Source organism: Opisthocomus hoazin, chromosome 9 (assembly GCF_030867145.1).
Source record: "Opisthocomus hoazin isolate bOpiHoa1 chromosome 9, bOpiHoa1.hap1, whole genome shotgun sequence".
Lineage (NCBI taxonomy): Eukaryota > Metazoa > Chordata > Aves > Opisthocomiformes > Opisthocomidae > Opisthocomus > Opisthocomus hoazin.
The window spans coordinates 19310477-19598834 of NC_134422.1; the positions used below are offsets into that span (position 1 = coordinate 19310477).

General features: G+C 40.8%; 2 protein-coding genes across 4 annotated transcripts; both read right to left on the minus strand.

Moving 5' to 3' along the window:
• Positions 1–210: 210 nt before the first annotated feature.
• ITGB6 (integrin subunit beta 6) lies at positions 211–48797 on the minus strand. The gene is made up of 17 exons (XM_009934136.2): positions 48725–48797; positions 45264–45384; positions 31892–31968; positions 31086–31165; positions 28397–28601; positions 27204–27450; positions 26183–26348; positions 25480–25641; positions 24561–24656; positions 19224–19313; positions 13696–13830; positions 13060–13477; positions 12042–12264; positions 9415–9512; positions 4614–4733; positions 2432–2598; positions 211–539 (listed from the first exon to the last, which is right to left on the minus strand). Exons 3-17 carry the CDS (start codon positions 31950–31952, stop codon positions 438–440), a joined length of 2370 nt encoding a protein of 789 aa, XP_009932438.2. The 5' UTR covers positions 31953–31968; positions 45264–45384; positions 48725–48797; the 3' UTR covers positions 211–437.
• Positions 48798–66355: 17558 nt separating this feature from the next.
• Positions 66356–220095, minus strand: RBMS1 (RNA binding motif single stranded interacting protein 1). Of its 3 annotated transcripts, none has more exons than XM_075430314.1 (14): positions 219762–220095; positions 138466–138641; positions 107612–107670; positions 104665–104756; positions 92715–92872; positions 89362–89441; positions 80535–80641; positions 79631–79680; positions 79442–79535; positions 76117–76167; positions 73861–73971; positions 73109–73189; positions 71804–71888; positions 66356–68864 (listed from the first exon to the last, which is right to left on the minus strand). In XM_075430314.1, the coding sequence occupies exons 1-13, from the start codon at positions 219834–219836 to the stop codon at positions 71811–71813; spliced, it is 1212 nt and encodes a 403-aa protein (XP_075286429.1). In that variant the 5' UTR covers positions 219837–220095; the 3' UTR covers positions 66356–68864; positions 71804–71810. The 3 variants fall into 3 exon arrangements, with proteins under 3 accessions (XP_075286429.1, XP_075286428.1, XP_075286430.1); XM_075430313.1 differs by having other exon boundaries at positions 80526–80641; XM_075430315.1 differs by lacking the exon at positions 219762–220095 and adding an exon at positions 165550–165726 and having other exon boundaries at positions 80526–80641.
• Between the last annotated feature and the right edge of the window lie 68263 nt (positions 220096–288358).

Sequence of the window (288358 nt, forward strand, 5' to 3'; positions counted from 1 at the left end):
AGCATTCATGAAAAAATTCTCTTTTTAAATTTAAACCCGCCCACCAAAGAGACTGGTACAAATACATTCCTAAACACAAATATATGGGATTGTGTATATGAACAAAGTAATATACAGCTCATTGTATATACTTAATTTCACAAAAATAGGCTTAAATATGAGAATTTTTAATCCTCAGTATTAATGAGAAAATTAAAAATATTTGTGCAGCTATTTTTTTAAGATGGGGACTTTAATATTAAAGGGTTTTAAAAAATATTTCTGCTAACCTTTACCACTAATACGTTATCAATAGTTTTCCCAACACAAGATACATTTTCTCTAATAGAATGATCATACCACTGCAACATGCAAACAAATATCACATAATTAGCTGAGAAGAAACAAGTGTTTTTATATTTCCTGCCAATAAATCTAAGTTTGTGGTGTCAGAGGTTCTAAGAGAAATCTGAAGCCATGGCCCCTTTTTGCTTTTCTTGGTTCTTGTAAGTTACATTTTTGAAAGTGGTTGTTGAGCCTCTGTACAGTGGATTTGTTTCCTAAAAAAACAAAGAAAACCAGAAGAAATGTGAGCCATGCAATGCCTAACTCATCTTGCCATTGCTTTCGCTGCAAGCAGATGCAGATGCACATCACTGCCTTGTGCACACCTCATCAGCAAAAGGATCATTCTGGTCCGTGATTCCTGACCCAGCGTTATGATGCAGAACGTGCATGCACTGGCCAGTACCGCTCAGCTCCCCAGGGTGCAGAAGAAGATGATTCGTACTCTACTTTGTGAGAAACTTGGGCCAGACATCTGCCTGGCCCAGCAACGTGTTCCCAAGGGTGGGCGATGAGGTCTGCCAGTGGAAAAGCTGACACACGTTTCACAAACCTCCTGGCTCAGAAGGGATGTCCTCCTGCTATGGATTTGTCTATGGACATTTTGAATCCATGCAAATGTTGATCATCCAGAATATCACTGGAAATAAATCACATGGCCTTTGCAGGTGTGTGTAATGTTGTCTTTTGGCTTCTTTGGAGCCTGTTATCTCACCGTGCTTATACAGGAAAAGTCAGTGAACAAACATCCCATCTTCAGTTTCCCCAGTCATAATTTTACAGACCAGTAACACACCCTCCTCCCGCTGTTTCTTTTCCCCGATGAGGACCCCTAGTCTATCCTTTGTACAGAAGTAATTTTGTACCTTTGATCATTTTAGAACAGCCTTCAGCAGCTCATTCTATTCCAAGCCACTGAAATTCAGACTGGTCTATACTGGGCAGCACAAACCAGTCCGGGGTCAGGAACATGCTTCCCTTCTCATCTGCCTCCCGGATTACAGTAATGCACATCATCAAACAATACTTTACCAAATACGTGCAATATAATTTGTGTATCAGGTGTCGTGACTGGACCGTTCTAAAAGCACAGGTAGTGTCTCAGCAGTGAGGTGTGACTTGTCACAGTCCTCTTTCCTGAGCCACACAGACTGCCATGCGTTGGGAGGAGGTTGAGTCCCACCAGGGCTTTAAATCCTCGCCTCTCATCATTCACTTCCTATCATTTCCTCGTGCAACAGAAAAGAAAATTAAAATACTTCTATGAAGTGTACCCTTGCCTTCCCTCTCACCATATGTAGCTGCCCCGAAGGCTTGAGAAAACATTCTCAAGTGGCCCTGCCTGTAAGTAACTCATTTTTCCCATCTCAAAAGCTGAAAGGCCAGCAGTGTCCGTCCTTGCAGAAATGTTGCAATCACAGGGCTTTGTACCAGAACGGAGCCGGGTGAACAGCAGCACATCGCCTGTCCTCCTGACACCCACCAGAAACGCTTACTCCACATGCTTTATTTCAAAGAGCCTCAGAAGTCTTAAAGCTTTTGCAGAATAGCAAAAAAGTCAAGGGCAGAAAGGAAAGAAGAAAAGGGAACATGTGGCATAAGCTTGCATTAGATATCCGCAAGCTATAGATAGAAGATTTGTCCTGAATTGCTCTGTCCTTTTACCTACATTTTGGACAGCTTACATTCATTGCTCTTCTGCATGAGTGGCCTCTCGTCATGCCAGAGGCCAGCAAGAATCTCTCTTTCCTAACATGGGCTCTGTTTCCGGGAACAGGGATACACCTCTGATAATTACATAGGCAGAGTACAACTTTGCTAAGATTAATCAAAGGCGAGGTACTAATTAAAAATACAACTAATAAAAAAATGTTCTCTACACGCTTTTACATGTGGAAGAAATTGAACCAGGAGACCGAACTCTTTTATTTTTCATCCCTAAAACAATCGTGATTTTACTTTATAGAATACTAAATGTAGTGAAAAACCTACTAGTAGAATCTATCAATTTAAAAGAACAAAAACAAGACACAGAATTTTAAAGGCAGCTGTGCATCATGCAATGAAATTAAAGAATCTTACATAAAAATCAATGCATTCGACATACCGTTTGCCATTTAGCTTTCGATTTTTCTGCTTCAAACTTGGCCACCTCTTTTCGGTCTTGAACTGACACCAGTAATTTCCATATACAAAGTAAAACAATGCCAATGAGAAGGATCGCAAGGGTGACACCCACCATTATCATTGGGATATTTGGAAGCTGTGGGCAATCTGTGGAAAGAAAACCAATCTGGCTGTGGATATTCAATCAATAAATTTTAAGCAATTTAAAACAGCCAAAAGGCATGCTGGGCTTTTCAATTGCTGTGAGCTGTGCATGCCTTTTCCTTTGAGTCCGTGTTATTTTCTTCCTGCTAGTTTGCTAAAGGGTTTGTGAAACTGGCTGAAAAATATTGCATTAAAATGTTAAAAAAATAATTGCTAACTTCTTCCACTGCTCTTTTACTGTGTCCATTAGCAGCTGCTGGATACAGACCCAGACTCTGAAAAGTTACAAAATTATTTTCAGATCCGTGCCAATATAATTCTAAAAAACAGGGCTGAGTTGATACGATTATGAATTTTGCAACGTTACAGCTGAAGCTGTACTTCAATTCACTGATATTCAGCGTGTTGAAGAGGAAAAGGTTCCAGTTAAATCTAGATTAGGGTGAAGTCACCAACGATATTGAGAAAACAGAGGAAACTGCATTTCATTTATGAAAACAATGAGGAAAAAAATTCTATTAGACTTCCTGAAAATGTTGAACTGAACAATTTGAAAGAATTTTGCATTTCAAGTTGTGCAATAAATTTTATCAGACAATATTTCAGAGTCAAAGTTAAAACTGAAGGTTTTGCTTCACTAAAACAGAAAGAAATTTGATTATTTTAATATTAAAAAGTGTTGCTCATGAAAATCAGTGAACGCTACTATTTTATGAAATTTTCTGCTGAATCATGGTTTAAAGACATTGAAAAATTCATTTCAGTCTTAATTGGCATATGTGATTGTATTTCGCATTACTTTTTTGCTTGATGTGATCTTTTAACTGATTCTGAGGGGTCTGGTTTGAGCAATGGGTGAACTGTCTGAGTACTGGTGCCATCTTGACTATGGTTCCATATGTGAAATCAATTTCTAGAGCATTTCTGGAAGTCTCCTCTCAGTTCACGTTCGCGTGCATTGCAGACACCATGGCACAATAGTTTCAAGGCCCAGGAGCAGAAGAGCAGGTGACAGTGAAGCTGGTTATTGTAGAGTTGTGGGAGGGCCACTACACAACATTTAATGAACTATGCCTGCCGTAAGATATTTCTTTCACTTTTTTTTTCAGACCTACTTTAAAATGCATAGCAAATGTATTTAATAAAGACAAATTCTTACCATTAAATTCTTGAGTCTGAGGGTTGTAGTTTACAAAGGGATGTGCTGCTTTAGTACTAGCTTTGTTACAACCATCTCTGCTGTAATAGTAACCTATGCAAAACCAGACTACTCTCCTTGTGGAGCTGCTTTTTTGTCTAGTGAAATCACTTTCATTCTCACGTGTGCTAGAAAAAGACTACACAAAGGGTTAACAAAATAAACACCATTTGTGCCAACAGAACAAGGTCACAAATCTGCATGGCTTTCCCTAAAACACAACTAACATTTAGCCCTGAGACACCATGTGTGTCCAAACAAAAAAAAGCATTTTTATTGCCTGGAAACTAAACTGTCTGGCTGCTGAAAAGTGATATCTGTGTTCTCTCTCGTCCTACATGATGAGAAGCATTAATGAAAAATCAGTAGTGAAACAACAGTAAATAAAAAGGTAATGTTAAATGAAAGGATACAAAGAGATCTGTTGCATATCTGTTAGTTATGCAAAATATTCCAAACTTAGTGATACTGCAACATTAAACATAATTATAAATATATAGTATACCCAATCAGATAGCCTTTTGGATATAATGGAAATGGCGTTTGGTATCATCATGTTAGGATTGCACAGGACTTTAGAAAAATTAGCTTACTGTTACAGCCCAGGGATCATTCTGCCCACCTTTCATGAAAGGCCAAGTGTTTATTTTACTGCCGCATTAAATAAGTACTTGAGGAGCTGCTCTTTTGGCTGGGCAGAAGAGAGCTACAAATACAAGGAGGTGCAGTGCTGGCTAAAAGAGCTCGGCTTCTAGATAGTTCACCCCGCCTGCATTTTCAAAACAGATTTCACACAGAAGCAGCAATATTTATTGCTTACCTTTCTGTTCTATGCTATGAATGACTGTCCTTCCCTGTTCATCCATAGCCAGTAGAAATGTGGTTAAGCATTCGTTTTCCCCTTGCAAAGAGCAGGGAATGGATTTGTCCTCTGAATAGTCTGCAGAGGGAGGAAAGGAAAAAAAAATGTCGTTCTTCAGATCAATGAACATGTAATAACAAGAGAGACTGCTCGCATAATGTTTGTCCCAGCCTTGTCTTCGGATGATGGAGTGAAAAATGAAAATAAAAATACCCTCAGAATTTCTACTAAATTTAACGGCTTTTCTTCCACCCCAAGTTTTGCCTGGTTTCAGATTTTCGCTTGTATTTCCAAAGAACTGCTTCAGGTGTCGTCAATCCGCACTGACCATCTAGTGCACCTTATTAACCTGGTGCACTGTGAATCTCAATGAATTGGAAGTGCTTCCAAGACCCTTAGCCACCAGCTGTCTAGGAAATGCAATAGTCCCCAGTTATAGGACAAAGTAAACAGTATGTTCTCTTTGGTCTACAGCTACTCCTACCCTATCTAGATTATGTTTCAGAAGTAGATACACAAAGAGCAATGGAGACTGTTAAAAGGGCTGGTGTTTATTTCTTCCACAATATCCCTGTCAAAGATTAGTGTGCCCACTATTGTTGCAACAGTAAATAAAAATTAATAACAGAAAACTGTGATTCTGGGATCTTTGTAATGTGATTTTAGGGGAAGCAGATAAAAAGTGACCCGAGATGACAGTCTGCCCCAGTTTATTTGTCTCCCCATTTAATGTAGATCTGCACAAAAATTTAATCAGTTTTTCTTTTCTAGATGATTCCTAACTGGGACACCTCTTCTGCTGAGAAATGTTCATTTAAAGGGAATAGGGAGAGAGGAGGAAGCTGGCTGTGAGGGACAATATAAACAAATAAGATGACCAAAAACTGAGACTACAGGTCCAGAGCCAGAAATACCGTAATTTGGAGCCTAACCATGAGATAATATTTTTACAGAGCAAAAATATCCAAGCCTATAACTGCGTGCAAGAATACTTCTGTGGCTGAACATTTGCTATGTTTCCATATAACCCATGATTTAAAGAGCATTGGCAACCTAGGTATGCTTTCAATACATTTTTAGTAAAACTTCTTAGGTTTTTCTTTTTAGAAGTAAGAAAAACCAGTAAGCTTCTCAAACATTTCTTTGAAAATAATCGTCACTTTCACCTCTCCATTATTTCTTACCACTCAAAACTCTTACTGAAATTTCATAAGCAACTGTGCTAAAAATCTTAAGTCCTTAAATTTTAATAGCAAGAAGACTAATGAAATATAAAGTAGGAATCTGACAGGAACATGGATTTTAAAGAAATCTATGGTACATAAAATAATAAGTGCTCAGTCTTTTTTTTTTTTTTTTTTTTTTGCTTATTGCTTATTATTGTAAGGTTTGATATTATAGAAAAGACTATTAAACACCACAGAGAATAGGAAAGTATAGAGTTTACTGCCCCACAGTCCTTTTCTCAGCTTATTTTAAAGTGAGAATAACATCTGGTTGGATTTTAATGGAAACACGCTCTTGACTTGTGATAATCTTGTATTTAACTTGTTGCCTGTCCTTGGTGGCAGAGCAATGTGTTATCTATCAAGGTGGCAGGCAGACAAGATTTGCTGGTTTAACAAGATTTGGTTTTGTTAGAAGGACCACAAGCTGCATACTGAGTTTACTCAATTAATGGCACTCCATGCCAGGTCACAATTCCAGTAACACTGTCACAAGTTTTGCAATATTTGTTATTTCCCAATTCTTTTAAGCAAGCAGATCCAAAGAATATTACCTTGCTTTAAAAAAAAAAAAAAAAAAGGTAGTTGTGAGCTATCCTCAAGGTGTAGAAAAACTTGCAGGCATATTCCAGATATCCAGAAGGCAGTAACTGCAAATATATGAGTTATTTTTAAACTGTAATTTTCGATTTAATGTCATCATTTGAGACCAAGTGGAGTAGAAATCTGATGATGTGCAAGGATGTAGAAATGAAAGCAAAGATGCCAGTTCAAGCTATTCAGAATCCAACGTTTAGGATTTTTATTTCTCTAACGCTATTTTTAGGACGAGGGATCACTAAGAGAGACTATTGCATAGGTAGTTTTCAGTTCCTCAGCACAAAAATTTGCCTGGGTAGCTAAACTCCTGCAATTTACATCTGTGTAATATTCTCTGTTCTGCAGTGAATCATCATACTTTTCCCACTTCTGTCTGCAGCCTAATTACATTCATTTCAATCGTATTTGAAATCACTGAAGTCACATTAGAAGAAGAATTGGATAATGGTGGCAGGCTGGATCCCTGAAGCACGAAAGACTTTCCTAACAGATACTTAGAGAAAAGATTTAAAAAAAAAAAAGTCTATAAATTTAAAAGTTGTTATGCCTTTTTCTTGTTTGCCTTTTGCTCACAAAATCCTTTTTTTGAGTTTCATTTCCCTTTGAGTCAGAAGAACAGAGCAGTGCTGATATAGAGGTTTATTCAGGCTCCAGCATCCACTCTGTTGCTGTGCTGGGAATTTGCATGGTGTCAACACTATGGGGTAAGCAAAAACTCCGTTTCTCTGAGGGAAGTGTAACTGTGCCTGCTGGGCTTGTGCAGGAGCAGCCTGCTGCCCTGTGCCCAGGGTGATGGCAGGAGGCACTTCTCGGGAATTGCGGTTCCTCCTGGGTAGCGAGTAGAACAAGGGCTCCTCTTCGACCCATCTGGCAAAGGGGGGGATTAGCCTGATTTAATATTCAAATATCAAAAATGGATGAAAATAAATATTCAAAGGTGATGTGGGCCGTGGAGATGAGCCCCGTAAGCGTGAAGCCACATGAGCGGCTGCCCTGCTGCTGTGCCATATCGTGCCCTGCCGGGTGCCTGGGCAGGGAGGCTGCCCACTGCCCCTGCTGCCACGGGGCAGAGAAACCCTGGCACCCACTGACCCCGAGCACGGGAGGCGAAACGCACAGATCAGGGGCTAAAACTGGCATTCCCAGTAAATGGCAAAATGTAAAGCCTATGCTTTTTTGATTGCTCCGCAGTTCTAGTCATTGTGTTGCAACATACGAAAAAGAGAAAGTAAATCTTTAAGTGCTAATATTTCATTTAGCCTAGAGCTATTCAAAAATTTTTGAATTACTTTCAAAAATTTTATTTATTTAGGTAATACAGTTTTGATTTTAGGATTTTTTTTTAATTATTATTTTCATGATTACTTTTTTCCCCTCAGGATTTCTTAATGAGGCTACCTCCATGCCAAAAACAAAGTCTTGTGCTGTTACACAAGCATTTTAGATGAAACATATTTTGCAAGAGCTGCTTTTTTTTTTTGAGGGGTTGGAATGGGAACAGTTATCCAGCCTTCACTACAGTAGTTACTCTAACTGCTGCAAATAAATTTTAAATCTGAAGAAGTAGCCGACAGTCTCAATCAGGAAAGCATGGGGCATTGAAAAAAGGAGATAAGCAGGAACAGGAGATGATATTGTCATTCTCCTATTCCTGTGACCTCTGTGTATGCGAGCAGAGCCATATAAGTGACTGTTCCTGCTCTTGATTAGTATTAGTTATATTTGAAAGTAGAATGTCTTATATATTCCTAGCTACAAATACCTGCCATCTGGCAATAGCAACCTGAAAATTTTACTGACTACAGAGATACAGTAAAAGCACACATATATTTCTGAAGCATGTAAAGACATTTTTATGTTTATAAACAAATACTGATGTCTAGAAAGGCTAAGCATAATAATAATTTTAGTAAAAATACAAAATTAGAATTAATTTTCCTTATAAGAGCAATATTTGCAACTTTTGACCTCTGTATTATGGATTAACCTAATAAAAACCTAGAGGTGTATCTTTATTGGAAAGATGTGTGTCAGTGAAATTTCTGCATGTGCGCAGCTCTGGATGTGCTTGCACCAGTTTGCAGGCACAATCCTTAGATGTGCATACAGCATTCGGCATTGTCATCCTAACTTTTACATTTGTGTGATTTAATACTTAGTTTCCATCGGTGGTGTGGATGTAATGCACCTGTGCCCTGCCTCACCTAACAATTGTGTTTTGCTATACGATTGGGGTTAGAGTTGCCATTAGAATAAATACAGACTGCCTACTGTACAGGCAAGAACCTTCCCTTACAGGAAAGGAAAAGACATTGGTGTAGTATTTGATTTAAAGTTTGGGGTTTTTTTCCAAGAGTACTCTTTATTCAAGGTTAATTCCTATTCCAGAAATTCCCATTGATGGAGGGCAGTTTTGAATTATAATGAGCCACTGAAAGCTGTGCTTAGCCTTTAGGATACTAGGAATGTCTCCATAAAACTTGACAAGAAGCAGAACGCCTTTGCCACAGGCTAGAGGGCTGCGTCTAATTGCTGACTGTAATCAAGAGCCTGCATAAGGACTGGAATCAGCTTTCGATGAAAGCTAAAGCAGCCACACTGGAACTCATGCTGCAGGCGTGACTTCACCTCAGGGGCTTTCACCAGCCACTGCTTTGCAGGGACTGGTATTTATTGAATTCTGCCCTTTCTTACACAAACTGCTTAGCAAGTAGGTGTGATCCAATGAGTTAATTAACCTGGAGGGGTAATACCAGCCCTGATCTGCATTTTCTGCTTACCACAGAAGAACCATAGACAGCCAGCAATTACCTTATGATCCCTAATATGATTCCATGGTAGAAAAACAAGGCTACTTTCAAATATAAAACTACTGAAAGTAGAAACTACCACCAATCACACACGCAGAGAAAAGGACGATGGAGTGTACAAACCCTCTGCAGTGCTGACAGTTGCATCAACCAATTTGCATTTTTCACTGCATTCTCCTAGTGACTTGTCGTCGGAAGCCAAGTGACATTCCACACAGCTCCTGTGGAAAAAAATTCAGTGGCTCATCAATCTCTGCCTGTCACAAAGCAATGATATAAAAGCCAGTATGTATGCATCTGCATTTTAAAAAGAAGCTGAACAAAAGGTCTTGTGCTACGGATACAGTAGTTCTCAGAAATATGATAGGTATTGCCACCAAAAAAAAAAAACATACACAAAAAAAAAAGCCCCACCTGAATAAAGGTATTGTGGATAAGCTCTCTCTTGTCCTTTATTAGATACCAGACAGAACCCCAGGCAACATTATTCATGTAGGTCTATCAAAGACACGGGGTTACTCACACATAACATTTATTTTCAAAAATAAGTATTCTGAACTAATCTCACACTAAATGCCAGCCAAAGGAATGCCTATCAGATGAACAAAATCTGAAATCGACTTCAGAGAGATCAAGCTCGGGCACCTACTATAAGTCTTCCTTTGTTGAAAGTCTATTGAATAATGTATTAAAACACTATTCGGGTGTCTCAACAGATGTCTCTTGAATGTGATAACTTGTCTCAGGAATTACTTACTTAGATCCTAATTATACTAATGCAATTCATTGGAAAATTATTTACTTTATTTAATGGTGGAATGACTGAAATATTATTTAAAAACGCAGAGTCTAAACTAATTCCTTTAGAAGACTCTGAAAATCTTCCCAGAAATTCAATGAGGATTTTAATATATCCAGATTTTATTCATGGAAAAGGAAACAATAAACAGAATTAATCTGTGAAAATTTTTGATGCAAAATGTATCTTGCTGATTCTTCACAAATAGCTTCAGCCAGATTGAGGGGCTAAGACAATGAGAAGCAGCCTGAAGGATCAACTGCTTAAAGAAAAGAAAAGAGAAGAACTGCAACAAAACATCCCCAAAAAACCCTGGCCATCTCCTGTTGCATTGAGTTACCTATATCCATGGGAATGTGCTGAGGCTACTGACTTTATCTTCACGGGATGGAGATGACCTTATCACTCACTCTGGAGATGGCAAATAGTAAAAGCGAGCAGGAAATGGGATAGCCTTTATCTCATGGAGGCAAATTCAGTGTTGTTGGTGTTTTTGTCATATTTGCCATGTTTCTCATACTACCACTCTTTTTCTCAGCTGCCCAGCCATTAATCTCCATCCCCTCTGATCCGGTCTTTCAGCTCTCACTGTTACCCTACACAGGTATTCCCAATGTTCTCTCTCTTTTGGCTTTCCCTGCCCTGCGTTTCAGCAAGGGAAGACACTGAAACAGAGAGAAAAGATCTAACGCTGCATACAATATACATGTTTAAATAGGCTAATGTAATGCCCATCATGTAACTTTATATTTCTTATTCTCTGCCAAATTGGGCAGAGCAAAGCAGCAGCATTGTCCTTTGCATTTAGAGCAGTTGCATGCAGAAGTTCTCTTAGAGGAGACTTAGAACTTTGAACAGACAGGCTCCCATTTGTGAGTCCAATTTAACACTAACAGAAATGAGGATTTAATCACATGCCATAGAATAGCTTCTCATCTCAGATATAGTATAGACTGTAATGACAGGCATGAAAATACCAGTGGCAGAGAGCCGCTATAGAAGAGAAATGGGCCTCAACTCTAAATAAGTAGAAATGACATTGTCATGAAACATTAATGCAACTTACACTGAAATAACATGTATTCTGTGAAGCCCAATTCGACTTCTAACTTAAATTTCTACTGAACCCTGCTCCTTCTGGTCTGACTTAGCAACTTCTGTAGCCCTGCAACAGCTCATGTAATACAAGCATAAGTATGGGTGTATTTAGAGTGGTGGTCAGCTTTGTGTCACACGTATTTTTGGTTGCTTTTCCTATCATGCACAGTAGCCTACACCACGCATCACAGCAGGAAAGCTACATAAATTTTGTATGCTCAGGGAACAGAAGACACTTCATTTACAATCAATTTATCATCGACTTATTCATGACATACAGCTACCCACTGATTTCATCCCCAGACTATGACCTACTTTATCATAGGTGGGCCTCTCTATTTCAGCCAAGCTTAACTAAATTTGGACTATGAATTTGCACATGTGTAAAGCTTGAGCAGACAGCATAACCTTATTAATTCCTATGCATGAGAAAGGTAATACAAATGCCAAATTTTCCTGTCAGTCCTCATTTTTCCTGTAGCAGCTATGATGGGATGTTGTCATTCTGTACTGTGGATTGGAAGGAGGTTCGTCGGGTTTTGCCTGATGTCACCATATAAGGCCACCATTCTGATTAGTTGTACAGCCAGGGACAGCAGTGGAAGTGTGATGTTTTACTTGTGCTGCTTGAAGGTAATTAAATTATTTTCCATAAAGTTCTTTTGTACAAGACTAATGCTGGTAAACGGTTGATGTACAAGTTACGACTACCCCTCTCAAAGGGCAAAGAAGCTGTCAGGTTCTGGTCTGTAAATCCAACTTAGAGCAGCGGCAGTAAGCACACTGCTGAGGCAGTATAGGAAATAGATACCTGGATGATACAGACATCAGAGATGTAAAACTAGCACATTACCGCCTGGAACTGCAAGGGTCACCGCAGAGAGGGCATTTTTCACATGTTTGGCCTGAAGCTCCTGAGTGGGTGCAAGCACACGACCCACAGATGCATTCGCCTCTCCCACTGCACAGCGACCCATCCTCAGCAACGCAAGCGCTGGTGTCAGCTGTGCAATTACAGTATTCACCAGTCCATCCACGGTGGCACACACATTCCCCACAGTCACAGTCACCATTGCCTGAAAAAACATTTATTATACTTCAAATCAGTCTCTTAATAACAATCTGAACAATGGCCTTCAAAATCATTCTCCTTAGTAGCAGATATTTTTCCCTCTCCAACTTATCTCACTCTCAAACATCCTTCTTCCTCCCCCAGCATTTTCATTTTTATATCAGAGGATCAAATTTTTGCTTAATCTGGCTGTAAGCCTGTGCAGCTCCGTTCTCATCACTGGAGTCCTCCACACAGATCTTATCTCCCAACAGTGCACAACCTAATGGGTAAATCCTCTTTCATTTATAGCAGCATAATTTCAACCTATCTATTCAGCACAATCTCATGGCTGGTTCCTGCCACTTTAATGCTATTCCCGTTGTTTCAATAGCATTACTTCTGATTTATAATGGTATAGCTCAGGAAAGTAATTATAAATACAAGTTCTCAGATTCTGGTTATCTTACTAGATAAACCAAGAATCATTGAGGTTACTGAGTTAAAATTATAAAAATTATCCTAAAAGGGATTAATTAAGATTAATTAAGATGGCTGTGCTTTGATAATTATGTCAGAGTGAAATTGTACACTGGCTAATACCTATGTATGTCAATGTAATTATTTAAACTTCCTTGGAGCTACAACCATCAACAGCCATTAGAAGCGTGACCCAGTGTGACAGTAGCTTTAGACACTTTAGACAGAAATGATTGCGACTGAATGTATGATAAGAATACAGCTTCACAAGCTCATAGCTAAGAGTGAGACAGCAAAGCTCTAAAGCACAGACGCTAGAAAGAGCAGCAAGGGACCGTACCTCCACACTGGAGTCCTCTGTGTCTCACACACGAGAAGTCGTCGCACTCGCAGCGCGGGCCGTACACCTTTCCGTACGGGGACAGGTGGCAGAGGCACTGCCCACAGTAGCAGTCACCTCTCCCGCTGCAGGAGCTCTGCCCTGCCAAGCCCTTGCAGGAGCTGGTGCCAAGGCCGCTCTCGTCGCACTCGCAGCGTGGCCCCACGTAGCCCGGGCTGCAGACGCACACCCCGCACTCAAACGAGCCTTTCCCTTGGTTGCACTTTGGGCTGTTCATCTCGGCCTTCGCCTGGCAGTTGCAGCTGCACTGGGGATGAAGTTCGATTTCCAGCGTGTCGCTGAGCCCCACTGGTTTTATCACAATATGCCTTCTGTTTTTTTCACAAGAGGAGAGACTTACGGTCACATTGAAAGACACCTGGAAGAGAAAATGGTGGCTGCTCAGAGCTGCAGCAGACGTAGCTCTGCAGGGGACTCTGGAAGTACGTGCAGAGGACAGAACAAGGGGGTCATAGATACTGCCTGCTTTTTTGTAACTTGTTAGGAGGAAGATTATTTGATAAAGAGCAAACTCTCTACCTTGGTGTCCTGAATTCTCTGGACTTCATGTCTTTTGGGAATTTGTTCTTTACTTACTGTGTCTCCCACTTTCACATGAGAGCATTTCCTCTGATGTGGAAAAAAGGTTCCGTTGTTACAGATGGCTGTGAAAGAGACATTGAGCCCTTCTGTGTCTCCCAAGACCTCCAGCTCCACCTCGGACCTCAGCTCCTTAAAGGAAAAAGGCGTGAGATGAATGGACTGATAACATTGCCAAGCGCTGCTAATGCTCCACATCTGTGTAACGCGGACTGTAACATATCCCAGCTTACACAGGAGTAAATTCGTGGGTTTGGCACTTTATTTACAGACTTCTCTATTGCAAGAAAAACGGGGAATGAGCAAAACAAAGCAAGTGCCGACAGAACCGGCTTTCAGTGGAAGGTAATGGTGGTATCAGTTTAATATCCGCTGTCATGAGGCTTATTTCCTGCCCTTGCAGAATAATAAATTCAGCCTTTTATTAAATCATCTGTCATCACTAAGTGCTCTGCTGACAGACACGCGTTTTCCTTTAGCACTGGTCTTACCGAGGAGTGGATCTGTGTCCCTGATTGCATTGCTAACACTGGGCTTTTCCTGATTAGCCAGGCTATGGCAATATTGCTCCCTCTTTATCTGTCCTGGTAGAATCAAACCTCACAATCTCTCTCACGGCAGGCAGGCTCTGAGCTCAGTTTCGCCTCAGTGCGGGGCCTCCATGAGTTAGCCCGAAGTTTCCAGGACCAGAGCCAGAGCCGAGTCCCATCGTGAACTCCCGCAGCTGTGGGGCTCGCTCCATTTCTTTCCTCTCCCCATGGAAATTCCTGCTTCATGAGCTGTCAATGCTATTTCAAGTTGCATTCAACATAATTCTCGTTTCTTAAATTGATTTGTTCTATCAAACTTTCATTTACTAAGTGAAAAACTTACTTCTGAAGTCTCTCATACCAGGTTTTTATATTTAACCCTTTAAAATATTTTATAGCAACTTTGCTTACACAACTTAGCCTTAATCCAAAGCCTATAGCAGATCATAGGGAAATTCCCTATGACTTCATTGGACCGCGGATCCAGTAAATGGAAATTTTTCAAAAGTACCTTAGCAATAGCCGAGCAAAAGTCTCACTGAGTTGGCTTTGTGCTCTCGCGTGCTTAATTGCTTTACAAACTACCCGCTGCCCTTCAATCAGAGCATAAGGAGCTCGCTGACCTTACTTCAGTGAGTCACTCCAGTAAAGGCATCAGAATGACTCACTGGAATAAAGGTCTGGTGGGGTAAAACAAACTAAAAGTAGAATAGGTATAAACCTGCATAGACAACAACTCCCTGTTACTCTGTACATGTCCCAGGTTCCCTGGAAGTTTGTCTTAAGGCTGTGTTTGGTGGGGTTTTTTTAAAAGTCTTTTCATTTGGAAAACCTTGTCAGTAAACCAAAGCACTTTAATAAAGGACAGAAACACGTGCAAGACACATTCACATAACACCCAGAGCTCTTTCCAGCACACAGGCAGAGCAGTAGGACTGTGCACTGGGCATCAGGTTGGTAACTTGGTAACTCTGGATGTGTCTAATTTTCCCTTCACGTTTGTTTTAGAGTTAGGAGCTTATGTTACTATGAAACAATGCAGAGATTCTCAGGTAATAATTTGTTTGCAATAGCTGGGTTCTCACAAAAGGACCAAATATAGCAAACCTCTAGATAAAACTGTGAATGTTGATATGTGTTAATGTTACGTGAAATATCACCAAATAGTCCCTCTTCCACCAGCTGCAAAATCATAGAATCATAGTTGGAAAAGACCTCTAGATCATCAAGTCCAACCATCCACCCAACACCACCATGCCTGCTAAACCATGTCTCGAAGTGCCATATCTACACGTTTTTTGAACACCTCCAGGGATGGTGACTCCACCACTTCCCTGGGCAGCCTGTTCCACTGCCTGACCACTCTTTCAGTAAAGGAATTTTTCCTAATATCCAATCTGAACCTCCCCTGACTCCACTTGCGGACATTGCCTCTCGTCCTATCACTAGTTACTTGGGAGAAGAGACCAACACCTGCCTTACTACAACCTCCTTTCAGGCAGTTGTAGAGAGCAAAAAGGTCCCCCCTGAGCCTCCTTTTTTCCAGACTAAACAGCTCCAGTTCCCTCAGCCGCTCCTCGTAAGGCTTGTTCTCTAGACCCCTCACCAGCCTTGTTGCCCTTCTCTGGACATGCTCCAGCAAAATACAAGGCTCCAATAGAGTGCAACTGTGAGAGGAGATTAAATGCTGCTGAACACCAGGTGATATTACTTTGAATTCTGGTGTCTGTACTGGGTCATTATGAACATGCTTCTGTGAGACGTCACAATACACACCTTATACCACTGAAAATGAACACATAAACTGTGGCAAACTCCAGTTTTTTAGAGCTTAATATTTGTGACAACTTCTAATGGTGTTTTAAATCTATTAAGCTGTCTGGCCATAGTTTGGGAACAGATAGTGGACGGGACTAAGCTTTAAGGCATTCACAGAGAAACATTTGTGGTTCAAAAAATTTTCTGAATAGAACAACAGACAAAGCAGTGTTACAAACTGCCCTTGTGTTACCTGTCCTGTTTTAATATATTATTTCTTTGGTCTTGTTTTCCTGTAAAAGAAAAGCAAACCTAGTACTGAAAAAAAAAAGAGTGGAATTTTTCTGAAAATTTAAAATCCTGGAATAACTTTAAGCAAATGGCCTGATATCTGTCACAATGCAATTTAGCCTACAGCTCTGCAATACAAAGTCATGCAGAATTCAGTGTTAAACAAAGCAGGCAGAAATATGCTTAGAGAAGAAAATGAATCATACTTGGAAAGAACACGAGAACTTTTAACAAATATTTTGACAACTCAGACTTTCTTAACTTGCTGACTTCCTCTCTGAAGCTTTTAGATAGTAACACATGGTGAATGGTATTAGCAAACCCTGTGTTTGTACAGCAAGCAAAGACTCAAAAGCACTTAAAAGCATAAAAAATTTAGCCTAGCTCTACTCTTGGGGGGACAAATAGTTATTTATTCCTTTTTTATGGGTAAAGAAACAGAGACACCAGGCATTGAATTACACTCCTGAGAGCATCATTAGAGGGCTGTAACAAAAATGGAATTAGATCTTCTGTTCTGCATGTGATTTTTAACCCTCATTCCACCCCTCCCAGACTAAAGAAAATTCACGTCTTCACTTATATCAAATAAGGTGTTTTTCAGTGTTTTCTGTTTGGAAGATTTTCAATCATGAAACACTAAAATTGTTAATCTTTAAGGGTAAGTGTAATAAAATATGGTCCAGGAAATTTTGAGTGTGACATGTTGCTACTTGTACACTTTGTTCATCTTGACATGTGTGTGGGATTTTAAGAGCCTATGAGCAACCCTGGTGCGTGGTCCAGACATGCTGTACCTGAATGAGGACACAACGAGTCATGGCCCGAAGGCAGGAGCAGTGTTCCTGCAGCCGCCTTCCTGCTGCTACGGGCAGGGAGCGAGCACTGAGCTCAGAGCCCCCTCCAAACCCGGCGCACAGCACGACTGAACCTGGGACTGGCAGGAACAACTCAGGAGCTGCTCCGGGGTCACCATTGACAGCTCTGGGAGATGATCTGCTCAGCACGCAGCAGCTAAAAAGCCAAAAACATCCTGGGCGTCATGAGCAAGGATGCTGAGAACGAGACAGAGGGCATCATTTTGCCTCAGTATAAGCTTTAGTGTGCCCTGTCTTGCGTCCTGCAAGCTCTTCTGGTTTCCATGTCTCAGGAAGGACTCAGCAGACTCAGGGAGGGTAAAGAAAAGGTCAGCTAAACTCACCAAGGGGATGGAGCAGCTGAGGAGACACTACAAAGGCTGGGATTGTCCAGTTTGGAGAGGAGCTTGTGGAGGTGGAAGGTGTCTCAGTAATAAAATATTATGAAACCACGAAGACATGAAGATAAGGTGAATGCAGAGCTGTTCCTTACCAAACCCTGCAACATCAGAACTAAGGTGCACTCAGTGAAATTTTAAAGGGTAGGGAGTAGTTTAAAATCGGAAAAATAAAAATGTATCTTCACACAGTGAAACTGGACTCCTTTTTGCCACAGAAGGCAATGGAGACTGAAAATATCAGCAAGTTCAAAAAGCAGAGCAGAAAAAAAATCATAGGCAATAGGTAACTCTAAGGGGAAGAGGTAAGGATGCCCTCTCCACCTTTCCAGTGTTCCATCAAGGCAGAAGATGCCATGACACTGCAATTAGAGGAAGAACCATTCTGCACTTAACACAGTGTTACAGCAAAGGCAGCAGGACACAGCACTATGTTTTTCCATTACTCACTGGACAACCAAATGGTATTTCAGCTGTCAAATGTAGGAACCTCTGTCTGTACAGTGCCAACCTCAAGGAATCCTGACAGGAACCAGATGTGACTAACAGGTTGGACTCTAGAAGTGAAATCCTGCTGCCACTGAATGTTTAGCAATAGCTTTGCTCATGTAAAGATTTCCCCCTATATTTATTACAGTATGTAGATTCCCAAGATTAATTTTAAAGTTCTTTGCTTATTTAATTTTCCAAAGGATGGAGAATCTTCTGGTATTTTGTATTTCATTTAAAAAACTGTAACTCACCAATGGTATTGCTTTTATAAGAGTTATAAGTGTTACAAGAATTTGGTTTGCCTGCCTGTCATCAAGACCAAAATAATTCTGGGCATAATGATGATCATCTCATTGAGGTGATAGGAGGAAGAGCAGAAAAAAGGTAAAAGTAAGGAAAGAAACAGAAGGTCTTTGCAGAGTTATCTGGCACTTTAGCAAACTGGTAGAGCAGGTTTTTAGTAAAAAGGGGCTGAGATGGAAGCGGGAAATCTGTGGTATATCAGCATATATGTAAATTAATATATCTCTGTAAAGAAATGTGAAACTACCTAAAAACATTCCTCTGACAGAAGAGAACCAGGCAGCCAGGATGCATTTTACAAAGCAATCTCTAAAAAGCAGTTCTGAGTTTATGTTCCTATCACCTTTACAGTATTTCTTGGTATTATCTAAACAAACCCATTTCACCTCCTGTGTTCTGCTTTTTAAAAACCTCTGAACAGCCTCACAGGGGCAGCATCAAATTGCTGAAGCAGAGAAGAGCACTCAGCACAGGACAGGGCTTTTTTCCCCAGATATTCCTGCAGAGCAATTGCACATCTGCTCTGGTGACAGCCACCGATGGGAAGAGAGTTGAGTCCCCGCAGAAGTATTGAACTGGGAGACCTGAATACCTATGTTAAAGAAGGCTTAAGAGTAGGTGGGAAATAAAGGACTATGGAGCAGGCAAGACAGATGAGATGCTGATGTGAATCTAGCATTCCAGCAGAACTAAGGAATGACAGAAGGTTATAGGAATTTTCTTTCTGTGCTCACTTAATTGTCAGAGCGAACAAAACTTTTCCTGAGAAGGTCAGCACCTTAGCATAAAAAATAATGTTCTTACAATCAGTGCAGAAAAAGAATCAAAGACACTTGTTTTTACCAAACTGCATTCTAATTTTGAAAATGTAGACATGCAGGAAGAAAACACCTTACCTGATATGCAGCAATGATCAACTGGAGAATATTTCCAGAATCCTTCTGTAGTTGTCCAACAGTAGCTCCAGGAATAAGCTTTGCATAGTTCTGAAAAATAAAATAATAAACAAAACCTAAAGCATAAAAAAAAGCTAGGTGACAAGGAGCTACCATCTGGAAAAGAATGAAATATGTTGGAGACAACCAAAATAAATAATAGTGACATTTTCAAGGACCCTTGCAGATTAAATGACACACATCCTGTTGAAAAAGTCCTATGGAGAAGCGCTAGTTCCACTGAAAATTAGTGAGACATATATTGCTAAATCACCTCAGTGTACTTAGAAGTTTGAGACTATAGTATTTTTCAGCTATAATTTTTCAAATTTAGAATGAAGACGTATTCCATCAACGGTTGTGGTTTTTCTCTAATAAAAATAACCAAAACCAGACTCAGCTTCTTTACTGCTGCTGTACTATTTGAGAGTCTTGGACCCTACACTCAATAACAGCGGTCACTTTTTTTATTTTTGTGAGCAACTAAGCACCTTGAATTCTGGTTAGCAAAGGCACAGAAGTTAAGAAGTTTAAACTAAGGGCCACAAGAACTGAGAACAAAGGCCCTTAAAAAACTGCTGCTGGTGTGTGATCAATGTAACACCCCACACATATCCCAGTGGTCCGTGGCTATGACTGATTGTATGTTGACTTTATGTTAATAATATAGTGCCAATTCAACAACTGATTTCACTGAAAAGTTTTCTTTTCTTTTTGCATTAAATTGTATTGTGACACTAACATGACATCTAGCAGCTAGATTTTAAATTTGCTTGATGAAAATTTATCTTGCCTGATTGTTATCTACATGAACATCTCTTACTTGTACCTATGCCTTTGAAAAATAATGTGTTCATCATTAAAAACACACACTGTAACATTCATTTTCCTTTGCAATTTATCATATCAATGCTGTTATTTTAATTAAAAAAAGTCCAGAGGGCTATTAATAATCATGAATAATTTGATACCCTTATCTCCCTCTTATACTTTACATCTCCAGAAGCCCTCTGATTACTTTATATATTATATATGGGATACTTATCATTCATTAGATTTCTAAAGTGCTACCGTAAATCAGTGGGATTAACTGCATTTTATGTTACAGTTGGTGATTCTGCATTCCTGCCTCCTCCTGTGATTAGTGCTCACTCCAGGATTCTTAGAATATTGAAACTCTGCGTTTTGTACACGTAGAACTTTTGGGTGATTATTACAAGAAAAGATGATAAACTTGGAATTTAAAGTATAGCACCCTTTAATCTGTGGTATGCAAAACAAACAGCAGGGATATACTGTTCTGAAGACTGCATTTTATCTTTCCTCTTTGAACAAAAATTTTCTGCGTGGTGATACAAGGAGGACATTGGAAGCCAGGTCTGAGTGCGTATCTCCAGGCTGTTGGGTAAACCCTACCTTTTAGCACATATTTCTGTTTAACCATTAACAAGGTGAGGCAGACTGATGCTTTTGGAGTGCTACTATCATAAAACTATCCAAAGGATGTCATGGAATTAAGTCTTTTAGCAAATACTCATTAAAAGATGAACTGCCTTTTTATAGACGTGCTCTGATTCACGCTAGTGAAATTTGACAGTTACATATTTGGGTTCAGTGGGGTTATGTCTAACTTGTAGCAGTGTAAATGATAGAAGAATTTTCATCATAAATAGAATGTCATGCCAAATTTATAATCATAATTTTAAATTCTGCACAAGTGTGGAGACTGGAGTATTTTTAGTTTAATTTTCAGCAGTGAAATGCAGTCAGAAAAACCCAATTTTCAAGTTGTATTCTCCTATGACATAAAAAGAAACAACTACTCCATGAAACCTTAAAGACTGGTGTTTTCTTTTATACCAAAATAGGATTTACACAGTTTGTCAAAATATCATTATTATTTTAATATTCACAGATGCTTTCCAAGTGAATACCTTTTATTGAATAAAAACATTCCCTGCTGCTTTGGTAAGGCTCAGCTTAGACTAAAGATGCAAAAAGTTAGACATATATGAATATATTTTAAAAGGCCCTTTTTTTGGGGGAAAAAAAATAATTATTTTTGTAAATAATCTCAAATTCTCAGGGCTTAGTGTAAGGAACTTCCTCCCCTCTCTTGCATTTAATTTTCAGTGCCCTTATAAATGTTTCCACGTGACTGCTTTTCAAGTCCTTGTGGTCAGGGAGAGCATCAGACTGAAACCTTCCCTCTCTTTCAGACTGCTGTGCTGTAGCTGTGTGATAACTAAAACCAGTTATGTTACAAGCACACATATTCTGTGCTTGTGCAATCCTTAGTATTTGTGTGTTAGATAATAATACATATACATGTAAGTGGATAAACTGAAAATTCAGTTGAAGAGGATCAAGAATATTAAATGACTGAATTATTTGGGGCTAAATTGTTGGGGATTATACCAGGCTAGAAATATAAAATATATATTTGAATCTGAACACTGCACTTAAGACTGATGGAATCTACCAAGTCTATTTAAAGAGGTGCATTCTGAGTCCTCCCAGTCATTTTAATGTACGTTTCTCCCTAAGAACTGAATTATAAATAGCAACGGTCAATTTTGGGGTCTGATATAATTAGATGCTGAGTTCAAGTAGATATGAGAGGAGATATTTGGGGAGAGGCTTTCCACCGCAAAGAATAATGAAGTTTGGGAGGGTTTTCTGAGGAAGACAGCAGAATCTTAATCACTGAGACTTTTAAAAGGAAGTGAAACACCAAGAGAAGAGTGGTTCAATGGTGGTGCCCAAGTGCCCAGTTAGGGTCCTCGCCCAGCTCTTCCAGGCTACCTGAGCAGTGGCCTTAACACAAGAATAACTCAGTTTCTTGCTGTGTTCTTTTTACATTCTTAAGCATGGATACCTGGTTATTTACATTTATATTACAAATTTGAATCACACAGATTAAAACATGATGCTATTGTCCCATTTGCAGGTCCTTCATATACCCTGGAAAGTATCCTATAGTGTGGAAATACTGCAGTGAGACTTATATGACTTTTGTACATGCTTTGACGGATTTTTCACATCACCTACAGGACAGAAAGCAGACCGTTACTACCATAGCTATCCATATAAGTGACAGAAAGCAGTACTGAAAAGATGAAAACAGCAAACAGAATATATGGAATGGGATTACTCTATACCCTACAAGACAGAAGACAGTTGCAGGTTTTTTTTACCTAAGAAAGAAAGTAAAAAGAACAAGCCATTCCCCAGTTGGATTAACAATGGCTTGCATTTTTTTGTTAGCTATAAAACTTCGTTTAGTGTTCCCAGTGAACAAAGAGTGCCACTTGATAACTTTGATCCTGGTATAACACTGACACAGGGATACTGAAATAGAAACCCCCTGATAAGAGCACTGTTTGCCAACTCTGAGGGTGACCATCAGCAATTTCCAAGGGAAAATATAATGCTGTCAGTAAGAGAAAAGTTTCTTTGGACAAAATAATGCTCTGCAAATCAAAAAGAGATTTCCAAACTACCTCTTAGAACAGCCCTCATTCATGCAGCTCCTATTAAAATAAAGGAAAAAATTTCACCTCTCATTATTTGGGCCCCTATTAAGAAATTGTTGAGCAATAATGAGATTTAGTAAAAGTCTTTTAATTTTAACTAAACTAAGCTATGACTATAGAACCCCACTGCATTTGTAAGTGATTGACTTCTACTATTGTTGATCTAAATTTTCACGCTTCAGCTCAGTCTTTAAAAAATCCAGGCAGTCAGTGCTCCAAGATGCAGAGTGATTCCTCCCTTGTTAAGACTGTAATCTAAGAATCGGTTTACGAAAGAAATGACTCTTGTAAATTCTGTCAAACATCTGAATTATTAGTCTTACTCAAGACAACTCTACAACTGGAACCAATCGGAGAAGCACTGGGGAGTCTTCCCTGGGTTACACAGAGGATAGAAATAGAAAACTATCATACTGGTGAGTACCTCAAGGGCTCATCTGCTCTCTGCGGTAACACAGGACCTTTTTCTCTACCCTTTCTTTCTTATTTTCCGTGTGGTTATTACACCAGAGAAGCATCTTTCTTCTCACTCATTTACTTTTGGTTTTTAATGTGGAATGCTGTGTGACGGCTTTTCCTTTGGAAAGCCAAACTTATTGTATCTACAGGACTACCCTTATTGACTCCCTCTCAACCAACCTGCATAAATCTGGAAGCACAATTTCTCTCCGCTTGTCCCCCTTCACTCAGCAGTATGTGGCCGGGCAGCCAAGCATAGGCTGCAAACCCCTGTATTATCCTCACCGAATTCTTATCAAGAATTTCCTTTTGCATGTGAAGATTTCTTCCCAGCAGCAGGACCGGACAGAAAAGGAAATAAGAATTGCCGATATCCTTCTTATTTTATCTTAGAGGGCTTTTGCTCACATTCAGTGCCAAAAGCAGTTAAGCAGCCATTGGTGGCTTTGCCTCAGCGTTGGAACACCGACGGGCCAAAAGCAGCACAGGGCTGCAGGAGGGCTTGTATCTGTGGAGTCCGAAAACGGGTGCCCACACAGATGACTGACAGAGGTGCAGGTATGAATGATATTCAGTTTATTAAAAATACAGATTTTTGCATATCTGTAACTGCTGCTCCTCTGCTCTGCCCTCTTTCCTCATGACATGACTTCGTAGAGCAGGAAATTACTCTGCAGAACAGCATTCTGCGAATCCTAACATCAAAAATTCCTGTAATAAAGTGCTTTGCCTCAGTGAACATGAGGAATGACAGATGAGGGAAGAGGACTTTGTCCATCACGTTTTATATTTTTAATCTTGTCGCTGCTTTCTTATTTGTCTCATTGGAAAGAAACACAGAAACAAAGACAAATTAATAAAACTCTCAGGTCAGCTGAAAAAGCCCCCACAGTATCTAAGAGTTGAGCATGAAGACAAATGTTTTTTTCAGAATATATTCTTGTCTCATAGAAGAATGAACAGGCTCAACTGTCCTTGTCTAGCTTATAAAATCCAAAAGGCTAATAATAGTTATTACACTGAATAGTTTAGCAATGCTTATTTTGACAATCCTTGACTTAAAAAATCAGTGTGATTCAACTTGAAATCCAATTTAAATGTTACCTAAGAACATCAATATCAATACATGAAGAAGCACTTCCTAAGTAAAAGACCCTTTCTCCAATACATAATTTCTTAGCTATTTTTATTACATTAATATCTTACAGCATTCAGTACTTAATACTAGAATTACCGCATCAACTGTGAAAAAGGGTGAACCTTTAAACAAATATTGGTGAACTGAACATTTTTGTTTGCTCACCTCATATATGTGAACTTGCTCATTTGTTACAGCAAAAATTAATAAAACATTGTTTTGCACAAGTTTGTCAATTAATTGTCCAATTGTGGGATACTCCTGCAAACAAACAGAAGAGAGCCACATCAGTCCATTTTTCCTCTGCATCCAGTTGCTTATTAACTCTCATGAAACACACATTCAGATGATCATAATCAATACTGTATTGCCTGTATAGTATAAACTATAATTAAGCAATATGTGTATACAAAATAGAAGACAATATATGTAATTTCCTCCCCTTGTTTTTTAAGGAAACCCCTCTGAGAAGATCCTATCTCCATACTGGGACGCTTGGCTCAGTAACATCTGTGAGATAGATAGATAGATAAATAGATAGATAGATAGATAGATAGATAGATAGATAGATAGATAGATAGATAGATAGATAGAAAATCCAAAGAACAACGCTGCCAGAGCAACTGGGTGTTTGCCCCACACTGAACACTGTGGTGTATACATTCAGTATTTCTGAACACTGAACCTTAAGCTGGTAAGGTCTGCTCCGTGAACGGTGTCCTACACATCCCTGAACTCCTCCTGAATTCACACCCTTGCAGAGAACATGCTTAATGCAAATTGTACCTTCCCTGCAGGAGGAAATACTAGTCAGTCCTGTTCCGTGTGTTTTTCAGGTTAGCAGGATTAAGATTTGTGCTTTCTTTTTTCCTCATTAAATCTGTCATAATTGCATACAAACACACTGTCCTCTTTTTACTAAAATGTGCAATTACAAATAAAATAGATGACAGTAAATATCTGGACTCCCCAACTCTTACACATTTCAGTGATGAATGTATACTTTCATTAATCTTCTAAATTGCTCACGTTAGTCTTTAAATTTCAAGAATGTGAGAGTTGTACAAAATTCGTAGTATATTACCAGAACAGTTGACATGGAATACTCATTATTGTGGTCCAAATGACAGTTCCCATCATTAGGAATAACAATCCCTGCCAGTTTACTGTCCATCCCAAAATGGGAATCAGCATCACTCACAAACACCAGCAAATGTAGAGAATCATTCCTCCATCCAATTTTTTCCTGTCATTTAAAATACATTAGTTTAGCAGGCTGTATTGCACTCACAATATAGAAAAGCAGCAAAAGATTTGGAGAACTGCAGCTCAAGATAAACGAAGGGAATCATTTTAAAGGGAGTGTCAAAAACGTGTCAACTTTTTTAAGAGATGATATTTATTCTGCTGTCTTTGGCTAACATTTTTTCTCCCGATTCCTGTGTTTAATAACATGGGCTGGCCATGTTCATGTCAGTCTGCTTGCTACTCTAAACATAGTTAATAAAAAATAGTTAAATAAAAAACAGTGAAGAAAACAGACCCAGTAATTATACAGTTCATAATTTTTTTTATCCCTGGCAATTAAAAAGAAACAGTAAAATATTGCAATATGCATGTTTAACTTGGTACAGCCAAAAGTATTTTCACACAAACCTAATGAGGCTCTTGGACTGGATTTAAAAACTCTTGAAAAATAAAAATCTGCTTCTTTGAAATATAACCATGAAATACTAGAAGTGGCAATACACAGAATGATTAATATTATACCTAGAAGTCTGAATTACCTTGCAAACAGCTGCCTGCATAATTGCATCGAATCCTCCCTCTGGAGTGTCGATATTAGCAGAGATTCGCTGTCCTTTCACAATTTCATTGAATTTTTCAGCATTATTTGTTAGTGGCAAAACATGTTTGTATCCAAAGGTGGGTAAGCACTCGTATGGTACACTTCTACAAGAGAAGTGAGACAGCTTATGGATAATACAAAGCAAAAAATCATTACAATGGCTACTTCGCAGGCCTGTGTGGATTAGTTTTTGGCCATGTCTCTCTATGTCTGAGATAGATCAAGTGACAAACATAAGAGAATCCTAGCACACTCAGTGAGGTGGGCAATGCAAACAGGTCTGCATAAAGCCTGGGAAATGCCTCCCAGAGCAGAGCAATTCTGCCAGTTAACAACGTGCAGTCCTTGCTGTGCTCCCTGCTGCGCCCCGTTTTCCTCCTCAGCAGCACTTGAGGATCTGCAGTCCGTTCACGGCACTCCGAGAGCCCCACCAAGCTACTGCAGTCCCGCGCCAGGCTGCAGAGCTCAGCGTCCCCTCCCCGTAGGTTAGGAGAGGGCTAGGGCAGCCTGGGGCTGGGGGAGACTGCCAGACCTTAGGGGGAAAAAAACAGGAAAACAACATTGATGGGTAAAGGAGACTGCTATTTGGTGTTGCGCACCTGCTTGGTATAGCAATGCCATAGAATAATCTACATATGCATATTCTAGCAAATCAAAGAAAAATACACAATTATTCTGCATACCTGTTTGTTAACCCATAAAACACATTTGTAACTAGCAGCAAAAGCTAAAAAGCAGCATCACTCCCAGATTCCTCTAGCCAAATTACAGAAGACTTAGCAGAATAATGATCAGAGTGCAAAACTAAAAGAAACAAATCTTGTTTTCCAAACAGACTCAGCTACAGCTGGAAGAGGGCGGAGGTTCCAGTGAGGCTGCTAAATTGAATTTTAACCTAGAGATTAATATTATGACTTCATGTTGACTTGCAAACAGAGGCAGGTATTCTCCCTGCCTACCTGCAAGGGTTGTTTATTTCTTCAGCTGTAGTTTTGATAAATGGTGAAACTGGTTTTTCAACAAAAGATCCAAACCCCAGTCTGAAGTTGCTGGTCAGTTTCGACATTTCTTTGGAAAGAGTGGAACCCAGCTCTTTGATTGTATTCAGATCGTCATCCATGGAGGCTGAAAGATCCATGAGGTAATAGAGATCAATTGGATAGTCTTCAGTTTGGCGAACCTTGATCTGTATTGTTTCTTCATGTCCTATGAAGGTCGTGGGAAAATGGGATACGTATTAGCACTTCTACATGGAAGTTATGAGCAATGTGAATTTCTTCCTAAACTTATATATATGGTGAAAATCATCTAGTATTTTAAATAACTAGTAGAATTAAGAAAAATAACTTCAAAAACTCTCCGTCCACAAAAACCTCAGACAGGGTCTGAAAAAAAAAACAGTTCTAGTGTTTTTTTTTCTAAACCGTTCTTCAGTAAAGCCAGAAGCATAGATTTACAACTGATTGCTAGAAGTCAAAAAAAAATATGAGAACATCTCTTCTGCAGTATGCAGCTTTAGAAAATTCAGCTATAAAGGTAATTACAACTAAAGGTAGAACTTATGGGACATACCACGTCCTGCAGAAATTTAAAGAAAACCAGAGTGTACACACAGGTTTTACTCTCAGTTCCAACACTATGATATGACCTAACTGGGTGCCTCTTTACATTTCTTTATTCCAAATTTTCTCCAGGAAACATTCACATCTCAAGGACTTCAGAGTAGGTCTGGGGTGTTTCCATAAATGTCACTGGTATCTTGTAAATCCTCAAAGCAAGATTTTATGTTGCCTCTGAGATACGCTGTTTGCCAGACCTGTGGGGAGAGGCAAGGGAGTGGGGCTGGGGAGGAGTGGGGGATTTCCATTCTCTTACTTCCACCTCAATGGCAAGAGAATAGAAGAACTAAAAAAATATATCCTTACTTTTATGATGTACCCAGCATTTCTGAAAGCATTTTGCAATTCTGAAAGTATTCTGAACTCAGCTGAACCTGGTTTTCTTCTGATGAGTCAACAGGTAATTTTGGACTCAACACAGGTTTTTTATCTTTATTCTATCAAGTTTTTTTTTGGACCATTCTGTTTGAGAAGCTTCAGTATATCACATTGCGTGAAAAAAGTATGCCACAACTATGAACTGAGTGACTTACCTGGTCGCAGCCTGAGAGTTAATTTTTGAGGAGAAATCTGTGTGACATCAGAATTGTTCTGCTGGGTCACTAGAGTCAGGGGCTTGTTTCTGTGAATTTCTACTTCTGAAACGGGAAATTCAATCAAATTCAACGGGCATCCTTTTGACAAAAGGTTTTCTGGGGTATCACACCTGCCATGGATTCCAGCAGAGTCCGTGTAATTCTAAAGCAAACAGAAGGCATGAAGGAGTTAAATGTACTTACTGACCAGCCACCAGCACCTGGCTGATGAAAGGTCAGCCCAATGCAGGGAACAAGAACAAAGGTGCAAGTTAGTGCAAACTAGTGCAGAAAGAGATCTAGGTGACAGAGAAATCTAAATTTGCCCTTCATGGATCATGTCACATCGTTGTATAATTAATGTAACTTACACCGATTTGGTATCCTGGGAGAAACTGCTCTATTGTTGGGGAATGGGAATTGTGCCACTCACCGCATTTGGCTGCTTGCAGTACTGGGAAAGACCACACAAAGCCCCTAAAAGCCCCTGGTGCTTCTATTACAGAATTATGCTGCAAATTCATCACCCTTTCCTAAATGGTTTTGACCTGCTGATGGAATAACATCATTTAATAACAGAAGCAGTCTCGCAGGTAATAAACTCCTACAAACTTTGTGACAAACTGATGGTGGAGTACCCAGTGTCCACTGGGGTTTTTTTCTGACCTACTCTTTCTCCTCAGCACTCATTTAACATGTTCACTGAAGCAGGCAGCAAGTCTTTGTTACCCTGGCTGGTGCCCAGCAAGCACCACAGCCCCCCTCCCTCGCTCCCCAGCGCCGGTGGGGCTCCTGGCATGCCCACATCTGTTACGTTTGGCCCAGCGTCCTACTTGACCTTCTCCCACACAGAGGAAATCACAAGCCTATCAGTATCAGCTGGATAGCTTGCAGTTTATTTTCGTTACTTATTTCAAAGCACTTGATATTCATTCTTTTCCACAACACTGCCGCAGGGTAGGTACTATCTCTGCGTAGCAGTGAAGTTAATGGTTAGTTTTACAAAAAGGCTTCTGTGCCTTATTACCATTTCCTAGAGCTACGTCTAGAGTTTAGATCCTCAAAACCAGTCAGATGCCTCCTGAACTGCAAACTGCTCTGGCCTCCAAGACCTTTCAGACAAAACCTAGGCAATCCAGCAGACCTGGCACCAAAACATTCCATTCCTGGCTGGTGGTCATGGGCCCATACCAAGGGGCTGCATTTTTCTTCTGGATTTGGGTAAGCAACCTGGGGTTCAGGCATTCAGCCACAAATATTCTCTGAATTTAGTCACTGAAAAACTTTCCAACCAAAGCAAAACTGGGACCCTTCTTTCCACCACAACACCAACCTTCATGCCTGAAAATTGTAGGATCTCATATATTTTGGTGGAAGCAAAGTTGAGACACCTGATGGGAACAGTGGTTTATTATTCTTCAGACCGAATCTGATGTCTCTGCTTAGGCAAAAGTTACTCCTGTATCTTTTGCACTCTTGATGTGTTGGTGTCTAGCAAAAAAGTGAATGAGCCTATGAACAAAGAACCATCATGTTTACTATTCTGAAGTTTTCAATAGTTCCCCATTTAAAAAAAACAAACAATAAATTGTGTTTCAATTTTGTTTTCTGAAAATACATGGCAGTAGTCAGAAAAATGTGATCAAATTTCATTTGAAGAAAACCCTGGTTTGTTTGATAAGTACAAACAGAAAAACTACTGCAAACACACTAATGTGGGTGGGTTTTCTTCACATAGCAACATTTTTTGTGAACTGCTATATTATCTTTAGCAAACTTATTTTTTTAAAAAGTGCTGTTTGGTCTTTCTCAGCTACTTCATAAAGCAGTATGTGAGACCCACACTACGTATCATTTTGCTATTCAAAAAACCAAGATATACTTTTAACAGCAAAGGTGAAAATCAGAAACCATAATGAAAAAGACTGATTTTCTTTCTCTAATATTTCTGGAAAGTTTTTAATTGTAATAGCTGACTATCTTGCTAACATTAATGAACTAAGACCTAGAATATTTACTGTGAAGTGGGGAGATGTTACTTAGCATCATCTACAGGTGAAAGTTTTAAAAGCAGAGAAGTTAAGTGAGTTGCCCAAGGTTATACAGAAAGTCTGCAACAGATATTTAGGAAACAAATAGAGATTTTCTTTTTTTAAGCCCAATATTTTAGCCAAAACACAGCTATATCATACCAATTATAAAACTGACATTATCCTGATACTTAAAATCAACCACAGATTAATCATTTTTATATGCAAACTGACTGGACCACCTTCCGTTTACACTGTCTGGCTTGGCATGTAATATATACTATGCAGTCTGGTCTCTGACCTGATGTCTGGTGCTTCATCATCAGTCCTGTGGGTGAGTCAGCCCTGAGGCTGATGACCTGAGTCCCTGTAATTGCACTTTTATTTCTGCCTTAGATGAGGAAGGTTGTTTTTAAAAAAAACCCCAAACCAACAACGAATAATAGACCATAAAGTCCAGATTGAATTCCACTTCTGATCCCCAGGAAGGTTTCAACGAGCACTGCATGCATTACAAAACCACGGGCTGACCCAATTAAGTCAACACTTCATCACTCAGAGCTACTACAAACACTTCAAGTCTTACTTTAAAAGTTTTTTTGTATCATTTACTCTACCTCTTGAAAACACCAAGCACAGTGTGGTCCAGAAAGCAAACAGTCTTCACAAGTCACTGCTCTTTCCTGAGAACAGATCCCTAAATTCAAATCCGAGAAGATAAAAGACTATTAATAATGTGTTTAATCATTCAATTTATGCAGAGTCTTGTCATTTAGAGAATGTGGGAGGTGAAAAATGCACACATTTAGCCATATTTAGGATTACTGATAAAATTCCTTCATAAAGGTATTTCTATTGGTAGAAGATTAACTCTCTAATGAAAATTTAAAACCCACAACTGCTGGCAACTAACATATTTACTTTTGCATGCTTTATGGATAGCATTCACTGAGAACATGTTACTTGTTTTCTCCAGTGCACCTGATAAAGTGTTACATGTGTTTCTGGTATGGTGCAGTTAAGACATACCCAACATAACCAGGGATATTAGAAGAAAAGATTTATGTTCACTCTCGTACGCTTCACTCAGGTCTGCAGATACTTGGTATGATTTTAATTTATGGTGCAAGTAGCAGTGAAACTCTCATTCACATGTATGGTATTCAGTTTCTCAGCAGATCAAACAGCGATCAGTATAACTAAAATTGCTCAAATGCCCGTCTTTTTCATACATGTTGTGCTATGTAACGACCACACAAATCTTAGATGAATTTTGCCCTACAGCAGTCTGTTGAAAAAAAGAAGTCATTAAACAGAGAGGACTGATTAAACACAGAAGACAGAAAGCTATTTTGTATCAACTTCAAGCAAGAAACAATGCAAAAATGGCTTTGAATTGGATCTCCCTACCCCTGAGCCTTACCTTGCACGCAGTTATTTCTTTGCAGAAGTAGGAAACAGAGGCAAAGCAATTCAATCCCCATTCGTTTTCAGTGCTGGCTGCGTGACAAAAAAAAATTACCGTGTTAATTATCGTCCGCGTCAAGGTGGAATGTCATAAAAATCATACATTCCCGCAGAGTATGTTTTCAGATGTCACCTACACCGGATTGCGAGGAAACTTCAGCCCTACCGGGACAGACCATGAATAAAAGTGAAAACAAGGGCTACCTGGGCAGGTAAAGAGGACAAGCTGTGCATAAAGTAAAGTGAACATGGTTATCACTTCCTTGTTTTCCTGGACTCCTTATAAGGTATAAGGGGAAAATTCATTCAGGTGAAGATTTCTGTCAATCCCAGTCGCTCTGGGTCCTAGAGCAACCCAGCCAATAGAGCGGGTTTTTGCGTGTACAGCAACTCTTCAAAGGCTCCCCTAAAATAATGCCTTTAATTGTTCTCTGAGGGAGTGCGCTAGGCAGACAGGTCATAGGATTGCCGAGTGAGTATACCTGGAGAGATGTAAAAATCCCATTTTTTCAGACTTCCTGATGTGGAGGGAAACTTGTAAAGGCAACTGTGAAAAAAACCAAAAGCGATTACTTAGGAGAATGGAGGACCTGGCTTCAGTAATTCAAGCTACAGAGTACATTTATTTTATTGAAATTGCAAACTGGAAAGGAAATGCTGCAGCTGTGGGTTTTTTAACGTGTAGAAGGAGGAATAATTGCATTCTCAGTTCTGCAACTGACTTGGAAAAAAAAATCACGTCAGCTTTAATTCTTTGTAATAAGTGGCCAAATATTCCACAGCACATATACAATAAAATAACAAGTTATTGCTATCTCTTCCCCCACACACACACCTGGAATGAAGGCAAAATACACATTTCTTACAACTTTATTAAAGGAAATAAAATTTCTTATTTGTAGATTTCATCTCTCCTTCTTTCATGCTCTGCTACTGTCTGTTTTGCAAATCATTTGTTCAGGACAAGCCCTCTCTGATCACAAGGGTTTGCAACCAACTCTACACACTGCAGCATAAAATTACAATTTCATCAGTCGTGTTGCTGGCCTGAAAACATATATCCTTTTTTCTACAGTCAGAAATCCTACCAAGGTTAGCTCATAAGGACTGGGTTGCTCTCACCAAGAGAACCGGCAGGATCAGACCTCCCCTCCCTTTTCAGACTGGTGGTAGCTGCAATCTTGGGGCAGGATGCGATGGGAGGGATGGGTCTATACTAGTTAAATTCAACACGCCTGGAAACATTCCTGGGCATTGAGGCCAACTGGCACAGAAAGACCTGAGTTTATGCTTGCAAATTGTCTACTGGGACCATTCTAGCAATCAAATAGTGCCCAGAAATTGTTTGCAGAGAGTGTTAATTGAAAGAGGTCAGATTCTTGCCAGGGAGAATTTTAACAGTTTAATAGCATAGACAATCTCATTCTAGTGCCTGGAAATATTCCCAGGCACATCTGATTTTACTAGTATTTACACAGGCTATGGGTAGTTTCACAGCAGCTCAAGATGGATTACGTCAAGCCTACCTTTGCCCTTGCCCCTGTGTTCCCACCCCTTCGCTCCTACCAGTGCTCGCATCCAAACAAACAGCAAGCTGACTCAAACTGATCCCATTAAAATCCGCCCACTTTCCGTGGGGAAGGTGGGGGGGCGACTGTTCCCCTGGGTGGTTCCCTTGAATCGTGCGGCTGCCCAGTCCCAAGCGAGCGCCAGGCCAAGGCAGGGAGCAGGGAAGACAGGCAGAGTTGGCACAAAAGGTAGGAACTCATTAGGCTGAATTTAGCCCAGCTTAGGCTGTTGTGGAACCGTATCTTAACATTTCTGTTTACAACAACACTCCTACGTCTCCTTCAACTGCTTTCTATAGTTTGGAGTGTCCTTTGTAAGGCACTTGCTCAGCTGCAGCAATTTACTGTGGCATGAGAAAAGCATCGATTAGATTATGTTCCTTCAGCTGGTGAAGACACAACTCTGTGAGGACTCTATAACTACAGAAGGTCAAAAAGAAGTGGAGTCAATTGAAAATGTTTGCTCACACTAAGAAAAAAATCCTCCTGTATGTGCCATCCAACACATCTTAGTTTTATTTTTAGTTGTTTTAATTTTTATCATTATTTTTTAAATTTAATTTTTTAATTTTTTAAATTGTTTTTAAATGTTTGTAATTTACATTTGTGTACGTGTCATTTAATACTGTTGCTATGTTTACAGCCTCATGGAGACCCAAAACGCAGTGCTTTCCCTTTCAATGTAGAAGATCACTTTGTAGCTCTTACTAGCCCCTGGTAAATAAAACAATCCTTCAAAGCGTGCACTCAAAGGACTTGCTGGCAGGCCTTCAGCCACCAAAAGGCACCAGACACCAGCAGTGTCCCAGATCAAGGACCAGCCAGCTGAACAGCTGGCAATTAGCAAATGCATATTCTTAGATTCAAGATATCAAACTTTTTAGTGTAGAGAGAATTAATTAATACAGCCTGCGTAAAACTTACACATTCTGTTTGATATTATCAGTTCCCTGTTTGCTTGTGTGATAGTATTTTATATAGGTCTTGGCAAGGACAGCATGACGGGAGGCTAAGTGCCTGCCTCTGAAGGGGATGGCTGCCAAAGACTATCTGAAGAAGACTTGCACGAATGAAATAACTAAGTTTCTGCAAATTATTACGAACAGATCTCCCCAGATTGTCTGGAAGGGAGCAGAGAAGGAAATGAAAGTAGCAGAACAAACAGCAACAAAAACACACAAGAAAAAAGACAGAAAAATCAAGATCAGTTTTGATTTTTAAAAACTCACACAATGAGAAGATCACAAGACTGGACAGAGTGGGAATAAAAAACTCACTGACAGAGGCACGGGGGGTTATAGAGGGGTCCAGAAAGGGAAAGAGCACATACCAAGAGTAGGTCATGGGCAAGGCAAGAAAACCTAGGCAGGAAGCTGACAAGTGATTCTTGTTTTGAAACATCACCAGATACCTAGTGTACTATCTAAAGGTAAGTTGACCAGGAAATTCCACTATTAATTTAATGCTTTCTTGGCTTTAACTATCACACGTTTTAGAAGAGCAGAATCACAATCCGGAGCAGCCACGCTGATGTGGGGAGGGTGCGTAAAATCCTTTGGGGTCTTGGCATTGCTTAGTTTGACAGCAAGGTTCCCCTTCTGTAGAAGGTTTATAAGACAGTATCTTGTTTCGTTCACCCAAATTAGAAGCATCAATTCAATGAGAAATAACAAAAAGGTAGTTTACACTACAGACAGTTTTCATCAGCCATTACACTTTCATTTTGGAACAAATTCTGGTCTCAATTAAATCAGGGTTATGATTTATAGAAAACAGCCATTCATCTTTCAGTGTGGGCAATGCTGAACAATGCAAGTCTGTGGTTCTTTAAAAGATAATAATGTTTTAATAGGATAAAATCTTAAGTGCATTTTCCCCCATACCTGGTATTTATAGTACATGAAGATAGCACAGAAAGATATTCTGTTCATCACATCAACTTTTAACAAATTCACTGGCAAGTAACAAACATTGAATATTGAGGTACAGAAAGCAAGCAAGCTAATGCTGTGGATAGGGAATAAGAAATAAACTAAAAAACATTAGACTCAAGCTGAATTCCATTAATAACAGTGGCCTTTTTTTCTCTAGAACAAGAGTGCATCTTTTCTGGCACACTGAGCTGAATCCAGAGGGCGGCTTGGTGATAGATCTGTAAAGGTCCCAGAATGGCAAGTGTTTGCCTACAGAAGCGTGCCTCACCATTGGCTCATTCAGACCAAGAGATTACTTCATTTTAGAAAAAATACCAGCCTCTCCTGCAAATAGGTTATGAACTGATATAGCATAATTACACATACAGGGAGACCAGCCCAAGAGAAAACAGCAATTCTTTCCTTTTGTGCTAGACAAAACCTGGAAGAGAAGGCATGCTAGCCCCAGTGAAAGCTTGTGAGTCAACACAAGAGATCAGTATGTCCCAAGCTCATCAGAGTAAGGAAAATCTCTTTTAATTAGAAGCTGGAGAACTATCAATATGGAGGAGAAATGCTTGCAATGACCTCGCAGCCTCACACACAACTCAGCTCTTAATTCCCAAAGCTCTTCTCATACACACACTCACCCTGAAAGCCTGGAAAAATACAGAGCAATTTAAAGTCTGTATGTCCCACAGTCTGAGACTGTTCTCAGAACATTTACAAAGGTGGGGGGAAGTCTCTCCTGCACTTCAGAAAACACTTCTCTCTTCTTGCCCTTCATCTAAGAGTTTTGTGGGACTGGAAGCAGTGAGGTGGGTTCTCCCTTACCTCCATCATATACAGTGACGTTCACCTCCTCGGTGCATCTGTAAGAGGCGAAGGGCTACACTCCTTAGGTCAGAGGCAGGTTGCTGTGCATTTGAAACATCTGGTGACTTTATTCTCTGTCTGGTTGGCTTCCAAATCAGATCCGTCTAGAAAGGTCCTGACAATCTTTAATGGGGAACCAAAGTACACTTTCAAAGTTTCGGTCAAACTTTTAAACCCGAAAGATAACAACTGAAGAATGTGCAGAAGTCTACAGAATGAGTGGTTAAAGTACTTCCCTCCCAAAGAAGACATATGTTCTGTCGCTGCACAGTCAAGTGCTTCTGGGCTCTTGGGCCCACAGAAATGGAAGGCATTTTCTTCCGAAAAAGTCACGCAGAAATATATCCCTCCGCAGCCTGACAGACCCAGTTCCAAAGAACGGCAATGACAGATGTTTCAGAGGACGCACGTCAATTAGTTAAGCAATGAAGCCTAAAAAAAAGTTTCCACGCTCGAAACTTAGATTTATTTCTATGGAACTAGAGGTGCTTTGAGTAGCCACACAGCAGTGTGAATGTCCTGCAAACAGGACAATGCAGCACAGACAGAAACCATGCACAAACACAGCAACGATACCAAAGGACTGTCCTGTCTCTGCTTTTGCTGCAGCATAGGTCCTGGCCATGCTTTAGGAAGAGCTGGCAAAAACATTTCAAGGGGAAGCAACAATCCCTAACAAACAGTTATAATTTACTGGGGAAATTCACAGTGATGGTGATGAGTAATTTTCACTTGAAATTTTTTTCTAGATACAAAACAATAATATCACCTATCAAATCACTGTGTAAAATAAATAAATGCATTTGGATTTATGCATTTTAAATGCCAGATGATACTATTTGCTGCCTGAGTGAGAGATGGGTATGGCTCCAACAGAAAATGGCATCAGTCCAAAGACACCTCTGCAAGCATTTGGGTCCTGTATAAATGACATGGAGCCTGCGGTAAGCGAAGATCTGAGTGTGCAGTGACTGAGCTGCTTCACGCCAGCTCCCACGTTTTGGGGTGTGCCAAGATCAGACCCTGCTAGGGGCCTAGGACCAAAACACTGCTGTGCAGGGCGAGCCACAGAGCCCCCCACGATAGGGGCAGGTGTCTGTGAAGGCCAAGGCCTCGCTTGCTCTTCTTCTCCAGGTGTTGTTTGCAAGCACCGCTACGCGCGATGAAGAGCGGCTTTCAAAGAAGATGAGGGGTGTCTGTAGCTCTTTCCAGCAGGTTGTGGGAGCCACAGAGCCACACGGAGGAAAGGAATTTTTCCCCTTCAGCTCCAAGCAAAGCGGGGTGTTGGGGATTCATGGCTCAGGCCATGATTCATGCTCCGGTCTCCTCTCGTTTCCGGGGCAGCGCGCTGCTGTTAGACCAGGGCAGAGAGTGAAGTCAACAACCCACCTCTGAACAAACAGAGAGGAAGGAGAGGAAGAAGGAGGAATTGCTCACCAACTGCAATGAACAGCAGGCAGGCAACCCCGGGTGTTTTCAGCTCGTATTTACCTTGCCTGCAGCTCTGCCCCAGCTGGTTCCAGCCAAGGGCGTGAGCAAACCTTTGTCCTTGGTTTCCTTTGCATGGGTGAGCACCTTGAAAGATTTGTTTGCTTTTTGAGATTTGAATACGCTCTTACACTCAAAACAAACTAATCTAGCCTCTGAACTGCAGCAGGGCTCAGCTGGAACAAGTGGGAAAATCATGTGGCATTCGAGCAGGCTGCCAGCCAGCCAGCCCACAGCACCCAAAGCATGCCAGGGATTTCCACACAGCCTCTCAAACCTGGCCTCAGTTTCTGTTTGCTTTTCGCAGTTAGATGGTACACGTTGTTCTCCCTACGCTATAAAAGCCCGATGCTGGGGCAGAGCAAGGACCTCTGTTCAGTGCCAGGGCAGGGCTACAGACACTGATGGTGGGAGCTGCACTGAGCACTGGCTCCACAGCTCCTCAGACCTCCGGCACTGCAGTGGGAGAGCTTTCTGTAACTTATTCCCTTCGGATTAATGCTGAGGGCCAGCTGGACCCGCTGTCCCCGTTAGAGAAGGGCCAAAGTGAGCCCTGAGACAGGCGGGCTGCAGTGGCACCCAGAGAAACGCGGAGCTTTAGCACAGCCCTACAGCAGGCTGGGCCAGGCGGCAACACAGCGGGAGGACCTGCTTTTGAAAAAGCTGGTAGGGTTGTGTAAACACAATGTATTCAGGCCTGATTTATCCAGATGTAAATTCTAAAATACTGAGCTGCAATTAAAAGACTTGTAAAAAGTGATTCCACTCTGGTCTTACACACAGAAAATAAATTTATCTTACAGTTGACCTTGCTGTACTTAGACCTACAGAAGTCCAGTGCTTTGCTGCAACGCAGGGTTTGAATAAGGTTGATCTACAATAACCAAAGCAGATAAGCATCTTTAGCTCAGCACCCAAGCAGCTGCTAAGCGCTGAGGAAAATGGGCTCAGACCCTGCCTGAAGCCCGCCACGTTTCCGCAGCCTGCCAGGAGCTGTTGTGAACTTGGCCAGCACGGTTTCTATTCTCAGCCACGCCAGCAAGTGCAGGCTCCTTCTGGGAAAAGAGCAGGATTTGGGATTTCAGGAGCCTTTTGCGCAGAGTGCTGCCATCTTATGGCTACTCTGCTACTCTGGAGTAGAGAAATTAACTACCTACAGAGAAGAAAGATGTCCCGGTACTAGCAGCCCTTTTGCCTTTTAGCGATATTTTGCCTTGCTACATATGTAAGAACCTTTGGAGTCATTCATATCTTTGTTTAACAATTCGGGAATTTCTGTTCGACTAGAGTTACAATTTCTTGTTAGCAGGCATTTTTCAAATTCCTGTCGCATCTCTCACAGCAAACCGAACATTACTTCTAGTGGCTTTGTCATAAGCTCAGTTACATGATTCTGAAATGTCAGAGATTGTTTCCAGTACAATTGTCGGTACAAATTATTACTATGTTTTGAAAATCTTGCCTTATTGCTCTGTGTGTGTTTCTTATGGAAGTAGGAAGGAAATTTAAACCAACAGTGTCCACTCACATCTAAACAGAAACATTGGAAAAACAACCTTATATAGAACAATTAATACTTCTACAATTTTTCTTAAAGAACTGGTAAGAATTGTCAGTAACATATATCTCACTAAAACCATGCAAGACTATGAACATGTAAACAGAACCATCTCTAAGTAAAAATAAAACCAACTAAATCAATTCCAAGTATTTTGGCTGAGTAATGCCAAAAGGAGAAGGCAGGGCAAATTTTCCTTAACAATGTTTTCCAGGAGTTCAAAATGGTTGGTCATGTAAATATTGTCAATAATATTTGATCCACCAATACTTTATGCTGCTTATCTCCTATGCTTGCAACAGCATTGCTGTGTGGTGGTTGGACACTAAGAATTACCAATTACACAGAATTACCATAATTTTAAACCATTTTTTAAAAAATTTAATTCTTAACATTTTATAGCACATCAACATGTCACAGGAGGCCATAGAGTCACACTTTGTATCTAAACCAACAAATCAACAGAAATTTCAAAGCATGCTATTGCCACAACAGTACAAAGCAGAGGGCACAACACTGCAAAGGATCTCACAGATACTGAAGACAGGGCCTTTCACCTTACACAACTGTGTTAATGAACTTATGAAAACTCCATCATAAGACTACTCAGACTGTTTAACTCTCTGGCAGAGAGGCAAATAGAAAGCGTCTCTACTCACCTTTACAGCATATGCAAGAACTAGGTGAATTCTGTATTATCCAATTTGCAAGCAAGTCCCATTTTACTGTGATACCCTCACCTACAGTGGTTTGTTCCTGGCACTCGTACTAGAAGACTGTTTCGGAGACTTCACTCTTCTCATGACTGGAAACCTACTCAGCTCCAGCCTGGATGGACTAATTTTCAATTTATATCCATTTGTTTTAATGACCACATTGTCTGGTAACTTAAATAACTTCTTTCCTTTCATAGTATTTGCCCTGCCCTTCTTTCCCCTCCCCTTGATGTATTTATAGACAGCAATTGTATATCCCTCATTCTTTTTTTTTTTGTCCAGTACTACTTCTCTGCATTTCTTTCAATGCTCTTTCCTAATTATGGGTGACAGTACTCTACAAGAGCTTTGACCAGTGCCGCCAACAACAGTGACTGTACTTTTGTACCCCTCCTTAAGGCTCCTGCATTGTACCTAAGGAGGAATATTTTTGCCTTTCCTATGGCTCCAGCTCAGCTCTCTCATCATCCTTTATGACTGACCAAGATATTATGTATTTTCTCTTGCCCAAATGATAACCCACAATTTATAACAGAAATTATTTCCACCTCAGTTTGTGTGTGATCTGGCACCTGTGCTATTAAATCATACCCCACACCTCCAGCTCTCAAGTTCCCCCACATTGTGTATATAATGATACAGATATTTTTCTCACCTGACCATGGCACTTCTAGCAGCAATGAAAGTATTAGTACTCTTAGGGACTAGCTGAAATTGTGATGCTTGAAAATCTCTACCCAACTTTTAGGTAGCCCAGTAATTCCCTTTCCAGAGCAGATGGTACCATACATACATTTCCTCAGGCCTAATACATTGTATTAAACATTTATTGCTTTCATTCTATTTTCTCCATTTTTTTCTTCACACCCTTATTTGTTCCTTCTCGCAAAAAATGTGTACAAAATTTCCATATTACTAAGGTCAGATTAATGAAGCTGTAGATGTGAGGTCACTTTTTCCTCCGCTCTTCTCTCTCCTTTGTTTTGGCAGATCTTTTAAGAAAAACTTGCTCCTGTACTTGAAATTTATTTTGCTTATTCTTTCAGCATCTTAAGATGGATAGCAGACATCATTCCACTATGGTCCTATTACACTCTGGATTTACTTCTCAAGTTTGTGAATGTGAGCTTTTATTTCTACAGATTCTGCCCATCTTGATTCTATTTTTCTCCATGAACTATACGATCACCTTCACAGAAAAGAAGAAAAAAAATTTATTTGGTTTGGGCAGTATCTACACAAGCTTTAATCTCTAAGCCATCCTCGTCACATAGCAGACCCCCTTTTATTTGTGTGGTAGAAGAAATTTTAAGTCTTTCAAAATTTGTTTACAGATGGTAAGTCTGTAAACTTGACAGATCTGTCTGCACCCTCTGCTCTTGTTTCCCAAGATACCATTTTCATTGATGATCTGGTATGGTGAGATTTTCTTCCCCTATGACTTTCACTCTCTTTGCTCATTCCCAATATTTCTTTGTTTGAAGGATTTATTCACCCAATAAGGTGCTAACACCCTTCGCTGTCTACTTACAGTGCAAAGTGTAGATTATTAAAATACTATTTAAAGAAATTCTAATACTCGGATTTGGAACCTTCATCCACTTGACATCACTAATTAGTTTCTTTAGGTACAACACTTCAGAAGGACAAATTTTGAGAAACTAACAGGCCTATTCTTGTTTATTCTTTCACTTATTTTCATTTTAATGAAGTTGAGATAACTTTAGCTAGGTTATTTTCTACAGCCAGCTGCTCTATGTCATCACTACCTAACAAAGACCACCTAGAATAGCATCATAGTAGTCCATTGACTGCTTAGTGATGAAATCTGCCAGCTATTACACCCTAGAATAACTGGCTCTACCGCTATCAGTAACAGAATCACACAGAATCACAGAATCACAGAATAGTAGGGGTTGGAAGGGACCTCTGTGGGTCATCTAGTCCAACCCCCCCGCCGAAGCAGGGTCACCTACAGCAGGCTGCACAGGACCTTGTCCAGGCGGGTCTTGAATATCTCCAGAGAAGGAGACTCCACAGCCTCCCTGGGCAGCCCATTCCAGGGCTCCGTCACCCTCAGAGAGAAGAAGTTCCTCCTCATGTTCAGACGGAACTTCCTGTGCCTCAGTTTGTGTCCATTACCCCTTGTCCTGTCACTGGGCACCACTGAAAAGAGCTTGGCCCCATCCTCCTGACACCCACCCTTCAGATATTTGTAGGCATTTATAAGGTCCCCTCGCAGCCTTCTCTTCTTCAGGCTGAACAAGCCCAGTTCTCTCAACCTCTCCTCGTAGTGGAGATGCTCCAGTCCCCTCACCATCCTTGTAGCCCTCCGCTGGACTCTCTCCAGTAGCTCTTCATCCTTCTTGAACTGGGGAGCCCAGAACTGGACACAGTACTCCAGATGAGGCCTCACCAGGGCAGTGTAGAGGGGAAGGAGAACCTCCCTTGTCCTGCTGGCCACACTCTTCTTGATGCACCCCAGGATCCCATTGGCTTTATTCTTATTTCTGAGCAGTCAAAATCTCCTGCAGTGGGACAATGCTTGGAAGTTTCTCTTTCCTGCTCGCAGTCATCTGTGTTAGATGTACGTCTAACAGTTCCTTAGCAGTCCTTCAGCAGACCTTTAGTTTGACAAATTCCATTCTGCCCACACCACCTCTCTCTGCCTCTGTAGGCGACTTCATTGTTACTGACTGATGCCTCTGTACCCCGTTTTTCTTTCTCATTTCCTTAACAGTCTACACATTGGTTTAAGCGCATTGCAGTCATAGATTATCCATCCACTATACTTCACTATTCCTGGGAGGTTCGGGGTCATCCAGTTCTAGCCCGCATCTGCACGCCATTTTTGTACACAGACATCTTGGCTCATCTTCTATGATAATGTGCAAATTTTTTAAATTACATTGCTCACATCCCTTTTATTTCTGACATCCAGGCCACTCGCATCACATTCCCACTCATGTCAGTACTGATTTTTCCTGTCTATTTTGCTTCCATTTGATAGTTCTTTCTCCCCCACATATTCACCGCTTTCTGCTTTTCAGAACCAGGTGTGTAAGTTAGTTACAAGTGTCTCCCAACCTGCTCTCCTATTTCCTAGCTTACAATCCTTTTACTGATTATACTGATACAGAAATATATATTGTTATCATGTATTATTTTGTAGTATGCTACATGATGCAATCATATTATACTATATTGCTATCAATTATAGCAACCTTGGTTCCAGAAAAATGGAGTTCATCTAGTTTGTGTGAAAAATCCTCTTCCTTCTAAAAAGTTAAAAGTCTTACAACACTCCTCATAACATCAATTCTTAAGACATCTGCTGCTCTTTATTATCCTGCATGCTTTGACACACCCTCTTCAGGAATGAACACTGCAGTGGGAGCTTTTCCTTCAGGACAAACCTATTTGTACAGATTTTCCCTGTTTCATGTTCTTCTCAGTGCTCCCTCCTTCTGTCTTTTGTCCTACAATGTGAGCTGGTAGAAAGTTGTATTTCATCCCAGAGATGACTGCATTCCCACAGATGCTAAAATGGCTTCCGTTTTATAAACAGAATAAATAATAAAACTGCATCCACATACTGTGGGTGCATCTGGCTAGAATAAAATCATTTTAGCTTGAAATTATGCTGTAATAGTACTGCTGACTTTACATTTATGGGGCCGTTTCAAAATAGCTTCAGTTTAAATAAATGTGTTTTTGAATGAAAGAGGTAAAGTGAGAGCTTGAATATACTTTTGAACTTGTGTAACTATGTGAGGTGTCTCATCAGTTCTCCTGGAGATATTTTAGTCACTAGGAGTTAATCATTACCTGCAACCATGTGAAAAACCTATTCAAAGGCAGTCTACAATACAGTGTTGTGTTAGGGAAGAAATGCAGACACTGAGTCATAGCTGTCAGTTATTCATTACACTTCAGTCAGTTATAGTGTGATTCTTTCCAAGGTATGCGTGCTTTTGATTTACAGTAAGATACTGATCTGGTGGATGAGACTCTCTCAATTAGAGCAAGACCCTGCCCACCCTCATCAGGAGGGATGTTTGAGTGTCTAACTACCATAGGTCACTACAAAATTTTAAAACTATACTGAAAACATACATAAAAGAGGCTAACAAGTTAACATTATTTTGGAAGAGGCATCTGAATGCTGTTTTAGATCAGAGAATAGTAGCCATGCTCAGTAATGCCTGTGAGCAACAGGAGACACCAAGGAAGAGTTCCAACAGGCCAAACACTGGTGCCACGGTTGCACGCGGGACCGTGCCAAGCTGTGGATGTGGTTGTAAGCAAACCTCCAGGGAACAGCGAACATGGGTCTAGGGTGAACACACAGGAGGTGACTCGCTCTGCGTTTTCTGTAGACATGGGCAAGAGCAAACTGGTTCCTAACTTGGGCACATCAGGCGCGTACTGCTACACAGAAGTCAGTCAATTCAACACATTCTTTGTTCATTGTATCTTTCGGCTGTCTTTCTGGGCTTTAAAGCTTGGGAGGCTCCTCTCTTGCTCTGTAGTGTGTGAACTTTCTTGCATGTAGGAAAGAAAAAAAACAAACAGCACCTTTTGCCTGTGTCGTATTAACCCAACGATGAAAGGGGATGGCAACATCACCTACAAGTCAAAATCATGGTAACAATTTCAAGCCAGATTATCTAATAAATAGTGCCAGCAGTAGACTGAATATGCTAATTATGTATTACTATTATTACTTTCCATTACTGTCAAGTGGGAAGTACATATTTATCATGCTCACATGATGCCATCATTTTCGGTCTCATTCTGTGAAAGTTCATCAATATTTACAGTTTTAAACATACATGAAAGCAAACAAAACCGTTGAAGTTATTTATTCAGACTGTGCTGACACACAACTACTCATGATGCCTGCACAGTCACGTTATTGACAAAAACACTCATTTTTACTGGGTATTGTTCATCATCAATTTGCTCATGTGGAGTAAAAAAGCCTATTTTTCCTTCATCCTGAACTGATATTTATGTTCTTATGTGTTATCATCTGATTCATCCTTACCACTTTTATAGGATTATTTTTCTTTTCTTCCCTTGCTGCTTCAAAAACCCCCTTTTAGATTTATTTGCTATGCTTGTGTTGAGCAAGGATAGTTTGATTTAGCTTGTGCTTCCGAACTTACATATTAACAAATCTTTCAAGACTTGACCTTTTGCTTACATTTTTCTAAGTTCAGAGTCTTCACAGTGTATCGTTGTCTTTATGAGCCTGGTACCGTGCTGCTTCTGTTGTTACAGTGATGCTTGAGGAAGATTGTTCCCTGGAAGAAGCTGCTCCTCTCCTGCAACCAGAAACAGTCCAGTCTCAGGGTCAGAAAGAGCATCACAACTCCAACCCGGGCAGCCTTCCTGGCTGAAGAAATTCCCAGCTGTTGTGGGAGAAATCTGTCAACCTCTTTCTGTTTATAGTGTTTACTAACACTCTGAATAATGGCACAGGCATCACAGAGGCCTTGACTCAATTCTACAAGGGCAGAAGGTAAATATTGCCAGAAAAATAACAGCCTCTTGCTGGGAACAGGGGATTTCCAAATCTGAGCCTGAAAGCCTGGGTGGAGGGCAGCCAAGCACATGAGGTGGGGAAGGCAGGGAAAGGTCAGAGAAGAAGCAAAGCTTGCTGGAGCTGATTTTAAACAACCGTTTGATGTATTGGCTGTGGTTTTAATACCCTTTGCTACTGGATGAGAGGAATAGCTGCTAGCATGGCACTGTGGGACCAAAGGGGGCAAGAAGCATCTTCTGGTGATGAAAAGGCTCATCATTAAAAGTAGGTTTTCTGCCCTGGGGAAGGACAGCAGCATTTGCAGTCCTACCCTCTAGGCCGTTCTGCTAAGGGAAGAAAAAACAGTCTTTATATGACCTTAATAAGACACGTCTGCAGACACAGCCAGGAGGCTTTATCATAGAAGCGCTGTTCCTAGGTAGTCTGGCTGGCTCTCATTTCAGGGGCAGCTAGAACGAAATGAAACCTCATTTTGATCAGGCTCTACCTTCCAGCTGACAAGCCTGCAGATGGACAAGTATTGCCTTGTCACAGCCTTCAGGCTGTCAGGGTGCCAGCAATGGGAAACAAACCCTAAAGGAGAAACCTGGCCTCAGGTTCGCACCTCTGTACCCCCAAGAAAATGATGAGAACTGCTGCAAGAGCAGCTCTGCTCCGGCTCTGCCAAACTCACCCCTGCCGCTTCGGTTGTTGCTGGAAGAAAGTGCTGAGCAAGTGTATGGGGACAATCTGATGCATTAATTTGTGTCTTCTTATACATGGATACCAGAAAGCAAGTCAGATGAGAGTTCTGAGTGCCATTGAGATGCTGGTCAGGTCACAGAAGTTTCATTTAAGAGACATGTTCCTATCTTCCTAAACTTTCAAAATGAAATGTTGCGAATGACAGGACAGGCATCTTATGAATTTCTCCAAGCCCCTTCAGTCTTAACAGATAGTGTGAATGTTTTAATTAAAGCTTTGACAGAGAAGTAGATCAGTACTACTGTATCATTTTCCTTTCACAGCATGCTGCAGCAAGCTGATGCAGATTGCTAGGTCGATGAGATGTATCAATATTATAAGACACACCATGTGTCAGCCTGAACACATTAAAGGCTGATGTTAAATTTTAACATAGCTCATGAATCACTCGAACTTATTCAGCCACCCAGAATTAATACAAAAAGTATGAGTAACTTGGAGGTTTTTTGTTTTGTTTTTATATAAGCAGGAGGATGAGACACCTGAACAAAGGTTCCGATGAGACAACAACTTTAACTCTGCTCATGTAGAAATGGTTCAGACTTTTAGATCCCGACGCAGAAAAATCTACATTTGCATTTTGCTGAAGACCTCACCATAGCTTTCCGAGAACTAAAATTTTGACAAATTTTATTTTGGGGGAGCTCTTTAAGACCATCAAGTCTGGGAAAAGAAAAAATAAAAAAAAAAAAATCTGTGTAGACATAAAAAAACCACCCTGCTTTTAAAAAAGTTGTACTCTATATCTCCCAAAGGAAGAACAAGTAATGTTCAAATTGAATGCTACTTTACTCAGTTGTTCTTTTTTTGACCATTTATTGTTGTGGTTGACTAAAGTTGCTTACAAAGGTGTCCAACTATAAAGATCTCAACCACACAACTCAGTCACTGAAATGACTTAGTGCATTGAGTAGTCGTTGACTTTACTGGCACTAATGAGGACTGTATGCCCTACGAATTGTAATAAATATTTACATGATCTTGCATACTTTGTACAATTTGTTATGATGATTCAACATTCTTTATCTGTCTTTGTTTTTGCTGATTTTATTTTGTGTATAGCTCACCTCTATCTAGACCAACACACAACTCATTATAAAAAGAAGCTTAATCATACCTAGACGAGCAAGTTCACCTAAGCAAACAGGTGATGTTCTCTACTGCTTCTCATCAGATTAACAGTTTCCCTTTCTATTTCAGTAGCATAGAAATATTCTGTTCTCAGGAAAAAAGCTTTCTTTTTTCCTCCTTATTGTAGGCTGTGTGTTGATGAAGTATCTGATGATGACCTTCACTGTGGACTATTATTCAATGTACTTGCTGCAGTAAGATTACTCATCCACTTTCTGCACATTTGTGGTGAGCCTGTGGTACCTCGCAACCTGTGTCTGCCACTGGGGCCAGCACAGAAGCCCTCGCAGAGCTCTACAGCTCTGCCAGAAGGAAGAGCACCGGGTTTTGGCATCCTTAATAGCAGTAGCTCTATAATGAAAGATCATCGTTCAAAAATGGCCCAGTCATCAAAGATGGTGGCACAGCAAAAGAAGCGCTGAGATCATTGCAACCAGTGACGCAAGTAACAGGTCTATTCATAGCAGCGCTTTTCCCCAGGGGATGGTGTCTTGCGAGCAACTTCATTAACTGCTGACAGCAGACAGACTGCGCTGCGCTGGGAGTGAAAGGGAGACACTCATCAGATGGCCCCAGCCACAGCTGAGGAAATGCACAGAAGAGATAACTGCCAAGTGTGGTGCTTTCCTCACGGCTCAGAACTTAGTCACATCCCCAGATTTTAATGCTCTATTCCTTTCCTTTCGGTAGGGCAAGCTTCTTGTGTACAGGCTCGCTGTCTGCACAAAAGGCGCTGCTGTCGACTCAACGCGCCCTTGGAAACTTCCCCGGCCATGGAAGGTGGGGTCCGAATTCCAAATCAGTTGCTAATTGTAAGGAAAACCCCCGAATATCTTGGCATTTGCTACTTTTAATAGTCAGAAGAAGCCACCTACCAAACCTTGTTACCTGTCATTCAATGCTATGCTGCGTTTGACCTCTCACACTGCCCGCAATAAAAACTGCAACACTGTGTGGCCAGCAGGACATGTGCTCCCTTTGATGTCTCTAGCACATTTACTCACAGAAATGGGGTCACACAGCCCAAACAAGCTATACCCTTGGAACCAGGGATCCCCAGGAATCCTCCATCAGCTTAAAAACGTCCATCCCTACCAAACCAACCTTGAGGTGCCTGAAGGTGCTCTCCCCACTTAAAAAATCATACTGACAGCTAAAAAGCTGATAGCTGAAACACAAGATTTTCTACACACAATTACTTCCTACTTTGCTCCAAAAATATACAGAAAAACCTGTCGCCTTACCTCCCGTTCCCCAGTACACTTGAGCATTTTTCGGGTGCAGAGCAGACTCTCCCACACTGCAGCCGCCCTTGCGCCGCAGCTCAGCTTCCCGCTGGATCACAAGGAGCTTCTCTTTCCCTGCGTGGCAGCTGCCTCGCTCCTTGCCAGCCCTTCAGCCAAGCCTCCTTTTTTGAAAGCACACCACCGTCCCGCTCCTGCTAACTTCGGTTTTCTCTGTGAATTCTCCAGGCTCACTGGGCGTCCATGTTTCAAAGATTAATACCTCGACTATTGGCTTTCTTTAGCAGGTTGTCTGCTCTCCAAACCCTATCTCCTCCAGAAAGTTTAAAGAAAACTGGCCTAAAATGCCATTAGTCAAAAGTTCTGTTCTTCCCAGAGGAAACACTAATAGTCCTTCATAACCAAGCAGGCTATTTATTGGAATGGTGACAGTGTGTCTAAGCCCACAGTACAATGAGCATGAGGCAGTCCACACGAGACATGATGATAGAGGCTGTTCATAAAATCAAAACTGGAATTCATGTGCTATATGTCAATAGTGACTTAAGCAACCACTTTCTTTCCTCACTCCAGAAGGAAGAAATATAAGCCCTCTTAGCACAAGGATGCATAGCACAATGTCACCGGAACAATTAATCCATTATTTTAAAGAGCAATGTTGAAGCTATTTGGATTTTTTTAAAGCTTTGTATTTATTATAATCCTAATCCACTCTCTGCAATGCAGTGCTCCCACCCCTCGCGCATTTGGTTTCTCCCCAAGTCCCACACACTTTCTGAAGATGCTTCTTCCCCATAAACTGCATTGCAGGTTCATCTTAACAGAAATAAAATTAGGTCCTTTGAGCTGAGTAGCAAACACAATTAGTTTGGGATAAACAACAGATGAATCCCAGACAAGCCCCAGCCCAAACCAGAAGCTGCAGGGAGGCAGAATTATCTTCGGGTATGAGTGAGGAAGCACCTGTAGCAGCCATCTTGCAAATCAGAGCAGCAAACAGCTGTAACACCCTCTTCCAAGGTACGGAGTGGGAAGTTGAGCGTAAGGAACAGAAGCATCCTAGTGCATACATCATTCCCCTGAGGGAGCACTGCAAGGGAAGGGGAAGCACCCAGAAAGCAGGTGGGGGGGAGACAAGGATCTAATGTAGGGTTAGGGAAGCACTTAGTGGTGGATTGGAAAAAACTGAGAAGAGGCAGGAAAGGGCATCACTTGGAGCAGGCCTGGGAACTGCGGTGCCTGGGGCACCCTGTGTTAGCCCAGCAGGGTCAGCAGCCCACTGGCCCCTTTCCCAGGGCCAGGCTGCCCTGTTACAGGGGAAAAGGAGACCAGGGCAGACCCCATGGGCCTCAGTCCCAGCTGGGGACCCCTCGCCATCAGTACTGCCACTTCCCCTCTACCTGCAGTAATGAATATTAAGCAACCACCCCATCCCTGCAAGACCAAGGTGGGAAGATAACAACCAGCTCATGCTCCACCCCTGCTCATCAGGTCCATCCCACCCTGCCTGAGGCACAGCCCTTTGGGCTGAGGCACACTGGTGGGGAGGGGATGGGGCCCCATGCTGGTTCTCCCTGTGCTGCAAGGGCGTGGGATGTGCTGCTGCAGAATCACAGAATCATTAAGATTGGAGAAGACCTCTAAGATCATCAAACCCAGCCATCAACCCAACACCACCATGCCTACTAAAGCATGTCCTGAAGTGCCACATCCACACATTTTTTGAACACTTCTGGGGATGATGACTCCACCACTTCCCTGGGCAGCCTGTTTCAATGCCTGACCACTCTTTCAGTAAAGAAATTTTTCCTAATATCCAATCTAAACCTCCCCTGACTCAATTTGAGGCCATTAATAAACACCTTGTATTGTCCTCTCCCCCTCCCTGCCTTCAGAGAAATTAAATCCCTCAGCAAAACTTCACTTACCTTGTGCCTGCAGGTGACTCCCACCAGCGAGCTGGTGGCACAGCTCCTGCAGCAGCTGCGGGGTCCCTCAGAGGGTGGGTGATGTGGGATGGTGCAGGGCAACCCTGCAAAGCTTTGCCCTACCCCTGCTCCACTTGGTGTGTTCCCTGTCCTCAGACGGGACCAGCTGTGCTGCAATACCATGCTCAGGCAGGACCATGCCTGGAGAGCAGTCGCCAGGGAGGTACACTGTGGTGACTGCTGGAGGTTACTGCTTTAATGTCAGTGTCACCCACGCCTGTGTCTGCTTTTTTGGCAGAAAGTTGCCTTGGGCTGGAGATGGCTCTGCATTCAGCGCAGCCTGGGTTGGGGTGTGAAAGGACAGTGGTGGGAGGCAGTTTCACAGAATCACAAAATCACAGAATAGTAGGGGTTGGAAGGGACCTCTATGGGTCATCTAGTCCAACCCTCCTGCCGAAGCAGGGTCACCTACAGCAAGCTGCACAGGACCTTGTCCAGGCGGGTCTTGAATATCTCCAGAGAAGGAGACTCCACAACCTCCCTGGGCAGCTTGTTCCAGTGCTCCATCACCCTCAGAGGGAAGAAGTTCTTCCTCATGTTCAGACGGAACTTCCTGTGCCTCAGTTTGTGCCCATTGCCCCTTGGTCTGTCACTGGGCACCGCTGAAAAGAGCTTGGCCCCATCCTCCTGACACCCACCCTTCAGATATTTGTAAGCATTTATAAGGTCCCCTCGCAGCCTTCTCTTTTTCAGGCTGAACAAGCCCAGTTCTCTCAACCTCTCCTCGTAGGAGAGATGTTCCAGTCCCCTCATCATCCTCGTAGCCCTCCGCTGGACTTTCTCCAGTAGCTCTTCATCTTTCTTGAAGTGGGGAGCCCAGAACTGGACACAGTACTCCAGATGGGGCCTCACCAGGGCAGTGTAAAGGGGAAGGAGAACCTCCCTCGTCCTGCTGGCCACACTCTTCTTGATGCACCCCAGGATCCCATTGGCTTTCTTGGCAGCCAGGGCACACTGCTGGCTCATGGTTAACCTGTCGTCCACCAGGACGCCCAGGTCCCTCTCCGCAGAGCTGCTCTCCAGCAGGTCCACCCCAAGCCTGTACTGCTGCATGGGGTTGTTCCTCCCCAGGTGCAGGACCCTGCATTTGCCTTTGTTGAACCTCATCAGGTTCCGCTCTGCCCAGCTTTCCAGCCTATCCAGGTCATGCTGAATGGCAGCACAGCCTTCTGGTGTATCTACCACACCTCCCAGTTTGGTGTCATCAGCAAACTTGCTGAGGGTACATTCTAACTCTTCATCCAGGTCGTTGATGAAGAAGTTGAACAAGGCTGGGCCCAGTACTGACCCCTGAGGGACACCACTAGTTACCGGCCTCCAACTAGACTCAGCGCCGCTGATGACAGCCCTCTGAGTTCTGCCATTCAGCAGAGGTGTTTCAGAGGGGAGGGAGAAGGGGAACAAATGACAAGCAGGAAGAGCTACAGGGAGTCGTGCATGGCTCCAAAGTGGAGCTGATAAGAGAGGCAATAAGGTCAGAGTGGGAGTAGTAGCTTATACTGTAAGAGAAGAGTTCCTTAGAATTGGATGGAAAAACTAGCAGAGGACAAATTTTGCTCTGAAGGAACAGTGACACTTGTTGTCCCCTAGAAACCCACACCATGGCTTTTCATTGATATGTCCCTGGAAGCTAATTAGGGCCTAAAGTTGTAAATTGGCAGTTGATGTGGAGGCCAGAAGTGCCTGGAGAACATGGCCCTGCAAGGACGCAGCAGGAAAGGCCACTACGCTCCTCCAGCCAGGAGCTGCGTGGGGTGGGTGGCTCTTCCCCGCTCCCCCCATTTCTGGCTGACAGCAGCAGTCAGTCAGAGACAGTGAGCCATAAATCACTTTGGCAAGCTGTGTCCGGCGCACGGGGTCACCAAGAAGGGCGCCGGAGTCATGCCAAGAGCACGAGTAGCTCATGGCAGCCGGGGAGCGCAAGGCAAGGTGGGGCTGAGCAGTCCTGTGGGCGCTGGGTGAGCCCCAGTGTGTTGGCAGCGCCGGACATCTCCCCCAGCCTCACACTAACCCAGCAACCTCACTCCGTGTAGCCACCGCAGATGTGCGTTGATAGGCATTTATATAATACAAACCATAAAGACCATTTTCCTGGGCTTTTATCATCAGTGTGGTGCTAGGGCTGTGACACATTGGGGAATTTTATGAGGTGCCCTTGAAAATGAAATTTAAATGTCTACAGAATGACTTTCCAATAATAATTGGCAATAAAACTTCTCTACTGAACTTCTGGGCCATCCATGGTCAGTACAGCAGAAAAGCACAATGACTTTCCAATAATAATTGGCAATAAAACTTCTCTACTGAACTTCTGGGCCATCCATGGTCAGTACAGCAGAAAAGCACAATGTACCATGAAGACAGTTTTAGCATAAAAATACTGTTTATTTGTCAAAAGATATTGGACCAAACTTTGTAAATACTGGGTAATTTATTAGATCTGAGAGGGTTTTTTGCTTGCTTTTAGTATTTTTACTTACTTAAATTTAAGTGTAGTCTCTTCCTAAATGCAGCTTGACAAATCCTACTTTCAGTAGAGTGTTCCCAGCTACATTTTTAGCACATTATTCTTTCACTTTATTCTTTTAATCTGATAATTCAGGGAGGACAGGTACGCAGACTCTGCCCAGCCAGGATGCCAGGCGCGTGCTGGGGAGGACAGACTAACCCCATTCCTCATCAGTTTTCACATGGGCCCACACGTGTGCAACTCAGGTTAACGGGACGTTGGTGTAACACTTACCTCTTGCGCACCAATTTAATAACGAGGTTGCTGCAAATGATAACCGTGAGCAGTATAGTCCCTTAGGTGGCATCCGCGTTCCCTTTGTGGAGGAAACTTTACAAAAACAATGAATTGAGCTGAATTTAGACTTTGATATCTAGATTAACTCTCTCCCAGCCGAAACCGGGATGACTTGCCATCTAATAGGTGGAACTGGGTCAAGGTTAAGAAAGCGATGGACATTCACAGAATTAGTATGATCAATGGCTCTGGGGAAAATAGTTTTTAAAGCTGTCTCACTAGCAGTACCTGAAAATGCATTTAGGGGTTTTTTGAATTATATAAAAAGTTCACATGAAAAGAGAAAGACTGAGCCTTCCAGTAGAGATGGTTGGATTCTGTCTTTGTTTCCTGGAGGAATATATTGCTGATAACTAGAACCAAGTTAGTTCTTAGATATGTATCCCAGGGAAAAAGATTACCCAAGTTGTCTGCAGTGGTAGCAACATATTACCATAATTTTTCTTTTTTCTTCATACAGGCATAGAATTAAAAGATTAATTTCCTTCTTAAATAAAGATCTGAGGCTAGATTCATCCCATAGGTAACTCTGTAACTTCTGATTCTGTTGATAGATTATGTTTCTGCAGTAATCCATAAGGATCAAGAGTCATGGAAAATTTGAAGGGAAAGACAATGTTTGTTAAACACTACATGTGCCCTAATGCACAAACTTTAAGTAAGACCTGAAAATATTTTTCCCGGAATAAAATGCAGCCTCCCTACATCCCCAGAAATTCACTGCTTTTCTTCAGAGCAAACATTTATCAGCAATATACACTTCCCTGAACTAGGGAAAGCTCGCAGCTGCTAAAACAGTGGTGGTAAACCAGAGGATCTAACATGCAATGAACAAATTACACATAAAATTATTTTTGACAAGCTCAGTGAAATCAAACGCGGTCACTGCTTATGACAGCCCACCTCACTGCCCGTAGTGAATGTGCCTAGATACATCCCTGAATGCAAAAACTGCAGGTGCCTGGTGTAAAAAGTCTATATATGGAAGCCCAACAAACTCCCGTCTATAACTCTGCTATGCAAAATTAAGTAATAGAAGTACCTGAATAATTTATGGGACAAATTCTTCCGATGTGTATTTATTCAAGATAAAACTTATGGCCAGAAATCTCAGGTCTGTGTTCTTGAAGATATTTACTTAATCTGCGGCTAAGACTTTGGGTCAGACTAGTGCTAAATTCTTAGATCATTATAGGCAAATACTGGCTCTCCTTCATTTGTAGCTCTAAAAGACGCTGGAGGTGGTGGAAGCAGCTTATATGTTCTTGCTTCTATGACAGTACTACCTCAATTAGAAACAGAAGTTTGCAGTAGAAATTGCACAAATATCACTAGATACAACACATACCCCAGCAGCTCAACAGCGGTGCATGGATTCCCCAGCAACAGAGGTATGTTTTGGGGTGCACACCATGAACAGCAGTTGCTAGAAAGGGGCCTTGGCAATGGGGATGGACCGAAAGCGTGCTGGAGTCTGTAAGTAAACAGCAGCACAAGGGAGTATGGCTTGAGGAGAGGCTGTGTGATGCTACAGGAGTGAATGAGCTGAGCTTCTGCTCTTTGGTGAGAGGCCTACGGAACACTGGGCTGGGGAGAAATGCAGGCACCGTTCCAGGCCTGCCCCATACCAAGTACAGTCTCATAAACCATTAATCAGAACAGAATCTGGTATTAAATATATATAGTTTTATTTTATCTGTCATAAGCCTGAGCTTATGGCTGAATGTAATGTGGGGTCAATAGTCTTAAATTATTAATAAGGAAAAATTATATCAGTCAAACTATAATTTTCATAATTGCCAAAACTGTTCACTACTGTACCCTGCAGTGAAAAATTACAGGCGTTGTGTAGGACCGAGTTCTTAGCAGACATCACCGATCATTTCAGTACAACTTCACAATTGTTTTTTTAAACATTCTTAATGCAGTAATGTAGCTGAAAAAAACAGAATGGGTTTTAGCCTGCATAAATGGACTATGACCTTCATTCGTTTTTAAAAAAATAAAAGATATTAAAGTGACGCATGGTTACAGCAACCCTGACAAAACAGCGAAATTTCAAGCATACCATTTTCATAGCCAAATCAATTTCTGGAAAACCTTGCAAAGTAAAGGATATGCCAGTAAAACTTTTATGTTATTTACAAAAATCATCAAAAGGAATCACATTCACAAACTTTACTGTATTTCAGAATGCATTATGTTCTCTTTTGCAGTCAGCATCAGTATTTTATCAAGAAACTTGTTGGAACCATGAGAAATTATTTCAAAATAAATTTTTAATTCTTCAGTTGCATGTATTTTTGTATTCTTAGCTGCAAATCACAGTGATAATAGGAACAGTCCTAGAATATGTGCTCGGAAGCATTTAACCACGCATTGCACTAGTTTCCATTCGGGACAGACCTTTCAATTCAGAAAGTGCTGAATGTATTACCAGGCCCACTGTCCAGAACCTCTGCCAGACATATCGTTTGGCTCTATCGTGGTTATAAAGAGATCCCTGGCATTCCGGTATTCAGAAACCAGAAGTAATATATTAGTTTTACTTTTCCTCTGCTACTTGAAACGAACACATACGATAGAGCACATAGTTTAGGAGACTATGAAGATAGTACCCTATTGAATGACAGACTGTCTGGTTGATTTACATGAAATACCAAGTGCTCGTATGAGAAAAGGTTAAAATTAGATTGACGAGCAAATGTGCTACCAGACTGCTGGCTGACAAATGGCAAAGTTATGCCAACGTATTACTTATTCTGGAGGCGCCCAAGAAGCAAGCAGGAGGATAGTAATTCATGTGCTAGAATACATTCACATTCAGCATAAACAAAGATTCCTCAGGGTCTGCAACAGGAACATATTAGCTATACGTAATTTATGTCAACAAATAAGTCAGTGGAACAATTTCATTATTAGATATGGAATTTGAATGACTTGTGTTTTCTGAAGTCAAGAGTGGTCTGCCCTACTGTCATTTAAATTAGGTCAGAATAATGCCCGGTTGAATAACTGCATTGTTCTCCCAATAAATTGACTATTGTGCTACATCCTCCTTCCTCATACCAGTTGGACAATGCAAATACAGATTAGTCATATAGCTTTTCACAGTGGCTCTTAGACTAAAGTCTGATTGCTTCTTGGTCACTGTAAAGAGTAGCCTAGTTCAGTGGTGGTAACTCCTTTGTCTTTCTCCTTTCTTTTCAGCAAGTTCTGCTGACATCCTTGCAGTCAACTATATTAAAACTAGTTGATTAAGAAATATTAACTAAGGAAAAATGTTAACCTGCCCAGCTGAATTTTGGTTCTTAAAACTCAGCAGTCAATATGCGTCCCTCCCAAACTGACCGTCGTGCTCTGGGCACTCAGCAGATCTGAAAATAAAGTTCTGTGAGAGATGGGTGCTAAAATCAATACATCAGAGATGCAGGATGCTTCTGTCAGCATTTACTTTAATGATTAACAGCTGGATAATGGTGATAATGAATAACAGCCAGTCAGATTTGTCTCAATTTTTTCTATAACCTGAAAATACCATTCCGAAAGAGATTCAAACAAGTTAAATTATTGATAGCTGCTACTTTTTAACTCATCCTATACAGGTTAACTAGTTACCACTTAAAATTATAAAAGCTGTTACTTTATGAAGTGGACAACACAAAACTGTATTTCTCTCCCTTTGGAGTTAATGGAAATTCTGCAGCTTACTCCTGTGGAATTACAGGTTGGCTATAGGGTGAATTTTTCAATATGTGAACATGATTTAAATAGGAATTTACAGAGCAGGCAATACGGGCTTGAACCTGCTCTTCACTGGAACAACTTTTTGACATTTTGTTAACGTGAAACTACGCTAAAGCTTTAACAGACCCAAACCCATTTGCCAACCTGTTTCCTTGGGGAAAAGTGTTCTTATTCCCTTTCAAATCGCCATGACAGACAGCATGTTAGGGGAGGGAGCTAATTGTCCCCATTAGTCATCACCTTGTCAGGATGACTGGCAGCTAGTAGCCTTCAGGCTTGCCTGAAAAGCTAAAGCTAGTTAAGATCTTCTTAAGTCTGGACTGGAGAGACACCTTTAGACCCGCTGCCCCCCAGTGCCACCTGAAAGCTGGTCCAATATTTCATGCCAGGTCTTTAACATGCCTGGTAGTTTCTTCTTCTTCCAAAACTACTGTCAAGTAACAGAGAAGGGGAAAAAAAAAATGGGAATTCAAGGTTTGCACCGCATCAGGGTCTCCTTCTAGCCTCCTGCCCTGCAATATTATTCTTGCAAGTGATTGATGACCATGGATATGCAGGAACAATCTGCTACTGTCTAAAATATTCCACTCAGGTGCAAAGTATCCTCTATAAAAAGAGTAGCCATTTCTGGGAAAACTTCTGCTTTTTAAAGCTCTGATGTATTGAATGGAATTTACCATTGGAGACTTCGCAAGTCGCTGTTAGAAGCATTTATTAGAGTAGGTATTAGGGTAGATTCAGATCTTGCACAAACAGTTGTAGCTCCCATGAGTACAATCACACTGACAGGCTGGTTTCAGTCCTTCAGGCAAGAGAGAGGGAAAAAAGTGAGAGACGCTAGCAGAGCATCTGCTAGTTAGATCAAAAAAAGTCTGTCTTGTTGGCAGAGCTATTGTCCTTCGGTCACACCAATCCTAATTTGAGTCGTGCTTGCAGCAGCGTACAAAACCTGTGACAAACATAGTCATGCTGACATTGAGGTGGATGCCAAAAGAAGATAATCACAAATACTTGAGACTGAAAAAAAAAAAAAAACAGAGAAGGAAAGCTTTCAGGTCTGAAATTTATAATAAAGAAAAAAAAATTGAATATGTGTCTTTTTCTGCCCAATCCTCATTCAATTTAGAAAGCAATTCTCGAAAATTGCAAATGCACGCCTGGATCAGATCCTCTTCCAGAAATTCAGGTCTGTATCTGTGCGCTGTTCAGCCTAAGGCTAAGGCGTATGCAAAACAGAGAAATGCTTCATATCTCCAGACTTAGAGTTTTTATTCATGAATGTCTGTGAGCTGCCCCATTTGTTCTGGTTGCTCTTTGGGGCTGTTATTGTGCCTGGTATTCGGCCTGGTCCAGAAGTGGTTCAGCTGATTACTTTGAAGAGTGACAAAATCCCCAGCAGAGATGAACAAACGCTGCTTGTCGTGTGCGTCTGAGAGCAAGGCTGCATGGGCCAGGGTGGCTGGCCGTGCCTGGGGCCTGGCGATGCAGTACAAGCTGAGCGTCCGGCAGAACCAGAGGTGAGCACAAAACTGTCTGAAACGCGTAGGCAAGCCCATTCTCCTGGACCAAAAGGGATGCTGCTAAAAGCTTCTGGGACCTGAAGCACGCACATCCCCTGTGGGTTACAGTTAATTTATTCATTAGATTCAAGCTGTGCTGCAGATAGAGACAAGGCAGCAAAAATAACTGTTTCTGCTGTCCCCCCCCTCCCAGCTTCCCCATCTGGATTAGTAATCTGGACAGATACATAAGAAGTCATCTTTAATGACCTCTGAAAGGTCTTCTTGAGTGAACTCTGCAAAAATGAACAGCCTTTTCTGTGTCACCCCAAATTCCTTGCAGAGTTTTGTTTTGTAGTACAGATTCTTCATTTAGCCCCCACGATACCAATTTATTTTTCAGAGCTTTATCTCCTTCCTGAGAAAGTATTTGTTTCTTTTACACTGTGTTTTGACTACATATATTTTTAATTGTCTTGGCTCTTACGAAGATATAATAATAATAAAAATAAAAAGCAGGTTTCCAAGAGCACATGCAAAGAGATTGGCTTTGAGTTACTGGGAAAAAGATTTCTCAGACTGGTCTGGGTTGAATCTTTGCAGTCTGCTTGACTTCTCCAGAATTCCCTTGCTGTTTGGCTCCTCTGGTGTTCGTCTGTCACATATGAACTACTTGTCGATTCTCCCTGACCCTGCCTGGAGCACTTGTGTTTTTGGTGATGTTGTGGTTTTGATTAGATTCATTTTTTTCTTTTTTTTTTTTTCCCTTGCCTGCTGTGCAGTGAAGGCACCCTTACGCATTTCATTAACTAAAAGCAAATTACGGATTTTTTTTTCTCTCTGATAAAGACAACCCTATTGCTGTCTTAATGATGACTAAAACCACATTATTAGAAATGTGAGCACTTGCATTGTATTGTGCAAAGGCAGGATAAGGTTTGGCTTTTAGTAACAGGTAACTGTAAACGCACCCGAATCGCACACTATGAATGGGAATTCAACTTTTTTGATTTTTTCCCCTTACAGTGAAGATGCCCTCCGGTGGCTGCAGGCCAAGGTGGTATTTAAGCTCTTGGGTGAGAACAGCAGCAGTGGGACAGTTGGGGTGTGGGGGGCTCCTCGGTCTGTCCCCTTGATGGCACTAGCAGCCAAAGGCAGCTGCAGCGGGGAGAGGCTGAGCCCAGCCCAGCGTCCCTCCGAGCCCGGGGCTCTGCACTGCCCACTTGCCTGTGCGAGTCCGTATAAAAAAGGTCGTGTCCCAAAGGTTGGGTTTGCTGATGAGCACAGCGTTGCTTAGGAAATGAACTGCAGCCGTGAAACAGGGCAGCACCGTGCACGCCAGGCTGCTGAGATGATCGCCATCTGGAACCGATGAGCTGTGCATACGCTGTACTGTAATACACGCCATGGTATGGTTTGTCCTGAATCATTTTCCCAGAGATGACTGCCTGGTTTCATCTGCAAAATATTTTCAGGAGAGGAATTCATGGAACTGCTTAATTATATTTTAATAACTGAAATCTGGATTTTCAACGCTTCAGTATAAAATTCATCCTAGAATGGAAGGTAAAGCTTTGCTGTTTCTAGAGACCACCGCAGTGAAGATGGAGCTAGACCACTCTCTTAAAGACAAATGCAGTTTACTAAGCACCAACGTAAAAACCAAGGGTTCCCACTCCTACACAAGCTTCCTTCCCTACTGCTGTCTTTGTTCAGTACCTTCTGTGGTTCAAGGGCTCATGGCACAGCGACTGCACAAGTGGCAACGGGGGTTTTTACTACGTGAAGCCTGTGGCTTGCCGATGGGCTGCCTCCTTCCCTCTCGCACACGAACCCCCTTCCTATCACCAGCTGGAACTTGTTGAACTAAGTGAGCAGAGCAGGGCTGAAAGGTCATGAACTTACAACACCCACAGCTGGTACCTTCTGGAGCATTTTATTCTATCAAGCTATGCCAGCCTCTCTTAAAGCGGTTTGAAACCTAGTTTTCATTCTGTTCTGGCAAAGACAGCAACACTAGGAGCTCTTTGAATACTCACTTCTCCAACTGCACTTGAATGACGTTTTCCTGACACGAGGAAGACCCGGAGTACATCACCGCCTCGCCGCAGCCCCTGCCACATGCCTCCTTCCCCGCTCCAGGGGCTGCAGCTGCCTGGGCACCAAGGAGCAGCTCTGAGCTGGCCCAGCTGCCCAACCTTGCCTCAGACTGCTGAAAAAAAGCTGTGAGAAAATCTGTGGAGAGGTGAAATTACAGACAGGGGTAGAGCTGTTGAAACAGAATTGCCAGCAGCTCAAGGATTCAGGAAGGAAAGCAGCAACGTGGAAAGTTACAAAATCTAAAGGAAGAAAAGAGCGAGGGCAGTCAGGAAGGATCAGGTTGGTTTGTGGGGACAAGTCACCAGTGCCAGGGGCGCTGACAGAGCGTGGCAGAAGATGGAAATGCAGCAACGCTGCAGGGACGGGTCCTTGCCCTCCTGCCCAATGCCTGCCTGGCTAGCAAAGCCACCACGGGTACCTTGCTAGGCGAATGCGCTTGTGCTTAGCCTAATGGCTCATAAAAACCTACCTTCCTTTCTGGGGGCTAGTCAATAAATAACTGCTTTATACTGCTGGTTATCACAGAATGGTAGGGGTTAGAAGGGACCTCTGTGGATCATCTAGTCCAACGTCCCTGCCGAAGCAAGGTCACCTACAGCAGGCTGCACAGGACCTTGTCCAGGCGGGTCTTGAATATCTCCAGAGAAGGAGACTCCACAGCCTCCCTGGGCAGCCCATTCCAGGGCTCCATCACCCTCAGAGGGAAGAAGTTCTTCCTCATGTTCAGACGGAACTTCCTCTGCTTCAGTTTGTGCCCATTGCCCCTTGTGCTGTCGCTGGGCACCACTGAAAAGAGTCTGGCCCCATCCTCCTGACACCCACCCTTCAGATATTTATAGGCATTTATAAGGTCCCCTCGCAGCCTTCTCTTCTTCAGGCTGAACAAGCCCAGCTCCCTCAGCCTCTCCTCATAGGACAGATGCTCCAGTCCCCTCATCATCCTCGTAGCCCTCCGCTGGACTGTCTCCAGTAGCTCCTCATCTTTCTTGAACTGGGGAGCCCAGAACTGGACACAGTACTCCAGATGAAGCCTCACTAGGGCAGAGTAGAGGGCAAGGAGAAACTCCCTCAAGCTGTCGGCCACACTCCTCTTAATGCACCCCAATGTGTATATGTGTATATATATATATATGTATATTCTGCTTAGAGAACAAACTGATACAAAAGCCTGCAAATACATTTTCATGTTTTTTACATTCACTGGAAGGCAAAAAAAAAAAAAAAAGCACAGTATTTTGTCATTGGTGGAAAAGTATTTCCCATTTGGGAAAGACTGATGCACTCAAAGGAAAACTAATTTTCTGTTTGTGCATAAACTATTTATCAAAACATCCTATTTACTAGCACATTTTGTCTTGGCCTTCTTTTAAACCATTGTTTTATTCCATTAGCCTTAAGTGCTTCACAGATATTGCTTACAAGCATCAGCCCTGTGTGTGAAGTTCAGGTGGTGCAAATACTGGGGGAAATTCCTACTGCAGATAACTTCTTTAGGATCAGCAGAGTGTACATACCACTTCAGGATCTCCTTAGGTCTTTTAGGATCAGCACAGTGTACTGTCTCCTGGGCTGCATCAAAAGAAGCGTGGCCAGCAGGTTGAGGGAGGGGATTCTGTCCCACTGCTCCGCTCTGGTGAGACCCCACCTGGAGTCCTGCCATCCAGGTCTGGAGGCCTTGGCACAGGAAAGACATGGACCTGTTGGAGCGGGTCCAGAGGAGGCCACAAAGATGATCAGAGGGATGGAACACCTCTCCTGTGAGGAAAGGCTGAGAGAGCTGGGGCTGTCCAGCATGGAGAAGAGAAGGCTTTGGAGAGACCCTTTTGTGACCTTTCAGCACTTAAAGGGAGCTTAGAATTAAGATGGGGACAAACTTTTTACCAGGGCCTGTTGTAAGAGGACAAGGGGCAATGGTTTTAAACTGAAAGAGGGTAGATTTAGACTAGGTATAAGGAAGAAATCTTTTAGGAGGGTGGTGAAATCCTGGCACAGGTTGCCCAGAGAGGTGGGAGATGCCACATCTCTGGAAATGTTCAAGGTCAGGTTGGACAGGGCTCTGAGCAACCCTGCTCCAGTGGAAGATGTCTTTGCTCATTGCAAGTGGATTGGACTAGGTGACCTTTAAATATCCCTTCCAACCCAAACTATTCTATGATTCTACATGCAGAAATCATTTTCCAAATGTTTTTCCGTCGGCAACACTAGCATGCTAGGCTGTAAAACAATAAAGCGACTTAGAAAGCTGCCTGAGCAGGTTGATCTGAACATCTGCAGTGCGCATGTGGGAAGTCTTTAGGGTGCCACATACCTTCACTCAAGTTCTCCAAAAATCTCCTCCTATCCCAGTCAAGCTGTCGAAATAGATCACGTTATTCAGCTGAAAGGAGACTGATGAAACACAGCAGAATTCAGAACACCAGAGATACAAGTTTTGAGTGAGGGGATACTGTGGAAAAAGGCAAGATACCTTAAACAGTTACAGCTTGACTGTTGACAAGCTGTCCTTTCTTCTTGGACATGGAAAAAGTCCTGTAGTATTTTCCTGTGATATGGTTACTTCTTCACTAGAGAAGCGGGCTGCACAGGTTTCTCAGATGGCAGATGCAGTTAGAGCTGTCCTTCAAAGGAAAGACTGACTCATTCCACATGAAGGTGTTTACAGTCTTGCTCTGGTCACTTGGCTGTTCTGACATCAGCTTGGCTTTTCTTAGTAGCTGGAGGGGAAGCTGCCAAACAGGATAGGTTTTGTATATCCTAACCCCTATTCTGGATAGAATTAATGGACCAAGTCTGAAAGCCAAAAGCCTCAGATTTGTTTGGGTTAATCATTGCCAGAATTTGTTGGCTAGGGAACGATACAGATGATCTTTCACAGTTGAAAAAGTACATCAGTGTTGCAAGCGTTTGGAAGGTAAAAGCATACATGTCTTAAATGCCACCAAATAACACATTGGCTTTCACAGTAAGACACTGCTGGACAGCATAGGATTGAGTGTCTTATTCCAACAGATGTGAAAGTTTGCAGATAATTTTGGCGTGCTTGATCAAAGCAAAAGGAACAAGTGCAGTGAAGTGTGCACAGGAGGAGCAGGAGTACAAACTCATATAAATATTCTGGCATATAAAACGCATTTCTCATACGATGTTTCTGTGGAAAGTGAGATGGCACAGTTTTAGTCAATCAAGTTTGTCTGGTATGGTGGAGGTACCACAGCATAAATTAAAGCTAGAAGGGGAGAGTAAAACAGCACTTTTTTTTCTCCTGAGAAAACCTGACAAGGAGTACCAGGAAAGCCCTTTAGACTACTTTGACTTAGTCCACAAACATTCTAACCAAATATATGCAAACAGTCATTAGCAGAGCTCAGCTACCAACAGTACTTTGTTACGCTGCTGTTAATGCATTGCTTGCACTAGTCTTGCACCTGCCCAGTTTGGTTAATTTAGAAAACAGAGGAAGATAAACAGATTTTGTTCAGCGCCTAAAGAAAGGCTACTTTCTCATTACAAACAACCAACAAACAATAGGGTCTGTGCATGATCTCACACAAAATATTTGTATCAGTACAAAATCATCCTACATGAACATGATGCTTATCAGTAATTGTTAACAGGTAAAAAATGTTATTAACTGCATGTTTGCAGGTAGGGTTCAAAACAGGTTGTATGCAAGAGGACGGAGTCAACGTTTGAACAAGCCAGCTGGTAATCAAAATCAGTTTTATAATATGTAACAAAAGTATATTACATAGACATTGCATTATTGCAGATTGCGTGATAGAAATAATGCACACAACCCTACTGTATCAGGCAAAAGGTACTAAACTGAATGCATTCATTCTTATCAAATATATTTGGAGTTACAGTAAGAGCGCTACGTTTATCATCGGGCTAATAAGAAAAGCAAATAGATAGCAAGAAGTCTTTCCAACCTGCATTATTCTGAGTCTACTACATAATAGCTTTTGTGGGGTAGTATTCATGCTTAACTCAACAAGACTGCTTATTAATCCGAGAGTAATTCAGTATGGTGGTGAACAGGAATAATGTAACAAAACCCTTTAAAAGTTTTCTGTATTCATCTTCTCATCCATTGCATTTTAGACAGGCAACATACTGGGCCAGTATTTAAACCACCACAAAACAGTTAAATGGCATCTTTTTCAGTTACAGGAGTCTGAACGTGTGTAGTAGCACACAGTGTGAGGTTTTCTCTTCATTAATAATAAGAGCCATCATTGTGGAGGATGTCTTTATTGCATAAGATAATGTAAATCAAATTTCCTAACGTCTAAGTGAGTCCTTTTCACTAGCTCTGCTGGAAACCCATTTATTCTCAGCATCTTGCACCAGCATCGTGCGACTGAAGCTCGGGCTGCGCACTGCAGGCAGTGTGACCCCAGCCGAGCCACCCAGCAGGCTGCCCGGTCTGTCGCTGGGCTGGTGGAGTCCTCGGGATATGCTAAAACCAGGTGTTATCACGTAAAGGACCGTCTCCCAGGAGGAAGAGGACTCTCCAGAGCAGCACAGCCGGCAGCAAGCGAGCCTCCCTTGAATCATGGAATGCTTTGGGTTGGAATTTTAGAGATCATCTAGCCCAACCCCCCTGCCGTGAGCAGGGACATCTTTAACTAGAGCAGATTGCTCAGAGCCATGCCCAACCCGACCTTGGCCTGCGCAGCATGGGTGGCGCAGGAGCCCACTGCATCACCCAGCCACTGCTCTCTGCCATGGGGTGCAGCCCGGGGCACGGAGAGGGCCCCTCTCCTGCCTCATGCGTCCAGACAAAGCCATGTCGAGGACTGTGACTGGAAAAGCATTTGGCTGAGGAGACAGACTAGTTGATATTTTACTCTACTTCTTTTCCAAGTCTTACTTATGGCGGAGCAGTCCTCTATCTGATACACACCATCAGCAGTGGTGATCTTGCCAAAAGGATAATAAAATCCAAGATTATCTTTAAAGAAATAAAATGCTCAAAGACTGCAGGTGGAAGGCAAACTGGATAATTTTTAATTCCAACAAAGTACCACCTCTGCTCTCCACAACCGGGTATGCCAGCCAACGCCATTGCACTTGGGAAGATGAAAGGACTTTTAGGCAGCAATTCAACGCTACAAACTACCAAAGTGACCCTCCATGTCCACCCTTACTTCTAGAAAACTGGTTTGCATTTACAACTACAGTGTGCATGCACGGTTACGTACAACTCTCCATGTGGGCTGACACACAGAGCGATGAGTTCTTCCATTCAAATCAGGTATTTCATCCTATATTTCTCATTCATCTTTTCCTGTTTTGTTTGAAAGAATAAATTAGTTTGTAATGCGGTTTGAAAGAGTTAAAATCTGATTTTAACGCCAGATAGAGGAGGGAAAAAACCCAGACTGTAAAGCAGAATGCAACTCTGAGCACTTCAAAATAAATGCAAAGGTTTTACCATATCTGGGTTTCCACCCAAGAAAGGAATGGCAGAAGGAAAAGACGATGCATTTTCATTTTTTTGGATCTTTTTTATTCAAAAGTTTTCAAAGAAATAAAACAGAAAAAAGCTAACAATCTAATCAAATTTACAGTTCAAAAATGTCTTTTGGCGTTTAACAACAAGTCCTAGGAAACAAAACTACAGAGTTATCTTGAACCGGACAAATAATTTACCACTGGCAAGTTTGTGGCACTAGTAAAACAAAAATAAAAAATTAACTCTCTTGATCATATAGATATCTCTATGAAAATCTTTTTTTTTTTTCAATCTGTACAAAAGGTCTTTCTTCATAAATTAATTTTTTATAATTTAATGGCTGTCTACTATGTGATGTTTAAGTAACTGATTATTTCTTTATGTACAGAGGTTAAATTTCCCAAATCTTACCCAGACAATGAGTATGGCACTTAGTTCAGACATCTCTGGCAGCAGCTCTTTCCTCCCTCCAACACAGCTATCATACTGCAGTTTTAATTAACGCAAAAATATCAAGTAGTGAGAGATCCAGGTTTGGAAATTACCAGATACAGGCAAGGTGCTGCAGGAAGTCTGGACTTTTACAAAGCAGTAATATTCCAGGGAGCATAGAACCAATAATACCACAACTTTTTAAAAAAAGAAAAAACAAAAACACATCTCTTATGACTATGTATTTCACTAGAATCTACACTTCTCAGAGCAGCAATTTACTTTTGAAACTATGAAATGTCACCGACATCTATACTCCAATACTCACACAAAATTTAAAAACTAAAAAATACTTGAAAGAAACAACTGCTTAGCCCTAGCTCCCCGAGCTAGGATGATTTGGTCTGTGGAAACAGGGAGGGCCAGCAACCTGTCCCAATACAAAAGGAAATAAACTTTGAGGTAGATAACTGATCATATACAGCTGACCAGAGAAGTACACAGTTTTGGAAGACAACTTAATTTATCATTCGATTTAAAACATATGCAATTGTAATAAAGAGCTTTAGTAGCAGTGAATTCTTTAATATGTGAAGTACAAATAACTGTGTATTTATGAATCAGGAATTTCATAGTTTCAAAATTGGTTTTCTTTACACTTAACACTTGTAGTGATGATGTAAAGTGTGGCACTGCTTGGATCCAAGTCTTCCTTCATGCTTTTGTGTCCATACATCAATTAAAATTATAAAACCTAAATGCAAATGTACAAAAAAGGCACATTCTCCTAACCGCAAACTGGTCCGGCAAAAATAAAGAGTACAGAAGACGTAATGCTGAGACAAATCAGAATTATTGGTTACTGGCTCTTTGTTCTTTGGTAAAGTTACCTTTTAAAAGTGCCAAGTCTTTTTATTTTTATTTACCTTCTATAGAGAGCTAGTACCCAATCAATTATGCTTCTACTTACATCTCAGCGTATGTTTGAAAATGAGTCCTTTAGCTTTTGCCATTTTGCTGTAATAGCAACTTTTCTGTTCGCTAAGTCTCAGCACAATCCTCATCCCAAAGCACTATCATTAGTATAAAGGAAGGACAGAAACATTCGGTGATATCCCCGCCCCAAACTCCCTACTCTACCTATGCTAAAACTAGAACATCAAGTTAGTTTCTGAAAAAAGGCAAAAAAAGATTTTACATTGCATCATACAGCAGAGGTCCTAAATCATTCAAACTACCAGAGGGAACTATTGGCATATGGCCTTACAAACAATTTATCCTATTAAAATTTCCCCAGTCAGAAAATGTGTTTCACACAAAACATTTTTTCCCCTCTTGCATTTCACTACCTTACATATTATGTGAAAAATCATTAAAAACACTTACTACACATTAAAAAAGCCAAATTTTCAGCAATTTTTATTGACTACCTTTAAAAGCCCTATGCTGCTGTTTTACAAGGCATAATAGACCAGCTCATTTGGTCAAAGCATTCTACACCATTAGTTTGGACTACTTACTGAAACAGCTACAGCATTGAAAGATTTAAGGCAAATTGGAATTTATAGAAAAGGATAAGACACTTCACACTACATTAAAAGAAAAACAGAAAGCTAAAAGACCAGACACTATAACTGCAACACTGCACTAAAGCAACACTCACACACTGCAAGCACAGAACATCATCTTAGATGTTTTACTATTTTAAACTTCAGAAAACCCATTTCATACAGTTTAAAAAAAAAAAAAACAAAATAAAAATAAACCAAAACACAAATTCTGTCATGCACGTGAATGAGTCTTCGTGGTCATCTGTGCACACCCAGAAATTTGAATAATTTTTTTTGCGTCATAACACTTGATAAAAATTTTTTTTTTTTTACTAAAATAAACCTGTTCATGGGAACAGCTACTAGATGAATTTAAGGTTTTTCTTATGCACCTTATAGAACTTATAGCAAAAATAGTTTTAGTTGATTTCATTATAAATAACATTTTCAAGAACCTGTGCAAAACTGTCAATAATTCCTAAAGCACAATTGATCAGTAAAATCCATGATTGTTACAGCCTTTGCACCCTTCTCCAGGCCAGGTCAACACTGGACATCTGTAACACAGAAAGGTCAGAGCTAGAGCAGCATTGCCATTGCATTGGTTTTTGCTAATGTAACTGTCCATAAAACTAAACAATTTCCTATTATAGGCAGCCGTGAGAGGATGAAGTCAATCTGAGCACAAATTTGAGAAGTAACATGGGGACACTACCAGTGCTTGGCCCTTCCCAGGATAAGACTTTTGGCCAGGACACAGCCTGGGCTGGATTTCCCGCCTCGACCTCTAATACCTGCTCAGCATTGCGGAGTTCCCACTCGGGAACCATGAGATGAGACTGCATTCAAAGCTATTTTCTTCTTCGTTGTTTTGTTATTGTTGTTTTCCTTTGAATTGACCAAAAGTGGTTGAGTGTGTGAGCTTACTCCTGTGGCATCTCCAAGGCTTTTGATGTCTGGAAAAGGACCACAACCTTCTCATGGTGCAGCCTCAGGGAGATTACGTACAACAGCCAATGCAGAGACAGCCATTGCACCTCCATGATGGTTCATGCTTAACAGCAATTCAGGACTCAGCAAATTTGAAGGAAGACTTCTCAATTTACTGTATTGGCTTATACTGCCATATGGGGTTAAAAAAATACCCAGCTAATGAAAAAAAGTTTAGACAATTTTTGAATTTCTCCAGGCAAGACAAAGTCCGGTGTTTTAAGGTTTGTACACTCATAGGTGCATATATATAAATATAACAGGGTTTTTTTTTTTCAAGGGTTTTTGACTATTTTCACAGTCGCAACTTTTTTAAAAGACTCTATAAAGTTATTAAATGTAGCCATTAAAGGAAAGATGCTGTGTATTTCCGATTGACTGCATCCACTTGTGCATATGTGCTAGTTGTCATTCACCCCTTCTTTATGGCAATATGTACACTGACTTTTAATAGGACATTCCCAGAAGTGTTGCATGTGATTTAGCAAGAAGTTTCAATTTGACAATAGTAATGAAGCCACAACAATTAAGAGACGGCAGTGTTCTCTGTATTTAGGGCAAGAAATAACTGACAATTCCCTCCCCTTCACCTGTCTGAAAAATAACAAGTACCAACATGTTCCAGGGACAGAAATACCAAATGCCATACTCTGAGGCTGAAATCAGCTGAGTAATATTAACCTTCCCCATGTGCCCACTGCCATAGCTGACATAGATCTCACTAGATCTCACTGGCTCCTACTAAATATAAATACAGGTAATAGTACTTCTCTGAAGAATAAAATGCGTGGAGGACTGGCTCACAGCAAATGCATAAGAGTTGCTCACAAAGCTCGGTATTCTACCCAGAGTCATCGTTATAAAATGTGTCTCAAACAGCAACACATCTCATCCTCCCAGGAGACTGAAGGGTGCTCCTCCTGCCTGTGGGAAAGACCCTGACGGGCTGGTGGAAGAGAGGCAGGACGGGGAGATGACGTGCAGGGTTACGCTTTGCTGTCTATCACAGATCTCTACGGGTGAGGAGGTTTTACATGCCCACAGGGAAGACTCAGGGCAAAACAAATAATTGCTTGAAAAGCGGTTAACGCCAGCCAATAGCCTTGGCATAGGAAACGTGCAGGAGCCATGATTTTAACCCTAGAAGGTGGGTAATGAGAAGAGTCTGCAGCTTTGCTTTCTCCCTCCCCTGGATACAAATCCAGGCTGTGGGCTTGCTCTAGATGCCGGCACTCGGCCAGACTACAATAATAAACGCAGGTCATATGTTGCGCTATGCAGACCGTGCCATCTGTTGAATGCGCGAACTTTCCCCATTGGTGTGTTTCTATCTTTACATTCTTGAACATGTAGGAAGTTGTTACGCCAATAACAGGGATGAGAGTGACACTGGGCAGAAAGGCTTAGGTCATAGTGACACTGTTTAATTTAAGCCCATGTTGTCAAATAACACAGCTGACCTGCAAAATCAAAGGTAACCGCAAAACGTGTGTACTGTAAGATCTATACAATGTAGGGAGAACATCACACTATCAGAAGTTCCTCACACATAATTGATTATGACCTTTGAGTATCTAATAACTGCTGTGAGAGCTGAGGAGAAACCCTTCTAAGACGGCCTCTACTGCAGCTGAACAGAACTTTTCAGTACAAGGTCTTACAAAATTTGATTAAAAAAAATTATGTAGTCAAGTTGCCTGGTTTAAAAAGCACTTGAAAAAAGAGGAGTTAAGGAACAGCTGCATTCCAGGATTGTAAAACATGGAGGATGGAGAAGGGGATGGTTAATATTTTCAGGATGGCAATCTGCAGAAAATCTACAGAAAGCAAGAAATTTTTCATGGAAGGAGTTCAGGTAAAGCTAATGATTGTGTAGGAAAAGTCATGCAAGCAAAACCAGAGGAAACCTGGAGCAGGAAAGTAAAACAAACTCTGGAATAGGAGCCAAGCTAGGACATGGATTAAAAATTAATTGACAAAATTCTGGACCAGATTGCCTTTTCCTAGAGTAAAGGATGAGCAGGGAAGCCTTCAGGAGAAAGACTCAGCAAGGATTCCTACCAGAGCACCCTCCTGCCTGTGGTCTGTAAATCAGTCGCAAAGCTGCTTCCAAATCTTAACATGTACCACAGAACTAGAGGATATTATACATATAAATACAGATCCCTTCAGCATTGTGATTCTAGTATTTTTGCACTCATTCATTGTTATTCTTGTATACAGCATGCTGCCAAGAGGAACAAATTAAAATACAACATAATCCAGTTATGCTATAGAGAAGTTATTAAAACACTATTACTCATAATTCATTAACTCACTTCTGGAACCTGTGCTTCCTTTCCTGGCTTCTAACTCTGGCCAAGTTCAAATTAACTTCACTGCCTGTCCCCAGATATTATCAGTATTATTTATATGACATAAAAAAAAAATTCAATACTAGTACTGCAAGTTATGAAACAAAATATCTTTGAATTCATATTTTTCATGTGACAAGATGAGCCCCTACCTCACAGTTACTTATTTTGCTGATACGTATATGGAGAATGGTCACTGGACGTCTCTACTGTAACCTGTTGTTGACCACTGGCTTCCTGCAAATAAAATGGAAGACATCAGACACAAAATCAGGCAGCATTATCTGCAATCCGTATTTCCATGCGACTCATGCAATTAACAGTCTTCAAAGCTAAAGTCTTTCTAACATTTCTCACATGGAGTATTCCAAATCTGAGGTGTTAACTTTGCTTTGATTTACATTTCAGCAAATAGAAAAATTAAATGATCATGCAAACCTTGTATTTCTCCAGCTGCTTTGATGAGAATTAAAAAAAACTTTGACATTATAGAAATAAATATATAAGGAGAGCAAAAAAAAACCCTGCTAGTATGTTTTCTATCTGCAAATGCAAAAGAGCATTCTAGCCCTCTCCTTTTGAGGGGCAGCAAGAAGAAGGAGATCTACTTACCACATATGCAAACACTATCGCTTTGAGTACCGTGGTGTGACTGGCACTAGGCAACACAAAGAATTGTAGTTGGGATTTTGCACATAGAACCCCAGAAACCAGGGAATTAATAGGGCTCTGGCAGATAGTGCAACCAGCTAATTACCAAAAGTCTTTCCCCGACCCACATGGGCAGATGCGTAAACGGAACCAAACAAGTTCTGGAGCTTCTGGAAAAACAGACTTTGAAATGCCATGGTTTTTCTTGCAGGCTCTGGAAGAGACTGTCTAGCCCTCGTTCTGAATACAAGACCTTGTCTAGCTCCTCTGTTAAGGGAGTACTGACCGACAGCAGGGTGTAAAGTAAGTCAAAATAGTAGGCAAACTATTGTCTACCATTTTGTTACACACAGTAACTGGATTTGCAGAGGGGTTTATTCGGCAAATATGCACGGTATCCTGAGATGCCAAGGTAAAATCGGGATTCTTTGCAAAAAAACACAGTCATGGTTTGTTGGCAGAGAAGTTTGCTCACAGGAAAACTCAATGAAAGATGAAAACTACAATATACCCCCTGGCTTGTTCCCATTGGAACCAAGGTTTCACACAACACAAAGTTTATCTGAGCTATGCTCATACAGAAGACTGCTCCGAGTACCGTACTGCTACAAGTACCGGTCATTCTTTGTTGTAACACTAGTTATATTAGTCGAGAATAATGACACTTTATAGTTTTTATATACACTGTATTCACAGTACATCCACAGTTACAATGTTAGTCTCTAAACGGTACTTTTCCCACCAAAAAAAAAAAATCTATTATCATATTCATGTCCTATCTCTGGTCTTTTATAAAATATACTGACCTCAACTGGAACCGCTGCTGTCTGGACATGTGTATATTGGGGTATGTAGGCTCCTTGCATAGCTGTTGTGGCTGGCATGTACTAGAAAGACAGAGAGACCGTTAAGCTGAGTTAAAGCCCAATGTAAATTAAGAGTATTGCTTAAAAGATATTGACTGTTTCCCTAAAGCAATGTACATAAGAGACAGACTTTTCTGTCTGAAATCCACAGGCTTTTCAGAAAAGTGAGATACCTGTTTTGAGAAAAGTCAAACTGAGACTTCAAAGACCAAGTAAAGACTTATCCTTCTCCGTTGATCCCCATCATCCTCTTTTCTTTATTTAATTCTATCTGCTCACAAAAGAAGGGTCTTTCAGTTTAGAGGCTAGCCTGCACCTCTTCTTCTTGTTCTGTTTCTGTTCCCCAATTTGTATTACCTTCTGCAACTTTGATGTCCTGAAGAGCAAAATCAACTATTTTTTCTTTTTGGATACAACTCTGGAGTTAACCTCCCAGGTTCCTTTCATTTGCTTCGATCTATTTTATTTATTTATTTCCAATTTATTATCAGATAATAGACTGAATAAAAACTGCTGAATATGATTAAAGAATGGAGACGGTTCTTAATATTTTATTGGATGAAAGACTACTTAAAGGATTACTACTTAAAGGATTACTTTTTTCCTACATGTAAGCTGTAGGTGCATAGTGGGATCTACACACAGTATTTTCTACTTGTGTAAGTTCTATTTTGTATTAAATTGCTACATACTGTTCCAGTACTGCCTAACGAAAGATGACTCATCTGCTGTGTCAGAGGGCTTATCATCGACGCAGGCTGTAGTGACATGGTGTGGTCCATGGAGGGAGTCAGTACAGCACCCTATTAAAACAGAAAAAGACAGAAATAGTTGTGGCAACACTCAGATTTCAATCAGATTTTTGATTTGAGAGTCGAAGTACGGGCTGGCTTTCCAAAGTGATACACCACAAGAACTCTCCTTAATCCCAGGCACTGACTCAGGATGCAGGTCTGGGGCATTCCGAATATTCTACACCAACAGGTGTGTTTTGCACAGTTTGGTTGTGGGGCAAGAACTGCATTGACTTCCTACTGAACACACTACTGACGTATAAAGCACTTGAGATACTTACTTAAAACACGCTGTAAAACATGAGTTTAACCAGATGATAACTTTAAAGCAAAAATTTGCATGCGTTACCAGGTATAGATTCGCTTAGCTTAAACTTTGGAATGTCAGGCTTTAGGAAGAAACAGTTCTTTTATCTTTAGGAATGGAGGCTTTGGAGGAACATTTATGATAGGGGAATTCTACCTTTCACATGCAACGTTCACACACAAGACAGAGCTGCCCTAATTAATGGCTGGCTTCATTAGCACACACATGTTAGAAGAGCGGGTTAGCAATGCCGTGTAAGAGTGATTCTTTGTCTGAATACTGGCTACCGTGATGACCTTTCTATCACTCCTGTACCATTTTGTTAACTTCTCAAAAAGTATATGTATAATTTTTAAACTCTCAAGATTGCTAAATACGGGGGGCACACTCACAAGGTTTTCAGAGTTCTCCAAAGTGGAGGGTTATCAACAAATTTCATTTTACCAATCACGTTCTGCAAAAACACATTTCCAAATACTTGGAAATACTTCTGCTTGCAGAATTGTTGATTAAAATTGTGGGAGGCTCAAAACCAACAGAAATACTTGCAGTGTACTGAAAGCCAGTATTTTGAATCAATAACTAATCCTTAAAAAGAAACAAGAAAAGAAAAAAACCTATAGACCATAGTCGGAAAAACAACCATGTGACCAGTGCCGATGAAATGAGTCACAGGCACATCAAACACTAAAAGAATTTCCTGTCTGTAGACTGCAGGCTTCTCTGCAAAGCAAATGAGCAAGACAGCACCAGTCTTTGCACAGGCCAAAACCGAACTTAAGTGAGGAATCTAGATCTGTATTTCCAACTGTGAAATCTCACCTTGTATACCTGTGAAACTAACACACCTTATAGCATTATAACATATCAGCTTGTGTCTTTCACAGCATGATTAGCAAGATATTTTTTTATGAAAATCTGTGTTGATAGAGACAAAAGTTAAACCCAGTTGTGTGTGTGTGTTTAACATCAAAAAATCACAAAATACAACAACAATTAAGCATGTGAGAGGGTGTTCTGGTTCAGTATCACCTTCTCAGTATGCACAAGAAGAAAATGTTCTGCCAAGCAGATTTACATTCTATAATCTGTATGGAGAGGTTAATTAAAGTCAAGACAATATTCTTTCTATATCTGGAAACAGACTTGTCTGTTAACTACAGGAGTGCATCTACTCAAGCGCCTGTTATTATTTGTAATGCTCATCTCCAGAAACCCACTAAGTCTGAGACAGAATGGTACTTAATTGGCAAATGACAGATAAGAAGTAAAATATCATGAGTATAGATTAGAATGCCTGACAGTCTGGTACAGATGCCACAGCTGAAAGTGTAGGGAGACTAGCATTACTCATGAGTGGTGAAGCCAGAACAAGCTATGCAGCTTTTCTCAAGTCAGTGCCCATAATGTCATTTATATCCCTGGATCCATATGTCTACCTCACAAATTATCCGGTCTGAACTAGTCTAGATCCATTCTCAAACCTCAGATCTTCAATTTCAGCTCCTGATAGGTAAATAGCATGTAAAACATTGGTATTTCCAAAGTGCTTTTCATTTTATTTTATTTTTTTTAAAAAAAAAAGCTTCCTCGGCTAACTTGGTAACTAATTGTACTCATCACCTCGATACCCTGAAGGCAACTTTCTTTTTTTCCTAATAAAATGAGGCCTCGATTCAGGCTACTATCTTTGTTTCTCTTTTCATTTTGATCCATGATTTAATCATGATGTAATTATCAAAACTCTGGAAGTAACTGGGTGGGAATTGACCTATTTCCTGTTGTTGAAAGTATGTAAAGTGTTTATACAACCAGTAACACCACAATGGAGAAGCACAAAAACTTACTGGGTGCTGCATTATATATGGTTGAGGCTGCATCCAAGATGGACTCTGAACCTAGAACAAAAATAGTATTTTATTTTTCATTTTAATCATTCTTTTCCTGAATACTCCAACCGAGATACAGTAATAATTTAATAAATCCCCCCTCCCTTACTTATTCACTTTTTAATGCAATTAGTCACTCTGTGGAGCAACACTGATTTCTACGAAAAGTGTATTTATTGTACCTGTAAATCAGAAACAAGATTTGGAGACAATATACCACACAGACCTTTCAGAATGGTATGCTATGTATTTGGTGCAAAGTCTCAGAAACTTTATCAAGCACACCAAAAGGGTTCAAACAGATGCAAGAGCGATTTCTCCTGTGTTGAAAAAGGAGGCGCCTTCTGTGTCTGAAATTCCTTTGGGGAAAAGTAATTGGGATCTCAGAAGGTACAGCATCATTTGCCTTCGAGTGTGATCGGAATAATAGAAATGATTGGATTTTCACAAGGCAAAAAGAAACCAGGAGTTCTGCTGGAGTCTTGTTCCAGGAACAAGGAGAAGATTTAGGAGAATTGTTCTTCTGCAAGACGTTGTAGTATGTTATTCCAAAGCACACGAAGAGGAGAAGGTTCTGACGAGCATTCCTGCTCTTGCAGCTAGCACGTTTTCTCTCCAAAAACACTGACTACCCAAATACTTAAATTGAGGCAGAATGCCTACCTTTGCATGACAAGGTAAATTAAAAAGATTGAAAGGTAAACTAATAGGTTATATGGTTATCTTCGTTAAACAGAGCTGGTTGCAACAGCTCTTTGAAATGTGTGATGCGAGAAATATTAAAGGTAAGAATGGCAATGTTTCCTCCCCACCTCCTACAGGTGTGTAGGACAGGGCAGGATTCAGGCTGGCACCGCACATGCAGAACTCACTCACCACTGCTGCTGGACATTCAAAGCCCATTAAACACCCCTACCATCATTCACAGAGTCCTGTGAACAGGACGGGTAGACAGACAGTCTTGAAAAAAACCCAGGTGAGGTATTTTCTGCAAGATGGAAGTATTTCTGCCCTCCTTTTGGTAATGATTTCAGATCAGAGTTTTGGGGTTTTTTTTCTTTTTCAATCAGAAAAAGAGCAAACGGGAGTTAAAAAATGGAAAACACTTCAACCCTCCCCTTTCCTCAGGCAAAAGCTTAATGGCAAAAACACTGGTACAGCCTGACTAAAGCTTTGGCTAATCTACTCATACTATGACAGTAACTGGCTCAGTACTGTCATTTGGGTATACACAAGTTGCAGAAACAAACACTAGCCAAAGATTCATTAAATTTGTTTACCTTTAATAAGAATAAATCTAGGAACAGGTTATACCATGCCTTAAAGAAAAAATACATAAATCATGCTCTCATGATACATCCTGTTGTGTAGACAACAGGATGCTGCAAAGTTTCAGTGAGAAAGTATCAGTAATGAAGATGTGACTAATGTTCAAATTGTGAAACTCTTCTGGCCAAGAACCTCCTTCCTCCCCAGTACAGAATACTTGAAATTAATTTTCAATTCCTATTATCATGGCACTTTAAACATAATGGTGTTAATAACTCCAGCCACAATAATTTAAGGTCCATGCCATGTATGCTGAAATACCGGTAACAACGTTTTCAGAAACAGAGTATTGTGGCCTATCTCAATAAGCCCAGAAAAGTGATACTATATTCCTAAGAAGTTTGTTTCCACGCCAACTACCAACTTTTACTTGGATTCTGAATATCTGACAGTCTTACATTGATAAATCATTTATATTTTAATAAAGAATAGCAGCTAATTCTACTAGAATATTTTTCTGGGTAAGAACTTGCTGTAATTTTTCAGATACTGTTGTACAAATCAGAATGATTCAATACACTGAAAAATACAGTACTAGCACTGTCTGCCAACAGCAAACATGGTGCTGTGTAAGTCACCTCCGAAATTAATATAAAATTAATCCAGCTGCCCTTTAACCCAGAGTACACTGTTTTACCTCCTACATAACCCTTTGCCCACATAAGAAGGCAGTAGACATCCAAACTAATATTAGACAACTGCTCCTCATTCTTCTCAAGTGGAATGGGAGGGTACGTGGAAATTTCTGCAAGGGAATACTGACCAAATGGCCCACGGTGCCTCCGTTAGCCTTCTACACACCTTCTACATAGCCTTCTATAATCATCTTCACCCACAGTAAGCTAAAAAACTCAGCACATCTTTCTCCCTAAAAAGCAAACAGCCTCTTCTCCATCTCATGACATATAGAGGTAAGAATTTTCCAAATTTAATTAGCTTTGGTTATTTATGACCTGAATCACTGATGTTTACTTCATCTATGTGTTAAACACTAAAATGCCAAAATAGCTTATCATTTAGCTTACACTGGGACAATTAGCACATCTCAAGTAGTAACTAGAGAGCATACATCTGAGACTACCATATTTGTTGCATTAAATACAAACTGCTTGTAGGCTAAAATGTACAATGCCCTAAAATTGAGCATTCCTAAGAGATTTATATCGAAGTACAAAGACTGTCCCATATCATTTCATAGCATGTTGAACTGTTTGTCAGCATCCCTTAGTGGAGACTCAAGATGGCATGTATCAAAATTCCTTTTCAGGAAGCTTTGGACTGGGCTCTAAAAAATGTGCATGATTAATGTTTTCATTAACTGTTCAAAATAAAATAACTGTTGGTTTAGAAACACCATTCTAGACTACTAAATGCTTTACTTCTAATATGAAAACACTGAATTTGAATTCTAAATTAATTAGAACTCTGAACTCTTTTTCAAATTTCCTTCTTTAATGTCAAGCAAGTTTCTGTACCCTTCTTCATACAAATACGTCGCACCTTATTGTTGGGCACTTTTTTTTTGCGCTGAAACAACCTGAAGAAAAGTTCAAAAAGCATGGAGAAATATCTCTGAAATAGAATTTAACTAAATCAAGAAGGCTTTAAATAAAGAATAATTATTTTAAAGACATACTATTGACATTAAAAGAACTTGACCAAGAGAAAAAGAAAAATCATATACGAAATGCAGAAGTGCCCACAAATACCTTAGCCGTCAGCACAAGTTAGACTCTGTTTTGCAAGACACCATGTATCTCATTAAATTGCCAGGCTTCCTGAAACAAACACACTTCTAGTATTTTATGGCCTTCATTTTCATGCTGTGCAGCATGAAGAGGCCACTTCATTAAAATGAAGCATTATTGGAGAATCCACAAAACCAGATGTAGCAATTGATAAATAAACATAAGCTCCATTGAACCATTTCAGCTACTAAGTTCTAAATACAAACCTGATATGTGGAAACCGGAGAGGCAATATATGGCGTAATAGATGTCTGAGTGATCATTCTGTTTGCTGTAATACTGTAGGGTGATGGATAAAATCTAGAAAAAACACAGAAATATTTATTAAATGCCAGTTCTGTGCATCTTTCATAATGCAAACATTTTTTTTCTTCATGTGTCCTTATTTAACATACCCATTTTGTAAAGCAGCTGTGGTTGGATCATACGTGAGTGTCATTCCAGCCTTTTAAAAAAAAAAAAGTGGAAAGAAAGAGTTGACAAAATTCATTTTGTTTGTAAATTATTTCTCTTACTCTTTCTTTAGCTGTATTATTTTGAACAGAAAATTTGTACTGAAATAGTCTATTACTATAAGTTAGAGAAAGGTTAATTGACAGAAGCAATCATATAATGAAGACAGTCAGCAATATTGGCTATGAATACAAGTTTCCAAGTTCCCAGCATTAAGAACAAAATGCAATCCGTGAAATACCTGGCTAAGAGAACATGTGTGTGTTTGAAAGGCAGAGCGTGAAGATGATTGTCTTAGGGTGTTGACTACACTATATGAACTATAGGAATGAATAGGGAGTGCTGTTTTTCAGAAGACGTATTCGAGTTTTCTTGTCTCATATAAATCAGGTGTCTAGGCTTGCTAACCACTGTAAGCCTATGAATCTATTATCTTGAACACTAAAGACTAAACAAGCTGTGACTAAAAAAAATTAATGCTGTACTGCATTGGTATACTATTTTAATTTTATGAAAGCGATGTGCATTTCAGTGCTGCATAAATCAAAGGATTATTTACTACATGTAAATGAAGTTATGTTTCAGGTAGTTTTGTAATATGAGAAATATCTCAGGCATATTCCTGACCAAGCTGAAGGAGATTTTATTGTTCACTTTTGTGAGGTAAGATATAGTGTTTCACATTTTGCCTTTTTTCATCTTAAGAAAGGTACAGTTAAGTATTTTATAGAGTTGCAAACTGTCAGGTAAGAGCCAAGCCAAGAAGTCTCAATGCCTATCATTTTCATAAGTATTCATTATTGTACACCCACACTAAAGCTTGAAGGGAGGACTTACAAGTCTCACCTCGCCTTCTCTGTGCCATGCTCTTCCATTCTGTATGTATTTATTCTGATTCTGTCTCTTTTTCTGTCCTCCATCGGCAAACTTGCACAATAAAGGTTCTGCAGGAACTGAGAAGAAGAAAGGAATATTAGTTGAAGTAGCATTCATACACAGGTCTTCAGCACTTCAAATGAGGTATGGTTTTTAAGTTATATTCGCAATACGACAGTTAAATAACACAGACTCATACTACAGCATCAACAACTGTTCTGCATAGCATAAAGACAGCTGCCACACACAAACAGAGCATCTGGAATGCCTTACATCTTTGATTTTAACTAGTGCTCTAAAACCCGTTGGAAAGAAACATGGTCTGTATATCCTGAGTATGTGTCTGTTGGTCTAAGGATGAATGAGAACTGCCAGTAGAATTCTGAATTTTGCCTCTTAGGAGGTACATATCTAAAGAGGGTGGAGAATACATCTGGCCAAAAGCCTTTAATATATTTTCCCCACCCCCTGGAGGTTTCAGTAATGTCCCAAAACTTAAACTGCTCTGCTCATCCAGAAGAGCTGGCACAGTGCCTCCACTTACTCCCACTGGCAGGGTGGAGTGGGTACCTTTATCTCCTGCCACTGTGCACTGAAAAAATGCCACAACTGTCCATTCGCTTTTTATCGGTGCTCTATAAAGAGCACACAATGCAACCAGAAATTTTTAAAGATTTTTCTTCTCTGCATACTGTCATGAAATGGTATTGCTATGGTGTGGGTTTTTTTTTAGTTTTTTTGAGTAACATTATCCTGACCATGACTTCAATTTTTAATGTCAAAATTCAAGAAATGAAAAAGAAAGGTTTGCATAATATTCTCTCCCTGTCACTAGCTTAAACTGCAACAGTTTCCAAGTACCTATGGCTGAAGCACAGCTCTGCTGCATCGCACCACACCCTCCCTAATCACAGGGTGGAAGCACTGTTATGACTTGGACGTGAACACTTCGCTGACAATAATTCCTGACACATGAGCTGTCTTAAGCTTTACTATGACACTCCTCCAGTCAGTCTCTGTTTGGAAACACCTTCATGAGACACGGCTGGATCTGATAACATGCAAGTTTTCAAATGCGGAATAAACACACGGGGTGGGAGGGCCACCCACAAAAAAACCACCACAAGAAAAATTTTAGCGTATCTGTATCATGCAACAAAATCTATTACTATAATCATGGCCAGTGCTGATGTATTCTTCACTCTGTCTGCATTTCCAAAACATGACTGGTATTGAAAACCTCAGCGACTTTTAACCTGGAAAAGAGCTTGACTTTTAAAACTTCAGCACAAAACTAGCACTAATGGCCAAGTCATCCTTGGCTTTGGATGGCAGACCCAAAACACTAGCTCTGGTTCTACTGGGAAAATATCTACTTCCTGCGTGATACATCTTTTGATAGCCTTCTCTACAACAGACGGATAGATTGGGAGACAGAACTGCTATGTGTTTACCCGTCTCATCTCCAACACTGATCATACATCTGTCAGAGACTTGTACCTCTCCTACCTGTGTGCTGTTATGCAGCAGTCAAGTAACTGTCATACCAGAGAGTCAGACTTCAGTAATAAACACGACACCTAAATTAAATTTAAAATGTATTATCTTACAGAAAATGGTAATTAAAATCCTATAATCATAAATAAACCGGGGAAAGGTCAGGCTAATGACACTGGAAAAAGTATTGGAGACCAATGACAGTGGAGGAAATGCACAAGGAAATTAACAGAAACCCTAAAGTAGGAGACAAACTGGAGAGCAATTGTCTCCAAAATCTTGCATTTCTGAGGGGATTTTTGGCATTCCCAGAATTGAGTTTTGCTTTGAGGTCTTCTATCGTGAGAAAAAACTTCTGTCTCGGCATATTTGGGGCAAAACAGTACTATATCAATATGCTGATGGATAATTTGATATTACTTTATAAAAGCTATATCCCAATAACCTTGGTCATATCACACAGCATTTTAATCCACATACAGTTCTGTTGAAATAAGAGGAGTTAATCTCAGATGATGTTACTCAGTAGGGGTAAAATTGTCAGGTTCTGGTCTGAAATTATTTTGACTCTAATTTTACACAGTGAGAAAAAAAAAAAATCTATCAGAAAGGGAAAGCTGAGATCCAAATACTGACGTTAACTGCCTTAAATGAAAAAAAGCTCTTCCCCAAGTTGAGTATCTCTGGCCACTTACAAATTATTTCAAACCAACTAGTATTGCGGGAAGCATGTGTGACTTCCAAAATGCACATTATAAATTTTCAGTTGAAGTCAAAAGAAACTGGCATGAGAACAGCTTATAAAAACATCAGAAAATACCTAAAGGTTTCTAGTCCTGTGATTCTGCATCACAGCACTCACGCACGGGGTAGCAAACACTTCATTTAAAGCTACATTATGCTTTCATCAAAATATCCCACAGTGAATTGTACAGAACTTTTCTGAAAGCGTTACCTGTGCTTACATTTCCCATTGTCTCAAGATAAAGCTCATTTTTTAAAAAAGTCAGAGTAAACCTGTCCAACTATTTGAATAAAATGTTCGTAAAAATCTAATTCAAGAATAAGTTAGGGGGTTTTTGTCAGTAGATAACTGAAAACAGCTGAATTTCAAATGACGACACATCTACTGCAGTGCGTTGGAAATACACTCCTGACAAATTTAAGAACAGTAGAAGAATTATCCATATGTATTGGATGTTGCATATGTAATATCCAAAACCTTCAGCAATGGAAAAAAAATTAAAAAGGCATTAATTTGTGATTTGCCAGAAGCTGGTGCTCCATCTTACTGAACACAGATCTGGTCATGGGAACCTTTGTTCTTCTGACCTTCCAGCTTCTCTTGCTCCTCATTGTGTCCACAAGTAAAGCCAAATGCTGTGAAAGCTTCAACTCATGTTAAAAAAAAATTAAGCAGACCATCTATTTAATACCATCAACTGCTGTGAGAAGGCTCTATAGCATTTGCCTTCCCTGATTCCAGTTCAAAATCTGAATGCTGATAGTGGGGACTGCTGCAATTGAAAGCTTAACTGCAATTTTTGGCTGCTCTTCCATACATGTGACCTGAGTACTACTGCATTCACTGCTCCAAGAACACAATGACTGATGGTCATCAGAGGGAGGGTCATGAGAAGGAGATAAACCTTCATGGGAGCCAAGCACAATCTATTGATCCCCCTCCTACCAAAGAATGAACATAGCCCTTACTCTCTTCAAAATTAAACCTGAAATTTATTTCTTCAGCTTACCTTTCCTCATATTTTTCACAAATATGTAATATATTCTCTCTCTTGCACATTCAAACATGTATATAATAGATATACACATACATATAAACAAAAAACTCCAACAAGCCCTATAGACCAGTCAAGCAATCTCTTTTGTGGTCCAGGAAGGAAGGCAGAGTAATTTTTATTGCTTAATTGTTGGGAAGTGTGCAGGCCCAGTGATGAAGGGGATCATTAATCATTCAGTAATTTGTTTGTATGTGCAAGATAGAGAGGCATAGTATAAATACTCAGAGTTGCATTCACAGCTAAGAGATAGCTGATGTAGAAGGTTATGACTTACAGTGGATTTATGCTTCTGCAGCTAAGACACCACATTTAAAATGCCCACTCTACTGACACTTCATGAAAACCAGCAGACACTCTCTCAATGGTTTGTAGGCGTCTGTTGAGCTGCTGCCACAGAGGCATTCTGTAACTGTGAGCTTTTCTGTGCTTTAACAACAGGTCAGTGCTTTAAAACCTGGTTACGGAAAGTGCTGACCATCTCCTCCTGCCCTGAACCACCCTCCTCTAGGGCTAATGTGTTCACAAAAGGAAGATACGAATGCAATTTTAGTCCAGAGAGTAAATACTTCCTTGTCGTACACATGTTGTGCACATATGTACATTAGAATTCAGTCTTCATCTGTTCAGTGTCTACCCAAATACGTACCAGGTGATACTATAAATGCAAGAACAAAATTGATGTTCTTATTTTGGACTTTGTGTTTACACCCTTGACTTTGCATGGTTAATTATGTCAACTTTTCAATAAACTCTGCTTTCAGATATTAAAAAAAACACACCAAAATAGTTTAAAAATACTATTATTTTAATCAGTTTTCAATTATACTGCATCTACAGTGACTTTCATTGCTTATTTTCTAGTAACAAAGCATATGGGACTAATGAATTCTGACATTAAAACATCACTTTAATGATAGAGCAAGCCGGTAGAGCTAGAAACTTTTGCCAAAAGCTGTAGGAATTAAGAGAAGTTGTGCAATCCAAGATCTCAGTAGATTTATATGTTTAAAGAGAAATGAAACACATCCTCCTCAACATCCTAATCTTCACTTAAATGCAGTGCTCAGGGTTACATTTCTTTAATAATTTACACTGGGTTTAATAATTTGTCACAAGTATATTTTGAGTGTTTTTAAGTAGTATTTTTCTTTTCTCTTTCAATGTTGATTCTTAAAGCTAAGCAGTAATGTCGAACTATGAGAACTGGAGCAGTAAAAGCTTCTCATCTTGGATCTAATGGGTAAAATCTCGGTTCCTCTGCCTTCAGTGTGACAATCAGGAGTAACACCAGCACTGTGACCTCTTGATACCCTTTAGCAGTCATTTCCAGAATGTGGTTCATGGATTATTTCTAAAGGATCTGTGAAAGATAACTAAGAAATACGAGCTCATGGTCAAACGGCTTAAATCCGCTATATAGCGATCTGCAGTGCTGGATACTTTGCAAAGGTAAGCAAATAGAAAAAGCTCGAAAATGACTGCCACAAGGTAACTGCTTTAAAGCTCCATTTTCACTCCTCTCCTGCACTAGAAAGATGCCCAAGATCAGAATAATTTCAAACAGTAGTGTCTACCACACCTGGCAGACCTCTTCCTAGACTAAAGGCAAAAGCATAGGCAGGAGCAGGGCCCTTGCACCTCCTTCAAACAGAACCTGAGGGACCAGCACCTTTACCAGAAGTGTGAAGGGGAGGGTGGGTCATGGATAACCTACGACTTCTGCGTCATTACCATAACCTACCACTCCTGAAGCAAAAATGGTATGGATTGCTCAGCAAAAATGTTCTCTACCTTACACCCATTAAAGCAAAATCACTGAAGTTATTTTTCAGTAAAAGAAGTTTTAAATAATCCATAAAGCCTATACAACTGGCATAAAACTTCTGTAACTTTTTAACTCCTATATTTTTCATTTTAAATGTGACACAAATGCACTCAGACTTACACATACCTCGTATCCTATAGCACAAACTGCTTTATGTAATTATTTATATAATTATTCACATGTATCATCATGCAGCTACAAGCTGCCGAGATAGGGAGGAGATGCCTTTTCATTATTTTACCCAGCAGATCATTTCTAAAATTGTTATGGGTCCAACAGAAGACAAAAAGACAGCGAACATTAAGTGTCATCTTTAGGGGACAGAAGCTAAGTCTGCTGCTCTGTCCACACTGCTCATCATCTGTGTCCTGGCTCCTTAGACTAGTCTAGTCACATCATGAGGTTCACGTTTCACAAGAGAATGGAGAAGCCTTAAATATCACATTATTCACTGAAAACAATAATTTTTTAAAGAGAAAACTAGAACTAAATGCAAAAGTTATTTCAAGATTATAGCAACTGTAATAAACATAACGGTTGAGACAAGAACGCAATACAAAAATCAAAGTCCTGAGAGAAATGGACAGAACGTCACACTCCATAAACCAGAACAAACTATCACAATAACTTACACAACAAGGTACAAACCCCAGCTAGAAGAAATGGTGAAACTAACACACCACTCCAAGGAGTTTTAGGATTCTACCGACTCGCACTGCATTTGAAATTGTTCTCTGCACTAACCTTCCTTCTTCCCAACTGAAGACAAAGAAAGACATGCTAAACATTGAATATGCTTCATTAAGCTAATTTGGAGCAGACTAATAAAGCCTGAATAGCATGTTATATCTGGGTTCAACTTGCTCAGGACCATTAATTCCCAGTCACTCACTCAATTCTACAGTTGACACTTCGGCGACTGCCCTGTGCTACCCTTGGCCCTCCCAGACTCAGTTTTTCCTATTCTGTCTTCTCATGCTCCAGAGGAGGTTTCACCTATGCTTGCTGTAACTGTGTTTAACCCATTCTTCCATTTAAACTCAAACTTAGTTAAAATAACAAAGCTGCATTATTAAAGCATGTTTTTGTTGAACAGAGGTTCTTCCTCCCACATCTATTTCATTACAGGCCTGTCTCTCCTACCCTCTTTATCCTGATAACAGTGTTTTTATAGCCAGCTCCCTTTGCTGATTTTAACAAAGTTTCTAGGACACCATGTTTTAATTTAAACTTAGTTCCAGTCCTATGATTTTATTTTGCATGTATTTGAACTTGCTCCTCTATAACCCTGATGGATGCTGATCTACTTCAAAACAGTTTCCCAACCTTTGTTTGTCCAAGAGCTTTCCCACCACATCCACTTCTCTCTGTGCATGTAGTCCAAGACCACAGATGCCCCAGGACTCTGCCCTGCTCTTTGGCAGTCTGCAGCATATTACTATGCATAAGCTGCATCCTCTAATAACAACTGAATTATTGAACACACGCTTGCTATATGGTGAGGAACTCCAGGAAGAATTTGCACTCCATAAAAAACCTTTCCAAGAAGCAATACAACTTCACAGCACCAGCACGGAAAAGTAGAGTTGGGGCTGTACCCTATACAACAAAACCAAGTCTTTAACAAACAAGGTTCTCACGACTCCCCTATGCACCTACTTACCTATTGCAGTTTTCAGTGTCATGGAGGGTGAAACTCATCTCACTTAACTGACTTTTAAGCAGTTAAAGTTATTTCTGAGAGACTCATCTAGACACTTGTTGTAACCACAAGGACAGCTGACAGCAAAGATACATCCGTCTCTAGATGTGGGTGGTTCCTTACCTATTTTAGAGAGACAACCTCGACAACTGCTTTGCCAAGTAAGCATTAGAAGTCAAAGTCCGTGAGGTGGATAAAATCTTGAGACCACTCTTTAGTTTCCACTTTTCGACAATCATCAGTTCTGTGCAAATTTCTTGCCCCAAATTGATCACACTTTTCTAGTAAATGTTTTCCTCCACACTGCAGAAATCATTCCTACAATTCCATGCAGCAACTTTTTATTTCTAGCTGGTTGAACCTGATCATATAAGGGTGCAACTCCAGCTTCAGCAATGGCCCACCAGAGACAGAGCATGATTAGCAGAGCATGCTTGACAGCTCATTCACTGAGAACAGGATAATGCAAGTGAAAACAAAAATGAGCAAACTAAAAAGCACTAATAGGAGTTTCTGTTACAGTTTTTTTACTGGCTGTAATTGAACAGAAACCCCTATCTGTTAATTTGAACTCTTGGTTTCTCCATAGGTTTTACTCTTAATTATGTCCAAGCCACGGCAGCGCTATAAAACTCATCATGGAGGGTGGATCAGAGCACAGTCAGTATTCAAAGAAAATCATTCCATGATCTTCTCACCCCTAAAGGGATTTTCCATCTCATAAAACACAGATTGCTAAATATATGCAATAGAAAAGTAAATGTTACAGCGCCTACATATAACAAAGTTTTAACTTTATAATCTCAGCAATCAATCCCAATGCAAAGGGTATGCAAAAGCCAAGCCAGGGAAGTCAACACACTGCACTGGATTAGTGCTGCTGAAGGGAGCGGTTTCCTGCACTCCGAAGCAGCTTTCCATCCCTACCGCAGCACAGACTGCCTCAAAATGCAGTAATCTTTCATGGATGAGGCATGTATGTAGCTTCACTAAACAAGCCACATTCTTGTCTGCCTGCCGAGGGCTGCTTTTCTCCTTCCTGGTGGTAGGGTCTGGCTGCAGAGAACATTTCACCAGTGGGATGATAAAGGTGGCTTCAGCAACCACATCAACAATGTAATTCCTAAAATTCCCACTTGGGATACTCAACAAAATGGTTACCGAATGCTGCCTGGAATGACAGGCATGTATTCTTTCCTCCTTTATTGTCCTCTTTTCCTTCTATTTTACTCTGCTACTCTGAATTTCCTTTCCTCATTTTTAAGGGTTTATGGAACATACATTTCTTCTCTTTGAAACAGAGCTGACAAAGCAGGAAAACTGATCAGGAACTTGGTGTGACAACAAAATTGCACTATGTAGCTTCTCTGCATTTTGCCTTGCACAATGTTTCTAGAAGTAGCATTCTTCATTGACCTCCTTCCAGCTTCCTGAAGAACCTCAAAGCCTACTTTGACCCGCGAGTCACAGCTCCCCAACGAATGAGAAGTGCCTGGCATTAAGGTGCTGCTGCTGAATCTATTTTTTTTCCGGTGAAATCTTTTTTTGAAAATTACTTTGAAAAAATCACCAACAGATGGCAAAACGAATCCATTTTTTGCCTCTCAGAAAAAATGGTCCCCGGACAATCAGCCAAATTCTGTTCTGATACACACATAACACATGCTTGTCTCCTGACTTCAACTGGGATTAAGTGGGATGTAAATTTGCACATAGCTGGCTTAAGGCATCTTAGCTGCGTGTCTGTCTGCTACGAGAAAACACTACTAGATTCCTAGAAAAGGTTTACAGTAGAAGAGTGATATACTGTCTTCCAAGTGAGCAAGCGTTACAGCCATCCAACAAGACACAGTTTAATTTTAATAAGCCTGCCTCTGAATGAGAAGCCAGATACAATGATCAGCATAACAGGCTTCCACTATGTAAGCAGTAACCCAGTCATATGTCTTGTTAGAAATACACGCAACATACCAGAAACTCCTGCTGGTGTCTTTATGAATTTTCCATTAAAATGAGCAATCACCGCTTCACATTTTTCTGTTGACTCCATTCTAAGAAAATAAAGAATAATTTACATAAATTAAACACTCATCCAGATTCCCATGTTTGTGATTTTTTTAAGCATATTTATTTCTTCTTGCTTCTCTTTTGTGGCTTGCTTTCCCACGTGTGAGCAACAGAGAGGATGGTTTCTAAGAACACACAATTTCAGAAAGGTAAAACTAAACTCAGTTAACATTTTAAGTGCTCTGAGGCCAAAGTCAGTGCCAAACTGCAAATACAACACCCTTATTTACCTAGAAACTAGGCAGAACATAACTGGGACAGCTACGGTACAAAGTACCTATGCTGTCTTGAAGGAAGCATAAAGACAGATTCACAACTGAATCCCCACCGTGATACACATAGCAAATGTTATTTGTTGGACATACCAGTGTCCATGATACACATAACAAATGTTAAAACCACTTTTGACAGAGGATTCTGAAGTGTCTGTACAGTTTAAAAGTAGTAAACTCAAATATAAACATGCTGACTGCATGACCCAAACTGACTTTGCCGCTTTTAGCTTATACGTATCATCCCAACTAAATCACGTACCTGTCTCGTATTTAATTATCTCCAAGTAACCTTCAAAACAGAAAGCAACAACAGACTAGCTGTGACTGCTACTGAGAGTTTATCCTGAACAGGTTTGTGCGCTTCTGTTGTCAAAACTAGACTTAATAGACTGGATGGACTACTGGTGAGCAAGGGCTAGTCTGGGAGTGGCTCTGTAGGCTGCAGCTACATACTTACACCGCAGTGTAGATGTGTTGGTCCTAACTGCAAGGTTGGACTAAGTTGCAACAGATGAAGGAGACATGCAAGTACAAAACAATTTATTTCAGAAGAAGAATATATTTTGCAGCTGTTTGCAAAATGATATTTGGAGAATGTTGAACAGATACTGCTTTTTATTTGTCATTAAGTTCTGTAATTCAGATCCAGAAATTAGGACAATGGCCCCAGCAGCAAAGAAGCAGTACTACAAATTACTAAGTCTTGGCACCTTCCTAATTCTGATAGCTTTTCTGCACAGGCTGACAAAATATAGTCATAGACAACAAGCAAAATCACCAAAGTGCCAGAACAAAACAAGTTTCCTTCATGGTTTCAAAAGTACCTTTGAGAAAATTTTCAGAAGTTCTGAATTGTTGGATCTGCATTAAAGAAATCCAAATTTTTTTCTCACACATGAAACAAACAATATGATTTAGTTTCAGGCTCATGTCTGGACTTGATAAAATATATTAGCCCTTATTAACCTAATAAAATGCTCCCAAAGGCAAGAAATTAAAATCTCTATTTAATGACTACATAATTCTTGGACAATTTTATCTTTAACTAATATTTACCCAAAAATGCTCCAATACCTACCTTGCAGAAGGGGGGAAATTACAATTAGATATGACAGCAACAGCTTATTCTATGAATTATGTATAATATATGTATGTGAATAAAAAATATGTATATAAATATAGCTTCATGTTCATGTATATACATAAAACACAATGTATAATACAGGACCTATTGAGAAAATACTTAATTTAAAACTAATCCCTTTTAATGTCTTCAATACAAGCGAGGTTTTAGATACACACAAGTCTTCTGGACTTTTACACACAATTCTAAAACTCTTCTGGCTACATTAGAATAAAAGCATTCCTAAAATACCACTGATTCAAGGTACAGTTAGTAAGCAAGTTTAGGGAGAAAAGACTAAATAAATTCATAACGCCTACTGAATTTTAGCTTGGGTGTTACTGGATTCTGCCCTTCAAAGTACCAAAAAATGAAAGCTGCATTTAAGCAACTATCAGTATTTTTCAAAATTAGTAAATATAACTTTTGGATATACATTGCTTTGTGCATCATCCAAAAACACATACACACATTCTGTGTATGCTTGTATGGAGTTCACGCTCAGATACTTCTGTATATGCTTATATGAAAAAATACAAGTGTATGAATAAAATAAAAATGCCCGATTAAATTTACACCAAAAATACTACAAATACGTATTGATTTATTTAAAAGAGCCAGGAAGACATTTTGGTAGAAACCAAACCTGCTGGTTTTGCACTCTTAAATAAAGGAATATCCTCCCATTGTTTCTGATTTGGTGCTTTGTTGTATCTTCTTGACACTGGACAGTCTGCCAAGCAAATAAACTGGGGGGGGGTGGGGGTGGGGGGGGGTGTTTCACAGAGCTGTGAACTGCCCATAGACACATGGTCAACTCACAAGGAAACCAATCCCTAAAAATTTTTTCTGTGCACTAATTTTAGATTCTGCTATTTGTTCAAATATATAGCTATTGCAATATCGGCTGAATATCCGAATTACTGAATTTGACTGTTCACACAGATTTTACAACAGATTTTGAGAATCCCAATTCTTTTCTCATAAGCATGCCCCTATTTTTCATGATAGAAATCTTCAATCTAAAGCCTCTAAATTTTGATTGCGGTACTAATTTTAAAGCAGGAGATAACGAGAGATAGAAAAAATATTAGAAATGCACGGAAAAGTCTTCAATGAAGAGACCCCAGAACAAATAATTAACTAGAGAAAAAGTAGACTCACGTGGACAGAATATTTGAGAGGTACCTAAGAATTTATGGCAAATATTCGTTCTTGTTGATTTGGGAGAGATATTTGACCAAGCTGTCAAATATTTCAAGGTGAGATTTACTGTAAGTGAATAAAAGTATTTTCTTTTCCAGGTGACAACATGTTAATGATTCAGAAAATTCAAAGGGCTGATGTTCAAAGGGCAATGACTAGTCAATTTTCTCAGAGAAACTAATGAAGAAAAAGAAAGAGAGAAAGAGAGAGAAAGAGTAAGCGAAAGAGTGAACAAGAAAAAAAAAGGGGGGGGGGGGATATCTTCCTTATGGTCTCCTATCTCGAATTCAAGCCTCCAAATCCAGAAACATCGCAGAATTTTCTGTGAAGCACTGCATAACTCTTGCTTAGTGGTTCAGGGACAGAAGAAGAAGTAGTACGGAGAACAGAAGGAACCAGTGGAAAGTGAATTCCTATTCTGGATAGCTGTCCACTAAGAGCAAGAGATTCCTATTCAGTCATCTAAGCAAGATGAGACACAGCCGTATTTGCTTTACCAAAGGAAGAATTACCCTGCTGGTATCTCCATCTAGACCTCCTTTTTCTTTAAAAGCTTGATAATTTTCAATGTTTTCTGTCTTTTCCTACTATTCCTGCCTCTTTAATTAAAAAAAGGAAAAAAACTGCCAGCATGGCTAACGCCAGTGAAGTACCTTGCAAAGCCAACACCACGGCTCGTCCCACTCGAGTCCCGCAGTATCCTCGTAGAGATAACCTGCCCAAACGGTTTAAGCATGTTCTCAAGCTCCTGCTCATCCATTGAAAGCGGCAAATTGGAAATGTATAAGTTAGTTGGATCTTGTTCTTGTTGCTGAAAGAGAATTAAAAACTATTGTTACTGTTGTTGCCACTGGAAAGACATTTTGAATATAAAATACAACAACAATTACATATAACTACTGGTACAGATTTTTATTTCTCAGGCCTCTTTCTAAAGGCTGCTCTACCCTAGTATTAGTGACCTCCATCTTCTGACACTGTATACAGCATTCCTGAGAAAAGCTCTCCTCCTCCTATTACTGCTGACAATGACATTTTTAAGTGGAGATAAAGGTTAATAATTGACCAGTTTATAGTCCGTATTACAACTTCATGTTTCAGATTTTTCTGAAAGAAAAAAAAAGCAAGCAAAAACAAGCTAAAGAAAAGAAACTATCCAACAAGGTAGAAAGAGCTAAAAACAGCTAGACATAAATTAAAAAGAAAAAAGATTGGAATGACAATTTCAAAATAATACGGGTAAGAAACAAGACAATGCATTTAAGAGTACACACGTTACCAAAATATGACCACAAGAATAGGCTGATACACACAGAAGCGAGTGGGACACTGTCTTATTCTCCCACACACGAACATTTTTGAGTTCTCATCAAGTTTTTACATTATGCATTCAGACAATACAAAAGTCTTCCAAAATCTTTCTCTAGAAACAGACAAAATGACAGAGGAGGGCAGCCAGGAGATAAGCAATCAGGGAGGAGACAAACATAGTCCCACCTTTGCGTTCCCCCAACCTTAGGCTATCCACTTTATGCAATCCATGTATGTACCACAAAATTCCATCTCAATCAAATACACATTTTTGTTGAAATTGATCATTTCCAGTGCTTGCCTACAGATTCTCCAGCTGTGGTTAGGAAGCATCTCTTGCATCCCCCTCATACTGCTAATTGCTGGCCATGCTCTGTGATGAAACACATTCTTAATCTACACAAATCTACAGGACTTGGCCCTTACAGTTGTGCAAAACCTCGATGTCATCGCTGTGGCTCCCTGTATAGACCTAAATCTCTGCAGGATGCATTATATTCAGTAGAATTTTTTTTAGCATTAGGAATTATATGATCTGAAACAAACACAATTTTGTTGGCATAGTCCTCAGCGTATTTTCATGCTTTACAAGAGGGCTAACTGACTTACAGGGAAGTTTGAATCAACCCAGAAAATAAAAAAAAAAAAAACACCAACACTCTCCTACTGAAATTAAAGCATTTATTAAAGTGATTATATCTGTATGGGTGGTGATGCCTTCTTATGCAGATTAGACATCAATTTGTCCTTAAGCTGCCCTTATATTAATAATGTCTCAGTACCTTGGGTAACATATTGCATAATTTAATAATTGCTATCCTGGATATCACCTCTCAGCTGGGGTTGGTTTTCCCTAGGACAAAAAAAAAGAAGGAAAAAAAAAAAAAAAAAAAAAAAGGACTGGGGGCTTGGGGGGGAGGTTGCCCCTTTTAGGCACAAGAATGAACTCTCATGTTCCAAAAGCTAATAAAACTTAAAAACAGAGAAGTAAATTCTATGCTTATGGACCTTCGCTATTTGCATTTTCACCCCAAGTCTCATATTCATTTAGAAACGGCTTTCAAGTTTTCTGTAAAGGTTTTTAAGAAACTTCAGCATCAAAGGACCTATAAAAGGGAAATATACTCCCTTTACATCCTCCTGATCTGCAGACTATGCCACGGATGCGATTACAAAACACAAACTTTTCCAAGTGCCCAAGTGTTATCCCAGTCAGTCCCTTTATAGTCCATTACAAATGGCATTTGACTACCATTTATGTTTTCCCTTGCGCTACTTAGTGGGAATATGCGCCCCCGCCCCCCCCCCCAAAAATACTGAATCTGTGCAGTACACATAGAAGTTTGTGATTTAAATTGTTTTAGAACATCTGATTTCTCTTTCATATTAGAAATATCAGCAGAAAGAGAAGACAAGAAAATGGATTCACTGAGGGGCCAGAGCTGACATTAACATTCACTGCTGCGCAGTGTTCAACTGTGATGGGAAAACCTATGTTACAGTACTTACATCTTTGACATACAGTTTCAATTTCCTCAGATAGGAATGTGAAATGAAGACAGCCTTCACACTTTTATATTTAGTTTGTTACGTAGATTGTATTAGTCAGTTTGGGTTTGTACCTTGAGATATGTAGGCTTATTTCCTTCTTTAATGAACACTATTAGCAAAAGCTTTATACGAGGTTTTAGCCACAAGGATCACAAAATTGCATTTGTAGCTATAGCATCATTTCCTGAAACTCAGAATGGTATTTGAAAGAAAAGAATTTTTGGATTTCTTCATTTTTTATTATAAGTTGTAAAATATAACACACACAAATATCCTAAAACTTCCCTAAAAAACCTAAAACAGTACACAAGCTGAAAAATCAGACTCTTTCCATATTTTCATCTAATTTGCTAAGGTTTTTATTCTATAATAACAGAAAGTCTGGATTGTATTATAAAAATGTTCTCATTAAAAAGCCGAAGAACATTTGGAAAGATAAAAAAAGCGCCCCATTTTGTTCACACTAATAAAATTGTAATTTACATGCAAAAAAGAAATACTTACATTCAGAAACACCTAACAGAGAAAGAAATTCAGTCAACTGCAGAATGTCAGAGCTATCTGTTTTACACAGGTAACTGGGGAGATGGCACTCCCCTTCTCTTGGGCTCCTATTCCAGCCCAGGGGGTTACCACACTTGTGCCTTATACAGGCACTGTATTCAGGATGAGAGAGCCATAGCTTTCCTTGCCAAAGGGGACACAAAGACCCACTACGACTCACTGGAATACATTAAGATTTTCCTCCATACACGCTGGGAAGCTTGATTCTTGTACCTGTCCACCTAGCAGAGAAAACTTCCTGCCATAAAGTCATGTAACAATGCTGTTAGAGAAGGGAATGCTCAACTTTGAAAGAGTAGTAGCAACTTTACCACTAAATGACACTGTAAATCCCTTAGGAACGGAGGAAAAAAAGTGCATCTGAGGAAACTGTTCTGAGGAAATTGCTTTCTCTGAACAGAAAGCATTTTGTGAGGGAAAAATATGACTTGCAGCCCACAAAACAATGTGTATTTTGTATTAGTAACTAGATTGCGTTTTGGTCAGGTGCCTGCTGAATTGAGTGACTGGAAAGGACTTACTTCTGCTTTCCAGACCCTTCCTCTGTGTCAGGTTATTACAGCCTGAATACTCCCAGGGATTCAGTTATTTCTGCTTTTGATTCTTCAATAAGACATACTGACCACGGTGGAAAAAGGGGAGTTTGAAGATACTTCTACACATGGCCATAGCTAGAACTGTTAAAGATGGCAGACGTGGGAGAGAAAGAGCAAAAAGCAGCCAACAGATAAGGACATCACACCAAAATCCTGGAATATGAGTTGAAATTTCATTCATCTGTAACTCTTCCAGAACAAAATAGTTTGCCAACAGAACAGAATAGTTTGCCAAAATAGAAATGTCAGCTAATACATTCCACAGTGCACAAAGGTTGTATCTGCACTGCAGGTGCAAACCCATGGCCGCCGTGGGGAGCGGCAGCAGTCCAGCTGTAAGGACAAATTATAGCGTTGTAGAATATCTCAAGTTGGAACAGACCCATAAGGATCATTGAGCCTAACTAGCTCAGGATAGATTAATTTAATCCACTTCTGCACTTTGCAGGAAAAAAAAACAACAAACTGCCATTGGTTCTGAAAAGAGCTCATTTACAATACTACCATAATACTGTTGGGGTAGACCTAAAGCAAGACTGAATTCTTTCTAGAGTGTATTTGGAATTTTATACAGTTTGGCAGTGGAAAAATTGTATCTATTAATGTGCAAAACACCTCCTCTCCTCCTGTTAATTACTGATGTCACCGTGCAGCTTCTGTCATCTCCACAAGACTATTAAACCTCGAAACAGCTATCTGGGTACGTTTCGGGAGATCGTAAGCAGCGAGTCATTTCCTTCCCCTTAGAACACGCTGCATTTCCAAGCTGACTTCCAAATGGCAACCACAACTAGGACTCCCCATCCATCTTTATCCTATCTTACACAAAACACAATGTACAAACAGATGTTTGCTTTTGTACAAGGTTTTGGCATGGAAAATGGTTAAACAGTTAAAAAATCAGGAAGTCAGATAAACTTTGTAACTCGTCCCTCTGTCTCTCTGGCAAACAGCAGTTTAATATATTAAGTTCTGTGACATCCTTTCTTACCAAAACCTGTCTCACCATAGTTTAATTCACATGGTTATTACAGTTCTGCTTCAGAAGAGAAAAATAATCCCTTTGATATCTAAGTTTCTAGTTTTTATTCTGGAATTCACCAAAAAAAGTGAAACTGGCAAGAATATCTGGTAGGGGTATTTCCTGTGCTTAAAATCCGGGAAATCATATAAGCTGCTTTCACCTTAGAAATCTTAAATATCTTTAAATTATTTGTACTACTTTATGGGAATGATCAAAAAGAAGTACTATAGTCAGTGGAAAACTTCCTACATTAGGGTAGCAAGCTAACATTAAAATATAAACCACTGCACCACTGAGAGTTTTTTTCCTAAATTCTACATGATTTGCGAAAATTGCTTAATTTGATAGTCTTCCTATCTCATGTAGGGTCTCCTCAGTTAACAGAACCTTCAGCAGGTCCTGAAAGACACTGAAAGTGCTTGATATTTGCAGGTTATGGCAACATCAGGGAATTTGTGGGCTAATGTAAGTATCCGTATCACTGAGGAATCTAGGAAGTTTTATTTTTAACAATTCAAGTCAGCAAGTTTCTATCGGTCTTTTCTCACCAAACACCTTCAGCTACATCTCCAGAACTTCTCTAGCAGAACATAGGAATACAAAGATACAGAACAGTGCTCTTGCACATTAATGCACTTCTTCCTAAAAAGCACGTACAGCACTAGCTTAATAAGCTGACTACAAAATACAGTATTTCTCATAAAAGGAACAGGAATAATCAACTGCTAATGCTCATTTCTGTAGAAAAGTGGTGAACAGAGTCCTACATAATGCGAAATGCTCTACCATCATCTGGAAGAAATTAACAAAAACTGCCCTATGCGTGTGGAACCGTTCCTAAAATGCAAGCAAGAAACTTGGCAGAATGATAGGACATCTGTTTCCTCTTGCTCTGTGTAAGGTCAGAGCAAACAGATAGCCATTCAGGAACATGTGACGAGGCACTGCTCACAGCATGGAAGATCCTCGGGCTGATAGGGAAGGGATTAAATGCTTGTCTGCCTTCATATAGAAACTACTTCAAAACTTACAATTGGCCTGTGTCTCACTGAAATATGTCTGGTTTAGCCACAGTTTTAATACTGTCTGACCACAGACTGTTAACAAGACAATTCAGTGGAAAAATCACTACCCAAATCTTCACTTGTTCTCCAGCATTGCATAAACATCATATATGATTAATAAGCTAAACATTTTAATTTCCACAGGCACATTGAGTTACAAAGGAATAAGAACTGTAAGAAAAGGAACTTTTAACTACAGTAAGCCTTGTGTTCAAGTTTGCAATCAGACTATCGCTGCAATCATATGTTCCCTTTTTGTTCCTTGGCATTCTTGCTTTCCCTTTCCTTGAAGTGCACCAAGGTGCACCCTGGCAGTCCCACGTGCTGCTCGTGGATGCCACCGCTTCCAATGGAAAGCTGAACAAAGCCATCACAGTTCATAGCAGGGCACTGGACCCTGGTCTGCACAAGTCACAGCACTGCTCAGCAACTGAGATAACACTTTTGTGGGCTGAAGCTGTGTACTGAAGGGAAGTGGTTGTTAACCGTCTTATTTAATGCAAATGCAATTCCGGAAATGATGGTCATTTAGCCCCCAGGTAAGCAAAATTTGGCTTACTCTCACTATTGCATAATAACTTTTAAGGACTTTTACACATAGGAGAAAAATCAATTATATTTACTTAAATTGGTCTATTAAAGTACGATTTAATACTATTGCCTACAGAAAGTACTACAACCTAGGCAAAAAGAAAACTCTTACTAGACAGTTGCTAAAAACTGCTGTAGAAATCTGCTTGAGTTAGCTCCTGTTTGCCTGTCATCCACTCTTTGGCATTCAGAAGCCCAGATGCAAAATAAAAAAAAACCTGCAATATGCCTACCTTCTCTAGATAGATTAAGTGCACTAGCTACCATGGTAACCTAAACTTATTTTCTTTCTTTACTCTGTAGGAATGAAAACAGATTTAATTCTCCAGAAGGTTGCCACAGTGAAGACAAGTACAAAAAGCAAGACATTATTAAAAGTCATAAAAGTTAGCTGTTTCTCATTTTTGCTAACTCAAAACCATGTTCTTCATCAGCAACAAAAGGGAAGACTGCCTTTATTACATTATGTTTAATAGCTGTGGAAACGCCTTGATTTCTGTTACAGAGACGAGGACAAGTGGCTAAGCAGCCTTTCCCTCCCAAAAACCCCATACCTGCTGTGCAGTTCACACCTGATACAGTGTGACAGCTCAACTTTTCCAAAAATGCTTGGAAAAAAGTCACCTAAAGTAAGTTTAGAATATAAAAAAATGCTTCTGCATTGAAATTAATTGGAAAGAAAGGTAAAGCTACCAGCATATGGGGAGTGCTTCACAGTTCTGCCTTTGTAACCATTAACAAAAAATACAAAGATTACAAATTCATGTCATCTCTGGGCTCTGGAGGATCAACATGAACTCAGACAATGGGTATTTATCACAAGCCAAAAACCACCCCCATGTAACAAGTTTCAGAGAGTTTGGCCTGTTGCTCTGAGGGCCAACAGACTGCTCCAGAAAACAGAAATTGTATCTTAAGAACGGTGGAAGAGTTGGTACATGATGGTACAACATACTTTGCATTATTATCACAGGCATCCTCCTGACACAATTTGAGTAAGAAACAGTTCTGAAATGGCCATAATTTTCTGCACAAGCCTAAAATATCTGAAAATATTTAGTGATTTGATAATGCAAGAGCTAATACAATCTAAGCAGGAGCATACATAATTGTGTCAGTGGTAGTAAAGATTTTAAGGAGGAGGAAATTTTAACATTATGAATCTGAAACCCTAAGTCCTAAAAATGTGCGTATGTGGGGAAATCTTTGAATGGATAAACAATGAGTCTGCCCCCAAAAACACACATTAGTACATGGAATAGCATTCCTTGGCTCAAATTAATGAGTTTCATTGACCACAGAAATCTTCCACGTCCACGGACTGCTTTCATGGGTTCTATCAAAAGTGGCCTACGTTTACTAACGGTAAATTTGTGCTTTCATAGAAAAAAATATAGGAAAACACAAATTGAAAAAGAATTAATATCACTTAAGTGATAAATGATCTTAACATCACCTATTTAAGTTATAAATGATCTTGACAATCTTATAACAAAGTTGTACATACGGAAGAACTAAAAATCTCATTAATAGAGAGAGAGAATAGAAGTGACACAAAAGAAGGCAAGGTCTTCAACAACATAAAGTCTGGAGGATGAGGCACATTGAGTCTACAGCAATTGTGTTGGACTTGGATGGTTAAATCATTTTAGAGGGAGGATACTATATTAATTATAAGGACAAGGCTGAAATACAATTGTGAGAACATTGGACCATGTGTTAATCCTTCCTGTGATGCTCAAAGTACTTTAGAAGCTCTTTGCAAAAAGTGGTAACTCCATACGTAGAACAGCTTTAGTAGATACAGGCCTTTCACTATATTCTCTCTGGAATCTGTTAACCTACCAAGAGCTAGACAACATGGCTATACAAATGTCACTGCCACGCCAGGAAGGAAGCTGCTCAGCACTTGGTGATCTCCAAGCTGCCACAGCCAGACTGGCATTCCAGCTGGCTTCTGTGTCTCCACGTTGCTGTCAGTACAATATAGATATTCTCCACCTGACCTCACCTGGGCTGCAAACACAATCATTCTCCTCCTGGATTAAGTTTGCTAGATAGAAACATCAAAAGAACTGTGTTTTTTATTAACGATTCTTACTCAGTAGTTCTTTTTTACCTTTTATATTTACAGATTAGTTTACATCCAGAAGAATAAGAATTAAATTTAACTTGAAAGTGCCACTTTTCCAATCATCTGAAACACAGTTACTTCAGTAACTACAGTCAAACTAGGTTGAATATCATTTGATGAGACAGAGTTTTGCCTGACACTGACTCAAATGCCTCATCTTAAGTTCAAGGCCAAAAACCTGTGAGGATTTAGGTGACTCATACCGCCATAGCATTTAGACCTCACCATCTCTAAAACATCCCTTACAGATTCTCAGGTTTTTAAATCTCTGTTCAAAATGTCAATATACAGCAGATGTGCTGTATACTTCTGCTGCACAAAGCCTTTTGCTATCTGCTCTGAACAGTGTAGAAACTTACAGTTATCTTAGTGATTCTACCTGTAGGGTGGGGGAAGAGAGACATTTCTCAGAAAATTCACTCTGACAGCAACCATAACAACTACTCTAACAAAGAAAATGGGCATAGCTTTTCAATACTACTACTAATCTTCTCTAAGAATGCACAGCTCTGCAAATTCAGAGCTTTTGGACTGACTATTATTGGTTTATTATCAAGGCGCTCCTTTAGGAGCAAGCACAATAAACTAATTACACCAAAGAAATATCAAGAAATTAAAATGAATTAAAATAAAAATTAGACACTCAGCCAGTTACTAACTAGCTTAGAAATAACAGTACTCTTGCAAGATATGTATCAGCTCTTTCTGTACCTTATCTCTAGAGTAAGAGATAAGCTATTGCGTTTGTACCAGGTCCTGAAACAAACCAGCTACCACTACTGCCAACATCTTCTCCTGATCCCTTTCCACAGCCACTTGTACCCACTGACAAAGACAACTGACAAGAGTGAACACTGGCAATGCTCAGTGTGAAGAAAGGAGAGGGGCAATAGCCCACTACCTCCATTTTAAATTTCCATACAAAAGCTACTCTGATGCTCTGGCAATGCAGTACCACCTTATGCAAGCTCTTAGCAGCATTATCTGACCAACAGGAATCATTGGAGGCATTTTGGTTTCAGCCATGACTGGAAGATGCTGTTCACCACCACAGAGCAAAACACTTACCAAGCTGCTTCATCTTAGTCAAGTGTTCTCAGTTCAGATCTTGGAAAGAGCAAAACAACTGATGACATAACGTTTCTTGAGCCATGGTCTGACACTAGGTTCCTTCGCAGACAGTCATCATGACGTCTCCCAAGACATGGCCACTCCTCCACAGCCAGTGATCCCCCAGAACGGATTTGGCAGGATGTGGCCTGAAGCCACATCTCGGGCCCCAGGCCCTCACAGTCTGCTCAACAAATGGCCGAAACATAGCGGACAAGACCGTATTTATCTGGAGCCAGGTCAGCTTGGAAACAGACTGCCGAGTACAGCATGATCTTATCCCTTGGATAGCAAAAGCTCACCAAGTCAGCTGAGGACGAGAACACCAAGGAGCCACACTGCTGGCTGACACCCCGGGTGCAGCATAACACCAATGCCTTCCCACAGACAAATCCCGTCGACGGGCATTGATTTCACTTTGCAGCCGAAGCAGTCATAGTGGTCAGTGAGGAAATCCATTGGCCAGGCAGCCAAGAAGCTGTCCTCCACATCTTTCTCTGTGACATTCAGGCTAAAGCCTGAACAGTTTCAATGCCAGAAGACCACTTCATGGCACAGGTCATAACATGCAAAAGCATAAAATATTAAATACAAAAACCCAAGTAAACTTTTCTAGTGTCTTGCATGTGAAGAGTCCGATTTGCTCATCTTGCCAAAACAACTGTTTGTGACTGACAATTCCCAGTTTGGAGCATCCAAGGGGAGATACGATTTTTCAGACAAAAGGAGAGCAACACTGCCCAGAAAAAAAAAAAAATCCAATGGCTCAAAATAGACAAAAATCAAAGCACTCAAACTCTTGGTCACTTGCGACTGCTTGTTGCGGTACTGCTCATTGCGTTGGTTTTGGGGTTGTTTTTTTAATAATTCAAACACTCTTTCCATATTAAGCAGCAGAGCAACAATTTTCACTGGAATTCAAATTTTATAGTCACAGATTTCCCACAGGTCACCAGGCTTGACATGGAGTCAGAAAAATCAATCAAAACTGTCAGGAATTATGGTGCACATTTTTTCATTAATGCTAACAGAAAGAAATATTAGCAATATTGCAACTAACTGTCAGAGGAAATGAGTCAGAAAACTATATTATGGGAAAAAATTAAGAAACTGTTCATTAGATTACTATAGTGAATTATTAGAGCTTCTCCATCTACTCATGAAGACAATTACATCAGACATCAAAATTCATTAGCAAAATGAATTTACATGACTTCACATTCTCTTTTCTCCCCTCCTACCTAGATATCATATCCTTAAGATGGCAGACAGAGGCTTTGAAAAATCTAGTCTATATTTTAAAGTGATCATCTAAAATCTAAAGATTAATTAAAAGGTCTCTATTAAGTATATCTAAAACCTTATTTCAAAATAAGAAAAAGAAAAAACCAAAAACAAAAACCCAAGTGTTTTCCAGTAAGCATGATGTTTGTGTCATGGCAGTAATGAAACATGCATTAAGTATGAAACATATGGTTTCCATTTTGTTGCCCTGGAATCCATCCAAAGACATTTTATGTTGTTAGCTTAACTGTTCTCCTCAGCTGAGAAGCTGTGGAAAATATCTCATCTGAAAAAAATCTGTACCTAATGGATAACTATAAAAGATTTGCTAGATCTGCGGCAGACGACTTTATTAAGAAAAGTCTCTGAGATTACCATTTCATTACCAGAATTTTTTTTTTAATTAGAACATAATTTCCAAACTCAAAAAAAATTTGCTTTAGGAGGTACCACAAATTATATGAACAGATTATGTTGGTAATATTTTCTTTACTTAATAAATTTGTAGTGGTGTTTATGGCACTCTACTGGAAGCAGGCCTTCTGACCTAACAAGAACACATGACAAAATCATTACTAATGTATCATCTCTCTGATTTTATAGATTTGAGAAAATTATCTTATGCCTTAAGAGCGCTGCTCTCAAGATCACTTTTGGCTAATAACCTGATTCAGAGGCAAGGATCAGTAAGAATGAGAGAAAAAGAACGATCATATTTCTTTATTTTTAATAATGCTTGGGTTTGCCCTGATGCAGAACTAGGCTGTCAAAAAGTTGGCTATGAATTTGAAGACATCTATCATGAATGCCCAGATTTAAATTTTGCTTACGTTAACAGAAAATATACTAGAAAGACTGAAGACAAAGTCACAAGGTTAAATTTTGCCATGCTGTGCTTAAAAATTCATCCCCAAATTGCAAGGCTGCTAACCTCAGTAACAACAAGCAGGCAATGTGTAAAACCTTCCTTACCTTTGTGCTGTAGACTATTTCTGCTATTGATTTGTTCCAGGAATTAACATGTTGTATTTAAACTGTTAAGCCTGCTGTAGTTCTTACAATTTATTGTTAATGTTTCTTCTGATGAAGCCAATGGAAAAACAGTATAATGAATAGATTGATAAATCCAGCTAGATGAGTTTGGAGACTTTATCATACTCTGTTTCTTTATTTCATTAGTTGAGATGATTTGGCATACAGCAGTTAAAAGTCCCCATTTTAATTCCCTAATAAATCCTGTGGCTCAAGGACTGCGCTCTCTGTAAAAGGCCTGCAGCTTGAAAATTCATATTGCTGATGCTCTGCTAAGGTATAAGCTTGTTCATGTTCATCTTCACAACCCACTGCAAGAATTAGCTGGTTATTTCAACTCACCTTTGCCATCTGTGCTTGGACTCCACTAGCCTTTAAAGCAGAAACCGCCTTCTGAGCAGCTGCCGGGCTGTCAAAGTCAACAAAACCGTAACCTGAAATATAAAATGTGTTTCATTAATGAGAGAGCAACCAGCTTATAATCAAACAGTTCACATGCTACTACCATGGTTATTTAATACAATTTTCTTGTTAGTGAAGAGGGCCAAAGTTCTTTATGTAGTCCCAAAAAAACCATCAATCAAAGTTCTTCAACCTTGAACTAGTGGGGACCTACCCTCGTGGAACAAATCAATTGCCATGCCCACTCATTATCAGGACTCTGTCCAAACTGCTAACAAGGAGTAAGGTGGTTTGCTTTGTGTTATCTGGTATGTGTCTTCCAAGAGCAAATGCGACATCATCAGTTTATTTCATAGAGATCACCGCGTAAAGCCTAATCTGTTAATTTTTCTAAATTAAATTCTTAGTTCAGTTTAACTAAGGGACCAATAAGCCTCTAAGTTACACGTCATTTATTCAAAACCAGGAGATTAATTTAGTTTAAAAGTCACAAACCTACTGCATCATAACCCAATTTTTGGTGAACTAGTTACTTCATTGTATATACATAAAAGACAGTTAAATTTAAAAAGTGAGTGAAAACTCAGCTTCCGTGAAATCAAGTGAGTTTTTCCCATTCTTGTTACTGAAACCAGAATGTAAAAAAACTTGTCCTGAAAGCATTTTCTATGCCATATAATGCAACCTTTAAATGCTAAAGTAAACCTAAAGTTAATTGCAACAATTTCCACGTATTTGCAGTAACTTCTTTTCTTCTTTCAACAACGTACAGCTAATGGATTCCAGGACATCTGAACAGCAACGTACCTTGGCCTTTACAGACAAGGACCTTACAGGCTGGGATTTTTAATGCAACCTGGGAGCTGGATGCTCAGTTCTCACCAAAATGCAGTCAGAGTTTGGGAGCTACTTCCCCTAGATGTTATTGCAAACCTTATTCCGCATTTTTCAACCACCTTACTTCCCATCAGTGAACAGCCTCAAACAGTAAAGAAATCCTTCTCCAACATCTAAGCTGGGTTAAAAGAAAACAAACAAAACCCCCAACTATTAGAAAAAAAAAGCTCTAGAGGAGTAGAAAATGGAATTATTTCTTCAGAAGGTAGCAGTGTTCTCTTACAGTATGTCTATATGGAGGACAAAAAGGTTGTGTAAAAATATCACTGAAGCAGCTTTAAAGTCCTTAACTTGGGAAAAACAGCTTGAGCAGCCTTGTACATCAGTGCAAGCTTATTTAACCTGCCAAGAAGTTGAAGAAAACAGCATATTGTTCCGTGTAACATGTGGTGGTGTGGACTGTTAAATCTTGACATGAAACACAGTGAATTAGCTCATATCAAGTTTTGTGCTGCCAAGGCAAAACTAGCTTTCCATACCCAAAACTAGCTTTCCATACCCATGACAGCCCAGGTTATCACCACCACCACACTGCAGGGCACAATATAGACAAAGTTACAGATTGATACCAAGCATGCCATCAAAGCTGCCTTTGCCATCTTCTAGTGGATACATAAACTCTACTACTTGTTGCCCCAGTTAGTTTAAATCTCGTGGTGTGTTTTTTCTGGCAAGAGCCAGAGATGCTGTCAATCTTTTGGTTAAATTCCAGTTAGATATCTGCATTCTGCCTACTTATGCTCCTACTGCAATTTCAATGACATGCAGTGAGCTTCCCTGCAGCCTTAACTTGCTGTGTATTTTTACAACAGACTGTTAGTTACTGCTTTTCACCAGCAAGATTTAAAATTTATATCGGAAAAGCCAGCTTAAATCTCTTAAACATTAACGTGATAATTTCTGTATCACTAGCAGAGCTACCAAAGACTTCAGGAACTGGAGGAATGGACAGAATAAATCAGTTCAGTGCTGTCACAGGTATTAGTGAATTAAAATAACTGAAAAGGGCATCTGCTCCTTCGTAGTCTGAATACATGCAGATATTATCTGCATACAAGCTGGGGAAAAAAATTTCTAGAAATTTCTGTTTCTGAACTGTCAGCACCCCTTTAATTACTTAAGATGGGAAGCTAAGAAGCTACGCCCCTTCACTGCTTCCAGTTCTGCACAAAAACTGCATTCGACTCATGACGAACTGCCCTCTCCTGTCTCTGCCTACCAGCTTTATGCTCATTCATGAGCTTTATGCTTATCAACATTGCTAAATTAGCTGACTCAATTCTCCACTTCGCTTAGAAATTATCCTCTTAATTGTAAAAAAGGATGTCTGAAATCTGACATTTCAGTGTCTGCTACCACACCTTCTCCCACCATGCTCATTACTGGGATATGATCTCACTGTAATTGCAGTGAGTGATGAAAATCAGTGAACTGATGTATCCAGCTTATCTAAAGGACTTCTAGTATTTTTTTCCAGCTGCAATTACTTTGGTGAAAATGAACCCTCTCTTTGCTCCCAATACATTCAGTTGGATATAACAAAACACAATTAGAGGACTGGAACATGTAATTAAGTGCTGCGTTAAACTAATCAATGGAGCTGATTTCCACAATACATAATTTTTTTCAGATGCTTAGTACAGTTGAACGGTCTTCTGTAAGCTTCCCTAGGTTCTCCAGGCAAAAGGCGAAAAGCTGCTTTTAACACCTTTTTTTCTTTTTTTAAATAGAGGCGCACTGCCAGCCAGCAGCACTATGCATGTCAGCTGCGTTCCGGCTTGGCTGCACCACTGGCACAGTCCATCTGCCAGCTCCTCTGGAAACCAATGCACTGAGTACACTGACCATGGGCAAGAATAAGAATAGTTTAGGAGTAAGAATGGGTGAAAAAAAAATATGAGTTGAAAGCATTTAAAATTTAACGTTAGTGTATTGTATGAAATCAGTTAGGACTTTCAGATGAACATAATATAAAAGCAGACATACGTACCTTTGCATTTGTTTGTTGTCTTATCCAAAATAGCCTTCGTGGATACAATTTTCCCATACCTAAAATGTATCATACATAGGTAAGGAAAATGACAAAAAACCATCCTATTACAACAGATACCTAACTCATATTATTTTATATCCTGTTACCCTTTACTTTTAACAAAATGGAATAATATATAGATTATATAGTTATATAATGGAAACTCATATGTAGACAGAAGTGACAAAAAAGATCAACAATTGCAAGCATGATCTTATTCTATTCTCTCTATGTTCTCAGTGACACAGCAGCATCACAAAACCAGCCAGAGAAAAAGTGCTTTATAGAAAAGAATACAACAGTTAAAATCCTGGTACATATAAGAAACCACATTTTAGACATAAGCTTGGACTCCCTCCATATATATATATCAGATAGAGCAAACTGCCTTGACGGAAGGGAAAAAAAAAAAAAGTAAAAAAACCTTAGCTATCTCTTCCCACACACACTGAAAAATATTTACATCTCTGTTCTGGAAGGTGACAAGTGCAAGTCAGATTTATGAAAGCTGATCAGCAAAAGTGGTAAAGAATTTTCTGTATTTTTAAAAAGGAAAATTGAAATGTAAACAATTTCAACTAAAACCAAAACATCCCTCAGGAAAGTTTATATTTTCTTTTTTTTAAAAGAAAAACACACTCATTGCCTGTTCCTCAGCTTCTCTCTTTATTAACTGGGCAGTCCGGGTGCCAATGTGCTATGCAGTCCAAAGGCGAGCACCCAAAGATCTAAGCACCACTAAGCTCGGGAAACCGACAGACAGCAATCCCAGCTACAGGAACGACTGCTGTTTCTGAAATGCTCCACAAAGTTTATCAGCGCTAGGTTTTTTGATCAAATTTAGAGTACAATTTGTCACTGCTGGTGAAAACTTGCAATGTTCCTTGGAAGTCCAATCCCATTTTCAATTTAATAAAAGCAACTTCCTCCCTTGGCCTGCATCAGCAGCGGAATCGGAAACGGAGCACAGGTTTCCCAAGCTCCTTCCCACAACCTCCTCTGTTTGCTTGTGAGCTGCATCTGACACAGCGCTGTGAGTACACAGGAGAGAAGGGATGCAACACCAGTTTGTTTTCACATGAGACTACAATGTAACTTCTTACAGGAACAGGTATACCCAAACACTGAGGTTCTTTATCACTGTACAAGAACCCAAAATGAACTGAAAAATCACGAGAAATGTTATCAGCATAAGAAAGCGCAATTTGGGGAAGAATGAAGTTTTGCCAGTTCAGCTGCTACATATAACTTCAACAGAGTGAGTATCATTTCAAAAAGACTATTTCAAAAGACAGATAACTCAATTTCTGCAGTGGCTGTATAAGTCTTAAAAGTTCTTCAAAATATGTAAGAAGCCTAATAAATAAAGCTAAGCTTAGTTAAGAATACTCAAATAACTGTTTGGTTGCAAAATGATAGTTATTCAAGGATGAAGCCTAGTTACAAAGTACTTTCCCCCTAAAGAACATTCAAATACATGTTTCAGCGCAGTTATCACTCCCTGTGACCTGTTTCAGGCACCTTCTGTTTATTCAATGAGTTACTGTATGGCTTCAAATAGTCGCAAGGGGGTAAACCCAGGACACTAGCCACTAGGTGTTGGCTTCCTTGTATCTGAGATTGTGAGCATCTACAGCGACACAAAATAGAATTATCCATCTACAGCCTAAAAATGCACAAGTGTCAATGAAAATCAGCACCTACCTAAATATATTTTGCTAGAAGATGTAATAAAGCAACAGAAATTGTGCCTCATAGTTGGAGCAGGTACTTCCTTATTAGGGCCACTTACTTCCCAAATACGTCATTCCATTTCGAAAGCTCTACCCCTCGTAAGTCAAAACTCCTGAAACTTTCTCCTGTTCAGGGACAGTGCTCTTGAAGACCCACTAAAGCTTGTGTCCCAAGTCGCTTGCACCCAACATTATAGTTTACAGCCAGCATTCTCCATACCCTATCAGCTTCCCTAAACTGCTTAAAGCTAAGGGTCACACAACCTTTTGTGGGGAAAAATCCCTGCAGGATGATCTTGTCCCTGCTACTGTTTCAGTTCTTGAACATGTAGAAGGTGGTGGCGGTGAAAAATTATAGCACTGGGTTTCTTTGCGGACAAAGTAACTGCAACCCTCTGCCAGTGTGGTCATGAAGGGAGCCAGGGGCTGGCTACAGACTGCACTGGATCACAGATGTTGAAAAACAGGTATTTCCATGTCTGTCCTTTACAACCACTTCATGGACCACCTTCCAATGTGCAAGACCACTGGTGATTTAATTCACTGCCCTAGACAGCACAGCTCCTGTGAAGAACCAGCTGCCATGGAAGACTGCCAAGAAGTTTCAGCAGTGTGAGCCTAGGAACCATTTCGAGAACCAGTGTAACAATAGCAGCTATTGCCAGGATCGCTACAATTTTCCCAGTGAATACTCCTCCCAAGTGCGAGCTCTCCACTCACGCCATGAAGCACAGAAACACAGCTTTCCCCACCTCAGCCTGGGTAGGGGGATACATTCCCTCCTTGCTCCCAACACGTGGTCTGGTATCAGGGGAAATTACTCCTCGCAGTTCCTCATAAGCGCTTCCTCCAAACGATGACCATCATGAAAATCCACTTCCTTCCTCCTGAATTCTGCAGTCCTAATACTGCTGTTAACACAGGCTCCTGCGTCCAACTGCTCGTTCGTTAGGTGTAATTACAACCGAGACCCACCAGAAATCAGTGAGCTATAAAACTTACCAAGGTCATGGTGCAAACTAATATGTATCGCCTGCTTAGGAAAAGGAATATAGCAAGCAAGAGAAAACTGACTTTCCTAAGATGTTTATGATGTTAGGTCTTGCCTGAAGATCACCATTCCTCTCAAAGCTCACACGTACCCAGCCATCTTCGGCACCCTGCGAGGTTACTCTTCTGCTCCAGGCCCTACTGCACACTTGGCGAGACTGTGCTGCCTCAGGCAGAGCACACCTCTCATGGCTGGCAGAATCACTTCTGCAATCATTCATGATTGCTCATTCCAACTCCTCTGAAGCAATTTTTAAAAATACATTTTGTTTTAAATGAAGTGCTAATCTTGAGAAGTAACTGCTAATCTGGCTGGTGACAAGCAACTAGGTATTCCTTATTAAGTAGGTTATTTTTCTTCCAAAAGTAACATCAAATGAATGTTGAGTAGCAATAAAGAGGGATTTTTTCTCTTTTTTTTTTTTCTTTCTTTTTTTGAGTGCTACTAACACATTCTCTCTTTAGTCTGAATTAGCGTTGGAGATGGAAAGAGGTTTTCAGCTTTGCATCTCTTTTCTATACAGCATTTGTACCAATGTCAACTAATGTATTAAGAGAGGGCTTGGGTAGGAGGCAGGTAAATGACTGCCAGGGTGCACTGGTTATGGGATTAAAAGGGGTATGCTCGGTAACAGCCTGCGTACCCGTGTACAAGCTACTGTTCTAGTACAGAACACCAATACAAATGTCTATCCGGATATGAGATAAAGAAGAAACTTCTTCAAAAGCCAAGTTAGGAAGATAAGCAGTACTGCTACTTAATAGGATAATGCTTACCACTGCCCATTACACGCTCTTCGTGTGGAAATGAAAGCATGACCCCACCTACTCAGCTGCCCTAAGAAGATCTACTGCCAGGCAACACGCATGTCAAAACTCAGCACTATGCCTTTGTCTTAGGTACTTCTGAAGTGGAAGGCTTGAAGCAAAGCACCAACATACACTTTTTAAAAATCACATTGTTCAGCAACACAGTCAAACCCAGTGCAAATAATCACACTGACAGATTTATTACAAATAGCTGGGAATACTTTCAACACTTAAAACATCTCTGAAACCTAATTTTGGTGACCTCTGTGATGATGAAAGAAAAGAGTCCTTGAAAAACTAAGTACTCGGATCAAACCAAACCAGTGTTTATTCTTCTCCCTCTGTACATCTGCTAGTGTAACGAACATACTTGCAAACGTGAGGGTGATAAGATGCCATCCTGAGCATGACAAAGAATGGGGAAAGAAGTAGCTTGAAGTCTCTGCCACAAGTGCTATTTCGAGTGTTGAAAGAACTTATCTGTGTGTGCATTAGGGGAGGTACAATCAGAACAGGCAGTGAGAGGCTTGATACGGGTTGTCTGGAATGAATTGTTCAAATCTTTGTCCACAATAGTTTAACGTAATATACCTCCTACCACCCAGCTCACAGTGCTTCCCTTTGCAGTGCTTTCAAACTGTCTTTCAGCTTGTGCTGTGCAGGGTTTCTCTGTCACCTTCGCTGACTCGGACACCAAGACACCAGATCTCTGCTGCCACAGAAAGTCCTTGCCTTTTAGAGCTGCTTAGGTCCTCCATCCTGAACTGTCCAGAACTTGATGTTGAAGATGAGCAGTGTTCTCTCTTTGCCTAAATCCAGTCCAGCTGCAAAAAGAGCATTCCTAGAGATCCTGCTGTTATCCCTCGCATTACTGTAGTGCTATCAGAACTCCTCTGCTATGCAGAAACAATGCTGCATATCATCTGTGTTTATTCTAGATTAATTTTTACATCTTAGCATCTTATCACTGCCCTTCATGGAATGCTCTTTATTTCTAAGAGCAAGAATCATGTGGTAAAACCAGGCACGGATTTCATAACCTGTAAGTGGCTCTGAGTATATGAACTCACTATTAGGTGGAATTGTGAAAGGAAAGAGAACCTGGCTGAACACAAAACTTTTGGTAGGGAGCCAATATTCTCACCAGGTGACCCAAAGACAAGAGAGAGCACAACAAACAGGCAGATCCAGCAAGGTGGGTCATGTGGGAGAGCCAATCAGTTAATCCTAAAATACTTCATAGTTGCTGAATGGATCTGCATCAAAGTAAACCTTACTTTAGACTAGGGTAAACAACTAGAACAAAATGGATAAAGAGAATCACTGAATCATAGAATGGTTTGAGTTGGAAGGGACCTTAAAGACCATCCAGTTACAACCCCCCTGCCATGGGCAGGGACACCTTCCACTAGACCAGGCTGCTCAAAGCCTCATCCATCCTGACCTTGAACACTTCCAAGGAGGGTTATCCACAATTTCTCCAGGCAACCTGTTCCAGCACCTCACCACCCTCACAGTAAAAAAATTCTTTCTTATATCTAATCTAAATTTCTTTCAGTTTAAAGCCATTACTCCTTGTCCTACCACTACATGCCCTCGTAAAAAGTCCCTCTCCAGCTTTCTTGTAAGGCCCCTTCAGTTACTGAAAGGCTGCAGTAAGGTCTCCCCGCAGCCTTCTCTTCTGCTGGCTGAACAGCCTTTCCGCATCGGAGAGGTGCTCCAGCCCTCAGATCATCTTTGTGGCCCTCCTCTGGACCCACTCCAACAGGCCCATGTCTTTCCCGTGCTGAGGGCTCCAGAGCTGGATGCAGGACTCTCGGTGGGATCTCAGCAGAGTGGAGCAGAGGAGCAGAATCACCTTCCTCAACCTGATGGCCACACTTCTTTTGATGCAGCCCAGGAGACGGTTGGCCTTCTGGGCTGCAAGCGTACATTGCCAGGTCATGTTGAGTTTCTCATCAACCAGTACCCCCAAGTCCTTCTTGGCAGGGCTGCTCTCAACTCATTCCCCACTCAGCCTGTATTCGTGCTTCGGATTGCCCTGACCCATGTGCAGGACCTTGCACTTGACATTGTTGGACTTCACGAGGTTTGCACACGCCCACCTCTCAAGCCTGTCAAGGTCCCTCTGGATGCCACTCCTTTCCTCCAGCATGTCAACTGCACCACACAGCTCGGTGTCACTGGCAAACTTGCCGAGGGTGCGCTCAATGCCACTGTCCATGTTGCTGACAAAGACATTAAACAGCACCAGTCCCAAAACTGACCCCTGAGGAACGTCACTTGTCACTGGTCTCCACTTGGACATCGAGCCCTTGACCACAACTCAAGTGCAACCATCCAGCCAATTCCTTATCCATTGAGTGGTCCATCCATCAAATCCATGTCTCTACAATTTTGAGACAAGGATGTTGTGCTGGACAGTGTCAAATGCTTTGCACAAGTCCAGGTAGACAACATCAGTTGCTCTTCCCTTATCCACCAACACTGTAAACCCATTGTAGCAGGCCACCAAATTTGTCAGGCACAATTTGCCCTTAGTGAGGCCATGTTGGCTGTCACAAATCACCTCCTTATTCACCATGCGCCTTTGCATAGTTTCCAGGAGGATCTGATCCATAACCTTGCCAGGCACAGAGGTGAGACTAACTGGCCTGTAGTTCCCCAGGTCTTCCTTTTTTTCCCTTTTTAAAAATGGGGGTTATGCTTCCCCTTTTCTAATCACTGGGAACTTCACCGGACTGCCACAGCTTCTCAAATACGACAGAAAGTGGCTTCGCAACTTCATCCATTAGTTCCTTCGAGACCTGCGGATGCATCTCATCAGGTCCCATGGACTTGTGCACCTTCAGCTTCCTTAGATGGTCTTGAACCTGATCTTCTCTGGCAGTGGGCAGTTCTTCATCCCTTCAGTCTCCACCTTGGCCTTCTGTGACTTGGTTGTGTGGCTGGAGTACTTGATGATGAAGACTGAGGCAGTCCTCCAAAGCAATTCCTGTATATTAATTGAAAAACTAAAAAGAACACGCAGGTGGGGATGTTTAGTCTGTAAATCAGCTTTTTTAAAAACAAAACAAACAAAAATAACTTTCGTATTAAAACATGGCCTTATTCAGTGCAGAACATGGTCAGCTGGCACCTTGCATATGCTTTAAATGCAGTAAATTCCTGCTTGAAAGCAAATGATATTATCCTTCATTACGACCCTAAATAGTTGCACATAACAAACACTGACTTCTGCAAATCAGTGATGTGCAACTTTTAAGACAGCATCCTCACCTCCACAAACACAAAGTATTCTATTTTGAACAGTATGACTCAAAACATTTACGTGAAATTAATGGTATTAATAGCCAAGTCCCCACCACCATCTATCTCACTTGTAGAGTATGAGGAAGCCCAATCCATTCATCTTGACTGAGACCTGCAGAGGAGGCACTTGAGCAGTCCATGGGAAGGCCTCACCTCTGCTGCAGTTCTCAGTTCCTCTGTATGACCTGCTGCAAAAGGAGAAAAGAAAATTCCCTGCAGCTGAGGAAAAGAATCAAGCAAGTTGTCAGCAAGAGCTGACTTGGTACAGCTGGCTCCCTTACTTCACTGCTCTTCCAGTGTCCAGGACATATCTAAGCCAATCAGCAATCTTTTCTGCTGGATCCAAAAAAACACCACTGAGCAGTACAACAGGTTTTATCTGGCTCCTATGCCCACCTCTCACTGCTTGCATCTTGGGAAAGTGGTGTACTGAACCTTGAGCACTTGCTCCCTTTGAAGCTTAGATAAACACTGGGAGTTTCTGCTTCTTCTTGCATCAAATGTTTAATTTCCCAATAAGGAGAAATTCAGAAAATAATTGTAAATACAATACTATTAGTCCTTGTGATAGCCTACTCTAAACCTGCTATTTAATTATGGGCAAATGTTCTCTTGCAAGAACTTGATAAAGAAATTTATTCAATCCAGCAGAATACTGAGTTTGGAGAACACAGTCAAACCATGTGGTTTCCATTTTCAAATACTTCTTCACCACATCTATGCATGCCCCAGTGCAGAAGGAGACATTGCTGAGAACATTTTGTCCGTATTTTGTTTTCTGTTGTTGGAAGACACGTTATTCTTTGAGAAACTCTTCGGAATCACTCATTTGCTTCATTGGCCATCAAGAACCTAAAGATTTGCTACCTAAACATCATGAGTAGCTACCACCAAAAGCTGGACCGATCATTTTTAGTGTATAAGCAAACATTACACAAAAAGCTGCAGATCTATTTTTCTTATTTTTATTTTCACAATTAATGGGTATGCATAATCTAGCTTAGTACAAATTGTGTTTTGAAATTGTTACAGATTTGGCTTGCTTCGTTCGGCAAAATCTGCTATACTAGCTTCAGATTTTCAACCACTGGGTTAATCAACTCAGCCAGATGTTCTGTTTCAGGTACTGGCTCATATTTTTCAGTACATGCTAAATAGAACTTCCTTATGTACCTGAATTAAAGTTAGAGCGCTGCTTTGATGACACTCTGTCAAATGGTCGTGTGGTTTTGACACAAAGCTAGTTCCTTTAATTCTTCATTTAAGTTTTGCATATTTGTGTTTTCAATAAGAATCAATGGATAAAAGCATGTACCATCATTGTGCCCTGGCTGCCAAGAAGGCCAATGGCATTCTGGGATGCAGTAGGAAGAGTGTGGCCAGCAGGTCGAGGGAGGTTCTCCTTCCCCTCTACATTGCCCTAGTGAGGCCTCATCTGGAGTACTGTGTCCAGTTCTGGGCTCCCCAGTTCAAGAAGGATGAGGAGCTACTGGAGAGAGTCCAGCAGAGGGCTACAAGGATGGTGAGGGGACTGGAGCATCTCTGCTACGAGGAGAGGCTGAGGAGGCTGGGCTTGTTCAGCCTGAAGAAGAGAAGGCTGCGAGGGGACCTAATATATACTTACAAATATCTGAAGGGTGGGTGTCAGGAGGATGGGGCCAAACTCTTTTCAGTGGTGCCCAGTGACAGGACAAGGGGCAGTGGGCACAAATTGAGGCACAGGAAGTTCCGTCTGAACATGAGGAAGAACTTCTTCCCTCTGAGGGTGACGGAGCACTGGAACAGGCTGCCCAGGGAGGTTGTGGAGTCTCCTTCTCTGGAGATATTCAAGACCCGCCTGGACAAGATCCTCTACAGCCTACTGTAGGTGGCCCTGCTTCGGCAGAAGTGTTGGACTAGATGACCCACCGAGGTCCCTTCCAACCCCTACCATTCTGTGATCATAATTACTGATGCAGTTAATAATACTAGGACAAACTAGTATTACTTTAGTACAAATGATCTTTTCCTCAGGCTCAGTAGGTTACAACTCCGGATTTCACTGAGAACTAATTAAAAGTAGCAAAACCAGATGCAAAATCAGATATACCATCAGCTCTTACAGTTATCTGTCCTTAGCAGAGCAGATGCTCAGCACAACCAGACATATACAATTTGGTGAAGTGTGAACAAATGCCCTCTCAGTTTCCTGGACAGTATTAATTTTAACAGATAAAAAGCAGTATTTTATGCATATATATTTTGGTTTATAGTGTACAGGCTCTACACAACTGTAACTACTCCATAGCCAAAAAGAACCAGGAACTGAAAACTCTTAACGGATAGCAAAGTGACACACAGGAAGATGATTTTGGTGATTATTATTTTTCAGCTACCCGTTTTATTTCTCTTAAGAGTAGTTGTTTCCTGCTTTAGCCGAGGATGAGCTGTGGGGATAGGGAAGAAATGTTTTTGGAATCAGGAAATGTTTGATTCCTTTCGCTTTGTAGAGACGTGAATAATCTCTATCCACACCTCAGAAGCTGACTGAAAGTCAAGGGGGACAAAGTCCTGTTAGCATCCTACAGCTATTTTTATGACATTTTGCAAAGGTTTTTCAATAAGTATGCTCCTTTTTGCACAACAAATTGATTATTTTAAAAGCATGAGCCACCGTACAATGCCCTTTCATTTCGTACAATTGAGGAGAACTGCTTTTTTTAGTATCTCTGGATATATTAAACGTTTAAGACACTAGAGCTGACACTAAAACAGCATTCCTAATGTGGCTTTCTAGTGCCTGCCAAACCAACAGATTTCCAACAAGTCCCTGCAGAGGTGTTTTATCTGTCAATCTTCTATCAACAAATAAAGTAATGGCATGTTTATTTAGTTTTACTTCATAAGGTTAAGAATGTTGCAATACATGAAAAAAGCAGTTATTCTTCAGTACTATGATGACACATTCACAGAGAAAGAAGGAAAAAAAAAAAAATCCATGAAGCCTCCTCCTCAAAGAGCTTTGGGAGTTGGAGAGGAAGGCTCTTGTGTTCTTCTCTGGCAGGCAACAAGCAGAATTCAGCTGATGCTACTTTGAGAAAAACACAACAGCAGTAGAATGGAAATAATGAGAGATTTGCAAACCCATGTATAAAATCTTCACATGAGGGTTTATTTTAGGACTTTTTTGTTAATTTAAAAGAAACAAAAAAAGGCAAATTCTGAAGGATGAACCTGCAACTTCTATTCTAGGCTCTGAGAAGTTTATCAACATCTGTTGCCTCAGCTGGCCCGCTGAGGATGTGAATAAAGATACTTGGCAGAACTACGATTAATAGTCACCCACTCTTCAGGGTGAGATTTCTTACAAAGCCCTGAAATTTGGCCCATCTTTGCTTGGCTGCAACATGATTTTTACTACTAAACATGTGTTATTTAATTTCCACTTAATCTTTCGCAGACTAGCACGATAATAATGCTCAATTTGATGGTAGGGAGAGACCAAAGCAACAGTTCTACACACTGAAAAAGGAGAGAACAGCAGCAGCAAAAGTTGCTCTGCAGAGCCAACCTCTTGCACTGCATAGGAGTTCTTCTTTCATATTTCACAGACACTTAAAGATTCTCATCATCTGAATGATTCTTATGAAAGCCAGGATAACTAACGTGCTGGTCCTAAATTTGTTGATTACATCTCTGTTTTAACTGTAAAGACACAAGATGTCACATGCTGTGAAGAAAAACTGAATTTCAAGCAAGAAACTGTGAAAAATGATCCCATTCCGTGTTTCGTGCAGCCACTGCCCCTGCACTAACCCAGGCTAACTTCCGACCAGCTGAGGTGATTTAGCATAATCTCTGAACCATCTGCTCGGCTATCTATCAGTTCAGTAGCCTTGTTACTTTACAGTTTATAGGTTAAGCAGGGTAAATAACCCATCAGGTACACAAATGGGTTTACCTCTTTGACACATTTTGAAGTGCAAGTATTGTCTAAGTAACCATAGCTTGCTTTCTCCTAAACTGAAGAAAAAGAAAGTAAAAATCGCAGTAATGCATTAACCAAAGTGTCCTTTTCAGAAAAGGAAAATGTTTATGTTATCATGATCTTTACAGGCATGAAATCAACAGTTCAGCAGAGCTAAGTAAACACTTCATAACTTCTTTTTGCTTACAGGAGATTTTTCTATTTACCGTTTGAAAACTCATGTGCAAAATATTTCAAAAGCTGTGAACTGCGCAGAGCTACATTACGTTTTCAAACATCTGTTTGCAGGGACACAAATGCTGGTTAAGATTAAAAGTGTTGTTTCGTGCCAAAATTCTGCCGAGTTCAATGACCAACACTGGTAAAAGACCACTCTGAGTTTTTCTTCTAAATTATGTGTCATTGTTCTTTGAGAAAGATAGTTTAGAGTTGCGTGGAATATGAAGCGATTAGGCATAAATTAGAATGAATGGTTTAGAAATTGATTTGCTACTATTCTAGTTCTAACATAGTATATTGTCATTTTTATGAAGTACTCTCACGCTGAAAGCATTATAGAAAGTTCTACCAGAAGACATTGAGCTGAGGATCATTCGCATGAAAATGATTTGTGCAGTTATGCAGAGAGACACAAACAATAAATCTGAGAATTATCATAAATCAGTTAACATAGATTAAGACATTCGCTCAAGAAATTATCAGTAAATGCTACACATCAGAAAAAATCAAGACGTCTGCCTCTGTTCCTGCCTTACAACACAGACTGCACTTTCTAATCTATCATTTGGCATCCAGTTTAGCAGAGCAAAGTATGGATAATCCTCATTTTACAAAAAGAGAAAATTAATTAAAAAGATATTTGGAATTCTTGGCTAACCTACTTCTTACTACTACAATCATTCTTACTCAAAAAAATATAGGACAATCTACATTTTCTGCAGGAATTTGCCTGTGCTTCTTCTGACAAGGCTACTCAGGCATATGGGAAGGGGTTACAGTTTCCTACAGCTACAAGATGGAAGAACAAAGCCACGTTATTTTAAGAAAGCAAATGGTCTCACCCTGTTGTTCTCTTACCCCAACACTACAGAATGGACACAAATTATGCCTGGGTTAAGAGCAAAGCACTGAAAAAGAAAATCTGCATTTTATACACAACTGAAAGCAAAAACTGAAGCAATATTCTTTGAAAATAACTTATCATAGTTCCTATGGCTCCAAGAAAGAACAGAAAAAACACAAGAGCACCGTTTCACATAGCCATGAAAGACAGCGGTTTTTTGAAAATCGTAATTCATTTGCAAGCAAAGTAATAAAGTTCCAAACAGGTTCAAATTACAAGTCTGGAACACTATTTCTACTGTCTAGCAATTTCTTTTGTCCTTTTTTCATATTGAGAAATGATCGCTAATCAAGACAGTGATTTGGGAAGATGAGAAATTAAACCAGATGAATGCTAATGTGTGTTTATAAGCCAAGCTCATGGCAGGTCTGCAGAAGTGCCTGTATTGATTTACCACTGCTAGCTGTTTTCATCTGAAAGTAAGGCAGTATTTCTACACTCAACCATAAATCTTGGCATATTTCAGCCTCACCAATTTTGCAGAGCCTATACTAACAGCTTGAAAGAATAAAACTATGAAGACATAGGAGAGTAGTTCTTGTTATTCATAATTTATAACTCCTTTCTCTTCCCTGTGCTAAACAGTACAGATCAGCTTAAGAGCATAAATTAAGTCTCCCTATCTGAAGACCTTTTTATTTTTCAATTCCTCCTCCTCCATCAAGGAAGCCAAATTCAGTCATTGTCAGCGTATGATGCATTGTCCTGTATTTTGGCTTTTCCTAAGCATATTTCTTTTTCTTGTGGGAGGGAATTAAGGACAAGGCAAGGGGAAAATAAAATAGTTTATCAACACTCACCAATACTTTCTTTGCCTTGTTTTAGTCAGAACAGTGTAAATCAAAAGGTGTTATTCTGGCTACAATCCTAGCTAGCATGAGTCTACCTCCTAGGTGGATAGACAGACACCTATTAATGCTACAAGTCTGTATACTTGCAGCAGATTAATTTATTCTTGCCTATTAATTTCACTTCTAGTGAAGGTTGCTAACCAAATCTTACATCCTCAGTTTAAATAAATGATGCCCCAAAAAATATGTTAGCAAAGTCTTGAAAACCACCGGACTGGAGATTGCTAAAGTACATGGGCACTTTCAGTCACATTCCATTTCCTAAGCCCTGACCCATCTGTCAAGTCTGAACTACAAAAAACACCCATCTCACAGACTGTGTAAATTACATATATACAAGTACATACATATATATGTACACACAGAGGTGTAATGCTTGTTCTCACATTTATCTTGTATGAAAGATATTTGGTCATTGGAATACTGTCTGTCATTGGTAACTTTTTAAAAATATGTCAGTGTATTTTGTATGTTTTCCTTCTGTTTTTGTAATATTAAGACAACACAAAGCCAACAGGAGGAATCCTAGACCTAGTCTGCTGAGTTAAAGTACCTTCTACACAAAGATACCTATTTGTTCTTACCTGCATCTTGCACTAATTTAACACCCAATCTGGGAAAGTGCTGACTGCCCCTCTTCTGTCCGGAGGGCAGGCGGGGAAAAAAACCCAATACATTCAAATAACTTGCAATGTCTCTGAACTGCATTTTAACAGTGTTTCTTTTATTAAATACTCATAGTAAAATCCTGCTTTTAAGAGCTATTCTATGCTGAAATTAACACCATATTATGAAGAAATTGTACAATTAATATTAAAGTCTGATCTCCTTTAATTTCTGGTAACTTAATGTCAATCATACTAGAACAGTACTAAAAGGACAAATTATTCAAAATCACTGCTAAACCTTCCAGAGGCCTTGCCCCGTTAATAGCACAGAATCACAGAATAGTAGGGGTTGGAAGGGACCTCTGTGGGTCATCTAGTCCAACCCCCCTGCCGAAGCAGCATGTGGACTTGATCCCTATTTGAATCTGCTTCTCTAGTCTCCAGTCCCAGCTGCACTGAATAGCAAGTATCCCCATTTCAATAGGGAAAATGTTGTACTAAAGCAGTTCTCTCCAGGGGTCAAAATACTTCAGAAGGGCGTTTAAGTGGCTGTATGTTATTGAGCAGAAACATCAGCTCACATATTATTGATTATAACTGCATGGCTCTGTTGAAAATATGTCTGCAGTAGCATTAAGTGCCAAGATAGGGACAGAAGAGCGTTATGCATTAAAAAAATACTATCCATCTGTTGCCAAATTTTAGATACATGAGCAATCACGAGCTGTAACACAAAATCTAAAGTGCAACCTTTGTGGCTGATGCGTCAGTGACACTTCCTCAGTTTCACACTGCTGGAGATAGACAGCCTTTTGAATATTGATTGAAGCAAGCAGGAGGCAGAGTTTCATTTCTGCAGTTGTATAAAGAGAATGTAATAAACACTTACCTGTAAATTTGCTTTTGGTAGCTTAAATATACCATTTTCTTTAAAAAGACCATTAACCTGTTCTGATCCCATCACTAGAGCAGCTGGCCAAGTACAGCTGAAGTCTTCTGGAACCACCGCACATTCACTCTCCTCTTAGCCCCGAGCTGCAGACAGACCTGCTGCCACAGCACCCTGCCCACTACCAGACTGTCACGCAGAACGCACCCAAGCTGCCTGAAACTAAAGGTGATCCCCACAGCCTCATTTCCCGTGACTTTCGTATAATGACTATGGCAAGTGCCACCATGGAAGGATAACTCCAGTGTCCCAGACTGCACTTTGGCTGGTGTGCCTGAGGAAGCACTTGGATCATTAGGCTTCACAATGAAGAACGCAGACAAGGGAGGTTAAACCTGGCCTAGCAGGGAAAACCCAACCCATGAGCATCCGTGCAAAGGAGTGACTCAAGTCTGGGTCAACTAGGCTCGAAGAAAACTGCAGTCCTCCAGTTGGCTGTATCAACTGCAAGCCTGGATGACACCTACATTAAACAGACATGGATTCAAAGTTTATTAGCAGGAGCAGCCGTGGCAGTTTCACAAACCCAGCAGGAACTATTTAAAAAACATCTTCTCATACAGAGCCAAGAAAAATCAACCAACCACTGTATGACAGCAAAGCTGATGGGCAAGACCAAAGTCAGCGATACTAGCTCTGTATCACAACCTTTCTTGAACAGATTCCACAACACATGCCAACAATGGAGCGTGTATGACATGGTCACAGTGTTTCTGGGTTTTACAGACCTTTTTTATTATCAGGAGCCTAAGATGATTGTTTCTTTGCCTGCAAGAGGGCAGCAAAAAGAACTTTCCTCTTACAAGTGACAAAGCACTATATGAAAGAAGAGGTTATTTCTACCTGAGGACGAATTTCAATGTCTATGCTTCAGATTCTAGAATAGTACATTTATTCACCTTTCTGATGAACCTATCTAAACAAGATGCTTAAACCAATCTAAATAGAAATCTTTTTTAAGAAAACCACTTAGAAACAGGAAGATGTAATGGATACAACTATCACACAGCAAAGGACGGAGAACCCAATGAGGCAATGGCTATATCCAACGTCAGAAAGGCACTCATTGGTAAAGAGTTAAACAGTATCTAGGTCACTCTACAGTCTTTCCTGCACACCCTTTGCTCACTGCATATCGGAAATGCTGTGTGGGAAGGCCAGAGAACTAAACTCACAGACCAAGTATGACTCAGACTGCAGCAATTTAATGATACTTTTTTCCTCTTAAATTATCCTTGGGATTAAATGAATCCACACCCTCAACATGCAACCAAATCACAATGAAAGGAAGACACTACAAATTCACAGATCTTTGACTCAGCAAAAGATATCTAGAAGCAAATTAATTATTAATGGCAAAAGACTGAGGCCTTTCCTACAACATACTGTATGGTCAGAACAGCAGAAGGTAAAGAATTTGAGCCTCAGTCAGATGTTCTTCTGAAAGCCCTAGTGGGGATGATCTCAGCAACAAGAATGTCAGAGAATTGCCTGCCAAAAAAATAAAGAAGAGCTGCCACACCAAATGCTGACCTCTACCACTAGAGGAAAGCAACATCAGAGAAACTGCTTCACATTTCCTCCACCACTGTAGAAGCTGAACTCAAACTTCAACTCAGCTTTGAGTTGTCAAGTATCTTTGGCACAATCATGAGCAGAAGACAACATTAGGATCCTGAAAAAGGCAGAACACCAGCAACTCAGGTCCAAACACCAATCCAGTTAAATCCCTGAGGAACAATTAAAATTTCTGCAAATGCTGTCCCACTGAACAAAGCAGAAGTTTGGAAAGGACGCTAACGAGGAGAAGAAAACATTGCCCTCAGAAATACTCCTTCCTGGCTACAATGTAAAATTATGAAAATTTACCCTTTCCGCTGTACTTCAAGCTGCCTCCTTCAGCTTCACTTAAGGAAAGGACAAAAAAAGCCATGCTAACTACCACAGAAAGAAGAGCAAAGCTAAAATCCCTTCACAGCACTAAAATGTCTTCTATCACAGGCCTCGTGAATTTTCATCCAGAGAAACAGAAACTAATCTCCCCTTTTTCACAGCAAAAATTCAACTAGCTTTGTTGTGATGATACAAACAGCAGTGGATTCTTTTCTCAGAAGGGTTTTTATTAGTATATTGCGAAGTACATGGCAAGCCAATTATAAAGAGTTGAGCATCTGGCTTTACAGCTATATATTTAGAGGTGTTCTGCTCTGTTTCTAATTAAATGATCTAATTTTTTTAACCCCATGAGATAAAGAAACTAACAATATCTACTCCTATAGCCACCACATAAACACCACTAGTGTGCTTTGTCAGTAACCAGTTACCTCTGAAAGTAAAGTCTTGCTGCTGCTCACCTTTCAGTTATAACAACAGGAGTCCAAATCCCTAATCTCCTCTCATTAAGCAAGGGGTTTGGACTCAAGTGAGTTCGAGTGGAGGGCTCCATCTTGAGAATACAGTGTCAGTTGATCAATGAATTTTAAGTAACAATTAAAAGGGCATCACCTTCGATAGAAAAGACCAAAAGAGCCACCACAACTGAAGCATAAGTCCCATGTTTCATACCAATTCAGACCAACACAGGGTCTGCTTCAGGTCATTGCTTCAAAAAGTGCAATTTATGGGTTAAATGGAAACTTAAGAGGAACAAAAATTAATCTTTCCAGTTTTTCAAAAAGGAATCAGACTCAAAAACTTTTCTTACCCTGGCTATCTACTCAAGAACATCTTAACAACTTGGGCCTTTCTGTGATCTACTGAAACCTACCCACTTTTTGCACCTTGTCAATTCTACCCCATTCAGTTGTCCAAACCGTGAGCCTGTGCTCCCTAGCCTACCACCTCCATCTCCGTGCAAGTGTTAGACGGGAAACAGTGGATTAGGGACAGTCAGGGCTGTCCCCGCTTCCCGGGAGCGCCACTCTCTTCAAAATATTTAACGACAATTGCGAAACTGTGTAATTCAGAGTGAGTGTCCTAGACTTCAAAGAGAATTAACAAATATTTAACTGAACAAGAAATTAATAAAATGGGTGGAAAAAAACTTCAGAATTTCTCATGGAACAAAGTAACATGCAATTCATTTGGGAGGAACGGACGACTGGGACAGATTATTGTATCTTTTATAATGTCATAGCTCTGAATATTTGGAAGATGTTCAAAAAGAAATGATCCTAATTTGCATAATAATGGGTACATTCACGCTGAGACCTTGGTATGATGATGGATTGTTTTCAACAGCAGTCCTGGCTGATGGTCTTTCACTCCAGGTACCTCTGTACTGCAACATGGAAGCCCTGTAAGCTGCCACTGAGAAAAAGGAACACGGAACAAAACTTTCCCTCTCATTATTTGAGATCTTCAAAATATATCAAATAGACTTCTGGCAACAAATACAAAAGCCTTAACAATAAAGTTAAGACAATGCCTGCCACACAATAAAAACAAGTAGCTTGAAGTGTGGGAAATATAGGGGGTTGAATACAGGGTATATGGAAGAAAAAAAAATCCAGATGATTTACAAACTCTGCTTTTCAGATCACAGTACTGCAAACAGTGATGTCAGGAAGGAAATGCAGGCTGCTATGTCAGCTCCACCATGCTGATACCCTCAGGCCTTGAAGGAAAAGAGTCTCTCTTCTCTCTGCCAAACGGCTTCTCCAGAACTCAGCCAAGGTACTCAGACTTAACGCGGGGGAAGATTTCTGCCTTGGGGTACTGCAGAACTACAGGTTGAAAAGAAAAGGGGGGGGGGGGGAAGAACCATAGACCGTGTGCAGTGATGTAGTTGTCAAATTCAGCCTTCGTTACCAAACTACTCCCAAGCCCACGCCCTGAAGTGCTACGTGGTTTCAAATCCCAGCACTGGCAATAGGAGCTGCAGGCTCCTGCCGGCGCTCAGCGCTTCCAGGGGCCAGGCCCTTGCGAGCATCCTGCAGACGAACAGGGTGCAAGCCTGCCGTCATCTCAGGGCAGAGGTAAGCGCTTCTGTTCTACACCGGGTTTCTTAACGCACCAGTTCCTTGGCAATTTTACATACACGCTAAATAAAGCTACGTACTGAACTGTAAAACTCTGCGGGTCTCCAGGCTCCAAAAGCTCTTCAGTTACTCTATCAGCAGAGTCCTTGAAACAAGAAATAAGGAGCTTGGCTCTTTTTCTGGTGTTTAGATAATTTTATTTCTGACATTCAGGGTTTGCAAACAAAACATTTGAGATCTCTCCAGTATTTGTATTACCCTGTATGAAGCATTTTTTTTTCCTCCTGGTTTTAGATCTTCTATTAACATAACACTTATTTCACGGCTGCATTCACTGAGGCATTAAAGTCCTCATTAATGCACCAGAATAATTGCTGATATTTTGATAGACTTGTGAAAGCTTGTTAGTGACTATGTCTAAGCCAAAAAGCAGCACTAGGATTTGAAATACTGATAATGTGTAAGGCTTTAAGTCAACAATGTTCAACTAGGCAAAAATTCTGATCCATACTCTGTCTTTTAAAAGATAGTATGTACAACTACACAACTGCACGGAATAGAGAAAATGAACATTTAAAAAGAACACACATTTTTGGCTAATACACTTCAATTAAGATGGCCAAAATGATCCATTAATTAAATGCAATTATAAATACTCAAAAAATTTGTGAAATAACACACAATGTTCACCTTGGGGGATCTGTCTTGTGGCAGTAAAGCCACAGATGACAAATTTTTCCTCTTTTGGGAAATTAAGAGATTAAAGTAAGTAAAAAAAGAAATAGAAATGGAAGGGGAAGGATAGGAGTACAAATCAGAACATATTTCTTCCACCAAAATTGATTCTGTTAATGATTAACTCAAATCACACAGGTTATTTCAAGTGGAATATTTGTACTAGTAACAGTGCCAAAACAGACCCCAAACCAAAGTCTTCTATTTTTGTGTTTTTCATTGGTGTTTTTTGCTCTATGTCCATGTATCGTAACATTATCAACATTCAAATTAAAATTTGATTTTTTTTTCCAGGTACTGCACATCTATCTGCAAAGACTAGATATTTGAACAATCAAACATTAATTCTTCTCCTAGCAGCCCTTTAGAAATTCAATTTTCTACAGGGTTGGTCTGAGTCTTGAGTAAGGCACTGCTCAAACTGAACTGAGGCAGCTGACATTTTTTGAATGTCAAAACAAGGTAGAATTTTAGGGTAGAAATTGTGGGAAAGGATAAGCACTGATTTTTCTCCTTTTTTTCCTCAATTACAAGTTTCATTGGAGGTAGTAGGATCTGAATTTATATTTGCTATGGATGTTTATTATCTGGGTTGCATACAATTTGGAGGTGTTACTTTCTCAATTCTAAATGCAGCTTGACAACAACGTGTGGGGAGAAAAGATCAAAAGGTTACCAAAAAAATAACTGGTCTTATAACGTGCCAACATCAGACGGCTCATTTTTTCATTTCAAGGAGCTAACATTGCAGAAATCGGAGCTAAGCCGAACTAGCCTTTAGCAAACAAAGTCAAGACTTCATGAGATTTCTATGAGTTATGCGAAACCACATGAGATATTAGACACAGGATAAAAGAATCTGCTTGCAAATACCAATTCCGGTTTCTACACTGAATGGTATCCTGAGAAAAAGGGCAAGTTTAATATAAGCACGCTGGCACAGAAGTCAACTTAGGCTCTAAGCCGATTCAGTTCTGAAATGGTTTCTGACCGAGACGCTGCCTAAGCGGTCTCTAACAGAAGGGACAGTTTTTGGCATCTGCATCACGGAACCCACTACGAGCTCACTCAGTACTCCTTAAGATTTTCATTAGTCCACCGAAATTAGACAAACCCCTTCATAATGTTCTTGAATTACTGGTTATTCCAATGAATAACTCTGGTGCTACCACCTCCCATCTCAGACGGGCCCCTGCCATCGGGGAAGCTCGAGGAGCCCCTGACCAAAGGCATTCCACCAGCTGCCACGGGACATTTTCTTCCTGTGACTCGGCAATAGGGAACAAGGGTTGCATCTCCGTACAACAAATACCTGCAGACTTGCAAACGCTCACAGATTTTCCAGGCCCCACATTACCAAATCAGCTTTTTGTTTTCCAACCAGAGCTCTTCGATGGTGGTAACTTTTACCTATCTGTTTTCCTAGTGCTTCTTTTACAAGCAGCTGTGGCTGAAACATTCCTTCCACCCTCCTCGCCTCCCTCGCCCCCACTTCCTAAAGGAAATTCCATGGGATCACCTCTCCTCCGGCCCCACACTGCAACAAAACTCTCATCTCCTGCGGGAGATGGAGCTTATGCAGTCACTGGGCCCCTGCATCCGCGACCCCAGTACAGGCACAGAGCTCCTGGGTGCATTTGTATTCAGACTGCTGGTTTTTCAAGAGGGTGTGCTGAGGGGAACTGCTGATTACTGCTAGGCTAAATGAAATACTGAATTCGAAAAGCTTCAATCTTTGTTTAATCACAAAATGGAAAGAGAAAATTAAAACTGCATTTGTTTTAAATTCACGGCATCTCAAGAGAGTGTCTGCATCCAGAGGATAGGACTCTAGAAGACAACTTTTTTTTACTTTTTTCTTAGTTACAATTCCCCCAAAAATACATACAGCTCCCTAATGACATTCTACAAGAAGCATTATTCTACAAAAAAACACCCTGGAACTCCTCAGAGAGGATTTCAGCGTGGATTTCATTTGATCATGAATGTAAAGCTGTCTGAATTTTATTTCTGTCTAATTAAAGTGCAGATATTGAAGGGAAGATAGAGAGTCTTCCTTCGCATCATGACAGGCTAGACACTACATAACACGACTGCTGAAAGCAATTGCTAAAATATAAAGGAAATTACTATTTAAACCAAACATCACATATCCAGGCCAATCACAATTCTCACAGCACACCACACCAATGCCTCACCACTGACTGCAGATGTCAAGCCCTAACAGAAAGGAGCATTTCAGTCCCCATGTCAAGCCTACATCTCTCCAGTGCGTCTGGCAAAAGCAACATACAAAACTGAATACTATTTCGTATCAGCCGTAGAAATGGGACAGGGCTTTGAGCAACCCGGTCTGGTGGAAGATGTCCCTGCTCATGGCAGGGGGGCTGGGACTAGATTATGTTTAAGGTCCCTTCCAACCCAAACTATTCTATGGTTCTATGATACTTACTTTTGACAGCAACATCTTAAAAGATCATCATCTAAGACATCTAAATCTACCCAGCATATTGCAGCATCACAGAACCTAGTAGAGCCGGTTTACAGACCATAGTGGCATGCAACTCCTCCTCTGGCAGTTTGTCTAGGTGAGAAACTGGGTGCATCAGCTGGGCAGAACACAACTGAGATGACCTAAATCCTGGTCCCGAGGTTACTGCGGGGGTTTCTCTGCAGTGCTGCACGGTGTTCCACACCAACGTGTGCCTGCATAGGTAACAGCACTGGCACAATCAGTTATTACATCTTGGGAACACACCCTCACCATTCTTGGTGTTACGTTTGCTCTGAAGAGCAAAACTGGATGAAAAAAGTACAGTTAAGGGAATTCTACTGCAGATTATACAAAATCCAAACCATTCTACAGTCCTTGAAGAAGAAATAAAGAAAAAGATGATGCATAAAGCAGCATCAGCATAAGTACATACATACCATACAGCACAAAGCTAACCATTACAAAACATGTACTGCTCAACTGCTAAAGAATCTACCTTCCCTTGCAACCAAATAATATTCTGCAAACCTGGTGCTATTTATTCAGAGATGTATCAATAATACTGTTTAAAAAATGCATACATAAACGTCTAAAAGAACTAATTTCTAGAGGACTTCTTTTCACTGTAAAAAAAGCAAGAACAACAGATAGGCTCCTGCTCCAGTATAATCAGTATTAATACTGATCTCAAAGGTAACAGCTTCAGAGACACTGATGTATCACACTTAATTACATGACACAAAATCATATTCCACATAATTACGAATGCAATATTCCACTGCAGCTGACAAACCATGAAAGAAAAATGCAAGAAAAATGGAGAATAAAGGAGAAAGGAATGAAGATAAAATACTGTAACAAAATTGGAGAAGTTAGCTTTGAAATCTTCCATTCCGATTTCCCTGATTTGCATCGTCTGTCTAACGGGGTTGTATTCCCGCGCTACAGACATTTCCCGAGACTGCACTGCGCGGCAGTCACCTGCCCAGACCATTCTGCCGGAAGAGGTAAATGCAAAAGACAATTGGACCATTTCCTAAAGTCCAGCCATGTCCTTTTTCTAATGATATGCTGAGGAAAATGAGCAGAATTTTTGCTCTTCACTGACCGCAGTGATGACAGCTCCCTGCTACAATAAATGTCTGAGCTCCAGTTCATCACTTCTCAGTCCCGAGTGTGTTTGAAGGAGATGGGAAATGGCAGCACAGGGAGAGGTCACAATTACACGGCAAGCAAAGAACACAGAAACATTAATATGCTAATAGATGTCACATGACTTCAGAAAAGTGTTTTATTAAGCGCAGGGAACTGAAACAACTTATAAGTGCTCTTGCCCCGAAAGAGGGAAACATTAGAGCGTGCAACTACAAAAAACAAGTTCCCATGCTGTAGAAGCAAAGCTGCATAGCACGCCTGGCTCAAATGTTTCAAAACCACCATTAGCCTGATATTAGTTTCAGCTATGCTTGTGCTCCTGATGCTGAATATTTAGGAAGAAATCCTCAAAACACCCTTCTCAAGAAGAAACGCGATTTTTCAACGCTCGAAAGCAAAGGCAGCACCTACAAGGTTCTGTTTTTGTGTTCTGACCATCCTGCTGCAGAACAGGGGTCCGTTGTGGTAATTATATCACTAACTTCGTTACCTTAAACCAGCTGCTTTCCTAATTGTAATCCTATTAAAAACCCACATTATAACCATACAGCAATGATTTAAGGGGGAAGCCTTAAGTGAAACTCTCCAGAGAAAAACAGATTTCAAACAAAATACCATACAGACAAACAGCTCGATACAAGCGACGCAGTACGAGCAAGCAGCCTGGAAGGGAGCACACCACAGGGTGGGCTGCTGTGATGATTTCTGCGGAACTGAATGGGAGAGACCTGGGTTAAGCCTCAAAGGGAAAAAAGGATTCTTGGCTACGAGCTGGCAGGGCTCATTGAGAGGGCCTTAAACTAGGTTCAAAGGGGGAAGGAGACATCGCCCAGCTCTCTAGGGATGAGCCCAGGCTTGGTGTGCCAGGGTCAGGGGTGAGATCGACAGCCCAGCTCAAGTGTGTCTATACCAACGCACGTAGAATGGGCAATAAACAGGAGGAGCTGGAAGCCATTATACAGCAGGACGGCTAAGACTTGGTTGCCATCACAGAAACGTGGTGGAACAACTTGCATGACTGGCATGCTGTCATGGATGGCTACAGACTCTTTAGGAAAGACAGGCCAACAAGGAGAGGTGGGGGAGTTGCTCTAATGTGAGGGAGCAACTGGAATGCATTGAGCTTGGCCTGGGGGCAAATAAGGAACGAGCTGAGAGCTTGTGGGTTAGAATTAAGGGACAGGCTCACACGGGTGACATTACGGTGGGTGTGTACTACAGGCCACCTGACCAGGAGGAGGAGGTTGATGAGGCCTTCTACAGGCAGCTGCAAGCAGCCTCACAATCACAAGCCCTGGTTCTCATGGGGGACTTCAACCACCCTGACAGCAGCTGGGAAGACCATACAGCTAGGCAGGCGCAATCCAGGAGGTTCCTACAGAGCATCGATGATAACTTTCTGATGCAAGTGGTGGAGGAACCAACAAGGAAAGGCGCGCTGCTGGACCTTGTATTAACAAACAAGGAGGGACTGGTGGAGGATGTGAAGGTCGGAGGCAGACTCGGCTGCAGTGACCATGAAATGGTCCAGTTCAGGATCCTGCGTGGAGGAAGCAGGGTGATAAGCAGGATCAAAACCTTGGACCTCAGGAGGGGTAACTTTGGCCTCTTCAAGGAGCTACTGGCAGAAAACCCGTGGGCCAGGGCTCTTGAAGGCAGGGGGGTCCAAGAGTGCTGGTCGCTCTTTAAACATCACTTCCTCCATGCTCAGGAGCGGTGCATCCGCCTGAGAAAGAAATCGAACAAAGGAAGCAGGAGACCTGCATGGTTAAACAAGGAGCTTCTAGCGGAGATCAGTTGGAAGAGAAAGGTCCATGGAATGTGGAAAGATGGGCAGGCCACTTGGGAAGAGTACAGGAATGTGGTCAGAGCGTGCAGGGATGCGACGAGGAAGGCCAAAGCCCACCTGGAATTGAAGCTGGCAAGGGATGTCAAAAACAACAAGAAGGGCTTCTTCAACTACATCAGCAGCAAAAGGAAGGCTAGGGACAATGTGGGGCCGCTGCTGAATGAGGCGGGTGTCCTGGTGACAGAGGATGCGGAGAAGGCAGAGCTACTGAATGCCTTCTTTGCTTCAGTCTTCAGTGCCAAGGCAGGCCCTCAGGAATCCCAGGCCCCGGAGGTAAGAGAGGAAGCCTACAGGGAGGATGACTTTCCCTTGGTCGAGGAGGACTGTGTGAGGGATTGCTTAAACGATCTGGACGTCCACAAATCCATGGGCCCCGATGGAATGCACCCACGAGTGCTGAGGGAGCTGGTGGATGTCATTGCTGAGCCACTCTCCATCATCTTTGAGAGGTCCTGGAGGACAGGAGAGGTGCCCGAGGACTGGAGACAGGCAAATGTCACTCCAGTCTTCAAAAAGGGCAAGAAGGAGGACCCAGGGAACTACAGGCCGGTCAGCCTCACCTCCATCCCGGGAAAGGTGATGGAGCAGCTTATCCTGGAGGCCATCAGCAAGCAAGTGGAGAAAAAGAAGGTTATCAGGAGTAGTCAGCACGGATTCACCAAAGGGAAATCATGCCTGACCAATCTGATAGCTTTCTACGATGGCATGACTAGCTGGGTAGATGAAGGGAGAGCCGTGGATGTTGTCTACCTTGACTTCAGCAAGGCTTTCGACACAGTCTCCCATAATATCCTCCTAGGGAAGCTCAGGAAGTATGGGCTGGATGAGTGGTCGGTGAAGTGGATTGAGAACTGGCTGAATGGCAGAACTCAGAGGGTTGTCATCAGCGGCTCTGAGTCTAGTTGGAGGCTGGTAACTAGTGGTGTCCCCCAGGGGTCAGTACTGGGCCCAGCCTTGTTCAACTTCTTCATCAACGACCTGGATGAAGAGTTAGAATGTACCCTCAGCAAGCTTGCTGATGGCACCAAACTGGGAGGTGTGGTAGATACACCAGAAGGCTGTGCTGCCATTCAGCGTGACCTGGACAGGCTGGAAAGCTGGGCAGAGAGGAATCTGATGAGGTTCAACAAAGGCAAATGCAGGGTCCTGCACATGGGGAGGAACAACCCCATGCACCAGTACAGGCTTGGGGTGGACCTGCTGGAGAACAGCTCTGCAGAGAGGGACCTGGGTGTCCTGGTGGATGACAGGTTGACCATGAGCCAGCAGTGTGCCCTGGCTGCCAAGGCGGCCAATGGCATCCTGGGGTGCATTAGGAGGAGTGTGGCCAGCAGGACGAGGGAGGTTCTCCTTCCCCTCTACACTGCCCTAGTGAGGCCTCATCTGGAGTACTCTGTCCAGTTCTGGGCTCCCCACTTCAAGAAAGATGAAGAGCTACTGGAGACAGTCCAGCGGAGGGCTACAAGGATGGTGAGGGGACTGGAACATCTCTCCTACGGGGGGAGGCTGAGGGAGCTGAGCTTGTTCAGCCTGAAGAAGAGAAGGCTGAGAGGGGACCTAATATATACACTTACAAATATCTGAAGGGTGGGTGTCAGGAGGATAGGGCCAAGCTCTTTTCAGTAGTGTCCAGCGACAGGACAAGGGGCAATGGGCACAAACTGAAGCATAGGAAGTTCCGTCTGAACATGAGGAAGAATTTCTTCCCTCTGAGGGTGACGGAGCACTGGAACAGGCTGCCCAGGGAGGTTGTGGATTCTCCTTCTCTGGAGATATTCAAGACCCGCCTGGACAAGGTCCTCTACAGCCTACTGTAGGTAACCCTGCTTCGGCAGGAGGGTTGGACTAGATGACCCACAGAGGTCCCTTCCAACCCCTACCATTCTGTGAAAGCTTGAAATGTCACCCTGGACGGGGGATTGTCAGGAGGGTGAAGTGTCTACCACATCATCCTCATTTAACGATGTAAATGGCACAAAAGTAGGTGTCTGAAGAAATTCAGCGTTACAGAGATGCCACGCTGCAGGTTAGTAAGTAAATCATAAGCAAGACAGAAAGCACACGGCTTTGGAACCATGTGGCTTGGGCATAAAGGTCACCCACAGCAAAGCACAGCGCTTAGCGAAAGTCTGGAAAGCACCCAGAGAACGTGCCAAAGCAAGTTACAAACTCCTGACTGAATCTCCTGAGACACAATCGTTGAAGTCCCTAATCACATTAGCAGTCTCAACAATTTCAGTGGCTAACTGGAATGGATTCAATCCTGCATCTTCAGATCCATCTATTAAATAAGCTACAAGAAATGACTGTCTAACAGTCACTGAATAAAAAAGTATGATTAAAGCTTAAATAATGCATTTGTAAGCAAAAACCGAACACAACAGCTGAAGGAGGCACATCAAGACAGTATCGATAGCCATGCCGGGGGAAGAGAGTACAATTAGGCATGGCTGAGGCTAGCACCATGCCAGCAACCCTGGAAAACCAGCAGCCCATGGCAGCAGTCTGTTCAGTACGACAGAGCTCATGCAATGGCATGACATGATTTGGGAAAAGAAATGGCACGGCGGAGTCAGGCAGAAATCGGTCCGAGTGTCACAGCTGCGGCTTCCTGCAGGCTTCCCCAAACCATGCTCATCGGCTCCTTACTCTGGTTTTTCCTCTCTCCTGCTCGTGTCATTCTATTTAGCCAATTTCTCCTGTCTAGCTTCCCACACACAAGGCAGTATCTGTGGGCCATTGCATTAATTGCTTTGCCTACCCTTCCACACCTGACGGGAAACTCTTATGGCCAAGACTGACTCATGCAGTGTCCCCTCGACACTCCGGGCTCTGGTTCTGCGTTGGCTGTTACAACATTCTTGAAACAAACATAACATCTACCTTATTCTTCCCCACACTTCTGCCTCTGGCACAACCGATATGAAGAAATTTGTTTTCCCAATGCAGAACTGGAGCAGCAGGCTCGAGTTTGAAGGAACTATTCAGAAAGGTGGCAGCTTCACTTCCCACAGGAAAGCCAATAATACTCTCTGAAAACAGCTGTACTCCCAGGTAAGCCTTCACAACAAAATTATAATATGCTCATTTTATCTTGGAAAAGACAAAGAAAGCTTCACCTAATAGAGCACTAGAAAGAACCAAACAGATGAAGGTGGAGAGCAGATCTGTAGAGATGTATATTGGCAAACTGCGCTCTTGCCAGGAAAGTACTTTTCTGCAAAACTGGTGAACATTTGCTAACTGTGTTCATAAATACTGCACAGCTGTGCTACAACAAGAAAGCAAGCCCAACACTTCTATGATTTGATAAGAGGTTTCTCTAGTGATTCACCAAAAATAATTAATCAAAATAAAAACATGGCCAACATTAGCACTGCTAGCTGTTGTGAGCAAGAACTAAAGCAAACATATTGACCAAAGGAAATAAAAGTCACTGTATAACCAGACCCACACACAAGAATTCTGTAGATTCTGCTACCTTGTATTCTGAAAGATTATATTGAAACCGATATCTCTCTACAATAATCACCACTGAAAATTGCATTTCAGTACAGTATATGATACAAGTCCATGATGATCAGAGGGAAAAATCTGTGCAGATGGGATGCTTCTTGAATTTTTCAAACATGATTTTGTCAACCCACAGGTGTTTTTCTGTCTTGTCTCACAGCAGCCAACACATATAAAACAAAAGCCAGTGACTTTTTTTCTGAACATCCACTAAAAACTGATTTTGCCAGGTGGCAAGACCATTTCAGCAATATGCAGAGCAGAATTTCTATCCATTCCTAGCACCAAGGACTCCAGTGGACACCCTCTTAGGATGACAAGATCTATGCTGTATGGGGAAAAGGAGCTAAAATTATACTAAAGCCTCCCAGTAAAACCTGAGGCATTTGGAAAGAGCCAGTGAAAATATTTCAGAGATCTGGAGTAAACAGCAGTTTCTTCTTCTTGGGCTTCTGTGTCCAAGATTTTATTCTCCATTATTTTGTATTGTCTCAGCTTAAACAATGAACATGGCAGGTCCACTTTCAAGACTATCTTGCCCTCTATGTCTTAGAAGTTTAGGCAGATTTGTAGGAAGGAAACATTTTGCATCCAAAACCTTCCACAGTCTATAAAAGTGGATTACTGAGCTTCTGTGAACAAGGAGAGAGAGTTGTCATTTCTATCTTACTGCAGCATCAAGTTAGTTGCTAAGGGGCTGTGTTGACAGAGAAGGCTAAGGCTCTTAACAGATTACCCAGATTTTTGAAAGATGTTCCAAGTCTAAAATTTCTGGACATCTCACTTGGTTCCTCAGCAGAAATGGAGAATTTTAAAACAGGGCCTCCCTTTCTCTCAAGTACGACATTTCGGAGAGAAATATCTCACAGGAAGAAATGCCACAACTTTCCAAGTCTGCAAATTCACATCAGAATTGGTTTAATAGTTTCATGGCTGCAGTTCTTGCCTTTATTTGCAAAACTCATGATGTTCCAACTACAGTTATATGTTAAACAGCAACAACAACAAAATCAGCATCTTTGGCTATCCAAAAGAAAAAGGACCAGTTACAGCAAAGTACTGAATGTATTTTTTCTAGGATGTTCACACACTGATGATATCTAAGACTGTGCAAACCAAAATGTCTTCAGAAAGAGATTAAGAAGCTATAGTAACCACTGCACAAATAGTTGTTACTGGGCGGCGCCAGTGCAAAATAACCTCACAAATCTGCCCTAACGTAACACGAGCGCGCGGGCCAAGGCTTCTTCATCAGTTCAAAAGACAAAAACAGGAAGAAAAAATTCACTTCTGTAAAACATGCATTTGCAACTAAAATTGAAATGAAAAGAGGTCATTGTCGCATGGAAAGCTGTAAAAATATTTAATTTATCAATTCATCTTTTCACAGATTGATAATCTGTTCTCTTTCCTGTGGAACACATGGATTTCATTTGCTGTTGGGAAAACAACCAAACGGAAAGTTTTTTCTTTAAAGACCTGGGAGCAAGCTGTTTTTATTACAATACTGACACATGACTACTATCCTGAAAGTCCAAGGTTGTTTGTTTTTTTAAGAAAAAAATAAAAATTATTCTCTATAAATTAGGTACCAGCTTTTCTGCAATATTCTAAAACAAAGGTGTCTCACATAAGCTGGGATCCAAGACCTACAGGTTTTCCTAGCTGTTTTGCTAACTTGTACTATGATCTTCAGAATGTATTTTTGTATATTCCTAGTTACTTATCTGCTAACTTGAATACAAAATTACCTTGAGAATCTCAGGCAGTAGAGTTACATACAAATCTTAACGATCCTCCACTCATTCAAGAGATATTTGGGTGTTTTCTTACAAGTAGTATTAAAAATTTAGCTAAGTACTTTTGATTTCAGAATAATCCAGAAAGTGTACTATGAATTTTGGAAGTACTTAAGATTTTTAAAAAATCAGTAAAACATTTAAGAAAGGTGATTTTAAACAGTGTACAATCAACATAATTGCACAGTCTCTTGACATCTGACCCACACTTGAAAATAACTAAAAGGCATGTGCTGCTGTAAAAATTAAAAAACAAAACCAAAAACTCACAAGAGCAAAAAACTCTCATGTTCACAACACTGCCTGACAACCTTCTGCTAAGCCAAGTCTACCTGGAAATCCAGCCACCAGAGAGGATTCTTACATGGATCAACTATTTCTAATCATACATAGAACTCTGCAGTAATGTACAGCCAACATAAATTACTCTGAAACTAGGATAAGCATTCAAATGCACACTATAATTTACAGTGATGCAAAACAATTACTTGAGAAGTTGGTATCAACAGATTATTTTAGTAGTGAATGGAGGAAACCCTCTGTTGCAGGTTCTTAATAGCAAGTTTCACACTCAGGTGTCAGTTTTCATTTATCTGTGTTTTCAACAGCATCAGGCAGCAGCATGGGCGATCCCAGTTTTTACCAAAGCAATGGGTTGCTTCTGTTCACCTCTATATTTCAACTTTGTTCGCTCCTCCAAAGTGCCAAACAAATTCTTTTCCTTCTGATTGCCAGGGCAGTTGAAACTTGCCATCATACTACAACACAGGACTTTTATTTACAAATCTGTTTTTCTTTGCTCATAATCCAAATGCTTATTCTGTATACCCACTGTAAACTTTTACGGTATGATATTATAATTTATAGTTAAGCATAGTACTTACGGTTGGCATAATTTTACCAGGTCCTGATCAGTGGTGTTTGGAGGCAGTGCTCTGATGTAAAGGTTTGTTTTACTTAATTGATCCCATCCTGAGTTGCTGCTGCTACTACTGTTGTTATTACTGCTGGTGGTGCTGGGACTAGGAGGAGCCATTGGGTGGGCTGGTACAATGGACTGCTGTAAAGGAAAAAGCGCGTTAGAGGAAACGATAGCAATCACAGCATGCACATTAGCTCAGTCTACAGCAGCCTGCTTACCAATTGGAGTGCTGTGTTAAACTTGTACGTAATTACTCATGTATTTTAAATATACCTGCTTTCACATCACGTTTGGGACAGGATTCACATGCACATTCAAATATACCCAACCACCAGGTGAAGTACGCTCAGTGCATGACACAGGCTCAAATTACATATAACCTCTGCTGAATATTACTCATAGGATTTTATCACTCTCCTTTGTGGCATCTGATGTGAAAATGAAATAAGAGACAGTGTTGCTCTAGGTTCTGGCAGGTACGAACTCAGTTCACATCACTATGACTATTCCACGCATCATAAAGAAATTATTGTGGCAGACACAAATATTATGCTATTTCCTTAATCTGTGCAGTAATACAAAAAATTAGAAACCTATGTTGTGTCTCTTCTGGCTTCTTAGTACTTCACACAATATTGCTAGTATTTGTTTAAAGATAGAGAGGGAACACAGACAGCTGAAGAACCAGACCTTAAATTAATTGTGTGCCTTGGCAGAATTTTCATATTGCCACCGAACTCAGTATTTGCAAACTATTTCAAGAGTCTCAAGGAAAAGATTCAGTATAATGGCAAAAAAATAGAGTTTCAAAAGGACATAAGCACTTCTATCTAGTCCTAAAGGTATCTAATGCTACTGTTCTTAAGATCAGACCCAAATGGAATGTAAAAACATCCTAGAGAAAATCTGCAGTAGAGCAATCGTTTGCATCAACAAGAGTTGAGCAGGACACGGTGCAGAAAGCATTATGAACAGGACTATGGTTTTGTAAGAGAGGAATACTTCCATGAATATGGAGAGAGCTAAAAAGTTGCCAGAAGTCTTGTGACTACAGGGTTTTCACTGACCAAAAGAATTGGCTGCATGCAGCCCCTTTCCTGCAAAAGCCCGAGCCTCCACAGCTCCAGCAGCTCCCAGTGAAGAACAGCCCTAGGAACTGCAGAGGCAAGGCGCAGAGGGTGTGGGGCGGGAATAAAGTGGAATATAAAGTGAGATGTCAATGTAGACTCGCTTGTTCCCGCCCCGGTGCCACCCTCTTCTTTCGACTAGTACAAACAGTTGTGCAGCCACAGCCTGAACCAAAAAAATTCTCTTCCCTGATCTGGTTCACCACATGTGGTTTTGTGCTACGCAAAAGCTCTGGCTGTCACGGGGCAGGGAAGAGGAAAGTGTAGGCAGAGAGGAGGGGATCACCGCTTACCTCCATTTAAAGCATCTACGAAACTACAGCCTTGTATTAAGAAAAGTGAAACTATTTTGGAGATCACCTCGGGAAACTGGAATGAAATTGTGAGTGGGAGAAAAGTACAAAGGCATGCCTAATATCAGATACTTCATGATAATTACGTGTTTTGTTTTGTGTTTCCCTAGGAAGGTTTTGAAATCTTCTAGTTTGGCATACTGCAAAGTTTATTATGCAGCAATAATAGCCTGGAACAGCAAACTGCAACACTCGCTGTAAAATCAACACTGATATGTAGAAACATTGTTGTTGCCCAATTTAACTGAACTGAAAATTACCGAAAAGAATTAAATATATTCCGGATTATTGAACATTTCAAAACCGAATATCAACATTTCATTGCCATAGAGTTGTAGGGTTTTTTGTTTGTTTATTTTCAATAAAGATTTTTAGAAACATCAAATCTCTTCCAAATATTTGTACTTGGAGTTGAAGCACTGATCTAGTAGTTCTTCCAGGCATGATTTAACACGGCAAAAAGATTAAACCCTCCCTCCAAGTTTGTAATGGAAACATTGATGGATTTTAACTACAGCAGCGCAAGTCGGGCTGTCAGACTGCTCTGCTTCCAGTAACGCCAGGCAATTATTTTTCAGGTTACAAGCAATGCAGAATGACAGAGCAACTAGTTTCAAAACATTTTCATAACCAACTGAACAAACTTAGTCTGGCACGGCGCTGCTCTGCTCTTCAAAAAGCCTTCAGCGGAGTTCTCAAAACGCAGAGAGCGCTCAGGTGCCCAAGCGACTGCTCGGGGTCCCCAGCCGCGCGCTTCCCTCAGGCACGCACGCACAGCTGCCCCAACAGCCAACACACACCTACCCGTCTGCATCCAAACTGGTAATTGCTGCTGGACGCTAAAAGCCTCTGTTGTTTCTCAGTATTTTTGGTTTGATTTTGCTTTTAAAATGTTTTCCCCTTAAAATCTTTGGGTTTCTACGTTACAAAGAACCAGAGGTTTGTAAAATCTTGTCACCAGCTGGCCAAAGGCGGGAGAGGAAAATGTGTGTGTGCGCGCGTGTGTGTGCGCCCACGTGCAGAGAACAGGAATCCCAACTCTGTCTTCCTGTAAAACATGAACAGTCCATTCGGAGAAACCTAAACTTTTATTTAAACATGAAGGCCTTCTAGTGCTCGTGGTCACATCCAAATATGACAGGAATGTAAATGTGATTACAGTTGTTTTCCTAAGTTTACAGACAGAGGGTTTTTCACTGCTTCCATAGAAACTCATACCTTTACCAGCCCTAAAGGCTTTACAAAACACAGATGCTGGGGGTACTGCAGCCCTCCAAGCCCGCAACCCAGCGACACACAGACAACCATTAAAGGGCCAGTGAAATCTTCAAGCCATACTTCAACACATTTTTTACATTAAAACTCCATTTTAAAATCTGAATCACTCTTTCTGCTCCGTTCCTCATCGACGACTGCTTACAAAGACTAAATGATACAGGTCCCTCTCTTGTTCAAGGGGCTTTTCTTCCCCAGTCACAGTCGTGCAGAGCCTCGCTGCTGTGGCTGGGCTGCCGGAGCCTCCCACGCCGACACTGCGTGCCAAGAGAAGAGTTCTTCTGCTGGTGTGGTTGCATCACCTCCCCAAACGACATCAGCTAAGCTGATAAAAGTTCTCTTCGGCCGGCACAGCTGCATCCACGTCTGGGGTTTTGCCAGCGGATCGATGTCAGCGAGGATGTATGACTTTTTTCCACACCCCTGGCTGATACAGTGCTCGCTGGCAAGACATCTGCAGTGGAGACCTGGCCAGAGTTTGGGGTTGGTTGTTTAGAAACAGCTTTCATGAACATTAACTAAAAGCTTTTTATAAAACCTGAAATCAATTTTGCAAAGTTTTGTTGTACAAACTGTAGACTCTGCTGCAAATTCACATCAAAAGCTGTTCTGAAGATTTTATCATATGGACTTCATAAGTTTGCAGTAATCTAGCATACATAAAACCACATTCATTAATTTTCTTTTTAATTATTCATCTTAAATTTAAACACTGAACACAAGTACGGGAGGAATAAATCTTTGTAACAGACCATTACTTCTGACAGTATTCCTGTTCACAACAAATACAATTTTCACACTGGTTTGCCATCTCCTCCTCAGTCTTCCCTTCCAAAGGTAATTAGCAATCATTCTTCCCCACAGCAGTTTCCTTCCTGTTGCCTTCAACAAACATCTAAGCAAAAAAGGCCAGGGACAATCATGCTGTACGCTGTATGATCACCCCATCCCATTCTGGAGCCAGCTGTGAGGAGCTCCCAACACCCTCGCCTCGTCTCGAAGGGACTTTCCCTCCAGCCCTCCACAGCCCAACCACAGCAGTAGGAAAACCACAGGTACTCATGAGGAAAAACTCAGTGATGCAACAGGCCCCGTCGAGCACCTTGAACCAAGGAAAACCGCCTGCCTGTGTTTTTCTCTCAATATAAAATCCAAACAGGAATAATCACAAGTACCAAAAAACAACTGGAGAATATACTCATCTTTATATGAACCATTCCTGTCTTTCTTACAAACCACTCTATGCTTAACAACTGGAAATGAGTCAGAGCAGGATTTTGCCTGCCAAGGGGGAGAAGAATCTCTTCGCTGTCAACAGGAAAAAAACACAGAAAAAAACCACCCAACCATAACAAAACTGAACAACCCTGAGAAATCCCTTTGACCTGGGAGCTGAAAGACACTGATCCTTGCTGCCTTCAGACTACAGAAGTCCAGGGAAAACTCCAACAAGCAGAAGATAACTTGGATAACGACTGCCCCAAAACAGAGCGTGACTATTATGGTAGCAATCCATTTAAGTCTCTAACTTCGTGCTATAAAAGTATGTCTACGAAGTTATGTAACATGGTAGCACTTAATTATGAGTTCCTTTGCTTAGCTAAAATTCCTGATGGGAAAAGTACCGTGACTTCTAACAACAGAGTTAGTTCTCACACATCTACTCTAAACTCAAACCATAAACTACAGCATACATTAACTGTCTGATTTGGCCTGAACTGCTACTTGGATCATCTCAGTTTCAAACTTTTGTCACTGGTATTTGCCTACCTTTGTTCAGGTGACCAAGCTTCAGCTACCCGCTTACCCTCCTTGGCTTTGCCTAACCTCCCCGATTTCACCAAACAGCGTCTTGAAACAGCACCTTCAGTAACTGGCACCGATATAAAAACTACCATCTATTTTTGTGGATGTGTGCAACAGTGACAAAAAGCATTAAATTACATGAATCTGGAAAATTCCTGGATTAACTAGGGGGTTGGTTTTTTATTTATTAATCTACTTAACACAGAGCTTTCCATGTACAGCGAAAGCCAGGGTGCAGGGAAACAGAAGATGCCACATTTAGTGCAGCAAGACACTGCCACAGTCGGTGCACAACTTAGGAAACAGGAGGTTGTTTAGAATAAAATTACGTCCCAATCAGAAGGAAGAACTCCAAATGTTTAACAGAAATGACTGTTCACGGATGAAGACAGTTGCGTTATCACCTTCCTTTAGATAAGGAAATATCAAACCTTCATCACTTAGTCTAAGCCTGCAACCCGAGAGCTCTAGTGGAGAAGCCATTTTGAGTGTCCTGCACTATTCTGTTTCATGGTTTCCATCATCATGTCTGAAATGTCATGGCAAGCAAACTGAATTTCTGGAGGCCTCTCCAAGTCCAATTCTCAGTGGACGTGAGTCAACCAGTAGAAACAGGAAGATCTGCTGCTGCTGTATTCACATCTCCTGCCTTAGCGTAGGTTCTCCGACTGTTGTTCTTCAGTCTGTCAGCACTTGTCACAGGAGAACTCAGCAAGTCAGCTGCTTTCTAAGCATTTTCAGGATGATACCAATATGAAGTGCAGAAAGCATCTCACAAGCTGGGCCCTCCAGACTCCTGATGCAAATCTCCTCGGGAGGAAAAAAAAACCCCAAGACCAGCCCCCTTTTCCTCCTTTAAACCATTGACTTTAACCTCTCTTTGCACAGGTGAAGAACATGGTCTCACAGCGACGCTGCAAGAGTCGACAGGACTACTCCAGCAAGGGCTGGTTTACTGCACAAGGCTGGGACCATGAATATCATGTCTCGTGATCATACAGAGCTATTTGCACACCCAGGATCCAAGTCTATTCCATCTTCCTTTAGACAGCAAATATGGGTGTTGGTGCTCCAGCCACACGGAGCAGAAACAAATAAGTGCCAGGAAGAGGCAGGACCCCATGGGTGGAGGCTGGCATCAAGCAGAGACTCTCCCTGTTAACGAAATATCACAGACAGCCCAGGAGCACGTGGAGATCCAGCCCTGTGCTGCTCCCAAGAAGCTCTCTAAACCGTCTGTATCTTGGCATGGAAGAACCATGCCCCACTTACTACAGCTGGCATTATGATAATGATGGACTACAATGAACAGGTTAAAAATCAAGTGCAGTGCTCCAAAAATAGGAAAAAAAAAAAAATCACACTGAACAGGAAAAGGAAAAAAGCCCCTCAGCTTTAATTTTAATACTTAGCACATAAGCTTTAAGAGGAGTTTTGCAAGATAAAAATAGAGGGTCAAGCCCTTTTTCTTGCCTGTACGTTATAGCCAAGTCCTATGAAAACTATTTTTCTAACCACAGATGACAGTCTTCCCATACTAAAAGGCACTAAAAGCAAACAAAAACATAGATGAGTATCACTACATATCAATGAAAGCAAACAAAAAACCCAGTTATTTTCACTTTAACTTTTTTTTTTAATTAATATTGCCTTTCATCTCAAGTCTATTGTGTTTTAACTCATTTGAACCATCTTGCCAGCAACAACGAAACACATTTCCAGCAAAATCCAGGAAAGCAGTCAATATACCTTTCTTCTGAGCCATTTAAGAAGCCCTTCCTTGAAATACGGAAATGCAGGAGTGAGTAGGTGCTTTTCTCAGCTTCCCTCTCAAAAGATCTTCATGGAGAGTGGCTCTATCAGCAATGAAACAATAGAAAGTCGAGCACAAACCCTTAGTCACAGCCCAGACAATCCACAGTCCTAACAATTTCACCCCTAGACTATTCTGGTTATAACCCAAGCTCTCTCCCCACTGACTTCCTTTTCCTCAGGACGATGAGAGGACAAACCACCCTTCACAGTAACATAGCAGGACTAAACTTGTTATCACAAGGAAGCAACAATTACCAACAACAGAACATACAGCAGTAAACTATTCCCTTTTGTTACAAAATGTCACATTCCCATATTTTTACAGGAGCTGGAACTAATATTATTTAAGTTATACATATTAAAGCTTAATGCAACAGCAATCTTCTGCTAATAATGAAACAAAGCTCCAAATCCATGTATTTACTTTTTATGAAGACACTTGAAAAAGTGGGCGTACAATCCTGGCCACATTGAATTATAAGCCAAAACTCATGCTGATGCTACTGAACAGTTTTTTCTCCAAGAATAGGTTTTTTCATTATTATTACTAAAAAAAATATGTTTGACTTAGGAGACAGCAGGAGAGGTTGCAACAACAGAGCAATGGATGTGGGAAGCTCCTCCTGGTTCAGAGTAGCTCTTCCAAAGTTTCAGCAACAATGAAAAAGCTCAAAGTTCCCAGCAGCTCACCTGCTCCACCGACTTTATCCCGTCAGGGATTTTTAAGTGCTCCACTGACCGACTCCCCTAGCCCACAGACAAATAAAAGGTGCTGGATACGTGAAACTAGCCACACCAACAGCACAAAAGGTATCACAGAGGAGAGAAACAGGCGTGCTGAACTGGGCTATGTCCAGTTCCTTTGCAGGTGCTATCAACCCTTCTCCCTTGTAATGCTCATTATGAATCACAGTATCCTCTTCCCTCTCAGTTTTACACCTGGATTCCCTGGACAATCCTCTGAAGCAATAAATTAGTGCCATACCCTAGCCATGACAAAGCTATAGACACATCTAAAACAAAATATTTGAGTTTCAGCTTCTGAAATTTGAACAACCTACAGCAATCCAACAGCTAGTCTATGTTAAAAGAACATAAATAGTAAATCAATAAGCTGAAGTACCTGAGGAAAGCTTGGTAGTAAGATCTACTGGACAAAAAAGCATGTACATGTTTTTGTGATTAGCCCTTCACTGAGCAATAGACACAAAAGAATTCAGTGTCACCTTCCCTCTTGGCTCTAGTAAATACGCAGAACTGCTTCCTTCAGTGAAACCAGCCAAGACTTTTGCTCAGGATCCACAAAGAAAATGGTACTGAATCCTTAGACTACGTTAAAGTTTTTGTTCCAGCCTGAGGATTCAAATTACAATTAGAACAAAACACATTCATTTTCAAAGAGGCTTAACTCACATACTAATGGGTTGATGCAAGCCTCTGACAGGTAGCAAGTCCAGCATGTGACACTGAATACAAATAATAAAAATAATTCTTCCCTTGCATTACATCCCTTCCCTTGCATCTGTTGGTACATGTTAATAGCAGGCTATAAAATCTCACAGTGTTCCCCACAACAGGAAACGTCCACGATACCGTTGGTAGGAGAAATGCTTCAACTGAAACAGCAATTAACTTGGAAACCCCCGTGGCATGCAGCAGGTAACACCAGACCAGGGATGGCCACATCAGAACTGGCAAATCCCATACAGCTCACAAGCACTTCAACAGCAGCTCAGGAGACAGTACTTACAGACTCTAAGTCAAAAACGATGCAACAAGCTTTTTATGTCTCAGGTTGTGTGATGGGAGAGAGGCCACACTGAGTCATCATACTCTAGCAGGAAGGTCCTACATAGTGGCACAGGCCATATTTCCAGGGGAGTCGACGAAAGGCCAGCGATAAGCACATGGAAGGTTTCTTAGCATTGAAGGCAGCAGCTATGAGGTTCAAGAGGAAAAGTGCAGAAATGTGGCATTTGCATATGTGTCTCGAACAGACGACTCTTCTGGTGCTCACAGCGTTAAGAGATTCGGAGATCTCAAAACTAGGTCACAGTGGTCCCTTCTCACTGTATATGGGACTCTGCTTAAGCATCCATTAAAGACAAAACTCCTACTCACTACCACCATTTAAAAACTCTTCAGGTGTCAGCCCAAAACAGATGAAACATCAAAGAAAAGAACAATTGCTTCATGAACGTTACTGAATTCCAAGAACATGAAAGAAACCAACCAGCCAAACTGCAGCTGGCACATATAGAATTCCTATAAATAGTTTCACTTCTCTGTCAGCCATCAGATGTCTTGCAATTTTTTATTTTATTCTTTTTTAAAAGGGGAAGAGGAAGACCCAGGGAATTTCACACCAGTCAGCCCAACTTCAATTCTGGAAATAGGCTGGAACACATTATCAAACAATCAGCTTACAAGAATCTGGAAGATAACACAATGACAAAAAAATCAGACAGAATAAATCTGTCAAAACCAGATCGCATCAAAACAATCTAATTTTCTTCACTGCCAGTGCAACCAGCTTAGTGGGTAAGGCAGAAGCAGCGAGTATCTAGAGATCTTGACTGAGACTTCTAACCCTGTCCCACGTGACACTTTCATCAGCAAAATAAGGAAGCATTGCCTATGTCAGCAGTTCCCTTTCTAAGGCACTTCGTAGCAGAAAGCGAGGTGCAGACCGGAGTGGAGCACAAGCTAATAAACTCATTAGCTTCTCAGCACGCACCGTTGTGGGAGGGGAGGAAGCCGAGCAACAGGCACACTGAAAGGCATCATCGATCCTATCGCATCCTCCTCCTCCCCCCCAGCCCTCAAATTCATGGTGCTTCTGAACATTTTTGGTTTTAACCACTGCTTAATAAGTGGCGTTACCCTAAACAAGATTGATGATCAGAAGGTGCGCTAATACCTCAAACTAGTAAATAGTGCTCTGATTCAGATAATACAAAGTTCCTATAATTTTTTTTTTTTTAGAAAGAAAAATTAAAAACAATCATACATCTCCCATATAAAAAATGCAAAGAAAAAGTGTCAATTATTTTTTCTTATTCATGGAATCTGGAAACAAGTGTACCGAGATCTGAAAATAAATAATACATATTACCTTCTTACTGCATTTACAGTGTAATGGGAAGAAGTAACGTACCAAAAGCAGCACCACCAGGTGGGACTTAAACCCATGGAAAATGAGAGACCTGGATTTACCCTGTGTATTTTTTGTCTCCCTTGTACGAAACTAAGAAACAGCAGGCAACCGCTTCTCTAAGTGAATCCTTTAAAACTGAGCTCTGGCAGTGAGACTTTCCTGCATCACACAAGGCAGTTACTTTTGTTCAGAGGACAGACGCTTCTATCAGAAGAATGCAGACCTGCAGCTCAACTGCTGTTTTGTTCACCTTTTTTGTCATTGCCTGGTATGACCTTTTACTTCCAGTGCTGACAAATGAGGCCACAGACAATATTCAATGTGATCAAAAACATACTGTTTTCAAGTACTTCTATTTATGATATGTTAAAATACATATTTTTATGGGTGTAGGTAATGAAGTTTTTAATTTCATAAAGTAGTAAATATGCAACACTGATGAAGCCATCCTCTTTTCTTAACAATTAAGGACGCCATCTATCATTGTATTTTGGTGGTTAGTCCAGCTAAGTCTACATATCTCATGAAGCTGCTGTTGATGAGTATAAGCACAGTGTTAAAAAAATAGCACAATACAAGACACGTAGATACTCACCTTGGATTATTCAGAGAACTCCTTGAATATCTGTATTACAAAGACTGTCAGGACAGTAAAAAAGTACGTTTGGCTGATCTTTAGTTCTTTCAAATAACAGAGAAGGACGTTTTCTTTTGAAAAGTTAAAAAAACTGTAGAAAAGTTTCTGAAATATTATTTACTGTTCTTCCATATTTTATTAGACTTAAGATTTCTGATAAGCTCTTGCAAGTATTTATTGTCTGTTACTTAAAAACTGTCACAGGTTTCATGAAGCACATAGGAGAGTTCTGAATTTTTTTATTTCAGCTTTTTTAAAAATTATTTTTATAGTGTTCCTTTTTTATTTTTTGTTATCATTTTCCAAACTCTTGTTTTTTCTCCCCAGACTACAATTTTATCATTCTGCTCATCTGGCTATCCTACTCACCCTCCCTCCATAGACAACAATTATAGGATAGAAATGGCACTGCACTGAAGATGCATGTCAAAAGAAGCATCTGCTTTTTTGGCAAACTCCACACTGTTGGTGGCATTGGAATTATTGCTATACTGTTTGTCACAGGGTTAGACCACAGATGGCTCTTTTGGCTGACATGGGATCCGCTATGTCATTTTCTGTTTATTGAAGTTAAAAAATAAATTTAAGAACTTGTGTCCAACCATGTATGAGGGAGTCAATTCCTATCAAAATCCCTTTGTTTCTGATTGCTGGTTCCTTCTGGGCAGTATACGACACCCAGCACAGCGGCAGCATTATTACTGTGCATCCCTCCATTCTATTTTAAAGAGGAGAATATATGTTCTTTTTGGCAAGGCCATCTTTCTGCTATGCCAGTATTTAATAGGTAGCCCAGTACAGTACACCCCAGCCTATTCCTGCTGCATTCTTTGACAACGTAGGTGGGACAGTGCAGGAACCTGGCTCTGGCCCTTTCTTCTACATTCCTAAATCCTAACCTTTCTCTGACAGACTAGGCCCATTTCATTGCAGCCAGCATCTCCAGCTGGAGGAAGGGTGGCATGTCAGAAAAAAACCTGCAGAAAAATAAGCCAGTTTTGTAAGACTTCATCATCAAGACTGAATAGGAATGACCCTATGAACCAGTTCTTTTGAGCTGCACAATTTATGCTGTATCCCTCCTACTCAGTTTGCAAACGTTTTTCCTTTTTTAATTGTCTATCGCATTTCTGTGTCTCCAGGCCTAACTCCTGTAGAGGTATCAGGAAAGAACAAGCCAGTGCAGTGCAGATATACTGCACAACTACAACACAAAGGTTATTGTAACACCGATACCAAAAAGGTCCAATTCTGCTGCTCAGTAGCTTGTTATGTGTCTACACCAAGTTACGGTTAAACCAACTTCAGCGAGAATGGTAGCATCTTGCATCACTTTCCATGGAAATTAATGACTCCTCCAGGAGCTGGAGAACAGGAAAACATACTCCGAGCTTCACTGCCCTTCCTAGTGACTCCACTGCAAGTATTTCCATAGCTCTTTCTAGTATTTGCCATAGAAGTGAGGTCAGCATGATCTGTGCTGGGCTGAAAGTTCCCTTCATCTTTTTGTTACTTACTTCTGAGATTTCAAAAAGCGCCCCTGTGGTTCTCATTCTGCAATATGATAAAATGCAGCAGATACAATACATTATCATCAACACATTGGAAGAGTACATACACAACACTGTGGCAAAGTATTAAGGCAAGTCTGAGGTATAGCTAGGAAAGCACATACCTAATTCAAGAAACAATAGCAGTGCAGATTAAATACAACCCCAGGTTTCACACCCCACTACCTTCTATACATTGCAGTCACGTAAAAGGGAAGCGTAAAATACTTTTACAACTTTTTCAGCACAGATTGAAGTAGCTATCAACTAAATTTCAGTAGAAATGGAACCAAGATTGTGCTAAATTTGTCATGGTATTTTGACATTCGAGGAGTCCATGGCTGAGACCACATTGCTCCAAGTGGTGTATGTATATGCACATACGCACACACATACATATATGGTCTGGCATGGAACTTGTGATTCTTTACGGTAGGGTGGCCATACCTCCATAAATGTGATTCTCCTCCATGGCAAACACCAAACTGAACAGAAGCAGACAAGTATTACTAAATTAGCAATGTAGCCGTTTTTAGAACACGAGGGAGATCAGGGGCAACTTTTTCAACCATCAGACTCATTAGGTAAGGAGTTGTCCATTTTCTGCACCCAGTTTAGCAGCTATGTTTAATTCCCGGGAAAGACAGAAACAAGTACAGCTCATCCAGCTGATGATCGGTTCAGACAGATACCAAACACCACTTCTCCTGCGGCTGCAATTACTACAGAAAATGCTGCTAAGATGGTACAGACAACTTAAGATGGCCCCAGCTGATCAGGAAACACTAGGAGCAGAAAATGTAACTTGACGAGCAGCAAGAAACTATGAATCCTTCTCTGATTTGTTATCACCATCCTACTCCTTTGCCTTTAAAAATCATACGCGTGTGAGCATACACCCATAAAGCAGTTATATCTACGTTCCTTTAGATTTGTGTATGCCATCTACTTGAATCTTAGTTAAACTACAGGTTGTTTGAACACTGAGGGCTAAGGCAAGACTCTACTTCTTCCTTCAACAAGCTTTTATGATCTGCTTTCTTGAAACCATGTGCTATGAAGAGTAGAAGGAAAACAATGACATTTGGACAATTTTCTCCTGGAAAAGCCAAGGAAGTCATAAATTTTGTCTCTAGATTTCAGATTCCTAATTTACAACTGTAGCTTGGTTTAGCTTCCTAGAAGTTAGAGAGAAGTATTTTCTCCTCACATTTCCAGTCAGTACGCCTTTTGCATCTCACAGTACTTCATGATTATACCCTCCAACATCTTTTCCTCTCTGCAGCTAGACAATTTCTATGCACAAGAGCAGAAAAAGAGCATTTATTTTGTTTCTTTAAGGCTAGTTTCAAATGTTACAGTAATACACAAATCTCTTGTTTCATTAGCAGCATATTTAACAGAGAGATCACTTTTCCAGCACCGTTTGAGGAAACTGGGCCGAGGATACTCCAGAACACAATGCTTAGTATAGTACAAATACTATTTAATTCCATTCAACTTGGATCAAGCAGGGCTTGTGAGCATCTGCTCAGCATCAGTCTCAACAGATCCAAGCTGTTTCTAGCAAAACTGTTCTGCTGTTTGATGAAAGCCAGTTCGGGCAGCATGTCTACCTCCACGGCCCTGAAATTGACTTTAGAAATCTGTTTAAAGCTCAGTGTTGCTGAGCACCAGTTTAAGACCATCTGCAGATGAACTCTTTTGAATTTTAAGGCATAACAAATAGGAACATGATGCATTTTATTTAAAAGTGGTACTTAGGGAATCTAATCAATTAGTAAACGTAATCCTCTTTATGCAAAGTTATTAAAAATGTAAATATTTTCCTAAATGGAGGTGATTAAGGGTGCACAGATGAGAAGGATTCCTTTCATGCATTAGGACAATTCACCACACTACTGCAAACACAACAAATCTGGGGTCTTCATGAAACATAGCAAGGAGTTTGCTAAACTCAGCATAGCAAAACCCAGAACATGAGCCCGCTTTTAAAAATAGTAGTTTGTTTCTCTTTATAAATAAGGAAACCAGTATTCCCTCAGTAGGATAACATTGTCAAAGCTGTAAAGGCAGGCAAGATTAAAACTGAAGATTCATCCACGAAAACTAGGGCAAGATTTCCAAGGGTAGGTTACTTCTGGTGGAGCTCCCCAGTCAACATCTAGTTGCCCGTTAGGGTCGATTTATCTGTACTGACCTTTGACGGTCTGAATGTGGCATCGGATCAACCAAAAACAGTACAGAAAGCTGAAAGCCTTCAAACATTATTGTTAGGGTGTTTTAACATGGAAAGTCAACTCCTGATAGAGTTGCAAAGTAGAAACTGCACTTTCTGAGAGATCTGGGATGTGCAGATAGGGAAAAGCAAAAGGGCAGCATAAGGAAATCAAAAAGCTTTAACACTGGTGGTTAGATCTGCTGGTCTAATAAGCTGGTTTTGGTGCAGAACCAAATACAGTACAAAGATGACTTTGCCGGCCCTGTTGCCAGCTCAGCTTTCAAGCCAGCCTTCCCCTAAGTCTGGCTAAGACCAAAGTGCGATGGAACAGCTCCTGGCCCTATGCATCTCCACTAGATTAGCTCTGTGATCTGGATTGCTCCAGAGACACAAGCATGAGAGAAGGCAGAAGGTACAGGGGCAGGAACGAGGAAGAGACGTGACTGATGGCAGGCTAAGCATGACTGTGGACCCACAAACCGAGAAGGCAGTTCAAGGAATAGCTTGAGCTGGTATTACTGCCAGCAGCAGCAGCCTTACCCCCACCGCTGTTCTTTCCCCCTCCTGGTGTCCCCACCCTCGCTAAAAAAAAAAAAAAAAAAAGGAAGTGCAGACTGCTTCTTTTCCCCACCAGTGCTGACTCATGAAACGGGTAACCAAACAGCATGAGGCTGTCTAACACTCAGGAATTAAACCAACTTCTGAATTACACAGACGAACTAAGACAACTGCAGCAAATACATGTGGTACCTATGTCTGCAACTAAGCCTTATAAGTAAGTCAACAAGCAGCATGCACAAACCTGTCTGCTGAAACTTTGGTGAAATCCTGTGTACATACCACAGGCAGCAACACTGCTCTGGCCTCAGGGTCAGATTTTCCTTATAACCTTATCTGAAACAAACCCAAGTCAGTCTTTTCTCATTCTTTAAAGCACGATGCTTTGGTACATGCTTATCATTTATTAGACCCAATACATTCTATTTTCTCTTTACAATCTTTTCCAAAATCCTTGTGCATGCACTTCCAAAAAAAGATGTGTACCTACGTCTGGTTTAGTTATCATTTCCTGTTCTTCTTGAAATCTGGAATTTGTATTTGAATACTGCAAACAGCAGAATTATTCTATCTCGATTCCACAGTGCTCATCAATTTCCCTCGCATTTTGCCTTCTAATTTGAAACTTCACTCTTCGTTTGAACCAAGAGATAAACTTTTTTTTTTTAAACTACAGTTTTAACTCATGCAGCTATTTTTCAACTCTAAGAGATTTTTAAATCGGAGAGAAAAGTGGTTTAGGTGGTTAAGAATATCATTCGGATGTCTGAAACTCAAGCAACACGATACGATTTATTCTAAAATTAAAATGTTGGTGACTTCACCGTGCATGATAATTAACGATTCCCTTAACTTCAGAACTAAGTTTCTGGATGTAAAGTTACAAATGTTTAGCAACAGTATGCTGAGCAAATGCATGATGCCATTCCTTGGTGCATCTTAAAAGTAAAAGGAAGCAACACTCCAAATAGCTGCTGGGGTGAATGTCTGACAGCACAATGAATCACTTTCATAAACACTACAGATCACTGCTAATTCTGAAATGAAAAAACGCAAGAATTAGATAACACCTAGGAAAGCTTCCAGATGTGCTGCTAGTACAAAACTTTAAATCTATGAGGAATTGGACTGCCAAGATGAACTGGCCCTGGCAGCATAGACAATAGTCTAACTCAGACATATAACCAGTTGTAGCTACAATCGCCGCCGTGGTACAAGCAGTGCTTACAGCAGGCACCACTGTCTGTCGAAGCCCGCGCATCTGCAGCTGTGCACAGCTGGCACGCACAACTGCAGCACCCATGCAAGACAGCCTGCGCCTCTGGAAGGGGAAGGGACATCGCACTTGAACCATGGCTGCTGCTGCTGCCTGCAGCTAGAAAGGACGAACAACGTGTCCAACACCAGTCAGGAATAAACCAGTTCTTTCGGGCACAGAGCCCAACTCATCCACAGCTTTATTAGTCATTTTCTTGTCCTTGGTACAAGAATTCAGCTGACGAACCATACCCCCGAACACATCAGAAAGTTATAGACAAAGGACAATATTCTTGATAAGTACACACTGCAGTGAAAGGGAATGTGCCCAGCTAACAGCTAATACTTTGAGGTAAATTAACCACTTGCCTCTACTTACTGCACAATTACAGTCCTGAGCATCTGCTTTCAGGTTTGTCCTACATTGCAGGCAACTGCAAGGAATTATATTTTTAATAAGAACATTCAGCTCCACTTTTCTTAGCAGCAATCCTACCTCTGCCACTTATCAATCTGTACAACCATTGGATGTTTAACGCTAATAATCTTGTAAGTCATCATTAGTTTGCTACAACAGTCACAGTATATTGAAGTTGAAAGACCATGCATGGCATTTCCTGAAAAACATAAGCCAAATTTGAATTTATGTAATTTAATTAGATTTCAAAATTAAAATGGGACAACAGAATATTGGAATAACGACTTCCCAGAGGAGAAAAAACAGAAAACAAGGAGTTAATTTAGTAGGAAAGATAAGGCCACAAAACCATTAAACTACTAAAACTATCTAGATAAAAAGTCTGCAAAAAGTAGGCCACAGAACTGCATGGAGTTATTCCTGTTCTCAGTAATATTTTAATGGTTGAACTCTACCTTTCTGTACACTAAACTTCTGCTTAGAAATAAAGACATCTATTGCTAACAGAAAAACAGTATCTACTCCTTTCTAAAACTAGAGTCCTAGATAGTTTCACCAGTCCAGTTTCTTGCCAAAACGAACTCACCCATTGTTCTCAGTCTGGAAATATCAATAACAGTATTCATGTGAACATTCCTATAGACTGTAAAGAAACTACGCACACAGTAAATGACAGGCACAATTTGAACATAAAGTTTTATTATTATGAATAATCTGCTCTACCCTGAGCTTTAGAGAACAGACTTAAACGTATACATCTACATATGCATGTGTGTATGTATATATATTTAAAATAGTTAGTCCTAATTGCTGTAATATGACCCACTTTCAAATGCTAGTACATCTGTACAAAATCTATGGGAGACAGGAAACTATCTTAACAAATACCTTTTGAACAGCCAAACCTAAACAATTTACCTAAGATTATCCAAAATATCATTGACAGGACAATTTGAACTTCATGTCACAATCTTAATCCCTGTACTGTCCTTGAAAGAAGTTTATAGGTGTGGCTGACCTGGGACTTTCATCACCCAAGACAATGACTCAACAATGAACTTTAAGGGGACGAAGAAGGTGGAGATGGAAATCAGCTCTGAAGATTCAGTAATTTTGAAAGAAGGTCACCAGAGAAGTGTCACACCAAAAAAAAGGACTTCTGGTAGAAGCATAAAACATGCAGATAGGCTAGATCTTCCATTCCATCATCTTATATATTGGAATACAAAACCATATGTTAATAACACTAAAACAATGAAGTTGCAAGTGAAACATTGAAGCAGAAAGCACAAAATGTTCAGGAGCTTCAGAGCAGGGAATTCCCAACAACTTACCAGAATATGTAAAGAACGGTTACATGAGAAAACAAAGTGCTTTTTCTAATGACTAAGCCACTCTCCTTAGTGACTTCCCCGAGACCACGACACTCCACACCTGACAGATCTAAGAACAGTATGTTTGTTGGCAATCTGACAAAGTCTGGTTCAAAAGTTAACCTGATTTTGTCACTATAGCAATTATAACATCAACATAATGCTGAAACAATTAATGACTTCCTGAACCATTTCCATCTTGCATTAACCTCCACAAGATCATGGAATAGTCTAACTGGGAATGGAGGCAGCTCCTAGGGCACTTCAGACAACCAAAAAACCACTGCATTCTTCTCTTGCTGCCCTGGTGTGCCCTGAATTTTCACTAGAACCTTTAACCAACTAAAATGAGCCAGCAGTGTGCCCTGGCTGCCAAGAAGGCCAATGGCATCCTGGGGTGCATTAAGAGGAGTGTGGCCAGCAGGTCGAGGGAGGTTCTCCTCCCCCTCTACTCTGCCCTAGTGAGGCCACATCTGGAGTACTGTGTCCAGTTCTGGGCTCCCCAGTTCAAGAAAGATGAGGAGCTACTGGGGAGAGTCCAGCAGAGGGCTATAAGGATGATGAGGGGACAGGAGCATCTGTCCTATGAGGAAAGGCTGAGGGAGCTGGGCTTGTTCAGCCTGAAGAAGAGAAGGCTGAGAGGGTATCTTATAAATGCCTATAAGTATCTTAAGGGTGGGTGTCGGTGTCAGGAGGATGGGGCCAGACTCTTTTCAGTGGTGCCCAGCAACAGGACAAGGGGCAATGGGCACAAACTGAAGCATAGGAAGTTCCACCTGAACAGGAGGAAGAACTTCTTCCCTCTGAGGGTGATGGAGCACTGGCACAGGCTGCCCAGGGAGGTTGTGGAGTCTCCTTCCCTGGAGATATCCAAGACCCGCCTGGACAAGGTCCTGTGCAGCCTGCTGTAGGCGACCCTGCTTCGGCAGGAGGGTTGGACTAGATGACCCACAGAGGTCCCATCCAACCCCTACCATTCTGTGATTCTGTGAAATTCTACACAGTGAATGGCACCTTGGTATTCTTCATCATAAAAATTACTCAAGCTTTCAAACACGCTCTATAGCTCGTCAGTACTGCAGGACACTGCTGGTTTTCTCCTTTCAAAAATTGTCCCTAATTCTGAAATATGTACATGTGTATGTGTGCACTGGAGGTGTTATTGCCCTAAGTCAATAAAGGAACAGTTATTGCGTATCTTTTTGTTTAAGCTGAACACTGCAGAAATGCTTTTTTAAAAATCCAGTTTTGGTAATCGTTTCTCATAAGTAGCACCCAGAGCAACATCTCCTGGAATGCTGAAGAAAAGCCAAAACCCATCCCTGCTTCAAAGGCTAGTAGCTAAGTAGTTGTACTTAATACCCAACTGAAACAGTTTTCCCAAATTACGCAAAAGTATTTTTAAATACGGACAAGCACTTTCATAATGAGGATCATGTAAACCAAGTAGATTGGATGGAATAATATCAAAGCAATTTAAATACCATTTGATTCTGCTGAATGTCAGTCTAATACCAGCCCTAGGATACACCAACCATTCATCTCGGGTTTCTCACTGGGGAAGTTCAGAAGTCTGATTCTCTGCCTCAATAAGCACTTGTTCATGTCAGTAGTCTCACCACAGGCAGCGGCACCACTGGGTACGTAAACATGCACTGGCATAAGCAAAACTCTTAAAATTCAGACCCACATTTTTAGAACTCTTCTTGAACTCATCTGGAAGACAGACCGCTGAACACTTCAAAGAACTTCGTCCTGCTGGCAGCTGCTTTCCTAATGGACAGAAACCTGTGGGACTGTGTGCCTGGCTCTGCCGAAGCCCGGGTTCACCCGGTGTGGGTGCTGCCATCCCGGGCTTGCAGGAGGGACATTCCCAGCCCAGTGATACGCTCACAGACACACGGCACACCCGCTCTGTTGTCCCTCCTATCCCACGGCCACAGAGAGCCAAGTTAACACAAATTTATACTGTATGTTACTTCCACACTGTACTTTAAAGAGTCTCATGTTGTAATCAGTTAGTTAGAACCTTAGCTAAGTGAATAGCTAAGGTTCAAATGGGTCGCCATGGCCATCCTCGAAGATGGGCGCACAGGCCACATGGCTGCCAGTCACCTGCAGTGGTTGAAATAACAGGGCCTCCCCCACTCCAACAGTAGCCCAGAGAAAAATCTGTTACACAACTGTTTAAAGCATTATTAACAAATTATATGTATAGGTAGAAGAGAAAGAAAAACACCACAAGACTTGAAATTTATCCATCATAGCATTAAATCTCCTTTGCAGCACACCAACCATCTCTTCAGTGCTTAGCTGCAGAGCACTGCGAAGCCCGGGCAGGCAGCACTGCACCTGGTGATGCCCAAGAGACATTACTACTTCCAATGCAGGAAAAAACAACCTACTGCCTGCTGAAAGAGGCATACCAACTTAAAAAAACAGAAAGAAACCTCTACCCTTTACCCTCCAAATGGGTTAAGTATAAAAGGAAATGCAGAGCCTGAAGTCAGAGTCTCTCCTGTGAACACAACCCAAGGCAACAGGGTTGCACAATAAACGGAGTCTCCCTCAGAAGACTGGAGGCTGTCTGCCACTGGGCTGCATACAAGGCAAAAGGAAACCTTCAGGTCCTGCATCACTTTTCTAGGGGTTTTTTTTCCCCATTCCTCACTTTTAAGAATTTTATATTTCTTCGATTTGTAAACAAGGATCTGCATTTGATTTTACTCTTGCCTGCCCGGTGTTTTGAGTGATTTCAGATTGTTGCAGCGGCACAAGCACAACCTGCGAATGTTCCTGTGGGTCAGACAGACCCTAAAACAGGATTCCAAATCACCTCAGAGGAGTCAAGCATCTACAAACATTGCTTCAGATTGTCACAGTTAACTGGATACTACCCCACTAAGCTGCAGCAGCCTTCCTGGGAACTAGTAACACCTCAGGCATGAAAGAAGTGCCCTGCAGTGACTAACCATCCCGAGAAAAGCTCCATGTAACACTCACCCAGACTCACACCTAAATCCTGGATTTCACTCCACAAGCACACTAAAAATGGAAGTGCCACACAGGTACCTCGGATATCCTAAAGGACTGAATTCTCACACTGTTACGCTGTAGTACCCAGATGACAGGATATATGAGCTGTAGTTAACCTAAGGAGTCATGTTTCCAGTTTCTTGAAGCAAAGCACCATATGGTAGAGGAGATTCAGATATAAAAGAACAGAAAACAATAGACAGTAAGGAAAGAAATAAATCCCATTCATGTCTAAGTGGAGAAACAGAAAAAACGCTTAGAATAAGGTATGAAAGTGTCATTGTCAATAAGAGACACTGTCAAGAAACAGAATCAATGACAAATAAAAAGTTATGTATGTTTAGTTGCTGTAAAGCAGCATTTCATTTCAAACAGGTAAATAGCAGGCTAGACGAAGTTTGATGCTCACCTTGCCCTGCTGTTTCCCCTGTTCTTTGACCAAAGAACATGAACTCCAAACGAGCGCCCCCAGAATAACGTGTTATTTGTTTCCACTGCAACCTCAGAAAGTTCTACGGTTCTACCAACCAAGTAAGTCAAATCAAAACACCCACCCTATTCGACACATCTTTTCTCCAAAGCAGGATACTTTAAACAAATAAGACACACACCAGTGATTTCCTAAACTACTATAGCTAAGCAAACAACACTGCTTTTATGAGGACACCTGAACAAAAAGGTATTATTATGTATTATACTATTATGTATTTGTACATCTCTGTAATTATCAGCTTTTATTTTGCAACAGACCACAGAGCTCATATATCCTCATACTACATCATAAATTCAGAAAAAGACATTTTTGAAGTGTTGTAATTATATTTCTGTTTTGAAGAGCTTATAACACTTCAAAACATTTGCTAGATACTTTAAAGCCAGTGCACGGGTTAGGCCTTAAAATTGGTATAAAGTTTTATTGTCAAAAATCAATTTACAGAAACTGCCATAAATGTTACTGAATTTAAACCGCTATAAATAAGCTAACCCAAACTGACATGAACCTAGTTCATTTTGAATGTGTTTAAAGCAATCCCTCATCTGCATTCAATTACTTCAACTGCAGTTTAAAACTACTTTGTGTGTCAACACACAGCTGCAGCTACACTGCTTTAACTGCAGTCTCTTGAGGAAAACAGAGCTAAACCTGTGCCAATCACAGCAACCAGCCCCTACAGCACAGAATTTTTTTGTTGTGCGTATGTTTTCCTGAGTTGCTGGGTTAGGAGACCTGTGCTTATCTAACCCATGGTTTCCCCCTCCACCCCTTTTCTCCTATTTGTAACTCATCCCTTCCCTTTCCTGTTGCATCAGGAAGCTGCAAATACAGTGGCTTCTGCAGGGCTGTTACAATTACCGCAGTGCACTGCCATTCTGAAACCTATGCAAAATAACTCAAAATTACTTCAGCACGGTTTCTGAGAGCATTTAAATGTGGTTCTGTTGGCTTTCTAGAAAACTTCTGACCAACACTCTTCATCCAACATCAAAACACATCTCCATGCACATCTTTGTTAGGACTACAGCTTTATAGGTCTTCACAGTGTCCCCTAAGTAAGCCGTTTCAAAAATAACCTGAGGTAGAAACAGAGAAAAACATCCATAAGAAGCCAGAAACAGAGCCATACAGAAAGCCAGTAAAAAATTCCTATTCTCCACTGACTTCTTTGGTTATACACCAGCTCAAGTAACAAGTAAAGATCAATTTTAATGAAGACGGGGGGGGGGGAATGCAGACTGAGACAGTTATCTTGTCAAACGATTATTATTTTTATTTACTTGGTTGCAGCACTGTGCGGATGTTTTAGGAGCCATCTCAAGCTCTCAGGAAAGGATTTTCCCCTCCCTTCCTTCCTTCCTTCCCCTCTCCTCCCCGTAGTACTCCTAGTTTAAAGTATCTAACCCTTCTGAAATGTGTTAACTCAAGCAAATTTTTTTTAACAGTTGGAAGTTGGGGGGGGGGGGGGGGGGGGGGGGAAATGAACCCAAAACAAAACAGCAGATGTTCAAGGCACAGACTTCTATTTTCCCTCCCCTGTGAGGCTTAATGGCAAAGACACATACTTCAAACAGTAACACTTCCAAAGCGACAAAAATATATTGTTCCTCTGTTAGAAATACTAAACAAAAACTTCAAATTGCTAAATACAGATAAGACAATCATATCGCTTTTCATAATCTATAACATCATGCCTGACAAGATAAGGTGCTTCCTTTTATTTCTTTCATTCACGTTTGTGTCACAAGTATAGAAACCCACTGACTGTGAAGTTTTGCTCCCTTGAGAATAAAGCAGAACTTCACAAACAATCTTATAGATGCACTTAAAAATTTAAAATAGCTGGTACTTAATATAAGAGCGGAGTCTTGTTAAACCCAGTAGACCCTTTAACATAGTATACAATGTAGAGGATACAATGTAGAAGGAAACAGACTCTGTCAGCACAGGCTGATGCTACAAAACGACATTAATTCTGATAGTTCTGAAAGAAACAAATAAACTAATCCCATTTATTTAGGTAATGAAAGGTATCTGTTCATTCTCATGCTCCTCAGCCTCCCCCCGTGTAGACAAACAAGAGGTGTAATGTGGAATCCGCCTGGTCGCAGCCTGCTCTGTGGAGCTGCACGTTTCGAGTTATGACCATGCCCAGATCTTACAAGTTTAATGAGGTTCCTTCTCGCACACACAGACACCACACACAGCACCAACTGGGAAAGTGGGAAATAATAAAGCAGGATTACAGGTGTAGCCTCCTGATATGTTAAACCTATAGATATAGTGAAAAGCTAATCCACATTTTTAGCTGAAGACTGGCAAAAGCTTTCTTCATTTAACCATCACTAGAAACCCACCTTCAACTTTTGACAAAACCCGACCTCTGACACAGCACTTGATGTTAACAGAGCTGCACGAAAAGATTAACCGAAAGCTTTGTATGTCTCTCCTCACACAAGGCAAACACCAAATCAGTGTTAAATTCCTCACGTGCAGCTACGCCCAGTTAATCTGCTCGAAAGCAGTAAACTATGTAAATCTCCTTACGCTGGCGAGATAAACATTACATTCATCAAAACGTAACAACACTGTTACTGGGCAAAGCTGCTACAAGGCAGCGACGCGCGGGGCTTCCCGAGCACCCCGGGTGTCTGTAGTAGGTGGGACCCCACGCTCGCCTCCATCGCAGGCCTCCAGAGCTGCTGCTGGCTTCCTCTTCCAGAAACCCGAGAGCAGAGAAACCTCCCCGCACAAAGCAATTTCAAATCCCTAATCAAATAGCTGCACTGGCTCTGCAGATTCAAGGAGCAGATGGCAGGAGAAAGCCTAATTTTCCATTTACGATAATTTTACAGAGCGCAGAAATATTTACTTCGGAGGAGCGCCGCCCGATTTACATGAGAATAACAAAAGTGGGAGGAGGGACCGAGAATCACCACGTTCTCAGCACACCCAAACTGAGAGCTAAGAAAGCCTGTATTAAGCAGGATATTGTCTGTCATTTTATTTCCTTCACATTACGGATGCACGCATGTGCATTCTTTGCATAGCTCAAGTAACCTTGTTAGTAAAAATATTAGCTTACACCTACCTTTTTCAGATAGGGCACCTGGCGATGAGCATTGCGATAGGTTATTACTGCAGATACTGTGTGGCTTTCGTTCTATAACTAGACCTGAATCTCCTTTTCAAGACAATTCTCAGGTGAGCTGCCACTCATTTAAGCAACATCTAACTTTTTAAGCCTGCTAAGAGTATTTCCAATATGCCTGTCTGCCGAATAATGCAGAAAATCCTTTCCAAACTACAAGTTCACAAACCGTATTTTAGTATTCTTACAAGTACTCCAAAAGAGAGAAAAAGATTCGGCACCAACCAATCTTCGACCATCAAATCTGACCTGAAACTGAGGATATCAGCTGGCTCCTACATGCCTGAGCTACACACTGAAATAGATACAGCAGATAACAAGCATAATACTATAAGCACAGATTCATTTATAAAACAAAACATAGTTCTTTAGGAAAACAAAAAGACAGCATGAGTAAAGCTCTGGACCTACCACAGCTAACTGGTATTTTGTCAATATTCCAAATGAAGGCAGAATTTCACATTACATTACAGTGCCTTAAAAATAAATCAAGAGAGTATCGCCCTGCCCTTTACCCAGAAATCACTCATCTTTTCACCTGAATCTGTTATGGACTCTTAAAAATGAAACAGGAAAATACTAAAGCTGAAGTGCTATTCTGATATCACATGTTACAATGCTAACAGAGACGTACGAGCTACTCAAAAGATTTTAGTTTCTTTTTTAAGTTAGTTAAATGTTTTCCAGCTTCATATACTACATGCTGTCAACACAGGAAATCTAAATCCTTTTAGAGACGATGGTAGACTACTTTTCCTACACTAACAGTGCCCAGCGTCTCAGACTAAAGCACAATTATAATTCAGTTGTCTGAATATGGGTTACACAGAGCATGCAGAGACTTAATCTGGACAATTCTTAATTATCAAGAGTTGATATAACACTCTTCAGCACTGTTTGACATCAGTTCAGCCCCACAGGTGAGGCCGCAGTGAAAGGGAGATCAGAAAGTCAATCTTCAAACGACCACAGTCTACATGAATGAAGTTAATGGGAGTTTTCCATGGACTTAAACGGAGAAAGGCACAGGCCCTGGCTCCTTGTGTAGGAAGTGTTCGAGCAGAGAATGGCCACAGACTAACAAAAGAAACCTTTGGTACCCAGGGTCTTAAGCCCACATAATACCCCCGCATTCAGCTCTTTCTCTGCCTGTCGGGAAGAAAAGGGTTTGTTTATTTTCCTCATTCAGCCGGCCCTTTCAGCTCTCCGAATCCAAGGAGCACGCAGTGAAAAGGAGAGCATCTTACGGCCGGCTCCAGCCCGGCAGCCAAGCGGGCACACCGGGGCCCGCCGCCCGCCCCGGGACCCGGCCCCGGGCTGAGGGAACGGTACCCGGTAACTGGGACAGGACCCTCAGCATGGGAGTACCCAGGGCACTCACCACAACCAAACCGAACCCGGCAGGCGCAGCCCAGCGTGTTTCACGGCGCGCGGATGCGAGCGCTTCGAGGACGCCGTACGCCGATAACTCCACGCACTGTCAGGCAGCATCTGTGGAGCGCTGCCTGGATAACCCACCGGTGACTCTTATCGCAAAGGTATTTCTACGAAATAAGGGAGAAGGAGAAAGGAAGCTGCAATTTTTGTCTAGGCTTGAAGAAAATACGAGAGTCTAAGGTTCACTACTGCGCAGGGCAGCCTCGCAGATCACGTGCCGTCCCAACAACGCACCCGGAGTTCAGAATTTCGAAGCCCATTTCCCCACTATTTCTATGAAACCCTTCACCGTGCACAGCAGTGAGATCCCAACTCCTGTTTCTGCCCTTAATGAATCCTGACCTTGAGCAAAATGGGACAAATGCCCCAGTATTGCTAGCCGAGCCCGTCAAATTCCTCGCTCCGGCTGCCACAAGCCACAGACACGGAAGGGTTTTTCCTCACCTGGAAAGGAGCCTGCCATAGTATTTCTGGCACGCTTTGTCAAGCCGGGAGCTTGTCAGTGACCTCTCCTCCATTTACCCTCTGGCACACAAACACACAGCACGCTTTCCGATGAGCTTAAAAAGATTTTTTTTTTTTTTTTTAAATCAAAGAGTCAGTGAAAAATAACACGCTTCACAGTAAATAAGGTAACATTCAGGCCAACGTTTTGGGGGTGAAAAAAAAGTAAAAAGTGCAGCCAAAGAGACAACGGCGCAGCAAGGTTGGAACCCAACTATTCCAACTATTTTATTTCCAGCGACTAAACAAACAAACAAAGAAATACCTCCTTCAGCACAGCCCCACAGACGCGAGCACTCTGAGCTCATCAGAGCGATCTGCCTGCCCCTAAAATGTCACAGGATTTTCCTTGTGCGCTTCAAGGGGGGGGAGAAGGGCCAAGCCCGAAGCGCAGGGCTCTCGGAGGGCTGCTTCAAAGAAACCAGGCGCCGCGATCCTCTCGCCCATTTCACGCCCAGCCCCAAGCTTCGCCCCGCGGCCCGCGCTGCAGCACCGGCTCCTTAGCTCGTTGCCCAGCTCAGCAGGGCCGGCAGCCCCCGGCCCCTCGCTCCGCTCCGCTCCCCGCCACCCGGGCCGGCCCGCCGCTGAGGTCAGCCGGGCACTCGCAAGGTCACGGTGCAGGTCTTTTTTTTTCGGGGGGGGGGGGGGGGGGGAAGAGACAGAAGAAAAGAAAGAAGAAAAAAAAAAGAAAGAAGAAAAAAAAAGAAAGAAGAAAAAAAAAGAAAAAAAGAAAAAAAGTTTCTGTTCGTAAATCCCAGCTCTCAGAAGCTACCAGGCTGCAAGCTGCAACTACCGCGAGTCGCCACCCCACTCCTCCCCCACTCTCACGGGGGGGCGCGGGAGCCACAAACCGCCCCCCCCCCCCCAGCTCCTACCTGCTTCCGATACGGGGTCCGGCTGCCGCCCGCCGCGCTGCTGTTGCCGCTGGGGAAGATCATCGCCCCGCCTGATCCCCGGCTCCCCCTCGGGACGGGGAGCAACTTCGGCGGCCGCCGGGCCGCGGCGCGGCGGGGCTGCAGGGCGCTCCCCGCCTCCGTGCCTTCCCCGCCGGTTTGCGGCTCCTCGTTTCCCCCCCTCCCCGGGCCCCCCGCTCCGCTCCGCTCCGCGCCGACCCTACCCCGCCGCGGCCGCCCAGCCTGCCATCAACGGGCCCACACTGACCGCCGCCGGCTTCCCCGGCCCGGCCCAGCCGACCCCACCTCCCGCCGGCCTCAACCACCGCCCTGAAAGAGGGAGGGGAGGGAGAGCCGAGCCGCAGCGGGGAAGCGCGGAGCGGGCACGGCGCCCGCGCCCCGCCCCCGTGCGGAGCGGAGAGGGGCGCGGCGCCAGGGGAGGCGCCGAGCGGGGCGGCGGGACGCCCCCGCGGCGCAAAAAAATGGTTGCGCCTGAGCGGCGCCGACGGTCCCGCTTAGGCGGAATACGCGGCACGCAACTTGCGCCTGGCCCCGCCTGCCGCGCATTCCGCCTAAGCGGGACCGCCGCCCGATTCCCCCGGCTTGTTCGGGACGCAGCGGGGGGTGGGGGAAAACCTGCTTTTCTTCACAAGATCCGGGCCTAGGGGGAGGTTGCAGGTCTCGGGCAACAAGGCGGGGACGCAGGGAGGAAAGCGGTTCCCAACTTGGCTGCTACTCCGCGCTGCGCACGTCGCGCTCCCCGGCGGTGGAGCTTCCAAGAAGGCCGGAGTTACGGTTCCGCCAAGCCACCGGGTTTCCGATGGGCGACGGCGCAGAAGGGCCTCCTGGTACGGGCACGCATCGTCAGGCACCTTTTGGTTTCTCTTCCCCTTTCTGCGAATACGGCTTCCCTGGTCTCACACGTGCAAACACAGCAACGGGAGACAGCTGGGAAGAAACGAAAAATGGCCAGGTAGTTCACTACTGAAAGGCCAAGTGGCATCGTGCCACCTGACAATGCTAGTAGCTACAAAAGCCATAATCTTCAGTTACTCAGTTCCCTAGAAGTAATCACCGAGTATTTTGGCATCCTGATGTATTGCCACCACGGGTCAGAGCCCATCTGACAGCAAGAAAGCACCGTCACTTGGCAGAACTACATTCTACGCAACTTTCCTCTATTTTTTTTTTTTCCCCTCTTTCAAGACCTAAAATGGATCTCACTCAGTTTGGCCTTGATTTGGTAACACAGGTTTAAGAGCTGCCGGTAGTGGATGAAGAATGTTTGATGAAGTCAGTTTGTACCCACAGACTTTACGCCAGATCACGGACCGTCTGTCTGTACTACCCCAACTTCACGCCGGATCGCGGATCATTTGTATTCCTGCTGCTGGTATGAAGTTAGCACAGGGGCTTACAGCTTGGATAAATTCGTATTCCCTGCCCTGGTTAAGGCTGTCGCCTGATGCCCACTTTACAACAACATCAGTTGGCATCACTGCTGAAAAAGGCAATGGTTCAGCCTGATTCTGGGTGAAACCACCTAATTTTCCACTCTGATCAGGCTAGCCTTCCTCCAGATCCCTTCCTTTGTCTGGTTCAGCATGCGGCGGTGCTCCTGCTTGTGCCAGCGTAACGGAGGAGGTCGCATGGGAGCAAAACTAGGCAGGGGCGAGAGAGGCGATATGACTGCTTGTTTTGGCAGCAGTATCAGATTATATTGGCTTAATATGTTGACGTACCTGTGGCTTAATTTGATAGAAATAGAGCTGTGTGCTCATGCCTTCCCGAGATGCACGACATACAGCAGGCGATCTCTGCTCTGGTCTTACTTATTACAGCCCCATGGTCACTGATGACACAGTCGGATTCAGTTCTGAAACACTGTCTTAAAGCAGTATAAACTGTGATGGTGACAGGCTACTTCTCCTGCTCAAATCTGTACTCCCACATGAAAAATAGGCACAATATATTTCTGCACTCTGGTCACCAAAGGGGTGACAGAGCTTACATCTGTTACGCCGACAGGAGGGCTTTGTTAGCTGGAGATGCGCAGAGTGACCACCACACCCTCCCCGCGCGGGGAAAAGCTTTCCAAAACCCATCAATCATCCCTCGCTTCCTTCCCTCTCCCCTTCCTGCCCCATCCCCCAGGGAAGAGGCTGGAGGGATGCAAACGCTATATGCTTGACCGGGCCTGTTCTCAGCCACTGTCACACCAGGGAGGGCACTCAAGAATATTCCAAAGCAGTATCTAAAACGCTGCCATCTTGCCCTCTCTGCTGCCACGTGTCCCACAGCTTCCCGTGATTCGGACACGGATTTCCCTCTCTCAGATTCAGTATGTGACACATTTCTCTCAGTTACCACTACTCTCTTTCCTAACCTGTTAGGAAAACACGCACCAACAAATATAATCCTGTAAACACCTACTAAACCACAGTCAAAAGGTATCTGCTTACTTCTTGTTGTTAAACACATTACAGAATTTTCTGGGAAGAAAACCTTGATGTCCTATCCTAAATGCTAATCTCCCTATCAACATTTTCTGTTCTTTTTAAAAGGCTTGAGCAACCTGTCTCCATTTTTGTCTCAACCAAGGAAATCACTGCCTTCCAATAGCTATGACGAGGTTACCAAGAATACAGAGCCAGGCCCCTTACAGCAGTGTGGCTGGAGGGAAGAGGACAGCAGACCTAAATCGAAACGAGTTTCTGACTGGTCATACAGACAGCTGGGCGCTGCCCAGAGAGGCTGCACAGTCTCCATCTTTGAACGTTCTCAAGACCATGCTCCGTACAGCCCTGAGCAACCTGCCCTGATCTCTTTGCTGATGCTGCTTTGGGCTGGAGCTTGGACTAGCAATCCCCTGAGGTCCCTTGCAACCTGAACCTGTACTCATATGAAAAAGCTGCTTTGTTCTTACTCCCACTCATAGACAAAATGATTTCTGTGTAAAACCCTGTATTTGAGATTAAGTTGATAAGGCTTGAGATAAATCCCCGGACTTTTCAGTACATGAACTGTGATGCATCAGTTCAAGATACCAATAACAGTTCCCTGACATATTTTCTGGGATGCAAGAAGCGTGCCTTGTTTGCAAAGAACAGTCTCAGTCTTACCCATTTAGCAATCCCAAAACTGAGACTGAGACACCTAACCTATAAAATGTATACTGCTGTGATAATTTAAATCATATTTTCAAGGCTTTATTATTAACTGTGTTACAACAAGTGTGAACTGACTTGCAGGTAGCCAGGCATCTTGCTGCTCACAGTTATAAATGAGCAATTCATTTGGATCCTGAGGGAAAAAGGTGACCATGGGGTCTAAGAAAATCTAAGTGTCTGTATAAATTATGTTCAGAGCTTCTTTAAATTACCCAGAGTTGCTCATTAAGAAATAAGGAAAACTTGCTGAGCAGATCTGGTGCATTTTGGAGCTACAATGCTGTAATTACGTGTTCTGTTTTGTTCAGGTTTTTTTTACGTACAGTTCATAAATTTAGGTTTGCAGAGAGACTGAGTAAATCCAGAAAGAAAGATTTCTCTGAAAACCTGGAGACAACTGGAAGTGCTCAAGAATCCTTCCAGTAATGTTTATCAATTATAACAAACAGTAGACTGGCAAAACTAAGCCATTATTTTAAAAACAGTTCTACACATTTAAGCTGCTACTTTGCCATTTCTGTTCTAAATCAAATCCATGACTTCCCTTATTTGTGTCAAAATTCAACCGAAGCAGCTAGTTCCCCTCAGGGCATTCAGTGCCTCTGTACCACGGATGGGCCCTCAGCCCTGGAGCTGCTTTAAAAGGGAAACTTGCAGTCTGTCGCAAAACGCTGCGAGTCCAGGTTGGATCTCCTGAATTTCCTCACAACCCTGCTGCTCCCCCAGCCACTTCAGGGGCTCCTGAACACCCATTAGCAGAGAGCTTGTGGGCACCTCATTTGCCCACCTTGACGGGACCTAGAATACCTATGGGCTTTCCAGCATACCGCTCACTTGGTTGAGGATCCGTCCTCTCATCACACCCAGTCACGTGTAAAAGGATACAAAGCAGAGCAGGCAGGAGGCTGGGCCACAACAATGCAAAAATACTTCGAAACACCTTATGCAAGTCAAGGAAATGGTATACAGGGATGAACTTTGAGAGATATTCAGCATTTCCTGAAAAGTGTTAATAACGGGGTATGGGAAGCTGAGTATCATGTAGAAGCAGATTTTTAATTTTAGGCTTAAATTCATCTGTTCAGAACTGAAAGCAAGAAAAGCATTTGTAACAGCCAAAGGAATAAAGTAATCTTCATTACATGGGAAGCTCCTTTAGAAATAATTTCATAATTAATTGGTTTTATACTGTTTAAGTATTTCCAGTATGCCGACAATTAAAAAAAAATCTGTATCTTGCTAAGTGACGATGAGAAGGAAAGGTCAGTAGAAATGGGACGTAGTAATGCAAAACACTTTCTAGATAAAAAAAATCTGTATTTTTTTTTGTAGAAAAAGGAAATTATTAAGAAACAATAACTTCTGCAGAAGTGTCTGATCTACTAAGAGTGAGGTATTGCACACACAATGAGCAGCCACTGTTTAAGAAAGCAATCTTCAAAATAATCACAGGAATATATTCAACAATAAGAAAAGAATCTCCATGACGATCACAACCAAAACAGAAAGATAAATAATCTTTTCCAGCTGTACCATTTAAAATATTGGTACCAAGACACCAAACTACTTATGTTCTAGATTAGAACAGAAAAAATGAATGCTATTTTATCACTCATTATAAAATACCTGTGTCCAGTCACTGTAACAGATTTCTTTCAACTTGAACCCCTCAGCTCATTCTCTCTGGGAATCCTCTAACCTGCCTCTGGTTTTCCCACCACCTCTGCTGTGGGGGTTTTCCCCTTAAACCCAACAGCTCTCTGTGAAAAAAAGAGCAGCCCTCTGCTCCCTTCAGCACACACAGAATGCCTCTGCTGTGGCCACCGGGTTTGTGCCTCCCATGACATGTTTCAACTCCTATTCAGTTTAGCCTGCAGTTCATTCCTTCCATGCTTCCTTAAATGTTCTTGGAAGGACACTTTATAAATTGCACAATTATAAGTAATTGTTGCCATTCCTTCACTGATGACTGGCATTAAGAACATGAACACAGAGCGCGACACAATCTCGCTAATGCCATGCCAGCATCTTATGTTACAGAATGCATTATTTATTCTTTGAAAGCCACCACAAGATGCTTCCCTATAGAAGTATTTCCACTGTCAGGCAAACACCCCCTTCCTAAATATACCCCGTATATTCTGGGAAGAACAAGTATGAAACAGAATTACTGTAAAGGATTACCATATAATAGGAATTTAAGGAAGTTGTTCATAATCAGTAATTAAAACACAGGACAAAATCCAATCTTGATTCGTGGAATTAAGTAAAATGGCTCTAAAAGATCTGAATTCTGCCATTAGCATGATAATGTTGCCAGACACTTCTTTGAAACTATAAAGCAGTCAAAGTCTGTAAACAGTTGCCAGATTTATTGTAGAACAAAATAATAAAGTCTGTCTGAAATGACAACATATATGGTTTTTTCTGCTTTGTTATTAACAACGTAGGAAGTTATTCATCATTACATTAAACATATTTACGTTTTAAGTTGAGACTACGAAGAAGAGCTCACTGTTTTGACACGCTTTCCTGACTGTGTATTTTTCACATTTCGTGCACAATAAATTTATGGAAAAGTAGAAGAAGAAAGTGAAAAATATTTGCTAACTTTTTTCTAGGAAACAATAATTCTACGCAGCAATTTGATTTTTTTATATTTTTTACATATTTACATTTTAATTCAGATATTAATAAAAGATGAAGCAAAATCTGGAAACACACAAATATTTTTTCTAAAACTACAGAATTAGTGTCATTAGCAGGGTTATATCAGCTTGTTTTCCAACAGAAAAGAGGCTCTTTCTGTCCACAGATTGTTCACTTTTGATGTGCCGGATTTTCTTGGATGAAATTTTTCATCGTGTGGGCCAGGCTTGGATGATTACTGTTTTACTAGAATCTTAGCAATAAGAAAGAACACAAATTAAAAGACGCCTACAATTAAAATATGTTTAAAGATTGACAACAGTTAATGACACTGAAAAGATAAATCACTGCACAGTGACTAGAGTGGAAGGTCTGACAGAAAATGAGGCAGACATAAATTTTATTCCTTTGTGTGTCTTGGTATCTAAGTGCATGAAACAGCTTCAGATTTGTCAGTGCTCTGTGGTTATGGAAAAAAAAATTTCAGACCCTTACCTGGTCTTTCCACATCTATAAAATGGGACACTTTAAAGCCTTGACTGAAACACGCACTATTTGCATTATAAGCAAATGTTGTACTGGAGCAATAAGGAGCGGGCTTGGAATCACAACACACGCTCTGGCCAAAATGGCTCATTGTGGAAAAAGAGCAAAAAGGCAGAAGTCGTCACTCCAAATATGATACGCAAAAAAAGATGGAGTTATTGTCACTAGTGCAAAACCAAGTTTGCACACTCAAGCTACGGACTTGAAGAATACCCAAGAAAAAAACAGACCAGATGCCACTGTGCAAACCTCTGCTGCAGACAGCAGTCAGCTGGCAGGAGCCACCAGCCAGCCTGGAGATTGTGCGCAGTAGGTGTGTACGTGTGCCTGTCTCGGAACAAAACCAGAAAACACGGCTCTTTCCAAACAATGTTGTTGTCCTAAGATGACTCCTCTTGCCTTTTTTTTTTTCTTTCTCTGGAACGAAGTCCTGTTGTGTTTGTTCGACAAATACTAGTGGTCAAGTGAAGAACTGACAGCCCTACCTGCTGACAAGCACTGTGCAAATTTTTCCTGTCCTCACACACATCCCTGTCAATTAACCTCATTTCTGACCTGTAAATGTCTTTACAGTGCTCATACTCCCCTGAGCACACTGACAACACAGTACTGGCTCTCTGGTGTCCATTTACATCACCTCAGCTGGAGTGCGAGAAACCATTTTCCGTACAGATTTCAAAGGGGCATATAAATTTTATCTCTCTCAAAATTATAGCCTTTACCCTCCAAGTTTGTTTTATAATCACACAGAAACAGAGAGACATTTGTTTATAGTACACAGTCTGATTATAATGAACTAATCTATAGTGCGAAGGGAAGAAACAAGATCATGTGGCAGACGTTAAGCAAATATTCAATAACGAGTCTGAATCTTATCTCATTTTCAATATCTTTAAAATAAAAGTATCCACATAAACCTTGATAGAATTATTCCTGAAGTACCTGGTGTAACTTACATCTCTGATAGGCGTGATGGGTTTCAGTCTGCCAAAGAAGATATAAACTGTTTTTTTTCCCCTAAAAATGCCTGCTCTGCCCCTCTGAGCTTTGAAATTGCATGCTTGTTACGTTTGTAGCACCTACACAACACCAATATAACATGGAATGGAATGATCAACAGAATAAGAAAATTCTTCCTCCTGTGTAAATTCAGTGCTCATAAATGTCACCTGCCCGGTGGTCGCAGCAATGAAAGCCCTCCACCGGCGAGGCCCTAGGCAGCTGCGGTGGAAGGCTCCCCGCGCCTTGGGATTGTCTGTAACCTGCAGAGCCCACTCTTGGGGGTGCAAGAATGTAGCTCCTGCTGATGCAGCCCTTCCCTGAAGGGCTACAGGATCCCATACCTGAAGGCATAGGATGTGGCTGATGCACCCCGGACAGGTGGAAAGCAGGAGCAGAACACCAAGGCCATTTTCCAACACGGTGTACAGCCATTGGCTGCAAACAGGTTTTTTTGCCACTGCCACTCCGATCTAAACGAGCAACAAACTTCATTGCTATCCCAAGTCTGTGTCTTCACCTTCATCATTTCAGTTCCTGTAATTTTAAATTCAGAGATGATCTGAATATTTATGTTCAGTAATCAGTAAATTAATCAAGATGGCTATGACAATTTATTTCAGGGAGTAATTCATAGAGTGATTTCCTAATTGTTCTATACTAAGTGTCATGGGCTGGCAGCAGCACAAATCATGGTGGGAAAATATTTCATTGCATCATAATTAAGTTTTATACTTATTTAGGTAAATAGATTCTTAAAGTTGTTTTCAATATAATCTCTTGAGTTGGATTCAGATTCAAAGTATCTATTGGATACTGCACAACCATATTTCACAGGTCTGTTCACCAATATCAATGCACATAAATCAAAGATAAAACCTGGAATGAAACCCTGGCCTGGTCAATAGGAGCTTTACGAGCAGGTCCCAGACTTCACCCAGAATGAAAGCTCTTACACTGTGCTTTTGTGATCTACTGAGTACATTTAGCTACTCACGGATGCTGAAAAGGAGGAAATCTGCTCCTTTCCCCCATCCTGCTCTGAGCTTCGTGGTTTCGAGCCCTTTGCTGGATCCTCCATCTCGTTTGCTCGCTGATTCAATTCACTAACTCAGCAGAAATCTTCCCGTTTTCCTTTCTGCCATGACAGGGAGTGGAGTTGGGTCACCGAGGTGTCTAACAAGACCATCACAAGTTGAGCGTCAGGAGCATGCAGCTGGGAGAAGGCAAGGTGGGGAAGCTGCGTGAGTGCCCTGTGGAAGGAGGTGCTGCTGGCTAGGTGGCTTCTCTCAGTCCAGGGCTCCCTCACAGAATTCCACTCAGAACATTTCTCACTGGCGACCATATTTTTAACTATACATTTCCAGTCAGATTCCAGAAAAGTGAGGCTGTTGCAACAACCAGACCCCAGACATTTTGTGCAGATGTGCTGCAACAGAGTTGGGTCAGTGAGTTCAGATAACACAAGAATTAGGTTGAACTTTCGCCCCCAGTTCCAGCATTCTTTGAAGTTCTTCACCACCTTGGCCACTCCTTCCCCTATCTTCCACTACTGCAGCTTCTGTCAGAGCCTCTGCATAGCCAGGATCTTCTCCATTCTGGGATCTTCAAAAATAATTTTGCGCTAAGCTCCCCAGGGACCAGATCTTCACATGTTTCAGCGCTTGCAGTACAACTTGCTGCGCTCCTTTCTGAGCAGAGCAAAACTCCCAGCAGTGATTGCTGAACGGGGCTCTAAGACAGAAAGGACTCCAGCAAATGGCTACAGGAACCTTCGAGGACTACTTACTAGGAGGAAACAGATGATCATCTTCTAGCGGGAAGCAAATTTGGACAATTTTCTCTACAGTATTTAACATGAATTTATGTGCCCTTGCACGTGCATCAGGGTTTTTTTCACCTATCCACAAAAACTGCCAAACAAACAACTGCCCGCTTTAGGACCTGACCCAGTTCTCCCCTAATGTAATCCAGAAGTACATAATAAAGACAACAGGGTACTATCATAACATTGCTTTTGACCCTAAGACACAATTAACCGTCCACTATTCTAAAGGTCATTGAAAAGTTTTCACGTGAATATTGGTTTACATATTTACAGAGGAAGCTTTGTTTTGTTTTTCACAGCTATCTGTCGGATACAGTATTTAACCTGCTTGGCTGAATGCCAGTCCGAAATACCATCCAACTATACTCGGTGAAGCACACACAATATCACGCTCGCACAGATGGATTTTGGAGACCTGCAGATAACATTGCTGCAGAACACACGCATAGGTGCTCCAGAAGCAAGGAGAGGTTAATGGCTTGGAAAGGCAAACATGTTCGCTTCTTCTACCTTCATTGTAATCAGTTACTTTACAGCAGACAGTCTCATTACTATAAATTGCAACTAGAGGCATTTCTGCCTTGTGAAGGAATTCATAAAAACATGTCAGATCACGTCAGCTGAGATGTTATATAAATCACATTCTGCACAAAGTGAAAAAATACATTTTGCATCCAAGAAATCTCCTGTTGTTTTCTGAGTAGAGCCCACTGTTTCACAACTCAAGAAGCATTTTTATCAGATACCATTTAAAGGACATGAAAAGAAAGTTGAAAATCTAAATACGCCTAAATGCTTCCATTTTAATCCCCTTGATCATTACATTTCCACTGAAGTTGCTACTTCATTCCACAGCAGGGTTGGTCCCAGCACTGCCTCAGACCATTTCAGCATACGCATTAACTTCTGCACTTGCATGTATGCAATCTAGTGACATTACCTGGAGAAAAAGGAGCGCTCTTAAATCAACTACAGATGTACTGACAAGAGGTATGAGTAAAAAAAAAATCCTTATGTTGCAATACTAATTTCATCTGCAGGCTCCGACACCAGCCACTAAAACCTGTGAAAACTACTAGCTTTTTTGACATTACTCGGTCTTCAGCATTTTTGTATCTAGTTCAGTATTTGGTAACTTGAGAAAGAATAAACCCATTTTCCTAGCGACAACATACAATATGATGGTTCATGTGAGTAAATCACGCAGGCACATGATTTTGCAGGAACTAGGCCAGAGAGAAAAAAAGCCAAAGAGCTGTATTAATCCCTTGGTGACTGTATTCAGTGGGCTACGCATTGGCTACACCAGCAGAGTTGACCAAACTGTTCTTACTCACAGAATGGAAAAGAAAAATAGGAGAAGCTAAAACTTTGAGATATAAATGACTTAAACTGCAAAATAAAGTCCAATCTGAATCTTCATTTTAAAAAAAGTAAACAATAAATTATATATTTTGTATCAAAACACACAAAATCTGACCACAAATCCATTTGAGCAGAATCACACAAAACAAGTAACTCACGTTGAGCTTCCTTACTGTAGTTTTTCCTAGTGTCATTGTAAAATACAGAAAGTCTGTTTATTTTCCTTAAAAAAATCAGGTTATATCTTTGAAATGTCACCAATGTAGACAACCTTTATTTTTTTTAACAAAAGGCAGTTTTAAATTAACTAAAAGGTTAATTCTAGAATGTATTACCATAACATTTCCATTTAAAATAATACATCCTCTTATAATCTATATTTTAGATTCCTCAGCTACAGTTGATTTGAATGCTTAAAATTGTCTAATTACTGATTTTCTATTATGTTTGCCTGAAAAAATTCAAGAATTGTATCAAAACTGTGCTAGAACTCCTTTGTTAAAATGTTAAAACAGCCAAGCTATGTGCCTCTTATTAACTACCAGCTACTTTTTGATTGTCAGTGTCGATTGCCTGCTAGGCAGCTCACCCTACAATGGAAATTATTTTATGATACCTGCCTACAGATCTTAGTTTGTGCTGGACTTGCTCCTTGCTCCTTTCAAGAACTGTAAACTATAAAGTAAACATACTGGGGGGGGGGGGGGAAGTCATGCCTTTTCATGCTGAGAAACTCCAGGCTTCAGATGACGCATAGTACTTAATGCTATTTACTGCACCGCTGTAATGATTTGGTAGCTGATCAAACTAATAAACATACCATTTGGCAGCGTGGGTACTTGCTGTAGTGAGTAGATGCGAGCTCCTTTTTTTTTCACTGAGACTTTGCTACTCCTTTCGTATCAGATCTTATTTAAGGGATGTCTCTCCCTGCCGCAACATTCCCTCTCCACATCCCTGCCAGCCACTTATTCCACCCTTTGGAGCAGACATTACCACACTCCTTAGCTGGATTGAATCAACTGTTCATGTGGGTGTGCTATGAAGTGGAAAAGTAAATTGACACAGCTTATATCTGTAGATACACATACATTTTTTGTAACAGGTTGATTTCCCAGTTCTGATGCAGCACACAGCTGTAATCTGTAACAGGCTTGGCTAGACCCAGGCACAGAGGCAGGAACTCCCAAATCCCACCCAACTGCTGTTCAGCAATGTCGAGATGCAGTCTGACTGCAGAGCCCTGACCAGACTCAAAACTGAAAGCACGCAGCTACTCGGAGTTTTACGCAGCAGCACATAAAATATTTTGATGTCAAGAGACATTTGCAAATGCAGAATGTCCTCAGTTTTTGTCTTCAGTTCTCACTTAAACTTGCAAATGAAATCATCTTTGCTTAAAACCATACTTTAGGGAAAGACACTACAATATACTATATGCTTGGAAACAAATTAATAAAGCTCCACTGAGAGAAGGAAAATGGTATGATTTACCCATCTGAATATCAGTGGTTTAAAAAACAAAGTGGACATGTCGCACATTTAACAAAAAGCTGAAGTTTAGAAATTTCCTCACGTGTACGGCAAATCTTTCTTTAAAAGCTGAAATCATGGTTACAGTAACTTCCTATTCAGTCATTTCCTTAATTAAACCATTGAACTTTAATGTGAAATACAGCCATTACAAAACCAGAAAGGAATCTGAACAATAACAATCCAGTCAAATGGGCAGCGCAATAACCAACAGTGATGTCAAGAACACTGGCTGATACTTTTTGGTCTGAATCAACTATGCTGTGATTCCCTGAGATACTAAATCAAGTTGTAGGAAACTCTGTACTGGATCAAAGCTGCACTAGCCACATGATGCCTTGCAGCGAACACTCTGCACAAATGGGCTCGCCTTGCTAAAAGTTATTCAAAAAACAAACTGTATGTCATTTTTTTTTCAAATTTTTGAAAGGTGACAATTTTAGTCCAGTGCCTATACCTATGTCTCATCATAGTCACAAACATCTGCACTGCTCTGTAGCTGAAGATTACCCAAATAAGGCATTTTTTAAGTCCCTTTTTGTCTCCTTTCTGCTCCAACAGTGCAGCTCTCAGTGGTGCCCACAATGCCCATGCTCTCACTTTAAGCAGGCTCTGCCCCTCGGACAGTCACTGCATTCACGCCTGTCTCTGCCTCCCGCACATGATCCGAACACCCAAAAAGCCAACAACTTGGCGGACGCTGGTCACCACTGCTCACCCCAGAGCAGCGTCTGCTGCATCAGAGGCCGCGAGTCTGGTCCCTTGGCAGTGCCAGCATCCCTGCCGGGCTCCGGAGCTGGGGGAACTTTGCCAGCATTCAGTGGAGAAAGAGAGCAGGGGTGGAGGAAGGCTGCTGGCAGCTCCGGGCCGGCTGCGGGTCCCGCTGCACCTCTGCCCTCAGAAGCCCTGCGCAGCGCAGCCTGCCTCAGCTGCAGCAGCGCAGCTCGGTGTGCTCGCACACCGGACCGCAGCCAGGCAGTCCCGCAGGGCAGCAATCAGGCACCAACGATCATGGGACCACAGTACCAGGTTTTGACAACTCTTAGCTCTCTTCTGTTGCCCAGAGAGTAAGAACTTGGAGGATCTGTAATTACACAGCCCGCTCACGCTCTGGGTGGGTGCGGAGGGTCACAGAGCCACTGTCGGGAAGGACACGATCTGGTTTTGGGGCTGGTTTAGGGTGCTGGGCTGTAGTGTCTTCCTGAGGACACAAGGCCACGAAGCCACCCGAAACCGACAGCACGACAGTTTCTGAGGGATCAGTAGGTCATCATAAAAGAGTAAAAAAAGAGTTCACAGTAAAAATACTGTCAAAATTCTGGTGCCAGCTATCTAGAATATAGATACGCTTACATAAATCCTTACATTTGATCAGTGTAGTTTTGATAGACATAATCAAAGATTTTGCAAAATAACTGAAAATATGTATACACTGACTTCTTTTTTGGTCTTATATATTTTACATCCCTTAACACCGAAATTGAAAGGCATGTTAGAGACCAGGAACTGACCGATCCAATCGATCCATGTTTACCATACTTGGGTTACACTTTAAATTGGGCCGAAGATACAATGTTTAATTTTTAAGTGTAAACCTTGTTGCACAGACTGATATTCAGTGAAAGGAGCATACTAAAGCTTACAATTTTTCCAGGTATCACCATGCCTCCAAGAATTTAAAAAAAAAAAACCAAAAAAAAACCCCAAAACCTCAGAGTTAAGAGATTATTTTTGTGAAGTCAATGATTCATTCAGGCTGTGGAGTAAGACATAATGGTGTTCTCTCCTCTGCCTCAAACAGGGCTCTTCTAAATGTTTCTCCTAGCTGATTTTATTCTTAATTACTAAAAAAGAAATCCATAAAGATAAAAATAAAAAAAAAACCCTTAATTATGCATTTTTAAGCGCATGTTGTCTGCAGTTTGATCCAGCTCCCAGACAGTGGGATATTTTTTTTCCATGCATTCAACAGGAATGGTGGGTATCATGTTGCTAACTTCAACACCGCAATCTGATGCAGGCAGCAGGCCTGCCCAAGTGGATAGCTACTGAAATCAGCTGGATTCTTTTCTGGGTACAAGATCAAACTGGTACAGATAACACTGCAGACTGAATGCTAGGGCTAGAGCCTGCTGATGTCTCCGACTGGCTGCACCGACACTTCAACGCAGCGTCCCTGGTTTTGCCAGCCGAACGCGGGACGGGAGCAGGTGTGACCCAGCGCGCGCCGCAGGACCCGGCTGTTACCTTGTGCTGGAAATGCCCTGCAGCAGAGACTGCTGGAGAAACAGAAATCTTATTTTCCCAGGTGTAAACTCAAAGTGATGACTTTCTGGTCCAGCTCACAAAATCTAATTTGGAACGAATCCTGGATTTCTCTGTTATTATGTGCTTGTAAGGCACTACAAGTATCAATGAGCTAGTAATTAAGTAGTAATAGCCATAACAATATTGCAAAATTTATATATACTAGATAAAAATTTATATATACTAGATAAAACCATAATCCTGCTGGATGATATCATGCTAACCAACTACTTCTCCTTTGAAATTAAAGACAAATGTAGATGATATTCGGTAACATGCTGTTATTAACACTGCTTTTACTTTACAAACTCTATTAAGATAAATACTTTTCAGTAATTGTTTAAGAACAAAAACAGTACTTGTATAACCACCCTGTTAAACAAACAGACTAAAACACAGTGATACTGAGGCTTTGTTTGTAATGAAGATACTTTATTAAAGGGAAGATAAATCTGTTTCTGGGCTGGATCTCCAAATTGAAAGGGTTTTTCAGGTGATGGAAGTGAGTATTGTGCTGGGTCTCCGGCCTGATTACTTCCTGCAGGGATGGTTTTGTCATTGTGCCACCACCCCTCCCCTGTGACTTCTAAACAACCCAGGGTCACTGTGTCCTCTCTTTAATTAGTATCTCACTGCTGGAGGGAGGGGAGAGTGTCAAGGAAAAAAAGAATGAGAAGACACTGTAAACAAAAGTCCTCAGGGGCATTTTAACAATTTGGGCAAGGAATGGAAAAAATGCTCAGTTCTTTTGTTGGTGGTAAAAAGGAAAAAACTGGTTGGGGTGGGCAGAATTTTGATGTTAGTTATACGAACTTGGATAAAATAAAGAGAAATCATGCTAAGAAAGAAATTAATTTTGTTCCCAAGAGGGCTTTAGCATCCAACAGATGAGTATATAATCTATATTTTACAAGAAAGCCAACTAAAATACAGTGTTCCACCCATAAAGCAGCCAAAGCCCTAAGGTATACTCTGCTTCCCTAAGAGCCATAACCACGATGAAGTGGGGTGAAAGCAATTATTTTTATTTGCATTAAAAGAAAATCCCCAATGTATGGTTTTTTGTACAAAAGCATTCGTACTGCAATAAGTAGTCTGTTGCGTTACTGTAGCTTACACCTATATTTTCCATAGAAAATACAGATAATCCCAATAAAATTAAAATAGCATACAAAGCAGCAAAAGAATCCCACCACTTCACACTGAATAATTAGCTTGCCCTGAAAGTTCTCTAGACTGATGAACCATAAAGATAGCAAATATTACTAACGTTAAAGACTGTCCTTAACAAATGGGAAATGTTGTGCATAGGAACATACGGCTTAAGAAAGAAAACATTTACCTTTTTTACTTTCCAGAATCCACAATATGACACACAGGAGAAATTTTGCATACACTTTGTTAGCTAAATACAGCCAAAAGGTCAGCGCTTATACAAAATTTGACTTTTCTTAGAGTTTAGAGTATGTTACAGTATTTCAGATTACTTTTTTGCTGTTCTCACCTGGTAAACCAGGAAGCAAAACTTGATTTTAAAGCAAAACTCCTGCTGAAAGGAGGGGTTCCCTTTCAAGCTGACACGGCATGAGAAGTTAAATGGCAGCGTGTCAGTCTCTTGGCCAGCTATTGTAGCACATAGTAGGTGGCCTTCCCCCTCCTGCAATTTCCTGCTCCAAGGTAGGCCCTGAGGTTACTCATGCCATGAGGGAAGGGAAAGGGAAGAGAAACCGCATCTGCTTCAGAAGAAAACCATATATGTGAGGAGCTGCAGAAGAAACATATGGTTTGAACATCCCAGTGGAAACAAGAGCCCCAGATTCAGTCTGGAGCCGGCACTCGCACCCCGTCCCAGCGCCTGCTGCCTTGCGAATTCGGGAGTGGATCTCTTGCAGTTTCTGCTATCAACGCGGTCACCGTTTGACGTAAAACAATGAAATGCTAATAAGGAAGAAGGGGAACAGACTCCGTAACCTGTGGCTGTGGCACTCATCCCAAATACAAGAAAACCCCATTTGAGTCTTTGCCCTTATATTCTGCTTCCAAGCTGCGGAATGCAGAAATACATGCAAAATATATTTAGATGCTTAGGTACATACAGAATTAGATACCAGCTAAGGCAGGACTTTACCGGGGTGCCCCAATGACTGATGCAGCTGCTCAGCCCCTGTGAGGATTTAAACATTCCGTTCCTCTATTTAAAATTTAAACACAACGGAGTAATTTGGGTTTGGTGTGTTGTTTTCGGTCTTGTTTTGAAGCCCTGGATCATGAAGTCAGATGAACGATAGACTTATGTCAACAATTCTAATGCGCAGCTTCAGTACAAGGATGCTTTTGGTTTTGTTTTGTGTTTTGAAGAGCTCATATACCCTGAGCAGTGTAGTCACCGCAAGGTGGGTTTCAGCTTTAACGGCTTAAGTCTGGCTGCGAGCTGAGCATTATTCCGTGGTTTTAGTCTATACCGCAAGAGTGACGCTTACCAGTACGCAGGCTAGCTCAGTTTCTACCTCTGGATCACAGTATAAATATACCCAGAATCTCACATTTCATCTTAAATATATAAAAAAAATACAGAATACCTCCCACCCCTCCTGTGTAACACTGCAGTATTAAACTGAAGAACAGCCTGATTTTAAAATTTTTTTTTTACAGAATCAGGTGTAGCTTTTAAATACCTGTCTTTTTTTCATCAGTCTCATGATTTTCATGACTGGACTTCTGATACCAAACACTCAGAGCAGGTAAGAGTGCCATTCTTCATGCCCTAACTCCTCTCCCATCTCACACAACCACAGCATAAAATTCTTTAAAAAAAAAAAAAAAAAAAAAAACCAACCCCAGCAAACCAATGCACTCTCTGGGTGAGGGGAAATAAAAAGCACATTTGAAACGTATGAATTTTAGCTCTAAAAACACTGACATTGATTAAAGATTTCCATAGTGTACAATTTACAAGAAATTACCTCAGCAGGGTGAATGGATTCGGTTTCATAATCACAAAGTTCCCTAACTCCATGGTATTATATTCCAAGCAAGCTTGTATATTAAGTTTAATTTCACTTTTTTCAGGAAGTGATTTTATTCAAGATTGAATACAGCTGTTAGCAGAGTTCGCAGTTCCAGAAACGTTTCTATGCAAACTGAAAAAAAGCAGCGTTTCTGGAGGTGAGGATTCACATCCCGATTCTGAAACACAGAACAGTTTGGAGAAAACAAGCTCCACTTCTGGAAAACGTTACTGAAGAAATACAGCCTTCAAATATTTAAATATTATAGAATGGGAGAGGGGTCTGTGGAACACGTCTGATGACTGATTTTCATTGCTCGATCTTCTTTGACAACTCAATTGCTGGTTTTACAAAAAGAAACGCGAGGATAGGTACACCGCTTCTTGTTTTGTTCCAAGCATTAGTATCAAAACCTCACTTATGCGGAGGGGTGGTTTCATTTACTATTTCATCTTTATTCTGTTCTTTTAATACACACGTACACGCAGGTCTGTACGCTGGCACGGAGAGCAGGGCCTCTGCAGAGGAAACGCTGCCAGCTACGAACACAGGATGTAATCGAGACCACAAGAGACGCACACTCGGTTATAAATGTAACTGTGCTGGAGGTATGGGAAAGGGAAAGAAAAAAAACCCTCTTATTTTTCACTGCCAGTTTTAATTGTTTCAGTGACATTTTCCCACTCTTCTTCTGTGCCAGTATAATGAGAAGAAAAACAATCAGATTTAATTACTTTTGCAGCTAAGACAACGGCGGGACCCCGCATCCAAGAGCCCGGGCGTTCGTTTCTCCTCGCAGCGACTCACGGTCTGTTTTACGCCCAGCTCGGTCGGACGGCGAGCACACATTCTGCACGCAGCGCAACCTTTCGCAGGGCACGCTCTGGGCAAATCAGCCCCAAATGCATCATCAAAACCCGTATTAAAAACCCCTCCAGGAAAAAAAATTTTAAAACCTCTGAACCTTAAAAAAAAATAACACTAAGCAACCTAAAATACAAGACAAGTAGAAATACACAGTAACAACCAAACTCCCCATCGGTGCTCGCGCCCCAGACTCTCCAGGGAGCAAAACGGGCTAAAAAAACGGGGAAAAAAGATAAACCGATTACCGCCTTTACTAGGACAAAATGCTTTCGCTGAAGCAATGAAGAGTAAGGGAGGTCCCTAACCCCTCCCCCCCCCCTTTAATAACGAGAGGAAACCATCACAAAACGGCCTCAGACTTTTCAAATTCGTTTTTAACGGGCGGCCTAAACCTCCGCCGAAGGGCCGGCCTCGCTTATCGCCCGCGTCCCGCGCTTCCTGCCGCGGCGTGGAAATAGCCCATCCGCGGCGGGGGGTCGGGGCCGGCAGCCCCTGCCCGGTCACCCGCTCCCCCCCTCCCCGGGCTGTGCGGGAGCGGGGAGCGGGCCGGCCCCTCCGCGGGGGGGGCGGGCGGGCGGAGGGGCCGGCCCGCTCCCCGCAGCCGCCAGCGGGGCGGTACCGGCGGCCCTTCCGAAAACTGAGGGGAAGGCAGCGGTAGCTGGTAAGGAACGAACCCTGCCAGAGCCTCCCCTCTCGAACTGGGTCACTGTTCCCTTCGCTTTCCCGAGAGCGGCGGTCGCGACAGAGCGACCAGAAACACCGGGGGGGGGGGGGGGGGGGGGGGGGGGGGGGCGGGGCGTGGGATTGTGAAATCCTGAGGCACTCGCAGCCCGGCAGCCATCTTGTCGATCAGCTGTAAACTCCCCGAGAACAAGCCCGCACGAAAAGCTCCTCCGCTGGAATGACCCGCTAGAGGGAGCCCACAAATCCCTACCATGGGAAGAATAAAAGTATTTTCAGCTGGGGGATGGGGGGGGAATTGCATTTTTACTTATTCGGAAAGTTTGTACGTGAGGTGTTTCGAACGCTTCACCACCCACCCACAGCCTCCAGTTCTGCCCCTCTATCGCCCAGCAGCCTCACTGACTCACTGCAATATATAAAGCAAGCTTGAAGTTTTGAGGCTATCACTGTTACGCGGTATTTATATAAACTCACCAGTTCATAATGCACTTTAAAAATAGCATGAAAGGCAAAACTCTCCCTAAAATATTTTCTGTATGTGCATGCCTATTCTGAAAGGCAGATAGGTGTGCACGCATACCAGCAGAATGAGGATCACAAACACCCTTTCTTTCAACCTTAGCAAGGCTCCCCTGGCAGATGTGCTGGAACAGGGAGCAAATTCTGGTTTTCCTAACATCATCAGCTATTTTACCTCTGAATCCAGCAGGAGCAGATATAGCCCGGAGGGGTCCCTACGCACGTCTCCAAAGCCCGGGCTCTTGGGTTTCACACAATTTGCTGCAATGAGGCAGCTCTCCGGCCAGGCCATCGGCTAAAAAAGCTCTCAGAGACAGGTACAGCCCTGGGATGTATTTGCCAGTTAACTTCCATCCACCGAGAACGCTCCTCAGCACCTTCACAAAGTGGGTTTTGTGCAGAAGAGCTATGTTTCACCTTTGTCAAATGAACTAACAGCACAACTAGAAGTTTCTGCTTTTCCCATTCAACATTTCTCATTAGGAAATACAGTTGCTACAAGAAGGGAAAAGAAGATAAAACCACTTTGCTCAAAAGCTTGAGACATACGTCTGAGTGGTAAAAAGGCACTATTCGTGACAACAGATCAAAGTCTATTTATATAAAAATTGGCAATGCATGCATTTATTTCAGCATCCACTGAAATCCGTATGGTTACCCATTTCCTTAAAACTTTAGTAACAGATTGCTGATCTGCTCAGAATATCCTTTATCATTTTAATCAAGTATCTGCTACCCCGCCATTACAGTTTACTACTGCTCAGATTCTAACCTGTACACTCATTTCAAACTTTCTTTCTTTCAACAAAGGGACTACAGTACAAATATCCAAGTATCCAAAGCCAATACAAATGGGAGATGAAAGCATACATAATTTAAAACTTGTCCTTTCAAGTCCCCTAGCAAAAGCGGACACTCATGGTAAAGGGGTCTAGTGATTAACATAGCATGCTAGGATGCGAGAGCGCTGTACAGGTTCTATTTTACTTCTGTCACTGCACGATTCCTCCACCGTACATTCATTCCTCCGCAGTAAAATACACTGAAAATCCTGGGATGGCACTTTAAAGCTATTTTGAACCCATCAATGAAAAAGGAGGCATTAACACTGTGATATTAGAGCTATGGTTGCTCTTTATCTACTGTTACTTTTCTGTTTGAACCTTTAAAAAACCCTGTTATTGCATACACTTCTAGCAACATTTTTTTACCCTTGGAATTTAAATAAGATTTGATGTACTCTGACCTTTTATTCAATCCAATATCGGTTATTATTGTTATTATTATTATCATCGGATATTTGAAAAGTCATGGCAGTCAGGGGAAGTTCCCAGTGACTGGAAAAAGGGAAACATTGTGCCTCTTTTCAAAAAGGGTAGAAAGGAAGACCCTGGGAACTACCGACCTGTCAGCCTCACCTCTGTGCCTGGGAAGATCATGGAACAGATCCTCCTAGAAGATATGCTAAGGCACATGGAGGCCAGGGTGGTGATTCGAGACAGCCAGCATGGCTTCACCAAGGGCAAGTCCTGCCTCACCAACCTAGTGGCTTTCTATGATGGTGTAACAACAAGGGTGGACAAGGGAAAACCTATGGATGTCATCTATCTGGATTTTTGTAAAGCCTTTGACACGGTCCCCCACAACATCCTTCTCTCTAAATTGGACAGCCATGGATGTCATGGGTGGACCGTTCGGTGGATAAGGAATTGGTTGGATGGTCGCAGCCAAAGGGTAGTGGTCAACGGCTCAATGTCCAGATGGAGACCAGTGACGAGTGGAGTCCCTCAGGGGTCCGTACTGGGACCGGTGCTGTTCAATATATTCATCAATGACATGGACAGCGACATCGAGTGTACCCTCAGCAAGTTTGCAGATGACACCAAGCTGAGTGGTACGGTCGAGACACCAGAAGGACGGGATGCCATCCAGAGGGACCTGGACAAGCTGGAGAGGTGGGCCTGTGTGAACCTCATGAGGTTCAACACGGCCAAGTGCAAGGTCCTACACCTGGGTCAGGGTAATCCCCGCTATCAATACAGGCTGGGGGATGAGAGGATCGAGAGCAGCTCTGCTGAGAGGGACTTGGGGGTACTGATAGACGAAAGGCTGGACATGAGCCAGCAATGTGCGCTGGCAGCCCAGAGGGCCAACCGTGTCCTGGGCTGCATCAGGAGAAGCGTGGCCAGCAGGTCGAGAGAGGTGATTCTGCCCCTCTACTCTGCTCTGGTGGGACCTCACCTGGAGTACTGCATTCAGCTCTGGAGCCCTCAGCACAAGAAGGACATGGAACTGTTGGAGCGGGTCCAAAGGAGGGGTACAAAAATGATCCGAGGGCTGGAGCACCTCTCCTATGAGGACAGGCTGAGAGAGTTGGGCTTGTTCAGCCTGGAGAAGAGAAGGCTGCGGGGAGACCTGATTGCAGCCTTTCAGTACTTAAAGGGAGCATATAGGAAAGATGGGGACAATCTTTTTAGTAGAGACAGCAGTGACAGGACAAGGGGTAATGGTTTTAAACTAAAACAGGGTAGGTTTAGGCTAGATATAAGGAAGAAATTCTTTACAATGAGGGTGGTGAAACAATGGAACGGGTTGCCCAGAGAGGTAGTGGAGGCCCCATCCCTGGAAACATTCAAGACCAGGTTGGACAGGGCTCTGAGCAACCTGATCTAGTTAGTGGTGTCCCTGCTCGCTGCGGGGGGTTGGACTAGATGACCTCTAGGGATCCCTTCCAACCCAAAACTTTCTATGATTCTATGATTCTATGATTAATATTAAGTCTAAAGCAGTTCTGCATGTACACTCGTAGCATGACCCAACAGTACAACAGCTGATAGTTCTGTCCATGTTTCATGTTACCCATTTTGGAATCTTGATGTTTAGTTGACTCATACAATATTTGGCAGACCCAGTTAAATCTTTTTCTCAGCCTAGTACTGCTTTTGATCTCTTCATAACATAGAAGGGAAAGCAGAATTCTTGCAGTATTTCAAAAGCATCACTGACTATTAAAGAAAATGACATCTGAATAAAATGAAGTGTTACTGAAACATGTAATCAATAGTCATTTGACAAGCACTGGTTTCGGCAGAGTCAAGAAAGCCACTAGGTGGAATGATGTTTCAATTTTTTTTTTACCTCAGGTCTTGATATCTTTATCATTTAAGAACATCAAAGAAGTGCATGAAACAGGTATAAACAGAGTATAGAGTAGGCGAATAATATTCTTCTGGGGATGCTGGCAGGCTGCACAACACCCTACTGATGACTGTCACCTAATCCTCACTGTTGTGTCTTCAAAACTCTGTAGTCAACCCGGGAAAGAGAAGATGCATTCCAGTGGGACAGTGAAAAGTTCCTTGCACTGCAGGGCTGAGTTGAGAACTGGAGACAGTACTGTTCCCTTCATATGGATTACTGTTCAAACTTTCACATGCTGATGACTTGGGATAATTTAGCTTATGACCTAGGAGTCAACAGCAGAATCTAAAAGATTATAGAGATAATACATAAGCAAATGAAAATGGTGGTTATCTGTTATCTTATTCATGTTTAATTGCTGCTGGTTTTAACTGGGAGAAATAAAGGGAGACAACAGAAACCATGAGAGTCATATAGGGGAAAGTGACATTTCTCCACCTACACTGATGAAGTGATCCGGCAGGCTACTGCAAATATTATGAAATAGCAACTGGCTATATAAAATATGGAGGGAGTCATCAGACAGGAAGACATGCATTTGCAGCCTCCAAGCATTCGTAATGGGGATCAGAACTGATTTAAGCATCTGGCTGACAAAAAAATACATATTGCTGGACCAATTCAGATTTTCAGTTTAGACAAGAGAACAAGACATTGTGTTGACAGGCCAGCCTCACAACAGGAAAGCTGACCCCTGTTTGAAAGCAAATTAGGACTTTCTTTGCCTATAATAAGGAATTACACAGTCAGGATTTATTTCTCTGAAGGTACAAAAGGGTTTTAACTAAAGGGATGATTTAGGAATTGCAATGTTCTAGGAGGTGTCTTGTAGAATTCCTACAGTCCTGCGTACTCTTGGATCAGCCTTTTGTCTTGATTATTTGCAGACTACCTAAGCTACCCATTACTGGAAAGCTGACGACAAGCAGGTAGTCTAGGATCTGACTCATTAATTCCCTATGCTCTGGGTAGTCATTTATTCTATTGTTAGAAGACTAATGAAGATTTGATTTAGATTTATTTGAAGACTTTGGATAACAGACACCTTATGCCCACTTAGTTTTGCTGTAAATACTTTCATGAAGGACAAGGCAATACAGAATCACAGCCCCTGTCCGTCCCGGTTAGGAACACACAAGAAAACCATGATGATCAGCATACAACAATAAGGACCTGCCTTGTTTTCCTCTATACTTGGTTCAACGCTCTGAGGGGGTATTCACCAACACAAAACATTGCTTTTTTTAACACATGTTCATATCTTCTTTACTTTTTTTTCGTTCAGAGGCATATCAATAGATATAACCAATTCTAGAGATAAAATCAACGACTCCACAGTATCACTTTCTTCCAAATTCGTAGACAAGTTCACAGCATAAAATAATGCTGACTCTATTGATCTCTGTATAGATTCCTTGCTCCCTTAGTCATAAAGAGCAGAAGTTAAGTCAAAGAGGAGGAGAATTATGGAATTAATTCAATACTGAATTGGAAATGGTGGCTGAATAGCAGAGACAGATTGGATTTTAAATGTTATCCTACAGTGTCTGCTGTCCTAGATAGCTTTAGGATGCATTTGCCTGTTCTTTGAGCAGAAAATGGTGCCTTCAGTTGCAGAATACAGAGCTTTCCTGAGAAAAGAAATTCACCTCATGTAAGCAAAAACGGTGACATGGATCCATATGAAAAGCAGACATCTGCATTAGCTATAGATTCTTATTGCATTTCTCCCCTGCCCTAGCCTGTGTGTCTGCCATCACTGTGGAGCACAGAGCAGGGATCACTCTTAGGGAGGAGGAGATTGCTGGTGGAGTCAGGCACAAGGTATTTCCTGAATATGTTATTTTCATGCACAAAGTTCTGCAAGCCTGTTGTCTGCTCTGTCAGGCAGCAATTTGTTTCCTCAGCATTTGAAATTTCAGATCTCACCACGCAACTAGAAGTTGTGCTTTATAGAAGTTGTGCTGGTGTGCAGCACTCAAGTATATAAGCGCATAAACGTTTTAGAAAAATTAAAATACATTACAGTCACATATGGGAATATCGTAATTCCATCACTGCATGCTAATGAACATGGTGTACTGTCATTTAATTATAAAGGACACATTAATTCTTACGCAGTTTTCACAGTGTATAAAATAACAATCCTGGGGTTCATCTTTCCACAAATGATGGACCAAAGATGGAATGACAATTTTGGCTAATTATTTTCCAATCTAAGTCACTGAGCATATTTTTTTATTACAAACACAAACTTTAATTGCTAATTGCATTTATTTAACACTTTTAATTCTTGAAGCATTGCACAAATAATGAATCTCCTCAACACTATTGTTACTATCAATATTTATTATTATTGTTTACTACTATTACTAAACTCTTCATTTACAGATGGTGGAACATCTGTAACTATTTTAGGAGGCTATCCTCAAGAGTAAACAGAAGACAGCAAGCCTTAAAGTCTTTTCCCCACTTGTGCATCAGTTTTTAAAAGCCTGTTCACTAACTCAGCAACAAGTTGAATACTCAGTGTGTTAACACCTTCACAATCAAATCTTTTGCTCATCTATGCCATATTCAACCTCACTGTCAAGGGCCAACAGATAAATGTCATCTAGTCTTCAACTTCCCTGAATACATAGGGAATAATTAACAGCTGTAGTGGATCGTTCCAGGGCACCAATGGTATCAAAGCAGTCTGTTATTCTCGGCCTCTTTACAGCCTTAAAACCACTTTTTAATTTTTTTTTTAATGAACATGATCCTACTTACTGCCTTTGAAATCTCAGGGACCACTGGCAAGACATTCACAGAAAAAGTGTTCTGTGTTTGGCCTGGGCCCTCAGTTTTTGGCCCACAGCCAGCATTGCATGATTTTCACATTAAATCTCAAAAGTTTTGCTTTTTTTCAGTTAAGGACTTGCTTAACTTTGGATTAAGACATTAATCTCAAAGTTAAAACTTAAATTAATCTTGAAGTTAAACATCAAATCCCTTCCTTCTCTACCTCAAAGCTAGTTTAGTAGCTCTGGAGATGCCAAGATCCCATTTTCCACAAAAGGAGGTACAAGGTGGGCAGTGGGAGAGCAAGCTTCCCCATCCCGCCCTGGGGATTTGCTTCGATTCTGCTTCTGGAGGTTTGCCTTCAAAAAGGAATGGGTATGCAATTCTTCTTTAACTCCCTGCTGAGCATCCGAGGAAGGGTGACAAATGAGACAGCGGCCTCTGTAACTACAACAAACACAGGCTGAGACCAGCATCTCGTTTCACATTGCCAACAAACAGCCATTGAACGCGGACAGCTTTGTTCACTTCCTACTAGCTGCTATGACTTTAGACAGTAACATTAGATTGGAAATCATGTATGTCTGGGAGAAATAAGGATTTTTTGAATCAGTTGCAGATGGAATAAAGACACATCAGCATCATTCATGCCTTTATAAACTACATTCTCATCCTAAAATCTTAAACGTGATAAACGATGAGACAATTTACCAGATGTAAAATAAGTGAAAACCGAACTCTCAGAAACCATGTCACTTTTGCCGAAGTTACTTGAAAATCCATGAAAAGCAAAGGCATAGAGGAGCAGGCCACAAAGGCAGAAGTTGATTAAAAATTATTTACCTTACAGCAACATAGTTCAATCAACCCTTTCATTAGCTAGGAAGAAGATAAAGGATATACCCTTAATCTTCCAGAAATCAGGGCACAGAAATAAGGACAGAGCTTTACATATACAAGGAGGCATTTGATCTGGAAGATCAATGTGCAAGGAGGATCCAGAGACAACACACCAACAAACCTGAGCTAATTTCTCCACTGGTATCAGGGATGACAACCATGCAGCACAGCAACAAACCGCACAAAAGTTATCGACAATATACCCATTTATTTCCTTCTAACCTTTTTCTTTTTAAATGATTAAATATAACACTGCAAAATTATCTTTACTTCATTTTAAATGAGCTTTAGAAGTCTTGAAAATTAATTGGGGCAAAGAAACACTTAACTCGGCCTGAAGCAGAATGTTCTCAACTTCTTGTTTCACTGAAATCTCTAAAAATGTTCCAGTTCAGGCGGACTCTAAATGTATTGCCTTCCACTCCCAGTTCTCGAATCTCAGCAACTCAAAAAAAAAAAAAAATCATCTAGTTCTTGTCTAATCAGATAGCCCCCCAAACTATCCAGTCTTTTGATCCACTTTATAAGGCATAAAGTCCAGACAGGTAAGATATAACTGTGTTTGAAACCATTTAACAGAATCCCTGCTTTAAGGCAAAATGAGTTTCTTCAAGGTGTTGGGATGTGAGAAGAGGTTGGCAAAGCTCCCTGGGTGTGGAAGGACACCTGCCTGTGGCACCCTGCTCCACCGCGTGCCCACGGAACACCAGCATCTCAACATCCATACGCCCAGTCATTTGCTGCTGTGGTTTTGTTTGGTTTGAACTAACTGCAGATCTGAAATATAGTATGCCATGCCCTGTTTACATGAATCAAAAGACCTGTTTACATTAGATAGTGTCTTAGCCTTTGTAAACCTGATTTCTCCCCACACATAGCATGCTTTTTTTATTCCATTTTCACTTTATGAGCTTATTTCATGCCCTGTGGTATGAAGATGATTTCATCACTAAGAACAGACTGACTGACTGGATTATTTTTTATGCTGTACAACGGCAGTCATTAATCTTTACTCAGAAAAGGTAGCTCATTTTTCCCCTATTTCCATACTTTGAGATTAAATTAATTTCCTCATTTCATTTGTAATAATGAAAATAACTATCCATTCTTTATATATTTCAATTAGCCTTTTATCATGACTGTTGGTCTACTTTTTAACAAAGACTACAAAATCTAGTATTGAAATACTCTAATACTATAGCACAGGATTTTCACGAGAAACTGCCTAATTCTAGTCCAAGTTTCTCAATTACTTTTTCCTCCACTGTACCACAAAAACGATTTTTAATATTTAACTTTTGTAGCCCCTTTTTTACTTATCGATTACAGGGGGGCCTGACTACGTCATATTCTCCATGGCAATAACATTTATGTAGTAAATGAATACTAGCTCAGATTAACATAGCCCTTTCACAAGACATAAAAGTAAATAATAATCACAATTGCTCTTCTCTGACTATCAGGACATAGACCTGATGTTTTACTTCGCCCATCACCAGTTGTTGTTTTCTCCAATAGTAAATGAGAACTCACTAGTAAAAAGTTTCTTACACATCCAGTTCAGCAACAGTGCTAGCATAAACATTTCCCCCCTTATCCTGCTTGTTCCTGGTATTCATTTTTGCGGTTTATTTTTAACCTGGACTGGTTCCCAGATCTATTTCATTGTATGGCCCCACTTAACAGCAATGCTGGCATTGTTGATGGGGTGATGTGGGGAGAAAGAATGGCTGGAGACAAAGAGGGATGCTTAAAGTTGGTACTGCTAAAAAAAACCACATCTGAAAACACAGCTTTAGTTTTACAATGCATCTTCTGTATTACAGGATACTGATCTGAATTGAGCTGCAGACCTTAGAGTGCAAATTACGAGCACTTAACGTTCGTCTCCCGTTCATCTCCTTGAGACCCGCTACTTGCACCAGCTGCTACTATTGATACCATACAGCAATGACTTTGTTTGTTGACTACTGGAGAGCAGTGAATGTTCTTACTACAAGATATGCTTTGGCAGATGAGCATTTGCAAGCCTTTCTCTAGTAGTTTGAGGTATTGCTGCCTCCAGGTGTCCTTTTTGCTCTTCTGCCAAATATGACTGCCTGAGTAGCAGAGCGAGCAGAAGGGAACGCTTGAGCCTCAGCTGCTCCAAGTACAGCGTGTGGCATCTGAGCTCAGCAACCTTTTTTCTCACATCTCACCACCCTCCCGCACCAGTAGGGTTACCTTCCAGGCACTCCACCTCCTTGCCGTGAGAAGCATTTTATCCTCATAGCACAGAGTGAGGAGGCGGCTGGAAGGTGAGCCTTTGTGTGCTTGCAAAGTACTGGTGCTGCTTCTGCTCTTCTGTATTCCCTTGGCTGCTGTGTCCCAACTAGATTTTTTTTCAGCAAAGCTCTGTTTCTGTCCCAGATGTGTTCCTTTTTCACCTACTGCCTATGGCAAACTTTCTTCACTGCTCCCAGGTAGCCTTCTGTAGTTACCAAAGTAAGGACACCTTGCTTCAAGAAGCAGTGCTTACGCTGATTTAGGATCAAGAAAAGTGGAGCGGTAGTGCCAAACTCTGCAAGGAAACAGCAGAGGCACGGACAGATGTCCTCTTGCTGCCTCCGCTGAGAAGGTATCTGAGTAGGGAGAGGCTCGGCAGGGGAGGGGATGCGGTTAGCTGGGTAAAGTAACATCCGAAATCTGTGCAGCTAGATTCACCAGAGTTAATCTCTAAAGCCCCTTAAATTATTGCTTGCATAGGAAAAGTTTAAAAATGCATTTTTCTCATGTTTCTCCATTCTGTTACCGATTCAGAGTCAAGAGGTTTGTGGTCGGGATTAGAAATAAGGAGGCACAGCCCATTGCTGTTTCCACACTGATGCCATTTGTGACACATCCTGAGTTATGACTCTAACAGAAGAAAATGTCTTATGACCAGAGTTACTTGGGTGGAGCCTTTAGCTAAACAAAAGCTGAAAACCAGCCGATCGATGTTTTCTCTTGATGATTTAAAGTTGTAATCTTATTATGAAAATTAACCTTAGGCAGGCATCAAGGAATTTCCAGATGAGGACTGTTGCTAGGGACTTACATGGTTTGGCAGTTCTATGCAGCAGTTTGTAATAATCCATTTGCTACTGTTGATTATATCATATTTAATAGGTAGTACTCTATTATCCCCTGTGCTATTCGTAACACAGTCGCCACCTCTGAGTTCTAGTGTCGTTCTCTCTAACTCACTCCTCAGCACACCTTTAGACAACATAGGGTATGTCTACAGCCTTCTTCCAGCCCACCTGGGATTACATGACCTGTACCCCTGGACCAGCAGCCACTTCGCTGACACCCCAGCAGGATTTTTTGGCTCAGGTTCAACATTGCCCCAGTGTGGTTTTCCTTTTGCTCAAGGCTGAGACAAAGTGAGCTTATGTCAGCAGGATAAATAAACATGAGAAAATACCTGCAGGTATCCCTTAGGGCTATTCCCAGCAGTGGCCCTGCTAATCAAGAAATGCTGGAGGACCCGAGGAAATTCTAACTGGCCACCCAGATGGGCTGCCACACATTTCCCACTTGCTGTCCCTCTACCCTTCACCGTGCCAGGTAGGTGGCAGTCCCTGCCCCTGTCCATTTTACTGTGGAATTGGAACTCGTTGGTTAAGTTGCTAGAGAACACCCCCACTAATTTAGATAGTTGTTAAAGAAGAATGAATTTGGGGGGTTGGACTAGATGATCCACAGAGGTCCCTTCCAACCCCTACCATTCTGTGATTCCGTGAATTGCATTTTCTCTAAAAGGAACACACTCCAAGGAAATAAAACAGAAAAATACAAGAACCCTTTTCCTCTCTACTAAGAGTTGAAGAATTAACTTCTCTCAACTGCACTTCTCACTGCCTGGATAGGGCTACTGTAACAGTCTAGTTTACAATAAAAAAGTTTGGGTTTCACTGCCTTGCTACATTTGCCATTAAAACTCCCCTAAAAGGTGACAGGCATTTCATTTTCTCTTGATCCGCTTGCAACATATCTCAGTGCAGTGCTTGGGGCAGCAGGAGCCGAGGGTGCTGGAACCGCTCAGCAGTGCCCAGGACCTGGAGTCTGTGTTCAAGCCCCAGCTCCCTGCCAGCTGGAGACACATTTAACATTCCCTGCATGACTTCAGCAGTTCAGCCGATTTCCCACATTCCACAGCTGGCCTCCCACCACCGCTCAGCCTGCAAGCACACGCCACACCGGGGTCATATTCTTGTCATCAGTTCTCACGTAGAACTCACTAGTGAAAGCACCGGAGAGTTCTGCTTAAAATGTGATGGCACCGTAAGGCCGAACATCCTAGCATCTCCAAAGCAGCAAGGCTACGGATAAAAAAATCCTTTCCATTTGCTCTTCGGCTCCCCTGTGTTTTATAAGAGGTCTGCATATCTTGGGAGCCACAAAATGGTTGGGTGGCAACCCTGTAAAGTCCCAGAACAAACCCTTACTACTATGAGTAATCCCAGTGCTTTACAACAGGACACATTTGGAAAGAAAGTCCTTCAGGACTGCATCCGTGGAGGTTTATTGTTAATAATCCTTTTTTCTGACTGCAAATTCATGTTGCTTCACATGCACGCCACTTCCATTTTTGTCCTTGTGCAGAAGTTTAAAAAAAGGAAGCATGGAGTAGGGAGATGTTAATTTTTAATACCATAATTAGCTTAATGGGTTACGGTGGTTTGTATTTTTTTATGTCTGCAAGCTGAACTGGCTCGTGCCTTTTTTGTCATGTGTTTTGTGTCATGAAAAAATAAACAACAAATTTCTGGAAGAATTGATGAAGACATGTAAACTCAGTAAACAGTGAGACTTTATGACAACATTCTGGCAATTCATACTTAGAATGTACTTAAAAAAAAGCCCCAAACTATTCAAACCATTTATAGGTTACACATCAAGATTTTATGGGGACAACAACTAGGAGGGAAACCTATTGTACGGTCTGTATCTGGATTCCTCATTTATCTAACTCCAATCACATCTGCAGTTAGGGACTGTGCAAATAAAGAATACTTGCACAAAATTAAGCCTGCACATTTGGGTGTGTTGGACAGAAAGGTCTACAAACGCATTTTAGTTTTCCCTGGAAACAGTGAATGAGACGGGGCGAACATATCATTGACTTTCTTGGGTACAACACGGGACGATTAACTCCACTGAAATAATGACTTGCGTAGCTGAAGTGAGCTTGACGTGGATGTACATCAACTGGATGTTTCAGTCTACTGAGATAATCATAACAGCCATGAAACTGGTTTATGGATCTGGACAGGGGACCAACGCAAAACGCTTGGGCATTATTCACGTATCATTTTGGGACATAAATAGGACCTCATTTTTGTGTAGTACCTTACATTGACATGATTTGGATCCAAACATATACCAGAAAACATTTACCAGAAGATGCAGTTTATTTGTGTTTTATCTTTTGATAACTGTTTTAACACTTATTTTACCAGTGTTTGAGTGAATGCCTTAAAAAATTCAACCAGCCATGTTATCATTGTAACAAAGACATCTGGCTCACACTTTGAAATACCAGGTAACATCCTCTTGCTTACTTTAAAAAGCTAATTTAAGTCAAAGTTGAAGGAAATGTATCACTCTATTGAGATGCTATCTTCCTTCTACAATTAAAAAAAAAAATCAGAGAAACATATTTTGTACAAACTATTTTCTACAAACTCATTTTGAGCAAAGTCCTAGTTTATGACCTAACATAACAAATAAAATACAGTCTAGCTCCAAACCTAGCTAATACAAATTTATCTCGGAAGCAGTGACAAGCCCTTATCAGCACAGGGATGGCTGGCACTAGTACACAGAGGGACTAGCTACAAATGCATGCCATTAGGGATTATTAGAAGAAAAATGTGCTGCCACTGAGGAGAAAGTAGATTTATATTAGCAGACATTAAAACTCTATTAAGACAGAATTACTCACAGCCACAAGACATGCAGTGTAGCACAATATTCTCACAGCGTTAAAGTAAACATGAAAATTGCAATTGAAAGTGAACTATCTGTAATGGCTTTCAGAGTTTCTCTCTCTATCTGTTGGGCATAAGCCCATTCAAATGGGTGGAAATACGGAAATACTGGTGAAGCTCCCCACAGATACCAACCAAAAATGTCGCCACCTAAGCTAGCAGGCAAGCCTCTCCAGTCCCCAGGGGCCCCGGCCGTGGCTGTCCCGATTTGCAGCAGCCATGTGCCTTTAGGTTTAGCGTTTCCTTTTACTCCCCTCAGCCTACATCTCTTGCAGGCCAAAACACCAGTCCCCACCTAACTCCCGAGTGTCCACACGGGGTGCCTGTTTCCAGCCAACAAGCACAAAGCTGTGTCCCGAGCATGTTTAGCAGGCGGTGAATTCCTCTCGCAGTCTACACAGTCACTATCCATTGATTTATGTACTTAGAGCACCAAGTTATTAATTTGACTTTGCAAGCCAGGGACTTTCCTTCGATTCCTAAAACATACAAAACCCCACTCAATCCAAAAAGCAAGAAGTCATTAGATACTGAAAGACCCTTTTTGTATTAAAAATATGAGGGAAAGGTACCGGCAATAGTTGGCAATGTGGTATCAATTGCATCTGTCAGAAGGCCAAATTCAAAGGACAGTAATTTGAGAAAATGCATTTCAAAGGTAATGAAGTTGCTGCACATTCACAGACAAAAAGACTTCTTAATGGGCTGCTTGGAAGAGCACTTTCTAACACTGTTAGCTAACTTACTGCAGGATTGCTATCGAATTTGTTTATCTACTACTCACACAAAAGCCCATGCACTATTCCTAAGTTCTGTGGTTTGAAAGCAAGAATACTGGCATGTCACCATTCTCCAGCTGAATATCTGTCCAGACAAAGGAGATGCCATTTTTTTAAAACTGAAAAAAATATTACAGAATAGACGCTACTGAGGGATTGAGGACTTGACAACATAAAGTGATGATTATTCCTCATGCCATCAACTCTAGTATAGAGTAGAATATAATTATTCTATCATAACTGTAATAAACAGCAATTTCAGACAATAGCATGAATAATTTTTGGTCAATGAGCAGTAAAAACTGCTCAGTGAAAGTGAACAGCATATATAGTTAAAACATTTTAATTTCAAGTCTACAAATATTACAAAAACATGTTGTAATATCTGATGAGTGAGTGTTGTGATTCTCTGAAATTGCAGAGGATTAGTATTATTCCTACAGAAAGCAAAGGTCACTAGGTCCCCATTAAAAAAAAAGGGTACTTGAAAGAAAACATTGCCTATTTGAAGCATCTAAATTTGTAATTTCTTGGTAAGCTTTGAACTGTTCTTCTCTTCTGGAAGCTGATGAAAGTTCACAGCATTTTTCATATACAACACAATTAGTGTTCATCTTTCTGCATTGTCATCAACTGCATACAACCTAGTTAATTGTCCTAGATTTAAACAAGTCATAGCTGCACATTTAAATTCATATCCTACATTAATCCATTTTTACGTACAGCCATTAATGTTAACAGTTTTTCATTAAAAATGTTCATTCAGATACAGTCTACATAAAAACAAACAGCTTAATAGAAACTGAGTGCGGCAAGTTAATGAAATAACATTAGTTCCAAGCACTACAGGAACTATTATATGTATGCAAAAGTGGTATCCACAATAATTTCTTTTAAAACAAAAATTAAAAATAAATAGAACAAATATGAAATCATATAGGTGATTCTGGAAATCAGTATTTCTGAGACTAATGACATGCCAAACTGCAGTTCCAATTCAGATTCTCCACTTTCAAAGTCTACCAACTGGCACGTTGCTTTAGCTTTCCTTTATTCCTTCAGTAATTTGTCTTTAGTTTTCCTGGGTTACCAGACCATAGCAAGGATGGGTATATAGATGCTTATTAGCCACAGAAATAAGGGTGCACAAAACCAATCAAATTTAATTTTGCAATATGTTAAATAACTATTAGTCCCTACTTGCACCTACCAAATTCTGGTACACATTCACATGTCAGATGAGTTCATGTTTTGCTATGCCCTTACCATTATTTTATAGATCTAATTTACTTCTCAAGCTGTATAGGTGAAAACGCAGTTATGCCCCTCGATGCAGTCAGCTACCATGGGCTAGAATCACAAGTGAATGTTCTCTATTCCTGTTTATGCTGTAAGTTCCAAGAATGACTATCATATGAGTACAATGGAGGTCTTTTTAGCAGTATGCTGACATGAAAGAAAAGTTCAGCTATGTTGTTTAATTGTGTATACTCCAGTGCTAGGCAACTCTCCAAACCTTACTGTAAACATTGTTTAAGGTTCATCCAGATCAGCACGATAATGAAGCTTATGCTTTTTACGCTTAGCTTTAAATGACAATTGCTTTTCTTTGCGGTTTCGTATTTACCTGTACTGCAGCACAGTTAGAGACGTCATGCCGAGCTGACCTTTTTCTTTTACTGAATGACTGGTTGTCATCTACAGCCCTGGTCTAATATTCTGTTTACATGGTGTTGTTTTCCTTGACAGAGAACTGATCTGTTATCTTTTGTTAGCTTGTCTAGAGAACATATTCATCACAGCCTAACAAATGGCAATATTAGATTAATAAGGAAAAAAGTGCATATTCAATAAACATGTTGTTGACTATTTTAATGGAGCCAAAAACACTTAATAGTTCCACAAACTATGTGGTTGCTCTGAAAATATCATTCATGTTCTAACAGGTATGTATGCACATAATCATGTAAAACTGGCATCATTAATTCTAATGTACAATCATTATGAAGTTATTTTTGTTACTCTGAAGACATCTTCCACTACAAAAATATACAGCTGAGGACAAAAATATAGGACTTGCGTGCTCCCTTCAATGGTGAGTTATTAGAAGTGCAGACTGGGTGTGTGTAGGCAGACAATTATGAGACAAAGAACACTACATTCCTAAACTTCAGTTCAACATAAAAAGAAAGTTCATGTGTTGTTCAAAGGACATAATTTACAGCGTTCCAAGTTTCTATCATAAGTGCTTCTGTATTTTATGCTCAGCAGGACAGTGACATTACACTGAAGAAATAGCCATTAGGTTTCATACAAATGCATCGTCTTCACATGGAATCCCTTTTTGGGGATGAGTACTGCAAGATGTGCTTTTTGTAATAGGCTTTTATTTTGCAAGATAACAAAATAACCAGTATAGTATTTCTCCAAACCCAACTACATATATCTAAAAACTTATTCAAAGTTCAACGCACCTACATTTTTATCGACATGTTTATCAGAATCTAGAGAATTCAGAGCTATGGTAAAGACAGGCAAAATACTTCAGACTTGATCTGCAGAGGTCAGATAGAACTTCAAATTTTTAATCATGTGAATATTCTTCACTGCATGAATAGTTCCAAATGCTATTCTCATGATTAAACATTTTAAGAATTGTGACACAGACATGAAGGTTGTTAAAGTTGACAGAAAGTAAGTATTAGCAAAAAAATAACATCTCACTTTGTTGGAACTGAGGTGTAGATATAGTTCTTCCATCAATGAGATTAATGTGTTGCTTTGTTCTTTGTCAGGTCTCCAAGGAGTCTGACATTATCTCCCTAGCTATTGAGATTTCCCTAATCACACCAATTAGTCACAGGATACTGAACGCACATTATGCAACAAAGTTTTCAAAAAAGTAGTAGTCCATCTTCAACCCAAGGATTATCACACACTACCACTATTCAGTTTGTCTATACACTCCTAAGTCATAGCATCACAGAATCATAGAATACCTGGGGTTGGAAGGGACCTTTAAAGGTCATCTAGTCCAACCCCCCTGCAACGAGCAGGGACATTGTCAACTACAGCAGTCCATTTTGTCTCCTGTGTTTCACTGACACATGGAAGTCCTCTGTGGCAGACACGCACCTCATGCAAAGGATTCCAGGCCTGTGTGGAGGGCTGCCAGGGTGCTTTAATAATATAAAGAGTAACAACTGATAAGCTAAATCAGTCAGCAAGTACCTTGTAGTCTATCACATCCAGTGGCAAACCCAGCGTCCAGAGAAAATCCTTCTGACCACCTGGGCGCATGTGAACAGAACCTCAGGCAAAATAACAAATATAAGAAAATCTGCACTTCCTTCACTATTTATTTTACTTCAAATAAACATAATTTTCTACTTCCCACAAGAATTTGCTCTCTGCAGATTTGGCTGGATCCTCAGCAATTTCTTATTGATCAAAGGCACCAGTAAGGGGTCTCCCCAACTATGAGAGCTGTTTGGCCAACATCATGACCATCACCTTCCTCACCTGGCACAACAGCGCTCTAGGCAGGCAGGAGTATCATGAGAAGACGACAAGATGCATGGAGTCCAAGACCTCTCATTGAACCTGACCAGTACAGGGCTTCAGTTTGTACTGGGAATAGATTCAGGAAAAGTGAGTGGAGTTGACACTACTGAAGGCATGTCCGCTTGAGGACAAAAGAGCTCATCTCTACCTGCAACAGTCTGGGCCACTGCGAAAATGAATACTCAGGTAATTCTTGCCAATCTTAGAAGCATTAATGTGGACAACAAAGTTCACAAATTTTTTTTTTGTTTCAGTAACTTTTTCTATTTAATAGAAGACCACCAAGAGCACCTTAGTGGATGCTTCTGTGCAGATGCCAATAAGAATTTAAGGATGTTTGCTCCTTCATTGCTGAAACAAGTCTGTATGTTTAGAAATTAACTTCTTAAGATCAGAAATTCCAAACTTAATTGGAGTGAAGAAAAGAAGAATGCAAAAAGAAATTAAAAATAGACACTTACGAGAGTCAAACATAAAACTCTATTAAATGAACTCAAGAAAAAAAATCTTATTTCTTAAAGAAATATTACTAAAATTCAAAAAAGCAGAAAATTCAAACATACATATTTAAATGCTTCATATATTTATGCCTCAATGCATCTCCAGAAAAAGAAAACATGTATTGTTTAGCCAGCATAATGCTCTCTTTTACTAGAAAAATATTTAATTTCAAGTATTTCTAATGTGTAATTTGATTCTCAGTTCTTAGCTACATATCAGTCATGGGATACATTCCACAGTTATGAAGTATTACCTTGAGAGATTTCATGCTTCCAAGCACACAGCCAATTTCTGCCCTGGGACGCAAATGTAAAATTCTCTTTGAAGCCTGTAAGAGTCACAAAAGTAGAATATGCTACAGACCGCAACAGGTTTTTTCTGTATTTAAAGTCAAATTCTACTCAGTGTTACTTATTTAACTCCACTCCCTTCCAATTTTAATCAGAGAGCTATAACTGAGCACAGTTGGTCTTTCATGGCAATAAGTTATATATATACAATGATGTATACATACACATATATGTGTATGTATACATCATTGTAAATGTGATTTTTATAAAGCTAAGTAACTTCATATCCATTCTGCTGTGCAAGAATTTTTTATTTATAAAACTACTATTTAATATAAATGTGTTAATTATGACATACACATTCATGTAATTACTTGTATTTTGCACTACTGCATTTCCTAGAAACCCTTCAATTTAAAATCAAATTCAAGATAACTGTGTAACTTCAGTACTTATAATTTTCAAGAAAGGAGACATCAAAAAGAACACAGAGAAATCTCATCTGTGTTCTGCCAAGTGCTCTGGAGCCCAGTCCTGAGTACTGCATGCAGGCAAAATGCTTGCTTAGTGAAGTTAATAAATATTCATAGTGCATTTATTTACTTCTGGTACTACTGGATTTTGTCATATAATTGAAACTATGAAAATTATTAATTAGAGGACAATAGAGTTAATGGAGCTTTAGTTGACATGAGTTTAGCACATGAAGTGAGTTTAATTAAGTCTTGTCTACATTTGGAAATCTACTAGAACTACTCTGAAATAACCCCTGATATGGACGTGCAGATATGTGAACATCTATTTTGGAATTTATAACACTCACTAATTCCAGAAAAGTATTTCGTTATAAATTCCATTATATTTTCAAGCGTAGACAAGCTCTAAATCTTGTTAGCGTCAATATTCTGCACCTTTGATAGCTCTTACTCTCTAACACTCCGGTGTGTTTATTTCAGTATCATCAAACCTTTAAGGCTTTGTCCAGGAAAGAAGTAGGAACAGAAGCCTTGTGTGTGCATAAAAATTGTATCAGATTAACAGTTTAAAATACAACAACATTTATAAGTAACGCCAGGAGAAGGCAATCACATTTCAGAGTAAGAATGCCTTATCTCATTTAGCTGCCTTTGAAAGTGGATTAAGCTGTTTTGGACACTGGTACTTTTATTCAAGAAGAAAGCTCTGCCCACTTGAAATTATTTGGGGATAATTAGTCCAGAATACCAAATAAATCCTTATACCTGGCCTTCCACAAGCGCTCACTGTGCTAGTATTGTGCCCAGCTCTTGCACAGCAGCTGCCTCTCAAAGAGCCCTGCTGTCAGAATCAAGGAACTAGATGCCAAGTACCATTCTCAGAGGATCACTGCACATGAGAGAGATGTAGGATGAAGCTACAGGCCACAAAACTCTGGGATTTCATCATTTGTGGAAGGCTAACATCACCAATACAACCAATGATTAAAAAACAACAAAAAGAAACAAAACCAAAAGCTACAGAAAAAGAAATATTAATCCTGAACAAAATATGAAGGATCTTCTCTTGGTGAGATGTAGTTATGACTTCAGGACAGCATACTCAAAGTGCAAAATCACTATTTATTATCTGTGACTCCTTCTCCATAAAACTAAAGCCCTTTTTTGGGCTGTGTTGCTCCACAGGGGTAGACTGTGGCAGAAAAATACAAGCTCTGTGTTACTCCTTTGTAGTATCACGATCTCCACCACCTCCAGAGGCTGCAGAACAGTTGAGAGTGATTCTGGCCACTCCACAAAAGATACGAATTCAAATATACAAATCATCCTGTCTCAGTTATAGCAGGTGAAACTGCTATTCTCTGGTGGTGACTTTAGCACTTCAAACCTTCTCTTGGACCTGCTTTTCCCTCCAAGCCATCTTAATCTAAACAGAAAGCCCACCTCCCCACTCACCAAAGCAGGCTGGAATGTTGTTTCTAGTCCAAACACTGGGTCCGCTCTGCCTGCTAGGATGGACCTTAGCCTCTGATCCGACTGACACATGACAGAACAGCGTGCTTGGACACACAAGTCTTCTGGCACAGTACAAACAGTACAAATGAACACTGAGAACTTTAATATAAGAAAACCTGTCTCTGTACATGTAACGTTTAAAGACATGAAAATACGTTACTATAAATTCAAAGTTTCACTCTGGCTCATGTACTGTATAATTTCGGCTGAACTCTATTTTCCATGCATACACTTATATTTTCTTACATTGAGATGCCTTCTGATTTTTTTCCCATTTAGCCTTTTGCCAGGAGTAGAGTGTGATACAGTATAGTGATATTCTGGCTGCTAAGTGGATGCTAACTCTATTTTTCTTTGCTATACGCTATATTTTCTTGGATTCCGATTCATGCCAGACCTATTGGGATAAGAGAATTTCTAAACATGTAAAAATATCAAGAATAGCAACATCACCACATCACTTCAAAGCGTGTTCAGGAAGCCCTTGCACTTATTCTGCTTTCAGTGTAGTAAGAAAACAGACGTATAATCTACAAGAAATAAAAAGGAAAGGCAGAGTCTTCAATTCTGAGGAGTTTACCTCTGTAACTTTATCTACAGTATCGCAGTATGGCTGCACCGGTTAAAAGACAAAGGGAACTGCCAAATTTGCCCCACAAGCACCTTTTGTCTTCACACAATCTATATAAAACAAGGCCTTTCCCAGAGGTCTTGCCTGTCTGTTCACCAAAACCCTCCATTGTTTTTGTAAAAATAACCTTTACTTCTTGCTGAACTTTAGCAGTCCCCAAAGTGAGTTCCTGCAGAACACTGTCTTCAGCCTGCTTTTGTTGGAGTTGCAACTCCCCGCGGACGGCCTGGCAGCTGGAGGGGTCTTCTCGTGCCATGCCCTGGCACACATGCCGCAGCCTCGCCGCTCAACTGTGCTTTTGCTCTTCCCTGCTCTTTTCTCTCTTATTCTTCTCCCTTATCTCTTCTCCACAGCAATTTTCCTCTTTCAAAATTAGTTTTCCTTGTATTTTCCCTCCATCCAGCTTTGTATTATTCACCTACCTTGTCCTCTTTTCCTGTCTCAGATGACAACACCAGGCTGAGGGGACAGGTCTATAGCCAGCTTTTAAGCGCCTGTTTAACCCACTTTCAGAGATAAGCTCAACGCTAAGGGGGCACAGAAAGCAAAGTGGATCGGCCCTGTGGCACCCCCTCCCTTCTGCGCAAACCCACCGCTCCCGAGAGCAGCTGCTCTGGGTCTCCATGTGGGAGTAAGGACTAATGGCAGGTAGTTCTTCCAGTGAAGCCAAGATTACAGAAAATTACAGAAACCAGACCACTTCTCTGTTGTTATCTCACTGGTATCCCGAGCCACGGTTTCCTTTCTACTTTTCCAGATGCTATTCCTATAAGTATCGATTACCAAAAGATCCTCACCAAAACTGTGAAATATTTGTCATTCCCAGACATGGCGCTCAGCTTTCTACTCCCAGAAATCCCAGCTCAGTCTACTGACATCCTCCAGTAATTAGGCAAGCCAGGGTTGCTTAGACTCGTACACAGCCCTTGATACCAGCGAGCCTTCTTTCCGCTATCTCCAAGGGATCCAGAGCAAATGGCTCCTGAATTCTGCTTTAAAGCTATAGGCTGGCATGAACACGTCTAGCATGGTCTGGAGGCTTTGCAGCTTGTTTAAATTGAAAAATGGGGAGATGTGAAGAAACAAACATGAAAATTAATATTATAATGTTTATTACTTCTTGAGATAAAATAAAAGTAAGATTCTGGTGCATGATTTTTCTGCAAAGACTAGATTCTATGGCCATTTAAGTTAGAGAACACATGGAGTTCAATATAAGTGTCAAGAAAAGGACTGAGTTCTTAATTTATGAAAAAATCACAACTAGTGCCCATTTTACACATGAATGCCTTCCTTATACAGACAGCAACACAGAATATTTTATAAATAAGACATGCACATACATACTTCACTAGATCGCCCAATATAAAAGTTACTTGAAGCACAGGCTATCCTGTAGAGTAGACACCACACCATCAAGAATCAAAGAATAACAATAACTAGTCAGTCAAAGAAATTGAATCAGCAATGGCATTTTTCTAACAATTGGCAGGTAAATCTAAACAAAACTATATCACCAACACATTTTTAAAACGTGTATATACCAGTATTTGCAACCACCACCAGAGCACAGAGATCTGCAGCATCCTTCATGGGTGACAAAAGCAATTGGGTGAGATGCAGCACGCTTTCCATCTATGGGACAGATAGAATACATTTGGGAAGGCAACACTCAGATAAATCCTACTCTTAAAAAAGTGTGCTGTGGAAATGCCAGGAGTTCTGTTGTTCAACTTACATGCGCTTCTAAACTTCATATAAATATCAGTAAATTTATACTAACCTTGGCAGAGCTGAACAGAGTGTAAATAAGCATGGAAAATGACCCATTATATTTCATATGAGTTTAAAAAGAAGGCATTTATTATTCATTTTTTCATTATTCAATTATTCATCTAACATGGAATTCCGCTTTCAGTATTAAAAGAAGGAAAGTGGTAGCAGATACAAAAATATACATAAGTGCTTTTCTGCCTCTTTTTGGGGCAACATGGCAAAGTAAACTTCTGTCATTCTTCTTCCATTTTTACCATTTTTTTTGCTATTTCTCTCAGAAAGATGCATGGCTACTCAGCATGTAAGTGTTAGATGCTGGATAACACTCCTCCCTAGTTCCAGACCCTCAACTAAATAAAAGTCCAAGAACAGCATTTAAAATTCCTAAGAGCAGAAACAACCCCAGTGCACAAACATCTCCTAATTTCTTCCCAATTCCGTATTTTTATAAAAATCTTCACTTTTATTTATGTTCAGACAGCTCAGTCACCATCAAGGTAAACACTGTAGGATGAAGAAGGAAATAAAGAACTGTTCAGTTAGGTAATTTCTTTTCTATGATAATGACTTAGAGTGATAACGCTGCTGTCTCTGCAACTTTCTGGCCATGAGGAACTCAACTTAGGGCCAACTTAATCCTGTCTTAGGGCCCTAAATGTATATTCTGGCACCTAATAAGACATCTGATTTTCAGAATTAATGACCATGATCACATTAGTTAGTTAGCAGTGTAACAATGAACTGTCATTTGGTGGGTTTCACATGTTTTTCTCATCATCAATCTGGCTGACAACTATAGCTGTGGGGGATTTTTGGGGTTGTTTTTTTTTAAGATCTAGTAGAATTAGCATCTTTAAGATCAACTTCGGGGTTTGAGATCATGAGAGCGTCCTATTATTATACCTCACATTGAAAATCCTTAGAAAATATGGGGGAGTAAGTATATAAAAGACACTGGAAATAAGTGATAATAAAAGCAGAGCGGACTAAAGAAGCTGGATGAGGGGGTTTGGAAGCCCTTCACATATCCATAGCTTCTGCAGCTGATGAACTTACTTTAATTTGGAAGAAAAGTCACTTGAGATATAGCAGCACTGTCAGTGACGAGCAACAGGAACACGCTAATTCTTCCCATTTTTTCTACTAGAAAGTCAGAACACTGCCTTCCTCGATACTCTTTGCTGTTCCTCTGAACAATGCCTGCTTGGAAAGAAACAAGACTTAATTTGGGGTTAATTATTGTTTTATTTAATTTTCAATCCATGTCCAAGACAAAACTTATCAACAAATTCAGATCTGATGCAGAAACAAGAAATGTCAGCCTAAAGAAGTGGTTTGGTATGAGAATGTACACACGTCTGTCACAATTTACAGCATAGTTTTGTACCACTATAAGGTTCTGCCTTAAAACAAAGAAAAAGACAAACCTAAAACCTTAAATTTTAATCAGCTTAAGATATTTGCTAAAATAGGATAAGGGAATTTGCATGCTGAAGAGATTATTGAAATGTCATTTGCATATTTGTAGAATGCATGTTCTGTTAAATAGAAAAAGGGAATTCCTTCTATACCTTTCCTTTCCGAATACCATATCACAGCTTACAATGATGAAACATAGAAGGAAGAATAACAGCCACTGTAGAGCCTCCTATGCTGATGGTAGTCTTCAGGGTCTACCTTACAGAATCCCACACTGGTTTGGAAAGGACACCTGGAGGTCATCTAGTCCAACTTCCCTCCAAGAGCAGGTTCAGGTTGCTCAGGACCTTGTCCGGTTGAGTTTTTACTCTCTCCAAGAGATTCCAGAACCTCTCTTGGCACCTGTTCAAGTGCTTGGCCACCCTTACAGTGAAAAAAAATTTCTTCATATCTAATTACAATTTCCTCATGTCACAACTTGTGTCCATCGTGTTGCCTCCTGTTGCCCATTCCCTTCTATGACAGAACTAACTACTAAATCTGTAAACAAGGGGAGAGCAGTGAGTGTCATTCACATTGATTTTAGCAAGGACTTTGACATGGCGTCCCACTATATTCTTGGACCCAAGGCAAAGATATTAGAGTCTGGACAAGCGGACAACTAGATTGGATGGAACTAACAGGCTGGTCAGGCTCAGAGAATCACAGTTAACGCGTTATACTCTACCTGGAGGCCAGTACCAAATGGAGCACTACAATGGTCTATCCTGGGACTGGTGTCTTTAATATTTCTACATCAGAGAAGTGCAAAGTTCTGCACCTAGGAAGGAAGAGTCCCTTGCAATGATATGGGCTGGGGACTGACTGGCTGGGGAGCAGCTCTGCTGGAACAGACCTGGGGGCTGTGGCCGACAGCAAGCCAAGCATAAGCCAGCAGCATGCTCTGGCAATAAGGTGTGCCTCCTGGGCCGCATTTGGGTGAGGGAAGTGACTATCCCCCCCCCTTGACAGACCCCATCTAGAATATTCCCTGCAGCATCAGGCCCCCCGTAAAAGAAAAATCTTGATAAACTGGAGCAAGTTTAGTGGAGGGCCGTCAAGATGGCTGGGGGCTGGATCCCATGCTGTGTAAAAAGCTGAAGGAACTGGGCTTGTGCAGTCTGGAGACAAGGTGGCTTTGGTGGGACTTAATAGCTGCTTTCTATTTGTAGAATGGAAACTTCTGAGGAGGTTATCAAGGCGAAGAAATCAGGTTCTTACAGTGGTGCATGGTGTGAGGATGAGTCAATGAGCATAAGCTGAAACAAGAGAAGTTCAGACTGGAAATAAGTGGGGGAAAAAAAAAATCACTGTAAGGACAGCCAGCATTGGGGCAGGTTGTGCAGAGAGGCTGTGTGTCTCCATCCTTGGAGGATTTCAGGACCAGACTGGATAAGGCCCCAAGCAACCTGGTCTGATCTTCTACATGACCCTGCTTTGAGCAGAAACTTGAATTAGAGGGCTCCTGAAGTCCCTTCCAACCTGAATTACCTATCCTGTGATCCTACCCCCTTGCACCTCCAGGAAAGGTCTGGCTCCACCTTATCTATACATTCTCATTTGATCATTCGGACAGCAATTAGATCTTCCCTTAGCCTTCTCTTCTTAAAGCTAAATAAAGCCATTTGTAGGACCTGGGGATCAAACAGGGATATATACATATTCATCAGAGGAGGGGAAAAATCTCACCCAAATACAGATATGGAAAGCGTAAAGAACAACCTAAACATAAGCACTGACTATATAGCCCTGTAAAGGCCTAAACAGAGACAACAGTGAACTGGGGAAAGGATTTGGGACTGACAGTAAAGAAACTGCTTCTATTATTCAAGATCCCTGTGTTCAGGGAAACTGGAGTTTGACTACTCTTTGTTAATAATTCAGTTACATCAGAGAAACAAGTAAGTATCACCATTTCTTCCTTCTACCTGGAACAGTAAGAATCTGAATTTTTGGCTAATTGACTGGGTCAAAAGAAGTAAGAGGTGTTCTGGAGTCTTTGACCCTGTTAACAGAGATGTTTTCCCCCTCCAAAATATCCCCATGTATTCTCCTCACATTAATACACAATTGTTGAAAGCAAATGGTCACTAATCAGAAAAGCTACCCAGAGGAAACCAGAAGGTCAAAGGCACTATTCATGAAATTCAAAGTTTATATCACAAACCCTTCTTAAATGTTTTTTCTAAGAGACAGAATGTTTTAGCTAGTACTTTTCCAAATAAGTCACTAACACCCTTGTCTTAATTCTGCAGCTGCTGCTAATTTGAAGTGCCAGCCTTCTCCCCTCTTTCCCCAGAATGAAATAAAATATCAATGTTGCACTGTGCTGAAAATGGAAAGTTAGATGTAACACTATGCTACAAGGCCTCTGGAACTCCCAGTTACATTTGATTCTTTCTTTCCTCCCAGGCCTATACCTAACTTAAGCCCTCTTAGCAACTCATTTCACACTTTCTTCCACACTCATTGGTTGCAAGAATGAAAGACAGACTCAAATGGGTTTTTAACACTTAGTGCGCCAACATCTAACACAATTTAAAATAGTAAAAGAGAAAATAAAGTCACAGAAAAATGATGCTAGCAGTTACCTGCATATGTATGCAATGAACAGATTTTGGTAACCTAAGAGCTCTGTTGCATCCTCCTCTGGCTTGGATCTTTTGCCCTTTTGGCCAAGGCCACGGAAAACCTTTTATCCAGAAAAGTTAAGCACCACCATTTTATTGTACAAAAGTGGGACCTAAGAGGGTGTACTTTGCTCAGAGACAACCTCACCCATAGCTATGCAAATCTCAAACTCCTTAAGTATCTCTTAGTTGCTCCACTGTGAAGATGTATTACAGTTGGGGTTTTTCGGGTTAGTCTTCAGCCAGACTGGTTTCTTGATTCAGCTCCCTGACTGATCGTACAAATGCTAGCGCCAGCACAGGGAAAGGGACAGCAATGAGTTGCTGGGGGCAATGGGGAAAGACAAGACTGCCCTTTTTGGCTGCTGTGCATAGTTACGTAAAATTAAAGTGATTATGTAGCTATAGCCTGAGGGATAGAAGAGGTCACAGATACTACCACAGCCTATAAACTGCTACAGAAATTGTGTCAGTGTGTGTTGCCAAGAGACAAGCAAGGGAATTCAGTTCTTAACCTGTAGAGAAATCCACAAAGAGAAGCCCGTTTGCTCCACCTCTCTACAGATCAATACTTTCCTCTCCATGCACAAGAGTCACACTGAGCATTTTGAGTTCCATTTTGCATCAATGAGCTCTGTTTATCTACCTGGAATGATTCTGAAGCACTTTTCACAGGCCTTATGTGCACACTGAGATTTCAGACAGTTAGCGTAAATATATTTTGAAGTTTTCATCAAGTCAGAGCAGCTGAGACCAAATGTGTTCTTATGGTCCCAGATCACGAGCACAGCACAGTGGCTTCAAAGGCTACCATGACACAAGTGAGCCCCAGTACCTGATTATACCCATGCCCAAGCTCTGTGTCTTCCTCAATTCTGAGATAATGTAATTCAGCTCAGAACTTAATTAAATTACATTCAAACGCAGGTCTCAGTATTTTCAGCTGAGGAAGACTAAGAAAACGTATGAAGTCAGATAATAATTACCACCTGTTAGCCACAGTAAATATGACCTGAATCTGTTGCATGCCTGTGTTTTGACTGAAATGAACTAAACTCAGATAGAACAGATTTTTATCAGCATGTTTTTCCAACATTTTTCATTTCTTTAACAAAGTAGGTGATTTTTCCAGTAGAAATAGCTGTGATCATTGCTTTGCATAGGCCATAGAAAGTTAATACAAAATACACAACAAAAATTAGTATATAATTTGTAGTATATTTTTGGCTAAATCTGAGCACGTATCTTCAAAGGACTATTTCCCAAACCAAAAGCATAATTTCATGAAAAACAATTTATTTTTTAAACCATCGTTATTCACTTTTGATTATGACTACTTGGAAGACTGAAACTGAAATATGTAAGTGTACATTTACCAGTTTATTACTACTGAATTGCCGCCTTGTTTATTACTACACCTTTGTTCAAACTTCCTTACTGCTATCACAATCAAGTGTCCTTCGTTAGGAGCACCGGATTAGTAGCATCAATTACCCTTCTGAGTAAGAGTGATGCATCTACTATGAACATTGACAGCTCAAACTGCTCCTTGGACTTTAAAGCAGCTTAAAAATTGCATCTGAGGTTGAGTTTTTTATGTATACCTAAACAGATATGTTTCTGAAAGGTACTGTTTGATAGAAACATAGATTTGAAAACAATGCTTTACTACACTGTATTATTCTCCACTGGAAAATCTGAATAATTTTGCCTACCTTTTCTTTGTTCCTTCAACACTAAGTGGAAGCTTACAAATTGACCCTCAGGAAATTTCATCCTTGAAACTGAGACCTGAAGTTTCATGCTCTAACTAGGAGCAAAGTATTTTGAAGTATAGGGTTCCCTTCACAAATCGGGTTATGAATCTAAACAGCACGCTCAACTCTAGTTTAAAAGTAATGAGAAAAAACTACAGTCATTAGCAAGCATAACAGCTGAGCTGTGAAAGAAAACATACTTTAAAGAACTATTTTATTCCAAGAAAATTAACTTCTCCCCCCACAAACTTATTGCACACCTTTCATGACTGCCTTGGGATCCTGCATTGAAGGTAAAACTAGAAAATCCACTAGTACAAATCAGACGTATTGTGTAATGCTGGTCTCTTACAGCTGTTGCCTACCTACTGGATATAAACTTCATCGACACGGTTTTGGAACGTACGCGGTGCCTGGGGGGGTTAACAATCAAACACAACAGGAAAATAGCACTGAATAAATCTTGCAAGCCTTTTTCAAGTCACATATTGGTTTATCGCTTTTCTGTAAAAGTCAGTCCCATAAGACTATCAGACTCAGGACCTGACTCATACACCAGTAGTAAAGTTACTACGGAGTCAAGGAGAGGGACCAAGATTTTGTTGACATTTGTTAAATGACACCAATCACGCAGTATCAAATTAAGCCCCAAGCACAGTGTACTCTAGGGATGAGCTTAGTCTCAAACTTCTGGAAATTACAAAGCTAATAAGAACCTGTCATTTCTACCAGTAATGATGTGAGGGAAATATTTTCTTACTTTGTCAGACGTAAATTCAGTCTCTCGTGCATGTGTATTTATACCATTCCTCTCTCTAAGGAGGTTGGATTAAGGAAAGTTGTGGCTTTTCAAAGACTCTTTCTAAAAGATTTCCTAGAAAAATGCAAAATCGGCACAGCTTACGGATGTCATTGCTACTTCTCCTTGATTCCAGCCCCCAGCACACAGTCTATATGTTTCACTGCCTAACTTTTGCTCCTCCGAAGTGAGGATTATGAATATCAAGTCATTGCAAATCACCCCCAAATTAAGCACAATCAGCATAAGCCAAAGCATGAATCAAGTTTCTAGGCAATAAAATGTTGGTCATCTGAAATCCAAGACAACACTCATGTCGACTTCAAGGAATCCAGTCGACATTATGAAGTGTCTCTACATTTCACATACCTTTACCTTTATCAAAGTTATTTAGTTACAGTGACGTACATTAACATACGTGACGCATTAACATACATTCTTCTTGACTCCACCAAACAATGCAGTGCTCCCAGTATAGAATATCTAGGTTCAAACCTTCCTGAAGTCACTACTATAACAATGGATCTGGTTACATCCTGGTTCTAATGCATATTTGCCCATGGGGCTCATCTGACGTTGCTTCTCAAGAGAGGCCCTGATACAGAATAATTCAAAACTGGAGTAATTCAAGGCAAGGAGGATGAACATTTGCAGAGCTTTGCACGAACTTCACTCGATTCATTTCTAGAAAGGCTCCAACTTTTGCATATAGAAGAATTATTCTAGCAACGGTTTCTAGAAATAATTCCTGAAGGACAAATTTCTAGTTCATAGCAAGCCACCTGAACTAAACTTCAAAAGTCAAAAGGAGCTGTAACTGGGACAAGGATAGAGAAGCCCCACACAAAATACACTAGCTGGAACAGTTACATCAAACAATCGCTGCGACCAGTGACAAAAAGTCCCTGGCCTGTCTGATGGATGGATGCAAACAGGCCCTCCCAGTTTTGGACTGCGATGTTTGGAAGAAGAGAAAATGCTCTTTCTAGATAACACTCTTCATTTTCTCCATATTTTATACCACCTGAGATTATTTTATAGAGCTGGAGGGATCACCTCATCACCAGCACTCTGAAGTTTTTCTTGAAATTGGTAAATTTTACGCTTCTTTCCCTTCCACACTGTGGTATACTCTTGCAGGAATTCTTTGCATAGTTTCACAACAAAATCCCAGCCTGGCCGGAACAGGAGAGAACACACTCAAGAGGCTGAGGAGGCTCACAGGGTCAGGTAACTGCGCCGAGACAAAAAGTCTGCCTGCAGGTAACCTGTGCTGTTTATTTAAATGGATTGCTAAGTCCAGTCAAGAACCAGAGAGATCACAATTACCGACAATCAATATAACTTCCCACAGTAAGAACTGTGCAAATTGTTTCTATTCAACCTTACAAAATGAACACCGCATGCTCTGTGTTACTGTCAACTTGTCTTTTACCACGTACAGATTCGCAGTCATAGTGCATACGGAATAGATCTAACTAAACTGATCAGAATTAGTAATCATTTATGCTGATTCAAATCAGCTCACAAGCTAGTTAAAATTTTTAAAGGGTAACAGACCTGTGCTTGGCACAGAATGCAGAGAGTAAAGGTATTCATTAGCAGCAAACCCTTAGAGGGTCCTACTGCTTCTGCTTCAGACACATCAAAACCAGAAGGTTCTACATCAGTCATTAACGTCACGCACCGAGACTAAACTGTGGATTATCCAGTGTCTCATAATAAGAAAGTTTCGTATCTGCTTTGTTCTACACTGCGGTAAGTCCCCTGTTAACTGAGGTACTACTTACTCTGCCATCAACAGGCTTGGATAAAAATTAAATGTTCCCACTTTAAAGTTTGCTGTCAACAGCCTGAAAATCAGTTTTTGACATGGCAGAATCTGCCTGCTCACTACAAGTTTACATGAATCTACAGTCCTGCCTACAAGCCTACACAAACTTCTAGAAATATTAGTTCTTTTCATAGTTGCCAGGGCACTAATTTTGCAGCTACCAAATTATACCGTTAGAAGCCCACTCGAAGGTAATTAAGCAAGATTCACATGATTTCATTTCTTCTGGCTCGTTGTTACCCAATACCATACAAAATAAATAGAATTCAAGTATCACGTAAATATTCTCTATGACTATGAAATGCTAGCACTTTAAACAAACCATGCTATCTATAGGAAATGTTGCAGTCTTCTACTAACTCTCTCTCCTACAAAAAACTTTCCTTTATGACACAGAAACATATCAGTAAAATAAGTGACACTGTCACACCATTGCCCAAGGAGAAACCAGCAATACAGCTAGTTATCACATTTATTTGTAAATCGCTCTGTGTGTTGTGTCCCTGAATTCCATTTGATATTTAGGTAAAGGAAAACAAAATATAAATTCACTTTTATTTCTTACTTGACCAAAGCAAACAGACTGTGGCCTAGAGATGTATATATACATTTATGTTTATTTATGTGTACTCTGCCTTGTTGAGTGTTACGACACTTTGCTTTCAACAGTCAGATTTTACTCCTGGCCAGAGAGGCCTTTAAGCACTAGTAAAACACATACAATCTTAATTACCATCATTTTCTAAAATGCTGTAATACAGCATCTCTCCATTACAAATAAAATATGAAGTAAGGAAAAGAAATACAACCGAACCGAAATTTGAAAAGCAGTGTTACAGAAACATTGTTAAAGAAAGTATCTAAGTCTTCAGAAACATCCATTGAATTTGGAAAACATTTTTGAGGCTGCCACACCATATAATGCTGCAATATAGGAACTGTCCTAAAACACACAGTCATTGGAAGACACAAAAATGTCACATTTATGTCAAACATATCATTTCCCAGAGTAAAAACCGTGGCAGTCCCAAAAACGCAGAAGGTTTTAGAAGCTTCGACTTGAAACCATTTCAAGCTATTTCATTGCCATGAAGATTTTTCATATTAAAAGCCCTACACCTTCTTCCAATGTTTATTTTGTTCCTTTCATTGACGTCCATGGTCTCACTGCTCTCTTTTGATGCTGAACTCACCAAGATTAGGGGGAGGGAGGTGAATCACAGCAAATGTTTGTATTTCCTCGCAGAATATATGACCAAACCAGCTTGGATACTTCATGAATAAGATTGTGAAGATCATAACAGAGAAATACAAAATCTGTTATTAAAATCTATACCATATTTTGTGGCAATTAAAATAGTTGACCACATCAACGTTTTAACCTAAAGAGCCATTAGGAATGCATGCAATTTCTAACGAGTATGTCTGACGCTCTCTACAGAACAATCCGTCTTCAAGCAGTTCCTGACATCTCCTAATTATCGATTTGCAGTGTATGAGTCAGCAGATTTTCCATCATCACTTAACTGAGGATAAGATGGGAAGCAAAACTTCTTGTTTCACAATCTCTCACCTCCCCCAGTGTAATCACATACCATTACCCATCACACATTCAGCAAAGGCTATTCAATTCTATTATAATTTGCCTTTAATAAAAAAAAGATTTCTCCAGAGTTACTGAAATAGTTCATGTACTGGACAATGGGTTGTTTTAGGGCCCAAAGAATAGAACAGCTGAAAACTATGAATTAAATGAAGTTTTCTACACGTTCAGAGAGGATCCATAGTGAGAAGATTGCTTATATTACTGAATTCTGCATACTTGAATATCAAAACTTATAGTTGCTGGTCCTTTTATCTACACCAAGCAGCCACCTTTTTCCTTTTATTTCTTTTATAAAATCAAGATCTCTGAAAACAGGAAACCTTCGCTGGATCTCAGATACTTGATTTCATGGGTGTAGGTCAAACGGCTGCGTGTTCTCTGCTGAAACACAGTAATGTAATTTCAGGCTGTGTAATTTTATATCAAAGACTGCAAGATGCTTTGAAGATGTCATTGACTGTAACACAAATCAATATTAAATTATCTGTACAGGAAACATTTTTACAAGATGGTCCATCAAGCTTTCTCATAGGATCATGGATTTCTAGGATCATACTCTAATAACTACAGTAAGCTATTCCAGTTTATCTCCCTCTTCAATTATTTACAGGTCAAAAAAGCCAAGTGACATTGCTTTATATGTATTCAACGTTATGTGCTCGGTTTCTAACTTACTAATACTACACAAAATCATGCAGGTAAAAGTTTCTGAACAAAGGCGTTTCGTCATCTGAGACTATTTGTACAGCCACACAGCCCAGTGATGCAAAAGGCTGCCCTTCCGGCACTCCACCTTTCTTAAAAATGATGCATTAGAAATAGATGTCTAAACAGTAGCTAAGTGATGACTCTGCAGCATAATCTTGAAACGGCTAGAGACTGGACCATTTAGCCTGACGCTGATTACACATTTAAGAGATTAGTCACTTCAAATCACCTAAAGACCTTCATCATCTTTCTATCAATTTCTGTATATATGAAAGCACGTTGCAAAGTCTCCTCACTGCTGACTTGTAAAACGTCTCCTGACTGTCAAACTGAATTTATTTTTCAGCCAAGCAGTATAAATTACATTTCACAATACAGCAACACAGAACACAATAAAAAGAAGAGCCTATCGAGTGTACAGACAGAGAAAATGGAATTCTTGTCCTGTCCTTGCCACACAGACAGGACACTTCAGTAGAAAAAAAAAAAAACAACAAAAAAACACCACACCAAAAAAACCCTCCACGCCATGGTTATAACCTCTAAAAAAAGTTCACATATTGAAGCCTCAGATGGGTCTGTTTTGATTTGCAAGGAGTGACACTGGTGGCTGGAGAGGTTTATGCTAAATGTTCCAGACAGCTGATGCAACCACCTCTGCATCTGCCAGTTTGCAGCATGATGCTCCGGGAGCGGTGGGGCTGGCTGCCCTTATGGGCTTGAAGGAGAAACGGGGGGGGGGAGGGGGGGGGAAGGTGGAGATCCACCAGCACAAGAACCGCTACCATCAGTTTTCCCGCAAACAGCAGCTCCCCGTGCCCCGCACTAACCGCCGGGAGCTGGCCCCTGGCTGCGTTTTTCACCCAGTTTGTAAACTGCGAGGTGGCGGCTCACAACGGTCCCGCTCCGCAGACAATGAGCATCCCGCCGCGTCCGGCAGCCCCCTCGGCGCCCGGCTCTCGGCGGAACGACGGCCGCCTCCGCCACAGCCGTGAGTCCGCCCGGCCGCCCCCCGGGATGCCCGAGGCCCCCCTCACCCCCCCCCCGGACCGGGCCCCTCCGCCCCAACTTCAGGTCGCTCCCCGGCGGCGGCTGCGCCGGGCGAGGGCGGGAGGAGCGGGGCCCCGCAGAGCTCCGCGCTGCAGCGGGGCGGCCGAGGACGCGGCGGGGAAGGAGGAGACGCGCCGGGAGCCCCCGGGGAAGAGGGGGGACGGCCGGCGGGAGGGGGAAGGCGAGAGGGAAGGAGACGGGCACGGCCGGGAACGAGGGGAAGGGGCGGGAGCCCGGCGGGGAGCGCGGCGGCCCGGGGGGCTCCCGGGGCGGCGACGGGCGGCAGGAAGGGGCCGCCGGCTCTTTCCTGTCTCCGTCCCCCGGCGTAACCTGACCGCCTCCCCCGGGCCGTGCCCCTCGTCGCGGAGCCGCCGTCCGGGCCGGGCCCCAGCAGCCGCCCCGGAGCGGGGCCGGCCGCAGACCCGCCGCGCCGTGCCGTACCCTACCTTCGCCTGCAGATACTGGGGGTAGTAGTAGGTGGTGTACTGGGGGTACATCTGCTGTTTCCACACTTTGCCCATGAAGCTGGGAAGGCGGCCTGCAGCGCAGGGACGGGGGGGCACTTTGGGGGGCTCCGGCCGCCTCTCCGTCTCTCTCTCCCTCCTGTCTCCTCCTCCTCCCCGGCGGCGGCGGCTGCTCCTCGGCCGAGCCCAGACCTTCCTACTCCTCCTCCTCCTCCTCCTCCTCCCAAAGCCTCGCGGAGCGGGGGCAGGCACTCTCGCTCTCTCCCCGGGAGTTCCTGCCAAGTCCCCGCCCGGCCGGGGCCGAGCAGCGGCAGCGGGCCGGCTGGCGGAGCGGGCAGCGCTCGGGGCGGGCGCGGTGAGGCGGCGGTGCCCGGCGGAGGGGCAGGGCTGCCGGAGGGCGGGCGGGAGGAGGGGGCGAGGGGCGGTGCTTGGCGCCCGCGGTGCGAGCACGGCCCCGGCCCGGCGGCGGGGCAGCCCCCGGCGGCGGGGCAGCCCCCGGCGGCGGGGGGGCCCTTCTCGCGGCCGCGCCGTTCGGCCGGAGGGTGGCTCCGGCGCCGGGGAAAGCCGCGGTGCCCGGCGGGGAGCGGAGCGGGGGGATTCCACGTTCCGGAGGAGGAGGAGCAGGAGCAGGACTGCAGTGGTCGCATCCGCACCCGGCTCGGCTCTGACCTAATTAGCCGGGTTGTGCTTTGTTACCGCCTTTGCTCCTTGTGCACCTCGTTGCCGAGCAGGGGTGCCGGGCGCAGGCTGGGGGAGAGAACTGGAGGCAATTTCGGAGAACTGCGTTTGGCTTCAGGTCTGCCTGGCGGCAGAGGGTCCGTTTATCTACCAGGAGCAGAAGGGACCGCAGTGCTAAAATCAGTTTGCAGAACAGCGACCACCAAACCAGACCGCGTTCTCCATCTGGCCCACCGTACACCCTCAAATCCGTCCTTTCGCCCGCGGTGCGGGGCGCGCGTCGCCCTCCCGCAGGAAACGTTCCCCGCCTAGTCGGTAGCAGTTACCAGTTTTTTCACTTGAATATTTTCTCTCTGAAAGATAGTTTCCCGGACATCAGGAGTAGGGACCAGCAGCACACTATAATCCGCTGTTATTTGTAAAATAACCACTTAGCCCAGTGGGTTTACTTCTGACAAGTGTGTTTCTTTTCTGCTCAAATTTAAGCTGATCCTCAGAGTATGAAGCAGATGACGTTTCTTTGTCATGCTCATCACAATTATTTGTGTCTCGCAGCACTGTTTTATTAATAAAACATATATGTAAGGGCCACCAAAACTCCTGAGTGTATTACCATCAGCCAAGCTAAATATAATAGTAGAAAGAAAGATTAAAAAACTTCAGGCTTTACAAGTATCCCCGTGCAACAGCAAAGGCAGCCTTTGTGCAGCCATGAATCCCTGGTGCAGGTTGAGCAGCGAGAGGTAGCAGCAGGTATTCTCCCAAATTCCAGCTGAGCAGAGGACAATTACGCAAATGACATTGCAGCTCTCCTGGCCAGCCATTAAGACCACTCCACAAGTTTTTTCCAGGGAAGAAATTTGTGTGTGCTTTATGGTCCACACAGATTAAAAGACTAGTTGCAGCTTTAGGAGACGGCTTTTTCTCCAGGAAAGAGGCATGGGAGCTGCTGAGGTTCGATTAGGTTTGGGGGGTTTTGTCTGGATTGGTTTTGGGGTTTCTTTGGTTAACACACAGCTAAAATAACTATGAAAAGAAGGACTAACACAGAAAGCATATGAGTTGGTAATACTTTTATGTCCACGATGGTAGCTTTCTGTGGGAGGGACAAAGATCAAAGTTAGAGAAAATTTGAGCAGAACAGAAATATCAGCTGTTTGAAGGGGTTAAGAATGTGCATCTGGAAAAGCTGAAATGGCTGTGGCCAAAATCAGCTGCCTTCTGTTGACTGTACTGGCGTTTACGCAGTGGAAAAAGCATACAGACTGCAATTATATCTGAAGAATGCAAGGTAATATGGCTCCAGGGTAGCGCATGGTCAGAGGACAGGAGAATGAAGTTTCAGAGCTTCATGGGGAAATGCGTTGCTACAGCCCAGATACGTGATGATACTGTTACAGATTGCTCTAAGAACTGCCAAATTGTGGTCTGACGTTCTTGGTTGAACTACAAAGAATGTGGTGCTGGCCTCTCTTCAGCTGACAGGTTACGGGTGCTAGTACACTTAGTTTTCTTCTGAGAAAAACAGAACAAGCGAGAAGGAGATATAAAGACTGGTAGCCGATCGATGGATTTTGTGGGGATTTTCCTGAGAAGAAGAAAAGAATGAGGTCTGAAAGAAAACACGTATTGTACTGAAGATAGCTAGAAATAGGAGAGTGTTTTCCTAGAATCCATCTTCATGTAAACAGCTACTGTGGTTGTCACAAGTGTGTTGTGCAATCATGACATGGGAGAGAAGCATCCAGAAGAAAAAGATCCCTAGGAAATGCGGAGAGGGGAAGTGCAGCCTACATCATGCCAGCATTTACAACTGCAACCGTCTCCAGCTCAGTTGTGTCGAGTTTCCGAGGATGGCTCACGGCTGCCAGCGAGAGGAGCGGCAATGCACTCAGCCACAACGGCTCCTGAAAGGGAGGGAAGAAATCTGGCTAAGAGAGGATTTGATTACAACTGTATCAGCTAAAGCTGATCTCGAAGGTCCTTCCCAGTCCCTTCTTGCACAGACTTAGGACTTTCCCAAACGAGGTCTTCTGCTCTAAAGCTTAACATGTCACAGTTAATGTAAGGTTGAAACCAATTTGGTTCCATTTTCAACTAGAATATTTTCTAATTAAAGATCTACTTCGATTGGAATATCTGCTCCAATTTATTTAGCAAAGCTGACACTGCAGCAGTTCAAAACTGAGAGTTTAATATTGATCATTGAATTTAAAAAATAAGCCTGCAACTTAATACTACGAACTTCTACAGTGCAATGATCCCACTGACAATTAATAAGAATTTGCAAATGGTGCTCATTTTTTATTAAAATGAGGTCAGAAAATGTTTTCTTGGAATCATTTACATGAGCCTTGGTTACAGTATTTTTTTTCATTTTTTAAAATGGTATTGAAGGTGTTTATTAAGAGTGGATCAATGAAAAATTCTTAGGCAAAAAAATCTTAATTTAGCATCACTCAAGGCAGTCTCTGCTTGTATCTTTTTAATACGTTGATTATTCAGATATTCAGTAATACGAATGCAAGTTGTGCAATACAGACAGGATGGCATTGCAGAAGAAACTTTAAACCAAATTACTAATTTCTTAACTTTTCACACTCATGGAAGTGTTTGGTTTTAATTGCTTATTCTCTGTTCATTGCAAGGGCCAACAAACACTTTTAAACTGAAACTGCGTATGCTGTCTGGCGGTACTAACTCCTGCTGTCGTAACCAAATACTCACAGGTTAAAAATGCTTCCCTCGTTTACGCACTACACAAAGGACAGGATTAAGAAGGAAGGTAAACACTGAGTTGTGTTCTGAAGGCTAGCAGATACCCAGCAGAGTAACAAAAGGATTTTTTTTCTTCTGTGAAATCTGGCTTGCACCAGTACCAATGTAGATACTGTGGCTTCATGAATGTTAGGGAAAACAGTAATCCATAGTTTTGTCCATGGCCAGATTTCACTGACTATTGATGGAACACTATTAAATCTATTAATTCTACCTCTTTTTTTTTTTTTTAATTATTTGCTTATCATAGTCTAACTGGTCAGGAGTGATTAAAATATGATGAAAACACGTTTTGGCTGTCGCTGTAAAAGCCTGAGAAGCTCTACCTGCTGCCATGTCAGAGGACTTTTAGGGCAACTCACAGCCAATCAATGGTTATCCACTGACTCCAAGAGTGCTGGAAGAGAAATCCCATTTAAGCTTTTCAGATTAACTCAGACATTAGGCGTTCTACCCTAAGGCAGAAAAAGTCAAATGCAGTGCAGAATAGGAGGGATATAGATTTAATCCACCTCACTCCAGGAACCAAGCCGACTGCTGTACTCTGCACCACTCAGGGATTTTTGCACTGGTTTAAGCTGAATGAGACAGACGTGTTTATGCTGAAATCATTATTACTTTGACACAGTCAGGAATATTTGAACAAGGGTATGTTTTTTTTCTGGTTAAGATACTAGCTTGAGTCTTGGGAGATCCTTGTCCAATACCAGATCTACCACAGAATGTGGGCGAGAGGGTGAGCAAGTCGCTGAATTACCTTGTGCCTTACTTCCCCGGTTCGCAAGCTGTGTCAAACATTCACCCTCTTCTGCTCTTTGGCTGCCTTGTGTGGTCAGTCTGCCGGCAACGCAAGGCGCCACAAGCATTTGCTCGGAATCTGCCCAGTGTGATTCACACAAAGGACAAAAATAAGTAGAAGCAGGGGCAGCGCATCGCTTGCGGATGCAGAGACGCCAGGTACCGCATCCTAATTCACACACAGATGTTAACAAAACGAAGATCTGTTTTATACCCCAAAGTGGTGTGTTAGGGCTACAGAAATGCACCTAGGTTTGAGCCCTCAACCGATAACTTCCTCGCTCTTCCCCTCACCCCCAACACACGCTGTTCCAATTACTTGCAAAACCTCCTTGTTGTAATGCCGCCCTTAGCCCCCTCGTATGGCCTTGGCTGCTTTGCAACACAAATGAAAGGCTCTTCCATTCAGGTCGCAGTAGGCCACACTCTTCAGCACAAAGGCTAAATAAACAGCCATTGTGCACGGGCCACCGAGATGAAAAGCACTTGATTGTTTTCATCAATTAAATCAACTCTCTAGATTTAGTGGCTATTAACCCTTTCAGCAGGTTCTTAAATATTTATTTCAACAGAGTGACCACCATTCTGTATTTTTACAGTAGCTCTCCTGGTGTAACAACGCCTCGCCGAAACATCGCCGAATGTGGCCTGCCCTTGTTTATCCTTACAGCTGAGCCGTATACTGCGCTGACTCAGCGGCTCCCGACAGCTGCGCTCAGCGTAATTCACTTTCGTAAGATCTACAGGGCTATACGCTATTCTGAGATTGTCCAACTGAAGTATTTGGCACTAACATCTAGGAATTCAACATACTTTTGCATTTGGGCTTCCCCTCTCATGAAGTTCCCCGTGCCCAGGCAATGCTCCCACTATTGGCAACGGACGTCCACAAAAGATGCAGCCAGACTGCTCATGAAAACGGTTTCTGTGTTTGCAGCTAAGCATACCCCCACGAGTCTGGGTACTCTGATTGCCAGCAATAACCTTTTGTTCCTGTTGAGACAGGTTTGAGAGAATCGTTTTCCACATAAGCCCCACATTTTCTGAGTTTTCTGTATTCTGGTTTACTTTACCCTAAGATGCCCAGCTAACAGAGCTGATTGCACACTAACAGGAATTATTGTGTTTGGGTTTTTTTTTCCAGTATTCTTCCTAAAATCTGTGATTCATTTCTTGTTGGTCCAGTTCTATAGGTCTATTTATCAAACATATATTTAATACATCTAGATTTTATTCAAGCATCTTCTCACTGATGCCAAAAATTGGCTGTATTATAGGAGTATGTTCATCCTAGGCTGGAGGTAGTTAAGAATCTAACTTCTGTTCATACATTTTTTATCAGAAACTTCCAGCCCATGCAGTTCCTAACTGCCCTGGAGTCTCTCTAGCAATACAGTCTTCGCTGTGCAAGGAGATGAACATGGAAGTGCATAATAGTACATTGACCAGCTACGACTCGTTCATTAGGACATTCCCTTTCAATTTTCTCATCTCAGTTTCACGACAGCATTTGCCATTCTTTCCCGTTCCCCACAAACAGATGAGGAAAACACCAAGCCCAGCCCACTCTGGCTGCAGCATAAGAAGCGTTCTTGTGGGTGTCTTTTTTACCAGCTTGACCAACCAGCTGCAGTTGCTCCTGATCAAATTCAAACCATTGATTTTAAATACTTGTGGATAATTCAGAACAAACACTTTTTTCCTGGCACACAAACAAAAAAAAGTTTAGTTAACATAAGACAACAGATGTCTTATTTCTACAGACTTTAGGGACACATTGCACTGTCTTTAGGCATACCTTAAGCAAGTTCTGAGTAAAAGGTGAAGGATGCCTTCGTCAGGCTTCTGTTCTAAAATGCCCCTAAATTTTCCTTGTTTGGGAATAAAACTATTCCCACCTATGAAATGCCAGCCTTCCAGTCCAAACACAACTGTGCTTTAGACAAGGTCTGCGGCTTATGAAATGTCCAACAAGTCTTTCCAATGTCTTAAACTCCTCCTACTCCTTCCATCACCCACAGCAACACCTTCAGCTGTCCCACACCCTCAGCGCGGTCGGACGCATGGGTCAGCTGATGGCATTCAAGCTGAACCCCACCTGCTGGGCTCTGCAGCAGAACACCAGCTTTCTCACCTTCTCTCAGCTACTCATTTTCATGCAACTTTTAGGGCTGTCCCACCTGTGACACCTCTGGTCCACCACCACCTTTGACTGAAATTGCCCAAAGGCTCCAAAAGTTGTAAAGGCGTAAGGGATGAAGAAGGAAAAGGTAAGCAGGTGAAACAATTGCATAATTAATGCAATTTTCTTAATTTATGGCATTATTTCCTTATGAAAGCACAGGAGTAAGTCAAAGAGCATAGGCTCTTTTACCTGTTATCAAGTATACAATATTAAGTTCTACGTTTTTGATGTCTTACATTTGTAATTTAATGGAACCAGAGAATAATACATTTTAATATTTTTTTAAAAAATTCTTTGCTATACAAACCAAACCCTTAAACTGTATGTCTCAACAGATACCTACCAGTGCTATTTTTATTTGATTTTCTTTACATAATATCTTTCTCACAAGGGGACCACAACACATTGCCATTTTCAATTAGTTCATGAATTCGAGCTTCAGTCACCATTCATCATGTTTAGCTTTATCACAAAATATTTGTAAATGCTGGACACTCAGACCCATGTACATGCAAATTAACGTTTACGGTGCAATACATGGTCAGGGCTAATAGGTGCTGTGTCTCTACTGCATAATTCAAAAAACCATTAAAACCTCATCACCCTTGATCTGCTGTAAAAATGGAAGCTTCCTTCTTGGCTTTGAATCCATTTCTGTCTTCCAGACGAAATGTCAGATCCCCAGTCGAGCTGGGGTGATTCACTGGAGCTGATGACCTCGCCGCGGAAGCCCCAGCATTCCCTGCTAAAAGAGTTCTCAAGTCGTGCGACACTGACAAAGCGGAGTCGAGCAACTTCACTTCTTTTTCACTGCTGGGCACAGGCAGTAACGCTAACGCTGATGTGCATTTGTGGAACTAAGAGCCAGGCCCAGCTCGACGTCCCAGTTGTGGTGTCTTTCTTAGGGGATTAAAAAGTTTCTTCTTGTTTCTGAAAATTGATAGCAGAAAAGTGTCAATCTGATAAATCGAGATCTTCTTGGTTCATTTTGTGCTGTTTCAATACATGCCAGTTTACATGCTGGTGGGACTGAGAAGGCAAACCCTTTTTTTTATTTAGATAGAAAAGTTTAGGATGTTTATGTCCTGTCCTTTTACTGTACTGTGATAACGTCACGGTATTTTTTTGATTCATCTTCATAACATTTTTCCGAACTCATTTTCTGAGCCCATTCACAGACATGAAACTGAGCTGTGGAGGGACTATGTGACTTTTACAAGATTACATAGGACATAAATTTTGTTGCAAATAACATAAATAAAATAAAAATACATTAAAAATGAAAATAACATAAATAATTTTGGATTTTCTGGTTCCAAGGCTAGCTCTCCAGTTTTGGACCAGCCTAAGTGGTTTTTTTGTACCTAACACAAATGAGAGAATACACCAATAAAAGCTTTGAATTCTCACACGTATGTTTAGCCCTTTGGTATCTTTTTGTATCATTCTTGTTCCAAAACTATCGCAGTTCTTCCTTTGCTTAGGACTTCACGCGTGTCCGAAACACTGTGCTATCAAAAGAGTGTTTCAGATATACACCGAAACGTTCTTAGCATTTGAAGTTTTTTCCAGATCTTGTGTTCCACAACAACTCTTTATAAACCAATGTGTATTTATTTTGCTGGAAAATTACCCAAATAAAAATATTGCATTTCCAATTCTGGTCTCTGGGGCTTTGATCTGCTGAGAAACTGAAGAATGTACTCACTGATTGTGGGATATTTCTATCAGACGCTAGCAGTATTTATTGCATCATTTTATGAATTTTGATTAATTTTCATATAATTTGATGTTTATAAAGCACTCTTGCTTCCATTTTCACTCAGGGAGGCACAAAGGCACCAAACCTCCAAACACACGTTCCTAGGGGACCTAAAAAACTGTAAATAAACAAGCCAAAGCCTGAGCTGTAATCAACACATCACTAGCGATGAAGAATGCTAATCATTCTTTCTCAGAGGACCCAGAGACTCGCAAGTGTCTTCCAAACCTTGTAATCATCTTTAGGATTTATCGTTCGGGGTTTTCATATTCTTATGCCGTCTGATTAAATACGCTAGGAACTCCCCAAGTTTTTTGAAGTTTTAGGTTATTATAATATATAGCTTGTTTACAGCCTTAGACCCCCTGCACAAGACAAACACACTTGACAACGGCTGTAACACAGGATGCTCGAAACCGGCCAGGCCAACGCAGCGGGGCCTTGACCCCAGCCCCTTGCCTTGGGGACCCTCAGCCAAGCGCCCGCCCCGTCCCCTCAGGAGAAGTCTCCCCCGGCCAGGTGCGAAGCGCGCCCGGCCAGCCCCGCACCGCCTGTGCGGAGAAGCCCCCCGCTCTCAGGACGTGCCCGTGCGCCCGGAGGAGGAGCTCAGCGGGGGTACAGCCGGGAGGACCCCGCCGTCCCCGTCCCCTGGGCGCAGGCCCCGGCGCACGCGCCAGACCCCGCCGGGCTGCCCAGGCGGGCGGGCGGGGCGAGGCGGGAAACAGCGCCACCTGGCGGGGCGCGGGGCGGGTCTGCCCGCACCAACGGCTCGCGCGGGGAGCCGCGCGGCGCGCCCCCCCGTCGGCAGGCGCGTCGGGCCGGTTCGGGAAACGCGGGGCGCCGCGCACCGGCAGAACCCCCACCGCCCCGGTGAAGCCGTCGTTGTCGCACGCAGAGAAACGCCGTTCCGACGGCTCCGACCCCACCTCCGGCGCCTGAAGCGCTCAGGGGGAGCTGCCCGCGCGCCGGCGGCCCCGCGCGGCGGAGGGGGGGGAGGTCACGGCGCTGCACGCGGCCTCGCCCCTTACCAGCCCGTTACTTCGCGTTCGCTCCCAGTCCCGCCGGATTTCGGCCTTCCCGCACGCCACCGTGACGGTGCTTAGGTTCAGAACAAGCTCACGCTTACTGCAGCATCATGTCTACACGTTAAATAAGATTTGTTCCTTTTTTACCTTGTCTGTATTTAAAAAGACGGCATGACATGTTGAAGAGTAACTGGCAGACTTAATTCCTCTTCAGCCCCTCTACCTTTTCGTGTTTTTCTCTCATTTGTTTTAGTCACTGCTACTGACTATCCCACATTATAAAAGTTCGACTGACTACTGACTGTGTGTTTTCTGGCAGGCTCTGAACGTCTTCCCCACCTCAGAACCCAGCTGGGTGCTCAGAACACCACCGAGGAAGTAAAACTAGTCTGAGAGAACCGAAAAAGTCAGCAATTTAAATAACTGAAATTAATCATTGTTAATAACATCTTTACATAAGTATTTAACAGGACTAATGCAAATTTGTCATATATCTTATATCCCCTTTTAAACAGGGATGTAAGTTTTTAGTACGTCGCACAAATTCTTGTTCCCAGTCAAAGCTTCTGCCAAAAAATGAAAAAATTAGGAAAAAAAATCTCATTTTGAAATATAGATTCTAAAATCAATGAGTAGACTACTTCATTCTTTCAATTTCTTCTTTTTGATTTCTAGATACTATTTTTTCTTTCTTTCCAGTTATAATACATGCTTAGCAGGACATAGTGAAATAGCGATTTAATCTGATTTCTCAGTAGGCTACTGGAGGTGAAGCTACTCCTCAGAGAGCACGTGCTCACGACAGAGTCCTCTTGCAAAATGCACCAATTCAGCTGGGAGCATGTGAGCACATTTGTGTGGGGGTATGGGTGTTCTTGCAGGGATGAATAGACACGGACATCTTCAACTCAGATAAGGGGGTCTGGTCTAAAACCATGGATTTGAAAGGTCTCCAGAGAGGGAGGAGACTTTTTTCAAAACAGAGTGGAGTTAGAATTACAAGGGATTACATGTTTACATGAAGAATGCCGTTATTTGACTTCACGTTGGAGCTCAGCCTCTTCAGTTTATCAAAGCAAAAGATAAGACGCGGCTCCAGTCACAGTTACGCGTATAGCTGTTCACAGACAAGGCCTTGATAATGACCTTTCTTCAGTCTACCGTTCGATCGTGGCATGGTGCAAAGCCAGAAGTCAATTTTATGTCTCAATTTTTCCTTCACTTTGTACATTCAGGAAGCTGAGAACATTGCTTCGGAAGGAGCATATCTTCTCATGAGGAACATTTATTTTATTTCTGAAAAGTAAGCATTACACATCGCTTGACACTGGTAGGTCGTTTGGCCTTGACTAGTGTCTGATGATCCAATTCTTATGAATAGTCCTTTTCATGGGTGTGATAGTCACCCAATTATTTTTGCTTCCACAACTGTTTATGTGCTGTTGTCCCTGCCCCTGTTTATCTCCCCACCCCTGAGCCTTTCCCTCAGCTCCCTTCCTATTAGGTCAGTTTAAATTGTTGAAGGATCAGAGATATGGGGTCACCTGCACCAAGGTTCTTTAGGTCTTAAAAATATAGAAGCTTGCAAGTTGTGAAAAAAGTGAATCAGGTAGCACTTTTGTATAGAAAAACTCCCTAAGCAGACAACTTGTAAAGGCTTTACTCATAAAGAGGAAGCTGATGTAACAGCCTTGGGACTCCGTCCCTCTGGGAATAGACTGACTACCATGAAGAAAGAGCACAGGATCCCAGCAAGCTTCTAATTTATACACCTAGCCCACACAGGATGGAAAAAGTAATGTTCTTTCCTCTGTGTCTCTTTGCTATTACATTCTCCTCTGCTGCCGTAATGACTCCCTCCTCCAGGAGGAATGCCATCGGGCACTTCTGCCCTCGGCTCTGGGGTTCGGTTTCTGATAGTTACAGGTGAAAAGGTGGGGATGGGGGCAGAGGGTTATTGAGAAAGATCTGTTTTCCTTTGCAGGTTTGTCACCTATGAATCATTTCTTTCCCTTTTCACTTAAACATGCTCACAGACACCTAAATTGGACCTGACTCTCTCTCAGGTGAAGAGATGAAACACTAATTTATTGGGTTATAAAAAAAGAGTTGCAATATGTGCTCTCAGATAGGTTTTACTGTGGCATCTTGCCTTGCATGCAAAGGTGAAAAACACTGCTCTAACATACTGGATCGTCCCGCATTTTGCATGTCGTACAGCTCCATCAGACCCCTGTTGGAATAAGAGTCTTAGAAGTCTTACTGGTAAACGCTGATACTCCGCACTAGTGTTCATAGTAATAATTTGCCATGGACTTCCAAATTCTCTCAATCCATTTCTTCCTTAAAAACGGTTTCTTGGGACGTCTGTCACTTTCTTGGTAGCCATACACTCACAGCAACTGAAGATACTTTGTGCTACATTATTTGTACAAACTAGGGAAAAAAGAGATGCACAGAGGTACTCTTCTTTCCAAACCGTCGTGCTAGGCAGTTTCCTTTCACACTGGTACAAGATTCTCAGCAGTGTCTCATCCCTAACTGGCTTGCCGTCAGTCACACCAGAAAGAATTAACAAGCCCAGCCTAAATTAAGTGTGACTTCCTGAGACGGTTATTCCATGAAATGAATTGGGATACACGAAATGGATTGGGACAAACAGTGCGAAAAAGCTGGTGAGCTATGGTTGTCCCATTGAAAGAATAAGAAAGCACAGGGTTTTAGTCTTCAAGGACAGTCAACAATTTAAGAGGACAAACTGGCATTGTTCCAGGCACAGTGCTAATGGCAGCCAAACATTAAAAAAAAATGAAAATCAGTTAGCATTAGAATCCAGGAAGCTCAGCAGCTTTGTTGAACAGCTTTGGACTATGAAGCTTGTGAAATGTTTGTATGGGTGTTAGCACTTCCTGGCTTTGGTGAGGCGGGAAGTATTGCATAAACAACCCTTATCGAGGCATTTTGGTGCTGCCAGTTCCAGTGCCAGCAAAACCCAGGAAGTCCCTGCAGACACACAGAAGAGAGAAAGTATTGGAAGTCTCTGAATAGAAAGAAAGCATAAACCTATAGTGCTTTTTAAAAATTTAAACCCAAACAAGTCTATCCTCAATGAGTAGTGTTTCCCCTTAATTTCAACTGTGGTGTGTATTAAACTATTAAACAGCAGAGAAGTACTTGCCTCGTAAACATTTTAGCAGAAAACATGCAATAAATTTATGGCCTTAGTGAAAAAATACAGAATTATGCACATTACAAGGCATACATTAAGAAAAATATATAGGGGATGATAATAGTAAGGAAATAATTGATGTCCCAGCTACATCATCATTATTATTGGCTATATACTGATGATGCTTTGTATAAAATGTTTTATTTCTGTCTCCAAAAGGTTTACAATCTAAATTAACACAGACACAGAATAGATGGAATAAACAGGGAAGATAAAAGTAAGCAAAAATAGACAAAACCAATCTACACATATTCCATCTAACATCTTTTCAAAATTTATGTGTATGCTTCCATCACATTCTTCTGGAAATAAAAAAGAGTATTTCCATCTGATCATGAGGGAAGTCCATGGATGGAGGGGCAAAATGCTGACTCAGCAGTGTGCTTGCTTTCAACAAAAGAATATTCCCAGAGATCTTCATAGGAGTAGGTGAAGAGAGGATGGGATGAAATGGCAGTCATCTCCACAGCGTTATCCTGACCAACCTACTAGGAATTTTGAGCATAATTCAGTGGTAATGTAAAAGAAGTAATTATAGTGATTCATCCACCACAATGGGAAACTTTCTGCACAGGGGCAACGCATCTACGCCCTCAAGGACAGAAATTTCTGTTAGAACCTAAGGTACTTCACTTTCTTTTTCACTTGCAACAGCACTTCAGTGATGAAAAACCTCACAGTTACATGGTGTGGACCTCTCTTCAGAGCTGTAGAGGGCCCTTTCAACAGCGTGTGAGCATTCAGTTCTGAACAGGCCTTGGCTTTGGCTTTCATTGAAGGCAAAACCCAAAGTAACTCAAAGCTAGTGTGTCTGCGTAAGAACACGCAAGATAAATGACAAAGAATGACACAGGGGGTGTAAATCTATTACAGCTCCTCTGCCTCTCTGTTCAAGCTGCAAAATACATGTTCTCCTGTTTTAGCTGTCTTTGGTTCACTTCCTTATACTACTGCTTACAGCCTGCTGAAACTGTGCGGGGACAATTTCCCTCGTAAAGCACTGCCTGAAGGTCCTGCAGCAGGGTAAAGCTGTATGCGGCACTGTGAAAGCAGGGACACATAATGATTTCATACACCAGAGAGATCCAAATATAAATTAATTTATGTGTAGGAAGAATGCAAGTGATGAAGTCCAGAGTAAATTCTACATAGAGGTCTCTACATAGATATAAAAGAAACTAAAAAAAATCTATGTCTTTCTGCAGAGTGGAAGTATTTGAGAGCAATGATAGAGAAAGAGAACAAACCAGGGAAATTCTTCGAAGTATGTTTATTATTTCATATATTGGAACAAAACCCAAATTAAATTCAAAGCATGGCATGAACAGCCCAGCTATCGAAGCTTGATTTCCCGTGTGTTTGTGCCCTGGAAACCTCTCCTTGCCAGCTACCCAGCTCCGTAGCCCTTATGGGGCTCTGATAAAGCCAGTTCCTACTGCGTCCGCAGCCACTTGTGTTCCCTGACATTAGCTCCACAGCACTCCTCTGCTTCCAACTGCTGCTTCGGGCAGAGGCGGCATATCCAGTCACTGGTTTCTCGCCAAGAAAGCGCATGCTGGCCAGCCAGCATTTGCACGCTGACTGACTAGTGACAGGCTAAACAGGACGGATCACCGCTGAGCTCATCATGCAGCCTCCCCCTTCCTGGAGGCACTGCTTGGTGTCTCTTTCCTTCTCCCCTTTCTATTCAGACGATTTTCACAAAACCTGTTGGAATTTGACCAGTGAGAGTTCTGCCTTTATGCCTAATTTCAAGTAATCTTCAGCAATTTCAGCACGAGCTTCACAAATTATTAGGGGATGCGGCACATGGTGTAACTGCAGAATTTAATTTGCTGATGACACCCAGACTATTAGAAAGGCATGTAAAGGCTCTCCAGCAATAATGTTGCTCACCAGCACTGGTACCAAACACCAAGAATTATGGGATCAGTGCTGATCCTCTCAGTTGTCCTTTGAGTTTGTGATGGGTCCATGATAACTCAGGCATATTATAAAACAGTACTAGTGTAACTCTCTGAACCTACCTATTGTATAGACCATGATAAATCCTCATGTGTGAATGGTGATAATATGGATTATTTTTTAGATATTCGAAGACTGCTCTTCTATAGAGCAATCTTGCAGCAATGAACCTCTGTTGCTACTTATCACCCACATTTTAATTCAGTGGAATAGCTCAGCTTCAGCATAATACAGCAACAATCTAAACTGAAGAAGTCAGACTGAAGAAAATGTATACTTTCTGAGAAAGTTAGTTTTTGTATCTCTTTGGATAGCATTTAGGATTTAGATCAGTGAATCTTTGCTAGATCTGCCATTTGTTCTTGTGTTTGCTGTGGATTGTCCAAGCATTCGTGCCTCCGGAGGAAAATCTCTCCATGTCTCCACTGGTTGCTCTACAGTAACTCTCATTGACAGAGCAAATTGATGAATTCCAAATTAGAAAAAAATCTGTTTCTAAAGAGAAGCGGATCTATCTTGCTGCTCATTCACTCCTCAACTCTTTGCTAAGATTCCTAGCTGCAGTATCTTAGTTATGGTGTTTATTAAGGACAAGCGATCTCCTGGAATCTTAAAGATCTGCAGTGATCGAAGAAGAATAAACTTTAATCAAAGGCAGGATGGAGTTACAATTATTTTCTAACACTAGCATTTTCACAAGACAAAGTTTGTTCTAACTTATATGTAGGATGGATTTTTCTGAGACAATTAAAGAGCTGAAAAAATAAATTACAAGATGGGAATAATTAAACAGCTCTTAAGTAACCTTTTGAGATAGTGAGTAGGACACCAGTCTACAAATTCTGCACGCTTGGAAAAGGCAGAAAAGCAAGTATTACAGCTTTTCAGAGGATATACAAGAAAAGCCTGCAGGGTGTCAATTTGTAAGGAAAAATGATAGCAAGCAACTTTTTATAGCAAGAGCAGAGATGTTGCTGGACAAAAAATGTTTCCACACATCTTCACTTGCAATAAGCTTTTGAGTGTTGAAGAATAATGGGTAGGTTTTGATTTCACAGGAAACTTTGAACTTTCCCTCTTTCTTTCAGGGAATCAGATTGAAGAAGAGAACCTGACAAAAATTTTACATTGATTTGTCAGCAAAAATTGACATTTGTTTTGGATACTTTTTGTGCAATGTATGATGTATAGACTGTGGGGTAATGATCGCAAATCTTTTTTGCCTTTGAGTAAGAATTCACAAAAATGGGTATTTTCTTCTAAAAGATACTATGTCAGAAAAGTCAGTATGAGCAGAGCAGATTCACTGAATCTGTGTCTGATTTACTTTTGGGAAATTGTCCTTAAGCTGCTAAAGATGCAGACACCAAGAACCTCATAAACCAGAGAAACAATAAAGCAAAACAACATAAATAATATAAATAATGCATAGAAAACAATAAAAAATGAGGCATTTCCAGTGGTTAACTTCCATACACAGAGAAATCACTCAAGAAAATAGTGGTTATTCAAACTTGGTAGGAAGAAAGAAAACAGATTCTTTACTGAAAACAATTTGTGACCAACTTACGTTATTTCTTTTTTTGTCCTGTTCCATCATCTATGAACTCATCTCAATTGTTATTACCTGCTATTATCTTATGCAAGTACTCAAATTTGAAAGGAAATTTCAACCCGTGAAATTTTTATCTTGGCCATTACTGAGCTACTTCACCTAATTCATATTTGTGTTTCTTCTCTCTGTTGGTTCACTGACACTGTCCAAATCTTGGAGTATTAAAAAATGACCAAGTAAAAACAAGAAGAAAAAAAGACAAAAAGCTAACAAACAAATGAGAAGCTTTCTCCCTTCCTATCCAAACAAGATAACCCAAGTGAATAACAGTTCTGAGTTATGACTTTAAATCACAGAACAAAAAGAAAGTTGACTGATATTCGTAAGTATTTGAAGAAAGCCTTTACTGAAGTAACTCTTTCTTAACTTTCTTCTTCAGTTGCTGTTTGGCTTTTCTAAACTATCAGAACTCCCATTCATCCACTAATATTTATGCATTCTTCTGCACAGCACATTAGGCATAGACACCTCTCGAAACCAGTAGGTAAACATCAAAATTCATCTTTTCCAGTTCCTTCCTGACTTGATTTGATGGGAAAATCAACTGGATTTTCAGAAGTGACAGATTTTCTTTATGTGTGGGAACCCCTAAGTTCAGAAACCTAAGTGCCATCTCTAAGACTTGAAAATCTAAATCAAGCTGAACCAAATATAAACCATGAAATATCAAATGTGTTCTGAACAGATATTTACTGGGTAATACCAAAATAGAAGGAACTGGAGCTTCTGCTGATCTACCAAACCTATCTCCAAATATAATAAAGAAGATCATTCTAAGAAATTAAATATAGCCATCAAATTAACTGGAGAAGTTCTAGAAAGCAAAGCTGAAGGAATTATCTGAACACTGTAGAAGTCTAGCAAAGTCATAAATCTGAGTATTTTTGTAAACTTTATATCACAGAAATGGACAAGACAGCACACAGCAATCATAAAAATTCCAAAAATTCTACCCTAGGAATCTATTAAGGCATCAATTTTTAGACACTGACATAAATTTGAAGTTTTGTTAGAAACGGAATGGTAACATATGATCTCTAATTATTTATGAGAATATATTAGTATTCAAAAAGGATTAACTGATTTCATACTGAAGGCACTGGAAGCCTTTGCTGATCAGACTTTTAAAAATCAAGGTGTTTATTTTGATTTTAAAGAGTATGAACACAAAATAGTGTCTTGTTCAGAGTTTGATCAGATATCTAAATTGATGATAGAATTGTAATGAAATTTCAGAGCATATCCTTTATACCTGACTGTGCCATAGGAAATAAGTCACTAAATGCAATTTCTTAATTTTCTTTTCCTTTCTTTACACAATGTTAGATAGAAATTCAAAAATCCAGAGAGAAATTAAGAATCTCTTCTAGGTGCATGGTCTTACTGACTTTTTAGCAAAAATATGATTAAATATTTACAAAGTTCATACTGCGATTATGAAATAACAGCAACAGCTATTTACTACATATTTTATTTAACTTGGTGCCAACAGCTGCTTTGTGTTATCAGTGATGAAATCATATAGAATAGAAAAGAGAGAGGCTTGTTAGATCATCTTATGTGTCTGCTTCCTTCCTCCAAAGCTGAATAGCTCCTCCCGGCTTTGAATTTTCCAAACGACTCCTATGTTTTTGTTTATCAATCTGAATTCCCCATTTTGCAAGACTATCTGTAAACTTTTCTGTAGCTTTTTATAACAAAAGCTTCAATCACAAAATCAACAGAGCTTCTACCTTGCAAAGCTATTAACAAATATAACCATTAAAACTTTTTTCCCCCCAATTTCAGTGTTTTCCCAATAGTTATAATCAGCAACAGCATAAAGAGATAATTGCTGAGTGACAATGGAATAAATTCAACTAAATTGCAGTATGCTAATGTTATGCAATATTACATGGTACATGTATTTATTAGGAGGAGAGACCTTTCCTTACCTACTTCAGGCCCCTTTCATCAGTTTCTTGGATGCTGTCATTTCTGTAAGGAATTGTCTGCATAGATATTGCATGACTCTGTGTGCCTCTAAATGCTGATTCCCCCCCCCTTTACCTATTATGCTTGTCAAAGGAGTCTCTAGCCTGAAATCAACATAAATGAGTGTGCCTGGCAATGTGTGCACGCACAGTCACACAGCCTCATCTGTGAATCTGCAGCAATTAATTATATTTATAGTGAAATATCTGCAGAACATTTGCATGTATGAATTATGTATTGGGCAAAAAGCAGTACACTATGGTTTATGCATTTTTGTTCTCATGAGAGTCCCTTTTTAACTGTAATATATGCTGTAAAGTAAACCAGATTTTTATTAATTTGTCTATCATCTTCATGATGAAATAACTTTTTAATTAAAGACATTCTTTTTAGAAGTGTCTTTCAAATAGCTATTTATCCTGGTTGTACCCTTACATTTTCCAATAAATTGTCCATTACTATTTGTTATATTTTTGTTTAAGATTAAATTCTTCTAGCAAACACCAAGAAAAAAACCAAAATCATCAATGACTACAGGCCAGAGATTAAGGCAATGAAGTATGCATGAAATATAAGCATGATATGATTATCCCTCTTATTATGGTTATTACAATACATAATGAGCGGTGTCAGTCTGTTATCTTATCATTTTATTATTTTGTGGATTCACCCAAGAGTAAAATGTAAATGTAGTAGCTGAGAAGTAATGAGTCAATGGGCTGGGAAGCACGATAAAGAAATGATAAGAAGGTAGTGTGCTGCAAAGACTATTCTTAGCTAGACTAATTGTATACTCTGAAATTAATTATCTGCTACAAATATGATAAGTGGCTAAGTTAGCTGTGAAAGAGAACAGATTATTCAAAAAAACTTTTTTCTTTGCTAAACAACTGTGACAATACTGAATGAAAGCTTCATATGCTAAAATTACTCTGCTCGAGGCTCCTGTTCAGAACTTGTTCTTAGTTTTTCACATACTGTCCTAAACAGGGATGCACCAAAATGCAGCTTTAAATTTTTCTTGAAGTGGTGTTAGCATATGGAATGACTAATCTTCAGTTTCAGTGTACATCTGTATTTTTCCAAAAAGCAACAAAAAGTACCTAAGAAAGAACAAGAAATAACAAGAATTTAGATGATTTGTTTAAAAAGTGATAAAACAAACAGTTGTTTCACAACAAAGTTGAATAGAATTTATTTTTAAAAAAACCAGATTCTTTAATGATCAAGCCAGAATTTATTGCAGCTCTCTCATGGCATAGAACTGTTGCATATACCCCATGTGCCTGTTTGCTTGTGTAGAGCTTTGCAGCCTGGAGGAAGATTCCAAACATTAAAACTGAGATTGTATAAATTAAGTCTTGTGTGAATATTGCTCCCTAAATATTCCTGTTGTTTACAGATATCACATAATTTTGACAGATTAATACAAACCATTAAAAAGTAATAATTGTTACAGTGCTTGAGGAGAATTCTAAGATAAGATTTTTTTTTTACAAAATCATGGTCAGCATAACCACACACTCCAGTATTCCTTAATTTATTTTGCTGTAGGACAGTACTCAGCCTGGAATTATCTTCGTTAGAGATGAGGAGGGGGTTATATTATTCTTCAAGGTTCTGTTGCAGGAAACCATATTAACATTCATTGACCTTGCAGTGGTAATTTGTACTGATGAGCATCATTATATGTCTGGTATATTAAAGGAGCTTATTAGAGATAGGAAGCATCCTATGCTATTCAGAGACACTATTACCATTTGAGATGTGGCTGTCATGGAGTGTTCACATACAGGAGACATTTGGAACAGTGGAAAAATACTAGAATAGCTTGGCTAAGTCATCAGGTTACTGTAGCTCACAGCTCAATCTTTTAAAATCAGATCATGTGAAAAATTTACATCGATACCTTCCTGGTAAATAAATATCACATCTTTCCACTTTTAACCACAGAACTACTTTCTTATAGTGGATGAGTAAAAATTAAAGAGTATAGTGAATGAGAAGCACACATTTGGGAGTACAGAGTCACTCTCCGTTCTGACCACAGAGATGCTGGCCGAAAATAGAACTGTGATTGCAGTATTCTAAATAGAGAGTCACCCTGCAAGCTCTTCTTAGGAGGTGCAACACATCTCATTACCACATTTTGGAAGAAATATGTTGTTAACAGAGGATTTTCTTCTTGTATTGAGGCCATGAATATAATTATCACTTGATAATTTACAGTGTGCCAACTGTTTTACTGCATCTAGTAAGCAATAAAGCACTGTAGGGAACATGAAGTTTGTGACACCTGCAACTCATTAAAAGGGCACTATCAGAAACAAAATGTTTAGTTATCATGTAGTGCTTGGCTATACACGAGCAGCATTTAGGATTAATCTAGGGGTGCCTGCATAAAGGACCACCGACAACCAGAACACAGAATATAGGAAGCCTTAAAAATTTATGAGGGGAAGTTAATTTTCCTCAAAACTAGAGCATACGTTCTCTGACATGTCATAAGAAGTTATTTTTCCTAATGGTCTCTCTTGCTTCTCATGTCCTGTAGACACTTCTGCTCGTAAAAGCGTTTACTATGTAACCACAGATAAGGGCATTTAAAATGAATAATTTCATTAATTTAAATAAACAGTTAGGTACACAAAAGAAAACCTCAGCTTTTCTTTCTTAACAGAATTAAAGTTTCCTGAAGATAAAGAAGTTATTCAGCTAAAACAATATAGACTATTTCAGAAGCGCTATGGCAACCTTTTTGTTGCCGGCTGCTTTCAGTATCAGGGAGCTGCGCAGCCCAGCCACTCCCATGCCAGCCATTGTGCACATCTAACACGCTCACTGTGGGTGCTATATTCAGAGCACAAATGCCGGTTTTGTCATATATGCACTGCAAGCACATCTACCAAAAGCGAATCCTGTGTGCTCCAGGATTGTCTGAGAGAAGAGGTCACTTGAGAAATTCATGGAGCCTGCTCCTGGTTGCCCTCTTCATTTGAGGTAACTCACGTGCATTTAGGGAATGGGCTGAGGATTGGGTGAGTTGAGCTGGGCACACAGCAGGAGAGGGATCCTCGGGGAAAAGCAACTTTGTACGATGAGCTGCCTTCTCCGAAACTGTCCTGTTGGCACTCACAAGGTGCACAAGAAGTTGCAGGATTCAAATGCAGGCAGAATACCAGGCAGCATATGGAGGTAAAAATCTGGAGCAAGGAATCTGGTGACACTGAGGCTGGGTGGGTAAATGGAAATAGGAATTAATAAATAGGAAGAACAGTTGAGCTAGGGACAAGAGGTTGGTAAGATAAATAGAGAAGGCCTGGGAATCAGTTGACTGGGGGAGAATGACCTCAAGGTAGAATCTGCCAAAAAAGGACTGCTTCAATAAGTAATTGAAAATAGAAAGCAAAGAGAATAGGAAAGCAAAGAACAGCTCAGACAAGTTCGATAATGGCCAAGGATATAGGCCACTGAGCCTATATACACAGCCAGAATATACAGCCTGTTGAGATAAGACTGTCTGGACAAGTAGACTGGCACAGTGAGCTAGGCTAATTGGCAGGTGAAGGTTGAAAATGAGACCCTGAAGGAGGGAGATGAGGAGTCAGAGTAAAGAAATACATGAAGGAAGAGGCAGAAGAACATAGCAGAACAAAAATCTGAATGAAGAAACTGAAAAGGGAGGAGAGAGGTGAGGCAAAAGAGCCTGGAATGAGACAGGTAGTACCAGAAGGGCTAGGAAACCATGGGATTAGTGCCAGAAAGCAGCATCAGGCAAAATAGGTCTGGCTGAACAAAAAGATGAAGGCTAAGAGGGAAATGAAGTGGATCACTTGGATGTCGAAGTACATAATGCTAGGACAAGGAGATTGGAATAGCAATAAAAATCAGGGATATGTGTATACTGTTCTGACTGTTACCCATTACTGGATGCTCTGTGCTGGAATTGGTATGAACCTGAAGGTTTTCAAATCTCACCATTCCTCTCTTATCAGCAACATCTGTAAATCCTACTGAGCTACTCTCTCACTCTGCCACTGTCCCTTCACCTTCTAGTAGAGCACCCTGCTTCCAGCTACGTCAGCTGAAGCGCATCACCAAGTTCCATCTTGTAACGACCCATGTACACAGGGAATAACAGTGCCCAGGAATAAACTTTTACATTTTTCTTTGTCATTTTAAAGACTCCTGAAGTTACATACACAAGAATCTGAAAAGATGGGCTAAACCCCCATGCAATGGTAACTGGTAAAGAACTAGTGTCACAAATATTGCTGTGCAACTTTTACATCGGTAATTCTTGAACACCATATTGTGAGCCTTTCTGCTTTTAAGAAGAAAACAACACTAATGATAAACATCAGAAGCATCTAGTAAAATGGAAGGTATTAGTTTTACGTGTGCTGCCTGTAGATACTTCATTCATGATTCACAATTGCTCATATTGAATGAGTCATCCTAAAGCAGATAATCAGCAATCTTCCAGCTATTTCCCCTTCCCACCGCTAAGCACTTTGTAGGCTTGAATTAACAAGAGACTTTGAAAAGTAGCTGGGAAATAGAGCGTTCTGTTTTGTAAGGGTCAGTATAAGTAGAAATTAATCTTTCTATGGATTAAATAACCCACTGTTGAATACTTTTCTATGCTTTCTACTGAGAAACCAGTGTAGGCCTCCCTTTTCAGAATGAGGTGCTCAGTTTACAGCAACATCTTTGTACTTCAGCATTCAAGTTGATGCAGGCATGTAGTATGCAGCAAGTAGCAATTAGAGTTAAGTGAAAAAAGAAGAGACCCATATTTGTAACTCATGTTTGAAAACTGATCCAATTAAAGTCTGTTAAACTGACCCATTTTACACTACGCTAACCATGAATAGGGCTCTGGATAGAGTTTTTGGGAGTGTGCCAGAGGACCGACCATTGAATACACACGTTTACATATGAAGTGGCAAATATCCCATAATGAGACTGAAGGATATTAGGACCACTTTTCTAAGAAAGAGTTTGAATCCTAGCCCCCTACCTTTACATCAGTCAGAGAGTACACTTTGTTCCTCCTTACACATTCACTGCACAGTGCCAAACGATTTTGGACCTGTGCAAATGCATGCAAATTCTTACTTGAGATGATTTCTTCCTAATAAATTAATCTGGTTGTGCTTCTTTCCACACTTTTATTCCTTTGTCCCTCTTGTCATGAGGCAGTTGTAAGAAAAAAGCAAAAAAGGATAGACTGTTAATTATAACAGACTGATTACTATGGAGATGTGTTAGCATCAACACGAAGCTGATCAAGATCAGTAAGTCCTTTCTGTGGATGTTTTGTGGTTTTTGTAAGAATAATGACAAAACCAAAATTAAAAGAGCACAATTTATTATTTCTTAAATTATTGGGAATATACTGGATAAAGAATTAACACACCTGACCAATAATCTGTAAAACTTGCCTTAAAAGAAAACAGTCATTTCACACAATTCTTTTTTTTTTCCCATTGCAACAGAAAAAAAAGATAACCGTATAAAAATAAGCGCTTTTCTCCCTCCTGTATACAGTCTTGTCTCAATACTTTTTAACTGTTGAAACAAAAGTGATTATTATAGTAAGATTAGGCATTTTGTGAGTTCTTTAATTGCACCTGGCGCAATAGGTACAGTTCTGTCTCCTGTAGTAGTAATGCAGCATTTAGCTCAGTGAGCCAAATTCATTCTGTGTGACTCATGTGTCTTCAGCAGTTATAATGGAAATTAGTTTGTTCCAATCGACTGCGCTGTTTCATAGGAATGCCACGTACTTTTATCATTTTAATTAATATTCCAAGACTAAACTCCAACTCTTAGCCCTCAAGCACTTTCCATTTAATTTGCCATTTATTGCTGTTACAGTATCTCTTTTGATGCAGTCCATCATTCAGATTACTATTCTCAACAATGTTTTATAAACTGCCCAATTTCCTAAACAACAATGATCATTTTTCTTAGTTACATCTTTTCTTAGTTAAACCTAAGTTTCTAAGTTACCTTAGAGGAGGAGCCATCATATACAAGTATTTTCCACCTTTTTCTTAGCACAAAGTTATGAGAATTTCTCTCCTTTCTGGACAAAAATCACCTTTGAGATTTCTTCCTAACACTGCATGAGAAGTCGCACTGCAGCAGCTTAAGTAGGAACAGGATTTTTCTGTTATCATGGGAATGAATCAGGAGTGCTTGTAACATGCTTCAAGGCAGCAGAGAACTCTCGGGTTGGATTATATGAAACAACACTGAAGAAAGCAAAGCAGCAACAAAACTCAGAGCAAGCAGAAGAAGATTACTATTTCAGTGACAGCGTTTTCAATAATTATTTTCTTTCTCCACTGCTAATTTATCTAACTTTATCACCTTGGGGCAAAAGAATCAGTTTTCGCTTCGAGAGATAGAATGTGAGGTAGAAAGCTGTTAGCTTTACTGTGCTTTAAAAGGGAGAAGCCTGAACTTTTTTGTGCTCCATGCAAAAAAAACCCCAACCACTAGATAGAAGATACATGAATATCTACTTCACGTCACAACTTCGCTTTGCCAATTTCCAGGTACAGGGAGCCATAGAAAAAGTGCTATAAAAGCGAGTAAGTTTTTGCTAATATTTAGATGCAAGTGTATCGTAAGACAAAACAGAAAATCAGTAGCTGCAAGACCCAATCTATTAAGGTTCTTGTCACAGAATCACAGAATCACAGAATGGTAGGGTTTGGAAGGGACCTCTGTGGGTCATCTAGTCCAACCCTCCTGCCGAAGCAGGGTCACCTACAGTAGGTTGTAGAGGACCTTGTCCAGGCAGGTCTTGAATATCTCCAGAGAAGGAGACTCCACAACCTCCCTGGGCAGCCTGTGCCAGGGCTCTGTCACCCTCAGAGGGAAGAAATTCTTCCTCCTGTTCAGACGGAACTTCCTGTGCTTCAGTTTGTGCCCATTGCCCCTTGTCCTGTCGCTGGGCACCACTGAAAAGAGTCTGGCCCCATCCTCCTGACACCCACCCTTCAGATATTTGTAAGCATTTATAAGGTCCCCTCGCAGCCTTCTCTTTTTCAGGCTGAACAAGCCCAGCTCCCTCAACCTCTCCTCGTAGGAGAGATGTTCCAGTCCCCTCACCATCCTTGTAGCCCTCCGCTGGACTCTCTCCAGTAGCTCTTCATCTTTCTTGAACTGGGGAGCCCAGAACTGGACACAGTACTCTAGATGAGGCCTCACTAGGGCAGTGTAGAGGGGAAGGAGAACCTCCCTCGTCCTGCTGGCCACACTCCTCCTAAAGCACCCCAGGATGCCATTGGCCTTCTTGGCAGCAAGGGCACACTGCTGGCTCATGGTTAACCTGTCATCCACCAGGACGCCCAGGTCCCTCTCCACAGAGCTGCTCTCCAGCAGGTCCACCCCAAGCCTGTACTGATGCATGGGGTTGTTCCTCCCCATGTGCAGGACCCTGCATTTGCCTTTGTTGAACCTCATCAGGTTCCTCTCTGCCCAACTTTCCAGCCTATCCAGGTCACGCTGAATGGCAGCACAGCCTTCTGGTGTATCCACCACACCTCCCAGTTTGGTGTCCTCAGCAAGCTTGCTGAGGGTACATTCTAACTCTTCATCCAGGTCGTTGATGAAGAAGTTGAACAAGGCTGGGCCCAGTACTGACCCCTGGGGGACACCACTAGTTACCGGCCTCCAACTAGACTCAGAGCCGCTGATGACAACCCTCTGAGTTCTGCCATTCAGCCAGTTCTCAATCCACCTCACCGACCACTCATCCAGCCCGTACTTCCCTGAGCTTCCCTAGGAGGATATTATGGGAGACGGTGTTGAAAGCCTTGCTGAAGTCTAGGTAGACAACATCTACCGCTCTCCCTTCATCTACCCAGCCAGTCATGCCATCGTAGAAAGCTATCAGATTGGTCAGGCATGATTTCCGCTTGGTGAATCCATGCTGACTACTCTTGAGAACCTTCTTTTCCTCCACTTGCTTGTTGATGACCTCCAGGATAAGCTGCTCCATCACCTTTCCCGGGATGGAGGTGAGGCTGACCGGCCTGTAGTTCCCTGGGTCCTCCTTCTTGCCCTTTTTGAAGACTGGAGTGACATTTGCCTTTCTCCAGTCCTCGGGCACCTCTCCTGTCCTCCAGGACCTCTCAAAGATGATGGAGAGTGGCTCAGCAATGACATCCACCAGCTCCCTCAGCACTCATGGGTGCATTCCATCGGGGCCCATGGATTTGTGGACGTCCAGATCGCTTAAGCAATCCCTCACACAGTCCTCCTCGACCAAGGGAAAGTCATCCTCCCTGTAGGCTTCCTCTCTTACCTCCGGGGCCTGGGATTCCTGAGGGCCTGCCTTGGCACTGAAGACTGAAGCAAAGAAGGCATTCAGTAGCTCTGCCTTCTCCGCATCCTCCATCGCCAGGACACCCGCCTCATTCAGCAGCGGCCCCACATTGTCCCTAGCCTTCCTTTTGCTGTTGATGTAGTTGAAGAAGCCCTTCTTGTTGTTTTTGACATCCCTTGCCAGCTTCAATTCCAGGTGGGCATTGGCCTTCCTCGTCGCATCCCTGCACGCTCTGACCACATTCCTGTACTCTTCCCAAGTGGCCTGCCCATCTTTCCACATTCCATGAACATTTCTCTTCCACCTGATCTCCGCTAGAAGCTCCTTGTTTAACCATGCAGGTCTCCTGCTTCCTTTGTTCGATTTCTTTCTCAGGGGGATGCACCGCTCCTGAGCATGGAGGAAGTGATGTTTAAAGAGCGACCAGCACTCTTGGACCCCCCTGCCTTCGAGAGCCCTGGCCCACGGGATTTCTGCCAGTAGCTCCTTGAAGAGGGCGAAGTTAGCGCTCCTGAGGTCCAAGGTTTTGATCCTGCTTATCGCCCTGCTTCCTCCACGCAGGATCCTGAACTGGACCATTTCATGGTCACTGCAGCCGAGTCTGCCTCCGACCTTCACATCCTCCACCAGTCCCTCCTTGTTTGTTAATACAAGGTCCAGCAGTGCGCCTTTCCTTGTTGGTTCCTCCACCACTTGCATCAGAAAGTTATCATCGATGGTCTGTAGGAACCTCCTGGATTGCGCCTGCCTAGCTGTATGGTCTTCCCAGCTGATGTCAGGGTGGTTGAAGTCCCCCATGAGAACCAGGGCTTGTGATTGTGAGGCTGCTTGCAGCTGCCTGTAGAAGGCCTCATCAATTTCCTCCTCCTGGTCAGGTGGCCTGTAGTACACACCCACCGTAATGTCACCCGTGTGAGCCTGTCCCTTAATTCTAACCCACAAGCTCTCAGCTCGTTCCTTATTTGCCCCCAGGCCAAGCTCAATGCATTCCAGTTGCTCCCTCACATATAGAGCAACTCCCCCACCTCTCCTTGCTGGCCTGCCTTTCCTAAAGAGTCTGTAGCCATCCATGACAGCATGCCAGTCATGCAAGTTGTCCCACCACGTTTCTGTGATGGCGACCAAGTCTTAGCCGTCCTGCTGTATAACGGCTTCCAGCTCCTCCTGTTTATTGCCCGTTCTACGTGCGTTGGTACAGACACACTTGAGCTGGGCTGTCAATCTCAACCCTGACCCTGGCACACCAAGCCTGGGCTCGTCCCTAGTGAGCTGGGCGATGTCCCCTTCCCCCTTCGAACCTAGTTTAAAGCCCTCTCAATGAGCCCCGCCAGCTCGTGGCCAAGAATCCTTTTTCCCCTTTGAGATAGCTGTGATGCACCTGTTGCCAGCAGGCCCGGTGGTGTGTACACCTCCCCGTGATCAAAGAAGCCAAAATTTGACCAATGTGTCTCCTTATCATAATAAATGAGTCTCCTTCAAGTATTTAGCAGTAAGATAACACCAACCTTTTCTATCCCACCCCTCCTCTGCCTCCAGAGGAGAGAATTGTGATAGATACCTCTTTTATCTACTTTCTTGCCTATGAGTAGGAGTGAATGTGTTTAGGGCCTGAGGTTAACCAAGATCAAAAATTCAGAACAACATTAACCTAGAAAAGTAGTTAGAAGCTACTATGAAGAGATTTACTCTCCTCCTTTCAGTGACATCCAAACACAAAACCTCAGGACATTCCACCAAAAAGAAGAGAAAGCATCAGCTAAGCCAAAACTCTGAAGCACAGTCTTGTGGTGGTTGCCTACACAGCGTAGCCCAGGCTGTCGTCTGGGTGCGCTTGTACTCAGAGGAGCACAGATCGCAGAGCACTGCAAAGACGTTTCTATCTACTTACTCTTACTGTACTTTATCCACTAACTTAAAGCTTTCCAAAACAATGTTTGAATCGTGCAGTCATAGATGCATAGGCTGGCAAATCTTCTCAGCTGCATTACCCACTTCAATTGCATGTCTGAAAATTGTTTTTGGATGAAAACATTTACATGTCAAAGTCTTAAACTGTGACTCTCAGTGCAGCCATTGAAAATTCCAGCCCCAAATATCCTTATTGGATACACCCTACTGCATACTTTATTCCAACTGCATACTAATAAAATCCTTAGAAGGAAAACTGCAAGAATGAGAACAGCCCACAGCGTCTTTCAAAGACAGAAGATTCAGAGACAACCATGACTTCTTCAGTCTCAGGTTGTAAAGGTACATCCTGTCACTGACTCTGCTAATAGCTGTCAGGATGGATTATTGTTGCAGCTTTTGTTTGGCAGCTGGGTTTGAACACTTGAATAGCTTTGTGATTGGCTGCCATCTAATTAGTACACAAATTGAGAAAATACACCCAAGTGGTATAGCTGCAGTAACATGAAACTGATTTTTTAGCAATACAGCAGACTCGCTCCCATATCTATCTTCCTGCTTTGCAGTTTTGAAGGAGCAAAACGGGACAGAGAACAGGAGGGAAATGCCCAGGGTGTCTGGAAAGCCTCTCATTTCAATCTTTGCATGTACCCAAGAGGTGAACGTTAACAAGTGTTGGGGAATGTGTTCTCCTTGGACTGAATGCTAATTTAAACTTTCACTGTGATCTGATATGCTTTTAAATGCAGCAAATCCCTTATTTATGAGCATCAAGGCCATGAAAGGGCTTTAGAATCTAACCCTAGGGGGCTCTTCAAGTGCATGAACCCAGCAATGTTTAACACTTACACTTACTTTTGAACAGTTGCTTGAAAAGGATAGAGAAAAATACCTGGTAGACGCCTTTTTTTCAAACAGCTCAGAAAGCTGCTTGCATGAAAAGAACAAAACATTTTCCTAAGAAAATGCTTTCTGGTACTGTAGCTATTGCACTTTGCTATTTAAAATTCAAATTTCTGGAACCGAGCAGTTGCATATACTTTTTATGACATCATCTCTCACATAAATGCAGTTTTTGGAATGCTGACAGGCCAATAAAGAGACCTTGCTGTATTTGGGGAACAAATAACATTTCTCATCAGGTCTCATATCAAAAAAATTATTAAATATCTCCTTTGATTTTTGTGATTTGCTTTTTCCCAAGGAAGTCTGTAACACTGACAGTGAGACATTATATATATATATATATATATATATATATATATATATATATATATATATATAAGATGTATTCTAAAAGCTATAAGCAGTTAAAAGGCAGTGTATTCTACAAATAAGATTTGGAACATGTTCCATGAAAAACAAGCATAATAAATTAATTTTGATGCAGAGCCAGATAAGGTACCCTGGGTTCACTAGTTATACTTACATAAATCTTGATTAGAAATTGCTCCATTGACTTATGTCTTGCTTCTGAATGTGGTTGTGTTGCTGCTAACAGGACTATAAAAGAGTTCTTTCATAAAACACTGGTGATCCTTTGGGATGATATAAGACACCAGCATGGGGTGTTCCCAGCAGCCTGCTTTCCTTACTCCCCTCCTCCACTGCCCAAGGTTAGCATCCAGACTAGCCTCAGTAAAAAATACATGCTGAATCTTCATCCCCAAGGTTCACCGCCAGAAATACTAGCATCAGCTGCCATTGGTCTTGACTTAAAATAACACACCAAATAGTGAATGCAGAGAAGACTTGCAGACTGACACGCAACAGGTATTTGCTTTTAACCCCTTTATTCAATGGGCAGTATTCCCTCCAGCGCAGGGACAGACTGTTGCTGGGATTGGGAAACGTTCAGAACATCCCTCCCAGCAGGAAACCCCTGGAGGACTTGTCTGCAGGCATCCCGAGACTTGTGGCTCTTGACAAACTCCAACATTAATTAGTGCAATATTGCTCTGACTCTTCCTGAAATTATGAAGTATACAAGTATTACCATAGCTGCTTATTTTCATTAGCACTTCTTTCTTGAAGAATAAAAGAAAGCATTCTAAAAGCACACAACTACGCAGCACATTCAGAGGCATCTAATTAGAAGCTGCCTCATGCTTATTTCTAAAACACTCTTTTAAACAATAAACTGAATTTTATATATAAACCCAGGCTACATGTTACAGGCTGTTTGAAAAGGTGACACCTTCCCTCTTTATGCAAGCTATCTAGCTGCTATTATGTCCACCCGAAAGCCTTAGCAAGGGTAGGAGCTATAGGTACCTACTCTTTAGCTTTTTCAACATCTCCAATAAAGTAAATATTCAGTTCCACTTAAGCCCAGCCTCTCTGGGGGCCCAGTCCCTCCTGAGCAAATTTACCAAACCAGTAAGCTATACCTTTCTCAAACAAAGCGCTTTCACCCGGAGTTCTTGTTCTTTTATTTTCCCTGACAACCTACAAGTGAGGTCACTGATAAGTCACTGAGCACAGCAAGCAGCTCTGTTTGAGAGTGTGATAACTCTGTCCTGCCCCATAAAACTAGAAACATACACTCCAGTCCAAGAACTGGAGTTGATATCCAAAATGTGAGATGGTATTTTCATTAGCTGAACTAATTAGCAAAAGCATCTTTTGTGTCATACCCACTAGTTAGTGGAAATCAACTTTTTACCCAAAAAGTGTATGCATAATTATGTGTAAGGAACATTGTACCAAACAATTCATTTCTATGTTGAAAAATATACAGATGCAGAACATGAGGATTGCCACACCATGTAAGACTGGTGGTCCAGAGTTTCAGCTATCCCATCTTAGATAGTCATTAGTACTTCATCATCTTAAGTAATGATGAAGAACCCCTGAAATGAATAACTGTGGAATCGACTATGAGAAAAAAATCATAATAACTCTCCCTTAGTGGGTAGGATGGTTTTGTCTAAGGAACCAGGAGAAAGTTAAAAGGTTAAGGGTTTAAAACATCTCATAAATTTGCACAGAGATAGAATGAAAAGGATGAGGAGATCAGAAAAAAAGCCTTATGTTTATACTGCATGAAAAAACAACAAAGATTTTTCCCTATCATGCAATGAAGTGTCAGGCAAAGAGACTAGCGCTCATTCTGAATACAAGCTGGTTTATTTACATGGCACAGTAAAATAACTACAAAGTGATATTAGCTAGGATCCCATCATTGGTACAATCACAAAGGAGGAGAAGTTACCTCCTGCCATCCTGCTGCCTGGATCTGAGCTGGCTCAGTTATCCCGAGTTTTGTAAGGAAGAAATACACAGAAAGAGGTGTAAAACATCCGATTCACCTCATCTCAGTCACAGAACTTCCAAATTAAGATTAAAATTCGAGTCCTGGATGAGACATAAATCCTGAGGACACTTGAAATTTTTGTGTAAGAGTATGTGACTAACTAGCTTTAGCTTTACAGTTACTAATAACAGAAGCTACAGTAACACTGAAGTCTTACAATGTGTTACACCAATAATTGCCTGTAGGATTTTGGGGTTTTTTGCTTTTTGTTGTAATATCCTCTTTCAAAATCCCCTTACAAAACATAAAAGTTATTGTATGAAATTCATATGCATTGTAAATTGTTACAGCTTCACTAAGAGTTACACTGATTCCTACCACGCCAAAGTCTGGCCAAGGACAGAAGTATTCTGTACGCCTTGAGATAGCTTCCTCTATAAGAGGACTGGATATGTGGGGAAACAAGCTATTTAAGGGAAAGGACATGAGCAGAAAAGGCGTGAACAGTGTCATAAATAATATTAGTCTTGATAGTAAAAGAACGTCTTCAGCCTTCAGTAGAGTGACAGTCTGGAGCAGTACTCCGCTAGGAGTTAATACTCTGCTATTCTGCGGGTAGAGATAGATGTGTTTCTGAAGGACAGTGTGTGATGTGACTGATGGCAATATCAGGTTGGGCTCAATACCTTAGGAATCTCTTTTCCATCTCATGTTCCTACATTTCCTCCTCTCATATTGAAAAGGAACAGTGCATTCATCTGCCTCCCGAGGTGAAGCATAGTTTGAATCAGTTTCTTTAGTTCTTCAGCATCTTGCAGTTTCCAGTGAGAAAGATACAGTAGATAGTCCCTATCCAAAATCACATTAGCATCAGTGGGAAGACTTCTGTGACATTCAATAGATTGCACATTAAGCCCTTAGGACAAAGCAGGGGGCTCCAAACTGTGCTATGATTTCCAGGTGGTATGTGAATTAAGGTACCCACCGCTTATCCTTTCATGACTTCTCAGAAAAAGAGAAGCTGCTTCTAAAGTATCCTGAGAGACTTCAGACTTACAGAGACTGGGAGGTCTTACTGGAGGTGCTTGAGCTTAAGAGAAGATTTCATAGGAGCTGCGAGTTCTTCCCAAAAATTTCACCCTACCTGAGGAAAGTTTCCCAAAGGTAGAAGGTATCTGAGCCTGACATCCTGGTAACTAGTTACTGTACCAGAGTAAGCTTTTCTTTCTTCCTTCTATTTTAACAGACACTGTTTAGGAATCTCAGGGCAGGACAGACCCCCTGCTGCACCCAGCACAGCTGAGGCAGAGAGGAGTTGTATATACCTGGCAGTAATACGAATTTCAGACCTGCGTTCGAACTCATTGACAAAATGAATGGTGTCAAAGCCAGAAGTTGCAAAGTTTTTCCAGAGATACACAAATGGTAAATGCTGTGGTAAATGCAGCTCACCACAGCTGATGGAAAAGCAAGCATCACATCCATACATGTGATTTGTACCTGTATGCAGTGATAAAGAAAGCATTATCATCATTAAAATGACATTTACTACCTTGGGATAGGCATGGGTCTTGTGATGGGAGTGAGTCAGAGTACTCTCACACATGTAGGTGTGTAAGAGTATTTGATATACACATATAAAGGTTTCCACGTTTCTTTCATAAAGTCAGAAAATAACAAATTGTGCTGATCAAAGTTCTGACACGCCAGCATTTATATCTCTGTGCCAGATTTATTTGTTACTTTTGAACGGTAATTTTTTTCATTTCTCTCAAAGTGTTGTAATGGTTAGTTAATTGCTACTTGTATAATTTTGTGGAAACAAAGTGTGCTGCGCATAAACGAGGAATTGTATTCTGCTGAAATGCCATTCTTTTAAAATAATTCAGCAGCTCGTTACTTCACTGAGTGCAGCATCTGAATTCATAACTTCGGAAACTCATCCACAATGGGCTTGTGCCTTAGAGTTTGCATGAAAGACGAACTTCTGATGACACGAAAGGCCTGCTGTGTGACAGAGGAAACAAACTGCTACCCAGTTCTGTAAGTGTAGACCAGGCCTTGCTCAGTATTGTCCATGTTTACCCCATGCCTGTTCTCAAGGGCTAAAAAGAAAACATTTCATTCTCACCTGAGATCATTTTACTGAAAAATTTTCCTGCAATATCTTTTCTTCCCTCCTTACATGACAGAGTAAAAAGGATAAATGAATATTCTGTCCTGGTTTTCACTGGAACCCTTTACTTAATAGTGCAGACCTAAGTACCTACACAACAGGCTAAATCCAGGGTGGGTTTAAGAGCTGATGCAATTTAGCCTGAGTGGAAATTAAAACCACATACTTTATACTGGCTTCATATTCAAGTGCCAGTTGATAGCTGGTCTTACATTCCATTCCATACTACAAAGACAGAAATGTAACCCTCACTGAAAGAAGAAAGAAAGAGATGCAGATTGCTCATTGCCATTTGACCATCAAACTGCAGATTTTCTCAGAAAACAGAAGTATTGTATACGCCACCTACACAGCTGCAGACACTGAAATAAATTCTTATGACAGCATAGAAGGGAGGTCCTTATTAGTTTAACACATCCTTGGTTTCCTTCAAGTTATCATTCATACTCGTAAAAGACTAATCATCATAAAAACGTTTTCTGCAAACACGTAGTAGCCTGTAAGTTGATTAGAGTAATTGCTTAGGTCTCTGCAAAAGTGGCGTGGATATATAGGAAGCATTACATTTTGTTCACAGAGGACTGATTACATGGAGCATACTGTAGTTCTTCATACCATTTTTTGACAATTTCTTTAGTCCAGGCTCCTTTTGGAAGCTGCATTTACCTATTTTTACACCTGTCCTAGAAAAATATGATTTGGAAACTAGAAAACAATTTCATCCTGTGAGAAAGTTCATCTCTCTAAAGGAGCTTTTTGATTTTTCTAAAGACAACTTTGCTTAAGGTTGTGGCTTTTCCTGCTATTTACCAGCTGAATGATTTTATCAGTGCAAACTGCTAGTTTAGGTGATTCAAATATTAATTTGTACTTGGAGACCTTACTTGGGTTTTTGGTAAGGGTAAGCTGTGGAGGGCAAGGCATGGTGTTGCATGTTGGCATTGTCTGATGTACTACTGACTGGAATAAAGGCTAATTGTCAGCATAGACCATGCATAAGTTATTGTACAGTGTAAGCTCAAGTTTCCAGTAGGGGTAGATGAAACTGGTTATATGTCTCTGAAATTTGGCAAGGTTTTATTGGTTTCATTTGCAGCGCTACTGAGAATTCCACTCTACAGAATATTTCAAGGCTGGCAATGTTTTTCAGGGACCAGCTTGCAAAATCAAGTTTTGGCTTGAAGTTCTAGAGGCTGATACTATGAAAACCGTAACAACGCACTTCTGAAGAAGTGGCATCCCATTAAAAATATGACTGAGAGCAGGACAGAAAGGAACCTGAGAATACCTGAATTGTATTCCACAAAACTGTAGTTGATGAACCTGAGTATTCCAAAGTTGCATAACTCGAGTGCTCTGGGTCTTCTTGCTCTAAGCCCAGTCCTGCACAGTCAGAAACACCTATAGAGACAGTGCTGGAGCATATGCCATCTCAATTACAGTGGTGTCCTGCTCCATCTTTCTGTATCTGTTTTGGATCCCACCTTTCACTTGCATCATGAGCTTTCTAGAGCAGGTAATATTGTACTAAGAATACACAGTGGGACTATAATAAAATGCAGTGAAATTACCATGGGGAGACCTAGTCTGTGACTAAATAGCCAAGGTATTATGATAATGCTAATCAAATAATTAGATAAATAGATGTGTCCATGCAGGTAAATGCTTGTAACACCTTTCATAGAATTTTAGTGTAGCACGTGCTATCAAAACACATTCAGATTACCTGATGCTTTGTACAGGGAGCAGCACTGGGCTGAAGTTTTGTTAAGTTCTTAATTTATTTTTCTAATGGCTAAAAAACCAATAGATACTATTTCGAATGACCTTACTATTTTAGTACTGCCTTTAGTAAAATAAAAGAAAAAAAAAAAACAAAAGCCCCACAAAAATATTGAAAACAAATTCTTATGTCTTCATCATCCTCAAAATGAGTACCAGTTGAAACATAAAACCCACACAGAGACAAGCAAAAATTTCTTACAGATTTCTCTTCTCAGTGCTCATGAATCATGACGTATGTGACCATACAAGGGACACTGAATATAGTAGGTTGGACAGCTGTGACCTGAGGTAAAAAATCTTTACTAGCCATTTTGAGAGTGAGTCTGTAAGATCTCTTTTTTAGGGTTTTCAGTTAGGAATATTGGCTTCCAAGCAGTATTTGTTCCTAAACCTAAGTATCAGTAATGGTACCTGTTCTACTTCATTTTTGTTAAATGTTTCCAAAATCTGAAAACCCATAAGGCAGAACACCCCTGCACTGAATCCATACTGAATTCTAGATTCTAATCTTGATCTCTGAAGTCCTTTGGACTTGTTATGTTGAAATGGCCAAAGAAACTATTTGACCATGTTGTAAGAATGGATTCCACATTTCTGCGGATTTTTACAGGAGTAGTGTTCCTCAGAAACAGTAAAATATTCATTACAAATGTGAAACAGCTGTGGCCAGAAGACAGAGAAGAAAAATGTGGGGCATAGATTATTTGCAGAATAACAACACTCATTAGGATTAGTAAACACACAATGACATTTGCTATGTACTTTCCACATTCCCACACCTGTCTGAACAGAAGAGAACAGGAGGACCAAAGAGTAAAAACCTAGTTAAAATTTATGGTAGAGTCATCTTCTTTTTTAAGGTACTCAAACACTCTGTAATGCCTGCAGCTGTCAAAATGCTTAGGTATATCGACTGGATAGATGAGGCAGGTCAGAGTCATTGAATGGAAAACACAATTAAATTAATAGTTATATGTTTCACAAAGACTGCAAGTTAATGCTGCTCTTAAACATCAACATTCATCTGTGGTAACCCTTTGTTAGAGAAAGTCAATCTCCAGCGCTTGTAACACAAGGTATTTATTTCTTCAGTTTGTATCATTACCTATTTTTATATGCTAAACCACTTTCTGGTGAGGAAAAAAAGAATTAGTCTTCTGTGTAAGGGAGACAAGGAGTTTGATATATTCCAAGTATTTTAAGTTGTTTTCTCCGCACTTTCTCCCTAACCCATCCCTAATCCCCAATTACTCTGCACAATACATTTCAAAATAAACAAGATACTTAATGCTGCAGTAATCAATTCACTTCAGCTACACTTTTACATATCTGATTATCATCTGCTGTGCTTTCTAGGATTTATAGCATTTTGAACATGCCCAGAAAGTCCTAACTAGCTATCTGTGTCTGAACTGTTAATGCAAGCTGCTGGTTCAGGGCAGGACTTTTTTTCACTTGAGACAATCACAGTAGATGACCCTTAAATTTCAGATAGCTTCTCCATTTCTCCTTTGCTCTCCACTGAAATTATTTAAAAACACTTGCTTATGTTTTAGTCGGGTTGTCAAAAGTATGTCTCAATATTTAACTGGCAAACATTTTGAGATTCTCAGGTGAGTCAGAATATGCGTGCAAACACTGGTTTTGGACCAGGACACATTAAGCATCTCTTCAGCGTTTCCCAGTGTTCACATCTAAGCATAAAGCATTGCTTTTTCAATGATCTTTACCAATGGGAATAGGAATTTGCTTTGTTGATACTCATGATGCAAGAAATGCACGATTATCTGCTACACCTATACACGTTCACAAACAAAAAAAATCCTCATGTGTCAAAATTATCACATACACATGCACAGGTGTGCAATGTTTATGCATATAGATTTCTGCCATGAAGACAAGGTCATAATATATACTTTAATTCTCGACTTCATATACTTGGCCCTCATTCTCTGCTACTTCCATTTAAGGCTGTAGTACTGAAGGGAGCTATATGGAGTTTCTGCCCAATTTACATACAGGATAAAGTAGTCTATGTTGTACCAGCCAGCTATGTTCCTTCAGAGACTCCACTGTAGCTGAGAATTGCTCAAACAGTCTGTGTTACTTATTTTGCTTGGCACAGCTTGGAGCTGTAAGAAGAGAAAATAGAAAGTGGTTTAGGAATGAGCTGTGCTGATCTCAAGTCTCGTGAGGACGCCTCACCAAGAAGGGGTGACACTGCGAGAACACTCGGTGCTGCCTTAACACCAGGAAAATGGAGAAGAATCTTACTGGTTCTAAGTTGTTGGTCCAAAGAAAGGAAATATTGCCTCACTGTTTGTATGGATCTGATCCAACATCTTTAACATTAACATAGTCTGTTCATTGATGACAACTAGGGCTGATGTCCTTAAGTTAACTATAAGACTCACTGTTGCAAGGAGGGAACTTGCAAATTAGTTTCACAAAGAACACAAGCCACAGATGTAAGTATACATACGGGTATACACATAACACATGTGAAAATGATTCTTCTTTTCAGAACTATGTAAACAGTTCACAGAACTGCTATAAAGGGATCAAGGCTTCCTTCACACGACGCGATAATGCCTATTTCCTATCAATTTTTCTTAATGCTGTGTAATTACTATGCTACCCTTCTACTCTGCTTTAATTAACAAGGTATCTTAGCCCAAAGACTGCAGCCCTAGGTTTCTTTCAAACTATATTAGGCAGCTAAAATATGAAATTAAAAGAAAACAGAGTTCCGGCCAACAGAAACAAGTGACTCATTTCCTTGTGAAAACACACAAGGTTTATGTTACTCTGGCAACGATGTTCACCATTCCAGAATAAAGTCTCTTTGCTCCCTTCAGAGCTTTTATATATTCCTGTTACAGTCTATGTTCCACTGTGACCTAACATTGAACCAAGTTATTCAGTTATTCACAAGAGACTGTAAGTTATGCTTTAATTTAGATAGTTTCTAAGTCTGCTCCTTTGACAATGAATTAATAAATACACACATTCTTTTTCACAGTGAGGATTTCAGATGAGAAAAGTTGTTTCTGAAGCATATTGGTAATATGTGCCATACCAGAATTGTGTGTTGTCGTGATAAAGTTGAACGGCTGTGACTGCATTCGCACAACCCTGCAAGCAACAGACACATCGGCATTCCAACAGCTGCTCTTCACAGGGAAGTTGATTCAATTGTACGACATATGCGAAAATACAAGTTAGAAAAAAGCCAAAATTTATAATCTCGTTGTGAAATTAACCTCATTTCAGGAGAACACCAGCATAACAGGGATACAGAATACAGAAATTCTGCCCTTTAGAATCCATGCCAAAAAAAAGCTTTCTAATACAGCAGCTCTCGTATATAACAACATAAAATCGTCATGCAGTGTGAAAGAAGTATAAAGTTCTCATTTCAAACCAAAACTACAATTTGGTATTTGTTACCCATTTCCTTCAGGATGTGTCCTTACATAGAAAGAGAGCAGATTGCTACTTAACTGACAAGACGAATTTTCTGCTCAAATTTTGAAGCTGTTGCCCATGTATTTGGAGATTGCTTTGGAGTTAAAAAGGAGTTCAAGGGTTTTTATCTGCTAGAGTTCTTGCTTTTCTTGATAGGAACTGAAGTAAACTTCAGTCTTAAAAGAAGCATTTTCATGGGAGACTGCGAACACTAAAAGTTCTAAAATACTGCGTAGGAAAACTCCCACAGAACACATGATGAGCAAAAATATATTGCTATAAACTTCTGCAGAGTAACTGAATTTGAAAGCCATCTGCCAAAAAACTGAGTTTTATGGCATTTATGTGCACACATAGGTGTTTAGCTGAATGGCTTCATTTACCCATCTCCAAAATTTTCATCATGCAGGTACAGCTCTGTCGTGTAAGTTAAGTCTGGGAAAACTTCCATTAAAGTCCCTGAAAGGTTTTCATCATACCCCATGGGATCAGGGTTTTGTACTTGCCCCTGAAAGTAGCAGGAAAGAACAGGCAAAACAGCACTTTGCGCCTAGGTAATGCTAAAAACATCTTCATTTGTATTCAGAGTTTCCCCATTTCAAAAGCATTATATTAATACTAAGCTGGAATTTCATAAGAAGAAAGTAAAACGTTAAACTGAATTTGGATAAAGATAAATGAAAGCTCTGAAAAGCTTTCCTTGAAAAATTATTGCTTCTTAAATAAAACCTTCCCAAAAATCACTGACACTTTTTAAATGCTTCCTGGGCTTGGCTGGAATCTCATTAAATTACTGATCTTCATGATGACTTTGACAATGAATTCTATGATTAAGCTGTGGAACCCACAGCCATGAGTTACTACCAAAGCCAAAAGCATAGTAGAATTCAAAACACAATTACACATCTTGATCCCAGTTCTTGGCTCCAGTTCTTTCTGTAGAATGTTGCTGAGACAGCAGGAAGAAGACGGAAAGAAGTCTTAAAGGGGCAGACGTGGATTCCCTGACACTGAAACATCCATGACTGAGGCAAAGTTGAAGGCGATTCTTCTATGCCACCCAGCCCTAACTTTTCATTGTAATAGATGGGTCAGGATCGACAGATGGCGAGGAAGCTAGTACTGTGTGATCCTCAGCTGTCTCAGATGCTATGTGTCGTGTGGCACACCTTGCAGACATATTTCTCATCTCACAGTTTACTGGGGGCATTCTGAGTGCAGGTGAAGAAAAAGTTTTTTATATACATTACAAAAATAAGGATTAGGTGGGATAAATTAGATAGGACAATACTGTTCTGAGACATACAAGCGTTCATGTTGCAAAGCAAAAGCTGTCTGCTAGCTAGCTGTTGAAGATCAAGATTAAGACTTTCTTTTTCTGTGGCTTCTTGCTTGGTTCACTCAAATATCTGGACCTGGTCATTAACAGGTGCAGGCGAGGTGTTTGGATACCAGAGGGACTGCAGGTCTCTTTCCACATGGCAGTTCCTCTGCTGCAGTTCTGTTTCCACGTAGTCACGCAGTGCCAACATACAGACAAGAAATGTAAGCAGGAATATTTTGCCTTTCTTTTCATCTTTAATAATTGAAACGAACAAGATATAGCAGGGTCACCAAGCGAAAAACACTGGTTTGTGTAAGTGATTAAAGGGAAAAGGGTTCTTCCATATGGTAAGATCCCACAACACTGTATACTGCCATAAGCATTCTTGGATATTACAAGGCATTGAGCAAGTACTACACAATCAGCATGTGCTCCAAATGCTTGTTATAAAATATGCATAAGTTGTAATTGCCTGTGAAAGCTGAATGTTGATAAGAAGAAATAATAATTGCGGTTTTGGCCTTGATCCTTAAAAAGACATGTCTTGCACTAATAAAATACAGTAGCTAATACAGAATGCATTATTAAGCTTACAAGAAATGAAATAATTCTGCCTGGACTAAATTGACGATCTGTACGTGCAGTACATAAATATATTAAAATTGATAAAATGGCACTCGTTTACATGAGCTTGATGCATAATGTTTATTGCTATAAATTCATAAAACTATAAGAACAATTTTAATCTTAAACTGTCACATGCTATCAGCTCTGTTACTCTGATGTTGCTGGAACACCCTTCTTGTACCATGCAAGTACAGAGAAAGAAAACATTGTTTGACTGCAGCCACTGCCAAATGACAACAAGAAACTCTCTCACTGACGTCTGATGACAGCATGAAGCGCAGTATTATTAGAAATAGTTTGCTCATCATTATAATTTCTACATTTCTTTATATTTTTCCAGAGAGTATGTTGTCAGGATAGTAAAAAAAAAAAAAAAAGGAAAAAGGAAAAGCATGTACCAAACCATTTCTGAGAACCCTTTGCTGTAATATGCTAAAGCATAGGAGAGACCATGCTGTGCAGCGCTGTTTTTCACATTTTCACAATTGAACTATTACAAGAAACAGTTGCTGTGAGAGACAGTGGTTATGGCTGGAGAGGTCTCTCAGATACATCTTCCAACACGAGGGCAGAGACATACGACTAGTGTTTATCCCCAAGAAGCCTGCACAGGCTATTGAGATGACTGGTTCACTTTGACCTGTTTTGCTGAGGAAACAAGCTGCTGCTTTTCTACTAGCTGGAGGGTTTTTTCCCCAAGCGCTTGGCAGCATTGCTAGGTAAAATAAATCACAATAATCAGCCCCGGAGGTCACAAATGCACAGATCAGGAACGTATTACACATGAGTCCTGCTGGCTTTTTTTTTTTTTTTTTTTTTAAACACTTCCAAGGACTTGTTTCACCTGCAAAAAATGATTCTTTTAACAATAGTTTTTGCTGCTTGTACAAAAAACAAAGACACTGGGAATATGTTTTTCTTTCTCTGGTTTAAATAACCTGCATGGATTGGTTGTCAAAAAAATTTAAAACAACACGACTTGTGCCCCCCAGTGACTAGTGCCTTGAGTGAATGCTTGTATTAGAAGGAATACGCACATACAGTTTGGTTTAGGAGTGCCATAGGAGTCACAGTTATGAGTTTTTGGGCTTTGCATGGATTTCTTGTTAAAAGAAACTTACTGCCAAAGCAAGTAACAACAAAAAATCCCCAACATTAGTTATTTGAGTGGGTCAAAAATCTCAGCAGTGCTTATTTAAAACAGTTGATGACTCTCCATACCTTTAAAGGCAGGAATAGTACTTTGGAGATCAGTGTCTGAGTAACAACAGAAGGAGGCTGTTTACTCTGAGGACTGATGTTGGTGCAGTTAATGCTGAGGAACCTGCGGCCCTCCCTCAGTACTCAGAGACTGAGGGTGTAAACAGTTGTGGCTGTGCCCTGACTACCTTCTGGGGAGAACATCTGCATCTCCATCCCACGGAAACCAGGGCATGAAGCAGGTCTCAGTGGAGAAAGTTAAAGTGCACCTTGGCTTCCCTGTGCTGTCAAGGAGCAATACCTAAGCTCTTTCTGAACTGGCTAACTGGGAACTAGCTAGTTAGCTACCTGGAAGCAGAGAATTACGGAGCTCTGCGCAGGCTTATTGCCCTTCTGAGAAGCGCTTTCTTTCAGCTGGACCTCCTACACAGTCAGAACCCATCTGTGGCGCAACTGTTGATGGTTATCTTAGGAGCTATGCTCACCATACTCTGTGCATGGAGGAAAGGAGGCAGTTGGCAAAATCTCACTTGAACAAACCTCAGGCCAGATCCCAAGCTGGTCTTAACCTGGGATTCATTACTAAAAGTGAAGTTGTGCCAGTTAGCAACAGGATCAGAACCCAAGAACAGTGCTTTATTTACCTTTGGGATTTTTGGGTGGGGCTTTTTTTTTAAATGTGTGCCTTTGCATGGGTTACTCTTAACTGCATATATATTCAGCACACTGCCAAGAACTGACAACAGTTTTCCGTCTGCACCCTGACAGCCATTCTTCAGTTTCTCATCTCCTATAATTTACTGAGAAAGTGCCACCGCTCATGCTAAATAAAGGGTGACGTGGGCTAGGATGGGAAGAAAAGGCAGCTCACCAATTGTAATAATCCCATCATCCCTTCTGAATTGCAGAAGGGGTTCATAGAGCAGATATGAGAAAGGTGGACAAAGAGACTTTGAAAAAAGGAAAAGACTTAAAAGAATAAGCATAAGAAGAAAGAAAGGTGAAATCTAAGAACCAGGAAAATGGAAAAGGGAATACAGGATGGGCAAAAGAGATTTGTATGAGTAGCAGATAAGAGAAAATACAGGAAATTTATTTTTAATGGTGGAGATAATGCAGTGAAAGAAGAACTGAAGAAAAACAATAGAAGAAAATAAACAGGAAGGATTTGAGAATACATTCAGTAATACATTAGTAAATCATATAAGGAAAAACCATGTAACTTTGTAGAAGCAACACTGAGTGTTGCCTGACCCAGGCTGACTCAAGTCTAAAAAAATGTAGTTTCATTTAGATGGACTATCTTTTCAACTAGTAAAGGCTCACCCAGGCTAAGGTGATTAATATTTTCCTACAGTGAAAACAGTATCTGAACAGAGTCTTGGCTCAGAAATATCCTAACTTGTATTCAGACCACCACAAAATCTATTTTTTAATTCGTGTTTTCAAAAATACCAAATATAGACAAGCAATTGTCAAAAGTCTGAGAGAGGAGTAGGCTAGGAGAAGCAGGCTGGATACAAGGACTTTGTGTACAGAGAAACACCTGGCTGTAATCAGTTTTCTTTACCTTGAGCTGCCGTTCTTTGGTGCTACTAAATTATTTCTAGAAAACTTTCTATCAGGTTAAGAGGGATCTCTATACTGTAATAGATGATAAACAGGTTCTACCCAGGAATGTAGGTAAAGGATATTGTGTTTTGAGTTGAGCAGTGATTACTGCACAGGTTACACAGACAGCTGGCTGTGGCATGTCAACATCAACTTGAGGATCCACCCACACAACTAACATGTATAAAGCTCTTGGTCTATGACTCATACAGTTTTACTTACCATAATACTGAGCTGAGGAAAACAGGCAGCAAGACTTGATGAATGCGTGCCTTTGTGTTCCACAGAAATTCTCCTGCATAGATATTTTATTTAGGTTAAATAAAAAATCTTAAAATATTTTCTGTACTGTTCTGTTCAAATGGTATTTGGTCTGTAAAATGCTGACTACAAATTCACATCTGGCTAAGCTCAACATTTGTCTTTGTGTGCTTCATTTTATTTTTTCTTTAAAGGATTTTTTTAGTGTAAGGATGATAAAGTGCTGACATTTATAGGAACATTTCATTATTATAGTTTGTATTTGATAAAAATATATGATTGAACTTTACAAATAAAATCCTCTGCTGCTTCAGCAACTCTGGTTTGTAAAGGGAAGTCTAACATGCTATTTTCTATAGTTTTATTATTATTTTGAGAAAAAAATTAGATAAAATCCCAGCTCAAGATATTCATCACCACAGTAAAAAGCAGAGAAAACAGATCAACTACAGATAACATAGGATCCTGCTGTAAGAATCTGGAAATGAATGTTTTTAATATACATGTTGATGCCACAGTAACAATTGCTTATGAATTGGCAATGACTTCTGCATGCCAGCTTTGGGTAAATAGAAGACAATTATTCCTCATTTTTTCTGCTTATGATAACTGTCATAAGGACATTATGAGTACAGAATGTATATCTTTGAATTTGGAAATGTACCGTTTAGAGGACAGTCTAAGAAAAATCATTGCAAGTGTTAAAGTGCAGAAGCATCACTATGCCTGTTTTCTCCTGCTGCTCAGGGGAATTCCAAGAATTCATCCAACAAGACAGTAGGACATGGTTAATGTTATGGCTGTCGTTGATATGTCTAATGATTCTTGAAGAAGATGGAATTCTTTAAACTAAAGTTAATAGTGAGCTTCCTATGAGCTGGAACAGTTCTGATATTTATTGGAGCGCTCATATTTTAAAATGGGTCTCTCACTACAGTGTGTGTGTTGCTTGTTATAGCCTGGTTTTCTTGCTTCTTGAATGTGGTTCCAAATATTCCTTATATGTGGAATTTACTTTTTACAGTGTTTGAAATTCTGATGGGATAGGAACAGACAATGCTATTCAGCTAAATGTCTCGTTCCTTATCAAGGGATAGACATAAAAATAAATGTTACCTGGTATCCTATCTAGTTAAAATACTGGACTTTGACCTGGCCTCAAAGTCTGCCTCTTGAGGAAGACATAAGAACATAACCTACTGAGCATCTGAGCAAAATGTATTGACTTGGAGATAGAAAATACATTTAAAATCGGAATCTGATTTATACTGCAGCTATTCTGTGTGACATTGCATTGGCAAATTGTGTTTAATGATGAAAAGCCATAAATCCGTGGAGCCATTTGGCTTTCGGATCCTTTTCACAAAATGGACCTTCTGAGTCTATAAAGTATTCCTACTATAGTAGGGTGATTTTTCTTTAAAAGCATCCTCTAATCCCACTCCCACCAAGGATGGCTCAATATTTGCATATCATATACAGTTTTTTAAGGAATATACTCCATAATTCCTAGAATTAGGCAGAAGCAGGTATTGTTCATTTTGCAAATGGCGACATAAGGTTCCCAATCATATTTTCAGGCAACTTTTTTTGTAACTACTAAAGTTACAGTATAAGAAAGTAAGAGGGCAATTGTGATTCCTGGTATTCCAGATTGCTATTTTCACCATTTGTTGTGATTCAAGTATTTTTCTGTGCTTATTATTCTCCATGTTGTTTTGAGTTGTTTTGAGTGGAGAAAGCAGCTTTTATACAAATGCTTTCTTTAGCGTAGAGTAAGAATGGTGACTTCTGACATAGTGCATCCTGCAGTAGGTAATCTCCTTCATATGTTCTAACGGGGAGAGGAAACAGCACTGCGGTGGTGAGGCATGAGTCCTGACAGTCTGGGAACATCATCTCACTTCAAGGTGAGAACTGCGAGCGCGGGAATCAGCACTTGTGTAACAATTGCTTGTGACTGTGGAAGTTACTTCCATGAAGATGAGCTAGGCAGTGAGTCTTGGTGGCAAAATGACAAATGCATGACTTCAGTTTAGCTTTACTACAGAATTAGGTAAAATAAGATAGGATACGAAAAATGCAAAGATTACACTAATGTAAATATCAGTAATGGAATGATATCCTTAAGATATGTACATAGAGATCTACAGGTACTTCTATGCACAAATGATTCATTCTGGAATAACTGCCCAGATAAATGCAGCCACCGTGCTGACAAGATCTTATCAGAGTGTTGCCATGCACTTGTTTCGAGAATAAGCTTTTTCTTCCAGATCCAGAAGCCTCCATTACACATCTTGATGTGTGATGGAGAATGAGCCTTTTAGACTAGGGTGGTTGAAACGGTTAAAGAGCAGGCCCTCTTTGAACTGTGAGAGAGATAAAGAGATATTAAGCACCTAGAGGGTGTTTCTAGAGGAGAGCAGACAGCAGGGGTTGCTGAACACAGCCTGAAAGCCTTGTGCCCCAACTTACAACAGTGTAACTACACTGACGTAAATAGAATTGCAAATCAGAATTTGGCCTAAAAAATCACAAAAAATATGAACCATGTGACCCTCATCAATGTGCCTGGTTTAAAGATAATGTCGTTTATATTTCAGAGTTGAAGTATTATGTTGAAAGTCTTCTGCTGGTTGCATTTCGCACAGCTCCAGAAATTAACGAAGCAATAATTTAGGTTATAATTCTCTCTGCTCAATTTTCATTAAAAAGTGATGACCTTTTCATGTAAAAAATATTTATGTGTGTTAATTACACAATGTGAAAAGTAAAAATTATTATGTTAGGCAGCTTTTTCAGAAAAGTATGCTTTCCTGAAACAGAACTTTCTCCAGTGATCTTGTATATACCATAAATAGACTTCCATTGCTTAATCACTAATTTGCAAGCTTCAATTTGCATTGGTATGGAATTCAGTATTTTCCCTCAGTTAAGATCAAGGCTGAACATAGAATCTCAATGGAATAAAATTATTATTCCAAAAGCTTTACACATCAGGGGAAGCCCTTTGCCATTTACATCAAATGATGGCAAATGAACTATTAGATAAAAGCAAGAAGATGAAAAAATAAATTGATGGATAAATATTAAGTGTTTCTTTCTAGCTGTGAGATGGTAAATACGTTAATGAGAGTGGTGAAAGAAATAACAGAACACAATCTTCCTATCAACCATTTTCAAGTTTTGAATTTTCAGAAAGTCTTGTAACAGTTCTGCAACATTCAGAGTTCATTTAATGATGGCTTTTGCAAGAAGCTCCTTTGAATATGTATATAAAGTTCTTCTCATCCTTATCATAATGTTTCAACACTTTGTGTCAATCATTAATATTTAACCAAAGGATGAAACAAGAGATGAGCCTTCGCTATGCTGTTTAGATGCAAAATTGAAATAGCTGCAAAGTAAAAGACAGTTCAGTATCTGCAGCTTAAATTGGTTTTGTGCACTAGATTTCTGTGATAATCAATCAACAACAGGACTTTCTAGAGTGAGCAGAGTACTCAAGAATGGATAGGAAGTGTGAATGCTTTGTTTTCGTGGTGTTCAAATAAGATGCTTTAGAAGACAACTTCGAACTCTGAGGAGCCCATGCTTTTGGGCTCCACAGATCTCCCAAGAACTTCTGTTTTTTCATTTAATTATCTTTGGTCAAAAATTGTGGTTTCCACTTTCCCAATACAGTATTTTTATGTGTATGTATATATACACACATTTAAGTGCACTATTGTTTATTTTTCTTGTGCATCCTGCCATAGTTTAAATTTTATTTATCAGATATAAGCAGAAGTAAATTTTATTTATCAGATATAAGCAGAAGTAATTGCTCTTTTGGTGGCTAGAGTATATAATTTATTTAAGAAATTCTGTTCATCTTTGGAATTACTATTTTTTGTCATCTGTCATACATTCAAGTTATGTTCAATATCTGTAGTATAAATTGTCCTATGGAGACAAGGACTGCATCTTCTCCTAAATTAGTAGAGCTTCACGCTTTCAGTAAGTTACAAAAACATGTCTCCAGTTTGCTTTTAAAACTTATTTTATGAATCACAGAGACTTTGTTTCTTTACCATAGGGAAAGAAATAGCAGAGAACAAAAAAATTAAAGTTATAGTCATATTAATAAAGTTTCACTATGTAACATTTTGCCTACGACTAAAGGTAGGTCAAATTTACTCATTGTTTATTTAGCCGGTTCATTTCATTTCTCAGGTCACAGTAAAATGATACCAGAATCTTTACAACTGCTCTCCAAAGCATTTCCCGCTATCCAGCAAAAGGATAGTTATTTGATCAATCTTTCATCAAAACAGACCTACAGCACTTTGTTTACATTACCAACCACAGGGACTGTAACAACAGCCTTTGACAAAGACGTATCACTATGCAGGTTCAATGCATTCTGTTTTCTTATCAAAAAATAACCCTTTTTATAGATGCAAGAACTGTATGTGCAGATTAGAAAGATTCTGTGCTGTGGAATAGTTTGGCCCAGGTTTTAACTTTCCTTAAAACATTTCTCATCTGGTGGGAACTTCCTCTGACTCGTAAATAGCCTTTGAAAATAGCTAGCATTCTTTGGCATAGTGACAAAACCAAAATGGCTTGGGCCAGGTTTTCACAGCATTTGTACTCTTTTCCATGCCCTCTCTGTCTAAGGACTTCAAATACGTGATTTTGACAATTCATCACAAAGCAAAGGAGAGGAATGGATGCTTGCTTCACATTGTTAGGATTAACACCTAGGAAAGTTACAGATCCTATTACCTTTTTTAAGGACAAAACCATCAAAAAGTATGACACGACATCTGACAGTTTTATTTACTGTTTGTAGGAACACAACAACATAGCACAGTGCGTCCATTGACAATTGTCTATGATGTATTACCTAAGTCCATCCAAGACAGAAAATTTGCTACTTTCAACCAAAATTTCAATTACTTTCATCCCATAAACTCAGTACTTTCCTCACCTGATTTTGCAGCCTGCAGTGATGCTGGTATTTTCAAGACTTTTGGAACTAATGTATGAGGAGCCTGGAATGTTTCCTTGATTGCACTTAATTCAGCAAATAAAGTATTAATTAATTCATTCAAGCCAATAAAAATCTAATTTTACTAATCTGAAAGATAAATCAAATTTAAGGAAGTCTTTCACAATAAAAAAAATTTTAAAATAAACTGAATTGAGTAAAACATTTTTGTTTATGCTAAAAGTGTTGAATAATAGTAGAAACAACTATCAAGTTGAATTATGGACTGAAGTTTGTGTGAGGGACCCTTCAGTCTGAACAGTTACAGAACTCTGGGAAAAATACATATTCATATCCCTACTTTGATGTTAGCCTCTTGTCTGATCTAACTGAAATGACAAGAAAAATTTCCACAACTTATGAATTAATTTCTGCTAATGAGTCTCCGAGGTCTGCATCAAAGCTGCAAGTCATAGAATAAATGCAATGTCTTTCCTTTCTTAGTGAAGGATTTTCATGGTATTTTATGGTCTAGGAAGTAAAGCAAGTACTGAGATAAAGGTGGGGATACTGTAGACTAGGCATCGTGCATTGCTATCAGATGCAACAATAAGGGATGTGACTTGAACAATTGTTTTGTGAATTTCAACAGTAACAATAACCAAAGTCTGAAGCAGGAATGAAAGGTGTCCATCGGCTTACAACAAAACTCTTCAGGGACATAAGTGACTTAGATTAGCTAATTATCTAAACTTTCTTGGATTTGAGTTGAATGGGAGTAAGCCAATGTAGCCCTGATGAAATCAACAGAGGGATGCTGATTTATGCTGGTGGAACTTAAACTCCACTGGAGGGGTTTGAACATGGAGAGAATGAGTTTATATATTATGTAGTCAAATTAGACTTGCAAACCCCACTGTTTTTGTAGCAGTGTTTCCATCGCTTCCAATTTCTTTTGAGATGTGTGATTCAATTATGAAAATTAATTTTAGAGTCAATATTGGCATAAACAGCTGACAAGTCTATTTTTAAAGTTTCATTTGATAAAATGGCTTTAGTAAACTCTGTATTAAAGGAGCACAGAAAAAGTTGTGGTTTGAGATGCTTTGTGTTCTTTTCCCTGATAAAATCAGCCGAATTTATTTTAAAAAATAAGAGTTTAGAGAGTGTTAATAGGACCTAAGAATGCTTTGGAAACAACAGCAGTAATTCACAACGGCATTTCGCTGCTCTGTGTGCAGTTCTGAGGTGTATCAGCTAGCACTGCAAGTTATGAAGTCACAGCCGCTCTATGCACTCAGCTCTCTGTCTACAGTATGTGGTGACTCTCCAGTTAAATTGCTCTGGGCAGAGGCCCAAAGCCTGTAGTTTCCTCTCTATGACCATGTGTTCCTACTACCAGGATGGAAAAAGATGCACGTGAATGCTGAGCATCTTGTGGATGGTAGCTGAATTGGAATAAACCGAGAACACTGGGTAGAAGGATGTGAGTTGAGATACACAGCCACCACAGAGGAAAGAATGGCAGAATTCAGCAGAAAAATAACTTCCCGTGCAACAGAAATATGTAAAGAAGTCCATATGCTTTTCGATTTGTGGGAAAGAGTTTAAGCAGGGGCCATTTCTGTTTTGGCAGAAACGGATTCTGCTTGACAAATTCATCAGCAAGCAAGGAAGAATTTTCTTGATCTCCCACTCAACCAGAGGCCCCATAGCCACAGAAATCCATAGTTTGCATCACAACAGAACATTGCACAATGCACTGCATGGTGTGAAAAATCATCCTTGTGGAGGGAGGAAAACATTTCGTAATGGCCTGTCTAAAACATTTGTTTAACCTTTCTGCTCTGAAGAATGAAATGCAGGAACTCGATACCCTAAATTTAAAAAAATGTTTCGAAGGATTTCTTTACAGAGAAGTTGCATTTTATTTCTAGTTTTATGTGCTCATACGTCCATTTTGAAAATCCCTTGGTCATTGCTGTGGAAAATACAGCTAATAAATGAGAAATATAGCACAAATAGCAAAGAATTTAACTTACAAATCATAGTGCTTTTGGCTTTAACCTTCAAGAAAAATTATATCCACCACTAGAAGACATTTACTTAGTTATCAACTCTTCTGTGTTTTCAAATCATGGTTCAAACCTTTTAAAAGCCCTTGGAAAGATAAACCCGAGAATAAATCAAGTTTAAAGGAAAAAAAAAGTCTGAGGGAAACTATGAATCTGACTGAAGTTACTTTATTTGCTTGGAGATTGTTTTTCTGTGTCTATGTTCTGCCTACAAAAGACAGAGGAATGGTTGTGGCTCTGACAAACTCATTCATTTTTTATTAAATTAAAACTTTATTTCTTACCTATTTTTCTGGGGGTTTGTTTGTTAGTTTGGTTTTGTTTTTTACTTCTATGGAGGTATATGTTCTAAAATATTGAGAAACTTCTGTGTGGATCTATATACTAATTTCCATTGAAAAACATTTATATAGTTTGTTTAAGTTTTCCTTAAATCGGTGCGTAGTCTACTAGGCTGTGTGTAATTCCTTTTTCTCTCTTCAGACGAAAGGGGTTTAGGATTCGATGTAACATTCTGCACCTAGATTTGGGCAATAAACACTACACTAATGTGTTGGTTACAGTTTGTACACAACAGACTACACAATTTTTGTCAGCTTAGCAGATGGAAGCTAAAAACTACTGTATGCAGTTGTTATCACATACTTATCGGATATTTTTTGTTCTTTTCTGCATGTATCTAAAGAATCTTCAAAACCAATTGAAAGTCTATACAAACCATATAGAAGTATAGAACTATACAAAAATATTTACTGTATAAACAGAGACACTGAGGCAGGTAGGATGAGATTTCTAGATGTGATGCCACCTCATTTCAAACTTTAGACCCTGAGGCCTTGCTGTTCTTAAGTTCACAAGAGGAAAGCTTTCATTAACTTACAGATTCATCACGTTCAGTACATTTAAGCATCTATCCTCTTAGATGCTCCTAGAAACCAAGGCATTCAGAATGAAGTACATTATAGTCAGCGCTCATTTCTCATATATGAGCTGTAGTCTCTGCACATGAAGTTATAAGCAACGTATGTTATTGTCAACTACACAGCCCTCTTATACCATTAACATCAGTTTTAATCAGTGTCCAGCATCCTCACATCTGATCTGTTCCTTCCCAAGTCCTCCTGTTGATCTTTTGTCCCCTCAAATTTCTTCATAAACCTGACATAAAATTGTGTTCAGTTTACAGCCAGATCTTCTTCCTAATGGTAGTATTAATTGACTCTTTGCGTACAAAAAGATTCTTAATGGCCTGTTCCTTTAGAGGAATAGAGAACTTCTAGGCAGAAGGCCAGTACCTTAGCCCAGGTCTGCCCCTCATGCCCCATTCTCACACGGAGAAGCAAGTAGCTCTTGCCTTTTTGCCTGCATCAGTCACTGAGTGTCAGAGTAGCTCCCGGAGGCCAGGGGCATCTGAGCACACTGAATGGGAACGGGATTGACTGTCCGCCAGCTTGGAGAGGGGGGAACCACAAACGCTTTAAAGCCTTCACTTCCTCTTCCATTTTCCAGTCCTTTGCCAAGGGCAGCTCATTTAGTCTGGGGAATCTAGCCACAGGAATCTGAAATCTATTTAAAGATGTACATTCACGAAAGAATAGTGATCCTAATTTGATCTTAGCTCAAGCATAATTTTAAGTTTGACTTTACCAGGGTCTAAAACTAGAGTTTTAAATTCCATAAACAAACCAAGCATTACTGCCTGCTACGATGGGGTGCACAAAGTGCTTTGTTTGTGAGTATAACTGTACTAATCCTGCAGCTTTTGATTCAGAAAGAGTTTGCAGTTATTTGCTCTTCCTGGAACTACATTTGTCTTTTTTTTTAGACTTTTAGGGGCCAGACTGGGAACTTTAAGAAGAAATCCTCACAGCTACAGCCTTCGTTTCTAGTCTCTGGGGTATTTCCTTTTCACCTTTTTTCAAGTGGGAAAAGCTCAGGAAAATTACCTTTTTATTAGTGGAACGATATCACTCATCATCTTGGACCGATGACCATAAAACACCAAACTTGTACCTAAAGTGCTCAAGTGGCCCTCAGTTTTAATTCTAACAAAACAGTTGTAAAGTTTTCTGAGCTACTTCAGTACCTAATTTTTATTACATGATTATATAAAAGAATATTTTAAAAAAACAAAATCTACTTTAAAAACTTTTCTGCAGTTAATTTGAATAATACGATAGGCCAAATCTCTTAGCCACTAGAATTATAATTGTAATGAGTCTCAATATGATTAATCCTAAAAAACATAATACTTAGGCTTTGTTATGTTTATTAGTCCTGTTTTACATTACATAACAATTTTAATTATGTAAAAAAGTGGTTGTTCTTCATATATAGTTCCAGATTTAAAGAGGGTAATTATCATGTTAAAGTAAGTTTTGTTTTTGGTTTTAACCATTCCTAAAATCCCTTTGTTTTCCTTAGATAATTTTCATTTCGATGAAAGCAAATATTAAATCAGAAAATTTACTTTAGTTTATAAGTAAATGTAATGTCATTGTAAATTGTCAGAGCCAATACCAGAATAACTTACAGTGTGGATTGCTTCATTTTAGTGATTCACCTTTTGAAAATAAATAATAAATCTGCACTCTGTTCTTAAAGATTAAGTAACGTGGTCTTTCCAGACACTATTTCATCAGTTCTCAGATCATTACAGAGAGACAGGCTCTTTGATTAAATGCCTAGGCTGGTGGTGTTCAAACACACCGGATAATGTAACAAAACAAACATCAGTAAAACAGTATTGACTAGCAGTAGCATTAGCACAGATTTTTAAATACAGAAGGAAATTGATCCTTTGCAACTGACAAACAAACATCATTTGTTTCTGAAATTTTAGGTAATTATGGAGATTTTTTCAAGTCCAAATATAATCCAGTGCAGGATATCTGGAAAAAGCTTCTCAAACTTTACATCATCAGGGTTTTTTGATGAGCCAGCTGACTACTGATTTCTTTCTCTTATGAGGGCAATCCCATAAAGTAACCATACTTAGATGAAAAAATTCGTATAAGGTTATTTAAGGGAAAAGGCCCCAAAATCGCAAATGGCTATGGCTTGCTTATCTTTCATTTCCATTTCCTTGGTTTCTCTAATAAGTCTTTCTCTTTATATTTAAAATTACTTCATGAGGTCACTGCATAAATTTGGTTGTACTGGATTAGAAAATCTTTCATAGTTGTTGGCTCCACTGGTCACTATCTCCAGAGTCCTAACTCCTCTCAGAAGGCCTACCTACATACTACGAACACACATAATGATAACAGAAGACTGCTGCAAAGCCTGAGCCTCCCTCACGTTGTTCTACACCTTATTTTTCCTCTGTCCAAAAAACTCATACTTCTTTTTCGCCAAGCTCAGAGTGAAAAAGAAATTTTGGACTCTAATGGCCCAAATAACTGAATACGCAAAGTTATTTCATTAATGGTTGCAGCAGATCAAGCAGAAGAGAGATGTTGCTTTGGCATACAATAATTTTGTAGAACAAAATAAAACGTGTAGACTAAGATGAAGAATCTCCAACATTTAAAGGTAGTTTGAAACCACTGTACATAATGAAAAGCATTTACATACAGTCAGTTCTTGAATGCAGTAAGGATCCCTTCAGTGTCCTTAGCACTCCAAATTTCCTGAGCTATTTTATACAAATTCAGGAAAATTGTCTGAATCCCAGTGTGAGTAGTGCACTTGCTGTAAACAGTAAAGTGGACTAGCCTGTTTCTGGATTGCAGTCGTTGTTCAAAGTTCACCAACACAGAAATATCAGCTGAAAAACAGTAGTAACAAAAGCTGTAGAATGTCTCTTACATTTCTCCGAAAGTAAACTGAAGAACACAAAGCCGAACAGGACTCCCACCAGCCATTCTCTACCACAAACAATCAATCAAAAGCTGGTACCATTTTAAAGGGATATTTCTTAGGAGAAAATTAGTTTTTAAAAGAAGTGTGACTCGCAACACTGCAAACTTAATACACTGTTCCAGGACACAGCTACACACTGTGGGATCTCACGTAACACAGGAAATATTTGGCTACAGTGTCAGCCTTAGGCCTTGATCCAGAAATCGGATCCATGTGTGTAGACTGCTCAGGCTGGAACTTCTGCACCAGTTGGATTCAATTGCATCAGACTTCTGCACTCTGTAGGAGAAGATATGGAAGCAGGTGGTGAAATCTGGGTTGGGGAATGAGAGAAGAAAGGTACTTTGGGGGAGTGATAAGCATTGCGGAGATTGAATAGCACGTGGGTTGAAATGTTTCAGTAGTGGTTAAGGGCTCTGTAAGGGATTCTTTCCCTTTCTCACTGTACCCTGAACTGGGACCCCCTCCAGTTTCCCCAGTTCTCTGGGATATGAAATCCCACCTCAGACTCCTTAAGCCATGTAATCTCCATGCTCCACCCCCTAAACAGCCTCTGCTTTCCTTCTTTTTTAAAATTTGTGTCTTGCTGGGAAGACGTTGTACTAGACCTGGGCCTATTGCTGTCCTTACTGAAAAGGCAGGAGCGCAAAAAGAAAGAGAGCTCTGCACAGGCGGACTTTCTGGTCTTGCAGTCACCAGGGCGGCAGCAGTAACTGCAGAAGGGAGGACCATCTCTATTTACATCTTTCTTAGCCTCTTACCAGCAGCACTGGAAGAAGGGCTATGTGAACAGGAAACAGAGACAATTTCTCAGATGCTGGTAAAGCTAGCAGTCTCAGGTGCCACAATCTGTTTCTAGGTACCTCAACAGAAGTATCAGCTACTTTCTAGCCCTATGAGCAATACATTTTGTCCTTACAGCCAAAATACCCCAGCCCCAGCAGGTGTGCACAGTTTCTTAGAACACTCCCATTGTAAAGATTCAGTTCTAACCATCACCAAGAGGAGAAAGCCGAATCTTATGGATTTCCTCTTCCTGTCTGAGCCATCCTGCACCTGTCTTGTGTGCTCAAGGAATCAGTAACTTACAGTGCGTGTTGTTTACAAGATTCCAACATTTTGAGCCTCAGCTCAGGTGTACTCTGCAGAACACAACTATCTCAACTTGCACAAGACAACTGGCATACAAGCATAAAGATTCTTTACCTCCACCTTAGCAGTATCTTTGATAAAACTGCAGTAGTACAGCAGGAATAAATGAATCCAAAAAAGGAACAACAGTTGCCCCAAATGCTTCTCCTTTTCAATAAATTACGAACGTGAAAATACGATTAAAGCAAATAGCACCAGTGACCATTTCATAAAAAAACAGCGTATGAATATGACAGGGCAGAAGAACACTGTGTTTTCCATCAATATTTTAAAAGTTTTGCTATTATATATTACCAATATTTGGCCATAATTTGGCTAAACTTAATGGTTTTTTGGTATCCGTCTGTTCTCTGATCTATTTGGGACTCATGAAACACACCTGTGCCTATGTTCTCTATCCAAGTTCTTCAATGACCCAATCTAACAGCACTTTAGATGCATAAAACACAGGATATATTTCTCTTTACACAAAAACCCACTCATTTATTCAAAAAGCAGAAGGTGAAAGGAGACAATTTTTATGAAACAGTGTAAAGAATAGCTAGAGAATTTTCCCAGAAAGTAAAAATCTCAGTCCTTCTTTATCCTGAGGGGGCTCAAATTATAGTTTCTATCTTCCAAGAGTGCCAAAATTCTTGGCCCACATATGTTAAGCTGATATAGAGTATTCTGTGGCCCTTCTCTTGAAGTTGAGATTATATATCAAAAGGAACACTAAATTTTGGGGCCAGAGACAGAAAAACAGAGGCAGTGAAACTAGCCAAGTGGGTTGATTGCTCCTACACTTTTAAGCTACCAGGGTGTTGAGAAAGCAAGTTCGACTAACCCAAGTTAGACTATAAAGTACATATAGGTAAGACCATGGATAAGGAGTTACATCTGAGGAGGATGGTTGTAGACTCTCCTTTTATCACAGTTCAGGGAGCTCAACCGAGTTACAGCAGTTTTCTCTATTTCTTCCACTACTGGGCAAGTTAAATGTAGTCACATGAAGTTAACCCTCCGTTTGCTACTGAACAGATTATATTGTCCTTGAAATCTGTCCCAAAATAACTTTTTGGAAGTGTACGCATGTTTTGGATTTTTTGGTTAATGCACTTTCAGTGCTCTGGATATTTACTTTCTCATGGTGCCATACAAGTGCCATTGTGAGGAACTGCCAAGAGAACAGTAATAAGATAATCTGTCTAATAAAGCCAGACATTTCTTAGTTCGGCTTCAGTGAAGAAACAGCTTGCCACACCAGCAGCTGAAGCACGCTGTGTCAGCAAGACGGAATGTAACTTATTCCATGCTGCAATGTTCATTAGAACAGAAATCAGGGCACGACTACTGCTTGACGTGTGGGGTTCGTTCAGGCATAAGAGCAGCACTTTGAGAGTGTGCTGTGATGGAAAACATCTGGTCCATTTGGGCCTTCACTTGTATAGCCAACCTGGATATGTCCACCAACAATAAGCCAGCTGGTCATTCCTTTCATAAATATCAGCTAAATATCTGCTGATATTCATTTAGGAAACATGTTAAATATGAGAGACCTAGGCTCTATGTAAAGTGAAACTGTCTTTGAGAAATTTCACCGTCCTTTTCTGAAGCTAACAAAACACAAACCTAACACTTTTTGCTGTCAGACATGAGACATGGCATGGTGAAGTCTTGGACACACATTTTTTTCTCAGCCAGGGGGAACAGGATATTCTGCAACAAAAGAAAGGGCAGAGTTTGCACAGGTTTTGATTCGTTTTCCCTCCAATATTGTCAGATAATTTATAGGACATCCACGTGAATGGAATTTTGATGAGTTTTTGACTGATGCAAGAAGGGGACAGGTCCACGCAAGAAGAAAAAACAGAAGAGCAAAATTCTGTAGCAAAGAAGAAAACTAATTTTGAAGCAAAGAGAAAGTCTCCAAATCCCAGACTCAGAACAGAGAAGGAGAACCTAATAGCTGGTCCACTTCTTGGCTATTTTCTTTTTCTTTATTTTCTTTTAAATTATAGTTTGGCATCCTTCCAAGAGGTTCCCTTTCTCTTCTTCATTGACAAATCAAACTATTTGACAAAAAATATAGATGAGAACAGACATTCTTCTGCAATGTTTAACAACTTTATGAGAACGAAATCAGATCTCTGACACTCTGTAACTGTGTTTCTCTTTGCAGTGCACGTTTCTACAGCATTTACTTCTTATTATTTAAAATTATTGCTTGAAAAAGAGATCTGATACAGTTTTCGTCATTTGCCCATGCTGTTATTTACACTGTTACAAGGTTTCACTAATACTTATACTTTAGTGTATACACATATTTTGAATACTATGTGTGATCTGGCTTATAACTTCCAGAAAATACAAAATATGGATAAACATAAACTATGACACTGTCACATCTGGAGATTCATGCGCTGAAGTACTTCCATCAGATGGAGCTAGAGAGGAGAAAGAAGCATGCAGCAAAGTGCACAAACATCCGAAACAAAGCAGATGTGTTTCCAGTCAGCAATGCTGTAACATAATGTAACTTCTGGCGTGACATCGGAAGTGCCGGTGTGCTGTGTTCTGGTTCATAGCCCCCCTCACACTACTAGAGATACCAAAATGGGTTCTGAGAGAATTTTCATCCTTTATTTTGCTGTCTCCTTTCCTTCCCTCCTCATCATACCTTACCCCTCTCTTCTCCAAAAGGAGGTCTTCTAACCACAGAATCAAAAGATAAACAAACCCTTACACTGAGCACAACATTACGAAAATAAAGAAGCACTAAGAAGGATTTTACAGAAAAAAATCATAAAGATATGAAGAGAAGGCAAGATCATTCTGCTTCACTTGCTTTGTGGTAAAAGTGGGAATAATAATAATAATAACAACAACAACAAAGAAGCAGAAAAAGAAGAAGCTGTTTTCAGCACAAGTTTTCCAGTTCCATAAAAATCCTTTATAGAATTCCTACTAGCTGCTAACACCAATAGTTGCCTTACCAATGACGTTGGTAATAACATATGGTCACTAAAAATGAAGGTTGATAAAATAGGTCTATCTGTCTGTTAGATAAGCACAATCATTCTGAAATGGTTCTCAAAATCCTTTGATACAGCTGCAGCCCTGTTTAAAAAACACCTGTTTCTCAAGCTATGTGGACAAACTAATTAGAGGCCAAGGTAGAAAGCAGTTTATGCAGATGTTTTGAAAGGAGTTCTAAGACCATTTTGTTTTCTCAAAAGAATCATCCAAAAGATGATGAAAACTACATGTGATCAGAACAAATGCATTAAAAGGAAGAGAAAGCATGAGTTTGTTTAGTTGGAAGCTGTAACAGGAGGTATCACCTCCAAGTACATCATTTGGATGCTGAAGTCAAAATCGTAACAACCACATTTCTCCAATGAATTTGTACTTTTATATCAGAACACGGAAGTGCTTGATCACTAGAATGTTCTTTGGGCTGCTGCATTAACAAAATCCCTCACTAGTGTTTGCATTATCTCGCTGGTGCTTTCAGACTCTAAATCTTCATTTGCAGGAAAATGAGTAGGTAATGAACAGGCAAATCAGTAAGAATTACTGTTTCTTAGGGGGACAATGATAGGAATATTTATCACAAGTATCGCTTTTGGGCTAGTCATCTTCATGTCACTGTACTCATTTCTCATTAATATTTTATTGAAATCCATTTTGGGAGACCATCCCATTTGTGGGATCTTAACACAGGTTTGCATAATAAAGAGCATACATTCTTGTCAAGAAAAAGAATCTATTAGGGTCACAGCAAAAATGGTTTATAGATACTACCCAATTCATCAGGGAACAGGAAAATATATTTAACTGAAGCGGTGAGACAACTTTAATACTACTTGCTAAAGCAAACATGGGGAACCTCAGAAAGCAATTCCTAACTAAATGGGTAACATTTGTTACATTCAACATTTACATAATTTTAGATAAACTATTATATTTGTAAAAGCTGTTCTTTGTTTGCAGGTCGTTTTGAAAGAATCAAAGATTTCAGCAGGTGAATATTCAGATAGAGGAATTCTCTCTAAATTTTTTGACCAGCCCTAAGAAAAAGCTTGCAAAAAACACTTCAAGTGGTTACGAGACTGAAGTTCCACTTCCAGGAGCCTGAGCCCTTAGGAAGCAGGAGAGAGTGTTGCTAACCAAACCTGATGCACGTAGCTTAGCCAGCTCGGTTTCTTCATAGTCAGTGAAGATTCTTCTGCTGGCCAATTCAAGCGCTTAAATTAGGCTTGCATAGATTGGCACTGAAGAAAGCTGTCTCTCCATTAATCATACAGGGAGCCTAAGGAGATTAGCCAGCTAATCAAGCTGGGTGAAGTTAGAAGCCTTAATTCAGTATTCTGAACATTCTGCCATGTTTTCTGCAAACTACTGGTACCTGTGCTTTCAATATATGCCTTAACCACTTTTTTAAAGGAATTTAAACTTTTATGTCATTGAGACATTACTGAGACATTACTGAAATTATATTTATATGAAATTATGTTATAATTAACATTTTATATACATGAAACATCTTTATATGGTAAAGATTTTGCTGGAAATATTTTAGGAACAACAAACTCCTTATGAATTTTGTATGTGACTTTTGTACAAGAGCTCTCCTTTATAGCCATAGATATTTAAATGTCATTTGTACAGATCAGTAAGACATTGGAATACATTTGTATTCCTCCAAAGCAAAATATTTTTTGCATTCCTCTCTTCAGGGAGGTTCTAACAGTTCTTATTAGCCGGGTTCTAATAGTTGGACTTCTCCTGAGCAGTGTGTTACTTCTATTGACTGCAGAGGCACAACACATAGGACTGAGAGCTCTGGAATCCAGCAGTGTGTGGGAAAAAGGAAAAGAAGAGGCATAGACAGTTTCTAAATAACTCTCTGCTGCATGGTGCTTCCACAAGTTATCGAAGAGTGAAAGAAGTCTGTTAAAAAGCACAGGCATCTGTAATTTGAAAATACAGAAACAACAGCATAGAAACAACTAGGATACCCAAGAGCTTGGTACTGAACCAGAAAGGTTATGCTTCTACTAAATGACCAATTGCAAATTACCTCATTATTATGGAGAGAGCTGTCTTGTACATAGACCCTTCATATAAAAACTTTGGCAACAGCTACCTACCTTGTGCTGCCAGTGACACCACCAACACCGCCTGAGTATTATCTACTCAATCAGAACATTTAAACAAATATAAATAGTTGACACTTCCACCTTCATCAAAACAGAGTTAACCAGAGGGTTCAGATAAACATCTTTTGTTAAAGAATACAAATAAAAGTTAGGGCTATACTCAGTAAATAAATTGTACATATTTAACCTAGCACACTAGGCCTTTATGACATGGCTGTTTTCTGACACTTCCTGGTTCTTATGACAACACACCTGGGACTTTGGGCTTAGAGCACTGCTAAGAAACCTGCCTGGAAAGTTAGGAGTGCTGGGAAAATCAAGACAAAGGATAAAACCAGTGTTTGTCCCCAAGAAGCAATACTTAGAGGCAAGTATGGTTAAATTCAGGCACTTGAGGGCTTTAGCTCACACCTGCTAAATCAGAAGATTATATTCACCTCATTTTTTTTAAGTTCCTGTCCAAATCTTTTAATGACACTATTTAAAGCATAGGTTAAGGGTAATCAATATAGCAATATTTCCAGGAGTCTACAAAAATCTTGAAAATGTAGGACTGGGAAGAACGAATTCCTGACTTCATCCTAATTGACCACAGAACTTAGTATTCTGCAGAGATTTCACCAATGCTCTCCCCCAGCAGAGTCTTAAGCACAGCAGCAGATGACAGAAATGGAGTTACCCATCTAACTGCATACGTTTCAGCTGTTGGTAAAGCCATTTCATAGGCTGGCACTCCAGAGGGGAGAGAAGAAGCACTAAAACTGTTACCATAACAGAAAATGTGACAGTGCTTCTCAGGGAAAGGAGGCGGTTCCCTGTAAATTGTATAAGCAGAAGAGTCTCAAGATGGAACCATATGATGCAAAAAATGCTCTAAAATGAGTGAAATTTTCATTCTGCTTCTGTGTTGGGACTCGGAATCTAGGCAGGAGCGTAAGCAAAACCCAGGCTAAACCCCATCAGACAGCAGGCCTATATGTGAGAGAGGTCAAGAAAAAGAGCTGTTTAAAGGGGTGTTCTTTAGCTAAGGAGTGAGATAAAGATATACTACAAGAGGGAAACAAGCGACTTCAGTTGAGCTAAAGGTGGGGAAAAAATGAGGACAACTCTTTTGGCTTGATGATGCCAGTTTACAAAGATGGAAGAAAGAGTCTCTGGTGAGACTTCTTGGGAGCAGATGACAGGCAGACTTCTTCAGTTATGTCTGCTGTCTACTTGCCTTTTTAATTCAGGGAAGGTTGGAATTTATTGTTTGCTTGGAGTCCAAAATAGAGAGAGTTGTCTGTCACCCCAGCAGTGCAAATGCAGTCAGGTTATAGCCTAATGTCTGCATTAACGTGATGAAAGTCTGGAGCAATACCCTGCTGATCCTAAATAAGATGAAACAAGGTACACGGTTACTCTTTGTTTTCATCTCCTTCTCAGAAATTTATCTAAATCATGGCAAAAAAGACCTACTAGAAAATATGCTATCAAGACACTTAAATATCAAAGCATCTAATTTATTTTGAAATACACTATATACAATTGATTACAGGCTGGAGAGTTGGGCAGAGAGGAACCTGATGAAGTTCAACAAGGGCAAGTGCAGGGTCCTGCACCTGGGGAGGAACAACCCCATGCATCAGTACAGGCTTGGGGCGGACCTGCTGGAGAGCAGCTCTGTGGAGAGGGACCTGGGTGTCCTGGTGGATGACAGGTTGACCATGAGCCAGCAGTGTGCGCTGGTTGCCAAGAAGGCCAATGGGATCCTGGGGTGCATCAAAAGGAGTGTGGCCAGCCGGACGAGGGACCTTCTCCTCCTCCTCTACTCAGCCCTAGTGAGGTGCCGTCGGAGACCCTGCTTTGGCAGTGGTGTTGGACTAGATGACCCACAGAGGTCCCTTCCAACCCCTAACATTCTGTGATTCTGTGATTCTAATGCTGTCTCCCAGTTTGAGCTATATAGATATATATACACTATATTTTAATACTTTTTTGTACAGAAGTGACTGAAAACCAAAAATATTTCATTCAAAATATCTTATCTTTTACAAAGCATAGTCACATTTTCATTTGGTTTTGTTTTCTTTATGAATTGTAGTATTGTAGGACACTGATAATTTGTAAAAAGGAAAAATCCTAGTAAGTAAATATTTGGTATAGCAGATATATTTGTACTAAAATATTTAGTTTTATCTAAGAAGTAATTTGTTCAAGTCAAGGTCAATTTTGTCTAATAAGTCTTCTGGGAACTCTTAAGAATTATTTTACTTTTTCCAAGCGATATGTTTCCCCTAGTTAAGGGAATATATGTTAATCTTCATTCACATTCTGTTAAATGAAACAATCTGTGTAAGTAAGCATTACGATTACATTCTCTACTCAAATCGCTTCTTTGACTCATACAAAGAATTTGATCTACTGGGTTCTTTCAATTTTTTTTAAGATTATTAAATGCTATCAGACAGCAGTAGACAGCAAGACCTGGAGCTTCCAGGTCTAATGCAAAACCAACTAAAATTGATCAGAATCAGCCAGTAACTTTAATGAGACTTGGGTCAATCCTTTAAAACTCTGTTTGCCTTCATTGGTCATTTCCTCATATTGGCTGCAGTTTTAAAGCATACCTCAAACCTCAGCTGGGGAGACAAGCAGTTACATAGGGAGTAGATTGCTCTCTGACCTTGTTTAAAACAGCAAATACTGTGGTCAAACACTGAAGAGTCAGATAGCTGGGGATGAGGAAATCTGAAGTTTACATGATATTTTTTTCCTTTTTTTTTTTTTTTTTTTTTTTTTTTGTTACTTTGGACTAGCTGTAGTTTAGACCCATTAACTGAATGTGCTTTTGCGGTTGGAGTGTATTAGATGTGTCTCTATTGTGTATCTTCCAGTTTAGTTTCACTCAAAAGGAATTCATTTGCACTCCGAGACTCCTCTGGAACCTGATCCAAAGTGCAGTGAGTAGGGACAACTGAGAGATTCACTGCACTCCTTATCTTAACTAAAATGTTACAGGGATAAAAACCCACTTCCTCTTGCCACACATGCTTGCTTGATTTATCAAAGCAGGAGGAACATCCCTTTTTGCTCCAGTAAACACCCTGACAAATAACATGTTGAGATAACACGATTTCCCACTCTTACCCTTTGGGAACACCACATTTACCAAAGCTCAGAGCTCTAAAATATAGGAGATACAGAGTTAAGGTAAAAACAAAAAATAACCAAATTGTTCATTACTGCTGCATTTAGGTATTAGAAATATGTGTTAAAGTCACAAATACGGTATCCTGTTTGCAAAGGCAAAGGGGTTGTAAAATCTTGTCCAGGTAATGCACGTTGTATATGTAGTGTGCATGTAGCACTGCTTCTGGGAGACTAGCTATGTGTTTAGGTGTATCACCTAATAACAAATGAGATGATAGTTTGCCCTAGACTGGTTTAAGTATCCTGCTCTAAGAAGAAAAAGTAGACAGAATGTATCTTATGAACTATCAGAACAAAACTTCAAGAAATAAGAATCAGGACTGAGATATTCAAAACACACGATTAAAAAATGTGAGTTTTGCTGAACTCTGTAATTTGGAGAGGCGCAGGAACCTTCCAGGCAACCTTAATTCTTGTTAAGTTGTTATTTAATTTCCAGTGTTAAAACCAGAAGTGTTCTTGTTGGTATTCAGTTCCACATATTTATTGCCATACAGATGTGCAGCTCATCTCTATAGCAGCTAGGAAGCGGTGGAGGATGCTTTGAATTTCCTGTGTGCTCCTCATCCAAACTGTACATCTGGAGTAGCGGAAAGCGGAATTTAAATAGATTTTTATGTGTTTTGAGGACAGAGTCACTGAACAGGAGAGGAAAGCACAAAAAAGTTGAGACTTGTGAACCAACATTTTTATTCCATGGTATTTACAATAAATGAAATATATGAGATTACTTCAGGTTTTCTCTTTTTTTTCCCCACCTTTATCCTACTCTCTGAGACTCTCTGTCTCTGCAAAAAGGACACTAACCTCTTTATCCTGCACTCTAAAACTACAACCATGCTTTCTAAGCTCACATGATAAGGGCTAGTCTAATCTTTTGTTTTCTAAATACATGGTTAGGCTGCTAATGCACTCAGTGTAACCAGTGTCTTTAAAAAAGATTTGTAGGTGGTCACTGAATGTAAAATGCTGTTATCCTTTAACTGCCTGTGAAACACATACGTCATCAGATACATTTTACAGTTAGGTATATAAATGCCATCTGGTGGAATCCTAATAATTTTTTAAGGTATGTCGAAAGTACGTATTTAAAACTACTTTCACATTTTACTTATAAACATGCATGTGCTTGTTGAATTCAGATTCTCCTTGTTTCCCAATTATATTGTATCCTTAGAAATTCTAACATTAGGGATAAAGTGTTTTTTTAGAATTCATGTGAATGATTTTGGTTTTTTATTTTAGAAGAAATATTTATATTTATACTTTACGAAAAATAGTCAAAAACAATCAATAGGGACTTGAAATTTTTCTTTGGGGGGAATATAATAAGTTCTGATCTCTTTTAGTGTTGCAATGGAAAGGAAACAAATACAAATATCAGAAATGTTCCATCACAAGAAAGCACAGAAAAATACTTTGAATTAATCTAAATATTCCATTTTGATATGACCATCTTCAAATTTTATCCAGTAGGCAAACCAATGCAAGGTGCTTTCAGAATATTCTGTTTTGAAATAGCTGGAATAGAATTCACTTAAATTCTTAAAAGAATTTTCTCTCTAAAGAAACATAAAAGTCTTTGAACATTTTCACAAAGTATCCTACTTTTGATAAATCAGAATTTTCAATTTAATTATTAGCAAAATATTCCAGCTAACTCCAAATGCTAATTATTTAGCAATAATAAGCTTATATTTATACAACCTTCCATCCTGAAGTATTTTATGTTTTCACTTACTGAAGTTGTGCATATTTCCATAATTTAATTGTATCTTTGAGCCTCTGTTGAAGCCTTATTTGCATTTAATATCCCTAAATGTCCATTCTGATTTCAATCTATACTTATGTTCTCTTTGAAGATCAGAGTTCCAAGCAGTATAATTTCCCTTAATATTATCTGGTTCCAATATCTTTCTGAGAGAAGACATGTTTACTGAAATCTTATACCACTTGTCAAACCTGAGCTTTTCTGTGTTGATTATTCTACCAAATACTAATGCTAGTAAGATCAAAGATGCAACCTTTATGTTTGAGAACGGCAAACACAGATCAGAAGGCTTTTCTAAGCATGCAAAGTACATCATTGTTATTTGATGAAGGGTATCCACTTTTGTGTAAAGTTTGAGTGCTGAATTTCATGATAATGTATTGTCTGTGTTTTTTCTGAATAGCTATGTATATAAACTAATAAAAAATAATATTCAGGGTAATATCATTATGACATTTTTTGCTTTTGAATTCCACTGAAGAACTAATGCTAACAGGTTGTCTTCTCAGAAGAAATACAAAGAAATTATGATATATACAGCTTCCATGTTGCAAAGGTTTCATAGATACGAACACTTCATATTTGCAACTCAAAAGTCTGCATCCTTAATATAGTGAAGGCATTCTATTAAAATCATTATATCTATCAGATTCATTCTGAGTTGCATATAATGTTTAAGACTAGAATTTTTATTCTGTTTGAGAAATTCAGGTGCAGTAACAGAGGTGAGCTATGCCAGTTCTGTTCTGCTTACTGATTTTAGTGTTGCTTTGGAAATTCATTCCTCCTATAATCACTTCCATAACTTCTTACCAAAGCCAGAAGACAAATTGCATACCACACTCATTGTCTCTCTTTTTATTTGCCTGTCAGTTTACATCTGCCACACCTCAGTGCTTGTTAATATTAATCAAATACTTATCAGATAGTCAGAACCTCAGAACCTAAAAGAATTCAAGGGCTGAATAAAATGTTGAGATCACCAAAGCTACTGCACTGTACACTACAGTATACTTTGTATACATCAGACTGTTACCAGGTCTCTTTGCTTTCTTTTCTCGGACAAATAACTTCAGACTTTCCTGGTTTTCCTTTTAGGTCATGTTTCTTGGACCTGAGCACCTCATTGTTCTCCTCTAGACGGTGACTTGTCACTGTTTTTCTATGAGTGTCATGTGTACAGCCGGACACATTATTTCAGCTGCGTCTTTTCTGCTAATGGTTTCTGCTTTTAACTTCCCTCAGCTTCTGCTGAGCAGAGCAGAAGAACTACTTCACATCTGGCAGGACAGGAGTCTGTTTTCATATCCCTGCATGATTTCTGCCTTCTTCAAACCTGAATGATGCTGTTGACTAATATTGGTAGTGATCCAAAGTAACTCCTCAGTCCTTTGCTATACAACTGCTACGTAAATACCCCTTTCTCAATCTGTATTTTTGCAGCTGAACAGTCTTTCGCATTACCTTACATTTGTCCCCACTGAATCACATGCAATTTTTTCCAGCACATCTCAAATTCTGTGAAGACCACTTTGCTCTTCAGATGGCTGTAATAAGTACTTGGAACTATGACCTATTTTTCACGTCAGAACCCTACTAACAATATTGAAGAGTAACTTTGAATTTAACAGGTTTTACAGCTACTTTGTGTTGATATCGTACGTAACAAGAAATGTTCTGTTATTGCTGTACAGAGAACTTTTGGGTGTCTACTTACTTTCAGGCATAAGATGTAGAACACTTCACATGGGCTTTTTTTGTCCTGAAATGGAAAATGCTCAGCTGGCAGGTTTGAATTCTGTTCCTGTCCGTAGTGAATTATCATGCTCTTTATTCATTTGCTGTACCTGAATTATTACCGAAACACAGTTGTGCCTTCTCTGTGAGACCAATCCATTAATGTAAAGCAGTTGGGCAGATAATGTTGCAGGAATGGAAAATGCTAAACCTTCTGCTTCAGAAAGGAATTTAAATAATAAACATCTGTAAAAATTCCAATTACTTTTTGGCATATTTTGGAAGAAAGTGTTTCTATTTATTGGTTAGTCCTCTACAGACTCTGCTGCTCACTGCAGTCTCTGTTCCTGTTGCTGAATGCATTCTGTTGGAATGTGACTTTTTTCCTGTTGAGGGCAGGTGCTAATACAAAATGCTATTCAATGAGCTACAGTCACCTGTACTGTCAGTCAAGTAGCAGGTTTGTCTACAGCTAGAGGGTTCCTACTGACACCTCAGAAATCCTAGAGTGAAAATCATCTGTATGCAAGCACCACACAGAACCAAACAAGGCAGAAGTAAGGTTTTGTAAACAGATGGAAAAGGAAAGTTCTGTCTTGGAAATCCCACATTATCTAGATTCATCATTTTCTGTGAATACAAAGTTTCACTTAAAAGTTTTATCTTAATTTGCAAGAGTGTTGCATTGAGAGAT

Coding starts and splice junctions, on each gene's coding strand:
- RBMS1 (XM_075430313.1), bottom strand. CDS start 219,836: ATGGGCAAAGTGTGGAAACAGCAGATGTACCCCCAGTACACCACCTAC. Junction 79,681..80,525: donor GAGAAGGCGAGGTGAGACTT/GTAAGTCCTCCC, acceptor TTTTTTTAAAAG/GCTGGAATGACACTCACGTA. Junction 73,190..73,860: donor CGTTAGGCAGTACTGGAACA/GTATGTAGCAAT, acceptor CTGTCTTTCTAG/TACATGCCAGCCACAACAGC.
- ITGB6 (XM_009934136.2), bottom strand. CDS start 31,952: ATGGGGATTGAATTGCTTTGCCTCTGTTTCCTACTTCTGCAAAGAAAT. Junction 31,166..31,891: donor AAGAAATAACTGCGTGCAAG/GTAAGGCTCAGG, acceptor ATTTGAATTTAG/GGATCTGTTCTCAGGAAAGA. Junction 4,734..9,414: donor AACTGTCAGCACTGCAGAGG/GTTTGTACACTC, acceptor CTCCCTCTGCAG/ACTATTCAGAGGACAAATCC.